Consider the following 217,500-nt stretch of genomic DNA (forward strand, 5'->3'; position numbering starts at 1 on the left):
CCAGAACAGTTACATCCTTCCTATAATGTGGCGACTGGAACTGCACACAATATTCCAGTTGTGGCCTCACCAATACCTTCTACGCTTTCAGCATCATATGCCTACTTCTGTTTACAGAGAACAAGGAACAAAGAAAACAGCGCAGGAACAGGCCATTCGGCCCTCCAAGGTTACACCTACATGCTGCCTGTAACGACCAAAATCCCTATCCTTCCGGGAACCATATCTCTCTATTCCCATCCTATTTGTGTATTTGTGAAGATGCCCTTTATAAGTCACTATAATATCTGCTTCCACTACTTCCCCTGGCAGCGAGTTCCAGGTTCCCACCACCCCCTGTGTAGAAAACCTGCCGTGTACATCACTTTTAAACCTTGCCCCTCCCACCTTAAACCCATGGCCCCTGGTAACTGACTCTTGCACTCTGGGAAAAAGCACTCTGTCCATGCTCTTCATAATCTTGTACACCTCTGTCAGGTCGCCCCTCAACCTCTGTCATTCCAGTGAGAGCAGCCCAAGTTTCTCCAACCTCTCCTCATAGCTAATGCCCTCCATACTGGGCAACATCCTGGTAAATCTTTTCTGTACCCTCTCCAAAGCCACCATATCCTTCTGGTAGCGTGGCAACCAGAATTGAACACAATATTCCAAATGTGGCCTAACTGAGGTCCTATAAAGCTGCAACATTACCTGCCAACTTTTAAACTCAATGCCCTGGCCAAAGAAGGCAAGCATTCTCCACCTACATTGCCACTATCAGTAACCTGTGTACTTGTACACCCAGATCCCTCTGCCTATCAGTACCCTTAAGGGTTCTGCCATTTACTGTATATTTTTCATCTGGATTATACCTCTGTCAATGAAGGAGAGCATTCCATATGCCTTCTTTACAACCTTATCTACCTGACGTCTGCACTTCAATGCCAAGATCTCTCACTTTATCCACCCCTCTCAGTATATTCCCGTTTATTGCGTATTCCCTTTTACTGTTCGACCTCTCTAAATGCATTACCTCACACTTATCAGGGTTGAACTCCATCTGCCACTTTGCTGCCCACTCCGCCAACCCATCTATTGTTATTTTGGAGCTTACAGCTGACCCCTTACATTATCTACCAAGCAGCTAATTTTTGTATCGTCTGCAAATTTCTGTATTATTCCCCACCATGATCAAGTCCGAATCATTAATGTGTAAAACGAACAGCAGGAGTCTCAACACTGAGCCATGTGGAACACCACTTGATACAGTTTTCCATTCACAAGGATAGCCATTGACCATTACCTTTTGCTTCCTGTTACTAACCCAACTTCGCATCAGATTTGACACATCACTGTTTATCCACAGCTTTTACTTTTTTGACCAGACTGCCTTGGGGGACCTCGGCAAGTGCCTTACTAAAATCCATGTAGACAACATCCACTGCACTGCCCTCTTTCATCCTCCTTGGCACCAACTCAGACAATCCAATCAAATTTGTAAGGCATGACCTTCCCTTAACAAAGCCACGCTGCCCGTCTCCAGCCATGCTGTTCCGAATGACAGTTTATCCAATCTCGCAGGATTGATTGAAACATAATCCTCAGAATATCTGCTATTCCCTCTGTAATCTCCTTCATCATCCTAGGGAACAATCCAGTTGACCCTGGCAACTTATCCACTTTCAGGGATTCCAACTCCTCTAACACCTCCTCTCTCGTTATGATTATTTTGTTCAGTATTTCACACTGCTCCTCCTGGATTACTATATCCACATCATCCTTTCTCTTTGTGAAAACAGAGGTAAAAATTGATTTAAAATTCTTCCCAAATCCTCTCACAAGTTTCCTCCTTCATTTCTGATAGGTCCCACTTTCCCCTTGGCAGTAATTTTTGCTCTTTACATTCTGGTGAAAGATCTTTGGATTTTCCTTTATCTTGCTTCCTCACATTTTCTTTTCATGCCCCGTCTTTGATTTCCTTATTTTTTTTCACTCTGGACTACCTGGAGGGTTGAGATTTATGTCACTATAATTAGCTTTCCGTTTCTGTTTGATCTTCCACAGACAGCCACTGGGATCTAGATTTGGCAGGTACGATCCTTATTTTTGGGGGAGACATGTCTGCTTTGTGTCCTAAGGATTTCACTTTTAAGTACCTTCAGCCACGTAGTGATCTGTTCTATCCTCTCACTCCTGCTCTCGCTAGCACATGGCACTGGGAGTAATCCTGAGATTACTATGTTTGAGGTCCTGCATTTCAATTTCTCCCCCAACTTAATATATTTAGAAAAATACTCTACAAGTATCACTTAGCAGTTGGCTCAGAGATAATGGGAACTGCAGGTGCTGGAGAATCCAAGATAACAAAGTGTGAAGCTAGATGAACACAGCAGGCCAAGCAGCATCTCAGGAGCACAAAAGCTGACATTTCAGGCCTAGACCCTTCATCACAGAGGGGGATGGGGAGAGGGTTCCGGAATAAATAGGGAGAGAGGGGGAGGCGGACCGAAGATGGAGAGAAAAGAAGATAGATGGAGAGGAGAGTATAGGTGGGGAGGTAGGGAGGGGATAGGTCAGTCCAGGGAAGACAGACAGGTCAAGGAGGTGGGATGAGGTTAGTAGGTAGGAAATGGAGGTGCGGCTTGAGGTGGGAGGAAGGGATGGGTGAGAGGAAGAACAGGTTAGGGTGAGGAAGAACAGGTTAGGGAGGCAGAGACAGGCTAGGCTGGTTTTGGGATGCAGTGGGTGGAGGGGAAGAGCTGGGCTGGTTGTGTGATGCAGTGGGGGAAGGGGACGAACTGGGCTGGTTTTGGGATGCGGTGGGGGAAGGGGAGATTTTGAAGCTTGTGAAGTCCACATTGATACCATTGGGCTGCAGGGTTCCCAAGCAGAATATGAGTTGCTGTTCCTGCAACCTTCAGGTGGCATCATTGTGGCACTGCAGGAGGCCCATGATGGACATGTCGTCTAAAGATGGCGGAAGTGTCGGAGGATGATGCGTTGTATCTGGAGCTTGGTGAGGTGGTGTGTGAGAACGAGGGGGATCCTCTTGGGCGGTTGTGGCGGGACGGGGTGTGAGGGATGCGTTGCGGGAAATGCGAGAACTTTCCCCCCGCAGTGGTCGAGAATGCTCTTGACCGCGTTTCCCGCAACACATCCCTCACACCCCACCCCCCGCCACAACCGCCCCAAGAGGATCCCCCTCGTTCTCACATACCACCCCACCAACCTCCAGATACAACGCATCATCCTCCGACTCTTCCGCCATCTACAATCCGACCCCACCACCCAAAACAGTTTTCCATCCCCACCCTTGTCTGCCTTCCGGAGACACCACTCTCTGCATGACTCCCTTGTCCGCTCCACACTCCCCTCCAACCCCACCATACCCGGCACCTTCCCGTGCAACCGCAGGAAATGCTACACTTGCCCCCACACATCCTCCCTCACCCCCATCCCAGGCCGCAAGATGACTTTCCAAATTAAGCAGATGTTCACCTGCACATCTGCCAATGTGGTATACTGCATCCACTGTACCCAGTGTGGCTTCCTGTACATTGGGGAAACCAAGCGGAGGCTTGGGGACTGCTTTGAAGAACACCTCCGCTCGGTTCGCAATAAACAACTGCACCTCCTGGTCGCGAACCATTGAAACTCCCCCTCCCATTCTTTAGATGACATGTCCATCATGGGCCTCCTGCAGTGCCACAATGATGCCACCCGAAGGTTGCAGGAACAGCAACTCATATTCCGCTTGGGAACCCTGCAGCCCAATGGTATCAATGTGGACTTCACAAGCTTCAAAATCTCCCCTTCCACCACCACATCCCTAAACCAGCCCAGTTCGTCCCCTCCCCCCACTGCCTCACACAGCCAGCCCAGCTCATCCCCTTCCCCCACTGCATCCCAAAACCAGCCCAGCCTGTCTCTGCTTCCCTAACCTGTTCTTCCTCTCACGCAACCCTTCCTCCCACCTCAAGCCGCACCTCCATTTCCTACCTAGTAACCTCATCCTGCCTCCTTGACCTGTCCGTCTTCCCTGGACTGACCTATCCCCTCCCTACCTCCCCACCTATACTCTCCTCTCCACCTATCTTCTTTTCTCACCATCTTTGGTCTGCCTCCCCCTCTCTCCCTATTTATTCCAGAACCCTCACCCCATCCCCCTCTCTGATGAAGGGTCTAGGCCCGAAACGTCAGCTTTTGTGCTTCTAAGATGCTGCTTGGCCTATTGTGTTCATCCAGCTTCACACTTTGTTAACTTAGCAGTTGGCTGTTTCTTTTGGGACTGTGTCACCTTCTGAACTTCCCATACTGAGACTAAATACCACATTCAGTTTTTCAGTTTCACATCCTCCCTGTTTCACCCATCTCTCTGTCTTCACCTAACCTCAAAACACTCTTGTTTAGCCAAGCAGTGTTCACAGTAAGTTCTCATTTGAATTTTTTTCCAGAAAACTTGAAGGCTTCTGATGTGTGTGAATTGAAGCTCCTTCCACAATGCTGGTGATGTCTATTTCAAACTGATATGGAGCAAACACTAGACTCAATGTCTCTTCTTCACCATTGGATATTGCTGTTATCGTGTGGTCAGTTTCTTTGAAAAGTTACTGGCAGGCCATTCAATCCCCAGCTTGTAGGAAATCTGCACCCGCACCAGTGCAGCTGTCATCATCAGTCTGAATGGCTTCTCGGTTTTCAGTGATAGTAATGCCAGTGCCATTGTTAACACAAGTTATTAAAGGAACTCTGATATTCTTGCAGCCGTTCAAATTTTCTGCCTTCAACAAAATCATCAAGAAGCTGCAGGACTGCTGAAGTTCAGAACAAGTGACTGAAGGTCCACTCAATACAACATCTTGCAGAAGGTTGGTACAGGAAAATCTAAAATAGCTATTCCTTTCATTTCTCTAAGAGCTACCTGACCTTGTCTTTGACCTTCACTTTTTCTGTGTACAGTACTTTTAATTGATTGTAGGACACTTATTATAAAAATAGTCCTCGCTCAACTCACTGCTGCGACTGAGTGTCGGTGGTGGATGTTTGTAGATCTGGTGCCAATCAAGCGGCTGCTTTGTCCTGGATGGTGTCCAGCTTCTTAAATGTTGTTGGGGCTGCATCCATCCAGGCAAGTGGGGAGTATTCCATCACACTCCTAACTTGTGCCTTGTAAATATGGACAGGCTTTGAGGAGTCAGGAGGGGAGTTACTCGCCACAGTATTCCCAGCTCCTGTAACCACTACATATTTATATTGCAAGTCCAGTTGAATTTCTAGTCAATGATGACCCCCAGAATGTTGATGGTGACAGATTCAGTGATGATAACACCATTGAATGTCAAGAGGCAATAGTTAGGTTATTTCTAATTGAAGATAGTCATTTCCTGGCATTTGTGTGGTGTGAATGCTACTTGTCACTCATCAGCTCTGGCCTGGGTATTGTTCAGATCTGATGCATTTGAACATGGACTGCTTCCTTTATTGCAGCCCTTAAGGCATTCTTTTCAATAACTCTAATCGTGATTTCCAAAGTTTGATCCCATCTTTCCAATGCACCTTGAGACTTGGGGTAAAAAGTGAAAGATAATAATTTGTTTTATTTCCGAACTATTCATCATTTCTCTGGATGCGTGCAACATACAAGCAGATCAAAGTTCAAATTTTATTCTGATTTGAATCTCTTTGACAATATTCAAAGCAGAAATTTTATAACAGTCTGACTCAACTCTCCTCTAATACGTTCTAAAAAAAGGAATTTCTTGGTACTAGCTCTGCAGTTTTAATACCTATTTCCTTTCCTCATGCTGCCTTTTCTGAGAATTTCTTGGATGTTCCTACTGCTGCAGAATCTCTCATTTAACTTCCATTAATTGGCTTTTGCATTCCAGTTGTGTTACAAGTGGGAGGATATTACTTTCTTTATTTCACTTTCTCGTTCTAGTCTTTCACGGTTTTTTTTATTTTGCCATCCATTTGTTCGTTCCCCGCAACTTGTGGCTCTTCCAACCTTGTGGATTTCCCATTCACCCATCACCCCCAACTGTAACTGTCTGTGTGAGACATCGCATAAATTTGTTAGAACTGCTGCTTCTCTGACCTTTGATACTCAACACTCATCTAAATAAGTTTTCAGAATGCTATTTTTGAATTCTTCCACAATTCATAACTCTGATACAACAAATGAAATTAAATCTTCCCCAAAGTAAGCTGACTGCCTGAAAGACACATATACTGCCCACTCTGGTGAATTTGTTCGGGCTGCTGGATTTAATTTGCTGAACTCTGTTGACTGAAGCCTTCGGGGTCATCTTAGTACAAAGGTGGATCTCGCACAGAGCCTTTGCCAGCTGAGTCATTGCTGAGGGGATGGCCATCAAGTGCCCCTTCTTATACCCCCTGTCTGACCCATTCCAGAATGTTTTCCGGCTTCAGTCAATGGGGCCACAGCACCCAATGAGGTATGGCTAGGTCATCCTGGGTGTACACATCTCCTTACCAAGTTATGATTACTTCATACTGCCAAAGGGTCTACGTGAAACTGGGGAACACACAAACATAGTGTCTATTGTTCTGGCTGAGTACTTCTTAATGAGCTTCGGGTCATCATGTCTCTCTTCTTGTTAAGATGGACCACCTCTGTTCCATATTCAATCAGGTCTTGGCCAGTCCTTGTTAGCTTTTGACTTCTGATAATCTTGGCCTCTTTGCATTCTATCAGGCCTTGCTTACAGCAGCTGTTGAGATCATTTTAGATTGGGCCTGGTTGTTTAGGCCATTGGCCACTGGCCTCACACAGATCTTCCGCCTGCCAACAATTTATGATTAGTTCTCAGGTAGCTTCTAACCTCCATCAGCTCAGGAGCTCTCTCTGTTCTCTGCATTAAAAGCCACTTTAAGCCTGAAGAAAACCAGTTAATCTTCACTTCACCAGTTGCTGTATGCTGTGACTTTTCAGTAAAAACCCAGAGACCTTTTCTAAGCAAACCAGCCACCCTGTGCCTCTTGTAAACTTGTAGAAGCAACTGGAGAAAGATGACTGAGAGGCAGTGTTCTGACCAATGCAAGAATCATTTCAGTAACTGCTTTCCCAGCTTTTTCCTCCATCCATAAACTTTTCTAACCTGCCTGTATAAGAGGTACTTTATAAAGGAATTGGAGTTATATGCCTACAGTTCACAACGATTTACCTATGTCTGGAGTCCAACAAGTATTTTTGTAAAGTACAAAACCCATGTCCATGCTTCTGTCAACCTAGGTCTGAAAGTCACGTAGGTGTTTGTGTACTTTCTTTAAAAATTTGTTAACTTATGTAACATCTCCAGGAATAATGGGACTTGATCTCCAGCACACTGCCCCAGTGAGACAAACTTCCACATCGCCATAGGATCTCTTGCAGCTGCTCTCTGACACATATTGCTTCTGGAAACACAGACCTAGTTAATTTTTAAACCTCTTCACCAAAATTGACCAAACTCTCATGCCGCGAGTTTGAAATCCAAACTCTTAAAAAAAATTAACATGGTGTAAATCAATTCAGAGATAGTAGGAACTGCTGATGCTGGAGAATCTGAGATAACAAAGTGTGGAGCTGGATGAAGACAGCAGGACAAGCAGCATCAGAGGAGCAGGAAAGCTGACGTTTTGGGCCTGGGCCCTTCTTCAGAAATGGGGAGGGGAAGGGCGTTCTGAACTAAATAGGGAGAGGTGGAGGTGGACAGAAGATGGATTAAGGAGAAGATAGGTAGAGAGGAGACAGACAGGTCAAAGAGGTGGGGATGGAGCCAGTAAAGGTGAGTGTAGGTGAGGAGGTAGGGAGGAGATAGGTCAGTCCAGGGAGGATGGACAGGTCAAGGGGGCAGGATGAGGTTAGTAGGTAGGAGATGGGGGTGGGGCTTGGGGTGGGTGGAGGGGATAGGTGAGAGGAAGGACAGGTTAGGGAGGCGGGGACGAGCTGGGCTGGTTTTGGGATGCAGTGGGGGGCGGGGAGATTATGAAGCTTGTGAAGTCCACATTGATACCATTGGGCTGCAGGGTTCCCAAGTGGAATATGAGATGCAGTTGCTGCAACCTTCGGGTGGCATCATTGTGGCACTGCAGGAGGCCCAGGATGGACATGTCGTCTAAAGAATGGGAGGGGGAGTGGAAATGGTTCGCGACTGGGAGGTGCAGTTGTTTATTGCGAACCAAGCAGAGGTGTTCTGCAAAGCAGTCCCCAAACCTCTGCTTGGTTTCCCTGATGTAGAGGAGACCACACCGGGTACAGCGGACCGCATTAGCAGATGTGCAGGCGAACATCTGCTTAATATGGAAAGTCATCTTGGGGCCTGAGATGGGGGTGAGGCGGAGGGATAGGAGCTGGTGTAGCACTTCCTGCGGTTGCAGGGCAAAGTGCCGGGTGTGGTGGGGTTGGAGAGCAGTGTGGAGCGAACAAGGGAGTCACGGAGAGAGTGGTCTCTCCGGAAAGCAGACAAGGGTGGGGATGGAAAAATGTCTTGGGTGGTGGGGTCGGATTGTAGATGGCGGAAGTGTCGGAGGATGATATGTTGAATCCGGGGTTGGTGGGGTGGTACGTGAGGAACATACTGGCTCCATCCTGCCCCCTTGACCTGTCCATCCTCCCTGGACTGACCTATCCCGTCCCTAACTGCCCACCTACACACCTTTACTAGCTCCATCCCCGCTTCTTTGACCTGTCTGTCTCCTCTCCACCTATCTTCTCCTCTATCCATCTTCTATCTGCCTCCCTCTCTCCCTATTTATTTCAGAACCCCCTTCCCCTCCCCCATTTCTGATGAAGGGTTGAGGCCCAAAACATCAGCCTTCCTGCTCCTCTAATGCTGCTTGGCTCTGTGTTCATCCAGCTCCGCACCATGTTATGCCACAATGTAAATCATGACGCTGTCATCACACTTTGCATCAAATCCTCTCGCTCCTCCCTTGCCCGAATCTCGAAAGTACCGTCGCATATCTGCTGGTGCCGCTGCTGCTTTCTAAAGTAAAGTGTGAACGCAATGAGAACGAACAGTCGCACATTGTCAGCGGTGGGAATGCGAGAAAAAACACTGTTCTGTGTATGAGTCGAGAGTTGAGCAATTGTAATGTGATTGTGAGCCGGGGCTGAAGCAGGCGGCATTCCCAACTGTGCATGTGTCTGTATGCTTCAGTTTAAGATGGGCAACCTGTACTGTATGTTGTGTTAGTCGAAAGGCTGTGAAGTTTAGGAATTCTTTGCCCCAGATGGTATGGATGAACCATGTTGAATATAGTTAACGCTGGCTTTGGTCTATTGTACAAGAAAAGGAACGTGTGAGAACGTGGAGTTGTGCTGTGGTGGGGAAAGCTGCCACCTCCAAGCCTGGTGGTTTTACTATGTACAGTGTTGGTCTCCTTAGAGAAGGATGTAACAGTGTTGGAAGCAGCTCAGACTAATATCTGGAATGGGCTTATGAGGGAACGTTGCACAGGATAGGCTGAAGTTTCAAAGCGCAAGCAACAATTTGATTGAAACATGAAAAACCCTGAGGGATCCTGTTGTTCCCCTCTTCAAGCCTAATCTAAAGCTAAGAGTGGTCACCTTTAAAAATCAGTGGATACCCATTTAAATCAGATTATCGAATCATACAGCGTGGAAACAGACCCTTCAGTCCAAGCCTAAACCAGTTCCACCTGCCTGCGCTTGGCCCATATCCCTCCAAATATTTTTTATTTGTGTATTTATCTAAATGTCTTTTAAACATTCGAGCTGTACCTGCATCCTCCACTTCCTCTAGCAGTTCATTCCACACACAAATCACTCTGTGTAAAAAAAGTTGCTCCTCATGTCCTTTTAAAATCTTTCTTCTCTCACCGGAAAAATATGTCCCTAGTTTAGAACTGCCCCACCCCGGGGAAAAGACCCTTGACATCAATCCTCATGAATTAGATCACACCTCAACCTCCTGCCTGCGAGTGGCAAAAAAGCCCCAACCCTTCCAGACCATTTTATACCTCAAGCCCTCCTGTGCCCCGCAACATCCTGGTAAATCTCCTCTGAACCCTCTCCAGTTTAATAGTATCCCTCCTGTAACAGGGTGACCAGAACTGCACGCAGTACTCCAGAAGAGGCCACACCAACACCCTGTACAACATGACAATGCGACTCCATAACCTCAAGGTCTGAGCACTGAAGGCGAGCGTGCTAAACGCCTTCTTAACCCCCACCCCTCGCTCCGTCTATATGTGACGCAAAATTCAAAGAATCTTTTCTCAGAATTGTGTACCTTTGGAAATTTCTTCCTCAAAGTGACCTGTTTTGAATATTTTTAAGGCAGAGGTAAATAGATAGGTGCTAAACGAGTGGGTGAAAAGGTCGAGACCAGATCAGCTGTGATCTTACTGAATGGTTGAACAGACTTGAGGGGCTGAATGGCCTCCTCCAGTTCCTAACTTGTACGTTCGTACATCCTCAGTGGTGGCCTCTGATGCTGTGTTTTGCAATCCTATGCCGCAGAGGCAGAGGTCAGGATTAAAACAGTATTCGATTTACAGAGGCTGAGCACGGAGCTGTAACGGTCTGTGGGGAGACCTTGATCAAATCAGCAGTTAGCTGAGACCCTTCTCAGTCTGGAACCAAGCATCTCGGATTTGAAGCATTGACTATGTTACTTAGTTCCAGAATGCCTGCACTCGTCGAGTCACCATCACCGTATTGAGCAAGGGTGTGGGCGAAAGTTTAAGGCCAGTCACCCCTAGCTTGAGATTGCTTATCCCAAGCAGCCAGCAGGAGCTGCTAATCTGCACAGATCGATGAGCAGCTACAGAGGCTGCGCTGATTCTGGCTGAGTCACCCCTTCTTGCAAAGGAGCTGCTACTGGCCTTACACAAGGAGTGACAAACACTGAGCCTCTCAGCCCTGCTCTCTCATGTGATCTGATCAGGGCTGCTCTATACGTCAACGCCATTGCTCCTCGTCCCTTAATACACCGACCCAATGCAAAAAATCTTTCAATCTTGTCAAGTACTCCCCGCCCCACCAACTCCGGTCACCCATTTTCAGGTTTTTTTAGTAGATTTCTTTAAAGATGTACTTAACTACTGAACAGCTGACTGTTAGGATTTGGAAAGTGCCCCCTTATTCTTGATGGCCCACTCGAGGGAACAGCAAGCTGGTCCCACAGGGCACTCGTGGATGTGTGACTCACCTTCGGGAATAGATCCAACCAGAGCAGAGACCTGGGTAGAGAGGTAGCAGCCAGTGTGCCTACCTGGCTCTGAAGAGGAATATTTCTGAGCTCACAGCACAAGCCGGGGCTGTCAGGTACAAGAGACAGAATTCACAGCTATCAACGGCTTAGCTGAACAGCTTCCATGTAAATCATCATCACCGGGACCACCTCACCCACCTGAGCAATGTACAAGGCAACAAAGTGTGGGGCTGGATGAACACAGCAGGCCGAGCAGCATCTCAGGGGCACAAAAGCTGACGTTTCGGGCCTCTCCCCATCCCCCTCTCTGATGAAGGGTCTAGGCCAGAAACGTCAGCTTTTGTGCTCCTGAGATGCTGCTGGGCCTGCTGTGTTCATCCAGCTCCACACTTTGTTGTCTTGGATTCTCCAGCATCTGCAGTTCCCATTATCAACGAACAAGGCAAACTGCTCTGTACAGCTGCTAGGACACCTTCCTGAGATGGATTTGTCTAAAGCAGATACCCAAATTTTTATCGAGAGGGTGGTTCATGTGTGAAATGAACTTGCTGAGGAAGTGGTGGATGTGGTAACAATTACAACATTTAGAAGACATTTGGATAAGTACCATGAATAAGAAATGTTTGGAGGGGTATGAGCCGGGAACAGGCAGGTGGGAATAGTTCAGTTTGTTATTATGTTCAGCCAGGACTGGCTGGACTGAAGGCTGTGTTTCTGTGATGTATGACTCTATGATGTTTGAGCTTGGGAGCTCCATTCTAGCCCGTCCTGGTTGGGGCCTCACTGGTGAGCTAAGTCCTTCACCTCGGGATGGGATGGGAACCCTGGGGATTTGCAGCTCTACCCCACTCAGGCATTGTACACCAAACCATTTCTGACTCTGTCTGGCACATGGTCAGCTGCCTGCTTTTGTGGTCAGAGCGTGGTACCCATTGTGGTCAACGTTACAAGTACTGAATGTTGCAGAGGGTTCAACACCTGTCATTACAGACATGGGAGAAATGACACAAAACAGGTCATTTGGCTCAAACAGCCCAAGCTGGCAGTTAAGATTCACCCAAGCTTCCTCTATCTAAACCTGCATCATAACCTTTTATTGCCTGCCCCCTGACTTGCTTACCAAGATTGTCCTTCGAGCAGTTTTACTATTCTCTGCAGTGACTGAGTTGCAGTTGTATAGGACTTTGGTTCGGCCACATTTGGAGTTCTGTGTACAGTTCTGGTCGCCACATTACCAAAAGGATATGGATGCTTTGGACAGGGTGCAGAGGAGGTTCACCAGGATGTTGTCTGGTATGGAGGGTGCTAGCTATAAAAAGAGGTTGAGTAGATTAGGATTATTTTCAATAGAAAGACGGAGATTGAGGGGGGACCTGATTGAGGTCTACAAAATCATGACGGGTATAGACAGGGTGGATAGCAAGAAGCTTTTCCCCAGAGTGGGGGACTCAATTACTAGAGGTCATGAGTTCAAAGCGAGAGGAGGAAAGTTTAAGGGAGATATGCGTGGAAAGTTCTTTACACAGAGGGTGGTGGGTGCCTGGAACGCGTTGCCAGCGGAGGTGGTAGACGCAGACACGTTAGCGTCTTTTAAGATATATTTGGACAGGTACATGGATGGGCAGGGAGCAAATGGACACAGACCGTTAGAAAATAGATGACAGGTTAGACAGAGGATCTTGATCGGCGCAGGCTTGGAGGGTCGAAGGGCCTGTTCCTGTGCTGTAGGTTTCTTTGTTTGTTTGACTGCTTATGATAATGGAATCAGGGAATCACATAGAACAGAAGAGGCCATTCAGCCTGTGGTTCCACTTTATTTAGAATGATCACTGAAGAAGTTTCTTCTCCATTCCCAACTGGGATATTTTGATAACTATCTTATACTGATGACCCCCTATTTCTGCTCTTCCCCATAAGGGGAAAACTTTTCTCTTTATCCACATGATTAAAGCATTTTATATCTTAAAGACTTCTGTTGAGTCACCCTTTCAAAGACAGCAGCGACTCGGGCTATGAAAGCCTCCCTGATTTCTATACCTGCACAATTCTGCTAACGTTGTGTAAATCTTCCCTGCAATGTTTTCATAACCTTTTATATCCATTCTCTCATACGGTGACCGGACCTGCCCATGGTACTGATAGTGTAGCTTGACATTTGATGCTGATACAGCATTAGTGTCTCACTTTTCAATGTTATCCATCTGGAAATAAACTTTACAGTGTTTGGGAGGTAGTAGGAACTGCAGATGTTTCCGAAGAAGGGTCAAGACCAAAAACGTCAGCTTTCCTACTCCTCTGATGCTGCTTGGCCTGCTGTGTTCATCCAGCTCCACACCTTTGCATAGTGTTTGGTTTGCTTTTAGTGAGACCATCCTAAGCCAAGGAGCACCTTGCACTGTTTGATGTGTTTGTACTCCCAGCCACTTTGTTCCTCTACTCAACATAGCCCCCCTGAAAGTAACAAGCGGCCTTCCTATTCTTCCTCCAACAATGTATGACTTTATGTTTTATCAGTGGTGCACTTTACTGGCTAATTATTCGCCTATTCTACAAGTTCATTAATGTCCTCCTATGAGTTGCTATCTCTTCATCATTGACCATACACACAATCCTTGATTTGGCACTATCTGAAAATTTATGATTTAAGTTTTCAATTCTAAAGTCCATACTTTAACATTAATTGTGAACAGCAGTGTTGCCAGCCTGCTGCTTCCCGCCCTCTTGCCACCCTGAATAGCTGCCCTCTCTCTGCTTTCTGTCTTGTGTCAGCTGCCAATATATCACGCCCCTTATCCTATGACTGTATTCTCTAATTGTAATCATTATAGGTTCCTTATCCAAGGCTATTTGAAAATTCATTGAAGTTACATTTACTGCATTACCACAAAAACATTCAGTATGGTCGGTGAAGCAAGATTTTCTGATTTGAAATCTGTACAGACTAAACAATGTTGTTTTTCATTAACTCTTCATAATTCTAGAGATGAAAGACTTGTTACATGAGGAGAGGTTGAATAGTTTAGGTTATACATGCTCGAGACTAGAAGAATGAGAGGAGATCTAATTTAGGCCCCATTTAGAATACTGTGTCCAATTCTGGGCCCCACACCTCAGGAAGGACATACTGGTGCTACAGTGTGTCCAGCAGAGATTCACACGGATGATCCCTGGAATAGTAGGTTTAACGTATGATGAATGGCTAAGGATCCTGGGATTGTACTCATTAGAGTTTAGAAGGTTGAGGGGAGATCTAATAGAAACTTACAAGATAATGTATGGTTTAGAAGGGGTGGACACTAGGAAGTTGTTTCCGTTAGGCGGGGAGACTGGGACCCGTGGGCACAGCCTTAGAATTCGAGGGGGTAAATTTAGAATGGAAATGAGCAGACATTTCTTCAGCCAGAGAGTGGTGGGCCTGTGGAATTCATTGCCATGGAGCGCAATGGAGACCGGGACGTTAGATGTCTTCAAGGCAGAGATCGATAAATTCTTGATCTCGCAAGGAATTAAGGGCTACGGGGAGAGTGCAGGGAAGTGGTGTTGAAATGCCCATCAGCCATGATTAAATAGTGGAGTGGACTCGATGGGCCAAATGGCCTTACTTCCACTCCTATGTCTTATGGTCTTATGGTCTTAAGGTATCTGAGATACTAAAGGAGATTGCCAAAGTGGATGTAGTGAGGATGCTTCCCCTTGTGGGATAATCTAGAAGAAGAGGTCATGGTTTTAGGATTAGGGGTAGTGGATTTAAAACAGAGATGAGGAGGAATTACTTCTCTCCAAAAATGTGAATCTGGAATTCACTATCCCAGAGGTTGCAGTGAATGTTCAGACAGTGTGTAAATTTAAGGAGGAGACAGACAGATTTTTAATTAGTAATGGATTGAAAGGTTATGAAGAGTGGTCAGGAAAATGGATTTGAGGCTGCAACGAGATCAGCCATGACGGTCTTAAATGGTGGAACAGGATCAAGGGACTGAATGGCCTGCTCCTGCTCCTCGTAGTTTTGTTCTTATTTGCCTTTGAATCCAGCCAGTTTATTTAATTAATAAGAGAGTCTCTTCTATGCATAAGGGTCCCACATGAAATAGGTTTGGATGTTTATAGTGGGTGTATGGCCGTGATATAGCGTCATTGTAATTCATGGTTAGTCAATAAAGTGGGTGGAAATCACATTGGGGTCGTAAGTGTAGACCATTAAGCAGCTAACAGGAAACAGAGTAGGCATAAACTGGTCATTTTCAGGTTGGGAAGATGTGACGAGTAGTGTGCCAGAGAGGTTAATGTTAGGCCTCCACCATTTACAATCTATTATCAATGAGTTGGATGAAGGGGCTGAAAGTCACCATTTGCTGGTGACTACAATGGCAGGAAGGAGGATAAGTCCTGAAGAGGACCCAAGTCTGTGAAGGGATTATAGATAAACCTATCGTGTGAGAGGGCCACAATCTGGCAGATGGATGTGGGTAAATTCAAACGCATCCACTTTGGCAGGAAGGACAGAAAACACCGTCTTCCCCAGGGCAGTTATGTACAGACTGTAAATGCTGGTGTCCCTGATCAAATACAAAACAACAAATTATTTTGCTCCCAAGTTGAACCGGAATTCACACGTATCTGATACGAAGAGTATCAGGCAAACAAAAGAAATCTAATTCTGCTCAACAGCAAAACTCGAACCTTTGTTGCAAAATATCTGCCTACAAGTGACAGAAAACATTTTGTATCCAAAAAAATGCTGATAAAGTGGAAACAAATACAAGAGTTGCATAGAGTCAAGATTCAATTTTTGAAAAACAAAAATAACACTTTGTTCCTGGATGGTACAATCTGAATATTACCAACTCTGTGGGATTTCAAACACAGCCATTCTTATAAACATTAAGAAATAAGTTAATTTTCACAGCATTAACTAAGAGCTTAATGTTCATTAATTTTGATAAAAAGACTTTCTTAACTCCATCCTTTATTTTAATCCTGCAGCTTCAAATAGTTTTTTCCTGGTTTAAAACATTTTAATGTTATCAGTGGCTCAGTGGATAGCACTGCAGCCTCACAGCACCAGGGACCTGGGTTTGGTTCCACCCTCTGGTGACTGTCTGTGTGGAGTTTGTGCATTCTCCCTGTGTCTGCGTGGGTTTCCTCTGGGTGCTCCGGTTTCTTCCCACAGTCCAAAGACGTGCAGGTTAGGTGGATTGGCCATGATAAATTGCCCGTAGTGTTCAGGGGTGTGTGGGTTATAGGGGGATGGGTCTGGGTGGGATGCTCTGAGGGTTGGTGTGGACTTGTTGGGCCGAAGGGCCTGCTTCCACATGGTAGGAATTCTATGATTCTAAAACAGTAGCTGCCAATTCCTAGCCGAGGGAGTTTAGGGCAAGACAAAAATGCTGAATGCAATGTTCCCTGCGGCAAGGGCTGCGTGACAGGATCGTCGATCAGGGCTGTGAAACGGTCATCATCCAGTCATAGACAGCTGCTGTCAGAACCTGTCTGATGCTCACATAGGGAATTAGCTGATTACTGTTCCCAGATCTATCAGAGGACTGTTCCAGTCGAGCGAGCTTATCTTGAGCTGCACCCGAGGTGGAATGGTTGCCCGGGGCAATTATAGTTTCAACCAAGTTGGTGAAAAATGTGTTCCAGGATGGACTTTGTCTTGCGTTCACTGCTGACTGATTCTATCCTACATGTTGGTCTGCTATCTTGCAGTCACATTATAAACTATAGTTCACCACATTATTGCCCACCAGATCCTTCTGTCACTTAGACCATGGACAAAGACATAGTAACTGCTCCATTTGCACACACTAAAGCTGCTGCACCAAACTGATTTAAAAATAAAAGAACTCGTAAACTGGCAGTAAAAACCGACAGAACTGCAGACGTCCCGTGCATCGGTTCTGAGGAAGGGTCACCGGAGCTGAGCTGAGGAAAATTTCTCCACTCACCAGGCTGTGAATCTCCTGGAATTCTTGACCCCAGTCAACTGTGACTGTCAGACGATGAGTATGCTCAAGACTGTGATTGACAGATGGTCGGGCACTGAGGGAAGAGTTGGAGATGGAGCTAGGCCTTGAAACTGAGCTGGAAGATCACTCTAGTCATTATTTCACTTCATAGTGGAGCAGATCCTGTTCTTCTGTGTTACCTTATCAGTAACTTATTGGAAGAATCTGCTCAGAATATTAACTCAGGATTAATAGGAGTTCAGACATTGGAGTTTTAAATAAAGTGCCTGGAATCTACACAGTTATCAAGGAGATTCTGTAGCTGCAATGAAATGATAACTGGAAAGCGATGTATGGATGGTGTCTGTGTGATGAACACATCCTGCTGACCAGTCTATAACCTCAATTCAAACATAGAGAGATATTGGGAACTGCAGATGCTGGAGAATCCAAGATAATAAAATGTGAGGCTGGATGAACACAGCAGGCCAAGCAGCATCTCAGGAGCACAAAAGCTGACGTTTCGGGCCTAGACCCTTCATCAGAGAGGGGGATGGGGAGAGGGTTCTGGAATAAATAGGGAGAGAGGGGGAGGCGGACCGGAGATGGAGAGTAAAGAAGATAGGTGGAGAGGAGGGTATAGGTGGGGAGGTAGGGAGGGGATAGGTCAGTCCAGGGAAGACGGACAGGTCAAGGAGGTGGGATGAGGTTGGTAGGTAGGAAATGGAGGTGCGGCTTGGGGTGGGAGGAAGGGATGGGTGAGAGGAAGAACAGGTTAGGGAGGCTGCTATACACCTGTATTCCGCATGCAGATGGGTCTCAGCCTGTTCCTGCCCACCGAACTCATCTCCACCTATCTGGACTCCATTTTCTCCCCTCTGGTCCAGGAACTCCCTACCTACGTCCGTGACACCACCCACGCCCTCCACCTCCTCCAGAACTTCCAATTCCCTGGCCCCCAATACCTCATTTTCACCATGGACCTCCAGTCCCTATACACCTGTATTCTGCATGCAGATGGCCTCAAAGCCCTCCACTTCTTCCTGTCCCGCAGGCCCGACCAGTCCCCCTCCACCAACACCCTCATCCACCTAGCCAAACTTGTCCTCACCCTCAACAACTTCTCTTTTGATTCCTCCCACTTCCTACAGGCAAAGGGGGTGGCCATGGGCACCCGCATGGGACCCAGCTATGCCTGTCTCTTTGTAGGTTACGTGGATCAGTCCCTCTTCCGCACCTACACAGGCCCCAAACCCCACCTCTTCCTCCGTTACATTGATGACTGTATCGGCGCCGCCTCTTGCTCTCCAGAGGAGCTTGAACAGTTCATCCACTTCACCAACACCTTCCACCCCATTCTCAAGTTCACATTGAGCCATCTCCAACACATCCCTCACCTTCCTGGACCTCTCAGTCTCCATCTCAGGCAACCAGCTTGTAACTGATGTCCATTTCAAGCCCACCAACTCCAACAGCTACCTGGAATACACCTCCTCCCACCCACCCTCCTGCAAAAATTCCATCCCCTATTCCCAATTCCTCCGCCTCCGCCGCATCTGCTCCCACGATGAGGCATTCCACTCCCACACATCCCAGATGTCCAAGTTCTTCAAGGACCGTAACTTTCTCTCCGCAGTGGTCGAGAACGCCCTTGACCGTGTCTCCCACATTTCCCACAACACATCCCTCACACCCCGCCCCCGCCACAACCGCCCAAAGAGGATCCCCCTTGTTCTCACACACCACACAACCAACCTCCGGATACAACGCATCGTCCTCCGACACTTCCGCCATCTACAATCCGACCCCACCACCCAAGACATTTTTCCATCCCCACCCTTGTCTGCTTTCTGGAGAGACCACTCTCTCCGTGACTCCCTTGTTTGCTCCACACTGCCCTCCAACCCCACCTCACCTGGCACCTTCCCCTGCAGCCGCAGGAAGTGCTACACTTGCCCCCACACCTCCTCCCCCCCCACCCCTATCCCAGGCCCCAATATGACTTTCCATATTAAGCAGAGGTTCACCTGCACATCTGCCAATGTGGTATACTGTATCCATTGTACCCGGTGTGGCTTCCTCTCCTCCCAGTCGCAAACCATTTCAGCTCGCCCTCTCATTCTTTAGATGACATGTCCATCATGGGCCTCTTGCAGTGTCACAATGATGCCACCCGAAGGTTGCAGGAACAGCAACTCATATTCGCTTGGGAATGCTGCAGCCCAGTGGTATCAATGTGGATTTCACCAGCTTCAAAATCTCCCCTTCCCCCACCGCATCCCAAAACCAGCCCAGTTCGTCCCCTCCCCCCACTGCACCACACAACCAGCCCAGCTCTTCCCCTCCACCCACTGCATCCCAAAACCAGTCCAACCTGTCTCTGCCTCCTTAACCTGTTCTTCCTCTCACCCATCCCTTCATCCCACCCCAAGCTGCACCTCCATTTCCTACCTACCAACCTCATCCCACCTCCTTGACCTGTCCGTCTTCCCTGGACTGACCTATCCTCTCCCTACCTCCCCACCTATACTCTCCTCTCCACCTATCTTCTTTTCTCTCCATCTTCAGTCCGCCTCCCCCTCTCTCCCTATTTATTCCAGAACCCTCACCCCATCCCCCTCTCTGATGAAGGGTCTAGGCCCGAAACGTCAGCTTTTGTGCTCCTGAGATGCTGCTTGGCCTGCTGTGTTCATCCAGCTTCAAACTTTATTATCCTCAATTCAAACATATTTTCTTTTACAACCTTAGAATCATAGAAGAGTTTAATAAATGGGCCATTAAGCCCAAAAAGTGCTTGGCACTTTCACATTACTTCCCAGCTCTTGTTCAGTATATAACATTATAGCTCAATACTTTTTAAATAGGGGTCTGTCTCTGTCTCCCTCTCAGGCAAAGAGTTCAAGATTTAATTTGTCCGTATTTAATCGATGTCTTCTAGTGACTGACCTCTGCTAACAGAAATATGTCCTTCACTCTACTCCACATAAACAATTTCATACAAATTAATTCAAACTGTCCACTGCTCCCTTGGTACAAGAGGAGCAAGCCCAGCTTATCTTTATTTTCCCCTTCACTAGAATTCCCTACCTCGGGCAATGTCCTCCTAAGTCTCATCTCTTCCCTACACAATGACAATGTGGTGGCCAGACCTGTACTCAAATACACTAGTTTGGGCTCACCAGCATTTTAAACAATTCTAGGAAAGTCTCAGAGATAATGGGAACTGCAGATGCTGGAGAATCCAAGATAATAAAATGTGAGGCTGGATGAACACAGCAGGCCAAGCAGCATCTCTGGAGCACAAAAGCTGACGTTTCAGGCCTCGACCCTTCATCAGAGAGGGGGATGGGGAGAGGGAACTGGAATAAATAGGGAGAGAGGGGGAGACGTACCGACGATGGCGAGACGTACCGAAGATGGCGAGAAAAGAAGATAGGTGGAGAGAGTATAGGTGGGGAGGTAGGGAGGGGATAGGTCAGTCCAGGGAAGACGGACAGGTCAAGGAGGTGGGATGAGGTTAGTAGGTAGATGGGGGTGCGGCTTGGGGTGGGAATAAGGGATGGGTGAGAGGAAGAACAGGTTAGGGAGGCAGAGAAGGCTGGGCTGGTTTTGGGATGCAGTGGGTGGAGGGGAAGAGCTGGGCTGGTTGTGTGGTGCAGTGGGGGGAGGGGACGAACTGGGCTGGTTTTGGGATGCGGTGGGGGAAGGGGAGATTTTGAAACTGGTGAAGTCCACATTGATACCATTAGGCTGCAGGGTTCCCAGGCGGAATATGAGTTGCTGTTCCTGCAACCTTCGGGTGGCATCATTTTGGCACTGCAGGAGGCCCATGATGGACATGTCATCTAAAGAATGGGAGGGGGAGTGGAAATGGTTTGCGACTGGGAGGTGCAGTTGTTTGTTGCGAACTGAGCGGAGGTGTTCTGCAAAGCGGTCCCCAAGCCTCTGCTTGGTTTCCCCAATGTAGATGAAGCCACACCGGGTACAGTGGATGCAGTATACCACATTGGCGGATGTGCAGGTGAACCTCTGCTTAATGTGGAATGTCATCTTGGGGCCTGGGATGGGGGTGAGGGAGGAGGTGTGGGGGCAAGTGTAACATTTCCTGCGGTTGCAGGGGAAGGTGCCGGGTGTGGTGGTGTTGGAGGGCAGTGTGGAGCAAACAAGGGAGTCACGGAGAGAGTAGTCTCTCAGGAAAGCAGACAGGGGTGGGGATGGAAAAATGTCGTGGGTGGTGGGGTCGGAGTGTAGATGGCTGAAGTGTCGGAGGATGATGCGTTGTATCCGGAGGTTGGTGGGGTGGTGTGTGAGAACAAGGGGGGTCCCAGACCCCAAGATGACATTCCACATTAAGCAGAGGTTCACCTGCACATCTGCCAATGTGGTATACTGCATCCACTGTACCCGGTGTGGCTTCATCTACATTGGGGAAACCAAGCAGAGGCTTGGGGACCGCTTTGCAGAACACCTCCGCTCAGTTCGCAACAAACAACTGCACCTCCCAGTCGCAAACCATTTCCACTCCCCCTCCCATTCTTTAGATGACATGTCCATCATGGGCCTCCTGCAGTGCCACAATGATGCCACCCCGAAGGTTGCAGGAACAGCAACTCATATTCCGCCTGGGAACCCTGCAGCCATATGGCATCAATGTGGACTTCACCAGTTTCAAAATCTCCCCTTCCCCACTGCACCACACAACCAGCCCAGCTCTTCCCCTCCACCCACTGCATCCCAAAACCAGTTCAACCTGTCTCTGCCTCCCTAACCTGTTCTTCCTCTCACCCATCCCTTATTCCCACCCCAAGCTGCATCCCCATCTACCTACTAACCTCATCCCACCTCCTTGACCTGTCCATCTTCCCTGGACTGACCTATCCCCTCCCTACCTCCCCACCTATACTCTCCTCTCCACCTATCTTCTTTTCTCTCCATCTTCGGTCCGCCTCCCCCTCTCTCCCTATTTATCCCAGTTCCCTCACCCCATCCCCCTCTCTGATGAAGGTTCTAGGCCCGTAACGTCAGCTTTTGTGCTCCTGAGATGCTGCTTGGCCTGCTGTGTTCATCCAGCCTCACATTTTATTATCTAGGAAAGTCTTCCTGCTTTTGCTGTAAATCATGACTATCAAAGTGATAATCTATATTCCATATGCCCACTTAACCACATTCTCTACCTATCCTGCCACCTTCAGGGATCTGTCGGCATGTACTCTATAGTCTCCCTGCTTCTCTCTATACTTGTCAGTACCCTACCATTTATTTTATACTTGTACGCCTTTTTTGATGTGCTCAGATATACTATCTCACACCTTTCGAATCAGTGATGTCATTCCCATTCCTGTAATATTTCCACAGACATTCATTCACCATATCTTCCATCAATCTCTGATAGTGATCTACCAAACCGTGGGTGTGGTCTGAGCTGGTTACACATGTCAGAAACTGTTTTAGCATACACCTTTAGTCATGTTTTAGGAGAAACATATTTAACATTCAGTCAATTATGACTGGCCTTCAGGTGAAGAAATGTCATGTCAGGCTTCAAATGTTAATTCTGTTTTTCTTCCCACAGGTGCTGAGTATTTCCAGTATGATGAATTTCAGAGTTCCAATATTTTGCTTTTACCCACAGCTACTTTGTCTGTGCTGTCCCAGTTTTGTTCAATTTAACAATGCGTCCAATTCCATTCTTCAAGGCCCTATTGAAACTAGGCCATATGGTGCAGGAGCAGAAGTAGGCCATTCAGCCCATCGAGAATGCTCTACCATTTTATGAGATCATGGCTTATCTAATTGTCCTCCGTCCCACTTTCCTGCCTTTTCCCTATAACCCTTGAATCTCTTACTGATTATAAATATGTCCGTCGCAGGCTTAAATATACTTACTGACCTAACCTCAACAGTCCTCTGCATTAAAGAATTACACCGTTTTACTACCCTCTGAAAGAAGAAATTCCACCTCACTTCTGTCTGAAATGTGTGACCTCTTATTCAGAGATTGTGCCCTCTGGTCCTAGATTCTGCCACAAGGGGAAACAACATTTCCATATCTCCTCTGTCAAGTCCCTAAGAACTATTTCCACTTTCAAACATTGTGGATTGTAACAAATTGCTACATTTTCAAAAATCCTCATTCCACTTTGTCAGTCATCTTCAATTTGTTTCTTCCCCCTCCTGCCAATGCCATCAGTTCCTGTTCATTTACTACATCAAAATCGCATAGAAGTTTCAATATCAAGAGAAGATAATCCCAGTTTCTCATACTACTGCCAAACCTCATTTCAGGTACCATTGTTGGTTCTTCTCCTTCACAGCTTTTCCAATCTTGTGGCATCCTTCCTAAAAGGGAGGCAGGGGCCAGATAATATTATTGCAAGGCTATTAATCCAGAAACTCGACTAATGCTCTGGGGACTTGGGTTTAAATCCTGCCAAGATGGACGGTGGAATTTGAATTCAATTAAGAATCTGGAATTAAGAGTCTAATGATGACCATACATCCACTGTTGGAAAAACCCATCTGGTCCATTAATGTCCTTTAGGGAAGGTAACTGCCATCCTTAGCTGGTCAGGCCTACATGTGACTCCAGGCCCAGAGCAACGTGGTTGAAACTTAGCTAAACTCTGGGCAATTATTGATGGGCAATAAATGCTGCCTCATCAGAGGCCCAATATCATGTGAACGAATGAAAAAGAAATCTCTCGAAAATGCAGTGGACAGAATAGGACAGATTATTCCAACTGATGCCTAATTATTGATTTATAATGACCCCTAGCTTAACTATTTTGATTGTGTTTCTTCTCCCTCTGAAGGCAGATCATGTTAAACTAGGTGACATGAAACATGTTCTGAATCAGAACGATTGAGCTGTTTTACTCAGACGTTAGCTGGACGGCTAGTTTGTGGCCTATAATTACGCACTGTGTGGTTTTGATCCCCATTCTGACTGAGGTAGACCCGAGGCCAGCCTCTTCACCCTGCTCCTGAGAGTGGAAGGCAATGTTGCAATAAAACTACCAAGAAAATGCAAATGATGCCAAGGATAAAACATTAGCTGACAGTGAGCCAAAGTCTTGTCTCCACAGAGAACATGTGATGTGAGTGAAATGTACGGAGCAGCAGATAGGGTCAGCCACATGCTTTAAGCATTACATTTTGTCTTCATGTTAAGGTACAGAAGTAGAACGTGATCGTGTTCACAGTGTTCAGCAGAGGTGCTTCAAACTCTCAGGTTGATAAATTCTCCTTTCAGAAATCAGACTAATTAATGGTCATTCCATTTCTGTACTTTGCATTTAACACTGAGTGCAAGTTTGGACGTGGCTGAAAGAAATTGAGGATCAAAACCAGTAAACAGCAACTTAGATTTATACAGTGCATTTAAAATAGTGAAACATCATTTTGTTCAAGAGTTATCAGACATTTGACACCAAGTCTAACACAGAGACATGAGAACAGCTGACCAAAAATTTGGTCAAAGAGAGGAATTTTACGGAAACCAATGGGGCACAGAAATGTTTAGAGAGGCCATTTCAGAACTTGGGGCTCAGATCAAGAAAGCACAGCACCCCGAAGGTGAGACATGCAAGAAGCTGGAATTGGAGGAGAGTTGAGATTGTGGAGGTGTGTAGGTTTGCAGAATGTTACAGGGTTAAGGGATGGTGAGGCCACCAAAGAATATGAACATTAGAATCAGTATGATCAAATAGAGATACTGGATAAAGATCAATAAGCATGGGGTTTGAGGAGCTGGTTGGTAGCAGTAAGTTGATGTTGAGGGTTAGTGTTTCATTCTAATTATTGTAAAACTCCCATTGCTTTTGGTGATGAGAGAAAGATCCAATAATACTGTATTTGGTTAAGCCAAATTTGATGATTAATGTAAACTAGTTGTCTTTACAAACAGTCAAACCTGGGTCAATTGGACCTTAGGGAGTGGAGGGATGACTCAGTCACATCAAACATCCCAATGAATGGAATGTGACAAATTGCTGAGAGAGCATTCACTTAATTACAGGTGAGCAAACTGACGGCGCTTAAAGGGTGTAGTCTTTCATTCTGTTTAAACGTACTTCGAAACCAATGCGTTCTTTGCAAATTCTACCCTTTGTAAGTGAAGCACACCAGTTGAACCCCAGGTCAGTGTATCCAAAGCAGTGTTATTCAGTCAGTAAAGCTTTCATTCATTCAATAACAACGCACTAACATTCATTATTCTGACAGAATAAATATTAAAATGTTTGTGTGTGTGTCACCCAGCTGCTTGCTGTTCACAGGAGCACCATTAACTGGTTTAACCCCTTGTGAACCAATTCAACAGTTACTGCACTAATGCCAGCAACTTCCTTCTGAGAATGATTGTATCTGGGGATAAAATGATGACTGACTTTGTTCCAAAAGTGACTATTTACGCTACTATTGAAAGGCCTTGTGCTCAAAGTGGAAAATCTCCAAATGCAATGTACTATTTATCCTGGGCTCACAAAGCCCACATTACTCAGCAAACATCTGCTGAGAGCAGGCACTGGTTCACCTTGTTGTTTATGTTTGGAGCAACAAAGTGTAAGTGATCAATCCCTAATGTTTGAGCTGCTGCTTGCTTGATGTCACTTAGAGTTTCAGGTAGCACTCTGTCCTCACTTTGTTAGAGTCAGGAGCTCAAGGCCCACTGCTTAGTCCAGGCTGACCTCCCAGTGAGGAGCTCCCAGTGAGGGCCTGCCTTGAGCTGCCGGCCTGAAACGCCTGCCACTTTAAAGAAGCACAATGATATTCTCCCTGCCATGCCCTCACTAACATTTCCCCTTCAACCACGCCCACAAAACGAGATTGTGACCACATCGCTGTTTGTGGGATTACTCTGCACAAATCGCCAGCCATATTTCCTACATTACACCAAAGGCTACACTCCAAAGCTGTTGGCTGCAGCTTCATATGAGGCCTACAAATTGCTCGATTCGGGAGGGGTCTATCAAAGTCATTCTGATCTCCTGATTTGAGCTTTATTCTACGTATGAAAGTCCCTGCACTTTACTTACATGCCATTTGTTGGCTGAGGGAGTATGAAAATCACCCTCCCTCGGAACCTGCCCCTCTAGCCTCCTTGCCCTGCTTTTTAAGGTCCTATGCTGTGCTGCAGTGAGCTGGTTAACTCTGTCCTTAAGCAGAACTCTTCCTGATTGAACATCTTGTGGGGAGCACCCTAGGATCAGACCCCGATTAGTGCTGGGTTAAGATAGCAGGCCACATCCATTTTCCAATACACACCTAGCTGGACTCTTTGACTCTCCTTAAACCAGAGATCTTCCAGGACATCGGGTACAAAACAGACCATTCATACCATCCAGCCTAGCTTCACCATTCAATAAAAAATTCTGAGTTGGAGCAGGGAAATTCCAAGCAGGGAAAACTGGGTAGTAACAATAGGTCATTAAAACTTCATGACAAATTGGAGGTTAAAGATGGCATGAAAATTTAAGGCACTTTTTTAAAATCTGGGAAGGTTTTACAATCCCAATTTTGAAGGCGATCAGAATCTCACTCGAGTGAAAGAACTGATTTTTCTTTTCAGTATCAAATGACTGGGTGAGGAGGAGTGATGGAGGTGAAGAGGTGAATAAAAGTTGTTAGTGGGTGAGGAGGAGGAGTGTTGGGGCAAGGATGGGTTGGACTAATGAAGAGAGGAGGTAGAGTTACTGGATGAGGAGGAGTGACAACTGAGTCAGGAGTACATGGGAGTGAGAAGGTGTAGTGGCTTGCGGGTGTTAATGAGAGCAACAGAGGGACTCAGCAGGGCTGATGTCCTTTCTTTACAACTCCACAACAATGATTCAGTGATCTGTGTTTGTATAAAACTGACGCAATGCGAGATTATGAGTGATTGATGTGCTGAGTCTCTTCATCATTGAGGATGGTGATATTTGTGAAATGTCCTCCTCCAGTGAATTGTTTAATTGTCCTCCAACATTCACAACGAGATGTGGTAGGACTGTAGAACTGCTATTTAGTCCATTACCAAGGGTCTGGAGTCACATGTAGGCCAGACCAGGTAAGGATGGCAGTTTCCTTCCCTAAAGGACATTAGTGAACCAGATGGGTTTTTCCTGACAATTGGCAATGGACTCATGGTCATTTAGATTCTTAATTCCAGATATTTATTGAATTCAAATTCCATCATCTGCCATGGTGGAATTCAATGCCAGGTCCCCAGAATGTTATCTCGGTCTCTGGATTAACAGTCCAGTGATAATACCACCAGGCCATTGCCTCTCCTTAGGAATAAAATGTATGTCCAAAATAAAATGAAAGTTAAAGGATATGTAGAGATGACACGGTGTAGAGCTGGATAAACACAGTAGGCCATGCAGCATCAGAGGAGCAGGAAAGCTGACGTTTTGGGCCTGGACCTTTCTTCAGAAAATAGGGTCTAGGCCCGAAACATCAGCCTTCCTGCTCCTCTGATGCTGCCTGGCCTGCTGTGTACATCCAGCTCCACACCTTGTTATCCCAGATTCTCCAGCATCTGCAGTTCCTACTATCTCTTAAAGGATATGTAGATCTCTTTCTCAGGGTTGTTGGTAAAGAGTAGATTGCAGAATATTAATAGTCAAATGATCAATTTTGGACAGGATAGTTAAAATCCTTCTGCCCTGTTTCCTTTGATGGTTAGCTGGCAGCACTCAAAGAAAGAGTTATTTTTGACCGTTTCCTTCTGACTGATGTAGCAGCTATTTGGCCCCAACACTCACAGAGATAGAGACTCTTTTTGCCTGAAAGTAAAGGTGACTAAGAGGGTGATTTCTCGCCTTTGAGTTTCAAAGAACACTTTCTCCCACCAGCACAAACGAACAAGTCAGCTTTTAACCAGTTTTTAGGATATTTCTATAAGGGCAAAACATTTAAAATAAATCATCTGAGGGGTATGGGAGATAGACAGCCCCCTTGTTAAATCTCCCTGTTTTGTTCTGTCTCTTCCTTTGTTTGAAGTTTCCCTGACCCTGTACAGGTGTAACATTCCACGTGACCCATGGCATCACTGAATTTACAACTGTTGCCTTTTTTCTATCTCTGGAAACCCTCTTTTAAAGACACAGAGTTTGGAACTAAAAGTTTGAAGTATTCATAGTACTTTAAGGTTCTGATCTTTCATTATGTTAACATACATAGTAGCATCACATTTAATAGGCCACTCAGCTAAGTAGTCCAGTATTTATGCTCCACTGAAGATTTCTCTCAAACATGCTCATTTAAATCTATCATCAGAACCAGCTAGTTGTTTCTCTCATTCATAAATTCTTGTTAAGATGTAAAGGCATCTAGATTGTTCACTTCCACCACTTCCTGTGGTATGGGATTCCATATTCTCACTAGTCTTCCGGTAAAGAACTTGATTATGGATTCTCCATTGGGTTTCTTGGTGATCATCTTCCATTGACAGCCTCTAGTACTGCTCTCCCCAGGGGGAATCATTGTCTCTTTATCCTCTCTATCAAAAGGCTTCATAACTTTAGCCTTCTCTGCTAAATTTCCTCTCAGCCTCCCTCATATAAGAAAATAGAGACTTGTCAAACCTCCCTAGATATAAGCACTACACATTTCTAGTATCGTAGAGTCATACTGCACTGAAACAGACCTTTTGGTACAAACAGTCTGTGCCAAACATAATCCCAAACTAAACTAGTCCCACCTGCTTGATCCTGGCCCATATCCTTTCAAACCTTTCCTGTTCATGCACTTATCTTTATAAATCTTCTCTGCACCCTCCCCTCTTCCTCTGTACTTGGTAGTCAGAACAGCACACAGTACTCCATGTGGTCTATCCCAGGGTGGCATGGTGGCTCAGTGGTGAGCACTGCAGTCTTACGGCGCCAGAGACCCGGGTTTGATTCCAGCCTCAGGCGACTGTCTGTATGGAGTTTGCACATTCTCCCCATGTCTGCATGGGTTTCCTCCAGGTGCTCCGTTTTCCTCCCACAGTCCAAAGATGTGCAGGTTAGGTGGATTGGCCGTGCTAAATTGTCCGTAGTGTTCAGGGGTGTGGGGGTTATAGGGGGATGCTTCAAGGGGCGTTGTGGGCTTGTTGGGTCGAAGGGCCTGTTTCCACACTGTAGGGAATCAAATCTAATCTAAAATACAGGGGTAGCATTATTTTCAGTTCTATCCCTGTAGAAATAAAATCTAGTGCTTGGATGGCTTTTCTGCGGCCTTGCTAATCTGTTATGCAAATTTTAGTGATTGTATTCCTAGATGCCTTTGTTCCTCTACCTTCCAAGTAATAAATGACATCACTGTCCTTCCTATCGATATGTATTGCATCACATTTCAGCGATGAACTTAATTTGCCAGCTCTCCAGGTTTGTTAGTTTGGAATTTGTTCATGGGACTTGTTACAGTCCTCCTCAATACTGACTGTTCCCTCAGTTTTGTATCATTTGCAAATTCAGAAATTGTGGTTTGAGTTCAGTGTCTGAATTATTAGCTTAAACTGTGAACAGCAGTAGTCCCAACACTGATCCTTGTGGAATATCACTTCCCACCCTTTGTTGCTCTGAATAACAACCCTTTACTCCTATTTGTTCCTGAATTCCATATTTTCCAAACTTTTTCTCGGGTATATCTATAATTGCTTGGCAGTACAGAATGTAAACATTGCTAAAAGGAGGTTAGAGGCTGAATGGTCTAGGCCCAAAACGTCAGCTTTTGTGCTCCTAAGATGCTGCTTGGCCTGCTGTGTTCATCCAGCTCCACACTTTGTCAACTCAGATTCTCCAGCATCTGCAGTTCCCGTTATCGCTAGAGGTTGAAGCTATTTCAGTTGGGCTTGTTAGAAAAAGGATACAAGAAACAGACTTGAAAAAGGCAGGACCTCTTCATGCAGCTTGAGAAAATGGTGCTGATTGGCTGGAAGTGCTGCAAGTGTGGATCTTAATTAGAAGAATGGGCGGGGTACTCATAGAAACCCATAAAATTGTAACGGGACTAGAGAGGGCAAGTGCAGGAAGGTTGTTCCCGGTGACTAGGGATTTCTGTACCAGGCCTCACATCGAAGGATACAGGGTGGAGCATGTAGGACTGAGATGAGGAGAAACCTCTACACCCAGAGAGTGGTGATCCTGTGGAATTCTCTGCCGCAGGAAGTGGTTGAAGCCAAAACATTGACTATTTTCAAGAAGGTGTTAGATATGAGTCTTGGCGCAAAGGGGACCAGAAGGAATGGGGAGAAAATGGGAATAGGGGACTGAGTTAGATGATCAACTGTAATCATGTTGAGTGGTGAAGCAGGTTCAAAGGGTTGAATGGCCTACTGTAGCTCCTACCTTCTGTGTTTCTTGGCGGTGGACAAACACTTGTAGTGATCATGTTCCTCTGACCTTGACAGCATTGCTGCCTTTAAGATGTAGTTCAAGTTCCAAACCAGTGATTGAGTCCATTGGGGTGGCAGAGTTGTTCAATGGTTAGCACCAAGGGCCCGTGTTTAATTCCAGTCTTGGAGTTTGCACATTGTCGCTGTATCCGCACGGGATTGCTCCGGTTTCCTCCCACAGTCCAAAGATGCGCAGGTTAGGTGGACTGGCCGTGCTAAATTGTCCTGCGGTCTCCAGGGATGTGCAGGCTAAGTGGGTTAGCTGTAGGAAATGTGGGGTTACAGGGATAGCGTGGGGGTGGTGTGCGTGGACGTGTGTGCGTTGCTGTTTGGCGGGCTGGAGCAGATTCGATGGGTTGAATGGCCTCCTTCTGCACTGTAATGATTCTATGATTCGTCTGGTTGCCACTGTGGAGGTGAGGTATTAAACTGAGGCCCCCGGCCCTGACTGGTGAATGTAGAAGATCCCCTGGCCCTGTGTGTAAAGAGCAGCAGAGTGTGGTTATGTTTCAGGTAATGAAGTAACAGTGGGCCATTGCAAACAGGGAGTTAATAGAACTCACGGTATTGTGTAGACAGGACATGGCCTGTTTGAAGCAGTGCAAACTGGAATCAGCTGGTTTGTTACAGAGATTTACAGCCAAGGAAAGAAGGAACACACAGGCTATTCACTAAACTCTAAATCATACACATGAAACAAAGAACAAACTGGGTCCTCATACTCCCTCAGCAGGAAGCGAAGTATGAGACTTTTGTGATCATGCTGAAAAGGTGTGGATAACAATAATTGGAGCTAGTGCGTGTGACAGTGGTTGGCCTGGTAACCAGACTCAAATTATCGTCTTAAATACCCATTAGGCAGGGGACCTCTTAGTCTGTAACACGAGGTTGTATTAAATTCAGATAAACATAAGATGAAGCTTAATCGGTTCATTGTCTTCAAATTGACTGAAATGAGCTTGTCAGACCGCACCGAAATGTTTCAGTTTCAATGAGATAATTTCTCATTTAGAGTAGATTTGTAGCTCGAGCCAACCGATCACAATAATTTCTCATTCTTCTAAACTTAGCAAGCACGGGTCCAATTTGACCATCCCCCCCAACAGTATCTTTGGAGAGAGAAATGATAACATTTTAGAGTCTTAGAGTCATAGAGACGTATAGCACAGAAACAGTCCCTCCGGTGCAACTTGTCCTAAACTGATCTAGTCCCATTCGCCAGCATTTGACCCATATCCCTCCAAACCCTTCCTATTCATGTACCCATCCAGATACCTTTTAAATGTTGTAATTGTACCAGCCTCCACCACTTCCTCTGGCAGTTACTTTGATATGTGTATCACCCTTTACATGAAAAATTTGCCCCTCATGTCTCTTTTACATCTTTCTTCTCTCATCTTAAACCTGTGGCCTTTAGTTCTGGACTCCCTTACCCTGGGGTAAAGACCCTGCCGTTGCACCCTATCCATGCACCTCATGATTTTTTAAGCCTCTATAAGGTCACCCCTCAGCCTCCAATGCTCCAGGGGAAAATAGCCCCACCCTATTCAGCCTCTTCCTGTAGCTCGAACCCCCCAAACCTGGCAATATCCTTGTAAATCTGTTCTGAACCCTTTCAAGTTTAGCAATGTCCTTCCTGTAGCGAGGAGACCAGGAATTGAATGCTATAATCCAAAAGTGGCCTCACCGATGTCCTGTGCAGCTGCAAAAAGACCTCCCAACTCCTACAGTGAAAGCACTGATCAATAACAGCAAGCATACCAAACACCTTCACTACCCTACCTATCAGCGATCCCACTTTGGAAATATGAACCTGCACCCCAGCATGTGAGTGCAATAGTGGACAAAGATGTCCTTAATAGTGTGATGTGCCAATATGTGCATTCACACACCTCACAGAAGCTGCAAATCTCCAGTTCCATCGGCAGCAGCAGGCACAAATTTCAGTGAGGATTTCCTTACTGAAGTGGAGATAGCTCACAGATTCAGAGAAAGCTGGAGAAACTCAGCAGGCCTGGCAGCATCTGTGGTGAGAGTAGTAGAGTTAATGTTTCAAGTCCACTATACCTCTTCTCCAGAATGGTTCTGCTAATATTTCCAAACAGTGATCTTTTATTAGAGCTGGTAGCAGTTAGACTAATTAGAGATGAGACTAAGTTAGGTTTTAAGTGGGTGAAAGGATGAGTGCGGTTGTTGAGCAATAGGGAAGGTCAATGTTACGGTGGAAGATGGGAGAGAAGCCGAACCAGAATGAGACAAGTACAGAAGCAAAAGATGTATCCACAGAAGGCATGAGTCACAGAATGATCAACTTCCATCCAAAGGTAGAAACAGGGGAAAATGAAATAAAGCCAAAACCTGTAAAGCAAAAGGAAATGAAATAGCAACAGGCTGTAGAAAGGTCACTGGACTCAAAACATTAACTCTGCTTTCTCTTCTCAGGTGTTGCTGAATTTCTCCAGCTTTTTCTTTCCTCATTTCAGGTTTCCAGCGTCCACTGTTGCTTTACTATTGCAGTCTGGTATTGTTATCTCAATCTTGTGTCGAGAAGCTAAATTGAAAACTGAGATCCATCTCCTCAAACCGACATTAAGTTTTATTTGAGTAATGCTGAAAGCCAAAGACAGAGGGGCAATGTGGAGAATTAAAATTCAAAGTCATTTGGAAGCTGAGGACTTTGGAAAGAGGTGCTTTGGAAATTGAACAAAGATTTTGGATATCTCACAGATTCAGAGAGTACTGGAGAAGCGCAACATGTTTGGCAGAATCTGTAGTGAGAGAAACTGAGTTAATGTTTCAAGTCCAGTGACCCTCCTTCAGAATGGTTCTGAAGTCCTCAACTGTTTCTATTTCCACAGAAGCTGTCAGACCCGTTGGGCTTCTCCAGCATTCCCTCTGTGTCAGATTTCCAGCATCTGCAGTGCATTGTTTTCATATCCTAGATTGTCTTCTCCTTAGGTTCAGGTCAGAGAATTGCTCCCGCATCACTCTGTATGGATATAGTTACCTGCTAAAAAAATTCTTTACCCTCCTTTCACTTTCCTCTCTCTTCCATCAGCTCCTTCTGCTCTGTGTGATCTCTATTCATTCTCCAAGCCATGTTATATTCTGAATTTTTGAATTATTCGTGAACTTTATGTTAGCAACTGACATATTTGTGAGCATATTGTGCTGGTTGTCTATTTTTACAAGTAAATGTTTCCACGAACATTTAAAAATGAACATTATACGACTGCATGTTCCTGCATGTGCATCTAAATTTTGTAGTAGCCGAGATTGTGCTGGAGAAATTTGAACATAGGATTGTGGGGGGATTGAATGTTGTACTACTGTTCTGTAGCACTGCACTCTCAGTCTTCCCAATTACTGTCTGATCAGCGGGGCCTATTGTTCTGTATCCAGTTAAAAAGATCCCAAAGCACTTGAAAGGTAATTAGGTAGTTTAGAGGTGCAGTCACTGTAATGTAGGAAATGCAATCACAAGTCTATGCAAAGCAAACTCCCACAAACAGGGATATCATAACATTTAGACAATCTGTGATGTTGATTGAGAGGTAGATATTTGCCACAAGCCAGGGGATAGGTCCCCTACCCTTACTCAAAATAAAGCTATTGGAATCTTTATGATCCAGAGCAGGAAAAAGGGGCCTTATTAAGAGATAGTAGGAACTGCAGATGCTGGAGAATCTGAGATAACATGGTGTGAAGCTGGATGGATACAGCAGGCCGAGCAGCATCAGAGGGGCAGGAAGGGTGACGTTTCGGACCTACACCCTTCTTCACCCGAAACGCCAGCCTTCCTGCTCCTCTGATGCTGCTTGGCCTGCTGTATCCATCCAGCTTCACACCATGTTATCTCAGGGACCTTATTAAGTTCTGTTTTGAAGGATGGTACCTCCAACAGTGCAGCACACCCTCAGTACTGCATTGGAGGATGAACTTGATTGCTGTAGTGAAGCTCTAACACTGACACTTGTGACAGGAAGGCGAGTATGCTGCTTATTGAGCCAGAGCTGGTCCTGTAATATATAACGGCATTGTATATGTACCATTATATATAACAGTAATATATAACCACTCAATCAACATCACAGATTGTCTAAATGTTATGATATCCCTGTTTGTGGGAGTTTGTTGGGTGGTATGGTGGCTCAGTGATTAGCACTGCAGCCTCACAGCGCCAGGGACCCGGGTTCGATTCCAGCCTCGGGTAACTGTCTGTGTGGAGTTTGCACATTCTCCCTGTGTGTGCGTGGGTTTCTTCCGGGTGCTCCGGTTTCCTCCCCCAGCCCAAGGATGTGCAGGTTAGGTGGATCAGCCACGCTAAATTGCCCATAGTGTTCAGGGGTATGTAGACTAGGTGAGCTATAGGGGGTCCGGGTGGGATGCTCCAAGGGGCGGTGTGGACTTGTTGGGCCGAAGGGCCTGTTTCCACACTGTAGGGAATCTAATCTAATCTAAAATAACAATTAAAAAACTAATTTCATCGATATAATACAATCATGACAATAGATAACTGACTTGATGATGTGAAGAAGTTGACTTGACTCGATGTAGCAGTTCAGAAGGTGGGCCAGCATTATGGGTGATATCTGCAAGCTCACAAAGAGCAAATTAGAATTAGGGGAACACAAAATCAAAAAAAAATCTTTGCTGCAGCAAATTGTTTTGCACTAATATTGAAATGAAGGTAGGTAGAGACTAGGGAGCAAGCTAGAAAGATGAATACAGTCTGAGAAGGACCCAGTCTCATTGAAACATCATAAACACTATGAAGTCAACCAAATATAACTCTGCAGACAGGCACTACAAAGCCAACACTGCACATGTATTCAGGCAAACACCTAAACTCCAATGATAACAGCAAAACTGAAATCAATGGGGATCAGTGCATTTTCTCCACTGGTCAGAGTCACACCTGGCACATTGAAAGATGGTTGTGTTTGTTGGAGGCCAGTCATCTCAGCTCCAGGACATCTCTGCAGGAGTTCCTCAGGGTAGTGTCCTAGGCCCAACCACCTTCAGCTGCTTCATCAATGACCTTCCCTCCATCATAAGGTCAAAAACGTGGATGTTGGCCGATGATGGCGCACTGTTAGTGCCATTCATGACTTGTCAGAAACTGAAGGAGTCCATATTAAATGCAACGAGGCCTGGACAGTACTCAGGCCCTGGATGCCAAGAGGCTAATAATATTCGTGTGACACAAACACCAGACAAAGACCATCTCCAATAACGGACAATCTAGTCACCACCCCTTGACTTTCAACAGTGTTGCCATCACCAAATTCCCCACTGTCAACACTTTAGAGGTAGCCATTGACCAGAAACTCAACTGGACTCACACGTAAACACAGTATCTACAAGTGCAGGCCAAAAGCTGGAAACGCTGCAGTGAGTAACTCCCCTCCTGATTCCCCAAAACCTTTCCACCATCTACAAGGCACAAGTCAGGAGTGTGATGGAATACTCCCCACTTGCCTGGATGGGTGCAGCTCCAACAACGCTCAAGAAGCTTGAAACCATCCAGGACAAAACAGCCTGTGTGACTGGCACCACACCCACAGGCACCCACTCCCTCTACCACTGATACTCAGTAGCAGCAGTGTGTACTGTCTACAAGATGCACTGCAGAAATTCACCAAATATCCTCAGACAGCACCTTCCAAACCCATGACCACTTCCATCTAGAAGGACAAGAGTAGCAGATAGATGGGAACACTGCTACATGCAAGTTCCCCTCCAAGCCACTCACCGTCCCGACTTGGAAATATATCGTCGTTCCTGGGTCAAATTCCCAGAATTTTCTCTCTAAGGGCTTTGTGGGTTTACCTAAAGCACATGGTCTGCAGCAGTTCAAGAAGGCAGCTCACCACCACCATCACAAGGGGCAACTAGGGATGGGCACGAAAAGCTGGCCCAGACAGCGATGCCTACGCCTCATGGAAGAATTTTTAAAAATGGAGAGGCTATACTGACCAGAAGAGATTCAACACGTTGGGGCCGTACTGCAGAAAAATAAAGACTGAAGGGTGAGCTGATGGTGATCTTCAAGACTCTGAAATGACTTGATCATATAGAGTTGGACAAAATGTCTCCGTTTGCAATGGAGCCTAAAACTAGTGCCCATTAATGCATGACTGTCACTCAAATCTAATACGTAATTAAAGAGAAAGCTTGTGACTCAGAGCAGTTAGAATGTGAAACAAGCAATAGTTGAGCTAAGCAGAGATTCACTTCAGGGCAGCCAGATAAAAACATGACGGACAAAAGAGTAGAAGGATATATTGATTGGGTGATATGAAGAGGGGTCAGAGGCTTATGTTCATGTGCAACATACACTAACATGGACCTATTGACTTGAATGGCCTGTGTTTATGCTGCAAATTTTATTTAAATCCATAGGTACAAAGAACAAAGAAAATTACAGCACAGGAACAGGTCCTTTGGCCCTCCAAGCCTGCGCCGATCGAGATCCTCTGTCTAACCTGTCATCTATTTTCTAACGGTCTGTGTCCATTTGCTCCCTGCCCATCCATGTACCTGTCCAAATATATCTTAAAAGACGCTAACGTGTCTGCGTCTACCACCTCCGCTGGCAACGCGTTCCAGGCACCCACCACCCTCTGTATAAAGAACTTTCCATGCATATCTCTCTTAAACTTTCCTCCTCTCGCTTTGAACTCATGACCCCTAGTAATTGAGTCCCCCACTCTGGGAAAAAGCTTCTTGCTATCCATCCTGTCTATACCCCTCATGATTTTGTAGACCTCAATCAGGTCCCCCATCAATCTCTGTCTTTCTAATGAAAATAATCATAATTTACTCAATCTCTCTTCATAGCTAGCACCCTCTATACCAGGCAACACCCTGGTGAACCTCCTCTGCACCCTCTCCAAAGCATCCACATCCTTTTGGTAATGTGGCGACCAGAACTGTACATAGAACTCCAAATGTGGCTGAACCAAAGTCCTATACAACTGCAACATGACCTGCCAACTCTTGTACTCAATACCCTGTCCAATGAAGGAAATCATGCCATTTGCCTTCTTGACCACCCTATTGACCTGCGTTGTCACCTTCAGGGAACAATGGACCTGAACACCCAGATCTCTCTGTTCATCAATTTTCCCTAGGACTTTTCCATTTACTGTATAGTTCGCCCTTGAATTTGATCTTCCAAAATGCATCACCTCGCATTTGCCCGGATTGAACTCCATCTGCCATTTATCTGCCCAACTCTCCTGTCTATCTATATTCTGCTGTAATCTCTGACAGTCCCCTTCACTATCTGCTACTCCACCAATCTTAGTGTCATCTGCAAACTTGCTGATCAGTCCACCTACACCTTCCTCCAAATCATTTACATATATCACAAACAACAGTGGTCCCAGCACAGATCCCTGTGGAACACCACTGGTTACAGGTCTCCAATTTGAGAAACTCCCTTGTACTACTACCCTCTGTCTCCTGTTGCCCAGCCAGATTTTTATCCATCTAGCTAGCACATCCTGGACCCCATGTGACTTCACTTTCTCCATCAGCCTGCCATGGGGAGCCTTATCAAACGCCTTACTGAAGTCCATCTATATGACATCTACAGCCTTTCCCTCATCAATCAATTTTGTCACATTCTCAAAGAATTCTATTAAGTTGGTAAGACATGACCTTCCCTGCACAAAACCATGTTGCCTATCACTGATAAGCCCATTTTCTTCCAAATGGGAATAGATTCCCTACCACTGACGTCAGGCTCACCAGTCGATAATTACCTGGATTATCCTTCCTGCCCTTTTTAAACAAGGGGACAACATTAGTAATTCTCCAGTCCTCCGGGACCTCACCTGTGTCTAAGGATGCTGTAAAGATATCTGTTAGGGCCCCGGCTATTTCCTCTCTCGCTTCCCTCATTAACCTGGGATAGATCCCATCCGGACCTGGGGACTTGTCCACCTTAATGTCTTTTCAGATGCCCAACACTTCCTCTTTCCTTATGTCAACCTGACCTAGAGTAAGCAAACATCTATCCCTAACCTCAACACCTGTTATGTCCCTCTCCTTGGTGAATACCGATGCAAAGTACTCGTTAAGAATGTCACCCATTTTCTCTGACTCAGCACATAACTTTCCTTCTTTGTCCTTAAGTGGGCCAATCCTTTCTCTAGTTACCCTCTTGCTCTTTATATCTGAATAAAAGGCTTTGGGATTTTCCTTAACCATGTTTGCCAGCAATATCTCATGTCCTCTCTTAGCCCTCTTAATCCCTTTTTTCAGATTTGCTCTACATTCCCGATATTCTTGCAAAGCTTCGTCTGTCTTCAGTTGCCTATACCTCTGAACACCCAGATCTCTCTAGCCCTATTGCTCTCCAGTACAGGGAATTAGATATAGAAGATAAGGAATTACTCAATGCCTCACTTACACAACTCCCTGTCCTTATTGGGTTTCACAGAACTTGGCCACATGTACACAAGTTCAAAGGGAAGTGTATTAATTTTCCAGAAAATGTAACACATTGTATCTACACAAATGACAGTCCTCAAAGTGCAAAATTATTTGACTCGGCAGCCCAGGTAACAAGGGTTAAAGTCTGAACACATAGAGTCATAGGGATGTACAGCATGGGCACAGACCCTCCATTCCAACTCGTCCATGCTGACCAGATATCTTAGATAAATCTAATCCCATTTGCCAGCATTTGGCCCATATTCCTCTAAAAGTTTCCTATTCATATACCCATCCAAATACTTTTAAATGTTGAAATTGTACCAGCTGCCACCACTTCCTCTGGCAGCTCATTCCATACACACACCACCCTCTACATGAAAAAGTTGCCCTTTAGGTCCCTTTTAAATCTTTCCCTTTTCACCTTAAACCCATGCTCCCTGATTCTGGACTCCCCCTCCCCAGGACAAAGACCTTGTCTACTTACCCAATCTATGCCCCTCATGATTCGATATCCCTTTCCAAGGTCTTTCTTGCAGCCTATTCAGCCTCTCACTGTGGCTCAAACCCTCCAACCCTGGCAACTTGCTCGTAAATCTTTTCTGAACCTTTTCAAGTTTAACAACATCTTTCCAAAGCAGGGAGACCACAATTGCACACAGTATTCCAATAGTGGTCTAACTAATGTCCCATACAGCTGCAACATGACCTTCTAACTCCTACACTCACTGCACTGACCAATAAAGGCAAGCATACCAAATACCTTCTTCATTATCGTATCTACCTGTGACTCCACTTTCAAGGAACAATGAACCTGCACTCCAAGGTCTCTTTGTTCAGCAACACTCCCCAGGATCTTATCATTAAGTGTATAAGTCCAGCTCTAATTTGCCTTTCTAAAATGTAGCACCTCATATTTGTCTAAATTAAACTCCATCTGCAACACCTTAGCCCATCTGATCAAGATCCCATTGTACTCTGAGGTAGCCTTCTTCATTGTCCATTACACCTTCAATTTCACTGTCATCTGCAAACTTACTAACCATACCTCCTATATTCACATCCAGATCATTTATATAAATGATGAAAAACAGTGGACCCAGAACCGATCCTTGTGGCACTCCACTGGTCACAGGCCTCCAGACTGAAAAGCAACCCTCCACCACCACCCTCTCCTACCTTCCAGCCAGTTCTGTATCCACAGTTAGTTCTCCCTGTATTCCATGTGCTCTAATCTTGCTAACCAGTCTACCATGAAGAACCTTGTCAAACACTTTACTGTTTCCATATACATCATATCCACCGCTCTGCCTTCATAAATCCTCCTTCAAATATCTCAATCAAGTTAGTGAGGCATGACTTCCCATGCACAAAGCCATGTTCACTATCCCTACTGATGAATGAAACTTCCTGTGTGAGCCATATCAAAAGATGGTGGCTAATGCCTAGAGCAGTCAGTATGGGGGTATGGAAGCTTGAGTTGCAAGGATTATTTGTTAGTTGGCAGCTTTCTGTAATGAGTCATGAAGAGTTTTATTCCTGGTTACAGATAGATTACAGGGAAAGAGTGAGGCAATCAAAATCCTAAGACTTACCATTAACCAGAAACTGAACTGAACTATGACTAATCATCAAGTTGAGTCACCATAGTCTTACCAGGCCATAGGGTAGCTCTCTCAGTAGTGAGAGAGGGAGCTGACTGGTGGTGATTTAACCTGAGGGCCAGTACACCTCAGGTGAGGGGCAAGAATGAGAAGGAGAGTCCTTCAAGGTAACCTCAGCTGGTAGGGCTTTACCCTACTTCACAAACTATCCAACGCCCATGACCAACCAGATGAACACAGTGGCTATAATAGCAGATCAGAGAGGGGAAATTTTTCAGTGGGTAACTAACTTCCTGACTCCCCAAAGTCTAAAAGGCACAGTCAGGAGTGTGAGTCAATACATTGTGGAGCTGGAGGAGCACAGCAGACCAGGCAGCACTAGAGGAGCAGGAAAGTCAATGTTTGGGCCTGGACCCTTCATCAGGACTCTTCAGGAGCAGCATCTGCAGTTGTTGGTATCTCCTACAGCCAGGGGTGTGATGGAATACTCCCCACTTGCCTGGATGAGTGCAACCCCATCAGCTACGCAAGAAGCAGCCGCTTGATTGGCATCACATCCACAAACTTCCACTCTCTCATCCTCTGATGCTCAGTAGCGTCAGTGTGTACCATCTACACGATGCACTGCAGAAATTCATCAAAGATTTTGGATAGCACCACCCAAACCCAGGACCACTTCCATGCAGAAGAACAGGTGCAGCAGATACATGGGAACACTACCTTCTGCAAATCCCCTGCAAGCCACTCACGAGTTATATATCATGGATTCTTCAGTGCTTCTGGGTCAAAATTCTGAAACTCCCTCCTTATCAGCACTGTACCTATACCACACAAAAAACAGAGGTTCGGGAAGGCAGCTCACCACCTCCTTTTCCTGGGCAATTAGGAATTGGGCAATAAATGCTGGCCAAGCCAGTGACACCCACATCCTAAGAAGGAATAATTTCTTTTAAGAGGCAACCTAGAGAAAAATAAATCAGAAACTGACATCGATGGGTAAATTGTTGGAGGGAATCCCGAACGACAGGATTAACATGTATTTGGAAAGGTGAGGACTGATTAGGAATAGTCAACATGACTTTGTGTATGGGAAATTGTGTCTCACTAACTTAATTGGGTTTCTTGAAGAAGTGACAAAGAAGATTGATCAGGGCAGAGTGGTGGATGTGATCTAGGTAGGGGATGGTTGTCCAAAACTAGAGGGGGAAAATTTAAAAGCGCCCCAAGGGACAACCTTTCCATACAGAGTGTGATGTATGTATGGAATGAGCTGCCAAAGGAAGTGTTGGAGGTGAATGCAATTACATTTAAAAGGCATCTGGATGGGTACTTAATTAGGAAAGGATTAGAAGGATATGGGTCAAATGCTGGCAAATGGGACTAGATTAATTTAGGATATCTGGTCAGCATGGATGAGTAGGACTGAAGGGTCTGTGTCTGTTCTGTAAATTTTGACCTGAGTAACATCACTGGTAAGCACTGTAAAGCAGTATTTCAATTTTATATAACCTTCATGTGGACAATATAAAATTAATCCTTAAATCTGTGTTTGAGATGTAGTGATTGTGCCCTCTGTTTGATTCCTTGCACACTGGGACACCTATAATAGGACAATTTAGAATATATGTAGGATTAAGAGTTGGTTTAATCTAATAGAATGAGGGTTTTTCTTTCATTTAACTACTAAATGACTTGTGGATTTATTCTGCAGAGAGGGAGCTGACTGGTGAAATCTCTGCTAAGATATGGGTTAGCTGCTGTGCTGTTCAGCTTGTGCTGAAGTGCTCGATCTGAGTTGCAGGATGTGGGATGATGACCTGTTTTTGTTACCACTTTGTGAAACATGATAGCTAACAGAGTCTCGAACGGAAATGGGACGGTGAGCTCAGATTGATGAGTGATGTGATGAGCAGATTGCACATTTATCAGTTTTAGGAACTATTTCTGAGAGTCTTTTTCACACTAAAACTTGCCTTGCCATAATGAGTCAGCAAGGACAGTGAGAGTGAGTGTGGCTTGTACCTCCAACTTTCCTCCTAATTTTGGAGAGAGTTGGGATTGGAACAATTGATGAAGATTTTTTCTCTCTACTCAGAGAGGAAATGGGTTCATATCATTAATGTTGACTGATTAATGACTTTGCATACTTCAAAGACTTGATCAAATGCAATAAAAATTTCAAACAAAAATGTGGTTGCTAGATTTCACTAGTTTATAATAGAACAGGACAGCAATTTGTTGTCATGTGTATTCTTACAAGAATAAACAGTGGAAAGTTTTATAAGTTGCCATGCCATGACACCTGTATTAATGACATCAGTCAGAGAGAAGAAGGAAAGAAAGCATAAATTAAGGGAAAGTTCATCTCAGATCAGTTTGGGGAAATCCAGTTAAAACGATGAATGCTCAAACCCCAGGAGGTTGCTTCCAAAGAGGACCTCCATGCCAGCACAAGGCCGCCAAAGTGAGACTGCCCATCTGGGATAAGGTAGTCACCGCACCGGGCTGAAGCCACCATGCCAGGATGAGACTGCCTGCCAGGCTGCTGGAATGCCCAGAATGAAACCTCCGTGCCAGAATGAAAGTGCCAAATGTGGAGACTGCCATGGCAAGCTGAGACCACCCCTCCAGAACAAGACGGCCACATTGGGCTAAAGGTCTTCTTGGCGCTGGGTCCAGGCTGGGAGAAGGCAAGGTGAGAAATGGAAACATTAACAAATCACAACTGTGTCCAGACCCCCTACCTATTTCCTTGTATCTTGGAGGGGTGGGACATTATGCGAAGGCCTTCTCCCTGTTACCCTTTACCAAGTGGTTGTCTCACATTTCCAGTGCCCGGTCACCAAATGCCCTTGTCGTGTCTTTCATTATTCCTGGCACCTGCCACGATTTGCGAATCCAGGAGGATATGGAATGTCAGTAATGTTAGTCTTCGGTGGTTGTAAAATTTCTATATTTGTGAACCCAACAACGCTTGGCATCTTTTTGTTTGAATTAGATCTGTAATATTGGCTTTTCTGGCCGATCTCCTCAATCTCTTCTCTTGGTTCTTTGAATGTTAATGTTGACTCACTGGTCTGTCATCTTGTTTAATTTCAATGTATGTCAATGAACAGTAATGTCTAAATGGGGCTCCATTGGCTGTCTGCAAGATATTTATCTCAGGCCTAATTTAGTTCTGCCTCTTTAGCTCAGTGTATATGTTTTTAGAGTGTTTTGTGTTTAACCTGGGACCACAGTTGTTTGCTTACTATTCTGCATCCTTAGCAGCAGTGAATATTGCAGATCTCTTTGTGTTCTCAACGAACAGTGCGATGAAATCTCTTTATGCCCATTCTTTTTGACTGTGAGCCAGAGAACAGACAGATCCAATTGTTGTTAGGTATGATGCGGTGGAACCAATTGTAGGTTGCTTATTGATATATCACTCACGACAGGTCATAGCAACAGAACTACGCCAAGTCTGTGTATTTGGGAACCCAATGAGAAGTCAGTAGCAGTTGGATTGTGCAGTTGAGAGAAATCCTAGGCCAAAGAGAAGCAATCTTCATGCAGAAATAAGCAGTTGAGCTGCACTTCTGAAGAGCTGAAGTTGTACCCATGAATAAGCCTTCGACTGTAGTTTTCAGCGTGGAGAGCATGAACCCTGTACAGGAACGTGATTTATTAGATAAGGAGCAGGCACTGAAACAGTACACAATGGAGAAGTTCATGAGGGGGAGTTTCATGGCTGATTTGTCAGAAATGAAGAATTGCATCCTTTTGTGAAATTTAGTGAGTTTTGATGACCTAATCAATAATATCTCGGGGCAGTAACTGAGAAATCCACGTGATCCATCATCATCATGTTTGTTTTTGATGTGTGTGCAAAAGCGTTTGATCACAGCCTATTACCCACATGAACCACAAATGAATTCTGGGTGATAGAAATCGGTAACGTAGATTATATTACTGTTTTAACGTGCACAGTCTTGTTGTTTATTGAAAACCATGAAATCTTAACTAATCCCTGGATTGATGTCTGGTTTAAAAACTAAATGGGTGTTCCTCCTAAACCATTTTAAAATAATCTGGTCTAGGATCATACCAATGGAGTTTTCTTCAGTTTGCTTTGTCAGTAGGCTAAAAGAAAGCAGCGAGACAGCACATCATGTGTTCCATTTAGGCCAGCTCTTTCCCTTGATAAAACCATTGTGGATCACAAAGGCTTTGAAATCAGTTGGTGGAAGTCAAAAATTGTTAGTCCATACTTTACTACTGTAAATTATCTTTCTGATTTTCTGCAGTTTGGATTGTGGACTAAATGAGAAAGGGACTTGTTTAAAACCAGAAGATTGTGGAAAGGATTGGTGCACTTTTTAAAGCAAGTTACCCAGCAATTTGTTCAATCAGTAGTGGAAACCTGGTTACAGACGAACTGGAGCTAGGATGTTGTGTACTATTGGTGACTTGGCCAGAAAAAAGTAGCTGACTGATCTGTAAACTAGTGACCATTTATTGTTGACAATGACTTCCCATCTGCCAACAATCATGCGATTGGCTCCTAGGTGGTAGAACTGCTTGGAGGTTAGAATGTTTTGGAGGTGTTCACTTGACGAAGGAGCAGCGCTCCCAAAGCTTGTGATTTCAGAAAAAACTGTTGGACTATAACCTGGTGTCGTGTGATTTCTGGCTTTGGTCTGGAGAAGTCATCAGATCTCCATGAGGGCAGGAGCTGTCCCTTTTCTCTGCCATAAAGCCTGAAGAAAGCAAGTTTATTTTCCCTGCATCAATTGCTGGGAGCGATAGCTCTTGACTAGTAGGCCAAAGACTTTACAAGTGTGAACTAGCCATCCTGTGCATCCTGCAAACAGGTGAAAGTACCTGGAGAAGGAAGATTGAGAGGCAGAGTTCGGACCAGCAAAAGAACCATCTCAGGAAACAGCATGGACAGGGACCACTGAACTGCCTGTCCAGTCTTTCCTACAGCCCACTGGGGAGTTCTGGAACTTCCAAAAACAAAACTAACTTTTGTGATGTCTCCAGAAACAGTGGGGCTTGATTTCCAAATTGCTACTCCAGTGAGCCATAACAAAGCTCGGGGACTTGTCGAGGATAGATTTGAAACACAATTGGTGAGAATTTGTGTGTGAGATTGGTAAGTATCGCAGGGGAAGGAACACCCCAGGTTCTATACTACATTCAAGACATGACAGTAGAAACAGGTAAGGGTTTCCTGCAGGTCACACGGCAGACCCTGGCAGTTTTAGGAGAATGCAAAGCCTGGGTTGGTTGTATTGATGGGTAAACTGGAGGGAGCATTATCTTACAGAGTTTGGACAGAGATAAATGAAACATTCACATAGGTTTATAGGAAATACAAGAGATGCCAGGTACTCTGGCTAGTGAAACATCAAAATCAGGTGATAGTTACAGTTAAAGAGCTTGGACATAAGGAGAGAATGAAGAAACTAGAGATGGCAGAAAAAGAAAATGGAAATGAAATTAGAAAGACATGAAGTGGAATTGAAAGGACGGAAGTGGGAAAGTTAAGATTAGAACTGTGTGAGAGAGACAGAAAATGAGAGAATATGAGTACCAGCTTAAAATGACACAGTAGAAAGAAAATGTGTTTTGCAGTCCCAGCTGTGGAGTCCTAACTGATGTCCAGTAAGCAAGTATTTAAGTTTGCACAAGCCCTACCAAACATTGAGAAAAAAGAACGTCATGGAAAATGAATTGGGCAAAAGGGAACTAGACATTGGTCCTCCAGAGCACGGTTGATCCCACCTGATCCCAGCAATTTTGTGGAGTTGTTCGGGAGTTTCACACTGAGTCATTTTCTACGCTTTCTGGGGATGATGAGGGACGTGAACATTCAGGAAACCGTGACAATGTGTCTGATAGCTCCCTGGATAATGGGCAGATACCTGTGAGAAATGTTGATTACTGTCACGATTGGGCTGCACATAGTGGGTGTGAATTGCCTTCCTGTTCAGGAATCTGGCTGAATGATGCCATGGAGATCCGAGCACCAGGTGTGCGGTCGGTGGTCCCTCGTACCTGAGGGAGCCCAGCAATGGTTTGGGCGCCTTGGCTATCTGAGTCAATGGTGATCCAGGCAAACGATTGTGTTCCTGTAAGGATCCTCTGAATTTGTGGCCTGCTGATTGGGAGACGTGTGTACTTCACAGTGTTGTCCTTCAGATAAAGGCAGCAGAACGGAGGTTTGGGTTTGGGGGTGGGTGGGGGGGGGGGGGGGCGGGGGGGAGTGCAGGAGATGATGGTGGCAGTCAGCATCTTTACAACACAAAGAGTTCAACAAGTAAAAGTCATTCTCCCAAAGCAGATTGGCAGGGAATTTTTTGCTAATATTGAATAAGCTTCATTGAATTGAAGACATTGGTGAGGCTACATTTGGAGTACTGCATGCAGTTCTGGTCACCCTATTATATAAAGGATATTATTAAACTAGAAAGAGTGCAGTAAAGATTTACGAGGATTCCAACAAGACTGTGAGGTTTGAGTTATACAGCACGGTTGGATAGGCTGGGTCTTCTTCCCTGGAGTGTAGGAAACTGAGGTGTGACCTTACAAAGTTCTATAAAATCACAAGAAGCATAGATAATGTAAAGATCCAACAGTTGTTCCCCATGGTAGAGGAGTCTAAAATTAGAGGGCAGAAGTTTAAGATGAGAGGAGAGAGATACAAAAGAGGCCAGAGGGGCAGGTTTTCTCACACTGAGGGTGCTGGGTGTCTGCAATGGGCTGCCGGAAGTAGTGGCGGAGGCGAGTGCAATTTTGACATTTAAGAAACATTTAGTACATGGAAGCGATAGATATGGAGGGATATGGGCCAAACACAGGCCGATGGATCTTGTTTAACTGTGAAAATTGAGTGGCAGGGGCAAGTTGAGCTGAATCGTCTGTTTCCATGCTGTAAACCTCGATGACTCTAAATGGTTAAGTGGATTTGGGGGAAATAATACTAGAGTTAAAGCAACATTTACTGTCATGCTGCATTGACCTGCGGGAGTCTGCTGTAGATTGGCAGTGATCAGGTCTGTACCTGCATTTCTCAAGGGGATCTTTCCAACCCAGTCCATTATTGGCATGTAGAAGCTGATATGTCAGCACAACAGCAGACAGACAGCCTATTCATTCTCACACACAACTTAATGACGTATGGAGTCAAAGGACTTTGAGCTTTTAGCACAGTATTCTATTCCAATTGTCTCCCTGATCCAATAAGCACTTAATCACACAGAGTAAGAAGGTTCAGTTTCGCCAGGCGTGTAATGAGGTCAATATTTTTAACTGCCTGCACTTTCTGTAATTTTCACTTTGAAATGATTTACCCTCAGGCCTGGCATGGAAATAAATACTCCAGAGTTTTACAATAGAATTGTAGTTTAACACAGCACTGTATAGATGCACACCTAAGTGTGAAACATGACGTACAAAGACTGTTTGTTTGAATTTGTTTGTAGTTTCTGTAATTTTCATTTATAAAACATTTGTAATATTATTTTGCAAATTTAATGAATAAAGTATGTTTTTGGGGAAGAAAATAATGAGTGCAATAGTAAGGACCTAATCCTGATCACAACCAATGATCTCTGTTGCACACTGTACATACTGAGTGCAGACATGGTGAGGCATTGCCTACCCTTAACCCCTACCATATTCACATTTTTAGAAATGAGTTGATATTCATTGTCTGCACTCAGACATGAGTGCTACTCACATGGTTTAACACTTAGTCGCTATCCCAAGATACATTCTGAACCACCTGTGGTAACTTTAAGCGCAGTAGGTCAGATGCAAATTACTGCAGGTCCTGGAAATCTGAAATAAAAACAGACATTACCGCGTAGTCTCATAAGGCCAGGCAGCAGAGAAATGGAGTTAAATGGGCAGAATCTCCGAGTCCACCAGGGGCTTTCAGAAGCGAGAAGCAGAAGTTCTCTTTGCTGACAGCCGGTTAAAGTTTGGGATCAAGTTTTCAGAACTTTCAAGTGAGTTGCCAGTGGTTGGGAACTTCCTTTTAATTTATTAGCATGTCATAGATACTCATTAAGGCTCTATATCTGAAATTACATTCACAGACAATAAGTCTGTCAAGTATAGCAACCACACCAGCAATTGTGACTGCGACAAGGATGTGTGGCTTAACTCAAATGAGGGCTCAACCCCAAATATCCAGATGAAGATGGCGGAGAGAGAAAGGAGCAGTAAGGAATGGAACCGAAACAGGATGGAAAGATTTTGGGGAATGGAGGGAGGAAAGTGGGATGCAGAGGGGAGAATCGCAGGAACAGGGGACAGCAAAAGGTTGGCAGGTGAATTGAATAAGGGGCAGAGTTAGGCTAAAGCTGGGCATGGGGATACGGATGGGAGTGGGATCAGGGAGCAGAACATGAACATCAGAGGAGATGGCGAAAGAACAGGAAGATTGAAGAAGGACGGAGGGGAGACCAGAGAAAAAGGGATATTTTTATACAGTGATAGGCCAGGGAAGGTAGAAGGTGAAAGAATCAAATGAATAAGAACATTCTCTTAAATCATCTTACTGAAAATGGGCTCACAGAGAGTGCACAATACAAATGGGAGGAGGCTATTAATCCATTAATGCATTCATCCTGAGAACCACTCAATGTTCTGGGGTCCCTGGTTCGAATCCCTCCACGGCAGTTGGTGGAATTTGAATTCAATAAAAATATTAATAAACATCTGGAATTAAGAGTCTTATGATGGCCATGACACCATTGTCAATGGTTAGGAAAAACCCATCTGGTTCACTAATGTCCTTTAGGGAAAGAAACTGCCATCCTTACCTGGTCTGGCATATATGTGACTCCAGAACCTACGGCAACATGGTTAACTCTTCGCTGCCCTCTCAGTAATTAAGAATGTGCAATGAACGCGAGCCTAGCCAGTGATGTCCTCATCCCATGAATGAATAAAAAAAAAGCTGAGATGTGTCTGTACATATTCCAGCGCAGCACAAATACCATTTTCTGAAGAAGGGTCACGACCCAAAACGTCAAGCTTTCTTGCTCCTCTGCAGCTTGGCCTGCTGTGTTCAACCAGCTTCACACTGTGTTATCTCAGATTCTCCGGCATCGGCAGTTCCTACTATCTCCACAGCACAAACACCTCCAGCTGGAAGGTGGAAAATACTACTGTGAGAGCACTCAGTTCAGGGCTTGGTACTGAAGCAAAGTACTTGTTGCAGAATTAACGTGAATAAGCTCTGACAACATCGAACACCAACAGACAACCAAGTCCTATAGGTTGCCTGAGATCCACCAAAATTAGTGATCATGGTGGGGGTTATTCCATCTGCAACTGTTCACGAGCATTCACAGACTGTATCAGGAAGTTCACCACATTGCTGACGTGAAGGAAGAGGAGGAGAGGAGCAATTCCCAGTGCCAACGGAACAAGAGGGGAACCAAGGTCTTCAGTGCCATTGAGTGGTGTACTGACTGAAGATGAACTGACAGCCCCCAATTCCCTGCAGGTGAGTGAAAGGCAGTGCTGGAACCTCCTGCAGGCAGGTCTGTAACCATGTGGGTGTAGGAGGTGGCACTGTGTCTGCAGTGAAAACCAGAGCAACAATAAACCTCCTCACCACCAGCTCATATTGAACCTCAACCAGGACTGGCATCTCCCAACCTGCAGCACACAAGTGCATTGGAGAGATCTCTATTCCATGTTTGAGGAAAGACGGATGATTTGTCCAATTTATCACAGAGAGCCAAGGCGTCAGATTTTCAGCCGTTGCTGGGTTCTCTGAGGTACAAGAGGCCATCAACTGCTCACATGGTGCTCGGATCTCCTTGGCATCATCCAGCCAAGTTATTAAAGCTCACTCAGTGCCAGCCATTCAGAACAAAGAAACCCATTTGTTTTCATCATGTCCACAAACATCTACTCCCTCCACCACTGACACTCAGTGGCAGTAGAGTGTACCAGCTACAAAATGCATTGCAGAAATTCACCAAAAACCTTTTATAGCACCTACCAAACCCACGACCACTTCCATCTAGAAGGACAAAGGCAGCAGATTTATGGGAACACCAGCCCCCTGCAAGCTCCCCTCAAAGCCACTCCCATCCTGACTTGGAAATATAGCACCTGTCCTTCACCATTGCTGGGTCAAAATCTCGGAATTCCCTCCCTCATGGCATTGTGGGTCAAACTACAGCAGGTCGACTGCAGCGGTTCAAGGGGGCAGCTCACCACCACCTTCTCAAGGGGCAACTAGGGATGGGCAAGAAATGCTGGATAGCCGGTGATGCCCACAATTCATCACTAATTGTTTCGAAAAGCAGAAAGTTAGTGATGAAGAAAACAAACTAAGCAGAATTTAAATCTGTGTATCTGAGATACCTGTGAGGTGCTCCTCCTGAAGGTGTCTTTTGTGGCTATAGCCTTATGCTGTGCATGCCTTTGGTGAACTGCTGTCAAGATGTGCACGTTCTCCTAGTTGTGTTCTCCTAGATGAAAAGAAGGTGTGAGAGCTGTTGAATGTTGTAATTCCTCTTAAGTTTTAATGGTAAGCCCTGGCAGATGTGAGAGGCTGTGCCACCACAGCATGTTAGTAACTGCTATACAGTGTCTGGCATTGATTTCACATGAAGCTCTGGTGGAGATTTCTGTTCACAACCTCCTGTGTGACAGACATAGAGTCACACAACTCAGAAAAATATCCTTCAGTGCAACTTGTCTATGCCAACTAGATATCTGAAATTAATCTAGTTCCATTTGCCAGCCCATATCCCTCTAAATCTTTCCTATCCATATACCCATCCAAATGCCTTTTAAATGATGTAATTGTACTAGCCACCACCACTTCCTCTGGCAGCTCTATCCACACAATGTGGACTTCACCAGCTTCAAAATCTCCCCTTCCCCCACCGCACCCCAAAACCAGCCCAGTTCGTCCCCTCCCCCCACTGCACCACACAACCAGCCCAGCTCTTCCCCTCCCCCCACTGCATCCCAAAACCAGCCCAGCCTGTCTCTGCCTCCCTAACCTGTTCTTCCTCTCACCCATCCCTTCCTCCCACCCCAAGCCGCACCTCCATCTCCTACCTACTAACCTCACCCCACCTCCTTGACCTGTCCGTCTTCCTTGGACTGACCTATCCCCTCCCTACCTCCCCACCTATACTCTCCTCTCCACCTATCTTCTTTTCTCTCCATCTTCGGTCCGCATCCCCCTCTCCCTCCCTTTTGCAGAACCCTCTCCCCATCCCCCTCTCTGATGAAGGGTCTAGGCTCGAAATGTCAGCTTTTGTGCTCCTGAGATGCTGCTTGGCCTGCTGTGTTCATCCAGCTTCACACTTTGTTATCTTCTATCCACACACATGGCACTCTGTGTGAAGATCTGCCCCTATTTAATTGTTTCCCCTGTCATCTTAAACCTATGCACTCTAGCTTTGGACTCCCCCACCCTAGGAAATAGACCTGGGCTATTCATCATATCCTTTCCCCCTCATGATTTTATAAATTTCTATCCTCTGCATCGTCCCAACCTACCAGTGCTAACTCACACTCACAGCAGCATGAAGCATTGAGGGGGCAGTGGTACATAACCTGGCAGAGAACAGCAGATCATTCATTCTCATGGGGCACTGGAGGTGGGTCCTCTCGTGCCACCCACAGGCCGTGACCTCCGCAGCCACCTCTGCCCGGGCTGCCTTCCTCGCCAGGATGGCCACTTCTGGCTATCCGCAGGGAAAAAGAGTTTCTCTTCCCTCGTGGTCAGTCTTTAAGAAAACCTTGAGGGAAGTGTCACTATTGAGTGGTGCTGCTGTTTACCCGGGGTGGGGGCCTGTGTCAACGGCAGGGCTGTCTGGCCTGGGGATGATGTGCACAGGGTGAGTGATACTCCCGGACTACAAACAGTGAGTGCTGTCTGGGAGCCTTTTCAACATGGTGCCTCAAAGTTGCAGCTCAGAAGGTCCCAACAGGGGACAGATCTTTCTGCCCACCTGCAAGTAATGTGGCTTTTTAGCATCTTGTGAATATTCATTGAGCTGAGAAGAAGGTAACCACATGTGGAGAGGACTATGAAGGCTTCAGTGACACACCTTGTCAGCAAGTCACCCCACTCAATCCACTCAGCCCAAGAGTTCTTCAATTCCATCAAGGATATAAAAATAGATGATGACAAAACCATGGTATCATTTGACGTTACTGCCATATTCACATCAATAGACACACCACTAGCAAGAGAAACAGTGGCAACACTACTAAAGCAAGAACAAGACCCTAGTGACACCATCTCCACAGACAACATGCTGAGGTTAGTGGCCCTATGCCTCACTACCCACCTCACTTTTAATGGCCAAATATATGGACAGATCAACAGGACACCAATGGGATCACCTATCTCCGGGCTATTAGCTGAAGTGGTGATGCAGGAGCTTGAAAACATGGTCCTTCTGCTAATCCAAGCAAAACTATGGATATGCTATATGGATGACACCGTCACTACTAAACGGACCAAACTAGAGGAGACACACAAACTAATAAACAACACCCTCACCGAGATCAGATTCACCAGGGAAGTGAAAAAGAACAAACAGTTCCCATTCCTGGGCGTCATGGTGGAACTCGGGGCCAATGGGGAATTCCTAACAAAGACATACAGGAAAATCACACACACTGACCAAGTACTGAATTACAACAGCAACCACCCTAACAGACACAAACAAAGTTGCATGAGAACATTACTTAAACAGGCAACAACCCACAGCAACAGTACACAAGAAGACTACCTCTTCCAAGTATTTAAAGACAATGGGTACCTGAAAAACTTGGTCAGAAGATGCCTATTACACAAATGACACCAGGAAGATACAACACGCCCCGACACACTCGTCATGCTACCTTACATCAGGAACACATCTGAACTGACCACAAAACTCCTACGACCACTGGGCATCAGAATAGCACACACACCCACATCAAGCCTACACCAACCACTCACCTGAACCTAAGACCCACTACCCACTATGGACAGGACCAATGTCATATACAAGTTTCCTTGCAAAGACTGAAACAAACATAACACTGGACAAACAGGAAGGAAATTAGCCACAAGAGTACACTAACATCAACTGGCAACAAAAGACATGACCAATACTCGCTCATCTCCGTCCACATGGAAAAGGAAAACCACCAATTCAATTGGAACAACACCAGGATCTTGGGACAGGCAAAGCAGAGACAAGCACGGGAATCCCAAGAGGCTTGGTTCTCCCCTAAGAAAGCCATCATTAACACATAGAGCTATGCACTCCATCACAAAGGAAAACTAGAAGTGAGGTAATCCAGCTCAACGGACACCAGAGTTTAAATAACAGGCAGGAAAACACAACAGGGCTTCCTCAGAGGCTACACTGATGATGTGACCCAGCAGGGTGATGAAATGTCTGCGGAACAATGAACCAGCTTGGCAAGCCAACCAGCCATAACATCCATAACCTGAGCTACAAATCTACTCTGAAACCTTCTTTCACCAGTGCTGGAGCAGAGGTATCTGGGGATGGCCTGGACATCTGAGTCAGACAGCTGCTGTTTGAAGGTTAGGACTTTGGAATGGAGAAGCTTGCAGAGGCAGAGTTATACATACATGGAAGGTACATAATGAGATAAAGTACACCCCAAGCTATTTGCCTCTGCTTTTGTAGGTAACAAGGCCAAGCAGGCAGCTTGTCCACATAATCAGCTTAAAATTTGATGTTTACAATGAAATGGAGACCAACATTTGGAGGAGGTGGGTGAACAGCAAGGATTTAGACTCATTTAATAAAAAGTGAAATCTTATGATGGGAAGCCATTAGAATTCCTACTCTGGAAGATCAAGTAGACAAATGATCGGGGTTCTCCTTCCCAAAGTATTTTGAGGAATGGATTATATAGTGTACTGTGCATGCAAAGACTTTCACTCAGCATAACTGTAATTGATAAGACAGTATGAATGACATTTTGAACATATTCTGTCTGCAGGATTGACTAACGGTCTGCTTATATATCCCTGCAAATATTCAGCTGGCAAGCACTGAACTTAACAGCAGGGTTTCACTCCAGTCACACAGCCTGTGGAGCAAACTAGAACAAGGAACTGATCAAACGACACTGGGGCTACTCTGTTTCAAAGCTGGCCTGAGCCCTGTGGAGAAATGAGGAGAACAGTCTGGTGCTATACAGCTTGCTGTTAATCTATAGAATACCTTTTATTGTCATGTGTACTTAAGTACAAGAGGACAGTAAAATGTTTTACAATGTTGCCTCTTATGTGCCATCTTAAGCACAAGTACCGAGCTACAAATCTTACATACAAAAAGAGAAATAAAAAGAAAAGTAGTTGCATTTTGTTACATTGTTTAAAGAATAAGTTAGAATTACAACGTAGTAAAAGGGTTGACGTCAGAGTCAGATACTGTCAATACAGTCAGATAAAAAAAATTCAAATAAACATTACACTGCAGCAGCTCAGCGCATGGGCTTCCACCCATGCCAGGCCTCACTTCAACAAAGTCCCTACTCCGCTCAGTACTGGTTGTCAGCTGCACCAAGATAAGTTCCAGATTGCTTCCCCCGTGCCAGCCCCTGCTCCAGGTCTGCTCCCCCGTGCTGGCCTCCACCCGGGACAGCTTCCCCTATGCCAGCCCCTGCTCTGGGACTGCTCCCCCGTGCCGGCCTCCACCCGGGACTGCTTCCCTCGTGCCAGCTCCCGCCCAGGACTGCTTCCTCTGCGCCAGCCCCTGTTCCGGGACTGCCCCCTGTGCCAGCCCCTGCTCCAGGACTGCTCCCCTGTGCCGGTCCCTGCTCTGGGACTGCTCCCTCGTGCCAGCCCCTGCTCCAGGACTGCCCCCTCCGTGCCAGCCCCTGCTCCAGGACTGCTCCCCCATGCCAGCCCCTGTTCCAGGACTGCTCCCCCGTGCTGGTCCCTGCTCCGGGACTGCCCCCACCGTGCCAGCCCCAGTTCCAGGACTGCTCCCCTGTGCCGGTCCCTGCTCTGGGACTGCTCCCCCGTGCCAGCCCCTGCTCTGGGACTGCTCCCCCGTGTCGGTCCCTGCTCCGGGACTGTCCCCCCCATGCCAGCCCCAGTTCCAGGGCTGCTCCTCTGTGCTGGTCCCTGCTCTGGGACTGCTCCCCCGTGCCAGCCCCTGCTCCAGGACTGCTCCCTCGTGCAGGTCCCTGCTCCGGGACTGCCCACTCTGTGCCAGCCCCTGCACCAGGACTGCTCCCCCATGCCAGCCCCAGTTCCAGGACTGCTACCCTGTGCCGGTCCCTGCTCCGGGACTCTCCCCTGCATGCCAGCCCCAGTTCCAGGACTGCTCCTCCATGCCAGCCCCTGCTCCAGGACTGCTCCACCATGCCGGTCCCTGCTCCGGGACTGCCCCCTCTGTGCCAGCCCCTGCTCCAGGACTGCTCCCCCATGCCAGTCCCAGTTCCAGGACTGCTCCCCTGTGCCGGTCCCTGCTCTGGGGCTGCTCCCCCGTGACAGCACCTGCTCCAGGACTGCTCCCCTGTGCCGGTCCCTGCTCTGGGACTGCTCCCCCGTGCCAGCCCCTGCTCCGGGACTGCTCCCCCGTGCTCGTCCCTGCTCTGGGACTGCTCCCCTGTGCCAGCCCCTGTTCCAGGACTGCTCCCCCGTGCCGGTCCCTGCTCCGGGACTGCTCCCCTGTGCCGGTCCCTGCTCTGGGACTGCTCCCTCGTGCCAGCCCCTGCTCCAGGACTGCCCCCTCCGTGCCAGCCCCTGCTCCAGGACTGCTCCCCCGTGCCAGCCCCTGTTCCAGGACTGCTCCCCCGTGCCGGTTCCTGCTCTGGGACTGCTCTCTCGTGCCAGCCCCTGCTCCAGGACTGCCCCCTCCGTGCCAGCCCCTGCTCCAGGACTGCTCCCCCGTGCCAGCCCCTGTTCCAGGACTGCTCCCCCGTGCCGGTCCCTGCTCCGGGACTGCCCCCCCATGCCAGCCCCAGTTCCAGGGCAGCTCCTCTGTGCCGGTCCCTGCTCTGGGACTGCTCGCCCGTGCCAGCCCCTGCTCCGCGACTGCTCCCCCGTGCCGGTTCCTGCTCCGGGACTGCCCCCCACCCGTGCCAGCCCCTGTTCCAGGACGGCACCCCCATGCTAGCCCCTGTTCCAGGACTGCTCCCCCATGCCAGCCCCTGCTCCAGGACTGCTCCCCCATGCCAGCCCCTGCTCCAGGACTGCTCCCCCGTGCCGATCCCTGCTCCGGGACTGCCCCCCCATGCCAGCCCCAGTTCCAGGGCAGCTCCTCTGTGCCGGTCCCTGCTCTGGGACTGCTCGCCCGTGCCAGCCCCTGCTCCGCGACTGCTCCCCCGTGCTGGTCCCTGCTCCGGGACTGCCCCCCACCCGTGCCAGCCCCTGTTCCAGGACGGCACACCCGTGCCAGCCCCTGTTCCAGGACTGCTCCCCATGCCAGCCCCTGCTCCAGGACTGCTCCCCGGGCCAGCCCCTGTTCCAGGACTGCTCCGCCGTGCCGGTCCCTGCTCCGGGACTGCCCCCCACCCGTGCCAGCCCCTGTTCCAGGACGGCACACCCGTGCCAGCCCCTGTTCCAGGACTGCTCCCCATGCCAGCCCCTGCTCCAGGACTGCTCCCCGGGCCAGCCCCTGTTCCAGGACTGCTCCGCCGTGCCGGTCCCTGCTCCGGGACTGCCCCCCGCATGTCAGCCCCAGTTCCAGGACTGCTGCCCTGTGCTGGTTCCTGCTCTGGGACTGCTCCCCCGTGCCAGCCCCTGCTCCAGGACTGCTCCCTCATGCCGGTCCGTGCTCCGGGACTGCCCCCTCTGTGCCAGCCCCGCTCCCCCATGCCAGCCCCAGTTCCAGGACTGCTCCCCCATGCCAGCCCCAGTTCCAGGACTGCTCCCCCGTGCCGGTCCCTGCTCCGGGACTGCCCGCCGCATGCCAGCCCCAGTTCCAGGACTGCTGCCCTGTGCTGGTTCCTGCTCTGGGACTGCTCCCCCGTGCCAGCCCCTGCTCCGGGACTGCCCCCTCTGTGCCAGCCCCTGCTCCAGGACTGCTCCCCCATGCCAGCCCCAGTTCCAGGACTGCTCCCCCATGCCAGCCCCAGTTCCAGGACTGCTCCCCCGTGCCGGTCCCTGCTCCGGGACTCTCCTCTGCATGCCAGCCCTAGTTCCAGGACTGCTCCCCTGTGCCGGTCCCTGCTCTGGGGCTGCTCCTCCGTGACAGCACCTGCTCCAGGACTGCTCCCCTGTGCCGGTCCCTGCTCTGGGACTGCTCCCCCGTGCCAGCCCCTGCTCCAGCACTGCTCCCCCATGCCGGTCCCTGCTCCGGGACTGCTCCCTCTGTGCCAGCCCCTGCTCTGGGACTGCTCCCCTGTGCCTTAAGGTGCCCGAATCTTTTCCTAGTTATTCTCCCTAACATACTGGTAGAATCTCTTTGGATTCTCTTTAATCTTATCTGCCAAAAATTCAAAGATATCTTTTTAAACTTATTACAGATTTGTCGTAGATTTTTGGAGCCATGTCATTGATGAAGGAGAAATCAGAGAATCTAGAATTGAGAGAACTGGTTGTATTGCTTTTCCGTTTTGAGGTATACAAGATGCATCAGTCCAGTACACTCCATTTGCAAGTTTTGTTGTTCTTAGCTCTGTTGAATCATTTTGTTTTAAAGCACTCTATCAAGTAATTTCTCAGCCCTCATTTTTCTGAAGAATAATATTCACCTGTGAGCAGATAATTAAAGTGATACAAGCCCTTAAATAATAGTGGATGATATTCTCCACATACAGCATTTACCTGAAGAGGTAAAGTGGAGTCGATTGATGTACAATTGAGTATGAAGGTGAATCTAAGTTCGGGGCTGAATAATAGGATGTTATTGTGCAGTCTAGATTCCACCACTGTGTAATGGTGTGTGGGAGAAGGCCTGGTGGTTAACAAATTGGCATAAGTAATCCAGTTAACGCTCTCGGTCACAGGTTTAAAGCCAATGTGACAACTGGAAATTACATCCAAGAAATCTGGAAATAAATGCTATAATACAATTGATTGTCATAAGAAACCCATCTGATTCACAAGAAGATCAATATCCTTACCTGGTCTGGCCTACATTTATTTGCCTTCAGATCCACAGAAAAATGGTTAACTGCCCATTGAAATGGTTGAGCAAGTTGTATAGGTCCATCAAACTGCAATAGGAAAGTTCAAAAGGACTGAAACTAGTCAGGCCACCCAGCATCACCTACACTCCAGAAACAGCAATGGTCCTGTTAACCCTGCAAAGTCCTGGTCTGAAGGTTCATGGTAATGTTGCAAGAGTTATATCACACTTTAATCAAGCAATGAATTGATATTAGTCACATTCATGGAAACATGCCATGTCCCAGTTACCAGCATTACCATCCCAAAATATGGCAATGGCTTAGTGGTATTATCAATAGAGTGTTAATCCAGAGACCCAGATAATGTTCTGGGGACCCGGGTTCAAATCCCGCCACAGCACATGGTGGAATTTTAATTCAATAAATATCTGGAATTAAGAATCTAATGATGACCATGAATCCATTGTCAATTGTCAGGAAAAACCCATCTGGTTCACTAATGTCCTTTAGGGAAGGAAACTGCCATCCTTACTTGGTCTGGCCAACATGTGACTCCAGACCCACGTAATGTGGTTGACTCTTAGCTGCCCTCTGGGCAATTAGGGACAGGCAAAAAATACTGCCTGGTCAGTGACACCCTCATTCTGTGAATGAATAATTAAATAAGACAGTTGTACCAGAGATGGTGGCACTTTGGTGGTCCAATGAAGAATGCAGGTGGACATACCATGACTAGCCCCAGGGGCATCAACTAGTGAAGCTACAAAACAGGACTACTTGTCCAACAACATAGGCAGCGAATGATAGACAGAGCTGACTGACCCTACAACTAACCTACAACTACAACTAACAGTTCAAATCTATATTCTGCAGACCTGCCACATCTTGGTGGATGGCAGACAATTGAGGAAGCTCCACAAATATCCTCATCTTCATTGGGACAGAATCCTAGAACTTTCTCCCTAACAGTACTGTGGGTGAATTTCCCACAGATACCATCCACTACAGTGGTTCAAGATGGCATGTACAGTTAGGAATGGGCAATGAATGTTGGTTCTTCCAGTGAAGTCCACATCCAATGAGAAAAAAAAATTGTGATCTGGGGCATCTACTGGGGACTAGGCGTGTAATGTCTGGTCAATATAATAATGTTGGACACTCCAATGTACCATGGCATCTGGAATCTATGATGGCATCAGCAGGTATCTGATGGGCGGTGATTCTGAACCACGGGATCTGGGCATGCGTAATGCAGGGAGAAGATCTCTCATCTTTTCCACAATAGAGCCATATAATCTACCATAAGCACCTGAGAAAGCAGTCGGGTCCCCAGTTTAGCACCCTATGTGTAGGATAGGAAGCAATGAACCAATTCAAACGGCTTCATTTGGCAAACCTGGACAGAATACAGAAGTTACTCAGTCCCCTCCTCAAGACGCAGTCCAAGTTCCTGATCCCATCCCAGCTTATGCAATGTTCTCTTATGGGTTTCTCGTTCACAACATTTGAGTTGTTCTGTTTGACTTCTTTTCATTCCTGATTGCCTCTTCATAGTGCAACACCTTTCATACTCTGGGGCTAAATTTCTGTCTTCAAACTTTGGTGGTTAAAGCACAAATTATCTGTCCATTCTGGAACTCAGCCTAATTTAACTCTATAAAGAATGTGTGATCAGTGTCACAAGCTTGGAATCAGTCCTGAGGATTATCATCTAGCCCGTATCCTCAGGACAGTTTCCAATGATTCATACATTAACTGTGCTGTCTGAATTGCTTTCACGTAGCTATTAAAGAAAGTGAGTAATAATCCTCAGGTGCCTGTCTGTCTGCTGATCTATTGCTTGAGAAAAACAGAAGATATGAAAACTCGCATCCCGAAGGCATCAGATGTTCTTCAAATTACATGTCATGACCCCTGCATTCCTGCTTTTTTAAAAGAAAGTTATGATTGGTGCACACATTGTTATTAGAGATGTTTTGACTTCTTTGGTAAATGAATGGCTCAGCTGCTCTGCACTTTCAAACATATGTGATTGATGGCATTCTTTAGGTGCAGATGGGTTTCTCAACGACAATCTTGCTGAGCTTTTGATGTGAGCTATTTTTCTCACTCCAATGAACTGCTGAAAAGAGGAAACACCCATACACCTGCACTACAACAAGCATCGGGCTCTCAGCTTGTGCAGCTCCTTTCAGCTGAAGGAAAAGCATGTGTGATCTGCTACTGGTGATCTTTTTAGTATCCCAGCTGGTGGAGATGTCCATTCAGTCTATCAGGCAGGCAGGCTGTGCTGTTCAGTTAATTGTAGCTGATATGTGGCTCTATTTCTGTTTTTGTCCCTTTTCCCTATCCACTACAGCCTTGAAAGTCCCAGTTCTCTGTCTCCCGCAATCCACACCTTTTTGTATGGGAGGGTGTTCTAGTTTGCAGATATCTTTTGTTTGAAAGTGTGCTTCTTGATTATCAATGGCCCCTTGTTTTTCACTCCACACTAGAGGAAGTCATTTCTCCATACCCACCCGTCCAATTTTAACATGTTGATTGGATTACCCTGTCAACATTCTTTGCATTATTGACCTGTTCTAAAATGTTAATCTGCTAAACTGCACAGATAAATAAAGCTGGAAGCTGCGTTGGGTGTGTCTTGGATCACAGGATGAGTAGTTAGTTCTTTTCTCACCATGTCTATAAGGCACCTCCAACTTTCATTGGGCTTTATTGGAACACTGCAGCAGGCCAGGGACAGATGTGAGCATGGAACTCACATGATGAACTGAAAGGCCAAGTGACCAGCTCTGGATCATGTTTGAGGGTCAACCTGAAAGGTCCTGCAAAGTAGTCAACCATGTTGCATTTGTTCTTCCTGATGTCAAGGAGACCATGTTGTGAGCAGTGAATACAAGAGACTACATTGAAAGAAGCACAGGTAAATCAATCCTTCACTTGGAAGGAGTATCTGGGGCCTTGGGACAGTGATGAACAATGAGGAACACTGCAGCCTTCTGGACTCCACAGTGTGAAATTGTTGAACTCAATGCTAACACTGTGCTCCATTTGGATTTTGACCTCACAGCCCCTCTCTCAAATGTCAGTCTATATCGGTGGTTTTGAACAAGAGTGCCGTGAAATTTTTGGGATGCCTCAATGCTTTACCTGAGCATCGAGGCCAGGCCCGTACTTTCGATTTCCTCCAGGACCACTGGCATGGCATGGTGGTTCAGTGGTTAGCACTGCTGCCTCACAGTGCCAGGGACCCAGGGTCAATTCCAGCCTTGGGTGGCTGCTTATATGGAGTTGGTACATTTTCCCTGTGTCTGTGTGGGCTTTCTCCCACAGCCAAAGAGGTGCAGGATGGATGGATTGGCCATGGTAAAATTGCCCACAGTGTCCAGGGATGTGTAGGTTAAATGGATTGGCTATGGGAAATGCAGGGTAATGGGGATGGGGAGGTGGGGCGGTTTGAGTCTGGATGGGATGCTCCTTACAGAGTCAGTGTGGACTTGTTGGGCTGAAGGTCCTGTTTCTACACTGTACGGATTATATTCTAGCACCTCAGGATTTGTTACTGAAGACAGTACCTGCTGACATGAGCAGCCCCAATCAACTGAGCAAGCCTCCAAAGCCTCAGAAGCATAGACTTTCAATACTATGCAGTCAGTAAGAAAAACTCCTGTGATGCTGCTGGGCCTGCTGTGTTCATCCAGCCTCACATTTTATTGTCTTGGATTCTCCATTGATTCTGTCAGGTCCCTTAAGAATCTGCTTTACTTCAGTAAGGTTGTATCAGAGATAATGGGAACTGCAGACGCTGGAGAATCCAAGATAACAAAGTGTGAAGCTGGATGAACACAGCAGGCCCAGCAGCATCTCAGGAGCACAAAAGCTGACGTTTCGGGCCTAGACCCTAAGGTCACCTCTTGCTTCTTCTAAACTCCACTTCGTACCTGGCTCAGGCCTTCTCTGGATTGTCTCCAACAACAATCAATCTTCAGATTCACGTTACAATCGAAACGTTTTGAAAACACAGCCAGATACAATGACTCACGGTGGTCTAAGATGTAGATTTGATTGTAGTAATAAATACCAGTTCCAGTGAGATACCGCCTTGCCCTGATTGACAGTAAAGCTGTCACCGCACCGCTATTGATCACGCGCCCATCGCGCAGGCGCTTGAAGCAATCCGATTGGTTCACGCCGCCGCTGCTTTGTGATTGGTCAGGCCGGGGGGTCGAGCCGTTATTTCGCGTCATTTTGAACAAAGAACTGGGTGGGAGCCAATAATATCGCGACTCATCAGCGCTGGCTGCCCATTGGCCGGTGTGCCTCGGGGTAGACCCGCCTTCCTGCGCCTGGTACCCAATAGGATGGTGGGACCTGGCATGCGCTGCGCGGATTGGCCATCGGGGAAGCGGGTAGGGTCCGCCTCCCGGCTTGGGTTAAGCGGGCAGGGAGCGGGCGCGCTCTTTCGACAAGAGGACGCCGCCCCGAGTGCACGCTTGGCTGTAGGCAGTCTATTCCGGCCCGGAGTCACACGGCACAGCATAGCCTCCCCATTGATCTCAGGCACAGCTACATCACACCCCGGCGGTGAGTATCACCCCAATCCGCCCGCTGGGCCTGGTCCCCTCAGCGCTGATCGGCCGGGAGGAAGGGTTGGGGGTCGTGCCTGAGGCGAAGGAAGGGGCGATTGCCTTGTTTGTGTGGTTCTCCCCCCCCCGATGGCAGACCCTCTTTGGTCTGCTTTATTATGTCGGCTCCCCCTGAGTAATCCGAGTTTGAATCCTTCACGGTCAGTTTTATGGCGATGGTAGACTACAGAGGCGGTGAGAGCAGGTTTCGGGGCGAGTTGAGTATTTGGATCATGGCTCCCAAATGAATAATGAAGTGCTTTAAACTTAAATCGCCAGCTCCCTTAACTTTAAATGAAGGGAATTCTGTGGCTCTTCGTCACTTCCTTACCTGGGAATTGTGTAAGGCTCGCAAGTAGGGAAGTGATTAAGAGCCGTGGAATTCCCCTCGGTTAAAATTAAAACGTCTCACAATTTGTTGGCAATGTACTCAATGGGGGCAAGTAGCTCTCATCCCATTCCCTTCCACCTGCACCACCGCCCCCCTCCCCAAAAAAAACAAAACTGTGGCGACTTTAGATCGATCAGAAGTTAGCCAGCCTCTCTGTGACTTTAGAGATCCCTGCCCCTATTTATTGATAATTCCTTCCTTGACGTGGCCCCATGTAATGTGAGGATCCGAGTTGTTCGAGTGCCCTGTAACTTGCCTGTAGTGAGCGTGTGCCACTCTCTGACTCCATTCCTCATTTAGAGCTACGTGATCCAGTTGTGCTAGCCCCGATTCAAATGAGATCAGGCAGTTGAGCTGGAGCCTTGATGTTCTCTGCAATGCAGCTTTTTTTTTGAGTGTTACACTTTCGTTAAGCAAGTATGTATTGTATGCTGAGTGGCTCACAGCTTTATACGTGCCAAAAGCAGTTGTAATGCAAGGATATCAGGTTCCTTGGATTTGGTACCTAGTGTAGTAAGGTATAGGGTTTGCGGGTTTTTTAAAACACTTGGCCATGTTTTTATGTAAAATTGCAACTCTTAACTTCCAGATCACAATTTAGTAAATTGTGTGGACAGTGAATTTTTGATGTGTGATGAGTTTCAAATTTGCCATTTGGTAGTTAATACTGTACAATTTATGAAGCAAGTCATAAACCCAGTTCCTGACTATATTTTTGAGTCATGGAGGTATTTGCTTTTAGCTATATAATTCTGAATGTTAGAGTTGGATAATCACTGATTGCTTAACTAAAATGCGGATTGCTGGTGTTTTAGAACAGTACAGCACAGAACAGGCCCTTCAGCCCACAATGTTGTGCTGACAAATTGTTTCTTGACCTTTTGTCGTTTGGTGTTCTGTGTTTTCGATCTTTGAATTGTTTCAATCCAAAGGTAGATCTTTTTATTGATATTAAACTGTGTGGATGTGGAAAGCTGTAGCACTAATTGACTTAAGAGTAATACAGTTTGGTAATGAATCTAGGGGACTTCCTGTGGAAAATATGATAATGTTTAGTTACCACATCCTGGGTTCTGAAGAGTGCTTTGACACAAGTTGTGACTGTCATTTCTGTTACATGGATGACACAGCTTTGTATATTTTCCCATGCACACACAGAAAACACTTTATTAACTGGCAGCTATGAGTGTTTTGCCTGATCAAGAGATATTCATCATCAGTGTAAAAAAGCACACATAGAAACTGAATGCATGTCACGGTTGTACTTCATTTACAGCATAAATCACTTAAATAAGAGTGCCTTAAATAAAACAGGCTGGCAGACAGCCTTCTAACTCCTACCCTCAATTGACTGCACAAACATTGAGATTATAATGATACAGTCAAGCTCTAGTATGAAGTGTAATTTTTCTCAGTTTGAGTGCTGGTTATTAGGTGCCAGTTAAAACCAAATACGTGCGTTATACAAATCTAGCAATGGGTACTCCTGTAACACACTTGGTGCAGTATAGAATTGTCCACCTAGAACTGATGTTTTCAGATCACTAACATGATACAGTAAGTCTGCTCAGTGTGTGGTGAAGATACAGTGGGTGCAACTTCTAATAAAAATACTTCCAAGAAACCAAGTGCTCAAGGTCAGTTACGCTTAATGTAATAAGTTGTTGCTCAAACTTGGACGTGTTGTAATTTCTGAAATTTTGGGAAGTCCGTGTTATTTCCATGGCTGTTCTCATTAGCTTTATCTGTGGTGTAAGGAAATCAAGCTACCTCTCAACAACTAGAATTGGCTTTCTCCCTTGTAATAAATTGTGCAGTTGAGAATATTCCCAGATCTGTTTAAACAGAAACAAGTGAGAATGTTGCTGGGCATGAATGGGTAGATTAATTGTAATGTGAAAGAAGAGGAAGTAACTAAATTACATCTTAAAATTATACTTGTATGGATTCTCGCTTACTGAGCAATTCTGGTCTATTAAATTTTGTTCACTTTCTCAAAACTGCTGCAAGATACAATCAATTCATGCCCTACACTTTGTGATCATTTGAAGAGGAGTAGAAATGAAGAATTTTGGGGCTCAATGAATCACACGATCCTGCTAGAATCTGTCCTCCTAAAAAGGTTGTGATCTGAATGCAGCGATCATATTGCAAAGTATTTGCAACTTGATAGCTTGCTGAGTTTAGGATTGAGCCTCATGGAACAAGATCATCTTTAGGCACTGCCCCATGCTCCTTTTTACCTCTGCTAGCTTGTGGACATGTCATGGAATCTTCCAAGTTGATGCAATCGGCCTTGAGATGAAGGGTTTATAATTACTCATGGCGCTTCATGCGGTACTTGGGAATTGGCACACAAAAGTGATCACTTAAAGTGTATGACCATGGCAATCAAAATTCCCAACATTGAATTGGGGTAAGTGGCATGTCCTGCGATTTCACAGCAGTAAAGAATATAGAATTATTAGTTAGGTGATGGTACACCTACTCTGAGGTAGTAATGGAAGATCTAGTTTCTAAGTGAGCTCTGGATTAAGCTGCACTTAACTCTTGTATAAGTGATTGAGTTGATTATCAATGTAAGCTAAAGGTGAACATTTGCTCTGCAGAATCCAAGCTACATTTCCTGGTAACTGTTGTGTCGTGTGAACTTCTGCATCCATCTTGTTTCTGCACACTTTGAAGAATTCTGAGAATATGACTAACAACCAAATCAGGTAGGTAATTTGTGCTTTTAAGATGCAAAATTTTTCACTACATTCACTCCATCTGTGAAGAGGTGAAAATATGCCCTTTTGAGTACCGTTTTTATTTGTAATGGTGCAAAAGGTGACAAGTGCACGAGTGCTTTGGTTGGAATGTGGTTTCTCACAGGAACTTTAACTCTGCGTGAGTCAGCCATTGATATGCTTTTCAATTACTGGACTATTGGAATATGATATTCTTGCAGCCTCACTCAAATAATGCTGACAGCCAGATGTACAACCACCAGCATTGGTACTTTGAGATTTAAACCCTGAGCGTTTTGATATCTTGTGATCACAGCTGCGTATCTTCATATGCCTGTGCCTTCCAGTAACCAATCAGGACAGAGGGACTAGTTGGAATTATTTGCTTTCTGACCTAAGCCACTTCTGGTGTCCCTACCTGCATCCGTTAGCTGGGTGGTTGGCAAGGCAGAGAAATGCCAATAGCATGGGTCAATTCCTACGCCAGCTGAGATTACTGTGAAGGACTGTCCTTCTCAGCCGCCTCCCCGCACATGAGTTATGGTGACCCTTAGGTTAAAACACCAGCAGTTGTCCCTGCAGGGCATTCCTGTTGTCCTCTGTGACTATGATGATTTTTATCCCCACTTGAGTCTATCTAATCATGAAGCAATGATAACCCTGAGTCCGCCTGTACTATATTCATTAGTAATTTTAACCATCTTGTTCAAATATAGATTGAAAGTTTTTTGAATGTTTAATACTTGTATATAAAAATGCAACATTAATTGTAAAAATGTAGCTTGCGACTTTAGAACTGACTGCTTCCTTTTTGTTAACACACAGCCTTCCTGCTAAACTCATCAATGGCGGAGCTGCTGGATTGATTGGAGTTACTTGTGTTTTTCCGATAGACCTGGCCAAGACCAGGTTGCAGAACCAGAGGAATGGGCAGCGTACCTACAGCAGCATGTGAGTTACCTTTGTACTAAGTAGTAGTCAAAGTGCCCAATGTGCTCTCCATTTCGGTTCTGCTAACAACTTGTATATGTAATACAACTTGAATGTTGAAAGATATTTTATGCAAGGTCTCTTTCTTCTAAGTTTTTTGACAGCACTTTTCCAGAACACCAAGCAGCTCTATTCATATGTATTTTTCATTAAAGAAAAATAGTGCAGAACTAGTTAAATTGAGTAATTGCAATGTGGAAGGGTATTCAGTCCTGGAAGGTGGGAACCAGTTTCAAGTTCTGCCTTTCACCCTCTGGTCTTCTGGCAGTTCTGTTGACCTGAGTTTTTGAGCTGCTCCTTTTTATAATTAGATAACAAGGTGTGGAGCTGGATGAACACAGCAGGCCGAGCAGGAAAGCTGACGTTTCGGGTTGGCTTTCCTGCTGCATTCATCCACCTGTACACCTTGTTATCTCAGATTCTCCAGCATCTGCAGTTCCTACTATCTCCTTTTTATAATTACTTTTTTTTCCTCTTGGTTCAAGGATGGACTGTTTGATTAAGACCGTGCGATCTGAAGGATATTTTGGAATGTACAGAGGTAAGGATTAGGCTTCCATTTTCTGCTTCCCAGGAAGAGAATTAGGATGAAGTGATACACTTGTACGTACAGATCAAATATCCACACTGCAGTTCTTTGACTTTAACTTGCTCCAGCTGTGTAGATAATCCATTGAATGCCATGATCAAATATGTTTATTTTACAGTAAACATAATTTTATATTTTACTGATGTTAATGGCTTTTGAATATATTAGCATTAGCAGTCACGTTCAAATTAAAGTGCAAAAAATAAGCACATTTCTTGCCTTCCCTTCTGATGGATTGACTTGTGTTGGGGTTCAGCACTACTGCTGGTGCCCTTTCTAAGAAGTCATAGCAGACATCACCAGGTGGCATCCAGAGCGAAGGCTGTTAAATTCCTGCCGTTCCTTAGGTTTGGAACATTGAGTGTAACTACTTAGATCAGCTAGTTTGATACGATTGGAGTCAGAATTCGCAGCCAGTGAGATTAGCTGCAAATAATATTTAGATTAGACATGAAGACCCTGAACAATGCTTAGAAACCAGCTTTAGTTCAGTGGTAGTGCCAAGCTGCTTAATATAATGCTGTTCATGTAGCTAATGTACAAGTGTATTGACTTAAATATTTGAGAACTGTACAGTATTTGGGCATGTTTTCAGGAGATTAAAGTTCTTAAACTCCTAAATGTAATGGACCCTGCCTTACCCTGTCCACCAAATCACCATCTGTTGGTAACACTAGACTGACGTCCACTCCTTTTCATCTTGTTTGTGCAGTGGAGAGACTCTAATGAGCTACTTGGCACAGAACTGCTAATCTGGTTGCTTCTATTCTTAGGCAGGTCTGGGCTTTAAAGCTGGAGATTAATGTTCTGTATATTCTGCAATAATTTCCTTGGAGTTCATAAATTTGTGGAGAAAGATGCTGGCAAAGACTAGTGTAACTGCCAGGCTCCTTTCTGGGGTGGGTGTTGTTTGGAAGAGCTGGAGGTGTAAGAAGTTAATGTTGTATTGGATATTCCTAGGTACACCAGGCGGAGGTGAGGCAATACATTTTAAGTAAAAGTAATTTGTCAGAATATGCACCTACAGTAGTGCTGAACCCCCAACACTACATGTACATTGTAAAAGCCTTGTGGTGACCTTCTCTAGTCAGATGTGTGAAATGATTATATTGAAATGATTGGCTGAAAATAGCAGCCTTCATTGTTTGTTTCTTTGCCTAACTTGGTTTTCTTTGAGGGGCGTAAATGTAGCAAATTCTTTTGAAGATGTACGGAATCAGGTCTATTAGATCAGGGACACTGAGCATTATTGTTGCTATTTGGGTTCCTTTCCAGCCTGCCTGGCAAAGCCATTTGGTATGATGTGAATAAGCTGGAACTGGCTGATGCCAATGAGGTCAAATAGTTGAGGTAAACTATACTCTTCACCTCTGGGATTTTTAGCTGGGTGAGCTGAAATCAGCTTGAGTGTCAGAAGCTGAGTTAGGTGGGGGGTGCGGTGGGGTGTTTAAAAACATCTGTCTCCTGCTTAATGAACTCTAGTCTAATTGCTTTTGTTTTTGTGAAGTAGCTTGCTAGCATTTGACCTTTTATAGGGATCATAGCCATTTAGTTATGGTCGAGAGAGCTGTGCACACACGCAAGTTATTGAAAAATAGACAATATCTAATGCATTGCCTTTTGGGTGAGATATTTGTAATAAAAGCAACAATTCCAGGAAATTAGACCTACCCTGTGTTCTGCTTAGCTTAGGCTTAGTCTCTGCAAACCTACCAGTGGGCCTTGTTCAGTTACTTGTGTTAAATATGATTAATAGCACCCTACGTTCACCAGTGACTGAGAATTTGATCTCCTGAAGACATGCCTTTTTGTTGAGGTATTTTAATTCAGGAGCTCATGAAATAGTGCCCTGTGTAGCTATTCAAATGCAAAAAAAGGAGCTGTTAATGCTGAGCGTCCACTGATTTTTTTAAAGAAAAGAAATTGGAGGAAATGCTGTTGCTTGTATCTGTTTTTCATGTTACAGACGGTCGCCAAGGATATTGAGGGCTAGCCGATCTGGCGAAGCCACGATGGATCATATCATTAAATGGTTTACCGTATCATTACTTTTGTAATTAGGATCCGTTTGTTCTATTTTCTGTTTTTAAAATTCTTCCAGCAAAGATTCCAATTTGCTCCATTCTCAATTTTCACATCTACCTTTTCCTCTCTCTGCTTGTTTATACCTGGAAACTGTCTACTGCATCTTCACTGATGTTCTGTACAGTTTGCAAAGAAACTCTGTGAAATCATAAACACTATTTACAGGGTAGATGTTTGTGTGGCTCTGTCCAGGTGGCCAGTGTTACTCTACCATTTTCTGCATTGGAGAGATTGAGTGACCCTACATAGAGCACATTTTGTGATTAAGTGTCATGTGCTGTCTCCTGTCCACTAACAATCTTTCTTGAAACTGGCATCAAGCTAAAGGCAGAAAGTGACTGTTTTAATGTAACAGGCATCACAGCTGAGTCTAATTTTTACCCTTCTCAAATCATAATGGTGGACAGCGAATTGGTTCCTCCTTGGCCTGTGTCCTCAATGGCATTGACACCATAAATATGCCTGAGTTCTTGCTAACTTGATACAAGCTGCTTGAGATCCTATTGACCTTGTCTGATAAGTTAGTTCAGGGGAACTGTAAAACTTTTATCCAAATGAACATCTTGTGTAGCTTTCACCAGCAAAATCTTCAGGTTAGAGATAGGAAATTGGCTGTCACTGTCCTGGGCGATTATTGTTCTGAATGCCATGCCATTGTTTACTGCAGTACAAAATGTTGCTATCAATAGTCACTAATTATTAAAATTGACTCTCTTCAGATGGAATATCTTGCTAATTAGAAGTTGTAGTTTAATGTGATCTTCAATAAACAAATCATCAATTTGATTTCATGGAGTCTTCATTGTTTCACCTATTCTTCATATTCCAGTCTTGGATTCTCCTTCTGGCACTGTCAATCATGCTTAAACTGCAGCTTCGTTAAGCAATTGTTTAATCTGCATGCAGTATTGAAATGTTAAATGTAGCTATTTGTGTCACTTCTGATACTGCTCTATTCATCTCTTCCTGTCCTCTCTATATATGTTTAATTTGCATATGTAATTTAAATGTAGTTTATATTTGCATTTTGCAAATGTTTTTGTTCTTTCTTTTCAATCCTGGGTAAGCCAACATTGGGACTTCTGCAGCTTTTCAAAAGGAGTAGCAACATTACAAATCTATTAAACAAATGCCTGACCTTCCAGAATTCAACCCATCTAGCTCAGCTTTGTTCTCTGTAGTTCCCATGCTTTTTTTCTATTTTTGTTCTGTTGCTGTATTGATCTGATCAAGTGGGATCTCCAAAACATCATTGATTTCTTGGTAAAGTCTACATTCTGTTGAACTTGGGTGCCATTGAAAGCTGTTCAAATAGTGAGAACCTTGACTTAGTCTGATCCCAGCCTTGTCTTTTGTTTTTAACTTGACCAGTTAGGGCATGTTGTGACACACTTGCAGGGCACGTGGGACTAGAGCCCGAAGATGTTCGAGTGACGTAATGACATTGATTAGCTTTTGGTCAACTATCAACATCTGTGTTGAGACCTGCTGTCCTAACAGTGAGCAGACATGTCTACATGAGCTGTGAGCTTACACTTTAAATGAAGTTAAACACTTTGTCTTGAGTGGTAGAGATTTTTGTGGTTGCCTGCCCAAATGGGCAGCGTTTACCATAGACAGATACTCCGACCGCATGGAGCACTGTAACCAGTAACCACCAACCCCCTCCCCCAAAAAGAACTGGAGGAGGAAGTATTGTAAAACCAGAGCTTTTACTGTACTTGAGCTTGCTCTGAATTGTTTTTGACATCTCCCGCTGAAGGAAACTAAGCATTCTTTGCACAAGGACTCGATTGTTCCTGATTAACTTTGCTCACCCAACTAAGTTCCCAGCACATGTTTCCTGTGGGAGATATTCTTCCTGTTGAACAAGCCCCATTAATGCCAGATGGTCTGATTTTTGGAAGACTTAGCCCCTCAGGCAGTTACTCATGTGAAATTAATCTTGTAAAGCTGCTTAAGCTCTGTTGTGCTGAAATGAGGAGAGAAAATAATTCATTTGAATATTGGTGAGTGTGCAAATGGAGACTACATGAAGTATTTAAGAAAAATAAAACTCAATGTCTTTTTTTTTTGATAGGTGCAGCTGTGAACCTGACATTGGTAACACCCGAGAAGGCCATTAAACTTGCTGCAAATGACTTTTTTCGTCAATATTTGTCAAATGGGTATGTTTTATCACAAATTAGATTGAAGGACAGCTGCATTAAATGGAAAAAAATAATTTGGCGTGTCTCTAATTTTAAACGATGCTTTATAAAGAGACATTTGAGATAAAGTTGAGGGTGGTTTGAATGTGGAATGAATTTCATGAAGTGGTGGATGTGAGTACAAGTCAAATGTTCAAGACCTTTGAATAAGTACATAGGAAAAGTTTGGAGGGATATGGGACAAACAGGCAGGTGGGATTAGTTTAGGATTATGGTTGGCATGGATTGAATCATACAATCACTATGGTGTGGAAGCACGCCCTTTGGCCCAACAAGTCCACATTGATCCTTGGAACATCCCACCCAGACCCCTCTAACCCACCTGTTCCAAACCCCTCTGAACACTACGGCAGTTTAGCCTGGCCAGTCCACCTAACCTGCGTATCTTTGGGTTGTGGGAGTAAACCGGAGCACCTGGAGAAAACCCATGCAGACATGGGGAGAATGTGCAAACTTGGTCACCTGAGGAATTGAACCCAGGTCTCTAGTGCTGTGAGGCTGCAGTGCCAACCACTGAGCCACTATCAGATTGGTTGGACTGAAGGGTCTTTTTCTGTTATACGACTGACTATAATGTTGCCTTATAGTCAATCTGTGTGTATATTGAAAATTGGAGCAATTACCCATTTACAGGTAGAATACTGGTTAATTGTGTACCACCTTGCAAAGTTTTGACATGTCTACAACTTTAAATATGTTATCACTTCTTTTTTATTAAAGTATCTTAATTTTATGTATAAAATGTCTCTTGAATTTAGGTTTTTTACCAACACAAGCATAGGGTTTGGCATTTTGAATTGCACAGTTATTTGAATATGTATCTGTTTTGTTTTTCAGTAAAGGCTTAAATGTGTTCAAAGAAATGCTGGCAGGTTGTGGGGCAGGAATCTGTCAGGTTATTGTCACTACTCCTATGGAGATGCTGAAAATCCAGCTCCAGGATGCTGGCAGATTAGGTAACTTGTCAATTTACTCAACCTTGGAGTAACAGGACATTCCACAATTTCAATTGCACTCATCAGTGAGGATCCTAAATTTGTTTTATTTTTGCAGCAGCCCAGCAGCGATTGATATTGCCGTCCAGCTCATCCACTAAAGTTATAGCTACCAACGCAGTACTGAGTCGAGCATATAATGTTGGCCCTGCTGCTGTTAACAAGCCAATGTCTGCTACCCAAATTGCCAAAGATTTATTCTATTCTCAAGGGTTCAGAGGACTCTACAAAGGATTAGGAGCCACTATACTGAGGTAAATTACTCATATGCATATAATAATATTACTAGATTTATTTACTGTTATGTTTCCCTCTTACGGTAGAAAAGTTACAACTGAGATTTTACTAATGTGCTAAGACACCAGTAAGTTGTTAATCTGACAAGTTTAATGTTGAGATTGCTCTTGAATCTATACCTAGTATACCAAGACAAATGATTATTGCCAGGAAATTTAACCATCCAGTTTGATTTCCCCCCTTTTGGTATGTTCAGTTGGGAGGTTCAAACGATCTTAAAGGTGCCTGGATCCTTACTGGTCTCTTGCGACGTCCTTGAGCTTTTGAATGGTTAGATGCTGAATCTAATGTGCTATGCACTGCAATTTCTCAGGCAATAAGCAACAGTAATAATCTGTACAATTTTTTGTACAAATGTCCTCTATTAATTTAATGATTTCTTTTTATGAATAGGGATGTTCCGTTCTCTGTTATCTATTTTCCATTGTTTGCCAATTTAAATAAACTCGGACAAAATTCGTTGGATGGGAAAGCTTCTTTCTTCCATTCATTTTTGTCAGGATGTGTTGCTGGTTCTGTGGCTGCTGTAGCTGTCAACCCATGTGATGGTAAGTATCTGGTTTTGAACTCTCCAACCCATACATGAGAAAATCTCCCAAAAGTTTGACCCACTATTGGGATAACCTTACTGCACCAGTTGGATTATGCAGTAGTGTAGCTGTACATGTCATGTTTTGGGAGCTGTCAAATAATTGGCACCAAGAATAAATAGTCAGTGAACCATGCTGCATATTGATGCTATTAGTAAATCACAGTTGAGCAGCTTCAAGTTTCCCTTTTTGTACAAGTGATTAACACATTCCCTCCTCTCCTCTTCTCTCCCCCCCCAGCAAATGTACGTAGCTGGAACATGCTTGGAGGCACATAGGGGTCGAGGGTGTTAAATACAACTGTGGGAATAAATAAGACGAGAAAATGCAGGTAGAATTAACTTGTGGACATGCTTTACCAAATGAGTAAACTTGGTTGAGTATATAACAAATTTGATTTGGGGTAGGGTAAAATTTGCTGAAATTCTTGAATAATTAAAATATTTATATTGGTTTATACAGACTCATGTTTGATCTGCAACTTGTAGTTTTGAAATGAATCTGTGCCATATTTAGCTATCTCAGTTTGTAATCCAGTTGTGGTTCATTTCCATTTAAATAGTTAAAAAGCACTGCAGTATTTGGTGAAGACAACAGTGCTTTCTGTATGTTGATGTGTACCAACCCTCCCTAGGATCCACTTTTTAGCTAGCAGTTTTACAGAAAGTTAAAGCAGAACAACACGAAGGACACTGATACTTCCTCAATGTTCTACATGTAGCATCTTTTCTGGAAACTCTCACCTTCCTGTTGGCTTAGGTTTAACTTTAAGCTGTTGCTTGTCAAAACGTTGAAACTGGCTGCTTGACAGTAAATTGTTTTTTTGTTTTGTTTTTAGTGATCAAAACACGATTTCAGTCACTACATAAAGGAGCAAATGAAGAAACCTACAGTGGAATTGTGGACTGTGCAAGGTGAGCAACATCAAACAAAAGTGTTTTGAGGAAGAGCTGTTATTTAAAATAAAAGCAGATTTTATTTCAGAAATTAATTCTGTTCTGTCTCTGCAGGAAAATCTGGGTGAATGAGGGTCCATCTGCATTCCTGAAAGGATCTGGCTGTCGAGCACTGGTCATTGCACCACTCTTTGGCATTGCACAGATGGTTTACTTTGTAGGTGTAGGAGAATTTGTCTTAGGATTTTCACAGTTTGAGGTGTACTAATTACATCCATTCCTGAAGGACTGACCACGTTAGACTGTATGCTGGAAAATGCCAAACGAGGAACCAAAGACCCTGATGCACCTGCTGGAGGGTTCACTCATTTTACCTTTATTCCTATTCCTGAAGTGGTTGTGAATATAGGAATACTGTTTGGAGGATAAAAGATATTGGTCACCAATCTCCTTAAGCTACTGAACTAATTTTGAGGCTGTTGGGTTTTGGGAAGTTTATCTTGAAACTGTTTTAAAAGCTTAAACTAAAGGGGCCAAACTTGTATTTCCCTCTGCAGCTCCTCATTCACTTTTTTGTTGCATTTGTGAAGAATTGAAACAAAGATTACTCAAACATTTTTATACATTTATACATTGGTCATAGCAAATCTCAATTGAGATTGGAGACCCTTTTTAAAAGATGTCTAGGAGAATGAAAACTAACTCCAGATAAAGTGACAAATGGATTTAATTTCATAATAGGAACGTTTGACTGGACTTGTTATGTACTGGTTAAGAGGATAAATATAAGAAACACATTTTTCAATGACTTGAATATCTTCTGGAAAAATAATTTTATTACTTTGAAATGCTTGAACAAACCATCCAATTATATAGCTAGCTATACAGAATTCAGTATCAATGCAGTTACACCTAAGATTGCCACTTTAACATGTCAACATATTTGCAAAGGCACATTACAGACCAACTAAGATACTGAATAGTAGGCTTATGGTACAGGACCATCTGCTCCAGAGCATTTCATTCTCACTTTACTATTGTAGCAAAATGCCCATGTTGAGGTCTCAATTGTGAGACTGGATTCTCAACAGTTCAGGATCCCATGGGAAACCGTATTGCTGACAGGCATCCATAACATGGAAGGGAGCGATGTCATGCTTTTGACATCTTAACTTTTGTAAGTGTAACTGATCCTTCGTCTCTAGGTGTTTTACTGTAATAATGTAAATGTCATGATACAAAGTACCTCTGGTTAATGTTTAACTGTAATGCCTTCTGTGTCATTGAAATATTTACATGAAGTGCTGAACTGATGCTGGGTCAAACACTTGCAAATATTTGTATTGACATATTTAAGTGAAACTGAGCTGAGATTCAGACTGAGCTGTGACAATAAACCTTTTATAACCTTACTTTGGTCTGCGTTTCATTGCACAGTGCTGTTGTCTCTATAGACATGTTAAACATTGTTGGTAACAAATTAATCAGTCTTGCTGTGTTTCTTCCCTTATCTGTATGAATATATTGTCCCCTTTGTCGTTATGGTCCACAACTGGTGTTCACCCTTCCATTCATCTCTCTGGTTCCTACTACTACAGGTCATTTAATTGAAGGAACATCATTGCTGATCCTGTTTTGTGCTTCCAAATTAGATTGAGGAGGAGCAAGCATTCCTACTGGCTTGTATCCACCATGTGTCACTGTATACAGTGAGCCCACTTCAGTATGAGAAGCACTAGAGAAATTTAAGATCCGTGATTTCATTTATCCGGCATGCTACTTAGTGAATTGGCTATTGTAATCAAGATTTTTTTGCAGTTGGTTCTTCCAGTTTGAGTCCTTCTGATTATGTTGCATTTGTTAACAATGCACTGACTTGTGTGTTCTCTCCATGTAATGGGTGGGTAATCTCAACTGTTGACCTTGTGACTTATCAAATGTACACTGTTTCTATCCCTCCAATCCCATGGCCTTCAATTTTGCTGAGGTTTGCTCTTCGTATTTCAGACTTCCAGCATGTATTTGATATAGAACAGACACATTGCTTTGAATGCTCTGTTAACTTGTACTAATTCAATGCTACTATGCTCTGCCTGAGCAGAATTAGTGTAATTGAACACCTGCAGAGAATGAGCCAAAATGTGGTGGTGAATTTTGAGGTTTGGTTTCAGTTGGGAACATGAACTGCACCAGCTGTTTAGACGGGTTTAATATTAGACCAGTGGGTCTACTTGAAGGAAGATTCTGCAAACTTGCACAAAACAAACCTATTTCAAACTTACTGAATCATAACCTTGTCACAATTAAGATTAATTCTGATAGTTCCAGTTACTAACCTTTTGCAGTAATTTTAATCCCTTGTCTCTTGGGAGTGTTTTAAAGGGTGAAGGAATGTATTTACTCAGGCCTAACATCCTACCAACATAAGAATTTGGGTTTTTAATCTTGCACTGAGCAGTTTCTGTAAATCAAAAAATTATCAAATTAAGCACAAACCCAAATTTAATCAAAATGTGACATGCTGAATAATGGTCTTAATGTAGTAAAATGCTCAGATGGTAGACTAGAACAAATATCAAACAATCTTAGCTATATAATGCACATCCTCTTATACAAAAGACAATAGTTAAGCACATCACTAGTGACTGGAGATCAGGTTTATGTCGTATAACTAAAGCTAGCCCCGCATGCAATGCCCCAGGAATTTGACCAGAAGTATCACCCCTGAGCTGTACAATCCATTCCTTGTTCCTGGCTCCACTTCAAGGTTAAACTTTATATTGCTTGCAGTTGCATCAGATTGTCAAATGAGAATTTGAAAGTCTGTTCCTTTTTCTGCACCTGAAGATTCAAATAACACCACAGCTAATTCCCAAAATTTAAACGATCTCTATAGTCTTCCTTTCAGTCCAGTTGACCATTCTTTTCAAAAGGTCTCTGCTATTTTTAGGCATACATTTTCACGGCACCTAGTTTTGCCCTATTCTTCATCACGTGTCTGGTCAGCTGTAAATGTGCAAATTGGGAGGAGGAATATAAGGCTGCGCTGCCATCATTAAGATTCTGATTGATCTGGTAATCCTCAATCCATGCTATCCTCTTGCTTAATCTATGCAGATCTGCATTAAAATGTGCATATAGGCTGTTTTGTCACTGCCTTTTTGTGCAAGGTTGTGGGAGATGATTATTCATCTGTCTTGAGTACCTCAGAGTTCCAGAGTCTCCCACAAGAGTAAATACTGTTCTGGATGTGAGATTGCTCGCTGAGCTGGAAGGTTAGTTTTCAGATGTTTTGTCACCATTCTAGGTAACATCAGTGAGCCTCCGACGAAGCGCTGGTGTTATGTCCTGCTTTCTATTTATCTGAGAAATACCAGTTTACCATCCCCTGAGAAAAGGAACAGGAAATGACATCACTAACCCAAGGAAACCTAACCAGATAACTAGAAAGTGGAACATAACACCAGCGCTTCGTCGGAGGCTCACTGATGATGTTACCTAGAATGGTGATGAAACGTCTGAAAACTAACCTTCCAGCTCAGCCAGCAAACTCACATCCAGAACCTCAACCTGAGCTACAAATCTTCCCAAAACTTGCTAGTAAATACTGTATTGAACACCTTCAAGTTCTTGTGTAGAATGAAGTTCCTTCCTACTTTTCTAAACACCAATGGATACAAGCTTAACCTGTCCAGCCTTTCTTCATAAAGTGACCTCTCCCCCCGCCCCACTGCTTTCACCCTACCACCACCCCCAAAGCATTTCAGGTTTTATAAACCTTTGCTTCTGATAGATTTACATTCTTGCCTAAAGATGACCAGTATTGTACTCAGTACCACAGATGTGGTTTTATCGATATTTTGTGTGACTGAAGCATAATCTCCCTAGTTTACCTTCTGTTCTCTTTGTAATAAATTGTAACCTTTTCTACTGCTGAACCTTGATATCAACATCATATACTAGGATACACAAATGCCTCCATCTCAGCTCTGCTAGCTCACAAGTTGGATGCTTCCCTGCCAAAATGATTAATTCTACTTGCCAGCTTGTTGACCTAAATTTAACATCCCTCTGTTCCTTTGTCATTTCCAAATGTGTACTTTGCAACTTGCTTTTCCCTGTGGATAAGGAAAGTCAGTTTTAAATGTTTAAAAAAAAAACAAATACAGTAACCTTATCAGACGTGAGTTGAGGGATGACAGCTGAACCTGCCAGCTGCATTTGCCAGGACTCTACATAAATAGTTGTATACCTGACTGCAACGGGTGATTCTGTAAAGCATCTGATTCATTAGTCCCTTCCAATTGTGAACTGTGTCCAATCTGGATTTGTCCATTTGAGTCTTTAGGGTGGCATGGTGGTTCAGTGGTTAGTGCTGCTGCCTTACAATGCTGGGGACCCAGGTTTGATTTCCCCTCTTGGGTGACTGCATGGCATTTGCACATTCTCCCCACATCTGCGTAGGTTTCCTCCGGTTTCTTTCCACCATCTAGGGGTGTGTAGGTTAAGTGGATTGCCTGTGAGAAATGCAGGATTACAGGGGTAGGGTAGGGGGGTGCAGCTTGTTGGGATGCTCTTCAGAAGATCAGTGTGGGCCAAATGGCCTGCTTCACCACTGTAGGAATTATATGATTAATCTTGAACGTGGTTGTAGTGAACTTCTGCTTTGAAGACTATGACAAGTGGTTAAACAATGTGTATCATTAGCCAGTTTCACTTTGTTTTGTTTTCCTCCTGGGCAATCTTTCTGGCCTTAGAAAATTTAGTCAACTCTATCCTTCACCCAAGTTCACAGCGTCCCGGCAGTGCAGATTGAGGCTGTTCAACCCGTTAAGTCTGCACTAATCCCCTGAACAGCATCCCACGCTACTCCATAACCCCACATTTCCTATGGCTAACCCACCCAGCCTACACATCCCGAGACACTATGAGTAATTTAGCATAGCCAATCCGTCCCAACCTCCACATCTTTGGACTGTGGGAGGAAACCGGAGCACCTGGAGGAAACCGACGCAGACAGAGGGAGAACGTATAGACTCCACACGAGCAATTACCCAAGACTGGCATCAAACCCAGGGTCCTGGCACTGAGAGACAGCAGTGCTAACCACTGAGCCACAGTGCTGCCCTACTCATTTATATGAACTGTAAAAAAATGAAGCTGCAGCACTGATCCTTGTGGTACACCTTTTGTCCCCTCTTACAATGTGTGGGTAGGGCATGATATTTGCCCATTACAGAACATTCAGGGAGCACTGGGAGTGGAGCAGTTCAAACACACGTTCTGGTGAAGTGACATCACAGTCTATATAGAAGGGGCTCTGAGGGTGAGTCAAGAAGGTGTAATAGATTCCTCAAACAAAACCAGTCTGTAACTGGAGGATGTGAGGTCACGGGTGAGTAGATGCCGAGGTTTCACATTTCAAGTTCAGGGGATACTGAGGTTTATTTTAGTAAGCTTAAGTCATTGTCTATTTAATGGACGCCTATGTTTCTGCAGGTGCAGCAATGAATCTTCATGTTATACTGTCTGTACAGTCCCTGCTGTCACCTACTGGCTGAGGTGTAGGGGACAGAGGGGCGAACATCCAGAGGTCATACTCCATACTGGCACCAGCAACCAGGGTGGCACGGTGGTTAGCATTGCTGCAGCATATTGCCAGGGACCCGGGTTCGATTCCCGCCTCAGGCAACTGTCTGTGTGGAGTTTGCACATTCTCCCCGTGCCTGCGTGGGTTTCCGCTGGGTGCTCCGGTTTCCTCCACAGTCCAAAGATGTGCAGGCTCGGTGGATCGGCCATGCTAAATTGCCCGTAATGTTCAGGGGTGTGTGGGTTATAGGGGGATGGGTCTGGGTGGGATACTCCGAGGTTCAGTGTGGACTTGTTGGGCCAAAGGGCCTATTTCCACACTGTAGGGATTCAATGATCTATGATTAAAGAACTTTATTGGAAAACACATCGTGGACCTGCCAGCTGATTTCAATGGGTGGCAAAATAATATGAAAAGTGACACTTTAAGGCAGGGGAAAGTTGTATGGTGAAGGGGAGTTGCTGTTGCAGACCAGTCAGAGCTGTGGGAGATGGGATGGCTCATTTCAGCCAGACCCTAAGTTTAATAAAATAGAAGGATTTAATGCTGCCTCAAACTATTTAGTTTCATCAAACTATGTGGCAGCCATTGCCAGCTCAGAATTCCTAATCCCAAGCATTAGAGTTAGGTTTTATTGTCATGTGTACTCAAGTACAGGAGGACAGTGAAAAGTGGGCAACGTCGCCATTCCCAGTGCCATCTTAGATTCACCGTACCCAGATACAAAATCTGAGGCAAGAGGTAGAAAAATAACTCAAAGTTCAATATCACAGTTCTACAATTCTACTCAACATGAAGTGATAAACAAGAAATAAAGTTAAAAGTTCAGCGTTACAGTCCTTCTTTCGGCACGGTCCTGCAATTGCACCACACTAGGCGTTCCACACAAGGGCTCTTACGCCCCATCAGGCTCAATCTCTCTCCCTGCACTGAGCTCGATCTCTCTCCCCGCACTGAACTCGATCTCTCTCCCCGCACTGAGCTCGCTCTCTCTCCCCGCACTGAACTCGATCTCTCTCCCCGCACTGAACTCGATCTCTCTCCCCGCACTGAACTCGATCTCTCTCCCCGCACTGGGCTCGATCTCTCTCCCCGCACTGAACTCGGTCTCTCTCCCCGCACTGAACTCGATCTCTCTCCCTGCACTCAACTCGATCTCTCTCCCCGCACTCAACTCGATCTCTCTCCCCGCACTCAACTCGATCTCTCTCCCTGCACTGAACTCGATCTCTCTCCCCGCACTGGGCTCGCTCTCTCTCCCCGCACTGGGCTCGATCTCTCTCCCCGCACTGAACTCGATCTCTCTCCCCGCACTGAACTCGATCTCTCTCCCCGCACTGAACTCGATCTCTCTCCCTGCACTGAACTCGATCTCTCTCCCCGCACTGAGCTCGATCTCTCTCCCCGCACTGAGCTCGATCTCTCTCCCCGCACTGAACCCGATCTCTCTCCCTGCACTGAACTCGATCTCTCTCCCCGCACTGAGCTCGATCTCTCTCCCCGCACTGAACTCGATCTCTCTCCCCGCACTGAACTCGATCTCTCTCCCCGCACTGAGCTCGATCTCTCTCCCCGCACTGAACTCGATCTCTCTCCCCGCACTGGGCTCGCTCTCTCTCCCCGCACTGAGCTCGATCTCTCTCCCCGCACTGAACTCGATCTCTCTCCCCGCACTGAACTCGATCTCTATCCCTGCATTGAACTCGATCTCTATCCCTGCACTGATCTCGATCTCTCTCCCCACACTGGGCTCGATCTCTCTCCCCGCACTGAACTCGATCTCTCTCCCCGCACTGAACTCGATCTCTCTCCCCGCACTGAGCTCGATCTCTCTCCCCGCACTGAACTCGATCTCTCTCCCCGCACTGAACTCGATCACTCTCCCCGCACTGAACTCGATCTCTCTCCCCGCACTGAGCTCGATCTCTATCCCTGCACTGAACTCGATCTCTATCCCTGCACTGAGCTCGATCCCTCTCCCCGCACTGGGCTCGCTCTCTCTCCCCGCACTGAACTCGATCTCTCTCCCCGCACTGAGCTCGCTCTCTCTCCCCGCACTGAACTCGATCTCTCTCCCCGCACTGAGCTCGATCTCTCTCCCCGCACTGAACTCGATCTCTATCCCTGCACTGAACTCGATCTCTATCCCTGCACTGAGCTCGATCTCTCTCCCCGCACTGGGATCGCTCTCTCTCCCCGCACTGAACTCGATCTCTCTCCCCGCACTGAGCTCGCTCTCTCTCCCCGCACTGAACTCGATCTCTCTCCCCGCACTGAACTCGATCTCTCTCCCCGCACTGAACTCGATCTCTCTCCCCGCACTGAGCTCGCTCTCTCTCCCCGCACTGAACTCGATCTCTCTCCCCGCACTGAACTCGATCTCTCTCCCCGCACTGAACTCGATCTCTCTCCCCGCACTGGGCTCGGTCTCTCTCCCCGCACTGAACTCGGTCTCTCTCCCCGCACTGAACTCGATCTCTCTCCCCGCACTGAACTCGATCTCTCTCCCTGCACTCAACTCGATCTCTCTCCCCGCACTCAACTCGATCTCTCTCCCCGCACTGAACTCGATCTCTCTCCCTGCACTGAACTCGATCTCTCTCCCCGCACTGGGCTCGCTCTCTCTCCCCGCACTGGGCTCGATCTCTCTCCCCGCACTGAACTCGATCTCTCTCCCCGCACTGAACTCGATCTCTCTCCCCGCACTGAACTCGATCTCTCTCCCTGCACTGAACTCGATCTCTCTCCCCGCACTGAGCTCGATCTCTCTCCCCGCACTGAGCTCGATCTCTCTCCCCGCACTGAACCCGATCTCTCTCCCTGCACTGAACTCGATCTCTCTCCCCGCACTGAGCTCGATCTCTCTCCCCGCACTGAACTCGATCTCTCTCCCCGCACTGAACTCGATCTCTCTCCCCGCACTGAACTCGATCTCTCTCCCCGCACTGAACTCGATCTCTCTCCCCGCACTGAGCTCGATCTCTCTCCCCGCACTGAACTCGATCTCTCTCCCCGCACTGAACTCGATCTCTCTCCCCGCACTGAACTCGATCTCTCTCCCTGCACTCAACTCGATCTCTCTCCCCGCACTCAACTCGATCTCTCTCCCCGCACTGAGCTCGATCTCTCTCCCCGCACTGAACTCGATCTCTCTCCCCGCACTGAACTCGATCTCTCTCCCCGCACTGAACTCGATCTCTCTCCCTGCACTGAACTCGATCTCTCTCCCCGCACTGAACTCGATCTCTCTCCCCGCACTGAACTCGATCTCTCTCCCTGCACTCAACTCGATCTCTCTCCCCGCACTCAACTCGATCTCTCTCCCCGCACTGAACTCGATCTCTCTCCCCGCACTGAACTCGATCTCTCTCCCCGCACTGGGCTCGCTCTCTCTCCCCGCACTGGGCTCGATCTCTCTCCCCGCACTGAACTCGATCTCTCTCCCCGCACTGAACTCGATCTCTCTCCCCGCACTGAGCTCGATCTCTCTCCCCGCACTGAACTCGATCTCTCTCCCCGCACTGAACTCAATCTCTCTCCCCGCACTGAACTCGATCTCTCTCCCTGCACTGAACTCGATCTCTCTCCCCGCACTGAACTCGATCTCTCTCCCTGCACTGAACTCGATCTCTCTCCCCGCACTGAACTCGATCTCTCTCCCCGCACTGAACTCGATCTCTCTCCCCGCACTGAACTCGATCTCTATCCCTGCACTGAACCCGATCTCTCTCCCCGCACTGGGCTCGATCTCTCTCCCTGCACTGAACTCGATCTCTCTCCCCGCACTGGGCTCAATCTCTCTCCCCGCACTGGGCTCAATCTCTCTCCCCGCACTGAGCTCGATCTCTCTCCCCGCACTGAACTCGATCTCTCTCCCCGCACTGAACTCGATCTCTCTCCCCGCACTGAACTCGATCTCTCTCCCCGCACTGGGCTCGATCTCTCTCCCCGCACTGAGCTCGATCTCTCTCCCCGCACTGAACTCGATCTCTCTCCCCGCACTGAACTCGATCTCTCTCCCCGCACTGGGGTCGATCTCTCTCCCCGCACTGAGCTCGATCTCTCTCCCCGCACTGAACTCGATCTCTCTCCCCGCACTGAACTCGATCTCTCTCCCCGCACTGGGGTCGCTCTCTCTCCCCGCACTGGGCTCGATCTCTCTCCCCGCACTGCACTCGATCTCTCTCCCTGCACTGAACTCGATCTCTCTCCCCGCACTGAACTCGATCTCTCTCCCCGCACTGAACTCGATCTCTCTCCCCGCACTGAACTCGATCTCTATCCCTGCACTGAACTCGATCTCTCTCCCCGCACTGGGCTCGATCTCTCTCCCTGCACTGAACTCGATCTCTCTCCCCGCACTGAACTCGATCTCTCTCCCCGCACTGGGCTCGATCTCTCTCCCCGCACTGAACTCGATCTCTCTCCCCGCACTGGGGTCGATCTCTCTCCCTGCACTGAGCTCGATCTCTCTCCCCGCACTGAACTCGATCTCTCTCCCCGCACTGAACTCGATCTCTCTCCCCGCACTGGGGTCGATCTCTCTCCCTGCACTGAACTCGATCTCTCTCTCCCCGCACTGAACTCGATCTCTCTCCCCGCACTGAACTCGATCTCTCTCCCCGCACAGAACTCGATCTCTCTCCCCGCACTGAACTCGATCTCTCTCCCCGCACTCAACTCGATCTCTCTCCCCGCACTGAACTCGATCTCTCTCCCCGCACTGAACTCGATCTCTCTCCCCGCACTGGGCTCGCTCTCTCTCCCCGCACTGGGCTCGATCTCTCTCCCCGCACTGAACTCGATCTCTCTCCCCGCACTGAACTCGATCTCTCTCCCCGCACTGGGCTCGATCTCTCTCCCCGCACTGAGCTCGATCTCTCTCCCCGCACTGAACTCGATCTCTCTCCCCGCACTGAACTCGATCTCTCTCCCCGCACTGAACTGGATCTCTCTCCCCGCACTGGGGTCGATCTCTCTCCCTGCAATGAGCTCGATCTCTCTCCCCGCACTGAACTCGATCTCTCTCCCCGCACTGAACTCGATCTCTCTCCCCGCACTGGGGTCGATCTCTTTCCCTGCACTGAACTCGATCTCTCTCCCTGCACTCAACCCGATCTCTCTCCCCGCACTGAGCTCGCTCTCTCTCCCCGCACTGAACTCGATCTCTCTCCCCGCACTGAACTCGATCTCTCTCCCCGCACTGAACTCGATCTCTATCCATGCACTGAACTCGATCTCTCTCCCCGCACTGGGCTCGATCTCTCTCCCTGCACTGAACTCGATCTCTCTCCACGCACTGAACTCGATCTCTCTCCCTGCACTGAACTCGATCTCTCTCCCCACACTGAGCTCGATCTCTCTCCCTGCACTGAACTCGATCTCTCTCCCCGCACTGAACTCGATCTCTCTCCCCGCACTTGGGTCGATCTCTCTCCCCGCACTGAGCTCGATCTCTCTCCCCGCACTGAACTCGATCTCTCTCCCCGCACTGAACTCGATCTCTATCCCTGCACTGAACTCGATCTCTCTCCCCGCACTGAACTCGATCTCTTTACACTTTACTATCTTGGGATATGGGGATCTGCACGAGGTTAGCAGAACCAATGCAGGCCACTTGCTCCCCCTGCTGGGGGTAGATTTAAACAAGTCTCACAGGGAAATGGGAGTTGGAAATTGGATTCAGAAGCAAAAAGTCACAAAACTGTAAATAAAGGGTGAAAAATTAGTCAGCAGTTAGAGCAGGTGGGGAAAATGAATGGTGGAGATACACAGCTAAGTAATTGATCAATGATTAATGGCATATTCCTCAATAGAGAGGGTTTAATGAATGATGCAGAGGGACTGAGCCACTGACAGACTTTGAAACGTAATGTGGCTTAAAGAGGAGGCAAGTCCATATTCTGTGTGACAGGGTTTTCAGATGGATAGCATACCAACATACACATTAGAAACAGGCCCTTCAGCCTGCTCTGCCATTCAAATAAGATCACAGCTAATAGAATCCCTGCAGCACAGAAACATGCCACTCAAGACCACACCAACCCTCTGAATAGCATCCCAGCTAGTCCCTGTAACCCTTCATTTTCTAATGGCTAACCCACCTAGCCTGCACATCTCAAAGGTCAGCCATGATCTTATTAAATGGCAGGGCAGGCTCGAGGAGCCAGATGGCCTACTCCTGCTCCCAGTTCTTATCCCTGGACATTATGAGCAATTTAGCACGGCCAATCCGCCTAGCATGCACATCTTTGGACTGTGGGAGGAAACCGGAGCATCTGCAGGAAACCCACGCAGACACGGGGAGAATGTGCAAACTCCACACAGGCAGTTGCCCGAGGGTGGAATCGAACCCGGGTCCCTGGCGCTGTGAGGCTGCAGTGCTAACCACGGAGCCACTCTTGAGATAAAACGTGTTGGAGGAGGGTTGATAGTGTTATCGGTTATAAAAACAATCACATGACATGAGGGTGGGGAGCACTGGCAGGGGCATGATGTGTTAGAAGGGCCATCAAATGAGGCCCAATGGATTGAAATAAGTAATAAAAAGGGAGCAATTCTATTATTGAGAGATAGTATAGATGCCCAAACAGTGAGAGATAAAGGAGCAAACACTTCAGAACATTACCCGAGTGCAGAAACAATAATAAGATAGGGGTGGGGTGCAGACCTGAAGTTCTGGGATCCCATCTCTGACAAAATAGTGGTCACTCTGACTGAGATAGAACAATTGTGCTTGTTCTCCAATAGGCCCCTTGCTTCTTTGCCTTAATCCAGAAAGAGAATGACCCAAGTCAGTTACACTAATCTCCTGGATATGGGATCTATCCAAATTGACCTCCAAGGTTTCTTCTGAGAGAAGATCTGGGGACAATGGCACCGAGGACCAGTGAACAGGGAGACAGTGAGCCTGGTGGGGGGGGGGCAGCTTTTGAGGTCACAGTTTGTGAAGGAGATAGTGCAGAGGTCCAGAGAAGGAAAAAGGCCCTTGAATAATGACTCTTATTTGATTTTAAGGGCAGCCTATTGTTTAACTTAAAGGACTAAGTCATGGAGGGAGAGCGCTAAGCCACGGCGGGCTTCTCCTGCTCTGTGTCGGAAACTGAGTACAGTTCCAGTGCATGGGACCAGTGTGTGTGCAGGAAGTGTCCCCAACCGCAGTTCCTGGAAGCCTCGGTTTCGGAATTGGAGCGGTGGCTGGGGACACTGTGCGTCCTCCTCAAATCTGAGAGCATTGTGGATGATAGCATGGATAGAGAAGTGGCCACACCACATGCTTAGACTCGACAGGCAGAAATGGAATGGGTGGCCACCAGGCAGGGTAAGAGGACGAGGCAAGCAGTGCATGAATCCTCTGTGGGTCATTCCCCTGCAAAACAGATTTGGATATTGTTGAGGGGAATGACCTCTCAGGGGAAAATAGCAACAGTCAAATTCATGGCGCTGCAGCTGGCTCTGCTGCATGGGAGAGAAGGGATAGATGTGGGAAGGAGAAACTGAAGGAATCAGTTTTGCTAAAGAAATGGTGTTGGGGAAACTGATTGAATTAAAGGTTGAAAAATCTCCAGGTCTGATAATCTAGAACATAGAACAGGACAGCACAGGACAGGCCCTTTGGCCCATAATGTTGTGCTGAACTTTTACCCAAAATCTAAGGTCTGTCTAACCTCCACCCCTACCTTATACTATCATCCATATGCCTATCTAATAGCTGCTTCAATGCCCCTAATGAGGCTGACTCTACTACCCTCTCCGGCAATGCATTCCACGCCCCTACCAGTCTCTGAGTAAAGAACCTACCTCTGACGTCTCCCCTGTATCTACTTCCACTCACTTTAAAACTAAGTCCCCTCGTACAAGCTACCCCAACCCTAGGAAAAAGTCTCTGTCTGTCCACTCTATCTATACCTCTGATCATTTTGTACACCTCTATCAAGTCACTTCTCATCCTTCATCATTCTAAAGAGAAAAGCCCTAGTCTCTCAGCCTTTCCTCATAAGACGTTCCCTCCATTCCAGGCAACATCCTGGTAAATCTCTTCTGCACCATTTCCAATGCTTCCACGACTGATAATCTACTTGCCAGAATACTTAAGGAAGTGGCCCTATAAATAGTGGATGCATTGGTGGTCTCATCTTTCAACACTCTGTAGAGTCTGGAACAATTATAAAGTCTGAGAGCATGGCAATAGAGCCTTTGGTCCAACTCATCCACATGGAATGATCAGCCACGATCATATTGAATATCAGTGCAGGCTCAAAGGGCCGAATGGGCTGCTCCTCCTGTGTTCTGTGTCTAGGATTTCTTGGTCAAAGGGACCCCGCTGATGGCAAGCAAGGCTGGAGGATGTCAGCCTGTCTCTCTGCCTTGGACTCCTGCCTGATCTGCAATCTTGAAACTTCGTCATGAGGTTTTACACTCAGTTTGCCCTTATGTGGGGCAGCCGGGGAGGGAAGCGTGATCCTGCCCTTCCCTGCTTAGTTGCTTCTTGGCTTCAAGCCCATCCAACAACCCATCAGCTCCTTGAGAAAGCCCACTCCCCTTTTCTGCCATCTCTCTGACTTTGACTTTCCTTTGTTCAGGTGCTGTTCCTTCCCAACATTAGGTGAATCCACCTACCCCTCAATTGTATCAGTGTTGGATAGCTTGTGATGCTGATGCACTTAAAGCAATTCCTTTGGCTCTGCAGGGCTGTCTAGGCTACCTATCTTCTGGTAGATCCCCAGAGCTGAACTGGCCCACTGTTAGGAGCTGTATGGCCTCCTGGCTCTGAGCGTCCAGTGTGTCTCAAGGGAATCCCTTTGTATTCTGCTGCTGATCCCACTCACCTGTGGGCTGATCAGAATCTGCCACTTAAGCTTTATAGAGGGCTGATCTTGTCACTGGACAGGCCTGGACAGTGTCACAGTGCCTTCCAGGAATGCACACAATATTGCTTTGAACAAGATTCATTGCACTCACTCAGAGGGTCGCAGGGATGTGGAAGACGTGAGGGGGGGATGGTGTGACAAATGGGATTGGTGTCAAGATCTACTCTCTCAACCTGAAACAACACGAAAGAACAAGAGAGACTGTGTACTGGCTGAAGTAGTGTAATGGGGGTAGCCAGCTGGCCAATCAAAGCATTGTATCTCTGGCTCCTAGTCCATTGCCCTTCAATCACTGCCTGAATTTAATGCCGTTGCTTTCACAATCTCATCCTGACTAGCTTAATGTTATGCTGGTACGTTCCCAGGAATAAGCCCCCTCAAAACTGACACCTTTTCATGTTTGACCGCACAAGAGCCACTCTCTGTAAAAAATTTGCCCTCATATCTTTTTAAAAAGTCTTCCTCCTTTCACCTTAAAAACGTACACCCTAATCTTGAAATTCCCCCTACCCTAGGGAAAAGACACCCACCATTCACCTTAGCTATACCCCTCCTGACTTTATAAACCTCTACATGGTCGCCCCCTCAAATCTCCTACGCTCCAGTGAAAAAAGTGGAGTAGGCTGGGGGAATTGACAACAATGTCTTCAGGTTTCCCATATTTAACTGGGAGTAATGTGGGTAAGTCTTAATGGCTCACTGAAATGTGTCAGTGAACCACTCAACTGGATGAACTGCTGAGACAAAAAGCAATAGAAATTGTATGAAGCACCCAGCAATGACATCGGTATCAGACTCAACAAACTGCATTGTCCGGGTCTATCCCTAGAGGGAGTCAACCCACAGCCTGCCTTCTCTGTACTGATGGGAATTACACTGCACTAACACCACCGAACCACATAGTCATTCACAGGATGTGCACGTCACTGCGGGTCTGGAGTCACATACAGGTCACAGGAGGTAATGGTCATCATTAGATTCTTTAATCCCCAGGAACATTATTCTGCATCCCTGGGTTAATAGTCTATTGACATTATGAAATTCAATGTGAGTAAATGCGAGGTCTTGCACTTTGGAAAAAAGAATACAGGCATGGACTATTTTTTAAACGGTGAGAAAATCCATAAAGCAGAAGTACAAAGGAATCTGGGAGTGTTGGCCCAGGAGTCTCTAAAAGTTAACTTGCAGGTAGAGTCTGTGATTAAGAAAGCGAATATAACGTTGTCGTTTATCTCAAGCGGGTTGGAATATAAAAGCAGTGATGTGCTTCTGAGACTTTATAAAGCTGTAGTTAGGCCCCATTTAGAATACTGTGTCCAATTTTGGGCCCCGCACCTCAGGAAGGACTTATTGTCACTGAAGTGTGCCCAGAGGAGATTTACACAGATAATCCCGGGAATGGTAGGCCTAACATAAGGCTAAGGATCCTGGGATTGTATTCATTAGAGTTTAGAAGGTTGAGGGGAGATCTAATAGAAACTTACAAGATAATGTATGGCTTATAAAGGGTGGACACTGGGAAGTTGTTTCCATTAGGTGGGGAGACTAGGTAGGACCCGTGGGCACAGCCTTAGAATTAGAGGGGGTAAATTTATAATGGAAATGAGGAGACATTTCTTCAGCCAGAGAGTGGTGGGCCTGTGGAATTCGTCGCCATGGAGAGCAATGGAGACCAGGACATTAAATGTCGTCAAGGCAGAGATTGATGAATTCTTGATCTCGCAAGGAATCAAGGGCTACGGGGAGAGTGCGGGTAAGTGGAGTTGAAATGCCCATCAGCCATGATTTAAATGGCGGAGTGGACTTGATGGGCTGAATGGCCTTACTTCCATTCCTATGTCTTATGGTCTTAGTATTGACAGGCCCATTAGACCCCCTTAATTTACGCCCGCAGGGGAGGAGGCAGGTTGAGAAGGAGAGTCCTTCTCTGTAACCTCAGCCTTTGTACAAAATGAACCCACAATGTTTTTGCCTCACACACTGTATTGCAAACCAGCCGTCCTGCCAACTGAGCTAAATCTACCCCTATAGTACTCTGAGACAACACGATGCGAGGCTGGATGAACACTGGCTGGTTCACCCAGCCTCACACCGTGTTATTTCAGGTTCTCCAGCATCGGCAGCTCCTACTCCCACTGTAACACTCTGGCTGGTCTGATATAAATGTTTAAAACAATATCTGTGGATGCTGCAAATACGAAACACCAACAGAAAGTGGTAAACGCAACACTGAAGAGGAACCATGTCACTGAACCCTATCACTCTGCTCTCCCTCCACAGACACTGCCAGACCTGCCGAGTGTCTCCAACAAATTCTGGCTTTTACGCTCATTGGTCCGGTTGCTAGGGGATCCCATGTATATTATGGTCTAGTCAGTTGCTAAGGGCTCACCTTTATGGCCTGACCGGTTGCTAGGGAGCCCAGGTATTATGGTCTGTCCAGTTGCAAAGGGCCTAGGTATTATGGTCTGTCTGATTGCTAGGGGCCTGGGTACTCTCGATACAACGCATCATCCTCCGACACTTTCGCCATTTACAATCCGACCCCACCACCCAAGACATTTTTCCATCCCCACCCCTGTCTGCTTTCCGGAGAGACCACTCTCTCCGTGACTCCCTTGTTCGCTCCACACTGCCCTCCAACCCCACCACACCTGGCACCTTCCCCTGCAACCGCAGGAAATGCTACACTTGCCCCCACACCTCCTCCCTCACCCCTATCCCAGGCCACAAGATGACATTCCACATTAAGCAGAGGTTCGCCTGCACATCTGCCAATGTGATATACTGCATCCACTGTACCCGGTGTGGCTTCCTCTACATTGGGGAAACCAAGCAGAGGCTTGGGGACCGCTTTGCAGAACACCTCCGCTCGGTTCACAATAAACAACTGCACCTCCCAGTCACAAACCATTTCCACTCCCCCTCCCATTCTCTTGATGACATGTCCGTCATGGGCCTCCTGCAGTGCCACAATGATGCCACCCGAAGGTTGCAGGAACAGCAACTCATATTCCGCTTGGGAACCCTGCAGCCTAATGGTATCAATGTGGACTTCACAAGCTTCAAAATCTCCCCTTCCCCCACCGCATCCCTAAACCAGCCCAGTGCATCCCCTCCCCCCACTGCACCACACAACCAGCCCAGCTCTTCCCCCCCCACCCACTGCATCCCAAAACCAGTCCAACCTGTCTCTGCCTCCCTAACCGGTTCTTCCTCTCACCCATCCCTTCCTCCCACACCAAGCCGCACCCCCATCTACCTACTAACCTCATCCCACCTCCTTGACCTGTCCGTCTTCCCTGGACTGACCTATCCCCTCCCTACCTCCCCACCTATACTCTCCTCTCCACCTATCTTCTTTTCTCTCCATCTTCGGTCCGCCTCTCCCTATTTATTCCAGAACCCTCCCCCCATCCCCCTCTCTGATGAAGGGTCTAGGCCCGAAACATCAGCTTTTGTGCTCCTGAGATGTTGCTGGGCCTGCTGTGTTCATCCAGCTCCACACTTTGTTATCTTGGATTCTCCAGCGTCTGCAGTTCCTATTGTCTCTGTTATAATCTGTTTGGTTGCTAGGGGCCCGGGTATCATGGTCAGCCCGGTTGCTAGGGGCCCGCGTAATTATGGTCTGTTGGGTTGCTAAGGGCCCGGGTATTATGGTCTGTTGGGTTGCTAAGGGCCCGGGTATTATGGTCTGTTTGGTTGCTATGGGCACGGGTATTATGGTCTGCCCGCGGGCGGGGGTGAGGGGGCCTGAGTTGCTGTTCCGACGGAAGCGAATCCGGGGCCGCGCGGAGCCCGGGAGCGGGAGAGGAGCCGGGTCAGGGGCCACGGGACAGGGCCAGTGCAGCCCAGAGTCGCCAGGTAAGGGCCTGGGGAGAGTCCGCGGGCGGCCCGGCAGCTGGGGCTTGACCGTGTCGTCAGGACCACCCCGGGGGAGGGAGCGCGGCGAGGCCGGGCCTGGGGACGGAGGGAGAGACATACACTTCCCCGGCGGCGTCTCGGATCGTGTAACGCTCCCCCCCCCCGGGGCAGTGCCGGTTACCTGTCCCTATCCCCCCCCCCCCCCCCCGGGGCAGTGCCGGTTACCTGTCCCTATCCCCCCCCCCCCCCCCCCCCGGGGCAGTGCCGGTTACCTGTCCCTATCCCCCCCCCCCGGGGCAGTGCCGGTTACCTGACCCTATTCCCCCCCGGGGCAGTGCCGGTTACCTGACCCTATTCCCCCCCGGGGCAGTGCCGGTTACCTGTCCCTATCCCCCTGCCCCCGGGGGCTCTCCGGGTGCAATGGTCAGTCAGTATCCAGGGTCTTCCCTGTGATCCCAGCTCCTGGTCTGGCATGGCCTTGTGAAGGTTCCCCTGTTTGCTGAAGATTTCTAAATCCCTCTGTTTCCCTCTTCAACATACTTCTTCTTTACATCTGTCTCCTTCACCAAGCTTTAGGCTAAAAGTTTCTTAATGTGGGCTCCTGTCCATTTGCATCTGATTTGAGGTTTTTTTACTCAAAGTTTTAAATGTTTTGCATGTCCTCTGGATTTTGCCGACCCAACCAGACTATTGAATTCTCGATGAGTTATGTTAGTGGGGACCGTCATCAATCAGACTTCATCGATTCAGAATTCATTGCATGATCTCCCCAGACCAGACTGCATTGATGGAATCCCACTTTTTCACTGATTACAGTGATCTTGGATATTTGACCACAATGTTCCAAGAGAATTTTTAACTGCTGTTCCCGCTCCTGGATGCCATCTGTTCAATAGAAACTGCCTGACTGTGGAACTTGGATAGGGGGAGAATGTTTAAATTCTATCAGAGACCCGAAACGTCAGCTTTTGTGCTCCTAAGACGCTGCTTGGCCTGCTGTGTTCCACACTTTATTATCTTAGAGGGAGAATGTTCCCTGGTTGTAATGCCCCCTCTCGGGTAATAGCCTGGTGATACGGTCTCGACTTTGGTAAGATACCAAAATCTGTACGGTACAGATGGGCGATGTGCATGGCTGTTTCCAAGAAAGATGGAGAACAAATTATTTCCCAGTGACATCCAAATTACTCGCATGTTTCCTCCAAAGACTTGTTTTTGCAAAGTACTTGGTGCACGTTTTCTATTTCTGTCATTCATCAATTGTAGGGATAACTGGTATGTTTGCCGGCCGCATTCCTGAGCAGCCTGCTGGATCATTTCACTTCCATCTAAGACAGAGACAAGGGTGAATTTATTCTCCTGAGGGTCGCTAAGTGTTTGGAATTCTCTATCCAAGGAGCAATAAAAGTTGAGCCATTGAATCAATTGCAGACTGGATTAGACCAACTTATTTATTTATTTTGATTGACTAGAGAGCCCAAGGTTATGTGGGGGAGGGGAGGGTGGTTGGGGCAGGCAGGAAAATGGAGTTAAAGTCATGTTTGTCCTCGCTCGCTTTGATCTTGCCAACTGGTCGAGCAAGCCAGAAGGACCAAATTGTCTACTCCTGTTCCTATTATATCCTTACACAGTGAGAGTCCATTGCATTGCTATCTGGAGTTACATATAGCAGATGTTCACCTGCACACCTGCTAATGTGGTATACTGTATCCATTGTACCTGGTATGGCTACCTCTACATTGGGGAAACCAAGCGGAGGCTTGGGGACCGCTTTGCAGAACGCCTCCGCTCGGTTTGCAATAAACAACTGCACCTCCCAGTCACGAACCATTTCCACTCCCCCTCCCATTCCTTAGATGACATGTCCATCATGGGCCTCCTGCAGTGCCACAATGATGCCACCTGAAGGTTGCAGGAACAGCAACTCATTCCGCTTGGGAACCCTGCAGCCCAATGGTATCAATGTGGACTTCACCAGCTTCAAAATCTCCCCTCCCCCCACTGCATCCCAAAACCAGCCCAGTTCGTCCCCTCCCCCCACTGCATCCCAAAACCAGCCCAGTTCGTCCCCTCCCCCCACTGCATCCCAAAACCAGCCCAGCTCATCCCCTCCCCCACTGCATCCCAAAACCAGCCCAGCCTGTCTCCACCTCCCTAACCTGTTCTTCCTCTCACCCATCCCTTCCTCCCACCTTAAGCCGCACCTCCATTTCTGACCTACCAACCTCATCCCACCTCCTTGACCTGTCCATCTTCCCTGGACTGACATATCCCCTCCCTACCTCCCCACATATACTCTTCTCTCCACCTATCTTCTTTTTTTCTCCATCTTCGGTCCGCCTCCCCCTCTCTCCCTATTTATTCCAGAACCCTCACCCCATCCCCCTCTCTGATGAAGGGTCTAGGCCCGAAACGTCAGCTTTTGTGCTCCTATGATGCTGCTTGGCCTGCTGTGTTCATCCAGCTTCACACTTTGTTATCTTACATATAGGTCAGACTGGATATGGATGGCAGATTTCCTCCCTTAAAAGGGTTTTTACAACAGGTCTTTTGTGGTTGCCTTCAGCTTTTGTGCCACATTGATATTATTGACTCAAGTTAGGTTTTCCAGTTGTCATGGTGGGATTTGAAGTCTCTGGAGCAATGGGTCAAGCTGGTGGGTTATTTATCTGTTCGTTTATTTGCTACGCTGCTGTTGACGCTGTATAGCCGGTAATGTGTGTCTTCTTGAGGCCACTTCTGCTTAGTTTGACTTCTAAAGGAACATTGTGTAGATGGTGGAGAGAAGAATGTCATCTGTTCTGCAAAGACTCTCCTCATGTCGTGTCTGTGGTAGAACCCTTGGAGAGTGACCCTTTTTTGATTTTATGCGTGGGAGATGGTCTTCACTAGGAAGCTGCTTTTCATTGTCCATCTCCTAGTTCACCGAGAACGTGGTTTCCCTGAACCCTTGTGTGTCAGATTTTGACATGAGTGAGTAACTCGTTGTGGGCAGCTTTGGAGGCCATTTGCAGGAAGGGGCCAACCTGGAAACGTTATTTTTCTTCCATGAAGGAGCTAGCTCCGGTTTTCTGAAAATGGACAGCTTCGTACTGAGTCACGTTTACTGTACTCAGCCATTTCTTTTTTCAGTTTCTATGGTGTTTACTTGGTTTCCCTCAAATACAATATCAGATGGGCACTTCAATTGTCAACATCCAGATGGACTTTGAAATTTTGATTTTCTACTGTATGAAAATGAATATTAAGATGATATACAAGAAATTTTACATAAATTAAGTCAGATGCATAAATTTACAGATATAAATACAACTTTTGCAACTCAAATTTTGGCCCCACGATCTACTGAGAAACAATAGAAGAGAAATAAGGCCTGAGATCCAATATCTCTAACTCTGTAAGAATGGCTTTTATTCCTTGACTTTCACAAGGGAGTATAGGTGGCATTGTTGTGAACTGAGATGCCAGGTTATCACGAGCTGGCATCTTGCTACTTGTGCAGTAGGGTGGAGCTCCTCTTCCAGTGACAAATGTTCATTAGTTTGAGATAACACGGTGTGAAGCTGGAAGAACACAGCAGGCCGAGCAGGAAAGTTGACGTTTCAGGTCGAGACCCTTCTTCAGAAATCGGGGAGGGAAAGGGCGTTCTGAAATAAATAGGGAGAGAGGGGGACGTGGCTAGAAGATGGATAAAGGAGAAGATAGGGTGAGAGGTGACAGATAGGTCAAAGACGCAGGTTTAGAGCCAGTGAAGGTGAAGGTAGGTGGGGAGTTAGTGAGGGGATAGGTCAGTCCGGGGAGGACAGACCGGTCAAGGAGGCGGGATAGGGTTAGTGGGTAAAACCCATGGGTTTGTATTTGCAGAAATCAAGTGACCGAAGTTGTGGTATTCCAATGCCATCATGCGTAAGCCATTCTGTTGTCCCTTCTGCAGCAGTGATCATGAGCTGCAGCTAACTTGTGACACTTCAGGAGTATGTTTGGGTGTTTTCTGCTTCCAGCTTAGGAATCAAAATAGGATCTATGATGTTGGGTCAGAATTGAGTGCATATTTGAACAGACATGATGCTGGGGACCTGTTTTAATTACACCTTTGAGGATATTGGCCATGGCTTCACATTAGTTTGCTCCCTGTCAGTATAGAATGGAGTCATGCTGGTTAAAGCTGTTGTTTGTCACACTTCATGGGAGAGAATTGGATAGGATGAAATGCTGCAATTTCCAACAGTGTTGGCTTGGGGTGGTTTGTTTTCCTCACTGTACAATATTCACAGTTTGCATTGTCCGTTTTCCCCCAATGTTCCTGTTTTAAATGTGCTAGAATATTGGCCATATTCTATATGTAGCTGCAGTGATTGTGTATAGGTGTGGGGCGGATGAGAGGAAACCAGCCAGTGAGGATTTTGACTGGACATGGGCACTTTTGCAGGATCGTCCTGTTGCTGTGATGGTATGTGAGGGTTACAGTTGTAAACCAGGTAGGTTATGTATGTAAACAGAGGAATAATGCCAGATCAGGGTTTTCAGTAGCTGCCTGATTTCTTGCCCAGCTCTCTGTTCCTGTGCCCCCCCCCCCCCCCCCCCGCCGGGTGCTGTAATATCAGAAGTAACACCATTCCTGGCCAGTTACCATCACTGAGGCAGATTAGTGAGGTGGTGTGTTCATGTAAACTGAATTGAAAATGCTTGAAAGTCTTTTTTGGTAGTCACTGTTGCAGGAATGCAGCAATAGTAAATTCATATCGTTACATAGATGTTGATGAATTTCTTCCTGCTCTTGAATACAATCTGCCGCTCCTCTCTCCCCACCTCTCCCCCTGGCTTTGGGTGCTCATATGTCTTCAGGCTTACACTGTTGCTAAGAGCTACCTGAGTGCAGCTTGGTGTCTCCTGCTCTTTGGGAGTGTTCTGGGCCTGTAAACTGGCTGGAGATTTAACAGTCACTGCTCTCTGGTGAAATCTCGTGTCTTTTTCCACCTCCACATTCACCCTTCTCATGAGGCCCTTGGTAGTATTAGCCAATGAAATCAGCTTTCCATGTTGCTGTGTCCACAGGATTAAGGATGCACTAACTCCACGTTTTAAAACTTCACTTTTGAAGTCAGGGAAACGTCTGCCTTTAGGAGTGGCTGATTAAGTGTTATATTCGGCCCTCTCTCTCACCCAGGTGCCAATAGCAAACTTCCCAAATGTTCCTGTGCCAGGTAAACGGTGCCACTATTTTGAAAAGGTGTGCGTGGGAGATGTGTGGGCAGTTCCAGTTGCCCTGGGGGTCACGGTCTACCTCTCCCCATTCTCATTGATCTTTAAGATTGCTAAGATCCCCTAGCCCTGGGAGATGCTGGAGTCATGGTGTTACGGACTTGCATCCTCTCTGAACAAAGCTTGCAGAGTGTTTGCAATCGCTGGCACCGTTCTTATGGTTTTGATAGGTCTTTGGGGAGTGTGTTTGTAGATTGCTGCACTTTTTCCCCAAGCATGCACAGTTTGAAACATTCCATTCTCCTCTTTAGCAGCCTTGTGTAAGAGAATTGGACCAAGCCCTGGTTCAGTCCTAGTCCCAGGCGTTTCCCACAGTAAGTCGCTGAGAAGCCGCAGCTATAAAACTTGGTAATGATATCTGGGAAAGAACAGAACAGAGCTTATTTTTAGTGACCCGAGAGGAATATAATTACCTCCTCGCAGATTCCTAAACCACAGAAGTGGAAATGTTTGGCAATCTCTCCTTTGGGCTGGTTCCAGTTAAAATGTGAGTTGAGGGGGCCCTTCATAAGGCAAGTCCGGAGCACGCTTTGGTTGTTCTGTTTAGATGTTTGTCAAAGCTGTTTTTTAAAAAAGCTTGCACGGCAAGGCAGCACTCTTGAAATCTGCCACTTTTCAGTGTGTACGCACATTTTGAAACTATGTTAGACAGTATATGGGATCACAGAACTCCTGAGAGGGTACTGTCTCGCCATCCCTCAACACTTGCCACTCGGCAGAAGGAGTCTTTCCTATGAAAAGTGTATGTGTTAACTATTTCATAAGTAATGCTGAACTGAAACAAGAACTGGTACCTTTTCCCCCTTATTGAATTCACCTCTGCTATGTTAAACAGGGGCAATTGTTGGAACTGCTCGGCATTCCCCTGCTGCCCAGCTGTCTTAAATGGTAAGCAGTGCCCTCCTTCAGAGGTTTCTTTCTGTATCAGTTGTTCCATGACTCCCACCGGCAGTGTTGATGTAGTTTCTGTGACAGGGCTTGGCACAGTTCCCTATTCAGTGGGAGTAAACACAGCTGATTATGACCAGCCCCTCTGCACTGACCTTGCTCAAGAGCAGCAAGTTGCACAGCTTTGTCCCCAAGTGAGCTAGTCCCCCGAGGGCATCCGATTCTGGGGGAGGAGGAGGGATAAAATATCTGCGTCTAGATAATTGCTCGACCTACTTGTAATTCACTGAAGACCGGACCTTGCCCTGTCTACTGCAAGCGTGTCTTGTTGCTTGTGAAACTTGTGGCTTTGTTCTCCAGTAGAACCATTGACAGAAAATAGTATGCAGTTGCTAAATTTGAACTGTGTAGTTTGCATCAGTGTCAAAAAGGTTCTGAGAAACAGCCTTTGGGTCAGTGGCTAATGCTTGCAGCTTTGAATCAGAGGACCATGGATTGAAGTTATCCTCCAGGGGTAGCCGTGTCAGCACGGTGCTGCACTGCTGAAGGAGCATCATGCTGACTGTGCTCCATTGCTGAGGCAGTGTGGTGCTGAGGGTGTAAGCTACTGCCATATTTATCATATTTCAACAGTAGATACAATTCAGAAGGTACACAATTGGCTGTGAGCTAGTTTGTGATGTCCTGCAGCTCTCTGATTTGCACTCTGTTTACAGTGCGCTAGCTGCAGAGCTTGTTTCTCCAAGCTGAGGGGCATGTGAACCAGATACTCAGCTCCTGCTTGTGCTTTGAACATAGTGTCTCATTTTTAACTTAAACATTTCTACTGTTTGGTGAGTCACCACTTTGCAAGAAATGACAATCTTCAGCTGTTCTTCTCTGCCAGTCTCCGTCTGCATTGGATTTCTGGCAATCTGATAGGAATTGTCTTTGTCTGTGTTGGATTTTTGGATGTTTATTCTGGCTGGGCACAGGGCCCATCGTGTCGAGCAAGAATCCTGTCAGGCCTCGCACGTCACTGACAATCTCCCCATGGTTGACCATGTACCCCTGTCAAGTAGTACAGTGTTGAACATCACCTGTTCTGTCACTTCAATGACATTCTGCTATGTTTTAAACTGTTGTCCTAATCAACAGCAAGTCTCGGTCGTCTTGGCATTAGTGATTCATGTGCTACCATTTTAAAAAATGGGCGACTGTATTTTGCAGTTGATCTCGAGGGCTAGTGCAGGCGATGTCAGCTTTGAGTGATGAGAAGACAGGTATTTCGGAGGCCAGTAATGGTCAGTGAACAAGGGTGATTACTGAAGGGCATTTGGTGCAAGATGGGTCACGTGTAGCACAGTAAGGTATGGCCAAGTTGTATTTGCCTTGGAGCCCAGTGCTGCCCCTTCTTACGAAAAACTGAGGTGTTACTCTCTAAGAAGGTTAGGAAGCAGGTTAATGCCTCATGAAAAAGTAGGGGGCTTATATTGGAATGATACCAGTGATGTAGAACTTTGGTTACATGCAGACATTACAGAAACTGAGAATGTTCTGTACAATGTATGGAAAGTGAAAGTGTGGCTTAAGATTTTGAGGGTGTTGAATAAATGAAGCTAAACTTTCCAATGGTGCAAGGGTCAGTAAGCTGAAGGGAAACATTAACAGAAGGATCAGAAGAAGCGAGTTAATGTGATCCTAAATGCACTGTTTGACATGTGTGAGCACATTCAGTAAGATTTTTCGATAGGGGAATTGGACTTAGGAGAAAAATGTAGGGGTCATGGGAGGGTAGAGCAGGAGGAGTTATACTATTGGGTGACTCAGTGCACCCTCATGGTGAGTTTCTGCTATGTCGGTGACTGTTTCAGATGAAGACATGTACAGAAGGTCAGGGAGGCAATGTTGTAATTTCTGTCTCCATGTTTCAGGACCCATTCTGGGGGAGAGTTCCAATGCCTGCTGTATCCTTTTTTCAGGTTCGGTGTGGGCAAGAAGTGTAATTGAGGACAAAGTGCCTCTGCTACTTGCTGGGATCACTTGTATTCAGATCTCAAAGCCAGTTTGCACATGATTACTCCAAGCTGAAGAGGGGAGTACACTGGCTCAGTGATTAGCACTGCAGCCTCACAGCACCAGGGACCCGAGTCTGCTTCCAGCCTCGGGTGACTGTCTGTGTGGAGTTTGCACATTTTCCCCTGGGTTTCCTCCAGGTGCTTTGGTTTCTTCGCTCAGCCCAAAGACGTACAGCTTGGGTGGATTGGCCATGCTAAATTTCTGTAGTGTCCAGGGATGTGCAGATTAAGTGGATTAGCCATGGTACATGCGAAGCTACAGGGATAGGGTAGGAAATGGGTCTGGGTGGGATGCTGTTCGGAGGGGCGGTGTGGACTCAATGGACTGAATGGTCTCTTTCTGCACTGTAGGGATTCATGAGACATGACCTCATGTTTGGGTAGTACGTGGCCAGAATGATGCTGTCAATATAGTACTCTGCTAATTATACATGCAGATGAAACTGAGAACCTGGTTGCTCAGACAGTCTTGAGCGGTTAATTGTACACAGATGTTGTGGGTGTGTCCAGACCAGACACACTGTACTTGTAAATCACTGGAGATTAGCTGGTATTGACTGTGTCCCACGCAGTGATGATAAAGAAATACTTCATACTTCCTCATGTGGGCAGTCTTGTCTGACCTGACCTCTGAGGAACTGAGATTTCCAGCTCCTTAGCTGGTTGGGGAGGCGGTGGGGGGAGCGGGAAGGGTGATCAAATACAAAGTTAGAGGCTGCCCTGTAAGCTCGTGGTAGCAGATATTATCTGACTTTTCAGATGAGACCCTAAGCAGAGGTTCCATCTTGTCCCTTGGGATTTGGGTTGCTGTAAGCAAACTTGAGACACTGTGTTCTGACAATGACCGTGGATATCCTGGCCACTAGAAGAATGAAAAGAACAGGCATTGGCTACTGGGGTAATTGGTATATGTAGTGTTCGCGCCAATGGGCAGTGTTCTCCGCAACATAAAAGTTACCTGACGAACTAAAAAGGCTAACTCGGCAGAGACAAGGAATGTGGCTGGAGCCTTGTGGTTTGTAAGTGTTAGTAAGAACAGAGTGTTGCTTTTATATAGTGCCTGCAGACATCACAAAAGTGCTTTACAACCAATCAGTTGTAAATTTAGAAATTGGCTGCCTCATTTCTTACACTTTCCAATGTGGGCACAGGAAGCTCCCACAAACACCTGATGTCCTGAGGAAGGGTCACTGGACCTGAAACATTAACTGATTTTTTTTCTTCACAGATGCTGCCAGACCTGCTGACCTTTTCCAGCAACTTCTGTTTTTGTTTCTGATTTACGGCATCTGCAGTTCTTTTGAATTTTTTAAAATTGATTTCCAGGCTGGCATGCGTACTATGGATCAAATAGCCTCCTGTGCTGTAAGTGCCCAAGTCTGTAAGTATGAGCACAAAGGAAAGCAGGTCATTCTGGAAAGACAGGTTACTGATAGAAATGTAACCCAGCCAGTAGCACAAACCTGGGTCTCCATGGCCTGCGGACCTGCCGAGTACTCTCAGCACCTTCTGTATTCATTGGCTGAATGAAACAGCTCTTGCTTGTGCCATTACCATGGTCTAAGGATATGGATTGTGCCCATTACATTAATCCCATAAGTATATTTCTTGGTAAATACATTTGTTCTTCACAATGACTCAAATGCTAATGTCATATACGCTGGGAGGGTCCCATGTGATACATGCTGTTCAATGCCTTTCACAATCCCTTATATATTTTCTTAGGTATATTCCATAGGATGTGCTAAGCAAGCATTATTGCCCATCCTTCATTGTCCTGGAGGAAGTGATGGTGAGCTGCTGCAGCTATGTGGTATAGCTATACCCACAGTGCAGTTAGGGAAGCAGGTTCCAGGATTTTGACTGAGTAAAGGAACCGTATCATTCCAAGTCAGAATGGTGCATGGCTCGGAGGGAAACTTGCAGGTGGCGCTGTTTTCGTACATTTGCTGCTTTTGTCTTTCAAGGTGATAGAGGTCGGGTATTTTGAAGGTGCTTTTGAATAAGCCTTTGTCAGTTACTACAGGTGGTGCATGCTTGCTAGTGTGTGTTGATGAATGTTGAAGGTGGTGCTTGGGGTTTTATCAAGCGGCTGCTTTGTCCTGGATGGTGTCAAGCTTCTTGTGTTGTTGGGGCTGCACCCATCCAGGCAAGTGGGGAGTATTCCATCACACTCCTGACTTGTGCCTTGGGTTTGTGAAGTCAGGCTCACTGTAGGATTCCTAACCTGTGACTTGCTCTTTTAGCCGCTGTGTTTATAATTGATTTCGGTTTCTGGTCAATGGTAATCCCAGGATGTTGATAGTGGAGGATTCAGTGATAGTATTGCTGCTGAATGTCAAGGGGCAATGGTTGATTTTTCTCTTATTGAGAATGGCCATTACCTGGTACTTGTGTAGCACAAATGTTACTTGCCACTTTACAGCTCAAGCCTGGATATTGTCCATATCTTGTTGCATTTGAACATTGACTGCTTCAGGATCTGAGGGGTTGTGAATGGTGTTGAACATTGTGCGATCATTGGAAACACCCCCACTGCCGACCTTATGATGGAGGGAGGGAAGATCATTGAGGCAGCTGAAGATGGTCGGGCCTAAGACTCCTGCAGAGATATCTTGGAGCTGACATGACTGATGTCCAACAATTACAACCATCTTCCTATGTGTCAGGTATGATTCCAATCAGCAGAAAATTTTCCCCCGGATTTTCATTGACTTCAATAGTCCAGGGTGCTTTGCCACAATATGTAGTCACCAACCAACATGCTATCAAGAACCTTGACCTCACTTTTGACTGTAAAGAGTAGTTTGATTGAACTGTGAACTGAAAATGAGAAAACTGGGCCCTGCTTTTAAAAATAGAGGAATTCCAGGATTTATTTGTGGCTTTGCAGAGCAAGTGGAGCTAATTAATTCATATGTAACAATGCTACTTTTGAGTACAAAGCAGCACTGCCAGTGTGTTCAGGGCAATTTTGTTTATAGATGGCCCTGATTGGCTTTAAAATTGGTGCCAGTGGTGAGTACCGGAGGTTACAAAATAGGAACAGGCCTCTGGTGAGGTTGCAATCTAACACAAACTGTGAGGATTGTGCTGTGCTGAAAATCAAGCCCCGCTACTCCTGAAGTCATCGTGCAAGTTAAAGATTTAAAAATATGTGGAATTCTCCAAACTACGTGTCTTTTTAAACCCAGCTTGACAGAAAGCATGGACCAGATTTCTGTACTTAAAAATAAAAGATTATTTGTTAATAAACTGTGGAAACAATTATAAACTGTTGACATATGACCGTGCTAGCTAAACTGTCCCCGTCAACACAAACGTGCAGATGGACACCGAAGGCATGGGTGTAGTGGGCAGAGGGAGAGGTTGGGTAGGCAGTTCAGTGGTCCCTGTCCATAGCATTTGCTGAGATCAGGCTTTTGCTGGTTTGGACACTGCTTCTCGTTCTTCCTGATAGTGGTCATGGATTTGGTTGGTAAGTGTTGTCTAAAGAGCCTTTGTGAATTTCTGCAGCGTGTCTTGTTCAGTGCTTTATAATACATGAAGGTAGTTTTTTGTTTAGTGTTACTGAAGAGAACTGTTGTTTGTGTTTAGGAGATAGTAGGAACTGCAGATGCTGGAGAATCTGAGAATTTTTTTCTGAAGAAGGGTCTAGGCCCGAAACATCAGCCTTCCAGCTCCTCTGCTTCTTGGCCTGCTGTTTTCATCCAGCTGTACACCTTAGTATGTGTATTTATCCTGGGTTGTTGTTAGAGACAAATTGTAACTACCAGAATCCCACTGCAACTTGAAATTTGTTGTAACTCTGCATGTAGTAGGCTTGATTTTCCAGCTCACCACCCAGTGAGGCATGACATGTCCCATGCCTTCATCCAAGGCTGTAATCTTAAGAGCAGAGTGGCTCGGGCTTGTCAGTGAGCAGGTTATTCTTTTGCAAGCACTACTTGATAGCCCTGTCACAGATTGCTTCCATCCCTTTTTCTGATGGTCGAGTTTAGACTGATGGGGAAGGAATTGGCTAGGTTGGATCTGTCCTGCTTTTTGGGCACAGGACATAACTGGGCAATTTTCCACATTGTTGAGTAGATGCGACCGTTGTCAGCTTGACGTCAGTCTGGCTAGGGTTGCAGCTTGTTCTGGTTCACTAGTCTTCAGTGCTATTGCCAGAATGTTTTCATACCCCATTGTCTTTACAGTGCCTCTAACTGTTGCTTGATATCACATGGAGCGAATCAAATTGACTAAAGACTGGCATCTGAGATGCTCAGGACCACTGGAGGTGGGACAGATGGATCATCCACTCGGCACTTCTGGCAGAAGTGTGTTATGAATTTTTCAGCCTTGTCTTTTGTGCTGATGTGCTGGGCTCATTATATAGGATGCGGATAATTGTGGAGCTGCCTCCTCCAGTCAGATGGTCTGTGTTAGTAGTTAGTTGGAGCTTCATTACCAGTGTGTTGCAGCAGGAGTTGAACACCACTCGGACTTATAGTGATAAGTGAGGGTGGAGCTCTGTTATTCATCTTTTAAACTCAATAAATGTTCAAAACGTACTAAAAATAAAATGTGTCTGTTGGCAAGCAGCATTTTAAATGAGGTGCATCAAGTTAAAGAATGTGGGTGTGACTCCTGATCAAACATTGAAGGGCTGCCACGTGTGCAGTAAGGTTTGCCAAGACAAACAAAACGGAAAAAGCACACAACAGTGCGCAGGCTATATTCTACATTGCATTTAAGCATCACACATTAGGCTGTTTTATCTTGCGGCCAAATTAAACGCAAAGAAAAAGCGGTGAAGTTTCTGCCAAAGATTCAATTGAGAGTGAATGGGATTGATGTTTTTTTTTGAAACAGAAGAATCTGTTCTCTTGCTCCTGCAGCTGCTTGACTGTGGGATATGACTCAACTTATCCCCAATGCCCATTTGTCATGTACCTGTTGATTGTGAGCACCAGCTGAGTTGTCTTACTGCCTTTTTAAAATTTTTCCATGCGAGTACTGTAATGCCAAAAGGGATGCCTTTTGGATAGTATGTCAAACCAAGGCCTTGTCTGCCCTTATAACATAAAAGATTCCATGGCCTTATTTGAAACTCAAAAGGAACCTTCTTGCTGGTATCCTCTTCGTTATTTATTCCTCAACCAACGCCATGCAAGCATGTTTCTGGTCACTCGGAGCTGGCTATGTTGTGGAAGTTCAGTGTGTCCAAATATGCAGCTGCTTTCTGATATTCTATCAGTGGCTAAACTTTTATTTAGAAAAGAAAAGTACTTCACTATCTTTAAAATGCTTTGGTGTGTCCTGAGATTGTGAAAAGTGCAATTTTGTCTTGGGCGTTTATTTTCCTGCCTGTCAAATTTCTCAGCACTTCCATGGGTGTTTTTTTTAAAATACTGCCTCGGAAATGTTTGCGCCCGTCTGAGTGAACAGACAGAACAAGTCCCACCAGATGAAAGGTGGTATGTTTAAGTCTGGTCGTGTTGCTTCTAATGATGCTTCATACAGTATTCCTCTCCTCGTGCTTGCTTTTTTTTCCACAAATGTGATAAACAGCTATGCAGGAAGTGGAGTTGAGCATGTGTCAATTATCTGTTGCAACAAGAACAAAATACTTCTCCAAATTGAGCCTGTGAATGTTCAGATATGTTGTGGGCTGCTGTAATCTTGATGTACAGTTCTTGCAAATTGTCAAATTTTAGTGCCTTCCTGTTTTGAGACTTTCAAGACATGTATTTTGCATTTAAATAATGCCTTAATAGTGACTACACTCAGTCATGTTGACTAAAATACCAGCCGTCAGCAAAAGTCCAATAGACTCTGATGATTGGCCAGTGAAGTGTTTTTTTCCTTTTGAGAAAGGAATGCTATTCGGGATATCAGGACATCTCCCCTTTTCCTCTTCAAGTCGTAATATGGGTATTTTACAGCGACTTGAGTAGGTAGATATCAGACATTGCTATAAAATGCAGGGAAGACCGGATTGTGCATTCAATAATCTGCAATATCAACAACTATGTAGTGTTTAATGTTGCAAAACATCTTAAGGAATTCCATCGAAGGATAGCGAGAAATTTGGCTGAGCCAAAGAAGAAGTTAAGACAGGCTTTAACAAAACCGCACATTTTCAGGTAGATTCCAAAAGTGGAGAGGATTAATGAGGAGTTTGAGCTTGGGATTTAAATGACAGAAGACAGTGCCATTAATGTTGGGACAAAGGAGATCATAGCTGCTGAAGACTCTAAATTTGACTAATAGGAAGAATTTGGAGGCTGGTATGGTTGGAGGAAGTTACATTGGGAGTACAAAGGATGAAGAGATTTGAAATTATTACTGTTAATTTTAAACTTACATTTCTTGACTGGATATCTTGCTAGGTTCAGTGCCCTGTGTTTACATATCAGGATGGAGGCCATGATGTGGGACGGTTTTTTAATGTTTTGACATCTTGATCCAATTAATAACACTACCGATTTTTGAGGTCATACCATAGTAAGCCTTCAACATACAGTTTAGTTTAGCAGCTAGGACAGTGCAAAGGGAGTGTTACAGTGTCAAAGGTGATATCTTTCAAGAATGATGGTACACACCTTAATTAAGAGTGGGGAGTGATCTCATTGAAACATTCAGGATTATGAAGGGGAGCAGTCTTGGGATGAAGGGCTGTTTATTGATGACTGAAGTTGAGAAATTTCTTTGAGATTTTTTGCCCCAGAGGATTGTGAGTACTTCATTATTGAATATATTTAAATTTGAGAGACTGTTTGTTTGTTTTTGTGTCGCAGAATTGAGGGATGGGAAAGTGAAGTTGATCGTATTGAATGGTGGTATGGGTTCAGTGGGCTGAATGGTCTGCTCACTCTTTCTTCTAATACCTTTCAAAGTAGGTGCAGGGTACTGGGCACCCAATTCTGTAATGTTAAATCCCACCAGGGAGTTTGTAGTCCTGAGCGCAATAAATTTGATCAATTGTTATGTGAAACCATTAACAATTAAAGAATAGAAAAATCTGTTGCAATCTTTTGAGAACCCACCAGCTTTTCCAATGTCTTTCAGGCAATCTGTCCTTGTCTAGTTTGCCTACCTGGTATTTCACACAGGATGCACTCCCAATGCAGTGGAGAGGTGTGTCGGAGACTGTACAACTGGTATATTCACTCGCCTCACTACCAAGAAGTGCCTTTTCACTTGAGTGTGTAAATTGAGTCATCCCTTCAGTGTGAGTTTATCCATTGTAGTTCTCCGTATGTTGAATTTCTATGAGCTGACTAGAATGGGTATATGCAGTACCTGCAACCCTGCCCCGTTCAATGCTGTAAGTGTGTTGTCTTGATACATTGATCTGTGCTGATGATCAAATGAATTAGAATTAGATTTTATTGTCTTGTGTACTCAAGTACAGAGATACAGGAGTACAGTGAAAAAGTATACAATCACCACTCCCAGCACCGCCTTAGGTAAAAAATACATAGGGTAGAAAGCAGAATAATAACGTTAAAAGCTCAATCTTACAGTCCTCAAGTGCCTATATCTGGGCTATTCCAGCCTGCTGCTGAGACCAATGCCAGTTGGCCAGCCTCAAGGCCCTTTGCTGCCACCACCAAACCCCATGTTGTCGTTCTTTTGGCTCAACTGATGACGTCGCTGCCTTGAGTTGCACTCTCAGGATGCTTGGTAGACGAAAGATAGGACATGGCTGTTCGGAATACTCATGTCTGTGCTGGGCTGATCTTGGAAATGCAGCCACTGCTGAAGATGTCAGGTCCTGCAGCGGGCACTGGGCCCAATGTACCTCACTGTGCGACTGCTGGGAACTTGCCCTGTCATGTGCTGTCTCTCTCTCGCCCTCCCTGGAGCACAAACCCGACTGCTGCCTTGACCAGAAGTCTATTGAACGCAACAGGTATCGTGATTCTGGACAGGAGCAGAGAATAGTTTTGCTGGATGGTCTGGTTTAGTGTGGACTAAATATTCATACAAAATGAAAATGCTAGATCAGAATAGTTGCAGGTGCACTATTGTGTGAATAATGTGATAAATGTTCTGTCTTGCTTTCCTTCTGCTGCTGTGTATTGTCTACCGTTTTACTATTCAGTAGCTCAAGTCGGTTGCCATTTTACATGACAGCTGCTTGTCCACATTTTAAAAATTCCAAGTTCCCTACTGAAACCTTGAGTTGCGCACTCAGGATGCTTGGTAGACGAAAGAGAGGACGTGGCTGTTCGGAATACATTTTAATGGGACTGGTACACCGACAAATGGGGAGCAGGTTAGAACCCACTACCTGTCACTTTTGGTGTGAATGTGATGTTGGAGTTATTGCTGTGGTGGGATGCCCTAAAGCAGGGCAGCTTGATGTCACTGGCCGAAAGGTGAGTGAAGTTGACGACTTTATCTCGAGTCTGTGCCTGGTTTTCTGAAGCTACTGGTTGTCTGCATTGATGGAGGACAGTGGAATGTTCTTCTCCACAGAGCTGTACTGTGACTGAATATGAAAAACTCAACAACAGTGATGTTACCCAATGTTTGCTTTACAGGTATAGCATGGGCGCGATTAACATCACAACTTCAAGGAATACTGAAGGGGACTTCTAAATGCTGATGCCTATTCACTGCTTGTGAATGAATGAGTGTGTGCTTATTTTTAAAAATTGCCTCATGGTCTGCTACCTAAAGAAAGGCTCTTTTGTATCCATGGAGAATATAATAGGTTACTTGTGCCTGCTAGTTGATTCATTGCCTCAGTTTGTTTATATAACCTATTAGTTTAAATATTTGGAACTGGCTTGATTACGTGGTGGCTCAGTCTTGGGGAATTGGCTTTACAGTTACCTCATCCAAGTGGTCTTTATTTATGAGCATGCAGCCAGTTAATGTGGTGCTGGTGCCTAATCACTGCATCAGGCAGGGGATTGAGCCTAGAAGCTTCTCGTTTGGGGTATGCCCTTTGAATGAGAGTCTTTTTATTGGGTGAAGGCCTCTCCAAAGAGCAAATAAGGACCCAGTTCAGATTGTTCCTTTTGTCCTCCTTACCACTATGTTGTTCGTATTGGACTTCTGTGCAGATAATAGAGGAGAGGCTTGATTCTGTATTGGTTTGGGCAAAATTCTTAAGTGTGCAAAGTTGCATTTCCTTTTGGATGGGCCAGTCTTGTATGCAGTTAGCACATTTGGCCCCTCAGTCACAAAGTTCTGGCTTCAAGCCTCTCTCCAGTGCGGTATTAAGGGAGCCCTGCACTGTCATTGGTGCCGTTCATTCTGCTTGGGAGGATGTGAAACATCCTGTACCAGGAAAACATGGGAGTCATCCCCAGTGTCATGATCAATATTTACCCTTTTTAATCAACATCTCAAAAACAGATAATCTGGTCACTATCACATTGCAGGTTATGGCAGTTTGCTGAATGAACATTGGCTGTCATGCAGAAACCATGGTGATCAATGTCGACACATTTTTGAGGAATTACTTAATTGTTCATGATGCACTTTCAGAAGTCTGGCTGTGAAAAGCTCCATATAAATGTAAGTTTGCGTTCTGTGGGTAAGGGGTACGTTAGGGTTTTTCAAGCATGTTATTGTTATAGATATTTTTAATCAACCTGATCAGATATGCATGACACAATTCTGCTGCAGGTGGCACTTGACCCCAGGCCTCAAAACAGAAGACAGGAGTAGGCCATTTAGCTCTTACAGCATGTGCTGCCATTCAGTAGGATCATGGCTGATCATCCAACTCAGTACCCTTACTCTTTGATCCTGTTAACCCTACAAACTGTATCTAACTCCTTTGAAAAGATTCAATGTTTTGGCTTAACAGCTTTCTCTGTGAGTGAACTCTCGGGCTCAACATTCTCACCACTCTCTGGGTGAAGACGTTTCTCCTCTTCTCAGTCCTAAATGGCCTACCCTGTGTCCTCAGTCTGTGAACTTTGGTTCAGGACACCCTGGTCATCGAGAACATTCTTCCTGCATTTTACGCTGTCTGTTCCTGTTAGAAATTTGTAGGTTTCTGTGAGACTCCGCCATCCTCCTTTAAACTCCAGTGAACTTAGTCTTATCCAATCCAGTCTGTCTTTGCATGTCAGTCTGGCCATCCTAGGAATCAGTCTGGTCAACTTTCTGGCCCAGAACGCTACCCTAAGCCAGAAGACCCCACAATATCATTATAGTTATTTTCATGCAACTGTTCAGATTTGTGACATGTTTCTAAGCCGTGAGACTTGAACCTAGATCATCTATCTCAGGTAGGGACACAGTCACTGTACCACAGAACCTTAACTTCTTTAAAACCAACCTGTTTAGATGCATTACAACTCTTGTCTCTGTCATCATGTACTAAGGTGAGACTTGAAACCAGAAGATATGGTCTAGAAGTAGCGATGCTATCATTGCGTCACAAGACCTTTGTCCACTCCATTGTTTACAAAGTGGAGATTTGACCCGGTTTTCAATTGGTTGGCCGTGCTTTTAGTTTGGGCTTTATTCAGGTTTCTTTTCTGTTTTCCTTAGCATCTGCTAATGCTGGCTGAAAATGAAGTACAGTATTGTTTTGTATAGATCAGTCAGAGGTGGAAATATATCCAGTCAGCGTTCCTTCCTGTTTAGCCATACACCAGATATTTTACACACATTTTCATTCTCTTGAACTGACTAACAAATAGAATATACAATATAAGAAGCATAGTATTAAACCAAAGGAAGAGCATAAACAGGAAAACGCATTAAAATATTAAATTTTCTTTGCAACATTTTGTTTGCTTTTGTTTAAAAAAGAATAGAAGTTCTGAAGTCACTGTAATTCGTGGAACTTGGATCGTTTAAAGAGAAGTTGTTAGGTGTGTTAAATTTTAGTGCCCAACCAATACTCAACAATACCCTGGCCTGTGACATCAAGTTGTAACATCAGATTAAATGTTAGTCTATTTCCACCTGCCACCCAACTCCTCCCCTTATTCCTCACCTTGGCCAATTGCAGCATCACGCCCTTACTCTGTGACTACACCCTGTCCCTTTTATCCCCCACCATTCCCTTCTGCCTTCCCTCCCTCTGTCCCTTTTCATATTCTAGGGGTTTCTGTTAGCTTCAGCATTCCCAAGTCTGGAATCCGCATCTATGTTGTACCCTGTTTTATCAGATAACCGATAATTAATTAGTAAATCAAGGAAGTGCAGCACCTGCCATGCTCCGATGCTTGTAAGCTGGGTGTTTGTCTCATCGTTTTATCAATAAGCTGAGTAGAAGGTGAATGTTTGTATTCGGGCATTGTGAATGAACGTTAAATCCACGTCCAGCGATGCTTGACTTGTGACTTTATCAGCCAGCAGTATGGTTAGATCTGTGTGGATTGTGAATTAGTCACATTGGTGAGTAGTTAATGTTTTGGGTCACATTGTGGTCAGGGTGACTCCACTAGTTTCACCGGTTCGGTGTCTGAAGGTGCGGCTTAACTCCAAAAACTATTTAATGTGATTCCTCTCCCACTGTTACTTGAATCTGAATTGAGGAGGAAGCTGGAGGTAGTCAATCCTGTGACAGTTTTTTGTTTTCCCCTTTTGCCCTGCCTGTGGACTCAATGCGCTGCTTGTGTTGAGGACACTGAACCCCCTCAGCGTTAACTGGAAGAAGCAGCAGCCTTTCTTCAGCACCTGTGCTATTTGACAAAGTTCCTTTCATTCGAGGTGCTCTCAGTTTACCAGCAAGCAACTGAAGACAGCTGGCAGTTGAGTTCTGTGACAACTGTGCTTCCTGGGTATAAATTACCTGCTGTGCGAGGTGTTGCCTTTTGAATGAGCGACTAACCGAAACTAACGTCGTTTCAGATGTCTGTAGAGGGTCCGACATATTTCACATGAGAAGTTCTGTGTCGGCTAATATTGAGCCTTCAAACTACTTATAGTTAGAATCAATTATCAAATCACCACCTTGCTGTGGGATTTTCCTGTGCGCACTTACTTCAGTTTCTTCATTACAATAGTGACTACAATTCAAAAGAAGTTGTGTGTTTTGGAATCCCCCGAGGTGGCATTGGGCGCTATAAAAATGTAGGTTTGCCTGTTAGTTTACTAGTATTGTGGCTGCAAAAACCGTGCTGTCTGCCCAAATGCAGGCAGGAGCTGATGTGTGCCGTTGCTTATGATAGCTCTCTTCACAAACCAAGGCTGGTGTAGGTACTCCACAAACAGGAGTAGTTAGACTCACTCCTCTAAATTACAACGGTTTACTGAAGGGAAAGTGCGCTGTGTAATCATCAGACACCAGACCTGCTTATGTGGAACAGGAAATTTGTTGCTTTTGAGATTGCGTGGTTTCTGATGTTTATTGTCTTCCTGTGTCCTCGGAACTGTGGCCTCCATTCTCTGTAATTGCTGTTGGGCAGGTGACCCCTGTGCAGAGTGCAGACTGGCTTTTTGTTTGGTTGTGTTGGACGGGCGTTTCCACTTGGCACAGGATTACGTCCCATCTCAGGTTACAGTGTTCAACTGTCGCCTTTCAGCCGCCTCCTGATAGCAGTTAGACGGTGCTGAGCTTTTCTTTACTGCATATGAGAACGCAAAGTAAGCAGGTGGTCCTGCATTGTAACACTGCTGTTCCGTCCAGCGCCACATTATACGGCGGCGTGAACCGGGAACCTAAGGGTGAGCAATATTAAACAACTGCGTATTCTATTTTGATTATTTTAAGGGACGTGTCGTTGAAAAGACACCTGGGAATCTCATGGTTCAGAGCAATGGCCGTGTAGGGACTTTGTTCTCGGGTTTTGTGATGTAACCTGACCCCTGGTCCCTTGTTTCGCCAGCTTTGACCACTTTCCTGAATGTGCAGCTTGCTCTGGCCTTAAAGGAAATTAATTTGACTGAAGTGTCCCTTCAATCCTCGGTTCAAAAATGTTTATACACTGTAATCATTCACCTTCAAGTCTGGTGCTTTACTTTAAGCTTTTATTTTCATTGCTTGTTTTCCTCCTTCCTCCTTGAAGGTGTTAGCCTGCTAACAGTCATCTCGCTGCCAAATGGCTTGTCTCTCACCTCCTTCCCCCTCCCCCCCCCCCCCGCCTCACCACTCGTTATTAATGTGCAAACTTCACCGTGAGTCTGTTTGTTTCGTTGTGTGAAAAGCCACAGCTGAGTCCAGCCCTATCCATGCAATTGCACTTTGTCACAGAAGGAATGCTTGAAGTTAGAAGGGACCGCTCAGAGCCAGAAACCTGATTCTGCGCTCAGGGTGAGTGAAAACTTAGAGTTTTAAGGAGTACCTTGAATGCGGGAGAATGAGTGAGTGTTTTAGGTCAGTGAGCACAGGGGTGGTAGTGAATGGAAAATTAAAAGCAGAAAGTGCTGGAGGAACGCAGCAGGTCTGGCAGCATCTATGAAGAAGATGCAAATCAGAAGAAGAGTCATGTTGGATTCCAAGTTAATAACTCTGTTTCTCTATCCACAGATGCTGCCAGACCTGTTGAGTTTCTCCAGTACTTTGGATGTTGGAAATCTGTAATGTAAACAAAGCACTTTGCTCTTATTATGTTAGTGAATGGAACTGTATATGAATGAGGACTTTTACATACGAATGTCAGAAGCTGCAATGAACTCGAGGTCACGGAGGATAGAACGTTTGGAATTCAGTCGTACAGCATTATAGCTTGATTCTGCAATTGCAGACGTTGCCTGGATTTACAGGGGCAATGCCAGAAAAAGGGCACACAGGAAGTGAGCAGTTGGTGATGGGGACAAATTGTTTGACATTGTCTAAAGCCAGTTCACACTGTCTTAAATAAGAGTCTGTAATCCTTTCGAATCTTCCTGGCAGATCTTGGGATAACACAAATGAGCAATCCTGCTTCACTCACTCCACAATGCAGCCTTGTCAGGTCAGCATACTTCATAAAGCCATGCCCTATTCCTATCCTTCACAGTAAGACCGACATCACTCCAGCTCTACCTTGTCTGCAAGCAGTTAACATACAGTAAACCAGAATCTGGGATTTAGAGCTTCTCTTTTGAAGGTGACAGGTATTTATTGTTTTCAGTGGAAGATTAGAGATGATATTTTACCAGGTCTCATTCTGTTGGCCGTTGAAATAAACTCCCTACAAACTAGTCAGCATGGTGCATTGTTTAGGAATTAATATTTGTCCCGTAAAAGTGGATTTCTGAGGCTGAAATAACAGGAAACTGCTTTTATACCAAAGGAGAATTCTGGACTCAGTGTTGGAGTTATTCATTTGGCTTGATTTGTTTCTGCCTTACTGTGAAGGGTTGGAATTGAATCTGCTTTTGTCAAGTATACCGAGCTGATGAAGTTTAGATTGTGTGGTCACTGAGGCAGGATTGCTCAGTTTCCTCAGATGTCTGTTATCTTGAGATCTGTTAGGAAGATTTGAAAGGATCACAGTCCATTTTCCTTCCTTTAATGCCTTGTGAACTGGCTTCAGGCAACATCAAGTAACTTGCATTTATAATACGCCTTTCATGTAGAAACAAAGCCAGTGTCTTTTGAGAAGTGGCTGTATCACAGTGATAATATTCCCATCTCTGTGAGACACAAGGTTAAGGATTTAAAATGAACCATACAGAATACTTAATGCAGGCTGACACTACCATTGCAGTACTACAGGAGTACAGCACTGTCGTACATATCGTTACTTAAATAAGATATCGAACAGAGGTACCATCTTCCCTCCAGATGGAACTAAAAGATCCCATGGCAGTCTTATTTCCATATCTTAGCGATTTCTTACTTTAGGCAATGTGGGATTGGTTATAAACTGCAGGCTCTTCTCTCCTTTCTCACTTCCTGTGCTAGATTCAGGGGTGCTGTTTGGTGTGATATCAGGAAATGGTTCTTCACACACGAGGTAATAGAAACCCACAATAAAGTTATTGAGTCTTAAGTCAAGTAAACATATGAAAAGGATTGACTAGACTTTTATTGGGCAAGGATATTAACGGTTATTGAACCTGGCTTGGCAAGTGGAGTGACAGTATGGTTCAGCTGTAGTCTGTCTGGACAGTAGAGCAAGTTCAGAGTCTGAATGAATGATTTGACTTCTAAATTCCTGTAATGAAGCCAGGTGAACCCTAGTCATTCTCTTCCTCCCCTGTGCACTTTAAGCATGCTTTATTGTGAAAGCAACAGTGATTACAGATCCCAACATAGTAGTATGACAAATGGTGATGTTGCCTGGGAGCTGAATGTGTAGTGAAACAACCCCAATAACTGCAAATATTCGCGCACTTTGAGAAACTGTTGCACTGTCAACATCTGAATGTGCTCTCACCACCACCAACACCGCGCCCCACCACCATGCCGTTGTCTAAAGTACAACGCGCCAATAATTCAGATGGTGCTGGTATGTGACTGGTGGATGAGAGAACTTGTGGGATCATCAACACGATAGCAATAGTTGAGGCATGGGGCAGATCAGCCATCATTTTATGAAATGGTAAAGCAAGCTTGAGGGGCTGAATGGCCACCTAATCCCTACCACTTATAAATCGGTAGGCAAACTAATAAACATAACGGACTCATGTCTGTTCCAGAGAGCTGCAAAATCTGTCTGAGTTTTGTAGCTGTGACAAATTGACTGCAAAAATTTTGGGTGGCACAATTGGAGCAGTACAAGTCTTGAGATGCGCGATACATGATAGTCCATACATGCTATTAGCCTAGTGATCCCTTTCCTGGACTGTGTCCAGTGCCTGTATACTTTTTGCTCCTTATCTAAGGAAAGAATTCTTCACAGTATTCCAGCTGTTGCCTGACTGGTGCCTTGTTTAGAATTAGTAACACTTCCCTCCTTTTAATAATCAAACCTACAACTGAACATCTGAAACACACACAAAAAAAGCAGAAAATTACTGGAGAAACTCAGCAGGTCTGGCAGCATTGAACATGGTGCAGCACTAGAATAGACCCTTTAGTCCATCATGTTTGTGCCAACAGTGATGCCAGTCTAAACTAATCCCATCTGCCTGCACGTAGTCTGTTTTCCTCAATCCCCTGTCAGTTCATGTATCTATCTAGATGCCTGTTAAAACTTTGCTATTGTATCTGCTGCTGCCAATCCCCCAGCTCATTCCAGGTACCTACCTGTTTTATTAAAAACAAAGCTTATCTTGTACATCATCTTTAAATGCAAACCCAGGCCCCCAGTATTTCAAATGGGTTGCGCCTCAGCATCTGAGGTTGCAGTGAAAACAATCCACGTTTGTCTAACCTCTCCTTTTTATAGCTAATACACTGCAGTCTGGGCAACATCCTCGAAAGCCTGTTTTACACCCTTCTTCCCAAAGCTGTCTCCTGCTTCCTATAGTATGATGACCAGATCTGCACACAGTGCTCCTAATGTGGCAAAACTAAAGGCTTATGCAGTTGTAATGTGACTTGCCAACTATTATGCTCGGTGCCCAGGCTGGAGGCAAGCATGTTGTGTGCTTCCTTTCCAGCCATATCCAATTGTCTTACCACTTTTACAGAGCTGTGGATTTGGCAGCCCAAGAGTCTTCTGTGTATCAATGCTCATATGGGTCCTCTCATTCACTGTATACTTTGCTGTTGCATTTGACTGCCCAAAATACATCCCCTCACTTGTCTGCTTTAAAGTCCATCTGCCACTTCTCCACCCAGTTTTCCAATTGATCTATTTCCTGCTGTGTCTTTAGACAATCTTTCTCACTGTCCATGGCTCCACCAATTTTTGTGTTGTAGTTATAGCGTCATATAACATGGATACAGACCTTTTTCAGTCCATCTAGTCTAGGCTGACCATGTTTCCAAGCTAAACTAGCCCCACTTGTCTTGCCATATCCCTCCAACCTTCGTCCTCACTTTTTAAAAATATGCCTCCTAGTTTTAAATTTCCCCCACTCTAGAGAAGAGGCCCCTGCTATTTACCTTATTTATGCCACTAATGATTATATAAACCTCCTGAGGTCATCCTTCGGCCTCCTGCGCTTCAGTTATAGAGGTCTAGGCCTATTTTTATAATTCAAATCCTGTAATCCCAGCAACGTCCTGGTAAATCTTTTCTGAACCCTCCTCCAGTTTAATGATATCCTTCCTAAAACTGGGTGACCAGAGCTTCTCACAGTACTCCAGAAGAGGCCTCATCTACGCCCTGTACAATTCTAACATAATGTCTGAACTCCAATACTCAAGGGTCTGAACAATGAATGCAAGTGTACTAAACATTGTTATAACCACCCTATCTACCTTGATGCAAGTTGCAAAGAAATATGTAGCTGAACCCTAGGTGTCTCTTCTACAACACTACCCAGGGCCCTACCATTAATTATTAATCCACATGTCATTATTTATGCAAACTGTGCTTCTCTGCAAGCTTGCAAATCGAACCATCTAATGTTCATCCAAATTGTATGTACTTTGTTCCAAACAAGAGGCCTCAGCACTGTTCCTTGTGGAACTCTACTGGTCATAGACTTTTGGGCGGCACAGTGGCTCAGCGGTTAGCACTGCTACCTCACACAGTGCCAGTGACCCTGATTCGATTCCACCCTTGTCTCTGTGGAGTTTGCACATTCTTCCTATGTCTGCGCGTGTTTCCTCTGGGTGCTCCGGTTTCCTCCCACAGTCCAAACATGTGCAGGCTAAGTGGATTGGCCGTGCTAAATTTCCTGTAGTGTGCCTACAAGGATGTGTAGGCGAGGTGGAATATACAGGCATGGTTCTGGGTGGGATGTTCTGAGGGTCAGAGTGGACTTGTTGCGCTGAAAGGCATGTTTCCACACTGTAGAATAGGATTCTATGAAATTCTATAAGAAAAACACCTCTCCACAACTACTCTCTCTTCTAATGACCAAGACAGTTTTGTATTCAACTTGCCAACTCACCATGGATCCTATGATTTTAATCTTCAGGAGCAGCCTATCATGAGGGAATCTTGTCAAGTGCTTTAATAAAGTCCATGTAGACAACATCCACTGCTGTACCCTCACTGATCATCATCTTCACTTACTTTTTAAAAAAAACTCCAAGCAGTTTATAAGACAAGACCTCCCTGGCACAAAGCTGTGTTGACTATCCCTAATAAGCCCATTCTTTCCCAAATACAGGTAAATCCTTACCCTAATAATCATCTCCAGGAAATTCCCCACCACTGATGTTAAGTACCTGCGAAGAGGAAACAGTTAACATTTTGACTGCAGTGACCATTCTTCAGAATTCATACAGCTAGAAAAAGACGGTATTTATGTTGATAATGAGTATGGAAGGGAGGAGGAGAGAGTGAGTATGTGGAGGGGGACCCCAGAAAAGAAGAAGAAAATGTTAAGCAGACAGGGTTGAGATAGTAAGCTAGATGGTGAGAATGGGTTCAATGAGTGATTGAAAATGGGTTGGCCATGCCGATGGCAAACCTTGTCATGTTTGGGGTGTTGGGTGGGGAATCGACATGGAGGGAGGTGTTCAAATTCTTAAAATTATTAAACTCCGATATTGAGTAATGGTCCCAAGTGGAGAATGAGATGCTGTTCTTCCAGTTTGTGTTGAGTTGCACAAGTGCACTGCAGCAGGCCTGGGCAGAAATGTTGGTGTGGGAACACAGTGAATGGACATGGCATGCAACTGGAAGCTCAAGGTCATTTTTTTTTCAGTCAGAACATAAGTATTCTGCAAAGCAGTCACCCACTCTGCATCTCCTGTCCCCAGTGTAGAGAAGACTGTGTTGTGAGTAACACGTACAGTAGACTAGATCTGCGCTTTACTCAGTAAAACATTGCTTCACCTGCAAGGTGTGCCTGGGGCCTTGGATAGTGAAGAGGGAGGAGGTAAGTGGGCAAATGATTCCCCTTACTTTTATACTCCATTCTGTTTAAAATAAAGGCCAGTATTCCATTTGCCTGCCTATTACTCACTGGACTTGGATTCTGGCTTTTTTAGTGATTCAAGGAAGGGGACTCAGTGGTTAGCACGGCTGCCTCTCAGCGCCAGGGACCCAGGTTCGATTCCACCCTCGGGCAACTGTCTGTGTGGAGTTTGCACATTCTCCCCGTGTCTGCATGTGTTTCCTCTGGGTGCTCCGGTTTCCTGCCACAGTCCAAAGATGTGCAGGCTAGGCGGATTGGCCATGCTAAATTGTCCATAAGTGTTCAGGCATGTGTAGATTTACGTGGGTTATAGGGAGATGGGTCTGGGTGGGATGCCCAGGGCCAGTGTGGACTTAATGGCCTGTTTCCACGCTGTAGGGATTCTATAATTCTATGACCCCGCCCCCAGATCCCTCAGACCCCCAACTTTCTGCAGTTTTCCTCCATTTAAATAATCTTCAGCCTCTTTATTCTTCCCGCCAAGGTGTGTATCCTCCCTATTTCTTCACTTTACATTCCAAGTTTTTGCCCACTCATTTAACTGTCTATATCCCTCTACTAACTCCCTTTTTGTTTAATCTTCAACTGTTTACCTATTTTTGTGTTCTCTGCAAACTTGGCTGTATCACATTTGCTTCCCTCATCCAAATCATTTAATATATATTGTCAATTGTGGCCCCCAGCACTGATTTCCTGTCGCACCTCACCAGTTACAAATTGCCATCTGGGAAATGCCCTGCCAACTAGCTATAGGGGATGAATGTACAGTGCCAGACATGTAGCTGTTGGTGTTGCAGACTTGCTACAAGAAGTGGGTGTGGATGTAACTTAGTTACCACTGGTCTGGAGTCTAACTCTGCACTCGGGGGCAGAGTGAAGTGAAGTGTTGTATGTGGGTGTGTTGGTGTGGTAGCATTAACTTTAATTTTCTAACTTACCTATCTTTGAGTGACCAGTGGATTAACGGCTTTCTAGAATTTTACTGCAGATTTCGGGAGTTTAATATTCGTCTCTTGGTCAATGCTTAAAGTTTGAAGAAAAGTTACTGGGGCATGAAAAGAAATTTGCTGCTTTGATTACCTCGGAATGTTTGTGGTTTAGTTACAAAGCTATGGGTAATCAAGGCTGACAGTTATGGAATTCCATGGCTTATTAGCTTGTGCCTCCATTGAGGCTTGTCCACATGTGTAAGAGACAACCTTTGTGCAGTGAGAGGCACCCAATTTGCCTGGATGAGTGCAGCTCCAACAACACGCACTCCAGAAATTCAACACCACCCGGTACAAACTATCTACCAGACCGACGTTCAGTGTACACAGTGAAGCCATTGATCAATCTACAACTTGCTCTGTACTGCCACCTGAAAGTTCCCCTTTCCAAATTATGATTTGAAACTATTAATGTTCCTCCGTCTTCTCTGTATTAGAATCCAGAATTCCCCTTGCTTCAAAACTTTGTGAATGGTTTGTTGCATGACCTGTAGCAGTTCAAGTGGGGCCATCTTCCCACTTCATGAATGAATTGAAGGACTGGTGGCAGCATTATAGTTACTTGGTTCTTTTTATAGCTGGGTGATGCAAGTACTTAGATCTGATATCGGTTTTAAATAAAATGCACTATCCCAAAGTGGAAAAGTTACCCCTGACAACATCACTGAGATCAAGGAACCCCAGTGTGTAAATATCAAATATTCATAGAAGGTAGCAAAAGCAAATTTAAAAGTTAGAAGGACAACCATTCTGAAGAAGGGTCTCTGGCCCTGAAACATTAAATCTGTTTCTCTCTCCACTGATCCTGCCACACCTGCTGAGTTTTTCCAGCAATTTCTGGTAAATATGTCCCTCGAGTTCCTCCCTGATCATGATTAGTTGGGGAGGCGATGGCATAGTGATATTATCGTTGGACTGTTAATCCAGAGACAAAGTTCTGGAGTCCTGGGTTCAAATCTGGCTATGGCAGATGGTGGAATTTGAATTTGATAAAATTTCTGGAATTAAGAATCTAAATGATGGCCGTGAATCCATTGTCTGGGGAAAAACCCATCTGGTTCACTAATGCCCTTAGGGAAGGAAACTGCCTTCCTTACCTGGTCTGGCCTACATGTGACTCCACTCCTATAGCAATATATTTGACTCTGAAATGCCCTCTGGGCAATTAAGGACGGGTAGTAAATGCTGCCGAGCCAGCGATGCCCTCACCCTGATAATGAATTTTTTAAAAAAATGATTGTGGAAAAAATAGCAGCTTAGGGCCCAGAAACACACCATCTTACAGAACTGAACAAAAACAAAGTTGCTGGAAAATCTCAACAGGCCTGGCAGCATCTGTGGATGACAAGAGGGTTAACGTGTCAGGTCTGGTGATCCTTCCTCAGACCTGATAGTGGCTGGGAAAATGTCAGTTTATATGCATAAAATAGGGAGATGTGTGGTGTAGTGAGTAAACAATAGGATAGAGCCCAAAGAGAGAGAGAGAGAGAGAGAGACAGTTGGACAGACAAAGGAGTTGCTAACGATCGGGCTGGGAGGGTGAGTAGTTGTTAATGGGGACTGTTATTGACTAACAACAGGGGGTGTGTGGTAATAAGGCCTGGTGTGGGGGGCTGGGACATGGGAGAGTTTAGGCCCTAAAATTATTGAGCTCAATATTGAGTCCCGAGGGCTGTAGGGTCCCCAGGTGGAAAATGACGTGTTGTTCCTCTCAGCTTGCGTTGGGCTTCGCTGGAACACTGCAGCAAGCCTGAGACACACATGTTGGCCAGGGAGCAGGGTGGTGCATTGAAGTGGCAGGCAATTGGTAGTTCAGGGTCTCTTTTTTTTTCTTGTGAGCAGAACGTAGGTGTTCTGCAAAGCAGTCGCCAAGTCTACGCTTCGTTTCCCCAGTGTAGAGGAGACCACGTTGTGAGCAGCGAATGCAGTAGACTAGATTCTGGGAAGTGCAGGTGAAGTGTTGCTTCACCTGGAAGGTATGTTTGGGCCCTTCGATACTGGAGAGGGAGGAGGTAAATGGGCAGGTGTTGCACCTTCGTCGCTTACAGGGGAAGGTGCCGTACGGCTGTGGGGAGGTGTTGGGGGTGAAGGAAGTATAGACTAGGGTGTCCCGGAAGGAACGGCCCCTGTGGAAGGCGGACAAGGGAGAGGAGGGGAATATGTGTCTGGTGGTGGCATCTCACTGGACATGGTGGAAATGGCATCTGATGATCTTCTGGATGTGGATGCTGGTGTGATGGTAGGTAAGGACAAGGGGAACCCTATTGCTGTTGTGGGAGGACAGAAGTGTGGAAGATGAGTCGGACCCGATTTGAGGGCCCCGTCGACAATGGACCTGGAGAATCCACGGTTGATGAAGAATGTGGACATTTCGGAGGCTCCCTTGTCAAAGTTGGCCTCATCTGAACATATGCGACAGAGATGGAGGAACTGAGAGAATCGGATGGAGTCTTTACAGGGTGTGGGGTGTGAGGATGTATAGTCCAGGTGGCTGTGGGAGTTGGTGAGTTTGTAATGGATATTAGTGGCCAGCCTATCCCCAGAAATGGAAACAGAAATGTCGAGGAAGTGAAGGGAGGAATCAGATAGACCAGCTGAAAGTGAGGTCGGGATGGAAATTGGAGGTGAAATAATGAAGTCTTCCAATTCTAGACGAGAGAGAATCAGCACCGATGATATCATTGATGTATCAGAGAAAGAGTTGTGGGTGCGGTCCGGAATAGGATTAGAACAAGGAATGTTCCATGTACCCCATGAAGAGACAGGCATAACTCAGGCCCAAGTGGGTAGCCGTGGCATCCCCTCTTAGCTGAAGAAGCTGAGAGGAGTTGAAAGAGTTGTTGAGGGTGAGGACAAGCTTGGCCAAGTAGAGGAGGGTAGTGGTGGGTGGGGATGGTTCAGGTCTTCGCTCCAGGAAGAAGAGGAGAGCCCCAAGACCATCCTGGTGGGGAATGTACGCGTAAAGGGATTGCACATCCATGGTAAAGAGGAGGTGGCCGGAGCCGGTAAACTGGAAGTTTTGAAACTGGCATCTGAGGAATCCTGGATGTACGTGGGTAGGGATTGGAGCGGGTTGGGGGGATGTGGAGACTGAGTAGGGAAGAAATGTGTTCTGTGGGGCATGAGCAGGCTCAAACAATGGTCCTACCTGGACAGTCCCGTGTGTGGATTTTTGGCAGGAGGTAGAAATGAGCTGGGTGGGGTGGGTGTCGGCGCTATCAGCTTGGTGGTTGGGGGGGGCGGGGAGAGATCACCGGATGAAATGAGATCAGTTACCATAGTAGAGACAATGACCTGATGTGCCATGGTGGAGCCATGGTCCGGGGAAGGTGGGAAGAGGCATCTGAGAGCTGGTGCTCAGCCTCTGCAAGGTAGAGGTCAGTACGCCAGATAACAGCATCACCACCCTTATCGGCAGGCTTGATGACAGGGTTAGATCTGAGTGCAGGCAGTTCGGAGGGAGATGGATTTGGATTTGGATTTGGTGAGGGGGCAGTGAAATTGAGGTGACTAATGCCACGTTGACAGTTCTCAATGAAAAGATCGAGTGCAGGTAAAAGGCCGGAGGGAGGGATCCAGGTGGAGGGGAGAGTGTTTGGAGTTGGGCAAAGGGGTCTGTGGGACGGGGAGGGGACTCTTGTCCAAAGAAATGAGCACAGAGGCGAAGATGGCAGATGAACAGTTCGGTGTCATGTCATGCCCGAAATTCATTAAGGTGGAGACGCTGAGGCCTTTGCTGAGAGCAGAAGGTTAAGGGGGATGGTGAATACCTGGTAGGGGGTGGGGAGTGTAAGGGTAGAGTCAGGGGGGAGGGAAGGAGAGGTAGGTTCCAGAGTGCCATGGGTATTTTTGAGTTGTTGCATCTTGTTGGCCTTAATGTCTAAGAGGAAAAATACAAGTTTGAGCCGGAGGATGAAGTGGAACTGCGGAGTGGTGCAGCCCTGAGCCAGTGTGTTACGATGCTGTTGGAGAGAAAGGTTGAGAGAGTGCTCATGTGATGCCACGTGGCACTGAGTGTGGATCTCAGGATGTGGCGAGAGTGGAAAAGCTCAGCAGGTCTGCCAGCGTCTGTGAAGGGAAAAAGAGTTAACGCTTCGGGTCCGGTGACCCTTCCCCAAACTGATGGTGGCTGGGAAAACGTTAATTTATATGCAAAAGAAAAATGGATGGAGATGGGGTAGGGAGTAAACAATAGGATTGAGCCAAAAGAGTGAGAAGAGCAGTTGGATAGGCAGGATTGATAATGATCGGCTGGGAGGATCAATAGTTGTTAATGGGGACTATTAGTGACTAATAACAGGTAGTGTGTAAGGGTAGGCTATGTAATAGCAAGGCCTGGTGTGTTGGGCAGGGGGCTAGGACATAGTGTTTAGGCCCTAAAATTATTGAACTCGGTGTTGAATCTGGAGGGTGCGTGGTCCCCAGGCAGAAAATGAGGTGTTCTTCCAGATTGCATTGAGCTTCGCTGGATGGAACACTGCAGCAAGCCAGAGAGACACATGTTGGCCAGAGAACAGGATGGTGTGTTAAAGTGGCAGGCAACAGGTAGTTCAGGGATAACAAGGTGTAGAGCTGGATGAACACAGCAGGCCAAGCAGCATCCGAGCAGCAGGAAAGCTGACGTTTTGGGGATAGACCATTCTTCAGGAAAAATTTTTTCTGAAGAAGGGTCCAGGCCCGAAACGTCAGTCTTCCTGCTCCTCTGATGCTGCTTGGCTGCTGTGTTCATCCAGCTCTACACCTTGTTATCCCTGAACTACCTGTTGCCTGCCACTTTAACACACCATCCTGTTCTCTGGCCAACATGTGTCTCTCTGGCTTGCTGCAGTGTTCCATCCAGCGAAGCTCAATGCAATCTGGAAGAACACCTCATTTTCTGCCTGGGGACCACGCACCCTCCAGATTCAACACCGAGTTCAATAATTTTAGGGCCTAAACACTGAACTCGGTGTTGAATCTGGAGGGTGCGTGGTCCCCAGGCAGAAAATGAGGTGTTCTTCCAGATTGCATTGAGCTTCGCTGGATGGAACACTGCAGCAAGCCAGAGAGACACATGTTGGCCAGAGAACAGGATGGTGTGTTAAAGTGGCAGGCAACAGGTAGTTCAGGGATAACAAGGTGTAGAGCTGGATGAACACAGCAGCCAAGCAGCATCAGAGGAGCAGGAAGACTGACGTTTCGGGCCTGGACCCTTCTTCAGAAAAAATTTTTCCTGAAGAATGGTCTATCCCCAAAACGTCAGCTTTCCTGCTGCTCGGATGCTGCTTGGCCTGCTGTGTTCATCCAGCTCTACACCTTGTTATCCTAGATTCTCCAGCATCTGCAGTTCCTACTATCCCTAACAGGTATTTCAGGGTCTTTTTTGTGAGCAGAATGTAGACGTTCTGTGAAGTGGTCACACAATCAGGACAGAACTGGGTGAGTGGGAGATGAGCTGTCCCTGAGAAGAAATTGCCTTTATGTAGCCTCTTTCACAATCTCAGGATGGCACAAGAGATTTGCAGCCAGTTAAATACTTGTCAAAGTGTAGTTACTGTTGTAATATAGGAAACGCATAAGGCCAGCATTTGCCCAGCACAATCCCACATGCAGCGGTGTGATAACCAGATGAGTTTTTGTGATGTTAGGTGCAAGCTATCTTGAACTAGGACACTCAGAACTCCCCTGCACTATTTTACATTGTGTCATGGGATCTTTTACATCCATCTGAAAGGGTAATTAGGTGTCAGTTTAATGTCTCTACCGACAATGCAGCTCCATCTAAGTGTTACACTTGTGTGTCAGCCTGGTTTATGAACTCAACTCACTGGCACTTGACCCCATGATCTTTTCACTAAGGTGACAGACTGATTTAACACTGAGCCCAAGCCAACAGTCCTAAAGGGATCTAGAGTTTCTCAGTTGCTGCTCTTGGGCACGGCCTGTGTGAGGTCTGCTCAATCTACTGGTTTGCTTTGAACCCACTGAACCCTACATTTAACCACAGTACCACAACTAATGCTGACTTTGAGTGGCATGACTGTCATCTGAGATTTTGTACTTAACATACACTCTATGTGAGACAAAGCCAGCAGTTATTACCTGTCCTTATTTATCATTGAAGAGCTGGTGGTGAATGAAAACGGTCAATGTGATGAAATTTCATAATGGACTTGATATAACTGAGTGCGCTCACGGTAGGCCAGACCAAGTATGAATGGCATATTTCCTTGCTGTGATATTTGCCATGGTCAATAACTTCATATTCCAGACTTTAATTAGAATTTAAATTCTGCCAACTGCAGCGCCCTAGTCTGCGCCTCTAGATTACTAACCCAGTAGTATTACTAATATGTCTTAGATGTAGCCAGATCAGGGCAGATTTCTTTTGTTGAAGGAAATTTGTGAACCTGATGAGGTTAGAATGGCAGTCTAACAGCTCCCTGTGCACTCTTCCTGATGGTAGCTCTTTTTATTCCGATTTTGTTTAAGGAGTTTTAAATTCCCCGAATGCTGTGATAGGATTTGAACTTGAATTTGGATGACTGGCCCAGTAAGAATACCATTCTGCTGCCGGACTTTCTTTGATCCTGCACATGCCTCAGTTTTCACTGTTCCTCATGATTATCCACTAAGATGCAAAAGGAAACTGAGCCAACAAGTTTCATGGTCCATATCATTAAAATGATTCACTACTTGGGCCTTTGAGATTGTACCTCTTATCAGAAATCTCTCAGACGATCTTATCTTCCTTGTTAAGAAAATGGTGGGGATTTCATGGGCATTGGCTAGCTGGATCCAAATGTTTCACTAGCAGTGAGGCAACACTCCAAATGACACAATAGCTGCACAGAGTTTGCTACACCAAATGTTCCCTCATCATCGGTTGATTGCTGCTTGCTTTGGGGCATTTCTTGTGTTAATGAAATAAGTGCTCCCAGGATGATTCTGAGACTGACTCCTGTCTGCCACTTGCTAATAGTTGTCAGCGCCTCCTGGTTCTTTTACATTTTCTATTTATAAATAACTGCCTAATTCCAGAATTTAAACTCTGTGCAGGGTTTATTGTTGATATGCCAGGAAATTAATGTGAGTGCTGACTTGTGTCTGCAGCCTCTCCTATCCTACGTATTTCTTGATGTGCACTTTGTGTCAGACTGAGTCAAATGGTTTTAATAAACACTTGGCTTTGGAGCACAATGGTGGCTCATAGTGTTTAATGAGAGCAGAAGGAATGGGCTGAGCTGGCAGGCTAGATTGGGAACTATTCTACTGACTGTGTTCTCATTTAGGGCGTGTGGTTATACAGGTTGACCTGTGGAGATTTAATTGAGGTGCTTAACATTAGAATTTGATGGGGTGACTAGAGAGAAACAGTCTCTGCTTTGAAACTCTGAGGGACACAATGTGAAAGTTTGATGGGGCCCTCAGTTTTTACTCAAAGACTTTGGCCTGTCTGCGCTATTTATCCTTTCAGCCCAATCAGGCTGTGCTGATGCTTATGAGAAGCGTTTTTTTGTTCACACAAGCTGTGCTTTGTTCTGTTTCTATCTTGCTGCCATTTTATTGTCTGAACCAAGTGTCTGCATCACTTCAGAATTCCTAGCACTTGTGGCAGCATTCTTTATTGATGAAGTTCTTTGTCACCTGAGTGAAATGTGCTATTAATTGCAACGTGGGTGGATACAACCTTTTATATTGTTGTAGGATGTGATTTGGACAGCGTGATGATCTAGATTATACAAAAGCAACAAAGTAACCAATTAAAGAGGAGAAAATCAGATGCAGCAGATAGAAGGAACTGCATGATTCCTGGTGACTGAAGGTGATGACGTCCTCTCAAAGGCAGAATGCTGCTGTATAAACCTGTTCTACAACATTTTCAAAACATTCTCCTAAACAATTTCATTTCTTCAGACTTCCAGCTGAAGCATTACAAATTTGCAGTGTAAAAAGTTTGTGTAATTTGGGAGGTGCTGAGGAGGAATTGCTGCAGAGTTTAATGGTTCACTCTCCAGCTCGTAAAGTTATTGAAATACTTCTGCCAGGCCTTCAGCTTTTGTTGTCTCTTCTAAGTTCGAGGTAACTACTAATCCACATTTACTCAGTGAGTGAAGAAATATTGGGAGGAAGCTAAACGTCAGCATAGACACCCTTACAGACTGGTTGGGCTGAATGGCCGGTTGCTGTGCTGTTCATCCAAGTGGTCCTGTAAAAGATATCATTCTTGAGCTCCGATCAAGAAGAGAACTGCTGAACTTTGCAGCACAAGAGAAGGCTATTCAGCCCACTGTGTGTCTGCAGCTCTCTACAAGATCAGTTGATTTTTGACCCATTCTATTGTCCTTTCCCTTTTTATTTGCCTGCTATGCCTGTGCTGGGACTTTGTCAGAGCAAACAATTAAAACAATTTCATTGGTATTTCCCAAACCTTGTTGATTGTTCAACATGTTTATTCACTCCCCTTTTTAGGTCTGTGCATCTTCTGCTCTGTCTGTTGCTTCTCTGATATTCTATGCCGTAATGATCCCCTGCAGAAAGATTCCATTTTGCTTTTTAGACCAATTGTCTTTAATTTGGTCCTTCTAGGTTTATCTGCTCAGTGAAAATATACTTTGTCCGATTCATCTGTCTGGCCCCTTCATGATTTTGGTTACCTTTTATCTCTAACTTTCTACGTCCTGATGAGAAAAGGTTCGGTTTCTCTAAGCCCTTCTGTCCTCTCCGTGGCCTTTACATCCTGAAAGTAAGAAGCTGAAAACAAGCCATAGTATAGGCACTGAGGCTGAGTCAATGATTTTGTAGTTTTCTATCATATCTTTTCTATCCCATTTAAATCCAGGCTAAAACCCTTTTTACCGTTCCATTAATTTAGAAGCCAAGTAGTGGATATTTTTGTTTTCACCATGCATTGGCTCCTTGCCGGAAGATAAAGGCACTTGCTTTTTTTTCAGAGCTGAATCTGGTTCACAATCTCCAAGTTCTGATTCGATGCAAATCTTTGTGACTGTGCTTTGCAACGCTGTCTGATTTGCTGAATCCTTTGGGATGGCTGCAGCTTGTGAAAAAGAGGATCTGATTCCATTCATTTTGGTTAGTTTTGGGACCAGTGCCTGTGGATGCAGTGCTAGAATCACGTGCTGACGTTTGCCGGATGGCTTCCTAAACCAAGACCACCGTGGCGGAAGCTTCTTGTAATGTTACAACAAGTCACTCAGGACAGTTTGAGGATCACAGAAAATCTCAGAAGATAATCAATTTGGACTGGAGATCAGTGATGCAGGTGACTCGGTGTCAGAAGTGCCGATTTTTAAGTGTATTGCAAGGAAGGTAAGTGAGCTAAATGAGTTCTGTGTGGATTACAGCAAGTTGTACCTTTGACCAGTTGTACACTTGTATGTTTAGAACTCAGGCCAATCTCTAGAAGTTAGTAGACATCTGACTGTGTAGACCAGCTTAGATGTTTTGGGGTCTGGGACAGGAGGATGATCAAGTCGAGCAGGAGCAGGCACTGATGTGATTCATGATGGTGGAGTTTTAGATCTGAATTGACAGAAACGAAGAACTGTCATGTCATGAATTTTAATGATCCTTGATGACCCAGAGTGATGCTAATATCAAGGGGAGTAATTGAGAAATCCATGGGATTTAACCTGCTATTTGATGTATGCTGCCAGGTCTATTATCCACATGTTAGTTTTGAGTGTTACAATTACATTCTACATATTTTAGCTTGTATTACCATTTAACTTGTTTAAAAACTGCAATCTTGTGGCTTTATTCTGCTAGAAAGTCCTTCAGAGTTCATTTTTTTTTAAAAATAAAAGGCTATTAGTCCCTAACTGGATCACAACACAGCGCAGTGATGGCCACAAGGCAAATGCAGTAAAAATGGGTGAAGTCACGGAGGAAGGTTGTCAGGTTGTGTCACCAATCGCCCTGCTGACGACAGCGATTGGCTTCAGCCTTAGGTGAAGGTGGAATTTCGGCCAAGGACCTGGGAGATCGCTTTCCAACATGCTAGTGCTGAGCAACCTCATGAACCACTGGGTTTTGCACCTTCATCCAACATCTCACTCCGGGGTGGATGGAGGCAGGACGTTTACTACTTTATCAGTCCCTTCCCCCACCCACTCCCACCTCACTGATACATCCTAGAGGTGTATCTGGACAGTGAGTTGATGTCACTGGAGTAGAACCGAAAGATGCAATGTACTCTTTGTATCATGTAGTATGATGTAACTTTCATTCTTTATCTTATTTATGGAAATAGGTCTTTTTAAAATGCTCATGCTCCCTAAGCTTTATGTTGATTCTTCTTTTCCAATTGAGACAAAACAGGCATTTAACATTGACTTTATATCTAAACCAATGGCGGGATTGTCATGCTGGTAAAATATACATCTAATATCAATGAATTTCTAAACTGTCTGCACTTGAGGATTAAAAACAATGCATAGTGGTTAGAATTATTTTAACACAAGTAAGCCATCCAACTCGAATGCGCCTTTGCCAGAGAAAATGTTGGCTTTTAGCAGCTGAATCTTGATTTGAGGATGGTATCCACTAAGGATCATAAGGGTCAACCGTGACTTCCTGTTTGACTGAGCAGCTCATGCTCACCTCGTGGAGTTTTGGGCCCATGAAGTAAAATATTTGTGTGAAGCAATGGGGCCTGGAATGCAGGTTTTTCTTCCTTTTCCCTCTGTGACTGATCTACCTCATTGTTAAAGTGTTTGTACTCGAAGTGTGTTGCAGCTGGCTGGTCGAGTTGTCACTGCTGGAATCGTCTTGACGTGCTGCTCCCAGTTTTCAGTGCTGCTATGTTCCAGGGAGAACTTCGATTGTCTTTATGGTGTTTTCATTGACCTCGTCTGGAGTTCTAGCCATTTGGACATGAGCAAACAGGACCTGGCCTGATCAGGACCACTCCAACCACAAAAGCAGCAGGGACAAGGAAACTTGTAGCTGTATCTTCGTCGATATCATTCCTTTGTTTGGGACCACACCTTTCGGGGCAATTATTTGTAATAACTCCCTACTGTTGCATGCAGCTGGGGAATTAATCCACACTCCTTTTGTCTGTTTTCTGTGCACGGTTTTCCACAGTGACTAGCCTTTCTTTTTGTATCAACTGTAAGGTGTTAGCCTGTCTGTGAGCAATTTACTTTTTCATTTCCCAGAGATGAGAAGTGTCCATCTATGGCAGAATTTCAACATTTTAACTTGGAATTCTACCCTTAGCGATAATTTTCCAACCTCCGTTGTATGGGTCTGCTCAATCTTGTTCTGCTGTGCTCTAACAATTCCAGCCATTGAAAGGGCCTCAGAGTATTTGCATAGTACCACAGATTACCATTGCTGTGATTACAAGATTGCAGTCACCAAACAAAAATCAAACCACCATGCCTTCAGCCATCTTTTACCAAATTTTCTTTAAATGCTTAATTCTTAAGTATTTTCTCTGCAAAGATTAACTGTGCAATAGGAAGGTTTAAATCTCTGAGCATTTGCAGCAGAAGAGAGGAGGTAGATGGTATGTTTGGTCACCCAGTCTCCTATCCTGAAGGAGTTCACTTTAAGTTGTCTGAGCCCCCATTTCTGTAATCCCCACCAGTAGCTTTGTGGTCTGCCCATCTGTGTGCACACACATATATGTGCACATCTGTGCATTTCTCTTTTTTTCCCCTCTGCAATATTTCTCAACATTTGGTCAAGGAGGAAGTTTTTAAATCACTTGTCAAATTACACTCCTATACAGTGCGTTTTGAATGGTTTGTTGAGAGAAGGTGGTTGAGTCCTTCCTCCAGTAAATGGTGTGTGTTATAGATAGGGAGCAGCATTCCGGTTTATCAGTTACTTTCCAGTGTTTGTGGTGTTTTCAGCAGGTGGGGGCTGTTGCTATTAGCCTGTTCAGGCAAGTTGCAGTGTAGAGCTGGGATTCTGTTGGGCTGTTGTAATACTGTTGTTAACAGACTGAATCTGCCCTGCACACACTGCCCTGGCTAGTGATGTCCTTGGCCAGCTGCCTAGTCAGTTTAATGATCAACAAGGATGTAAATTAGAAAGTGAGCCAGTAGCTTCCCGGTCCTGTTAATGATTGTTCGTATTTGTGGAAAGGGTGAAGTGAAGGGTTACAAGCAATGCTAGGAATGAGATGTTCTAGTAACACGAAATAGCTCTGAATTAGAACAATCCAAGCAGAGAAGTTCATGGAGCAAATCCAAGACCTTCGAAATTTGACAGGTTTTGAGAGTGTTTAGTATTTCCTGTGAGTTGGTGAACCATTAAACAAGGAAATTATCACTCAAAGAATGAAAAGGGAAGTGAAAGACTGGACTGGTTCCCTTCGGCTGTTCTTGTTGCGCGATTGCTTAACATGGAATTGACTGCATATTTGAACAGGAAGAATAGAGAACGATTGTGGGGGAGAAGCTGGGGAAGATAAGAGTTGAAACCTGCAACTGAGGATCCAGCTCTGGCCGGAAGGGCTCAATCAGTTCTCTCTGAGGGGGACCTACGTTTCTTTCTTTCGGTTTTGTTTCACTTGGAGCTGATGTTCTTGGTTGCTGTCTTTGTGCCCTCCTGTGGCATGCTTGGCCAACTCCCTGGGCAGCAGCAGGCACATGGTGGCCTGGATCTCCCATGAATTGATGGTCCTGTGCTTGTGGTAACGGGCCAGATAGGAAGCCTTCCCTGCAATGTGGCCGATTTAGTACCTTTTGACGAACAAGTTCACGATGCTCGTGCCCTTTGGAGATGCCAGTTCAATGTGAACCTGCTTCATCGCTTGGTGAATGCAGATGGAGTAACTTTCTTTCCTGGACTTTCTCCTCTTGTTGGCCTTTTACTAGTGCCTTCTAGATGATCTTCTTTGTGTCCTCCTTGAAAGTTGGCTGAGTATTCCTCTTGTCTCACATAGTAACAATTAACTTCAGACACATTGGCCGATCGTTGACCTGTACTTGACCTATGACCTTTTGGATAAGCTCCCCGTCAATTTGACCCTGTAGGCCCACATGTGCACCACTGTCAGTTTTTGTCCAAACATATAGTATCTTTTGAACGGAAAGGGCCCTCTGCTTTCTTATACCTCCAGAAGTAGACGGTGTCCTCCACCTGATGCAGCATTGTAACTGGTGGAGAACCCAAGGGGTCAGTATTATAATGCAGAGCGCAGTGACTGAGGGAGGGACACCATGGAACTTGGAGATGCTGAGGACAGATGAAGGTGAAGCATGTGTACCAGTGAGTAAATCAGTCTGTCAGAGGTCCGAAGTAAGGGGCAGTGCTGCTTTTGGGAGTAACAGAGGAAACGGGAGTTGAGCTGACACATCCAGTGCTTGCCTGTTGCTTTTATAGTACTGATAACCTGAGACCAAGTTTGCCATCTTTAGAAACTAGAAACTAGAACCTGAATGAAAGCGTGGCAAAGTATTTGGCATCTTTCATGACCTCCAGAATAGCTCCAAGCTCTTTACAGCCAATGGAATCATTTTGTAAAGTTAGCCCCTGCTGTTTCATAAATCAGGCAGCCAATTTGTGCACAGGGAGCCCCCCCCAAACAGTGACATGATAATGATCAGATTGATTTTCATAATGCTGACTGACGCATGTTCAACAAGGCACCAGGAACAGCTCCCCTGCTTTTATTTACAGTAGTGTACTGGGAGCTTTAGTTCCATGTGACCAGACCTTTTACATTTAAAGGTAAAGTTGCCTTAGTCCCAGAGGACTGCTCTGTCATTAGAAAGATAGGACTGGTGGTGATTTTTTTTTTCCTGAGGGTCACCACGTCTCAGGTGAGGGGTGAAGTTTAAAAAGATAGGAACAAAATGGTTAGCTCAGCCCAGTGTTGGAATTGAATCAGTGCTATTGGCATCAGCCTACTGGATTAACTGACCTCCCCCCAGGAAATGGTGTAGTCTCCCGTCCAAAAGGTAGCCCCTGGTGACAGTGCGACACTTCCTCACGACAGCATTGGAATGCCGGTCTAGATTTTTACACTCTCTGGTCTCGGTGTACTGGGTCTTGGACCACATCCTGCAATCTCAAGAGACAAATATGCTACCAATGCCACGCCTGGTCAGGAGGCGTCATGATTTAAAGCTCAAACGTCCCTCCAATTTTGGGAAAAGCCAGATCCATGGGTGTTGAAGGTTGAACCATTTGTGCTCAGAGTCCAGCACTGGTGTGTGTTGCTGCAGAATCAAGTGCTGATGTGCGACAATGTCAAATATTCCTTGTAACCTGCATCATTTGATATTGGGTATTTTGCTCCTGTGCAGGTAGTCATGGCGATGACTGGGCAGACCGCCTCTTACTCCAGCATGAGCAATCACACAAAGGAGCGGGTCACCATTACAAAGGTCACTCTTGAAAACTTCTACAGTAACTTGATTGCACAGCACGAAGAGAGAGAAATGAGGTAAGCATTGAGCGTCGGGGATGGTAGTGCCAGCCTGGAAACTTGTGTTTTAAGCCCGAATTAGACATTATCTGTCCGTCTACTCCATCCATCCCTGGCTTCTCTCTTGACCCAACCCAATTTAAAGAAAAGCCTTGTCTTTTGTACGTGAGGCACTGAGAGCGCATAGAAATTGGGAACAGGAGGGGCCATTTGGCTGTTTGAGCCTGTTCTTGCTTTCTCCCCGTACTCTGATCCTGTTAGCCCTAAGAATTATGTCTAATCCTTCTTGAAAACATTCCATGTTTTAGCCTTTCTGCAGCAGAGACTTCCACGGGTCCACCACTCTCTGGGTGATGAAATGCCTCCTCTTCCCAGTCCTAAATGGCCTATCCCATATACTTAGCCTGTGACCTGTGGTTCTGGACTTCCCAGACATCAGGAGCATCCTTCCTGTGTTTACCCTGTCTAGCCCTATTAGAATTTTATAGGTTTCTTTGAGGTCCCCACCTGGTCTTCTAAAATCCAGTGAATTTAGTCCCAACCAATCCAGGGCTCTATTCTTGTATCTCTCCTGCCATCCCAGGAATCAGCCTGGTAAATCTTTGCACCCCCTCCAAAGCCAACAACAATGGATGTGCTCTGATATTTGAGATTTTTAAAAAGTGACTTTTAACATTTTAAGTAACACCCTACTACTGACTACTCTCCTCATCTTAATCAAACTCCCTCACCATCAACTGTTAACCTCTTGCCCAACATCTGTGTTATTGATTTTGATTGTATTGCTTCCGTTCATTAATGTAGCTCCTTGATATTTACCGAGGGGCCACTACACTCAGTGCCTTGTGTCATTATGCTGTCTTCAGATAATCAGGATCGCTCGCAAATGAGTGGCAGAACAGGCTGGAGGCCGAATGGCCTACAACTGTTCCTAATGGTGTGCAGCTCCAGTGCAGCGACCACAATGTGATCTCATTTTGAAGTGCCAACTGAAAGGATGCCAGATTGGATCAGAACATATTCTGAAAAGAGGAATGAGATGGGAAGAGAAATTTGAAATATAACTTGCACTGTGGGATTTTTTTAAAAAAATTGGGTGGACGGAATGTGTGGAATAATTTTTAGAGCCTTTTAAAAATGAAACTTTTTAAATGTCAGTACCAGAGCTTAAAAAACTAAACTAAAGAGAAGGCCAAATGGAGGCTGTAGGAATGAAAAATGAAACCAACAAAAGTAGGTTAATCAGAGGAGGAGACAATGCCAGAATGTGTGAGCGCCAGTGAAGTATTCCATGGAATTGTTCAGTATAAAATGTGACCTCGTATGAATTGGAGCAGGAGTAAACCATTTGAGCCTGCTCCCTCATTGATGTGAATAAGATGGCTGACATCTACGTCAACTCCAACTGCCCCAACGTTGCTTGATTTTCTTAGTGTTCAAATATCAGCCAGTCTCTGTCTGAAATGAATTTGACAACTGTCCATGCTCTAGAGCTTGGGGGCATAGACGCAAAATAAAGTGGAATTCCCTGCCCAGAGAAGCAGTTGACACTACCTCGTTGAATGTTTTTAAGGCAAAAATAAATTTTTGAACAGTGAAGGAGATAAGGGAAGCGGTGAGCGGGCAGCTAAGTGGAGCTGAGTCCATGGAAAGATCAGCCATGACCTTATTGAATGGCAGAGCAGGTTTGATGGCCAGCTGGCCTACTCCTGCCCCTATTTCTGATGTTCTTATGATCTGTAGAATAGAGACTTCTAAACATTCACGGCTCTTTGAGTGAAGGATTTAACTTCATCTCAGCCCTGAATGAACAACACTTTTACTCTGTGATTATAATTTCTTTAAATTTTCGATTCTGAACTAGGACAAAACAGCCAGGTGACATCTATCTGTCAAACCCTCTAAAGAACTTGTGTGTTTTAATTAATTCACTCTTCTTTTTAAGCCCAAGAAAATAATACACCATTCCACTCAATTCCTCCTCAAAGATCTCTGTCATCCCAGGAATAAATCTAATAGGCTTTCATTCCAAAGTGACGTTGTGTATTTGTTTTTGCGTTCTAGCATGATGTTGCATGTGCCTGCACAGTGAATTAAATGTAAGAGCAGGAGAATGTTTTACCAGAGATTTGAGGTTCTGGAATGTGCCATCAGAGCCAGTGACCGAAGTGGATCTATGTCAACACTTAAGAATAGGTTACTAAATGCTCCCATTTATATATCACTTTATCACAACTTCAGAGCATTCCAAAGTGCTTCATAGCCAGTGAAATACTGTAATGTGCCTCTGACATAGTCCAATAAACCAGCAGTGATATACATGTCCCAGTTGACCTGCTTTAGTAATACTGATTGGATTGCCCAGATTTGGAGATAACTCCCTGTTAGTTTAAACTGTGACATTGGGATTTTTACCCGAGAGGACAGGCTTAATTTAAAATCTCGTCTGGAAGACGGCTCCCTCTGACAGTGCAGCACCTCCTCAATACTTAGTTGAAGTACCAAACTCACTGATGAGCTGAAGGTCTGACATGGCCACGTGCAAGGGAGGAACATAGGAGTTGGGGTTCAGAAACAGTATTTTGGACAGAGTAAGATAATAAAATGTGAGGCTGGATGAACACAGCAGGCCAAGCAGCATCTCAGGAGCACAAAAGCTGACGTTTCGGGCCTAGACCCTTCATCAGAGAGGGGGATGGGGGGAGGGAACTGGAATAAATAGGGAGAGAGGGGGAGGCGGACCGAAGATGGAGAGTAAAGAAGATAGGTGGAGAGGGTGTAGGTGGGGAGGTAGGGAGGGGATAGGTCAGTCCAGGGAAGACGGACAGGTCAAGGAGGTGGGATGAGGTTAGTAGGTAGCTGGGGGTGCGGCTTGGGGTGGGAGGAAGGGATGGGTGAGAGGAAGAACCGGTTAGGGAGGCAGAGACAGGTTGGACTGGTTTTGGGATGCAGTGGGTCGGGGGGGAAGAGCTGGGCTGGTTGTGTGGTGCAGTGGGGGGAGGGGATGAACTGGGCTGGTTTAGGGATGCGGTGGGGGAAGGGGAGATTTTGAAACTGGTGAAGTCCACATTGATACCATATGGCTGCAGGGTTCCCAGGCGGAATATGAGTTGCTGTTCCTGCAACCTTCGGGTGACAGAGTGGCCTGTTTTCCTGTTGTAAGGAGTTCTGCACTGCACTATTTTAAGGGATAGTCAGTTTTGTGGTTTAAAAATCATTTCCTCCTTGAGAGCTGCCTTGAGAAAGGTTCTTTCATAACGTTTCAACTGTACAATCTTATTTCCTGTCAAATTTTGGAACTACTTTCCACTCTTCCCCCTTTCGACAAAGCGCTTGTGGAAACCTATTGTTTGTTCTCTTGCTGTTGAATTGTGGCTTCACACGGGTGATGCTGCCAAAACTCTGATTCAGAGCAAGAGTTGACCCGTGCCATTGTAAAGGAGAAATCCCACACAACAGGAGGTGGTGTGTCAGACCAAGAGATGTTTCTTAATCTTTACAAAAAGTATATGAGACTATTCTTCCCAGGCCATTGGTGATGTACGTATACAGCTTGTGAGAGTTCACAATTGAGTTTTGTTGACTTATCAACAGGGAAACTGCAGTTACTTGGCTGGTGTCATATCATGCAATTATCTCACTACTCTCCACTTAGAATTTGGTTAATTGGCTCAACCCACGAAGAATGATAACATTTACAAGATAACCACATATAAAGCAGCCCTTTGTTTCTTTAGCATTGATAGAAGGAAGTTCGTGTTCCAACAACAATCTCTTTTGATAAAATACTGTGTTCTTGATGCTCACCTTTGTGGATATTCTTTCCTGTTTCCTCCTCCTGGTTATGCATCATTAAAGATGTCCTAGTCACCCCCTCTGTTAGATTACATAAGGCCCTTTGTCACCTGATTGCCTGGGTGGTTGAACCAAGGATAACTGTACCTTTATTGTGCCTAGTATTCACATGCAGTACACTACACCCACCAGTCTGTGCCCTCCCAAACACAATAACGCTGTGTCTAGCTGTGTCCCCCTTTGTTCTAGCTAATTGTCTAATGCAGGGCAGACTGGATAAAAGAAAGCAGTGACCCCATAATTTGGGGTTGAGTGGGTCTTAACCCTGAAAGGGGATTGTCAAAGGCCTGTGCCACACTAGATCAGTGGACCCGAAGAAGAAATTGAGGGGGTGGCATATGGTTTTGGAGAGCCAGGACCACCAAGCTAGTAGCAATGTTCCTGGTTTGGGGAGTGTTGAATCCTTGCTCTAGGTAACTGTTTCAATAGCGTTGATGATTTCCAATATCCTGGCGTGTGTGTGTGTGTGTGTGTGTGTGTGTGTGAGAAAGCTTTGGTTGAGAATGTCAGCACTAGAGTCCCATACTGTCCTCTCCAGTGTACCTTCACAGAGCTGTCCCTCCTTTAGGTTAATAAATAGACAACTTGCTGTTCACAACCACTATGTCTGATCCCTGCTTTCACTGAGATTTGCACAATTACACTTCAGGATTCAGGCTCTCAGTCATTGTGCAAGGCTAGAAGGGGAGAAAGTTGTAGTTTTCCTGTTGTAAAAATAATTATTGGCTTCATAGAAGATTGTTTGGAAGTGAAATGTGGCTTCAGAAGTTTGGCAGTTGCTGTGTGCTGTGTACGATCCGGTTGTATTTAGCCAAACTGTATGTTGAATGGTAAAATTGGAGAATGGCACTCTCTGGTGGTGCATGTCCGAAGTGCACATGTATCCCTTCAATGTATATGCTTGTTAATCTGGGTGCAGTTGTAGTTAGGATACTGTTTAAAGGAGGAGGAAGGATTGGTGCTGTCTGTAATCTGCAGTGTTACTGATTGAACATAATATAAAACTCCCTAGTCTTATTAGGTTCCTGCTGATAACCATTTCTAACTGAGAGCCTTTGTTTGACATTCTGTCACATTATCGCCACTAAACATCCCACCTGCAATGTCCTGGGAGCCAGGCACTCGACTGGAACAGCTCTGTCAATGTCATAACTCATGACTTGTTCTAGCAGCTTTGTGCCCAACCTTAAAAAGCACAAGTCAGGATTGTGATAGAAACGTACCTGAGCGAGGGAGGTATGGCACCAACAGCACGAGAACCTAAACACCGTTCCGGGTCTTGTAGGCTGCTTCACTGAGGCTCCGCTTACCGTCTAAAACATTTCACTCCCTCAGTCATTGATTTTTTTTTAATCTATTCACGGGATGAGGGTGTCACTGGCTATTGGCACTGGCATTTATTGCCTGTCCCTAATTGCCCTGAGGGCAGTTAAGAGTTAACCACTTTGCTGTGAGACTGGGGTCACACGTAGGCCAGACCCAGGTAAGGATGGCAGTTTCCTTCCCTAAAGGTCATCAGCGAACGAGATGGATTTTTCTGACAATTGGCAATGGATTCACGGTCATCATTAGATTTTTGATTCCAGATGTTTTATTGAATTCAAATTCTAACGTCTCTGCTGTGGTACGATTTGAACCTGGGTCCCCAGGATGTTATCGGGTGTCTGGATTAACAGTCCAGTAATAATACCAAGATTGCCTCCCCGTTTTGATGCACAGAGGTAGCAGTGTGTACCATCTATAAGATGCACTACAGCAACTCGGGTTCCTCCAACAACCCATTCCAAACCTGCGACCTCTACCATCACAAATGACAAGGGCAGCAGATACTGGGAACACCACTCACCATCCTGACTTGGAAATGTGTCACTGTGCCTTCACTGTTACTGGGTCAAAATCCTAGAATTCCCTCCCTAATGGCAGTATGGGCTGTATCTTCTCTCAGACTGCAGTCATTCAAGATCAGTGTTTTGAGACAAATTAGGAATAGGTAATAAATGATGTAGCAGGAACTGCCGATGCTGGAGGATCTGAGATAACGAGGTGTGGAGCTAGATGAACACAGCAGGCCGGGCAGGAAAGCTGACGTTGCAGGCCTAGACCAGCTTTCCTGCTCCTCTGCTGCTGTTTGGCCTGCTGTGTTCATCCAGCTCCCCACTTTGTTATCGCAGGTAATAAATGAGCTGGCTGTGACTTTGTACATGATCTCCACCATGGTGATGGTGGTAATTGTATATCTAATTGTATGTGTTTGTTGGGATTCAACTGTGCTCTATCAATAGGAAAGGATTGAGATTTGAGGTTTTTGAGTTCGGAGGTCATTGTAATTTATATCTAAACTGAAAATTGTAAGTGTTCTTAAAATTGGATCCAGCTCAACCCTTCACCATTGAGACTTTCTGGAGTGGAACAGATGTGTGACTTGGAGGGGAACTTGGAACTTGGTGTTCCATGAACTGTCTGTCCTTGTTATTCTGGTTAGGTCATGGGATTGGAAGGTGCTGTTAAAGAAGCTTTGGCAAGTTATTGCAGGGCTTCCTGTACATGGTGCATGCTGCTGCTGGAGGGATGAATGTTTAAGTAGATTCATTGGGTGCTGTTCTGAATAGTGTAGAGCTTCTTGAGTGTTTCACCGAGTCAGGAAGATTAAATGCTGCATAATCTCTGATCTTGTATCTGATTATAGAATGGTATTGATGCACAAAGCACATTCTACATGGGAAGTGGGAAGACAGCCAATAGCCTCCTTGTGTATTAAATCTTGCGCATAACCATTGATGCAATTCAGCCTATATTAGTGCTGTATTGCCAGAAATTTGCACTATCCACAAAGGACTAGGATGTAATTGCAAGGTGATTTTCAATTTTAATTTGATTTTGAATTTTTCACACTTTATCACTGCCTTTACCCCCGGCTACCTTTTTAGAATTACGTGTGCTTGAAGTGGTATTTCTGCTGATGTACCAAGTGTTATTCTTCTTTTACCTTGAGAATTTTTGCTCTTTAGGCAGCGGAAGTTGGAAAAAGTAATGGAAGAAGAAGGCCTGGGAGATGATGAGGTAATTGTGTTTAATTTGCCTTTTAGCTTTGTCTGCAAGCTGTCAGGTGAATTGCAGGCTCCTGTGGTCTCAAAGTTTTTCCACGACACATCTGATCAGCTGTTGGCTGGAAGGGCTTGAGTGACAAGAAAATCTATTTGTTATACCATTCACAACCTAATTGACAGTCCAAAGCACTTAACAGTGAATACAGTACTTACATGTAAGCATTCTTATTATGTAAGAAATGTGGCAGCTAATGTGGGGAATAGCTTCTGCCCGTGCACACCCCTACTTCCCACGGGCTGTTCTTTGAAAGACTGTCATGAGATTTAACTTGGTTTAGCATCTCACTCAAAGGGGATGGCTGTTCTATCAATGTAACGTTGGAGTAGCAGACTCCAGATTGTGCTCTACATTTTGTACTGAGGCATGAAACTGTAACTGATGACAGTGCTATTGGCTGAGCCATGAAACTGAGAGATGTAGCATAATTCTTAATCAACGTAAGATTTATAAATTGCAATAGATGTGTAGTCCTCATGCAGTTTTCCTTTGTCCAACTATTTGTGTAGAAAAATGACATTGATTAGAAACCTTTCTCTTTGTGATGCTGATGTGACACTTGGAATTCACTGGGCCTGGTGGGCTTATGAAACTTGGCTAGGATCCCAACTCTGAGTAGGGGAGGTAGTCGACTCTGGATATTTGTGTTGTGGTAAATGGTTCCGGATAGATATCCGTAACAACACTAATGAGCTTTACAGACCCATGAGCCTTTTCTGTAATTTAATCAGATTGCAGCTGATCTCTGCATCATTTTTCCCTTGACATGGTGATCTAATGAATTTGTTTAAAATAAGAGATTTTGATCAGTTAGGTAAATTCACATAGATGCAATGCTCTGTATTTCAGACTGTGTGGGGCCCTTTTTTATGCTGCATTTCTTCACTAGGGTCTGTGACCCAATGTGCGTATCACATTAACCAGTACATGTGACACCCTTAAATCCATTTAATGACCTTTCCTTTAGTAACCAATTCTGCTCGTTCCATTACTTCAAGTTGTGAATGACTGAAAGGCCTCTCTAGGTCTTTTTTACATTTTTGGGATGAGCCATTATTGATGAGGGCAACATTTAGAGTCATAGTCATAGAGTTGTACAGCATTAAAACAAACCCTTTAATCCATCTTGTCCGTGTAGTCCAATTGTAATAGTGTGCAGTGTAGGATACCAAGGACTTTCTCCACATGTGGCTCTGACAAAGTGTTTCCTGTTGACTTTAGAAGAAGATGAGAAGGTCCCAACATGCCAGGAAGGAGACAGAGTTCTTACGACTCAAGAGGACCAGACTGGGGCTGGATGATTTTGAGTCCCTCAAGGTCATAGGTCGAGGTGCATTTGGGGAGGTAAGGCTCACGAAAGATGTACTTAACTTATTGGACACTGAGTCAGCCGATAGGTATCTCAGTGTGATACTTTCAGGAGGAGAAAGATCAATACCTTGTGGAGTGTGCAGCATTTATTGGAAAGCCATTGTTGGACTCTAATGTCTCCTCTTGAATATTGAACACATTTCTATGGCTAGAATCAACTTCAATGTTACCATGAATAAACTTCTGTTCAGCAGGTGTGTTGGTGTAACCTTGTCAGTCTGATAGGTAACACTTGCTGACGTCCTCTGCGCTCTTGTTCAGCAGTTTAGAGGAAGGTTTCCCTTTCTTGAGGATCTTCCACCAAGTTGAAATTTCTCAAAGTGCTTTTCATTCCATGAAGAAACGTTTTAAATGTCCTCATTATTGTAATTACGAAAGCAGTTCCACGAACTTGTGCACGGCAAGCTCCCGCAAATAGCAAATCGGTAACCAGATAATTTTTTGTTGTGATACTGGTTGAAGAATAACTAGAAACCAGGGAAAACTGAGGCTCCTCTGCTGTTCTTCAAGATAGTCCCATGAGTCCTTTTGACATCTGTTGGGGGTAGACGGGGGCTTCATTTACCTTTGCATTTGAAATATGGCATCTTGCACTCTGCAGCTGGGAGGGCCAGATTATACACTCGGATCTGAACTGAGATGTGAACCCAGGCAAGGGTGCTATCTAATGCTGGGTCAAACTGTAAATAGCTGTGTTGGAACAAAACACGTCTGAGTAGTGAGTTCTGTTTGCTACTTACAGGTGCGCCTTGTACAAAAGAAGGACACAGGCCACATCTACGCCATGAAGATTTTGCGCAAATCTGACATGCTAGAAAAGGAGCAGGTGAGCTGGGTTTGTTACCTTCCTGATTTCGTGCCCTCTCTCAACCTGAGCCTGAGAGGTTCTCCATTCCTCTCCTGAAGTAAAGTTTCCTCCTGCTCCACCTCTGGCTGATTGTGAAGTTGTTTTGAGGATTTAGCGCTGAGCGTGGCTGTGACTTTGTATGTAATGTGAATGCAATGGCATAAATGTGTTGGTTAGTGCTGACCGACCTTGTTTGTCAATGTGTTCACAAATATTCGTGCTAAATCAAGTTCTCTTCTGACCAGAGATTGAGCAGCTGCTTGTTTGAATGTGCACTGCTTAGGACAGATAGAGGACTGCAAAGGTGAGGGAAGGATGAAGTTTCCACACTGTATCCCCGGAACAGTGTTATGCAGCAGAACAGGCCTAGACTCTGTGCTTGCTTACCATGGGTCAGATCTGGATGAGTGTGTGGACCTCTATAAAAGTCAAGGTGAAACTCAGCTACCTCTGTCCTGGTCACAGCTAATGGGAGCAATGCAATCAAATGAGGAAGTGATTGGGTAGGGATAGGGATTGGTTGTGCTTTCCACGTCTTTGTGCAGCTTGTGGAGGGATGGGAATGGTGCTGGGCTCAGTTTAGAGGATTATTGAGTTCTTTGCCCTGATTAGTGGGTTCTCTATGCCTTTCTCGCATGAGCCTTACTCACCCCTCACTGGCTTGTGCTGCGGTAGGCAGGAATGGTCACTGTGGGTCCTGTGCAAAATCTAGTTTATAAATCTTCTCTTTCATCCCGCTGTTTGCTCTACTGTTCAATAATTGATCACATTGAGCTGCCTGAAACAGCAGAACTTTTTTCTTTTAGTTGTTGACTTTTCGGAGTGCGGTGAGAGAAGGTGGTGTCTTGCAGGCACTCTGTTTAATCTTGTACATGTTAGTGTGTGACTGCAGGGCCCTGTCTCGCGCCCCCAATGTCCTCAGTTAATGATACTGCCAGAGAATAAAATAGTTAGCACACAAGGTGTTTGACCATCTTGCCAGTGCATTGTAACAGGATGACCTGATGAAGGTAGCACGGTGGCTCAGTGGTTAACGCTACTGTCTCACAGCACCAGAGACCTGGGTTCGATTCCACCCTCGGGTGACTGTCTGTGTGGAGTTTACACGTTCTCCCCGTGTTTGTGTAGGTTTCCTCCCACATTCTGAAGATGTGCAGATTAGGTGGATTGACTATGCTAAATTGCCCACAATGTCTGGACATCTGCTGGCTAGGTGGATTAGCCATGGGAAATGCAGGGTTACAGGGATAGGGTAAGAGGGTGGGCCTGGGTCTTTGAAGGGACCAACCACCCGAATCAAAGGCCCATTCCTGTTCTTCTCGGTTGGTGGTTAAATTGGTATAATTAGCCCACTGGACTAGGAAGGGCTGGAACATTGGACGGTGACTCTTTTGAAGAGGTAACAAGTATCTGGATGTGAGTTTGCTCGCCGAGCTGGAAGGTTAGTTTTCAGACGTTTCGTCACCATTCTAGGTAACATCATCAGTGAGCCTCCGACGAAGTGCTGGTGTTACGTCCCGCTTTCTGGGGGAAAGTGGGACATAACACCAGCTCTTCGTCAGAGGTTCACTGATGATGTTACCTAGTATGGTGACGAAACGTCTGAAAACTAACCTTCCAGCTCGGCGAGCAAACTCACATCCAGGAACTCAACCTGAGCTACAAATCTTCTCAACTCGCTAGGTAACAAGTATGTTAGACCAGGGAAACCCAGTAGATGTTATCTATCTAGACTTCCAAAAGTCCTTTGATACGGTGCCTCACGGGAGGCTGCTGAGCAAGGTGAGGGCCCATGGTGTTCGAGGTGAGCTACTGGCTTGGATTGAGGATTGGCTGACAGAAGGCAGAGAGTTGGGATAAAAGGCTCTTTTTCGGAATGGCAACCGGTGACGAGTGGCGTCCCCCAGGGTTCAGTGTTGGGGCCACAGCTGTTCACCTATATATTAATGATCTGGATGAAGGGACCGGGGGCATTCTGGTGAAGTTTGCTGATGATACGAACATAGGTGAACTGGCAGGTAGTACTGAGGAGGTTGGGAAGCTGCAGAAAGATTTAGACAGTTTAGGTGAGTGGTCCAGGAAACAGCTGATGAAATTCCATGTGAGTAAATGTGAGGTTTTGCACTTTGTAAAAAAGAATACAGGCGTGGAATATTTTCTAAACTGTGAGAAAATTCATAAAGCAGAAGTACAAAGGGATCTGGGAGTATTAGTCCAGGATTCTCAAAAAGTTAACTTGCAGGTTGAGTCCACGATTAATAAAGCGAATGTAATATTGTCGTTTATCTCGGTTTGGAATATAAAAGCAGCGATATGCTTCTGAGGCCTTGTAAAGCTCTAGTTAGGCCCATTTAGAATACTGTGTCCAATTTTGGGCCCCACACCTCAGGAAGGACATACTAGCCCTGGAGCGTGTCCAGCAGAGATTCACACAGATGATCCCTGGAATGGTAGGTTTAACGTATGATGAACGGCTAAGGATCCTGGGATTGTACTCGGAGCTTAGAAGGTTGAGGGGAGATCTGATAGAAACTTACAAGATAATGTATGGCTTAGAAGGGGTGGACGCTAGGAAGTTGTTTCTGTTAGGCGGGGAGACTAGGATCCATGGGCACAGCCTTAAAATTAGAGGGGGTAAATTTAAAACTGAAATGAGATGACATTTGTTCAGCCAGAGAGTGGTGGGCTTGTGGAATTCATTGCCATGGAGTGCAGTGGAGGCCGTGACGTTGGATGCCTTCAAGGCAAAGATCGACAAATTCTTGATCTCACAAGGAATCATGGGCAACAAGTAGAGTGCAGGGAAGTGGTGTTGAAATGCCCAACAGCCATGATTTAAATGGCGGAGTGGACTTGATAAGTTGAATGGCCTTACTTCCACTCCTATGTCTTATGGTCTTGTGGACTCCCAGCCCCGGCTGGTGCATTAGGAGCTTATGGTTGCCATCTCTTGCCTGTACCTCTTGGATCTGTCTCCATTAGTGAAGTTAGACGTTTAGCATTCAGGAGTGCAGCAGCTTGAACACAATGAAGAATGAAAGGTCCACCGTTTTGAGTCTGTCTGGTGACAGCCCACACATCCTTCATATATTTAATGTACCTTTCCACTTTAGGTGGGCCACATTCGTGCAGAGCGGGACATCCTAGTGGAAGCTGATAGTCAGTGGGTGGTGAAAATGTTCTACAGTTTTCAGGACAAACTCAACCTGTACCTAATCATGGAGTTCCTCCCAGGAGGTATGTATCGGTTCTGTGTAATTTTGGGCTTGCTGTGTGTGGTATATTTACTTCAATCTGATAATGGTTCAGCTGCTTCTGGGCCAATAGCAATTGCTGAAACTCTCCACCTGTTAAAATCTGACATCCCCACATTTGGCTCCAAAATCTGAACACACTTAACTAATGAAAAACCGATTGATCTCTGTTTTGAAGTTTTCACTTGACTCCCTGAGCCCCTCCGCTGTTTGGGCAGTGGGAGTGTCTGATTTTCACTCTCCTTTGTGTGGATAAGTTCTTTCTGGCATCGCCCCTGAAATGACCAGCTCAAGTTGCAAGTTTCTACTTCCTTGCTGTGGGCTCTCCCACCAGAAGAAATTGCTTCTCTCTGTTTATCCCTTTAATCATCTGAAGCCCCTTAACCAGGTCACCTGTCGATCTCCTATGCTGAGGGCAATATGAGCACAACTGATTCATCCTGTCCTTTGTAGTTTAGCATTTGTAGCTGCCCCTAACCAGACTCCTTTTACACTGTTTCTGCTGCTCATTCAGGGGATAGCTTTCTCATTTGCTACCTAGGAGGCATTATCAGTACGTGACTTTCCAGTAGATGTTGGGTTTGTGCATTTGAGCTGACTTGAAGTGGGAGAGTCAAGTGGACCATTTCCTAAAGAAAACTAAATGAATTGTCATCAGTTCAGATTCCTTATCCCATTCAGGCTCCCTCTGTGACCTGTTGTCAGTCTACCCTGGCTACATCTGGCCTGATTTTGAATATACTGTCTCTGCATAGTACTAACTCTTGACTCCTCAGGTGCTATCTGCCCAGATGGAATGAGCGCAGAACATGTTGATCTTAGGCCTCAATGCAGTTGTATGAGTTGAATGTCATAAAGCTTGAACTCAGTTTACAGAGTTCATATCTCCACTAAGTTTGAGAAAAGGCCTTGTGCAATTCACTCAGTTTCACAGCTCATCACCAGAGCCATCGAGCCAGCTCGGAGATTCAGCTGAATTAATCTCTACAAGATGTAGGTATGGAGGTGGACTTTTCTTACATGGCTCAGATAAAATACCCAGATGATGAAATCTACATGTAATTAAGTGCCTATATTGCAGATTTAGATTTTATTGTCACACATACTTGAGTACAGTGAGAAGTGTACAAAGTCATCATTCCCATAGTGCCATCTTAGTATACAAAAGATAGGATTTAAAAACAGAAGCAGAAATAAAAGAAACAGCCAAAAGTAAATGACCAGATCACTCCCCTACCTCTGCCATGACTCCTCGCCTGCAGGAAAACAAAGCCCATCCCTCAGCCTGCGACCATGTGGGTGCCCTGAGTCTCCACATACTGCCACAGCTGGGCTGCTGCTGTCTGTACAGTTAGGTACTTGGGCCTTACTATGCCCTGGAGTTGCGCTGCTGCTGCCGGAACATGTCGCCTTTCTTCAGTACCGTCTTGCCTCCACTGACATTGTCATTTCCACGAGTCCCTGTGCCTATCGGGATGATGTATTCCTTTTGATTTTGATACAATTTTAATTGGTTCATTAGATTTCGTTATCCTGTCCACAGTTTCCCTACTATCCACTGAAATTGTCTGTTTGTTGCTATGATTTTTCCCACAATTTCATATTTTTAACTTAATTTATCTATGAAGCATTTGATGGCAGTCATACTGCAGTTTGACCTTTTGGGCTGCAAATATGTTTCTTGAGTAAAATGCCTTGTTATAAATAACAACATTATTACCATCATGACTCTGAATAAAATTTTTTTTTTTGCTGATGCTGCCCGACATGTCTCTCTGTGCTGTGTGCGTTTCCAGTCGCTGATGGTGTGGGTCTTACTCCTTTCTGGGAGGGTTAAGCTGTGGATTGCACTTTGACTCTGCTAGAGACACCTGATGGGCAAACGTTCCTTCACATCTGATGTCATCTCTGGATGAATAATACTCATCTTCGGAGGAATAAATAGAAATCTGTGGGAGAAGCAGCTGTCTGTTCACTTACTCCCGTATGGGTTGTCCTCCTGCACTAACCTGCTATGCTCTGAGATATACCCCATTCCCACCTTCAAGTCTCTGACTTGATGTAGGTGGGTACTATCCAAGTGCTTGACCATTTCTGTGATCCCCGAACTCCGGGATTGTTGAATGAACTGATGAGATGGTGTGATGGACTGCCTCTGCCCACAGGCGATATGATGACTCTGCTGATGAAGAAGGACACGCTGAGTGAGGAGGAAACTCAGTTCTACATTGCAGAGACAGTACTGGCCATTGACTCTATCCACCAGATGGGCTTCATCCACAGGGATATCAAACCAGACAATCTCCTGCTCGACAGCAAGGTACAGAGTAGAGATCCTCGATTTTACTGAATGATGAATTACAGTCAGTAAGATGTTTTTTTTATGTCAGTTCATTAAATTACATCTATTAAACTAACTATTGGAGTTTGACAATGTAATGGTTGCAGTAAAACTGGTTTGAAACATTGTACCTTCTCAAACCTACGACTGCGGTCTCCGGGATCTTCTAAGTTTGCTTTCTAAGCTTCCCTCATCTGACTACAGTCTTTGCTCAGTTTGACAGTCCATCTTTTCTGACGTGTTGTTGTAGCTGTAACACCATCTAATCTAGCTGCCAATCTGTGTTAGTTGGGACTTGTCTGTTCTGCTTGCTGCAGCGCGTATGTAGGATTGGGGAGGTGGCCATTCAGCTCCTCAACCCTTTCCACCATTCAGTGAGATGATGGCGGATCAGATTGTCTTCTCTCCACTTTCCTAACTGTGCTCCATAACCTTCGACTCATTGTAAATCAAAAATCCACCTAACTGAGCCTCCCATATCTTCTGGGGAAGAGAATTCTGCTCTCAAATGACAGAGATTTACCTTGTGTTTTCTAGGGTCACGTTAAGCTGTCAGACTTTGGCTTGTGCACAGGACTGAAGAAGGCTCACAGAACAGAATTCTACCGCAACCTCAGTCACAGTTTACCCAGTGATTTCAGTGAGTGACTGGTGTGGTTAATGGATTCCTTTCCTTTATTCTTCAGCGATGAGGATGTCGCTGGCTAGGCAGCATTTGTTGTCCACCCCGATCTCCTCCCAGATGGCAGTTCAGAGTCACCCACGTTGTGGTGGGTCTGGAGTCACATGTAGGCTAGACCAGGTGACAATGGCAGATTTCCTTCCCTGATGAATTTCCACAATTGTGGATTTTCCGTGGAACAGAATTGGAGAAAACTCTGACACCCCCATTCTGTGCACTAGTTCTTTTGAATTTACCCCTCTTACAGCCGGGAATTTACTGATTCTCATCCTCGGTGTAAAACCTCACTAAACAGGGGAGATGTTCTAAAATTACAGATGGAGCAAAAGTAGATCATTTGGCTATTCGTTTAAAAACATGGCTGATCTATTTAAGTACTGAATTCTACATCCCAATTTGTTTTTAGTACTGATAACCCATGGTTCCGCTGCTAATCCATCTCTGTCTTAAAAACATTGATTAACCCCACTTCTCTCCACCTCAGAAGGTAGCAGTTCCAAAGTTGCATCACCCTCTGAGAGAAAACAAATATTCTTCTTTCCTGCCTTAATAGGGTGACCCCAATTTTTTAAACAGTGACCTGTCACCCATAAGGGGAAACCTCCTCTTCACCTTCACTTGTCGAGACCATTCAGGATCTTATAAACTTAAATTACCACTCACTTTTTCCAAAGTCCAGTAGAAACCAGCCCCTGACCAAGCTGTCCTCATATTCCAGCTGTCCTTGTAGTAAATCTCCCCGAGCCATCCCTAATACATTGCTGAAATAAGGAAGCCAACAATGCACTCAGTATTAGACTTGTGGCCACAGCAATGCTGCTTACAACTCGAGCATAATATCTTTATGTTCACTTCCTCCTGTGATAATGGATAGATAGCCGCCTTAATCAGTTGATGTATATGTATACTAACTTTGTGACTCATGCACGGGAGCCCTTAGGCCCTGTGCAGCTCAGAATTCAGCGGCCATTCTCCATTAAACCCTGTTATTCCTGGTTGTTGGAGTGAGGGAGTGATTGTTGCAGAGACCAATGCAAACATGTAACTAATTCCATGATGAACGGGGACTGTACTTTCAGTGAAGGATTGGCACTCAAGATTTACATCCAAGATGGAGATTTTGCAAAAAGCTGCTGTTTGAGCTGTGGTATGGAATGATGTGGTTAATGAAGATGGATGTTTGCTGCTATTGCTGGATCTTGTGTTTTGATGCAGGGAAGTGCGTAAGGGAAGGAGTTGCATATAACAGAAAATATTTGGGAATTCTTTTCTCTCATTACCCCTACTGAGATTCTTAGTGGCCATGGCTTTGCAGATGTCAGCAAATACTAAGGAGCTATGAATTGAATTATGGGCTGATCCAGCACACAGGCCATTTTGCCCGTCCTCCCTTTTGCCAGCTTTTTGGAAGAATGATCTATTAAATTGTACTTCTCATTACTAAACCAAGACAAGAAACTGGATATTAAGAACCGTTTTAGACCCCATATCCAAAGAATGATAAACTAGCATTGGCAGTGGACAAGAGAATGTTCATCGCAGGTATGAAGGGACTGTCTTATGAGGATAGGTTGAGTTGACTGGGCTTGTACTCATTGGAGTTTAGAAGAATGGGAGGTAACCTTTATTGAGGTACACAGATTCCTAGGTGCCTTGGCAAGGTAGATGCCAAAAGGTTGTGGCAGAGTTCGGACCCAGAGGGCATAATCTCAATGAGGCGCTGCACATTTTGTGCATTGCTGTGAGTGTAGTGATTTTATGGAATTCGTTATCACAGAGGGGCGTACAGGATGGGTTGTTATCTATAGTCAAGGCTGAGATAGACAGATTTTCAATCAGTAAGGGAATCGACGGTTACGGGGGGACAAAGCAGGAAAGTGGAGTTGAGGATTATCAGATCAGCCGTGATCTGATCGAATAATGTTCAGACTCGATGGATCGATTGGCCTACGATTGGTTCACATGACCTTTTCCACAACATGTGAAAAGTTGATCCTGGGTGAGCCAGGGTGGGGAGTATTGGCAGGCTGAGAGAACAACCTCCCAGCCTGTCCTCTGACTCCCACAGTTGCTAGCCAGGGAATGAACAGTGTGAACCCTGGCTGATCGTTCTCTTCCGAGATCCCGAATGGAGCTCCTGGTGCCCAACTAGAATGGAGTTAACAGGAATAGGGGCTTGCTCCATCCACTCTTCAGCAATACCAGGTTGATGCGTACATGTGAGGGCGGTGCTCCTAGTGGGTCCTCCTGTGTTAGTGTTAGTGTCCCTGGGCAGGGAGGCCTGGGTTCAAATCCCACCATCTCCATGGTGTGTAATAACATGCCTGAGCAATGGGTTTAATCAGAATGGAAGCTAGGATCGTGCACCTTGTCTGGCATCAAAGCGGCACCAGCTTGGTGTATCGTCTGGTACTGAGGGAATAAATACTGCCAGCTAATATGTTCTAAACTGTCCCCTCTCTCAGCTTTCCAGAACATGAACTCTAAGCGAAAAGCAGAAACCTGGAAGAGGAACCGACGGCAGCTCGTGAGTGCTAACATTGCTTTAAAGACTTGGAGCCTGGGGAAGAGGAGATAAACTTGATGGTGATTGACCCCAGAATCATGCGTTCTGACTGAGGGCTGCACCTTCACCCACAGGGCATCCCCTCAGGGGGCAGAGGGAGGGGGTCAGGTCCTCATCTGCAGGTGAACAGGCGAGTCCAAGTCCTGCTCTCGCAGCTGACAAAAACAGAAATCTGACATTAATGCACCACTGCCTGTTCGCTCAGTGAGTTAATGCCACCACACTAGGTTACCAGTTGGTTCATCATACCTTGTGACACAGCCCGCACATAACTCTGAATTCAATTTATGAGCATCACAACCGCTGTCTGAATCGCAGGAGCCTAACCACAGGACCTATTGAATGTAGTGTCCAGTATGGACTTATGGTCATATTTTGGGGTTAGAGCCACTTTTGAATGCTTTAACCTTTTCTAGTGTGAAGTGCCCTGATGTTTTTCGTCCAGCATCAGTAAGTGCTGACAGTATGGCAGATGTATTTAATGTGATTATCAGTCCTGTGGATATGCTGTCATTCATTTAATCCAGAAGTTGACATCTCTCAATTAACTAACTAGATCTTGTGCCTGGTTTATAACATCTCTGGGTCAAACGTGGAACAATGTAGGAAGCCTCAATGGTTTGGTGTTCCATGACGTAGCAAATTGGTGACACTTGCAAAGACGTTAAAAAAAATTCTATATTTTTAACTGTAGACTGAAATGGGTAAAGAATTGCTTTGAAACCCAAGAATTGTTGCACTCCTTTTTAAAGAAGCAATTGAGCTGACCATTATTGTAAGTACTGATTAACCAGCAGCTTGTTCAAGCAGGCGTGGAACTCTGGTTACAGGAGCTGCTAGGGGGTGCTATGTACACATGGAGCTTTGTCTGATAACAAGTAGTTGATAGGTCTGAGGCTGAGTGATCAGTTATTGGTGACAAAGTTTTTAAACTTTTATAATTTCAGTCTGTCACACTTGATAACCACGTGTGCCCCAAAACTCATGAAACTTAGACCGTGTTACGTGGTAGACCCAGAGCTAAGGATTGCTTTCAGTTCCGATCCCAAAATTCACAAATGGCTGTGTCTTTCTCTCACTCTACCTTCAGGCCTTCTCCACTGTGGGGACCCCAGATTACATTGCACCCGAAGTATTCATGCAGACCGGTTACAACAAACTTTGCGACTGGTGGTCCCTTGGAGTCATCATGTATGAGATGCTGATCGGTAAGTTTGCTCTGATCTACGGTGTTTGACCAATTGGTCTGGTACAGAAAGAGAACTTCATTCCTCTTCTCACTTAGTTCATCTGTAAAAAATGGCTGCACACTCGGCACATCTATTAGAGTGCATTGTAACTGAGTGCACGATCTTGCATGTGAATTGGGTCGGGGGTGCTGCTGTATCTGCTGTGTGCGGTGGGGGGAATGGGGAGCAGTTACTGGAGATACATAGTGTTGCTTCATCTGTGGTACAGCTTCATGAAGGATTCATATGTGCAGTTATACTGTGGTGTATGTATATTACAGGCACATGGTGCACTCCGTGTGTGTGTGTGTGTGTGTGTGCGCGCGCATGTGTAATCTAGTCAAATGGTGACTGGTGTGCGAGGTGCTTATGTATTGCAACTTCCTTTTGAAACAGTCCAACTGCCTGTTTGCATGTTTTGTTGCCCTGTCTGGTGATGAATGCTGACCCTGTTGTTTCAGGAGACTGATACTGTCACTGCAGTTTGAGGGGAGATGTAACTGAGGGCCAGTTCAGGGGCATGTTTGTGACCACTGCTCACATCCTACAGGCTGGATGTTGTCTCTGAAGCTGCTTCACTTCTTCAACACAGTCCTGCCTTAAATCCTGCTCATTGTTTGTTTTCAGGCTACCCGCCTTTCTGTTCAGAGACCCCTCAGGAGACGTATAAGAAAGTGATGAACTGGAGGGAGACCCTCACATTTCCACCAGAGGTTCCCATTTCAGAGAAAGCCAAGGATTTAATTCTCAGGTAAAAATGACAGGAAATAATGCTGAGGCATTGACTGCAGTAACTCCCACCGCAGCGTAGTGTAGAGGGGACCGTACTCTGTCTAACCCGTGATGCCTCCGTCCTGGGAGTGTGTGATGGGGACCTGTCTGAGTATTGAGAACATCTAAAGTTGCCAAATGCCGTAGCAATACTCTGTGACCTGTTTATTATCTTAAGCAATTCATGCATATCCAATGCCAGCTCCCTCTTGTTGAAGTTTGCTCTCCTGTTGTATGCACCTCTGCTGCCTCCCTGTACCAGCAGTTTTATTCTCCTGAGGCCTGTGCCATAGTTTGATGCTGTGGTTTGTTACAGCGTCTCTGGGTTTGGCTGGGGTGGGCCCACAGCCTTAATCACTGGTTACAACCCTTGCTGGGCAACGTGTGGGATGTCAGGTGAACACGGGGATGGACCTGGCTATTACGACTCTTGAATGCAGTAGCCCTTGTGTTGATTCGCGTGAAGAATAGTCACATGAGAGATATGGACCAGCATCTGTTGCCTGCGGCTCTGAGCTGCAGCAAGAATTGGCATTGTTCAGAGAGAATGTTCTAGAGAATGAGATCTTTGCCTCTCCACCCTCTGTCCCTGTGATTTGTGATCTTGATTAGGAAGTGTATGAAAACAGAAAACGCTGGAGAAACTCAGCAGGTCTGGCAGCATCTGTGGAGAGAGAAAGCAGAGTTAATGTCTTTCAGGTCCAGTCACTTTCTTCAGAACTGAGCTAGGGAAAAGTGAAGCCGGGTTGGGCTGTGTGGGGGAGGCAGAGCCCAGAGAGAGGATGACAGTAGGGCAAACCAAGTGATAAATAATAAGCTGCTAATGGGGACCGTTAGGTAAGAAGAGTTTGTGTATGGTAGCAGCCCATGTGATGACCAGGCTGGTGTGTGGGGATTGGGGTAAGGATGTGGGAGAAGGTGCTCAGGCCCTAAAATTATTGAACTTGATGTGGAGCCCAAAAGGCCGTAGAGTTCCTAAGTGGAAAATGAGTTGCTGTTCTTCCAGCTTACGCTGAGTTTTGCTGGAGCATTGCAGCAAGCCTGAGACGGAGATGTTAGTCAGGGAGCACGCTTGTGTGTGAAAGGAGCAGGCAACTAGAAACTCACTGTCTTTTTTACAGACACAGCACAAGTCTTTGATAAAGCAGTCACTCGGTTTGTATTGTCTCCCCTCACTCCTGCTCTGACCTGTGATCCTTTAGGTTCTGCTGCGAGTCAGAGACCAGAATTGGGGCCAATGGAGTGGAAGATGTGAAGAGCAACTTATTCTTTGAATGCGTTGACTGGGAGCACATCAGGTAGGCAAATGATTGACCTGTGTAAGCTCAGGATCGGAGCTCTGACCCGCTTTCTTGGAGAGACTGTGTCTTGTTCCTGACTTTACCACCACCTGCCAACTTTCAATCTGCAGAAGCCTTTGGCTCCCTTTATTATACACTCACTGCCTTGTTACCTCAACCACAGGCTGCTGGTGTGCAGGGAAGCCCTGAATCCTGCAGGCTGCCTGACTTGAGGTCACCTCTGCTCTGCACAATAAAGTTGCCACATGCCTTCTGACATTTTGACGTCCTGTGCTCTCCGTGGTTCCTGATAGCTCTATCTGAATTTAAGTTTTTGTTGTGCAGTTTGCAGTTTCTAATTTGATCTTTTTTTTTCTCCTCCATTTTTTCCACCCCTCCCTCCTCTGACAGGGAGAGGCCGGCAGCTATCTCCATTGAAATAAAAAGTATTGATGATACATCGAACTTCGATGAATTCCCTGATTCTGACATCTTGCAGCCAGGTAAGGAGCAGCCCTTCAGGGAGGGAGGGAGTTTTCTCCTAGGAGATGGGTACGGAGTTTTTTTAGAATTGTGATTTGTTCCTACTTTATCAGGGCATTATTTAGTTAAAAGCCATCTATTAGATATATGTGAAGGTGAATCTATTTAGGATAAACTTGTTGTCCAGCTATCTCCCTGAAGTCGGCAGGGCTCATTCTGATCACTGCTTGTTAGTGCACTTCCTTGTCTAGGTTATTGACTAGTGACTGTAGAACATGGGCTCAGGGTCACCCTGTCTTTCACCTTCTGTTGACATCTTAACCTCCCATCCCAGGCAGAGGTGGTCAGTCTCAACGAAATCTGGTACAAATTTTCAAACCAGGCAGTAAGCACAAGAAGGGGCAGAGCTCAACAGAGATTGACAGATTGAGGGTCTAACTCTGATTCATTGCCTCCCTGCCGACTGCCTTATCTTGGCAGTGTCGATATCTGACCACTCTGCATGGAACATGATTCCTTTGTATAAGTTTTGAAGTCATTAAAAGGGAGGTGACATTTCTGCTACTGTGGAGCGGGTGGTTCCCATGTGGTCTCCTTACTTGCTGTCCAGTTCCAGACACCCTGTCACAGGCACTGTGTGGGTGCTGAGAGCCTGGTGATGGCTGGGATGTTGCTGTCCCGTTGTAACAGAGACAGAAGTTGCGCTCTGATTCCAAAGCTGTGGGAGAGATTGGAGTGCCCCTTCTAAGTGCAGTTTGTTGGAACTTCCCAGACGGCGGAAGTTGACCCATTGTGTGTTTTTCCCCATCAGCCAGTGCAGTTTTCCAGTTCTCCTGTTTATTCAGTTCCTTCTGAATCTGATTCCACTACAGTTTCAGGCAACACCCTCCAGCGTTGTTGCTGTAACCCTACCGGACCAAAAGGCTGCTCTCTTGTTAGAGACAGCTGGTGACGTTTTTAACGAGAGTCTCCACACCTCAGGTGCAAGAGGAGAGGCTGAGAAGGAGAATTCTTGAGGTTAATCTCCGCCAGTTGTGGGAATTGAACCCATGGTGTTGGTATCACTTGCAATGTATCCAGCCAATGAGCCAACAGACAGCCTGTGCCTCCTCTTTGCCCTGTCAGTGAGTTCAGTGAGACATGTATGGAGAGAAGTCTATGGCTGATGGAGGGTACTGTGTATTACATGAGATTCTCCTGCTGCTGCATTATGCTAAGTGTATGACTAGCTGTGTCCATTGTGGGATCCCATGCCAGAGTTGGCGTGTTTATATGAATCTGTTGCATTTGAATATGACACGGTGTTTTCTGCTGTTCCTCTTCAGGAGTGTCACAGGCAGGGCTAGAAAGTAGTGGTAAGAAGTGTCTGTCCTCTAAGACAGGTAACCAGCATTTTATTCCCCTCATCCCTTACTAAACTCTGCCGGTCCTATGCTTTACCGCATACACACTGATTTCATTGGAGGGAAGCTGGTTTATAACTACTTTTTATCTCTCTCTGGTTCTTGAGTGGTGGGAGAGATGTGCTGATCCATGAATGTACTAATTTTTAGTTATTGTCAGGCTGTCTCCCTCTCCCTTACCTCAATACCTTAGGCACACAGCTCCCCCCACCCCAACATCCAAATCCTGTGACTTTTCCATCAGCTACTGTCACTCGTGTATTAGTTTGAGACCAGCTCTGTTGAAAGGAGCAGTTGCTGCAGTGTCTAAAACATCGGCACTGCTCCTCACATATGGCAGGAATCAAACGTATGGAGAACAGCCCATCGCTTCTCCCCGCCCTGCTGCTCAAGGCCTGTCCTCGGCATGGTTTACCTGGACCTGTCCTCTGACCAAGTGCAAGGAAGATCCAGGGGTGGAGGAGAGTTCAAACCTCATTCAGTGCTTTGGTGAATGGGGTCTGCCAGCTCACAGTGAGCCAAAGCTTTGGCAGTGCTATTACACTGGGAGAGGCAGCTGTAGGAGTTCAGTATTGCTGTCTGCTGGACTGGCATCTTGTCTGATGAGTAATGGTCAGTAAGGAGAGGGCCAGATTCTCTGTCATGACAAAGTGGTGTTGGGTGGTATCAGCAAGGAGCTACAGGCCTGTCCAAGTCCTTGAGTTTGCAAACTATTTATCAGGGAAAGGAGAAATCCAGAAGTCACTTATAACATGAAGGGGGGTCAGTGAGACTCGCACCATGTGCTGGGTGAGTCTGAAACCAAAGTCCGACCAAATGTGATCAGCAGGTTTCTGTTGCTGGCTTCTTTTCACTGCTTTCTAAGCTCTGTCTGCAAAGTCCAGTTACTGATGCCGCCTGTATCTAGAGTAGCAACTAACCTCTGTCAGCTTCTGGTTCTAAACTTTCTCGGTAGTTCTTTGCTGAACCAGTGTTGTCTCTGGAATCCCGTTAATTGTTAAATCTGAGGATAAAGCTTCAGTCTGGGAGTGTCAATCCCGGGATAAGTGTTTGCTTGGAGCACTTGAATAGAAAGCCTTTGACCTAAAATATGATAATACCCTTATTCTGCCATTTGTGCTGTTTAATGGAAGTGACCGGAGAGTGTGGATGGCCCCTCTCGGACTCCCCTGATGGATGACCTTGCTTGGTTGCTTCAGGCGAGTTTGAAGTGGTTTGTACACAGTGAGCTGGCCTCTGCTGGGCTTGTGCCACAAGTCCCAAAAGGTCCCCATCCTGTAAAAGCACACTATTTCAAAAGATCACCCAGTCTTTGCTTTGCTGTATCAGTTTAATTAATTATCCCTGTTAAGTATCTTCACTAAGTAAACCCAGTGACAACACTGAGGACGATAATCTATTCGAGGCTCTGTTTGATATGGTGATCTCCAGGGATGGGAGTGCACGTGGTGTGAGATTCTTCTGTTAACTGGAGCTTGCCATTCGGAACTGTTACTGCTTGGGAATTGGCACTTTTGAGAGGAGGAGGGTCCAGTGGAATGTACCGATTTGTATAAATCAAACTGCATTTTGCTTCGGGGATCTTTTGAGCTCCCTCCTGTGCTGTTCCTAACATTCTCTTTCCCTTCCCTCCAGTTGCAGTGAGTAACCATTCGGAGGCAGACTACAAGAACAAGGACTGGGTCTTCATCAACTATACCTACAAACGATTTGAAGGACTGACTGCCCGTGGAGCCATTCCTTCCTACATGAAGTCTGGGAAGTGATGAACTTTGACCCCAAGGGCTAACATCACTAGTGCCTATTTTATCTTAGCAACTCGATTGGTCCGTTGGTGGAGCCTTACTGCCGAGGATAGTGACAGTTGTGAAGGACTGAGAAATTACTCAGATTTTATTCCTAATATCCAGATATCCATTATAATCTCTTTTTGCTGGGCAGTAAATGCCGATATTAGACTCCATGCAGCCCAGGACCTCAGGCAGTAGCTGTCCGAAGAGGGCTCAGTGGGATTCCTACAACACAAGGCTGGCAGGTCTCTGCTAGTCGCTAGCTGTGCTGCTCCTGCCTGAATCTGCTCTGTCCAGTTCAGCTCCTAGTGGCCGATTTAGACCAAACCTTTTACCAGCGAATACATCTACTGCGGCTGTTGATGAGGCTTCCTTTGCTGTGTGTTCCCTGGTGGCTGAGGCGGGGGTGTACCTGTCCCTATAATTGGTCACAGGAGGGCCTGTATATTTGAGTGATTATCAGTGAACTGTCGGTGCTGTGTGGTCCTGCCTGCGGTCAGAGGGCAGTGTAATGGGTTCATGGTGCATAGTGATGTGCGAGAGGGGCAGAAAGCAGACCAGTGGTAGTCTGACAGAGAGATAGTTGGCTGGTATACAACTGCCCTACTGCTGCTCATCGCTCTGTACTGTCCGTGCCGGCCCTTCCCATTTCTGTTAATGATTATCCACAGCTGAGCACACTGCAGACACCAAGGTACTGTCCACATCATGTGTTTTTATCTGTATTTGGATGCATTTATTGATTGGTTGGGTTCGTGATGAACTCTGTGCTAATGTCACCTTGATTTCTAACTATATGCAGCTTTATTATTTTATAGGGAGAGTGTTTGTGATGGATCTTGATTGTAAATACGGTTGTGTGTTTGTACTTGTATAGAATGAGATATTGGCCCTATTGGCATTGCTGTGGGTGAAGGTGGGTGATTCCAGGCCTGGATCTGTGCAGGTTTGTTTGAAGATTCTCATTTCTTTGAGTTTGTGTCAATTATTTCTATGCAGTTTCTGCACCATCTCCAGGGTATATAATAGCAAGCTAAACAAGAGTTCCTGCCACTGATAATCCTTCTGGAAGATATCTCATTTCCTTCCTTTGATTTATTTTGTTTGCTGTTTCCCATCTTGCTTTGGTTGAACATGCCGGTCAGTATTACTTTGAAATCTAGAACATCCATCACCTTGGAGAACTCTCGCCTGTTTTCAGCTGTCACTTCAGTAACCATCCCTCTATCTCTGTGTTGAGAGAGCAAAAGAGAAGGGCCCGAGAAGCTGGTACTTGTAGACCAGATTGTTATAATGAGCAGCCAGTGATTCTGGTGGGATTGTGTCTGGCAGTAACTTGCTGAAGGTGTATGCCCTTGCCCTGACTCCAGGCAAATGTCAGAATGGCTGTGTGAGCAAACTCACTGCTTCCTTCAATTTTCCAACGTTCTTCCAGTGACCCATACTCTAGGACATGGCTGTGTTGGGATTTGCACATTATTTTGTGTGAAAGTAATTTTTGAATGTTACAACGGGGCCTTATTTAGAGAGGGAGCAACGTAACATAATTCTGCCCATAATCTTGTTGGTACAGGCTGCTGTCTGTCTGTGTCTCTCTCGCTCTCTTCCTCCTCCCCCCCCCCCCCCCCCCCCCCCCCCCCCCCACCACCACCACTCAAACGCCCCTGAGGTTGGTCCACACTCTCATACTCTGACTGCAGTGTTTGTTTAGAGATTCCTGAGAGAGGATGGTGAATGCCAGTCGGTAAGGTTAGGACATGGATCACAGCTGAAGCTCCAAGTGTCTGGTGCCACACTGTTTCTTGCAGCATCCCAACTCCCTGTCCATTACAGGGGTGTCGCTCTGCAGCGACAAGCTGTTTATCTGGCCTGTAGAAAGTGATTGAGGTAGAGTTTTTTTATTCACTTGTGGGATGTGGGCATCGCCCTTGAGAAGGTAGCAGTGAGCTGTCCCTGTATTGTAGGGGCACCCACACTGTCCTGTGGGTGGGATGAATATAGCTGAATGTTGACAGCTGCCTATCACTGTTGCTGAGCTTTAAGGAATAGATTGTTGCCATGACTGATGTTTAAACATCCCAGTGCAGTTCCCAGATACGAGGTCCTGTGGCTCCATTATGCTGAGAAAGTGGTTTCTGCCATTTTGTGTCCCCTCCCCTTTAAGACCCAATTTTTGCTTTGCCATATTCTAAACCTGCATATGTGCAGGAAGCTGCAAGATAGCAGAACGGGCCACTCTTGATCCCACGCTGCAAACCCTGAGGGAAATGTTTGACACAAATGGGGTCAAGCTACTGACCAGAGCTCGAACCTGTCAGTGCAACGTGCACATCAGGCGATGATCTTCATTCTTGTTTGAAAAAAAAATTATTTCACTTCCCCAAACTAATGTCAGCCGTGTGGAGATGAGGGTGGAGGTTGTGATTGTGTTTTGAGAAACAGTTGTTTTCAATACAACAGTGTGGCTAAACATACTGGTAAATTACCCCACCCCCTCTGTTCAGTGTGGTGAGAGTGAGAGGTGTGTGCGTGTGTGTGTGCGTGTGTTGCTTCCCCAAGGTGGAATAGCTTGCAAAAACTGAAGTAGTCTCTCACACATAGCTAACGGTCGGTTTAGGGAGATCCCGAGTGTGCTGGAGTTCAGTACTGATGTGGCTATGAAAGGGTCAGACTGTGTAAGTAGTCCCTGCCTTGAGTCCCCGTAAAGGGGAAGGGCTGCCGAGGGACTATAGTAGCCTCTGTGGAGTGAGGACCGTTTCTAGTTGGAGGATGGGCTATGTGAGAGACTGGGTCAGACCGCCAGTGTTCCTGGGGCTGAGTGATGTAAATCCTGGCGTAAGGGTTGTCTAAGTTGCAGTATTGCTTTTTATGATATGGCCACTTATTTTGTTTAAAACTGTATTATAAAACTGTTTACTTAACATCGCTGAGTCTGTGAAGTGTTGTCTGGAGTTTTCTGCTTGTTTTAGTTTACTGCGGGGAGGTGCAAATGGAAGAAAAAGAACAACCTCTTCACCTTTTTAATTGTAAATTTATTCTTTAATTGAACATTGCGCTGTTCCTGGGATGAAGACCCCTGGATGTTTCTCTGCCAGCAAAAAAATTCGGTGCACTAACTGGTTGTTCCATGGGGACTGCTCTCTCTTTTATTCGTCACCTTACCATCGTCACAACCATCACCAAGCACCCACCCACCCACCCCTCAGATGCAACCTCCATTTCTCAGCAATTCTCATAACTTTGGAGATTGCCCCCCCCCCCCCCCCCCCAGTTTCTATCCAAATCTGAAAAGGACAGTGTGATGGACAGAACAGTGCACAGTACATGGTGCGTGTTTTATACAGACCTGCATGCTAGCCCTGTTTCCAACAGCAGACATCAAATGTACTGTGTCATTGGTGATTGAACAGGACCATTGAATAGTTTTTCAATCCATATACACGTTGTAACCACAACCTAAAAATAATCATCTGTGTCTCCGTAAAGGGCTGCATGTCCACGTTCCAGTATTAAAATATTAATGTGCAAACTGGGGAATTGCGAGGTGAAGAACAACTTTGTCTCATAATTGAGCTGTTAGTTGCAGGTAGAAGGATCATGACTGGTCGCAGCAATCAGTCGGTTATTTTACAGCTTCTGATGAGAGGTGAGGGATTCCCACCATGCACGTGGAGAAGTTAGGAAACTTCTAATTAGTCATCTGTTCCTCTTAAACTGCTACACCTTCCAGTGTTTGCAGTACTAACCGTTTGCGTGTCTTCCCCGGCAGTCTGTCCTTCAGATTTGTGGCTCTGTGTTCTTTTGTCTACACCCCAAACTACTCTTGGATTCAGTATTTTCTCCAAGGGCTGATGGTTTCCTTCCCTAGACTAAGATATTGTTCTTGCTGCGACACTCAACATGTACCTGAGCCCATCCAGGTTGTATTTTATTAAGTAGACAGATGCTGCTTCATTAATCTGTAAAATGTGTCTGAAGTGCGGCTGTTGAGAATTACTGATCTGAGACAGAGTAAAACTGTCATTCATCTGACAGAATTCAGTGCAGCATTTCAGTTTGAGCACAATAGGAGAGATTAAGGAACTCTATCTCCTACAGACCCTCTTCCAGTACTCCATAAAGAGCTGAGCTCATTATAAACAATCTCGGCTCATTTTTGGGAATGTGTCAGAGCACTTTGCTTTGTTATAGCGTGGATCCTCATCTAAAATGTTTGTTTTTCAGGTGTTTAAATAATTCTCAGTACAGGTAGTTCTCCTACATGCGATAGCTACGTTCCTGTCGTGACCTTGTGCTATAGAAAATTTGTGTTATAGGGAAATCGGTGTGGAAAGTCGCTATACCTTTTACGGTGGAGAGTTTGCTTATCGAAACAGCATTCACTATTCATCAGTCACATTACAGCCAATCTGTGATAACACATGTTTTGTTAAAGCAGAAATACCTGTAACACTGTTCAAAGTTCACAAACCTCTTTGGGGATGTGCCCCAGAGACTGTCTCAGTTCTAGTATATTTTTCATTTACTTGTTCCAACCTTGCCTCTATTGACTACGTATATTCTTGCTCAGAAAAGCAGCCATCATAAACAAAGACCCCTCCCGTCCCAACCTCTTCCCTTGGGCAGAAGATACAAAAGCTTAAACACAAGTACTGACAGATTCAAGATCAGCTTCTCTTCCCCCAACCGCCCCCCCACTTTAATATACTGCTGCATGGACCCATTAAATTTCAAACCTCATGTTGGTCTCACTCTTTGTGCGCCTTCTTTGCAGTCGTGACTTTGTACTCCTCGCTCTATTCAATCACCCTGTGCTCTTTGACTGCTATGATCTGCCTGTACTGCACGCAAAACGAAACTTTTCACTGCAGCTAGGTACATGTGACAATAATAAATAAAACCAAATCTTAAGTAGGAGACCTCTCGAGGGGAGGGATGCTTTTTGGTGTGGGCAGCACTGTGCAGAGGGATGTGACCTGGATGCTATCTCACTTGTATGTTTCATTTTCTGACTCTGGTCCTTTCAGCTAAAAACAGTGTTAGTTTAAAACCACATATGTTTCATACACAGTTAAATTTAAGATAACCCAAATCTGGGAGGCTGACACTTTAGTGAACAAGCCAAAGGAAGTAATGATGGTTCTACACCAAATCTGGGTCATAGCTAGAGTACTGATGAACGGCTAAGGATCCTGGGATTGTACTCATTAGAGTTTAGAAGGTTGAGGGGAGATCGAATAGAAACTTACAAGATAATGTATGGTTTAGAAGGGGTGGACGCTAGGAAGTTGTTTCCGTTAGGCGGGGAGACTAGGACCCGTGGGCACAGCCTTAAAATTCGAGGGGGTAAATTTAAAACTGAAATGAGATGACATTTCTTCAGCCAGACAGTGGTGGGCCTGTGGAATTCATTGCCGCAGAGTGCAGTGGAGGCTGGGACGTTGGATGCCTTCAAGGCAGAGATCGACAAATTCTTGATCTGAAAAGGAATTAAGGGCTACGGGGAGAGTGCAGGGAAGTGGTGTTGAAATGCCCATCAGCCATGATTTAAATGGTGGAGTGGACTTGATGGGCCGAATGGTCTTATGGAGTATGGTTTCTTCAAAGAAGATTTCTTGGTTTCCCAGGGTGATAGCAGGAGTAGAGAGCTGTGTTTATGAGCAGACACTGGGCAAAGCAAAATTTAGCAGGATGCAAAACATGCAGGGGAACTGAGACAGTGTTTTGGGATTGACTGTGTCCACAGGCTGGTGAGTCAGTGTCTCCGATCTGACATGGTCATTAAGTGAAGAAATGTAACCACACATTAGCTGGACACAGACCAGTTGAGGCAGTGACCATTGTATTTTGGAGGGAAACATGCAAATTACAGAAGCCTAAAAGGAAAGTGGGGGTAGTACAGAATTGGTACATGAACACTGGGACAAAATAAGATTGGTTTTCGGGCGGGGGTCTAGTTTGGGGTCAATACAGAATGGTGGGGACAGTGGCACTGGTTTGGGGCTGCTCCAATAGATCTAGCAAAAACACAAGGCACTGAGGACCACTGTGCTGTAAACCAAGGAAATGGTCAGAGGTTCTGCTTCCGTCTGTTAAAGCACATTTCCGTTAACTAAACTGGTTAAAATTTGCTGCGTAATTTGGAGGCTCAGCTGTATGAGGAATAGGCCATTCCTCAAAAGGTGGGCTGATTGTTTGTGAGCAAAGTGCCATCTGTTGGACATTAATGGTACTGATTTTCAGTTAAAGTAGGTCAAATCTGATGGTTCAGACTGTGTGACAGCAGCTTGTGCTGCACACAGCATCTGAAGACCAAGATAGGCAGGAGCAGATCACTCAAACTAGGTCCACCTTTCAATGACTAACAGCACTGATGTGTTTTGTGGCAGAGAGTTCTAAACTATCTTCTACCATTCCATTACATGAAGTGTTTTCCTTATCTCTTCTGAAAGGAGAGATTTAGATTTCAAAGTTGCATCTACTTCCCCATTTTTTGGAAGGAATTTCTGTACTGCCTTTCACTTCCTTTGAACATTCTAATAGCCTCAATGAAATCACCCCTTAACCTTCTGTATTCCAGCACATTTTATTTGTGCTTGCCCCAACCTAATGTTTGGTTCCTTCCAAGCCCCTATCCTCTTCCAGTGGCATGGTCCCAGCCGTCTACATGAAACTCCAGCTATGATCTAACCAGGGCCTTGTTCAGCTTCATTATCAATTATCCATCTGCAATCTAAAGACAGATGTTCCACTGTCCATTTGCATTTTGTACCTGACCCACTATAATTCAATGACCCCTGTACTCAGAGCCAGGCCGCTCATTGCTGCTGCCGTCCTTTTCTCTCCAGTGCTCTGTCCCCAGTGTTATAGCTCCTTTTACTTTGCTGGGAGATTCCACTCCCAGTCCTTTAGAGGTCCCAGTCACTGGGATTCAACTCCCGTTGAAGTGGAGGGGAGATCCTGAAATTGACTGAGGCTGCATTGTCCCCCAGTGAGTGTAGTCAGGGATTGAGACGAGATATACCATGTTCGAAACAAACCGCAAAATATATCTCTTAGAATGTTCCGTTTGCATCTGAGACACCAGCCTGGCCAACCAAGGACAGCTGCACCCTGGGGAGGAACAAGGGTTCCAATTCTATTGGTTTATGTTATTGGAGAGAATGAAGAGGTGACAGAGGGATAGGTCTCATACTCAAACTATGCTCATTGATGGTAATCACCTTGCTCCTTCCCCACAGCGTGCGTATGCACACACAGACTATAGATGGGTCAGTTTTTGTCCAGTGTGTGCAGGAGGGCTTCCTGACACAGTATGTAGATAGGCCAACAAGGGGCGAAGCCACATTAGATTTGGTACTGGGTAATGAGCCTGGCCAGGTGTTAGATTTGGAAGTAGGTGAGCACTTTGGTGATAGTGATCACAATTCTGTTATGTTTACTTCAGTGATGGAAAGGGATAGGTGTATACCATTGGGCAAGAGTTTTATAGCTGGGGGAAAGGCAATTACGATGAGATTAGGCAAGATTTAGGGAGCATAGGATGGGGAAAGAAACTGCAGGGGATGGGCACATTAGAAATGTGGAACTTTTTCAAGGAAAAGCTCCTGTGTGTCCTGGATAAGTATGTACCTGTCAGGCAGGGAGGAAGCTGTAGTGTGAGAGCCGTGGTTTATGAAGGACATGGAATTTCTGGTCAAGAGGAAGGTGAAGGCTCGGTTAGGGTACTTGAGGGCTACGAGGTAGCCAGGAAAGACCTAAAGAGAGAGCTCAGAAGAGCCAGGAGGAGACATGAGAAGTTGTCGGTGGATAGGATCAGGGTAAACCCAAAGGCTTTCTATAGGTATTTAAGGAATAAAAGAATGACGAAAGTAAGATTGGGGCCAATCAAGGATAGTAGTGGTAAGTTGTGTGTGGAGTTAGAGGAGATAGGGGAAGCACTAAATGAATATTTTTCAACAGTATTCACTCTAGAAAATGACAATGTTGTCGAGGAGAATACTGAAATACAGGTTACTAGACTGGGTGGGATTGAGGTTCACAAGGAAGAGGTATTAGAAATCCTGCAGAGGGTGAAGATAGATAAGCCCCCTGGGCCGGATGGGATTTATCCTAGGATCCTCTGGGAAGCCAGGGAGGAGATTGCCGAGCCTTTGGCATTGATCTTTAACTCATCATTGTCTACAGGAATAGTGCCAGATGACTGGAGGATAGCAAATGTGGTTCCCCTGTTCGAGAAGGGGAGTAGAGACAACCCTGGTAATTATAGACCAGTGAGCCTTACCTCAGTTGTTGGTAAAGTGTTGGAAAAGGTTATAAGGGATAGGATTTATAATCATCTAGAAAAGAATAAATTGATTAGGGATAGTCAGCACGGTTTTGTGAAGGGAAGGTCATGCCTCACAAACCTTATTGAGTTCTTTGAGAAGGTGACCAAACAGGTAGATGAGAGTAAACCGGTTGATGTGGTGTATATGGATTTCAGCAAGGCGTTTGATAAGGTTCCCCACAATAGGCTATTGTACAAAATGCGGAGGAATGGAATTGTGGGAGATATAGCAGTTATAGTAGAAATTGGCTTGCTGAAAGAAGACAGAGGGTGGTAGTTGATGGGAAATGTTCAGCCTGGAGACCAGTTACTAGTGGCGTACCGCAAGGGTCGGTGTTGGGTCCACTGCTGTTTGTCATTTTTATCAATGACCTGGATGAGGGCGTAGAAGGACGGGTTAGTAAATTTGCAGACGACACTAAGGTCGGTGGAGTTGTGGATAGTGACGAAGGATGCTGTAGGTTGCAGAGAGACATAGATAAGCTGCAGAGCTGGGCTGAGAGGTGGCAAATGGAGTTTAATGCAGACAAGTGTGAGGTGATGCACTTTGGTAGGAGTAACCAGAAGGCAAAGTACAGGGCTAATGGTAAGATTCTTGGTAGCGTAGATGAGCAGAGAGATCTCGGTGTCCATGTACACAGATCCTTGAAAGTTGCCACCCAGGTTGACAGGGCTGTTAAGAAGGCATACAGTGTTTTAGCTTTTATTAATAGAGGGATCGAGCTCCGGAACCAAGAGGTTATGGTGAAGCTGTACAAAACTCTGGTGCGGCTGCACTTGGAGTATTGTGCACAGTTCTGGTCACTGCATTATAAGAAGGATGTGGAAGCTTTGGAAAGGGTGCAGAGGAGATTTACTAGGATCTTGCCTGGGATGGAGAGAAGGCCTTATGAGGAAAGGCTAAGGGACTTGAGGCTGTTTTCGTTACAGAGAAGAAGGTTGAGAGGTGACTTAATTGAGACATATAAAATAATCAGAGGGGTGGATAGGGAGAGCCTTTTTCCTGGGATGGTGACGGCGAGCACCAGGGGGCATAGCTTTAAATTGAGGTATGAAAGATTTCGGACAGATGTCAGAGGTAGTTTCTTTACTCAGAGAGTAGTAAGGGAATGGAATGCTTTGCCTGCAACGGTAGTAGATTCACCAACTTTAGGTACGTTTAAGTCGTCATTGGACAAGCATATGGACGTACATGGAATAGTGTAGGTTAGATGGGCTTGAGATCGGTATCATAGGTCGGCACAACATCGAGGGCCGAAGTGCCTGTACTGTGCTGTAATGTTCTATGTTCAGACAGATGCGTACCATGCACACGCTCGCTTGGTCTTGCCCTTTCTGATATAAACAGCTGCTTTCTCCCTAAACAGACCCGCAACAGCTTCTACAGAAGTGTGGATGCTGAAACATCACCTGTAAGTTCCCCTCACCGTCCTGACTTGGAAATCTATCACTGCTCCTTCTTTAAAATCCTGGAATTCCCTCTCTCGTGGTATTATTGTGGATCAACCCCTAGCAGGAGGACTGCAGCAATTCAAGAAAGCAGCTCAGCACCACCTTCTCAAGGGGCAGCTAGGGCTTGACAAGAAAGGCCGGGCCGCAGTGATGCCCACATCCCCCAAGTGAATTTTTTAAAAAATTTCCAAAATGCCAGGGTCGGAGCCTTCTCACCAGTTTGTACAACTCGATCCTGCACAACTGATTCGTGCCCTGGGTCACTACACCTGATCCTCACACCAGGCCCCCACAGCTAAGCACCATGTGGATCTCCTGCGCTCAATCACTGTGTCAGATTCCTGTGTGTTCGAGTGCAGTGAGATCCTCACACCTGATCACTGCCGGATTTCCCCACATAACCAGATCACCATGCTCTGTGCTGTCGCAGTGTGGAGTCAAGGAGCACCCCAATCCTGTTTGTACTCCCATGACAGAGCAGCCTGAAGCACAGCCCCATTTTCCAGGTGCACTTGTTTTGTGCCAGTGCCCCAGGGTTAAGCTTACTCCTGGAGGGTGGCACTAACCTCCTCAGCCTGGTCCTGTGCTGGACCCAGAATGTCGAGCTCATCCACTTGTGGGTGATGGGTGGTGCCAAGGTCACGGGGTGGTGAGGCCAGATTGGTGGTGGACCTCCTGACACACTGGAAATCCACATGCCGGCTCTTCCCCTCCTCCTTCTCCCAGGACATGTGGATGAATGGTCGCTGCACGTAATTATAGATCACCTCGTAACGGCCGCCCGCTCGCAGCTTCAACTTCTCCTTACAGGTTGGATAACCTAGAGAACAGCACAAAAACACTGACCCATCACTCTACTGTTACGGGGTCCTACTGTGTACAAACGTCTTAAAGCGTTAACCCATTACAACAGTTCCATGGCTTTTGAGTGTGTGTGTGTGTGTGTGTGTTGTGTTTGTTCGTAGTGGTTCTGTGGATAGCGCCGTCCCCCTTGGAGTTAGAAAGGTTAGGCTCAGGTCTGGACATACAGTAAACTGTGACCTGTCAGACCAAAACTCCTCTTGACATGATGCATAAGGTCCCAGGGTTCAATTTCACTGAGGAGGAAGGGAGTTCTTCAGCACCCCCAACTCCATCCCATCCCACTTCCTTGGCAGCACCAGCAACTGAGGATACGTAGAACATAAGAGCTGGAAGCCATTCGGCCCTTCACCATGGCATCACCGTCCAACTCGATAGCCTAATCCTGCTTTCTCCCCGTAACCTTTGATCCCATTCGCCCCAAGTGCTACATCTAGTTGCCTGTTGAATACATTCAATGTTTTGGCATCTTTGACACTTCCTGTGGTAATGAATCCCACAGGCTCACCACTCTTTGGGTGAAGAAATGTCTCCTCATCTCCGTCCTGAATGGTCTACCCGAATCCTCATACTGCGACTGCTGCTTCTGGACACACCCACCATCGGGAACATCCTCCTTGCATCTACCCTGTCCAATCCTGTCTACAGTTCTCTGAACCACCCCCCATTCGTCCGAACTCTTGGAGAAAACAATCCTAACTGAGTCAATCTCTCCTCGTACGTCAGACCCGCCATCCCTGGAATCAGCCTGGACGGGCAGCCCTTTATAAAGGTCATAAGTCAGTGACATGGATGGATACGAGACGTGGAGTTCAATGTAGAGAAGTGACTTTTGGCAAGATAAAGGGTGCAGCATTTCAGGTGGATGAGCAGAGGTACCTGGCAGGAACTTCGTCACTGAGGTTGGCAGGGCACGGTTCATAAAATATCCTGCTTGTATGCTTTCTTAATGATGTGGAGGTGCAGGTGTTGGACTGGGATGGAATAAGGTCAAAACTCACATGACACCAGGTTATAGTCCAACAGGTTTATTTGAAGACACAAGCTTTCAGACCCTCACTCCTGACACCTGAAGGAGTGAGATGTCAAACATTTGGGTCTTCAAATAAACCCGTTGGACTATAAGGTGATGATTTTTGACTTTCCTAAGAGCAGCATCAAGTATAGGAGCAAGAAGGTGAGATGAAACTTGTATGAGACTCTGGTTAGTCCTCAACTGGACACCAGACTTCAGGCAGAACGTGAAGGCATTACAGAGGATGCAGGGAAGATGCAGGAGAATGGACGGGATTCGGAGATGAAGAATATCAGTAAGATGGGCAGGTTGGTAAAGGTTTTATCTGGTCACAGAGTCACACAGCACAGAAACACAACCTTCTGTCAAACAGGTCCATGCCAACCATAATCCCAAACTAAACTAGTCCCACCTGCCTGCTCTTGGCCTATATTGCTCCAAACATTTCTTATTCATGTACTTATCCAAATGTCTTTTAAACAATGTAACTGGACCCACATCCACCACCTCCTCTGGCAGTTCTTTCCACACACTGCGTTAAAAAAAAGTTGCCCCCCCATGTCTTTCTTCTAAATGGAAGGATGTGGTGAAATGTAAATTGCTTATTCGGAGAGCTGGCATGAACACAGTGGGCCTGTGCTGGAAGCAGTTGAGACCAGCAGACATCGCAAATATGACTGTACTTTACCAAAGCCATGAGGATTTTGTTAATGAGATCAGCCAATGATCAGGCTGGCTCCTTCCAATTCTTACATTCCCAAAAGCCCATTCCATCCGGCTCACCTTCAATTCCGATGCGGATGTTCTTTAGCCCTCGGTCCTTCAAAACCTGTTTGGCTATCTCCCGGTTCTCGATGTATTTGAAGAACCTGTACAGTTTGGTGCTATAAATAACTGAAACATGAACAACAGAGTCAGAATTCCCACTTCCCCACCTCACCCTCATTTCTTGTATGCTCCTCTGTGGTGTCCGGAGGAGAGTCCTTATCTAACTGCAGCATGGGGGCCCAGGGTTTACAATCCTGACACGTGTGGTTTGTTTTCTGTGACTTCCTGCCTGTGAATGAATAAATGAACGAATGTGTGCAAGATGAAAATGTAAATGCGTGTAAGACAATGAAGTGCACGAGTGTGTGTGTGTGTGTGTGTGTGAGAGAGAGAGAGAGAGAGAGGAGAGAGAATGTGTTTGTGAAAAATGTGAGTGACCCATGTGTGTGTGTATAAGTGTGTGAGAGAGAGAGTTCCTCAAACCATACCTCTTCTGGCCTGATATCTTTCCTACAAGGCACGGTGTTAAACCTTGTTTTAATAAATCAGGCTTTTGAGATGTTTCGCTACATTGAAGGCACCATGGAAACACACGGAGTTGGTGATTCAGGGTCCGTGTCCCTAATGTACGTGGAGCTACTTCATAATCTTTGAGCAACTATGGAGCACCGTAATTAACTGTGTTATTGCCAGGTCAAAAGGAGAGGGGGAACTAAAATTTGGGAGGAACATCAGACAGCTCACTGCTAGAATTAACATGGAATTGACAAATTAATCTCAAATGTGGGATGGTGCATTTATGTCAAGGCAATAAGAAACTCAACATCTCACGGTGAAGGTAAATCTCAGCCACACTCTGCTCTTACTGTGAGAATATTCCTCTCCCATCTGTGGTGGGTGTTGTTGATCCCAGTCCACAGTGTCCTCATGTGTCAGCACGACCACATGGCATTCCCGCTCCCCTTTCCGGGCACTTGACATCATCAGGGGAAACACCAACTCTTCCAGGTTCTTCTCAAACTGCTTCCGTGCCCCATCGTTTGATAACTCATGTAGCAGAGCACCTGGAAGCGACGTCCAAAGTGTAAGCATAAGCAGAACCTCCAGTCCATGCTGCTCGCCATCATTCTTGTTCAAATTATTTCTGAAAGGCATTTCACCAAGTGCCACTCAAAGGTTCGTACACAACACGAGCTCACAGGAAAGGTATTGGCACAGAGGGAGGACAGATCAACCAACAGGAAGCACAGAGGAAAGATAAATGGGTCAGTTCTGAGTTGACAGGAATCAGTGCTGAGGCTTTATTAATGACTTGGATGAAAGGACTGAAAGTCTAGTTGTTAAAATTGCTGATGATACAACAATAGTTACTTGTACAGAGGACATAGCGAGTATAAAAAGAAATACAGTTTGGGTAACGGCCATCTGGCACATGAGCGTATATTGTAGAAAATGGGAATTTGTCTACTTAGGTGAGAAGAATAGAAATGCAGCATTGTATGTAATGATTTATATTATGGACAAAGAGACTGCAGAACTCTTGAGATATCCTGATACATGAATCTGAAAAGCGTTAGTCTGAAGGTCCAGCAAGTACTAGGAAAGTGGATGGAAAGTTGTTAATTATTTTGAAGGGAATGGGATGTAAACATTGACACATTGAGTTTACAATGATTTTACAGGGTGTTGCCAACACCATTAAATGTCCAGTTTTTGTTTCTTCCTTGTGAAAGGATATAATTGCATTAGAAGCAGTTTGAAGAATGTTCACTTGACAGACTCCTGAAATGAGGGGTTACCCAACAAGGAAAGAGAGGACTAGTTGGGATGGTATTCATTGGAGTTTCTTGAGGGGTGATCTAACTGAAAGTTACAATACCTTGAGGGGACTTGGCAGAGTGGATCTGAGAAAATCTTTTCGATCGCTTTCTGGAGATACTGGAGTTAGGTGCTAGTTTCTAGACAGAAACAAGGATTTGTTTCTTTTCTATCAGAGGGTCAGAAATCTGTTGAAGTCTCTTCCCCAGACAACAGTGGGACTGTGTCATTGCATATTTTAAAAGTAAGACTCAGATTTCTGATGGATAAGAAAATGAAAGGATTTCATTCTAAGGCGGTGATCTTATTAAAGGGGAGAACTGGCTTGAATGGCCTATACCAGCCTTAAATTATACACAAATACATGGACATAATAAATTGTAATACACGTAAATACTATCACATACTGACAACAAGTACCTAAAGAGTCCAGGTTTCTTCATTAGCACCTTACAAATCTACAATCTCTACATCTAGAAGGACAAGAGCGGATACTTGGGAACACCACCACTACAAGCTTCCAATCAAACCACCCTGACCTGGGAATATATTGCCATCCTCTTAGTGTCTCTTGGTCAAAATTCTGGTCTACCTTGTTATGGACCCAACCAAACCCCCTTGAAATATATTATGAGGCAGCCTAGACCCTGTCTTTTTCTTACTTTAAAGGCAAATGTAGGTGTTGGGTTCCAGATGCAAATGATTGGTCAAACTACCAGATTTAAAGCAAAATGTACTTTATACATCCACGTTAGTTAAAATACAACAAAGGAAAGAAGGAACTGGAGTAACTTAAATCTATTGGAAAGCTTAACAGAATAATAACTGCAGTATAACTATTACTATTTAACTGTGCCAATTTAGTAACATTCCATAAATGTACCTTTGGCAAAAGGCAAATTCAGAAAACAGATTGTCTCACATGCAAATCCTGTAGCAAGAAGAAAACCCTCAGCTTTTGGCTTCTTCCAGACCCTAAGGCCAACTGCTGAAAGGTAAACTAGAAATCCTGGTTCTATGGCAGCACGACCACACCCAGCCAGGCTGCTTCTATTGTTCCAACTTAAAAAAAAAATAAATCCCAAAGGCCTTACAAGCTGTTTACTTTCTTATAAGTGGCCGGTACCTCTCACTTAATCTCTCTTTAAAAGAAGCTAGGACAAAATAACCTCTTACAGCTACAGTATCCCACAACATGCACCCACTTGTACATAAGTAGCAATGCTGGGCTTGATATTGAGCTGCACCTTTGGTCTTGAACTGAAATGGGAAATATTAGGATGATGAATGCCTTAGCCAGTCCTTGCAGGCCGTATAAACATGTGAAGATTGATCTCGTGTTATGTACTTACTGAGATCTCGACAGCGAATTGTATTGTGACTGAAGTTGATGCACAGATAGTCACATGCATCTCGGAGTTCTTGGACTGAAATACCATCAGGACACTGAATAACTCCAGTGGTGTAATAATCCTGAAACGACACAAAGTCAATTAGGAATATTGCACATAACAATGAGTATGATTTCATGGAAATCCAAGTCTGTTTCTGAAACAGTAATTTTAAAATTAACTTCCAGGATTTGGATAGTTCACAGCCAACTATCCTTTAATTAACATATAGTTATCACTTCTTCCCATGTTCAATTTGGTCTCCAAAGTCCCTACCAGATCCTGCTAGAAGAGAACTTTGATTAGCCTCCATGCACCCTCAATATGCATTTATAGTTTATATTTAGAGTGCAGTTATATCTTTCTGAGACTACAATGGGCCAAGCTGTGCAGAAATCCAGTCCGGCCTCTAACTAGGGTTTTATACAGTTCCATTACTGCCTTCCATCTCTTGTAAAGCATGTCAGATGGTTTCTTCACCACTTTATTGACCTGCAAGCCACTTCCAGCATGTTTTACTGGTCGCACCACAGAGTGAAGGACCAAGTTCAGATGATTCTGAATTGTTCATTTCTTGGAAGTACATTTACACCACATCAACAGCACTATCCTCATCTAGCCTTTTTATTACTGCTTCAAAAGACTCCAGCACATTGGTAAACTTGATTTCCCCTTTAGAAATCCATTCTGATTCTTCTTGTTCAACCCACCTTTTTTCAAATGACTATTAATGCTATACCAAATAATTGTTTGTAGAAGCTTCTCCACCAGAGTTTGCACATTCTCCCTGTGTCTGCGTGGGTTTCCTCCCACAGTCCGAAGATGTGCAGGCTCGGTGGATCGGCCATGCTAAATTGCCCATTGTGTTCAGGTGTGTGGGTTATAGGGGGATGGGTCTGGGTGGGATGCTCCAAGGGGCAGTGTGGACTTGTTGGGGAATCTAATCTAATCTAATCTTTAAAAAGATGTTACCAATGTTGTCTTTATGATGAATCATTGATGAAGCAGCTGAAGATGGTTGGGCCTAGGACATTATTCTGATGGACTCCTGCAGAGATGTCTTGGAGCTGAGATGACTGATCTCCAACAAACCCAACCATCTTCCTCCTTGTCAGGTTTGGCTCCAGCCAGCGGAGAGTTTGCCCCTTGTTTCACGTTGACTTTATTTTTGTTGAGCTCCTCGATCCCTTACTGTGTGAGATGTGGCCTTGATTCATTCTCATCTCTTCCCTGGAACTCAGTCTGTTTGTCTAGACAGGAGTTATGATGAGGTCAGGAGCTGCGGCCTCCTGGATGGACCAAGACTGAGCTGTATTCGCCAGGTTCCCAGGGAGCGCTGTTTGTTAGAACGCTGACAACATCTTTCAGCATTTTACACATAACCAAGAGTAGACAGGTGAGGATGGGCTGGATTGAATTTATTCTGCTTTTTGGGAGCAGGACATACCCATAAGATCATGAAGCGTAGGAGCACAGGCAGGCCATTCGGCCCAGCGAGTCTTTTCTGCCAATTCAGCGAGATCATGGCTGATCTGATAATCCTCAACTCCACTCTCCTGCCTTTTCCCCAAGACCCTGGAATCCCTTCCGAAGTAAAAATCCGTCTGTCTCAGCCTGGAATATACTGAATGACCCAGCCTCAACAGCCCTCTGTGGTAAAGAATTCCACACATTCACTACCTTCAGAGACAAGGAATTCCTTAAATACATTAGCCATTATCCTAAGATGATACCCTTTGGTCCCAGTCTCTCCTGCAAGGGAAAATAATCTTTCCACACCAATCCTGTTGAGCTTTCTCTGGACTGGCCCCAATGACAGTCTGTCGTATCTTAGATACAGGGCCCAAACACGTTCACAGTATTCTTGTCTGACTAGCGCCCTTTGTATAATTTCAGCAAGGTCTCTGTAAAAAAGGCCAGTATTCCATTTGCCTTCCCAATTACCTGAACTTAGAACATAGAACATAGAACAGTACAGCACAGAACAGGCCCTTCAGCCCACAATGTTGTGCCGACCATTGATCCTCATGTATGCACCCTCAAATTTCTGTGACCATATACATGTCCAGCAGTCTCTTAAATGACCCCAATGACCTTGCTTCCACAACTGCTGCTGGCAACGCATTCCATGCTCTCACAACTCTCTGCGTAAAGAACCTGCCTCTGACATCCCCTCTATACTTTCCACCAACCAGCTTAAAACTATGACCCCTCGTGCTAGCCATTTCTGCCCTGGGAAATAGTCTCTGGCTATCAACTCTATCTATGCCTCTCATTATCTTGTATACCTCAATTAGGTCCCCTCTCCTCCTCCTTTTCTCCAATGAAAAGAGACCGAGCTCAGTCAACCTCTCTTCATAAGATAAGCCCTCCAGTCCAGGCAGCATCCTGGTAAACCTCCTCTGAACCCTCTCCAAAGCATCCACATCTTTCCTATAATAGGGCACCCAGAACTGGACGCAGTATTCCAAGTGCGGTCTAACCAAAGTTTTATAGAGCTGCAACAAGATCTCACGACTCTTAAACTCAATCCCCCTGTTAATGAAAGCCAAAACACCATATGCTTTCTTAACAACCCTGTCCACTTGGGTGGCCATTTTAAGGGATCTATGTATCTGCACACCAAGATCCTCTGTTCCTCCACGCTGCCAAGAATCCTATCCTTAATCCTGTACTCAGCTTTCAAATTCGACCTTCCAAAATGCATCACCTCGCATTTATCCAGGTTGAACTCCATCTGCCACCTCTCAGCCCATCTCTGCATCCTCAATGTCCCGCTGCAGCCTACAACAGCCCTCTACACTGCCAACGGCACCTCCGACCTTTGTGTCATCTGCAAACTTGCTGACCCATCCTTCAATTCCCTCGTCCAAGTCATTAATAAAAATTACAAACAGTAGAGGCCCAAGGACAGAGCCCTGTGGAACCCCACTCACCACTGACTTCCAGGCAGAATATTTTCCTTCTACTACCACTCGCTGTCTTCTGTTGGCCAGCCAATTCTGTATCCAAGCAGCTAAGTTCCCCTGTATCCCATTCCTCCTGACCTTCTGAATGAGCCTACCATGGGGAACCTTATCAAATGCCTTACTGAAGTCCATATACACCACATCCACAGCTCGACCCTCATCAACTTTTCTAGTCACATCCTCAAAAAACTCGATAAGGTTTGTAAGGCATGACCTACCCCTCACAAAGCCGTGTTGACTGTATTTAATCAAGCCATGCTCTTCCAGATGGTCATAAATCTTATCCCGCAGAATCCTTTCTAACATCTTGCAGATGACAGACGTGAGACTTACTGGTCTATAATTGCCAGGGATTTCCCTATTTCCTTTCTTGAAGAGAGGAATTACATTTGCCTCTCTCCAGTCCTCAGGTACGACTCCAGTGGAGAGCGAGGATGCAAAGATCTTCGCAAGTGGCGAAGCAATTTCATTTCTCGCTTCCCAAAGCAGCCGAGGACAAATCTGGTCCGGGCCTGGCGACTTGTCAATCTTAATGTTTGACAAAATTTTCAGCACATCAGCTTCCTCTATCTCTATCCATTCCAGCAAGCACACCTGCTCTTCAAAGGTTTCATTCACTACAAAGTTTGTTTCTTTCGTAAAGACAGAAGCAAAAAACTCATTAAGGGCTTCCCCTACCTCCTCAGACTCCACACACAAGTTCCCTCTGCTATCCCTGATCAGCCCTACTCTTTCTTTGACCATTCTCTTATTCCTCACATAAGTGTAAAATGCCTTTGTGTTCTCCCTAATCTGTTCTGCCAAGCCTTTCTCGTGCCCCCTCCTGGCTCTCCTCAGACCATTTTTGAGCTCCTTCCTTGCCTGCATGTAATCCTCTCTAGCTGAACTTGACCCTAGCTTCCTCCACCTTATGTAAGCTACCTTCTTCCTTTTCACAAGAAGCTCCACTGCTCTCGTCATCCAAGGTTCCTTTATCTTACCCCTTCTTGCCTGTCTCAGAGGGACATATTTACTCATCACTCCCAACAACTGTTCCTTAAACAGTCTCCACATGTCTATAGTGCCTTTACCATGGAACAATTGCTCCCAGTCCATGCTTCCTAACTCGTGTCTAATCGCATCATAGTTTCCTCTTCCCCAATTAAATATCCTCCCATTTTGCCTCATCCTCTCCTTCTCCATAGCTATGTAGAATGTGAGGCAGTTATGGTCACTATCACCAAAATGCTCTCCCACCACAAGATCTGATACCTGCCCCGGCTCGTTTCCGAGCACCAAGTCTAGAATGGCCTCTCCCCTCGTCGGCCTGTCAACGTACTGCGTTAGGAAACCCTCCTGAACACACCTTACAAAAACAGCTCCATTCAAATCTTCTGCTCGAAGGAGGTTCCAATCAATATTAGGAAAGTTAAAGTCACCCATTACAACAACCCTACTGCGTCCACACTTTTCCAAAATCTGTCGACCTATGCTTTCTTCAATCTCCCTGCTGCTATTGGGGGGCCTGTAGTAAACCCCTAACGAGGTGACTACTCCCTTGCTGTTCCTAATTTCCAACTTGGATGCAAACATTTTATGATTGATATAAAAGGAGCTCCCAAACCCTCTGTGCTGTAACCCTCTGCAATCTCTGCCCAGTTAAGTGGCCTGGAGCCCTGGGACAACACGAGGTGGGTCTGTCCAATTTCAATCGCTACTTTGCCAGGGTGACTGAATGTTGGGATCATGAGCTCTGATGAGGTAAGAGCTGCCAGGGAGCCTGGGCACTGAGGCAGTGTCCAATCCTCATATTGTGTGTGTGTGAGTCTGTCTGTGTGTGGATGTGTCTGTATGTACTTGTGTGCGGGTGTGTGTGTGTGTTGGTGTGTGTGTGTGTGAGAGAGAGAGAGAGAGAGACTGTGCGTGTGTGTGACTGTCAGTGTGTATGTGTCAGTGTGTGTCAGTGTATGTACGTGCCTGAGTGTGTGTGTGTCTGAGTGTGTGCCTGTGTCCTAAATGACCCAAACTGAGGCCTAGCTCCTACAGCAGTAAAGATGGGAGCCTTTCCACACTGAACAACTCCATCAATCTGTTTGTATCAACCGCAGGAGTTAACCTTTTATGAAACAATGGACTGTAGCAAGGTATGCCATAGCACAGGAACAAATAGCGGAGTCCCACACCGCACCGCCCCCCACTCAAACTTGGCACCACACTCTCCCCTACAGACAGTCAGCTTCCCTGATGTGTATTCTTGGTGCACAGAGGGGTTACTGAACGCAGAGATGTGTGAACTCACCAGGGCTGCTCGGAAGACCGTGGAACTGAGACCCTCAGCGATCTCATACTCGCCTTTCTGGTTCGCCTGAGTGACATTGTGCTCTCGACCTGAGGTGAACATTCTGAGGGAGATAAGGCAAAATCCTTTAGAGGAAGAATGATATGCCCATTCCCAGTGAGCAGTCCCGTCGCCACTCCTCCACCCCTCGCAATGCAGTCCTCTAATAGAGCTGCACCTCACTGCCATGGATTCACATGCACCTCTCTGCCTTCACCAGGCACAGTGAGCCCTTCTACCCTGGAAACCAGGTGCGACTCAACACCACACAACCCAGCGCAAGACCGGGACTGAGACAGGGGCCTGTGTATTTACACAGTGTAACGCAAACCGGGTATGAGACAGGGGCCCGTGTGTTTATACAGTATAACGCAGACCAGGACTGAGACAGGGATCTGCGTGTTTATACAGTGTAACGTAGACCGGGACTGAGACAGGGATCTGCGTGTTTATACAGTGTAACGTAGACCGGGACTGAGACAGGGATCTGTGTGTTTATACAGTGTAATGTAGACTGGGACTGAGACAGGGATCTGTGTGTTTATACAGTGTAACGTAGACCGGGACTGAGACAGGGATCTGCGTGTTTATACAGTGTAATGTAGACTGGGACTGAGACAGGGATCTGCGTGTTTATACAGTGTAACGTAGACCGGGACTGAGACAGGGATCTGCGTGTTTATACAGTGTAACGTAGACCGGGACTGAGACAGGGATCTGTGTGTTTATACAGTGTAACGTAGACCGGGACTGAGACAGGGATCTGTGTGTTTATACAGTGTAATGTAGACTGGGACTGAGACAGGGGCCCGTGTATTTACACAGTGTAACATAGACCGGGACTAACACAGGCGCCTGTGTATTTATACAGTGTAACACAGACCAGGACTTAGACAGGGGCCTGTGTATTTACACAGTGTAACACAGACCGGGACTGAGACAGGGATCTGTGTGTTTACACAGTGTAACACAGACCGGGACTGAGACAGGGGCCTGTGTGTTTATACAGTGTAACGCAGACTTGGGACTGAGACAAGGATCTGTGTGTTTATACAGTGTAATTCAGACCGGGACTGAGACAGGGGCCTGTGTGTTTTCACAGTGTATCGCAGACCAGGATTGGATTGAGGAGTTTTGGGTGTGTGATGCTGAATTTCACCCCGTCCTGTGGGACTGGGGAGTGAGTGCCTGGTATGTGCTGCCTGTTTTCCCAGGGGATGTTAGGGGAGTATCCTGAAGTCGGGTGTACGTACCGGCCCAGCAGTGTGTCTGGGTGCCCTGTAAAGATGCTAGGATCGACCACAAACCGCGTGTTATCCACAATGAGAACCACCCGCTCCGAGGCCATTCCCGATTTACTGCTGTCCTCCCTCATTGGATCCACCGGGCCTTTCATCGTTCCAGTCTTCTGCCCCCTGTGGGCATTAGGCCATCTGTCCTTGTGGCAGGGGGGAGAGCCAGGCTGGAAAACGGGACAGCCCTGGTTATCCTGTGTCCTGTACATGGAAGAGGGAGAGCCTTGGCAAGGATGGGAGCTGGTGCTCTGCGAGATCCTCCCCAGGCTGGGATCTAGTAGGAGAGAAGGTGGGGGTGGATTAGTTTGATGCAAGATGATTCCCTCATCAGCAGAGCGCAGGCAATGCCAGAACTCACTGTCATTTTGGCTGCTGTTGGGAATATTGGGAATGAGAGACCATCTTTGGAATCTAGTGACAGTCTATGCCCACGAGGATTGAGGGAGGGCAATGGTTTGGAAAGGCAGGAACAGCGGGTTTCCGAGGGGGGGTCCAATTCTCCTTCTATCACCCTGTCAGGGTCAGAGAAAGGGGGGTTTGATGGGGGGGGGGTGGTGTTTATTAGGGGGAGCAGGCAGTTGGGGAGGTGGGTCTGTCATTGTGGGAATGGAGATTGAAGGCTGGCAGTGTGGGCTGTAGGTGCTGTGGTAGGCGGGTAAGAATGGAGGGTGGAGCATGAGGACGGGGAGATAAACAGAATGTGTAGGGGAGGGGATGGACAGAGGGGCGGAGAAAGGAGGGGTAACGGGAACTGAGGTAATGTGGAGTGATGTCTGGGAGTGCAGCGAGGGAGAGGAGGTGATCAGGGGTGGGGCGCAGCGAGGGAGAGGGGGTGACCGGGGTGGGGAATAGCGAGGGAGAGGGGGTGACCGGGGTGGGGAATAGCGAGGGAGAGGGGGTGACGGGGGCGGGGAATAGCGAGGGAGAGGGGGTGACGGGGTGGGGCGCAGCGAGGGAGAGGGGGTGACCGGGGTGGGGAATAGCGAGGGAGAGGGGGTGATGGGGGCGGGGAATAGCGAGGGAGAGGGGGTGACGGGGGCGGGGAATAGCGAGGGAGAGGGGGTGACGGGGTGGGGCGCAGCGAGTGGGAGACGGGGTGACAGGGTGGGGTGCAGCGAGGGAGACGGGGTGATAGGGCGGGGCGCAGTGAGGGACAGGGGTTGATGGGGTGGGGCGGGGCGCAGCGGTGATAAATGGAGTGAGGCCATTACCAAAGGGCCAGAACAGAGCAGTTCAACAACTGGCTGGGACGGATCAGATACAGCCCTCACGGGGGGGGGGGGGGGACACGACGGTGTGACCACAATTACCCTCAGGGTAACAGATACAGCCCTCACAGGGGGACGGTGTGACCACAATTACCCTCAGGGTAACAGATACAGCCCTCTCAGGGGCGAGGTCTGACTATGAGACTGCTGCTGTTCCTGGAGAAATGCCCGTCCTTGCTGGGCAGGAAATACATCGCAGGGTATTCCCAGGTAGCCTGGCCAGCTCTCTCAGTCTGCGAGTGAGACCCATCACACCGCTTCCAAGGCCCCCCCACCCCACGGCTCAGGGGCCTGCCCCAGGGTCAGGGAGGATCACCAACAGCAGGATGCTCCCAGCAGCAGCAGCTTCTGACTGGGTGCCGACCTGTCAGTGCTGCATCCAGCTCAGAGGAGAGGGGCTTACCACTGACTGAAGGCTATTCCTGCCCATTGCTGACTCTTTTAACTAACATAGTTTGATGCTGCTTGGCCTGCTGTGTTCATCCAGCTCTACACTTTGTAATCTCAGAATCTACAGCATCTCTGTTATCAAACTGGTTTTGATTCAGGGAATCCTCCCACACTTCAGCCCTGCCCTGACATCTGAGCGGGAAGGCACACAGTGTCACACAATCTCAACCCCTGGCCTTCCTTAGACCGTGGCACTGAGACCTCGCTGGTCACCTACTCCCTCCTGACAGCCCGGGTTTGGGGTCTCACTCCGTCTGTCGATAAAGCTCTCCACTTGAAGGACGGCTACAAAATACTGCAGATACTGGAAATCTGAAATAAAGCCAGAAAATGTTGGGAGAAACTCAGCAGGCCTGTGTCGACAGAAACAGTCAACAGTGTGACACTTCTTCAGAACTGAGTTCCCACGCAGAGGTGGAATATTAACCCGGTTTGTTCCAACAAAGGAAGAGGATAGATATCAGGCACTTGGCCGTTGCTTGGCACAGTGATTGGGACTGACATCCTGAGTTCAAGGTTGAGGGTTCGAGTCCCACAACATGTTGGAATAAGCCATGGAAGCCCTTGGAGGTATCAGACAACTTGTCCTCCATCTTTCTGTAGGTCAGACAGAGAAAGGCAGAGACACCTACCCAAAGCCTCCTGCCTGACAGGATTTGTCACAGTGCGGACACACAGAGGGAGATCGCTGACGTCTCGTCGGTGATGTCGAGGGAATTCCCCAACAAGCTGCGCAGGGTATGGGTGCCGATCAATCACTGCGATATTCCCGGGAAGCGTCGCTCTGGGAGTACACACTATCGCCTGTCTCGGGACACGTGGCAGTGACCTGTGGGATGGAGGAGAGGAGGTGAAGCTGCATTGACAGGATAAAACCGAAAGCATGGTTCTTTCACAGAAAGCCTGAGAATCATAGAATCCCTACAGTGTGGAAACAGGTCCTTTGGCCCAACAAGTCCACACCACCCCTTGGAGCATCCCACCCAGACCCAACCCCTATAACCCACACACCCCTGAACACTACGGGCAATTTAGCATGGCCAATCCACCTAACCTGCACATCTTTGGACTGTGGGAGTAAACCAGAGCACCTGGAGGAAACCCACGCAGACACGGGGAGAATGAACAAACTCCACACAGACAGCCACCCGAGCCTGGAATTGAACCCGGGTCCCTGGTGCTGTGAGGCTGCAGTGTTAACCACTGAGCCACCGAGAAGCACAGGCTCATCCGTGAGTTGCCTGGAGGGGGCTAGGACATTGTTGGCATGCAATCTGGAGAGGGCACATTCTGCAAACAATAACTTACTAACACTTTAAAAGAAATGAGAGGTTTGCTCCATGGTCTACACTAATGACAATAGCATGTGTAAGAGAGCATTAAGGTCAACAGAGAAAGTGAAATATTCTCACACAGTAGCCATTCAAAGCACAGATAGCAGCGACAACACTACACTACTCTGCGATAACGCGGTGTAGAGCTGGATGAACACAGCAGGCCAAGCAGCATCAGAGGAGCAGGAAAGCTGATGTTTCAGGTTGGGACACGTCTTCAGAAACATTTTTTTGAAGAAGGGTCCAGACCCGAAACGTCAGCTTTTGTGTTCCTAAGATGCTGCTTGGCCTGCTGTGTTCATCCAGCTCTACACCGCGTTATCTCGGATTCTCCAGCATCTGTAGTTCCTACTTGTCTCTAATGCTCTGAGGTTGTTGACTTGCTGAGCTGGCTTGTTCTCATTCAGACATTTCGTCCTGATGCTGGGTAACATCATCGGTGCAGTTTCCGATGAAGTGATGTTGTTCTACTCTGCTTGGAATTTATATGATTTGGCCTGTTAAGTTGGGTTATGTCATTTCTGGTTCTGTTTGGCATGGGTTTGTATACGGGGTCTAATTCCACATGTTTATTGATTGCATTACGGGTTGAAAACCAGGCCTCTAGGAATTCCCGCAGGTGTCTGTGGTTGGCTTGAGCTGGGATGGTCACATTGTCCCCCAACCTGAGTTACCCAACCCCAGCTATAAATCTTCACAAGGACCTTAAACACCCATGGGTACGACATGCTCAAAGTAGCCCGAAAATGGGAAACTTTTGCCAAGTGACTGAGCGTTAGCCGCGAACAGCTTCACTTTCTGCACGAATGCCTCAGGAACCAGTTAAGTACAAGCACCCCACAGGGGCACAAGGCAGCTGAACTGAAGGGCCAGAGAATGCTACAGGAATTGACCAACGATGCCCGTAACCGGATCTACGAGCGTGGATGAGAAATTTCGCACCAAAAATCATTCTACCAAAACGCTACCGACTACAACCCTGCAGTGGGCCACCACCATCAAACAACAAGAGACCAGAACATAGGAAAGACACACATTACAGGAGGAACTGACCAAACTGACCCATCCACAAACACAAGGGCAACTACAATTCAGATGCATGGATAAGGAACCTATCCAGCAGACCACTTGCAGAAACTGTAGCTGTCCTGTTATGCGGACTGAAGTATAACCACAGGGGCGCAAACAGAACAGCCTTCATGACCGCCCTGGAAGCTACACGAGAAGGTAATGGACTCATAGACGAAAACACAAGAAACCATCCGACAGACAATATTCCCGACGCTGAGCCGGAGGAATGAATGGGGCACCCTCAACACATCACAGATTGGAGAAGGACAGGAACATCACAATCCTACCAGTAGACAGGGGGCTCGTGACCGTCATTATGAACAAATCAGACTACATTGAGAAAGAGATAATAGGAACTGCAGATGCTGGAGAATCCAAGATAATAAAATGTGAGGCTGGATGAACACAGCAGGCCCAGCAGCATCTCAGGAGCACAAAAGCTGACATTTCGGGCCTAGACCCTTCATCAGAGAGGGGGATGGGGTGAGGGTTCTGGAATAAATAGGGAGAGAGGGGGAGGCAGACCGAAGATGGAGAGAAAAGAAGATAGGTGGAGAGAGTATAGGTGGGGAGGTAGGGAGGGGATAGGTCAGTCCAGGGAAGACGGACAGGTCAAGGAGGTGGGATGAGGTTAGTAGGTAGATGGGGGTGCGGCTTGGGGTGGGAGGAAGGGATGGGTGAGAGGAAGAGCAGGTTAGGGAGGCAGAGACAGGTTGGACTGGTTTTGGGATGCAGTGGGTGGAGGGGAAGAGCTGGGCTGGTTGTGTGGTGCAGTGGGGGGAGGGGACGAACTGGGCTGGTTTAGGGATGCAGTAGGGGAAGGGGAGATTTTGAAACTGGTGAAGTCCACATTGATACCATTAGGCTGCAGGGTTCCCAGGCGGAATATGAGTTGCTGTTCCTGCAAGGTTCGGGTGGCATCATTGTGGCACTGCAGGAGGCCCATGATAGACATGTCATCTAAAGAATGGGAGGGGGAGTGGAAATGGTTTGCGACTGGGAGGTGCAGTTGTTTGTTGCGAACTGAACGGAGGTGTTCTGCAAAGCGGTCTCCAAGCCTCCGCTTGGTTTCTCCAATGTAGAGGAAGCCACACCGAGTACAGTGGATGCAGTATACCACATTGGCAGAGGTGCAGGTGAACCTCTGCTTAATGTGGAATGTCATCTTGGGGCCTGGGATAGGGGTGAGGGAGGAGGTGTGGGGGCAAGTGTAGCATTTCCTGCGGTTGCAGGGGAAGGTGCTGGGTGTGGTGGGGTTGGAGAGCAATGTGGAGCAAACAAGGGAGTCACGGAGAGAGTGGTCTCTCCGGAAAGCAGTCAGGGGTGGGGATGGAAAAATGTCTTGGGTGGTAGGGTCGGATTGTAGATGGCGGAAGTGTTGGAGGATGATGCGTTGTATCCGGAGGTTGGTGGGGTGGTGTGTGAGAACGAGGGGGATCCTCTTTGGGCGGTTGTGGCGGGGGCGGGGTGTGAGGGATGTGTTGCAGGAAATGCGGGAGACGCGGTCAAGGGCGTTCTCGATAACTGTGGGGGGAAAGTTGCGGTCCTTGAAGAACTTGCACATCTGGGACGTGTGGGAGTGGAATGTCTTATCGTGGGAGCAGATGCGGCGGAGGCGAAGGAATTGGGAATAGGGGATGGAATTTTTGCAGGAGGGTGGGTGGGAGGAGGTGTATTCTAGGTAGCTGTGCGAGTCGGTGGGCTTGAAATGGACATCAGTTACAAGCTGGTTGCCTGAGATGGAGACTGAGAGGTCCAGGAAGGTGAGGGATGTGCTGGAGATGGCCCAGGTGAACTGAAAATGGAGTCCAGATAGGTGGAGATGAGTTCGGTGGGGCAGGAGCAGGCTGAGACGATGGGTCGACCAGGGCAGGCAGGTTTGTGGATTTTGGGAAGGAGATAGAAACGGGCCGTGTGGGGTTGGGGAACAATGAGGTTGGAGGCTGTGGGTGGGAGGTCCCCTGAGGCGATGAGGTCATGAATGGTGTTGGAGATGATGGTTTGGTGCTCGGGTGTGGGGTCATGATCGAGGGGGCGGTAGGAGGTGGTGTCGGAGAGTTGGCGTCTGGCCTCGGCGCTGTAGAGGTCAGTGCGCCATACTACCACTGCGCCACCCTTGTCTGCGGGTTTGATGATGAGGTTGGGGTTGGAGCGGAGGGCTGCCCATTCTGCGGGGGAGAGGTTTTCACTCCCGCACATCCCAGACGTGCAAGTTCTTCAAGGACGGCAACTTTCCCCCCACAGTTGTCAAGAACGCCCTTGACCACGTCTCCCGCATTTCCCGCAACACATCCCTCACACCCCGCCCCCGCCACAACCGCCCAAAGGAGATCCCCCTCGTTCTCACACACCATCCCACCAACCTCCAGATACAACGCATCATCCTCCAACACTTCCGCCATCTACAATCCGACCCTACCACCCAAGACATTTTTCCATCCCCACCCCTGTCTGTTTTCTGGAGGGACCACTCTCTCCGTGACTCCCTTGTTCGCTCCACATTGCCCTCCAACCCCACCACACTCGGCACCTTCCCCTGCAACCGCAGGAAATGCTACACTTGCCCCCACACCTCCTCCCTCACCCCTATCCCAGGCCCCAAGATGACATTCCACATTAAGCAGAGGTTCACCTGCACCTCTGCCAATGTGGTATACTGCATCCACTGTACCCGGTGTGGCTTCCTCTACATTGGGGAAACCAAGCGGAGGCTTGGAGACCGCTTTGCAGAACACCTCCGCTCAGTTCGCAACAAACAACTGCACCTCCCAGTCGCAAACCATTTCCACTCCCCCTCCCATTCTTTAGATGACATGTCTATCATGGGTCTCCTGCAGTGCCACAATGATGCCACCCGAACCTTGCAGGAACAGCAACTCATATTCCGCCTGGGAACCCTGCAGCCCAATGGTATCAATGTGGACTTCACCAGTTTCAAAATCTCCCCTTCCCCCACTGCATCCCTAAACCAGCCCAGTTCGTCCCCTCCCCCCACTGCACCACACAACCAGCCCAGCTCTTCCCCTCCACCCACTGCATCCCAAAACCAGTCCAACCTGTCTCTGCCTCCCTAACCTGCTCTTCCTCTCACCCATCCCTTCCTCCCACCCCAAGCCGCACCCCCATCTACCTACTAACCTCATCCCACCTCCTTGACCTGTCCGTCTTCCCTGGACTGACCTATCCCCTCCCTACCTCCCCACCTATACTCTCTCCACCTATCTTCTTTTCTCTCCATCTTCGGTCCGCCTCCCCCTCTCTCCCTATTTATTCCAGAACCCTCACCCCATCCCCCTCTCTGATGAAGGGTCTAGGCCCGAAACGTCAGCTTTTGTGCTCCTGAGATGCTGCTTGGCCTGCTGTGTTCATCCAGCCTCACATTTTATTATATTACATTGAGAAAGCACAGGCACTGCTTGCAGATACACACACTTACCAATAGGTGGTGATAGACACAACACCGCAGCTAGCAGAGATTGTAGGAGCTGCCGATGCTGGAGAATCTGAGATGACAAGGTGTGGAGCTGGATGAACACAGCAGGCCAAGCAGCATCAGAGGAGCAGGAAAGCTGATGTTTCGGGCCTAGACCCTTCTTCAGAAATGGCCCGAAACGTCAGCCTTCCTGCTCCTCTGATGCTGCTTGGCCTGCTGTGTTCATCCAACTCTACACCTTGTTACCATAGCTAGCAAACAGGCTCACCCAAATGCTGAGGAGACTAAAAAATGCGGGACAAGTAACCAAGACATGAAAATGAAACCAGAAAGCTCGGACACCCCCTGCTTCTACAGACTACCCAAAGCACACTCACCAGACATCCCCCTTCAGAACCATAGCCTCCCTAGCAGGCACACCTACACACCAACTGACCAAGCAGAGACTGAAACACTTGGTGGGTGGATCATCCCACTCCATCCATTCAACCCAGCTATTGCTTAACAACCTCAAAAACCATTAAAAACAACCACAAGGTTATGGTATCCTTTGATGTCACAGCACGATTCATGTCTATTAACATATCACTCGCTAAACAAACTTGCCACATTACTGGATACAGCAGAAACACTGACTCCAACAGCTCCATCAGCAAGGATAACATACTCAGACTCCTGGACCCATGGCCCACCTCACAATTTACCTTTAATGGTCATGTATACAAAAAAAATCGATGGCACGCCTATGGGGTCACCCATCTCAGGGCTTATTGCTGAGGCAGTCATTGCAAAGATTGGAACATATTACTCACCCCCGCAGACAGCCAAAACCATGGATCTGATTCATGGACGACACATTTGTCATCAGCAAAAGCACCAAATTAGAAGAGACACATAATCTCATCAACAACGTTTTCACTGGGATCAAATTTACCAGAGAAGAGGAAGATAACAATAAACTTCCGTTTCTAGATGTCAGCGTAGGACAAATAACCAACAGGGAGCTCCAAACCACAGTATATAGGAAGGCAGCCCATTCTGACCAAATCCTCAGTTTCCACAGCAATAACCCTAACATCCACAAGCAAAGCTATGTTAGGATACTGTTCAAATGGACCACAACTCACTGCAACATGCCAGAACTATGCAAGAAGGAGAAACAAGATCTATACAAGGTCTTTGCTAACAATGGATATCCCAACAACTCATCCGCAAGTGTCTACTGGACATGCAACGCCAGGAGGACACAGTATGCTCCAATACACTGGTAATACTACCCAATATCAAGAATATATCAGAACTGACAACAAGATTCCTACAACCACTAGGAATCATGGTGGCACACAAACCCACAGCTACACTACAACAAACACTCACAAGAGCCAAAGACCCCATACCCATGACATGCAGAACCAACGTAGTTTACAAAGTACCTTGCAATGACTGCAACAAACACTACGTCAGCCAGACTAGAAGGAAACTAGATATCAGAAAACATGAACACCAGCTGGCATCAAAACCACACAATGAACTTTCCCTCATCTCAGTGCACTCGGACAATGAAGGCCAACAATTTAACTGGGACAACATGACCATCCCAGCAGACAAGCACGGGAAATCTCCACCCATAATGCAATCAACAAACACGTGGAATTAGACCCCACATACAAACCCATGCCGAACAGTACCGGAAATGACACAACCCAACTTAACAGACCGGACCACGTACATACCAAACGGAGTAGAACGACATCGCTTCATCAGAAGCCGCACTGATGATATTACCTAGCATGGTGATGAAATGTCTGTACAAAACCAGCCGGCTCGGCGAGCAAGTTAACAACCTCACCCACAACCCGAGCTACAAACCTTTGCAAGATCCTTAAAGTACACGACTCTGTCATTCAGACTATCCATGGTCCCGTTCCAGCGTCTGCTGCCTGGGACAGGCTAAGCAGCAGTTCAAACAACATCACACAATCCCTGTCCTACACACTGTGAAAAACAAGGTTTAACTTTGTTTAAATTATATTTTTACATATTTTGTGTTAAGAAAGGGAAGTTGTAGTTAATAATTTTAAGATTGTGAGTTTGAGGTGTCTATTCTGATCGCACACATTTTAATAGGTTTCAAACCCAAGGGGAACAGTTGAGCCCATTACAAAAAGGCAGAGAAAAAGACCATGCTGTGCCTTAGCACCAGGGATCCAATAACAGACAGAGAAAGGCGCGGCAATCCAGGATGTCAGTCAGCGTAGAGAATTCTGAGGAAGGGTCACTGGACCCGAGATGTTAACTCTGTTTTCTCCTTCGCAGGCGCCGCCAGACCTGCTGAGCTTTTCCAGCAACTTCAGTTTTTGTTCCTGATTTACAGTGTCCGCAGTTCTTTAGCTTTTTATTTAGCGTAGAGAATTCAATGGGAGTATGGGAATACAGGAGACTAGCTTTACAGAACTTAGACAGTTGTGCTAACACTAACAGCAAGGTTAGTTTGAAATTTATTTTGTTCCGAGGAAGGGTCACCAGACCTGAAAACGGTAAATCTGATTTCTCTTCACAGATGCTCCAGACTTGCTGAGCTTTTCCAGCAACTTGTTTTTGTTCCTGATATACAGCATCCACAGTTCATTCAGTTTTTATTTTATTCCTCATGTTTAACTTATATTGGCAGATCCACGGGGGTACATTCAGTAACTGACCTCCAGAGACTTTTTTTAAAAAGTGACAATCTGACCAGCCAATTCTCACTGTGGCACCTGACTTCTCCAGGACTGGATTGGCTTCAGCTTAGATCAGAGCAAGGTACAGTGGCCACACACACACTCCCTCCTCATGCACACTCCCTAACACACACTCCCTCACACACGTTACACACACCCTTACACACACACGCACCCACTCACCCACACACACTCCCTAACACACCCTCACACGCACCCACTCACCCACACATAGACACACCCAAACACACACACACACACACTTCCTCACACACACACACACACACACACACACTCCCTCATACACATTACACACACCCTTACACACACACGCACCCACACACACTCACGCATAGACACACCCACACACACTCACCCACACAGAGACACACCCAAACACACACACACACACACACACACACACACACACACACACACACACACACACACACACACACACACAAGGTGACAGACTCAAATCAGGCACTCAAACTGATGTATCCCCAGGTGAGTAAACAAGCTCATCTCAAATTCCGAAGGGGAGAAAAAGCCCAGTACATCTGAAATCCAAGTGGAAAGTGCCGGAAATATGTGCAGGTCTGTCGGCATCTCTGCAAATAAACAGGCAGCTCAAACTTCAGCCCTGGGATCAGTTTGCTGCAATGTTCTCTTCTCACATTAAAAGGCCCCACTCTGGAGAAGTTAATCAAAAACAGGCTCAGTGCATCATGGCAGGAGCCTGCTGAAGGTGCTTTCAGCTGGGAGGTAAGGCTGATCACTTCGCCAGCTGTTTGGGATGGGGGGGCAGAGGAAGATCCCATGACTGTTTAAATGAAGAGCTGGGCATCCTCCCACAACCTTTGCTGATATTTATCCCGCAATTAACACGGTGAAAGCCCAAGCCTTAGCTCCGAACAGCTCGAGCCATGTTTCAAAAGCGGTTGTTTGAAGCACAGAGCTAGAGCCTTGCTGAGAAACAAAGGAACACGTTCTCCAGGTCTGAGAGAGAGTGGTGGGTAGCTTCTTCAAGGTAGGCACCCTTAGAGGAGGCTTCGCAGTGGGGTGATGAAGGGCCTAGGCCCAAAATGCCAGGCTTCCTGCTCCTCTGATGCTGCTTGGCCTGCTGTGTTCATCCAGCTCCACGCTGTGTTATCTCCGGTTTGTCAGCTTTCAGTCATCAGGACAGACACAAGAATACCAAATCTCAAAGGGGGAAACTATTTATACCACAGGAGAGAAAAACAAAATCGCTGATTGGTCACTATGTTACCATGAGGCTTACAATCGGAACCATTGTCCTAAATGCTTTTGGGACACTTTGAGACACCAGGCCTACACAGGCCAGCAACCCCGTGTCAGAATTGATGCAGCTCAGAAAGATACAGGGTAGACTCAGAAAGAGAGAGAGAGAGAGAAGAGAGGAGTGGGGAGGGAGAGAGAGAGAGAGAGAAGTGGGGAGGGGGAGAGAGAGAGAGAGAGAGAGAGAGAGAAAAGTCGGGGGGGGAGAGAGAAGTAGGGAGGGGGAGAGACAGAGAAGTGGGGAAGGGAAGAGAGAGAGAGAGAGAAGTGGGGAGGGGGAGACAGAGGGAGAGAAGTGAGGAGGAGGAGAAAGAGAGAGAGGAGTGGGGGGTGAGAGAGAGAGAGAGAGAAGTGGGGAGGGGGAGAGAGAGAGCAAGAGAAAAAGAGAAAGAGAAGTGGGAGGGGGAGAGAGAAAGGAGTTGGGAGAAAGAGAGAAAGAGAGAGAGGAGTGGGGGTGTAGGGAGAGACAGAGGAGTGGGGTGTAGAGAGAAAGAGAGAGAGGAGTGGGGGTGTAGGGAGAGACAGAGGAGTGGGGTGTAGAGAGAAAGAGAGAGAGGAGTGGGGGTGTAGGGAGAGACAGAGGAGTGGGATGTAGAGAGAGAGAGAGAGGAATGGGTGTGTAGGGAGAGAGAGAGACAGAGGAGTGGGGGTGTAGGGAGAGAGAGAGACAGAGGAGTGGGGGTGTAGGGAGAGAGAGAGACAGAGGAGTGGGGGTGTAGGGAGAGAGAGAGACAGAGGAGTGGGGGTGTAGAGAGTGAGAGAGACAGAGGAGTGGGGGTGTAGGGAGAGAGAGAGAGGAGTGGGGGTGTAGAGAGTGAGAGAGACAGAGGAGTGGGGGTGTAGAGAGTGAGAGAGACAGAGGAGTGGGGGTGTAGAGAGAGGAAATGTTTAGCCAACTTGGAGAACTAAGACCTGAGATTTTTTGCTGAGGTAATGGGTTCCTTGCAGATGAATGAGGGTGCGATCGGAAGTGTAGTAAAAAGGTAGAAACAGCCTGGTTAATATGATGCAGCCTGATGTCTGCCTGGGAACACATTCACTGAACCATCATCAGTTTGTGGGAGCTATGTTTATGGTGATGGCTTTTTGTGCATCTGTTAATCTGAAAAAAACAATGTTTTGTTAATCTTTGCCTGTTGTTAAACAAGTAATTTCTGGAAAATAAATACTTCCCTTGTGTGGCATGATTTTATGTTTAGTGGAGAGTCGATAAATTTTAGAGGATGATGATGAAGTTCGCTAAATTCTGTTAGAGTGCTAATACCCAATATGCCAGCATAAATACAGAGGGCACTCTCATTACATGATTACATTTTCTAATAAATTAGTGAGAACTGAAAAGAAACTCCTGAAAACCAAAAGACCTGCGGATGCTGTAAATCAGGAACAAAAACAAAGTTGCTGGAAAAGGTCAGCAGGTCTGGCAGCATCTGTGGAGGAGAAAACAGAGTTAACATTTCGGATCCGATGACCCTTACTCAGAGGATTCCAAACTCTTCCTCCCCCCTGAAAATCAAAATGTGCCCCTGAAGAATAAAATGTTGCCAGGAAAACCTTAAGAAGTGCCCAAACAAAAGAGCCTTCTAAAATAACTTATGCCTTTGTTTGATCTATAACAACAAAACCATCTAGGATCTACTGTCAGACAGAGATCAGAACAGGTTACGCGACCCCAATTTATCACAAATGTAAAGGCACTGTCACAAAATGTAACCATATTTATAAATCTCATAACATGCTTCTAGTTTCCTTCTTACAAGGCTACCAGGACTAACTCTCTCCTCATGACTGAAACTCCCAAGGGTTAATGCCCTGCATTTTCTCAATACAACCTCCAGCATTCAAATTTCTCAGCGATTGCATCAACCATAGGACGGTCTGACCAGAGACTTGCCTGACAGCCTCCCTGTGGCTGTGGTTTCATGTTCAACATTTCTGGGACACACAGAGACAGACAGACAGTGATGGAAGGAGTGGAGGGAGGAGAGATTAGTTCCGGCCCTATTTGTTATCTATCAGAGACAGTAGGAACTGCAGATGGTGGAGAATCTGAGATAATGATGTGTGGAGCTGGATGAACACAGCAGGCCAAGGACTGATTAGGGACAGTCAACATGGCTTTGTGCATGGGAAATCATGTCTCACTAGCTTAATTGCATTTTTGAAGAAGTAACGAAGAGAATTGATGAGGGCAGAGCGGTGGATGTGATCTATATGGACTTCAGTAAGGCATTTGACAAGGTTCTTCATGGTAGACTAGTTAGCAAGGTTAGAGCACATGGAATACAGGGAGAACTAACAGTGGATACAGAACTGGCTCGAAGGTAGAAGAGGGTGGGTGGTGGAGGGTTGCTTTTCAGACTGGAGGCCTGTGACCATTACAGTGCCACAAGGATCAGTGCTGGGTCCACTGCTTTTCGTCATTTATATAAATGCTCTGGATGTGAATATAGGAGGTATGGTTAGTAAGTTTGAAGATGACAGTGAAATTGAAGTGGACAATGAAGAAGGTTATGTCAGAGTTGATCAGATGGGCTGAGGAATTTCACTTGGATTTTGGAAAGGCAAATCAGGGCAGGACTTACACACTTAATGGTGTGGTTCTGGGGAGTGTTGCTGAACAAAGAGGTCTAGGGATGTAGGTTCACATTTCCTGGAAAGGTAGACAAGGCAGTGAAGAAGGTCTTTGGTACGCTTGCCTTTAACGCTGAGTGCATTGCGTACAGGAGTTGGGGAGGGTCGTGTTGCAACTGTACAGGACAGTGGTTAGGCCACTTAGACCATAAGACATAGGAGCAGAAATTAGGCCATTCAGCCCATTGAACCTACTGAGCCATTCAAGCATTTTCAACCCCACTCTCCCACTTTCTCCCCGTTATCCTTCATCCCTTTCACAATTAGAATATTGTGTTTAATTCTGGTCTCCCTGGTACAGGAAGGATGTTGTGAAAGTTGAAAGATTTCAGAAAAGCTTTACAAGGGTATTTCCAGGGTTGGAGGGTTTGAGCTACAGGGAGAGGCTGAATAGATTGGGGCTATTTTCCCAGGGGCAACTGAGGCTAAGGGGGGACCTTATAGAGGTTTATAAAATCATGAGGGGTTTGTCTGGGGTGAATAGCCCCTTATGATTTTATAATGGAGGGGTAGGAGAAGTCCAAAATGAGAGGTTATAGGTTTACAGTGAGCAGGAAAAGATTTTAAAGGGACCTGAGGGGCAACTTTTTCACACAGAGGGTGGTGTGTGTATGGAATGAGCTGCCAGAGGAAGTGGTGGAGGCTGGTACAGTTACAACATTTAAAAGGCATCTGGATGGGTACATGAATAGGAAGGGTTTAGAGGGATATGGGCCAAATGCTAGCAAATGGGACTAGGTTAATGTAGGATATCTGGTCAGCATGGACAAGTTAAAACAAAGGGTCTGTTTCCATGCTGTACATCTCTATGACGCTCTGACCCTCTGACCAGAGACAGCAGTCTGAGCAGAGAACCTGGGGCAGTGGGGAGGAACAGTTACCCAACGAGATAGATCAACACTGGGGTGCTGAGGGTGGTGCGTTTGTGCGTGTCTGTGTATGTGGGTGACTGAGTGTGTGTGTGTGAGAGAGAGTGTGTGAGGGAGTGTAGGGATGTGAGGGTGCAGGTGTGTGAGTGTAGGGTATGTGTGAGGGTGCGGTTGGGGTGAGTGTGTGAGGGAATGTATGGGTGTGAGGGTGTGTGTGAGAGAGTGTGTGTGTAACTGGATGAGTGTGTGTGACGGTGTAGGTGTGTGAGTGTAGGGTATGTGTGAGGGTGCGGTTGGGTGAGTGGGTGAGGGTATGGGTGTGACGGTGTGTGTGACAGAGTGTGTGTGTAACTGGGTGAGTGTGTGTGAGGGTGTAGGTGTGTGAGTGTAGGGTATGTGTGAGGGTGCGGTTGGGGTGAGTGTGTGAGGGTATGGGTGTGAGGGTGTGTGTGAGAGAGTATGTGTGTAACTGGATGAGTGTGTGTGAGGGTGTAGATGTGTGAGTGTAGGGTATGTGTGAGGGTGCGGTTGGGGTGAGTGTGTGAGAGAGTGTATGGGTGTGAGGGTGTGTGTGACAGAGTGTGTGTGTAACTGGGTGAGTGTGTGTGAGGGTGTAGGTGTGTGAGTGTAGGGTATGTGTGAGGGTGCGGTTGGGTGAGTGGGTGAGGGTATGGGTGTGAGGCTGTGTGTGAGAGACAGACGGTTACTTTAAACTGGGGACATGTGCTAAGCTTGTAAACAGCTCAGAGCTCATCCCCCTTGTTCTCACACACCACCCTACCAACCTCCGGATACAACGCATTATCCTCCGACACTTCCGCCATTTACAATCCGACCCCACCACCCAAGACATTTTTCCATCCCCTCCCCTGTCAGCTTTCTGGAGAGACCACTCTCTCCGTGACTCCCTTGTTCGCTCCACACTGCCCTCCAACCCCACCACACCCGGCACCTTCCCCTGCAACCGCAGGAAATGCTACACTTGTCCCCACACCTCCTCCCTCACCCCTATCCCAGGCCCCAAGATGACATTCCACATTAAGCAGAGGTTCACCTGCACATCTGCCAATGTGGTATACTGCATCCACTGTACCCGGTGCGGCTTCCTCTACATTGGGGAGACCAAGCGGAGGCTTGGGGACCGCTTTGCAGAACACCTCTGCTCAGTTCGCAACAAACAACTGCACCTCCCAGTCGCAAACCATTTCCACTCCCCCTCCCATTCTCTAGATGACATGTCCATCATGGGCCTCCTGCAGTGCCACAATGATGCCACCCGAAGGTTGCAGGAACAGCAACTCATATTCCGCCTGGGAACCCTGCAGCCTAATGGTATCAATGTGGACTTCACCAGTTTCAAAATCTCCCCTTCCCCTACTGCATCCCTAAACCAGACCAGTGCATCCCGTCCCCCCACTGCACCACACAACCAGCCCAGCTCTTCCCCCCCACCCACTGCATCCCAAAACCAGTCCACCTTGTCTCTGCCTCCCTAACCGGTTCTTCCTCTCACCCATCCCTTCCTCCCACCCCAAGCCGCACCCCCAGCTACCTACTAACCTCATCCCACCTCCTTGACCTGTCTGTCTTCCCTGGACTGACCTATCCCCTCCCTACCTCCCCACCTATACTCTCCTCTCCACCTATCTTCTTTTCTCTCCATCTTCGGTCCGCCTCCCCCTCTCTCCCTATTTATTCCAGCTCCCTCCCCCCATCCCCCTCTCTGATGAAGGGTCTAGGCCCGAAACGTCAGCTTTTGTGCTCCTGAGATGCTGCTTGGCCTGCTGTGTTCATCCAGCCTCACATTTTATTATCTTGGAATCTCCAGCATCTGCAGTTCCCATTATCTCAGAGCTGAAGCTGGTTGTTTCTGGTGAGGAATCCAGTGGGTGGGGGGTGGGAGTGGAAACCCTGGGTATTATTTTGGAAAGACTTTCCAGCAGCCAGGAGAGCAGTTTGTTTTTCTGGTTGGATAGAGGAGCAGTGCGAAGGGGCCCGCATGATTTGTATTGGCTGTTAGTTATTTCCGAGTGATAAATGAGCCAGCATGGACTCTGGGAGTAGCTACTGGGACAGAGACTGGGTCAGAGCTCAGCAATACACAACGCTCCTGCAGTTCAATCCATTATCCATCAGGAAGGCCTCATGCTCACTGCAAACTCAGCAACTGGCTAAGCTCCACTCTCACTGCACTTCACTGTGGGACACCCCATCTTCCTCACTGAGTGACCCCTCACTCCCCTGTCACTCCAAGTGACCCCTCACTGCCCCCTCACTTCGAGGGTCCCCTCACTCCCCCATCACTCCGAGTGACCCCTCACTCCCCCATCACTCCGAGTGACCCCTCACTCCCCCATCGTGCCGAGTGACCCCTCACTCCCCCATCACTCCGAGTGACCCCTCACTCCCCCATCGCTCCGAGTGACCCCTCACTCCCCCATCACTCCGAGTGACCCCTCACTCCCCCATCGCGCCGAGTGACCCCTCACTCCCCCATCACTCCGAGTGACCCCTCACTCCCCCATCGCTCCGAGTGACCCCTTGCTCCCCCATCGCTCTGAGTGTCCCCTCACCCCCCATCGCTCCGAGTGACCCCTCACTCCCCCCTCACTCAGGGGTGTGAGGGGCTTGAATAGGGGTAGATATGGAAGGCATTCTCAGCGTGAGTACCTGCCCCCTCTATCCCTGCAATCAGCACTGATGAGGTTAGGTGAATGTGTACTGTGGGTTAGTCAGCACTCAAAGTGGCCGTGACGAACCAGCTGCTGGTTTATTTTCCTGGCAGCTGATCAGGACTGCGAGGGTTCATGACTCCCGAGGTACTGAAGCAGTCCATGTTCAAATGCAACAAGATCTGGACAATATCCAGGCTTGGACTGACAAGTGGCAAGTAGCATTCATGCCACACAAACGCCAGGCTATGACCATCTCCAATAAGAGAAAGTCCAACCAAAGCCCCTTGACATTCAATGGTGTTACCATCACTGAATCCCCCACTATCAACATCCTGGGGGTTATCACTGCCCAGCAACTCAGCTGGACTCCCCACATAAACACAGTGGCTGCAAGAGCAGGCCAGAGGCTCGGAATACTGCAGCAAGTAACTCAGCTCCTGACTCCCCAAAGCCTGTCCACCACCTACAAGGCACAAGTCAGGAGTGTGATGGAATACTCCCCACTTGCCTGGATGACTGCAGCCCCAACACCACTTAAATAGCTGGACATCATCCAGGACAAAGCAGCCACTTGATTGACACCAAATCCATAAGCATCCGCTCCCTCCACCACCGACACTCAGTAGCAGCAGTGTGTACTATCTACAAGATGCACTGCAGAAATTCACCAAAGATCCTCAGACAGCACCTTCCAAACCCACGACCGCTTCCATCTGGAAGAACAAGGGCAGCAGACATATGGGAACACCACCACCTCCAAGTTCCCGTCCAAGTCACTCACCATCCTGACTTGGAAATATATCACCGTTCCCTCACTGTCACTGGGTAAAACCCTGGAATTTCCTCCCTAATAGCATTGTGGGTCAACCGAGATCACATGGTCTGCAGCAGTTCAAGAAGGCAGCTCACCACCACCTTCTCAAGGGGCAACTAGGGATGGGCACGAAATGCTGGGCCCAGCCAACAATGCCTATGACCCATGAATTAATTTAAAAGAAGGGGCCTAGGTGTATTACCCTTGTGTGTCCCACTGCATGGTGGTGTGCAGGAGGATCCTGGGCTAATGTAGTGCTGTTTTTGCAAGCCCCAGCTGTGAGGTTTTTATTTGGCAATAATAAAATCTGAGACTGGGTGAACACAGCAGGCCCAGCAGCATCTCAGGAGTACAAAAGCTGACGTTTTGGGCCGAGACCCTTCATCAGACATCATTTTATTATCTTGGATTCTCCAGCATCTGCAGTTCCCATTATCACTTTTTATTTGGTGAGTTGGGAATCAGAGAAAGCACACAGCCAGGCTGAGAGTCAAATACCCCTCTGTGCTAACCTGGCCCAGCCAGACAGTGTGGAGGGGTCACTGCCGACTCGCTGTTCCAGTCCAACACAGCTCGGAAGAGTAGGGTATTTAGTTCTCTTGCAGATTTTCCAGCCAGCAAACATGTCACTCAGCTCTGTAACCTACTCCAGCTCTAGCAACATCCTCTCGCCCTCAACAGTACGACCGTGAAATCCACACAGCACACGCTCTACCTGTGTGGTCAAGTGGTTTGCACAATCTTTGAGCTTGCTTTCCCCGCCTCAAAATGTGTATTTCCCTATTCCCAGAGTTGCAAGCATTCACCAACCACCGAGTCAAACAGCCAATCTCCTCAGTGGGAGCAAAGCACAGCATTTTTGTTTACAACTCCTGAGACACAGAAACATTGAGACTCTTACTGTTTTTGCATGCCCTCCCGCGAGTCAAACACATCGTCCGTTCTGAAATTCTCCACCCAGCCAGGAAGCAAATGTACAAAACAAAGCCGACACACGACTGGTCTCTAGTGTTTGAATTCTGCTCAATTAGCCGTCTCCCCGCCCAGACCCTGGGGTTTCTGAGAGAGGCGGCTCCTTTCAACAGTCAGAATGAGAGTCCTCTTCCTCCCAAGGGCTACAGTGTGAAAGACAGATCACACATTGACACACACACTGCGACACAGTTACACTGGTACACGCTCAACACTGACACACTGACACACACTCAACACTGACACACTGATACACACTCAACACAGACACACTGACAGACTGATGCACACTCAACACTGACACACTGATACACACTCAACACTGACACACTGACACACACTCAACACTGACACACACTCAACACTGACAACACTGATACACACTCAACACAGACACACTGACACACACTCAACACTGACACACTGATACACACTCAACACAGACACATTGACACACGCTCAACACAGACACAATGACAGACTGATACACACTCAACACTGACACACTGATACACACTCAACACTGACACACTGACACACACTCAACACTACCAACACTGATACACACTCAACACAGACACACTGACACACACTCAACACTGACACACTGATACACACTCAACACAGACACATTGACACACGCTCAACACAGACACAATGACAGACTGATACACACTCAACACTGACACACTGACACACACTCAACACTGACAACACTGATACACACTCAACACAGACACACAGATACACACTCAACACTGACACACTGATACACACTCAACACAGACACACTGACACACACTCAACACTGACAACACTGATACACACTCAACACTGACACACTGACACACACTCAACACTGACAACACTGATACACACTCAACACAGACACACAGATACACACTCAACACTGACACACTGATGCACACTCAACACAGACACACAGATACACACTCAACACAGACACACTGACACACACTCAACACTGACACACTGATACACACTCAACACAGACACACTGACACACACTCAACACTGACACACTGACACACACTCAACACTGACACACTGATACACACTCAACACTGACACACTGACACACTCTCAAAACTGACACACGCTCAACACTGACACACTGATACACACTCAACACAGACACACAGATACACACTCAACACTGACACACACTCAACACAGACACACTGATACACACTCAACACAGACACACAGATACACACTCAACACTGACACACACTCAACGCAGACACACTGACACACACTCAACACTGACACACTGATACACACTCAACACAGACACACTGATACACACTCAACACTGACACACTGATAAACACTCAACATTGACACACTGACACACACTCAACACTGTCACACGCTGAACGCTGACACACTGATACACAATCAACACTGACACACTGATACACGCTCAACACTGACACACTGATACACACTCAACACAGACACATTGACACACACTCAACACAGACACCCTGATACACACTCAACACTGTTATACTGATACACGCTCAACACTGACACACTGACACACGCTCAACACTGACACACTGTTACACACTCAACACTGACACACTGATACACACTCAACACAGTTACACTGACACACGCTCAACACAGACACACTGACACACACTCAGCACAGACACACTGATACACACTCAGCACTGACACACTGATACACACTCAACACAGTTACACTGACACACGCTCAACACAGACACACTGACACACACTCAACACAGACACACTGATACACACTCAGCACTGACACACTGACACACACTCAACACAGTTCCACTGATACACACTCAACACTGACACACTGACACACACTCAACACTGACACACTCAACACAGACACACTGACACACGCTCAACACTGACACACACTCAACACTGACACACTGATACACACTCAACACAGACATACTGACACACGCTCAACACTGACACACTGACACACACTCAACACTGACACACTGATACACACTCAACACAGTTACACTGATACACACTCAACACTGACACACTGATACACACTCAATACAGACACACTGATACACACTCAATACTGACACACTGACACACGTTCAACACTGACACACTGATACACACTCGGACACAAACACACTGCCACACTCTCAGACACAATCACTGTTCGACATAAATACACTGATACGCACTCAACACAAACACACCAACACACAATGATACGCACACTTATACAAACACACCAGTACACACTGATACACAAACACACAATGATACGCACACTGACACAAACACACCAGTACACACTGATACACAAACACACAATGATACGCACACTGACACAAACACACCAGTACACACTGATACACAAACACACAATGATACGCACACTGACACAAACACACCAGTACACACTGATACACAAACACACAATGATATGCACACTGACACAAACACACTCAACACAAACACACCAACACACAATGATACGCACACTGTCACAAACACACCAACACACAGGTACACAAATACACCAACACACACTGATACACACTCTGACACACGCACACCAACAAATGCTGATATACACTCCAACACAAACACATTGACCACACACTGATACACACGCCGACACACACACACCGACACATACTGGCACACACTCTGACACGAACACACTGACACACACTGATACATGCTCAGATACACACATACCGATGCACACTGATACACATTCTAACATGAACATACTCCGACATAAATACACTGATACACACTCAGACCCAATTACACTGACATACACATTCACACACAGACACCCAGACACAAACACACTGATACACAGTCACATAATGACACACACTCCAACACAAGCCTTTAAGTTCTGAGAAAGGGTCACTCGACCTGAAATGTTAACTCTGATTTCTCTCCATAGGTGCTGCAAAACCTGCTGAGCTTTTCCAGCAAACTCTGTGTTTGCACGCTCACACACACTCTGACACAATTACACTGATAAGCACTTCTGCACAATTACATTGGAAGTCACCGACACAAACACACTGGCACAAATGCACTGATACACAGTTAGACAATAAGACACCAGCTCACATACACATACAACATAGGCTGACACACACTTAGTCACACACAGACTGACACACACTCATACACAGACTGACACACACACACTCAGACAGACAAACACATACTCAGGCACAGACTGACACACACACACACTCAGATACATAAAGACTGACACACACACACACGCACACACACACATAGACTGACACACACAACACAGACTGACACACACACTCAGACAGACTGACGCACACTCAGACACAGACTGACACACAAACACACACAGACACTCAGACACACTCACAGGCACACACGCATACGCAGATACCAGCATGTGATTACAGAGTAACGTACACATGCAGATGTTCATACACAGAAGCAAAACTGCAGATGCTGGAAATCTGTAGTTTAAAAAATAATGGAAGTACTCACAAGTTGGGCAGCATTTATGGCGAGAGAAACAAAGTTAACGTTTCAGCCTGGCCACGTGAAGGAATGTGCTAATTTTCAGCAAGTAAAGGGTGTGCAGATAGAAAAGCAGAAAGAACGGGAGAGCAGGGTGATTGAATTACAGAAGGAGGTTTCATGGTACAAAGGGAATTGTAATGGGTTAAGGAAAAAACTGCAGGCTGCTTGGGTGAGGCATGAATGGCTGGATAGCAGCTGTCTGAATGCAGAGTAAAAGAATGAAGAAAGAAATACAAACCATGCTCGTGGAACAAGAATTAAAAATGGTTCACAATTTACAACTGTTGAACCTTACGTTGAGCCCATAAAGCTGTAGAGATTTGACAGAGAGGCAGTGCTCTTCCTCAGTCTTGTATTGAGCCTCACTGGGACATTGCCCATAAGTCATGAATGGTGGTGGATGGTTAAACAATTCACTGGAGCAAGAGTTTCCACAAATACCCCCATCCTCAATGACGGAAGAGTCCAGCACATCAGCGCAAAAGATAAGGCTGAAGCATTTGCAGCGATCTTTAGCCAGAAGTGCCGAGTGGATGATCCATCTCGGCCTCCTCCAGTGGTTCCCAGCTTCACAGATACCAGTCTTCAGCCAATTCAATCCACACCACATAATATCAAAGAGCAGTTGGAGACACTGGATACTGCAAAGTCCACAGGCCCTGACAACATTCCGGCAATAGTACTGAAGACTCGTGCTCCAGAACTTGCCGCTCCCCCGGTCAAGCTGTTCCATTACAGTTACAACACTGACATCTACCTGACAATGTGGAAAATTGCCCAAGGATGTCCTGTATATAAAAAGCAGGAAAAATCCAACTCGGCCAATTACCGCCCCGTCAGTCCCCTCTCGACCATCAGTAAAGTGATGGAAGGTGTCAGTAACAGCGATATCAAACAGCACCAGCTCAGCAATAACCTGCTCAGTGATGCCCAGTTCGAGGTCTACCAGGGCTGTTCAACTCCTGGTCTTATCACAGCCTTGGTTCAAACATGGACAAAAGAGCTGAGTTCCAGAGGAGAGATGAGAGTGGCAGGCCTGTCGTCAAGGCTTTTGACTGAGGATAGCATCAAGGAGCCCCAGCAAAACTGGTATCAATGGGTATCGGGGGGAAAAAGCTCTGGTGTTTGGAGTCATACCTGGTGCATAGGAAGATGGTTGTGGTTGTGGGAGATCAGTCAGATCAGGTCCAGGACATCTCTACAGGAGTTCCTCAGGGTAGTGTCCCGAGGCCCAACCATCTTCAGCTGCTTCATCAATGACCTTCCCTCCATCATAAGGTCAGAAGTGGGGATGTTCACCGATGTTTGCACAATGTTCAGCACCATTCGCAACTCCTCAGATACTGAAGCAGTCCATATTCAAACCTATCAAGATTTGGACAATATCCAGGCTTGGGCTGACAGGGGCAAGCAACATTTACACCACACAAATGCCATCAATAACCATCAATAGAAGAAAACCTACTCATCACCCTTTGAAATTCAATGGTGCTGCCATCATTGAAACCAACACAATCAACATCCTAGGGGTTACCATTGACCAGCAACTGGACTCACTACGTGAACATAGAAGCTACAAAAACAGGTCAAAGTCTAAGAATATCACAACAAGTAACTAATCTCATGACCCCCCCCCCCCCCACCCCCCTGCAAAGCCTGCTCAAGGCACAAGTCAGGAATGTGATGGAATACCCCCCACTTGCCTGGATGAGTGCAGCCCCAGCAACACTTAATCTGGACACCATCCAGGACAAAGCAGCCACTTGACTGGCATCACATCCACAAGCATCCCACTCCCTCCACCACCGACACTCAGTAGCAGCAGTGTATAACATCTACAAGATGCACTGCAGAAACTCACCAATCCTCAGACAGCACCTTCCAAACCCATGACCACTTCCATCTAGAAGGTCAAGGGCAGCAGATACATGGGAACACCGCTACATGCAAGTTCTCTCCAAGTCACTCACCATCCTGACGAGGAAATATATCTCTGCTCCTCCACTGTCGCTGTGTCAAAATCCTGGAATTCCCTTCCTAATAGCATTGTGTGTCAACCCAGAGCAGGCGGACTGCGGCGGTTAAAGAAGGCAACTCACCACCACCTTCTCAAGGACAATGAGAGATGGGCAATAAATGCTGGGCTGGCGAGCGACGCCCACGTCCCAGGAGTGAATAAAGTAATAGCATGAGGTGAGAGAGGTCAAACTGGGGCCAATTGGGGAGGATTTGATGTGGCAAGGTTCTAAAAACACAGGCTCAGCATTGACTGTCCAGTCTGCAAATGGAGTCTCCCCAGCGTGGAGGTGGGCACATTGAGAGCAGTGAATGCAGTTTCTGCAATTGAAGTCTGTATTGAAAATAAATGACTTTCTGGAGCATTGGATAGTGAGAAAGGAGGCCAGACAGCAGATGTAGTTTCATGAGAAGGTGCTGTAGGATAGGAACAGTGGGTGAAGTGGATAAGGGCATCATGGAGGGAGAGACCTGATTCTGATGGAAGGAAACAAGCCCGAAACATTAACCCTTTGATATTACAAGAACCATTTGGGCCTTTCTGAAAGATATGCAGCCTCTATATCAGGGTAAGTATTTGAGTTGATCAGGGTAAGTAGGACCTAAACTTTCAGTTTATCGTTATATACAGAGTGTCCACAAAATGATCAGATGAGTTGGTAGCTCCCTGGAGATATGCGTCCACCCTCACTGCGTTGGTATTATCAGAGAATTAAGTGACATGTTCATATAAAGCTATTCCTCTGAGCATCTATCATTCCTCATTGTTAAGTATTTTATCCAGAATCACACATAAACCAGGCACTAACCCACACCTGAGACTGGCTGTAGAGAGACTCAATGTTCAGAACGTACTGCAGGCCATTCAGCATAGAATCAAACAACACTAAAAGAGGCCATTCAGCCCATCACACCTGCTCCAACTCTTCGATGGAACAACCTAGTTGTAAGCGTCTGAAAAGGAGGAGCTGGGCCAACGTTATGGGCTGCCCTCTGACCGAGACTCCTTTTCGATGTGGCTGATTGATCCTGCAGCACTGTACCCAGCCTGGGTGAAATACAGCCAGTCCCGGGGGGCTGCTGTGAGTCTGGGGCCAGGGCCCGATATCAGGCTGGGTCAGTTTCATTGTCTGATTGTGGAAGCTGTGAGTGGTGTTCCCAAAGTGCCAGGGCTTGGATTCCCACTGTAAGGAAGGGAGGGTTTGAAGTCATGAACAATATAGAAACTATCCAAATGGTTTGAGTACATTGAATACAGAGAGGTTAGAGACAGGGGCTTCATTAGCCCACACAGGCCAATTCAGCCCTACCACAAATATTGCTTTTGGGGTATTTTAAATTCTCTTAGTTCCCCACAAGAAAATGAATGGATATTGGTAACATTCACAGCTCGGGTTATGACACGTATCAGTCTATCTCCCTGTATTCACACAGCCCAGGTCTATATTCACAGCTCTTTCTGATCACTTACTATGGTCCACAGCTCGCTGCACAGCTTTGGGTGCTTTCCACAAATGTGGAATCTCAAATTTATGGCTTCAAAAGTGGGAGGGGAGAGACTGGTAAATATGAGAAGGATCCTATCAGACTTGAGACATTATTGCAGTGTCTTTCTCCACAGATGATTCCACACCTACAGAGCTTTTCCAGTGCTTTCAGTTTTTGTTCCAAATTTCTTCAGATTTTCTTGACAACCGAAATCTCCAAGGCTAAAGATTAACCTGATTTTCTCTACCCTGCTTACCACAGTCTCGTGATCAAAAGACGACACAAAGACTCATAGGGAAGTCTGACCAGAGATGGGCCTGACCCTGTCTTCTGCTCTTGAGGCTACACATTCAACACTGTAGCAGTTTTGCTGACTGGTGCTCTGCTTCAGTTGAGGTTATTTCAGCTACATCTTGGGCTGATTCAGCCTCTTTTATCAAGCATGCCTCACCCCCACTTGTCTGCATTGAATTTCACACACTGTGGTTTAATCCACCTACAAAATTGCAAATTTCAGTGTTACATCAGAGCTTCCTCAATTAGTTTGCTTTAAATTCAGAACAGTGGCAGTCCAACCGTTAATTCCAGAATGTACCTCCCTCTCCCACTTTGACCTCAGCACAATATAACTCCTTTATCAAAAATCAATGGTTTCTACTCTTCAGTTCATTTACGTAATCCACACTGAGGATTCACTCTGAAGTCTCTGATCTTAGTGAACAGCTTTCCATGAGAAGCTTTGTCAAATGCCGCTAGAAGTCTTAATTCGTAGAATCCCCACAGTGTGGAAACAGGCCCTTCGGCCAAACAGGTCCACACCGACCCTTAGAGCATCCCACCCAGACCTATCCCCCTAGGTCCCACCTAATCTACACACCCCTGAACACTACGGGTAATTTAGCATGGCCAGTCTCCCTAGACTGCACATCTTTGGACTGTTGGAGGAAATCGGAGCACCTGGAGGAAACCCACGCAGACACGGGGAGAATGTCCAAACACCACACAGACAGGCGCCTGAGGCTAGAATCGAACCTGGATCCATGAGGCAGCAGCGCGAACCACTGAGCCAGCGTGCCACCCAACTAACATTTAGTGGGAAAGTCTATTTAGAATGTAACTTCCTCAAAGAGATTGATCAGCCAAGAACTTCCCTCCTGAACCCACTCTAACCATTGTTAATAATTATCTAAAGGTTTATTTTTGGCAATGTACTTTTTTTTGTTTCACAGAACACAGGCAAGAGAAATAACTTTCAGGTATAGCCAAATGCAGCAGGCTTTGATCTGAGTCTCTATCAATAGGAACCTTCCTGCTAGTCATTCCTAAACTTGGACCCAACCCAGATGTAATATCCTGGGAGAATGATACTCCAACGCATTGTGAGAGCTGGAATCTTCCAAATAAGACTTTTAGCAAAATCTCTTTATCTTCTCATGTGAAGATAAACAAGCAAGCTACATTATTTCACCAAACATGGGAGTTCTCCCCAGTACTCTCATCGCAATTTAGCCCTCGACCAAAATCTAAAGCAAATTGCCCAGTTGTAACATTGTTAGTGGGATCTTGCTGCAGGCAAATTGACTGCTGCATTTCCCTTAGTCGCGCTTGCAGTAACTATACTTCAAAACAGCTTCGCAGGCTGCGATATACTTTTCCATGTCCCAAGAGCTTGTTACTTTCAACATGTCTACCATATCAGCTCACTGACCATGTACTGCCTAAAGCTCAGGGACCGTCACTTAACAGATGTCAATGTTTAACCCCATGGTTCCTAACCACATGCATCTTGTATGTTACCAGTCAGTCTGTGCAAATATCCTGATCCCATCTTGTTCCAAGGACTGTAATTCTACGTTTTCATGCATTTTAAGTATTATATTAACCACTAAAGGGCCGTTTTTGAAATGGACATTGAAAATTTTGATGATTTTGCTGAAGCTATGTTTTATTGCTACACTGTAAAAGGTAATGATTTAGTCACGAATGAGAAGCCAGTGGTTGCATTTCGTTGGTAAAGTATTCCAATCCTTCATGTCCCTCTGGTTGAGAAGCACCATTTAGTCTCAGTCAGCAACCCGGCTCTCATATTCACTGGATACTTGAGCTTCTTTTACTCAGTTGAAGATGCCCATGAAGAGCCATTCCACAGAAATGGAAAATGTTAGTGAAAGTTGGACCATACTAATTGTTTTATTGAAAGCTGACTGGCGCTCAGGCATGTGAATTTGATACCACTGTATAACGTTAGTTGCATTCATCCTCTAGCTGTTCCAACTCAATGCTTGGTTAAGCTAAATTTTCACATCAAACACAATGTACTTTTGCAACTGCATTTAAATAATTTAATCCAACAGCTACAATCAATATGCATAGAAAAATTAACAGATTTTTTTCGTTAACATTACATCAGAGTAAAAACAGAGGCGAAATATACTATAAGGTGAAACGTAATGCTAATGAATGGGCCAAATGCCAGCTGCATTTCTGCAGCAGCCCAGTCATCCTCTAATAAGTCACTCAAGTTGCCAGCCTTCTGAGCTGCGTAGTAACATTCCTGATCTTATCCTTGTTCAGTTAATAAATTGTACAACTTCCAGGGCTTTATTAATACAATGATAAGTAAAATAACAAGTACGGTGTGCTAAACATGTATAAAACACTGGCCTCATTGGTACATTCTGTTCCTTTCTGGGTACCACCTTTTAGGAGAAGCGTTAAAGAGAATTCAGAAAAGATTCTGTTTGCAGAGTTTTGAGGGCTTTCAGCTGTGGGGGTAATTTGGAGTGTTAACAATACCATAAGAAATGGTAACATGAGTAGGCTATTCAGCCTGTTCCATTATTCAATCGGATCATGCCTGTTCCTCATGCCCACTTTCCTGCCTTTTCCCTACAATCATTGATTTCCCCAACTGACCACGAATCTGTTTCAGCCTTAAATTTACACAAGGACTCTGCCCCCACAGCTCTCTGTGGCAGGGAATTCCAAACACACTCAATCCTCTGAGCCAACAGACTGCTTCTTCTCTCAGACTTAAATTGGTGCCCCTTTATCCCGAGACTATGCCCTCTGGTCCCAGAATATTCCATGAGGGGAAGCATCCTTTCAGCTCTGTAAGAATGTTATAAGTCTCAATCAGATCGCCTCTCATTCCTCTAAACTGCAGTGAGGAGAGTCCCAACCTGTCTAACATTCGGTCATAAGACAAAGCCGCCATCCTAGCGAACCTTGTCTGAACTGCCTCCAATGAAACGATATCTTTTCTTAAATAAGGAACCCCAAAGTGCTGACAGTATTCCAGATGTGTTCTCATCAGTACCTTGTACTGTTGCAATTAAACTTCCCTTCTCTTCTATTGCAACTCCCTTGCCTTCCTGATTACCCACCGTAACTGTGTGCTGGCTGTCTGTCTTTCATGCACCGTACACTTCAGTCCCTTGGTGTTCCAGGTTTCTGCAGTTTTTCTCCATTGAATAGCTGCTGGTTCTTTTGTTCTCCTTTCCAAAATGAACAACTTCACATTTTCCTACACTTTACTTCATTTGCAAACTTTTTGCCCACTTTTTGTTAACCTATCAATATCTGTTTGTAATCTGTTTGTGTATCCTCTTACAACTTGCCTTTCCTCCTACTTTTCCATCATCTGCACATTTAGCTACAGTACATTCATTTCCTTCCTCGGAGTCATTGATACAGATTGTAAACAGTTGCGGTCCCAGCACTGATCCCTGTGGAACCCCACTAATCACAGGTCACCAACCTGAAAAACAGCCCCTTATCCCCACTCTGTTTCCCGCTCATGAGCCAACTCTCTATCACTGTCGATACATTGCCTCCAACACTGTCAGCTCTTATCTTATGAGTTAACTTTTTGTGGGGTATTTTATGGAGTGCCATCTGGAAGCCCAAAGACACCACATTTACTGGCCCCCCTCTATCCACTCTGGTTCCTCGAAAATGCTAATAATTTAGTCAGGCATGATTTCTCTTTCTTGCAGCCATCTTGACTCTACCTGATTAGATCAAGATTTTCCAAACATTTTGCTATTACTTCCTAAACAATTGATTCCAATACTTTTCATACAATAGATGCTACACTAATCAACCTACGGTTACCCACTTTGTGCCTATCACCCCCACATTTTTGAATAGGGCTGTCACATTGGCAGTTTTCCAATCCTTTGGTACTTCTCCAGAATCCAAAGATCTTTGAAAAATTACAACCAATGTGCCCACTATTTCTGTGGCTTCTTTTAGGATCCTCAGGTGCAAACCATCAGTTTATCTGTCTTTAGCCCTATTAGTTTGTCTAATGGTGATAGTATTTAATTTTCTCCTCCATATTCCTTAGTATTAATGGAATGTTCAAAGTATCTTCTACCATAAAGACTGATGCAAAATGTCTGTTTCACTCCTCTGCCATTTTCTTGTTCCCCATAACCATCTCCCCAGATTTATCTTCTAAGAAGCCTATGTTCACTTTGACCTTTCTCTTCATTTTTATATGTTTAAAGAAGCTCTTACTGGCAATTTCTGTATTTTTTGCTAGTTTGCCCTTGTAGCCCTTTTTTTTTCAGTCCTTCTTTGCTGAATTCTGAATTTGTTCTAGTTTTTAGGGCTTTCACTGGCTCTTGCCTCCTTTTGTAGTTTTTCTTTCAATTTCACTCTCTTCTTACCTTCTTGCATTAGCCACAATTGGTTTATCCCTTGCTTAGAATCTTAAGGATGTAGTTTTGCTGAGAGTCATGAATTACTTCCTTTCATGTTTGCCATTGCTCGCTTACCGTCATTCCTGCCAATCCATCAAGCCAGTTCACTTTAGCTAAATCTATCCTCATTTCATTATTTTAGTTAAACGCAGTTGTTTCCAAGTCAGACTTTTCACTTCCAAACTGAACATTAAATTCTATCAGATTATGATCACTATTTCTTCGGGGACCTTTTACTCTGAGCCCATTTATTAAACCTTCCTCACTGCCTACTACCAGGTCTAGGATAACCTGCAGGCTGGTTAGTTCCATGCCATATTATTGGCCTGGGAGACGATTCTTAACCACTCCATAAATTTGCTGTTGCAGCTACCCTTTCCAATTTGATTGACCCAATCAACATGAAGGTTAAAGTTACCCACAATTATTGTTCAGTTCTTTATCCTTGCTTTTACTGTTTTTTTGATTTATAGCCTTGCCCACAGAGTGACCACTGACTGGTGGTCTGTACAATACTCCGACCAATGTCCTTCCTCTGCTGGTATTTTTTTACCTTCACCCAAATGGACACTACATCATCTGAGCCTAGGTCATCTCACCCACTGTCCTCATTCCATCTGTTGTAAACAGGGTTATTCCACCACCTTCTCAATCCCTCCTGTCTTCTCAAAAGCTCAAATATCCCAGAGCGTTACGCTCCCGGACTTGATGTTCTTGTAGCTAGGTTTCTGTAATGGCTTTGAGATCATATGCATTTGCCTTGATGAGCACCATGAGTTCGCCTGCCTTACTCTGAATGCTTCATGCCTTTAGATACACAGCTTTTACATTTGTTCTATTATCGAGCTTCCTTGGTGTAATATGGCATTCAGTCCCTTCTTCGTATTTTCTGGTGACCCTCATCACTAACCAGCAATCTTACCGTGTCCTTTATCTTTGATTTACTAACTTTCCATGCAATTGCGTTGGGACTATTTCCCTCGGAGAGACTTGATAAAGATATTGAAAATCATTGAGTAGCCTGGAGAGAAGGGACAGGAAGAAATAGTTGCTGTTGTCGGAGGGATCGAGAACCAGAGGGCTCTGAAGATGTCCAGTGAAAGAAACAATGGTAACATGAGGAGATACCTACTCAGCCAGTGAGAGACCATGATCAGGAATGTACTGTCTGAAAGGCATGGTGGCTCGGTGCCTCACTGCGCCAGGGACCTGCGTTCAATCCCAGCTTTGGGCAACTGTCTATGTGGAGTTTGCACATTCTCCCTGTGTCTGCATGCATTTCCTCTGGTTTCCTCCCACAGTCCGAAGATGTGCAAGCTAGGTGGATTGGCTGTGCTGAACTGTCCATAGTATCCAGGGATGTGCAGGCTGGGAGGGTTAGTCATGGGAAACGCAGGGTTATGGGGATAGGGTAGAGGGTGTGTCTGTGAGAGATGCGCTCTGGATGGTTGGCATGAACTCAATGAGCCGAATAGCCTGCTTCCACACTGTAGGGATTCTACAGTTCTGACATTCAAAAGGGAATGGGATCATTATGTGGAAAGGAAGAAGGTGCAAGGACATAGAGATGTTGCAATGGGAGAATTGCTTGCTCAGCACAGATATGACAAACTGAATGGTGTTGCCATTCTGTGATAGCAACATGCTCACATTTACCACTGCTATCACTGCAGCATACCAAGCACAGGACTGATCATTCACCATCCGGCTCCTGGGGCTTGCGAGGAGGAATGTAAGCTTGAGGATGGCCGATGGCAGCTCACTCAGCGCAGAGAATTGCATTTGGGAATCCGTCTTTTTCTATGCTGCAATAAAACGTTCAGCAGAATGTTACGCTTCTAGAGGATGACATTCACCTTGTTCCTAGGCAAATACCAAAGAAGTGACCGAACTGAAACATAATCTGGCCAATATGCTCTGTCAACATTACCTATCTATTACTCTCTTACAGTCTGCCTCACAATTGCACAGCCAATAGGAAAGGCAGGAATCCCATTTCCAAGCGTAAACAAGGTGTTCAGTCACCTGGTTACTGAAATTACAGCCGAACATTTCAAACTTTCCCCTTACATTGCACTTTCTGTGGAAGTGCATAGGTAATAGAGACTGTTCCATAAGCAGGGAATTCTTTAGTTTGCTGAATTAGAATGCTCACCCTGAATCTTGTGCAATATGTATATAATATTCCAGGAGGTGCATCCCAGTAATGCCGCTGAGGAACAGAGATATTTGCTAATTAAAGGCATCGAAGGATATGAATCAGAAGCAGATTAATGGAGCTTGAGGCACAAATCAGTAATAAATAGAGGGGCAGATCATGAGGTGCTGAATGGTCTATGCCTGTTCCTATATCCCTTTAGTTGGGAGGAACCCGTGATTTTGGACCTAGTTTATGCAAAGCATTCTACAACTGGGGGCTACTTCCGCTTCATATCTGGGTCTGTTACAGAGTAATTGATAAGAAATTGATTTCTAATATTAGCCAACCACTCCATACCACCATGTGACCAGTAAGATGGTCCAAGGCGAGCAGGATGGGGCCTTATCTTTGTTCAAACTGACTATGCCCAGTGCTGTTGTATTGCCATCTTGATAGGGTAGGATCAAGGCTGTTAATGAGGTGTGCTCTGCGTGGAGGTTTAGGGTAAGGTACCTTAGTCAGTGAAGGCGGTGATTCTGAAGGACAATCAACAGGGAGCTAATTCTGGATCAGGTCACAGGAGAAATTTATTCAGCGTGAGAAAAACTCAGAACAGTCCCAGAAGAAACAAAGGGACAATTAAGGGTTAATCAAAGCCAAGAAATAAAAACCGAAAGAACTGCGGACGTTGTAAATCAGGAACAAAAACAGAAGTTGCTGGAAAAGCTCAGCAGGTCTGGCAGCATCTGTGGAGGAGAAATCAGAGTTAACATTTCGGGTCCGGTAACCCTTCCTCGGAACTGAGAGCTGGGTCCGAAATATTAACTCTGACTTGTCCTTCACAGATGCTGCCTGACTTGCTGAGCTTTTCCAGAAACTTCTGTTTTTGTTGCACATACCAGGAGAGTCAGTCTCCCAGAGGAATGGGCCTCAGTGGAAGAGCATGAGTTTCATTGGGGAAGTATACAGAAGTGACCTGTTTTAATGGACAGTCAGTGCTCAACAGCTTGGAATGGTCGTATCGGCCTGGCACCTCGTGGGGTGGTCTCCTGGTGTGGCAATTTTGGCCTGGTGCGGGTGGGTGGCCTTCG

At 46.0% G+C, this 217,500-nt stretch overlaps 3 protein-coding genes and 1 long non-coding RNA gene across 10 annotated transcripts; 2 read left to right on the plus strand and 2 right to left on the minus strand.

Moving 5' to 3' along the window:
* Positions 1-42,750: 42,750 nt before the first annotated feature.
* Positions 42,751-62,738, minus strand: LOC132210847 (uncharacterized). Its single transcript, XR_009447018.1, has 3 exons — positions 62,557-62,738; positions 48,246-48,346; positions 42,751-44,165 (listed from the first exon to the last, which is right to left on the minus strand). It is a non-coding gene; the product is annotated as an uncharacterized LOC132210847 (long non-coding RNA).
* A 314-nt stretch (positions 62,739-63,052) lies between these two features.
* Positions 63,053-76,424, plus strand: LOC125462964 (mitochondrial glutamate carrier 1-like). Of its 2 annotated transcripts, none has more exons than XM_048553523.2 (10): positions 63,053-63,199; positions 66,241-66,348; positions 67,186-67,311; positions 67,836-67,891; positions 72,105-72,192; positions 73,072-73,190; positions 73,291-73,483; positions 73,920-74,074; positions 74,955-75,030; positions 75,127-76,424. In XM_048553523.2, the coding sequence occupies exons 2-10, from the start codon at positions 66,329-66,331 to the stop codon at positions 75,278-75,280; spliced, it is 987 nt and encodes a 328-aa protein (XP_048409480.1). In that variant the 5' UTR covers positions 63,053-63,199; positions 66,241-66,328; the 3' UTR covers positions 75,281-76,424. The 2 variants fall into 2 exon arrangements, with proteins under 2 accessions (XP_048409480.1, XP_048409479.1); XM_048553522.2 differs by having other exon boundaries at positions 63,054-63,199; positions 73,288-73,483.
* A 16,794-nt stretch (positions 76,425-93,218) lies between these two features.
* LOC125462963 (serine/threonine-protein kinase 38) lies at positions 93,219-162,352 on the plus strand. 6 transcript variants are annotated; one of them, XM_059653489.1, is made up of 16 exons: positions 113,821-114,179; positions 130,288-130,663; positions 135,622-135,761; positions 142,607-142,658; positions 143,925-144,047; positions 144,817-144,900; positions 148,035-148,158; positions 150,341-150,495; positions 151,054-151,156; positions 153,664-153,725; positions 154,855-154,972; positions 155,621-155,744; positions 156,967-157,062; positions 157,456-157,547; positions 158,853-158,909; positions 160,566-162,352. In XM_059653489.1, exons 3-16 carry the CDS (start codon positions 135,628-135,630, stop codon positions 160,694-160,696), a joined length of 1,455 nt encoding a protein of 484 aa, XP_059509472.1. In that variant the 5' UTR covers positions 113,821-114,179; positions 130,288-130,663; positions 135,622-135,627; the 3' UTR covers positions 160,697-162,352. The 6 variants fall into 6 exon arrangements, with proteins under 6 accessions (XP_059509471.1, XP_048409478.1, XP_059509472.1 ...); XM_059653488.1 differs by lacking the exons at positions 113,821-114,179; positions 130,288-130,663 and adding an exon at positions 93,219-93,336; XM_048553521.2 differs by lacking the exons at positions 113,821-114,179; positions 130,288-130,663 and adding an exon at positions 98,991-99,085.
* A 7,460-nt stretch (positions 162,353-169,812) lies between these two features.
* On the minus strand, positions 169,813-202,529 carry LOC125462698 (BTB/POZ domain-containing protein KCTD20-like). The gene is made up of 8 exons (XM_059653231.1): positions 202,404-202,529; positions 185,286-185,482; positions 182,894-183,209; positions 181,602-181,704; positions 176,316-176,436; positions 174,012-174,209; positions 173,161-173,271; positions 169,813-171,321 (listed from the first exon to the last, which is right to left on the minus strand). The coding sequence occupies exons 1-8, from the start codon at positions 202,412-202,414 to the stop codon at positions 171,044-171,046; spliced, it is 1,335 nt and encodes a 444-aa protein (XP_059509214.1). The 5' UTR covers positions 202,415-202,529; the 3' UTR covers positions 169,813-171,043.
* Positions 202,530-217,500: the final 14,971 nt, after the last annotated feature.

This window comes from Stegostoma tigrinum, chromosome 21, assembly GCF_030684315.1.
Source record: "Stegostoma tigrinum isolate sSteTig4 chromosome 21, sSteTig4.hap1, whole genome shotgun sequence".
Taxonomy (NCBI): domain Eukaryota; kingdom Metazoa; phylum Chordata; class Chondrichthyes; order Orectolobiformes; family Stegostomatidae; genus Stegostoma; species Stegostoma tigrinum.

Bases quoted from the DNA above. Each gene is read 5' to 3' on its own strand.
- LOC125462698 (XM_059653231.1), bottom strand. The intron at 181,705-182,893 runs GTACGTACACCC...TATCTCCCTCAG, and splicing joins CCAGACACACTGCTGGGCCG to AATGTTCACCTCAGGTCGAG. The intron at 176,437-181,601 runs GTGAGTTCACAC...GTGTCGTTTCAG, and splicing joins CGGTCTTCCGAGCAGCCCTG to GATTATTACACCACTGGAGT.
- LOC125462963 (XM_059653488.1), top strand. From the start codon at position 135,628: ATGGCGATGACTGGGCAGACCGCCTCTTACTCCAGCATGAGCAATCAC. The intron at 157,063-157,455 runs GTAGGCAAATGA...CTCCTCTGACAG, and splicing joins GTTGACTGGGAGCACATCAG to GGAGAGGCCGGCAGCTATCT. The intron at 158,910-160,565 runs GTAACCAGCATT...CCTTCCCTCCAG, and splicing joins GTGTCTGTCCTCTAAGACAG to TTGCAGTGAGTAACCATTCG.
- LOC125462964 (XM_048553522.2), top strand. From the start codon at position 66,329: ATGACTAACAACCAAATCAG. The intron at 67,312-67,835 runs GTGAGTTACCTT...TCTTGGTTCAAG, and splicing joins CAGCGTACCTACAGCAGCAT to GATGGACTGTTTGATTAAGA. The intron at 73,191-73,287 runs GTAACTTGTCAA...TTATTTTTGCAG, and splicing joins CCAGGATGCTGGCAGATTAG to CAGCCCAGCAGCGATTGATA.